General features: G+C 46.3%; 21 protein-coding genes and 1 long non-coding RNA gene across 42 annotated transcripts; 11 read left to right on the forward strand and 11 right to left on the reverse strand.

The window, feature by feature from the left end:
• Positions 1-1,537: 1,537 nt before the first annotated feature.
• Positions 1,538-23,059, reverse strand: cspg4ba (chondroitin sulfate proteoglycan 4ba). Its single transcript, XM_029163075.3, has 10 exons — positions 21,689-23,059; positions 17,457-17,620; positions 12,244-15,816; positions 11,465-11,938; positions 11,141-11,317; positions 8,026-8,224; positions 7,468-7,599; positions 5,563-5,735; positions 5,285-5,468; positions 1,538-5,144 (listed from the first exon to the last, which is right to left on the reverse strand). Exons 1-10 carry the CDS (start codon positions 21,774-21,776, stop codon positions 3,088-3,090), a joined length of 7,221 nt encoding a protein of 2,406 aa, XP_029018908.1. The 5' UTR covers positions 21,777-23,059; the 3' UTR covers positions 1,538-3,087.
• Positions 23,060-23,211: 152 nt separating this feature from the next.
• On the reverse strand, positions 23,212-26,554 carry si:dkey-193c22.1 (uncharacterized protein LOC567837 homolog). Of its 3 annotated transcripts, none has more exons than XM_029163912.3 (9): positions 26,406-26,554; positions 25,508-25,631; positions 25,275-25,424; positions 25,065-25,185; positions 24,676-24,888; positions 24,416-24,499; positions 24,047-24,188; positions 23,757-23,919; positions 23,212-23,569 (listed from the first exon to the last, which is right to left on the reverse strand). In XM_029163912.3, coding segments are annotated over exons 2-9 (1,023 nt in total). In that variant the 5' UTR covers positions 25,510-25,631; positions 26,406-26,554; the 3' UTR covers positions 23,212-23,421. The 3 variants fall into 3 exon arrangements, with proteins under 3 accessions (XP_029019745.1, XP_029019744.1, XP_029019743.1); XM_029163911.3 differs by having other exon boundaries at positions 23,212-23,653; positions 26,406-26,553; XM_029163910.3 differs by having other exon boundaries at positions 23,212-23,653; positions 25,508-25,628; positions 26,406-26,527.
• A 12,762-nt stretch (positions 26,555-39,316) lies between these two features.
• LOC121202490 (uncharacterized) lies at positions 39,317-42,405 on the forward strand. The gene is made up of 2 exons (XR_005898140.2): positions 39,317-40,477; positions 40,553-42,405. It is a non-coding gene; the product is annotated as an uncharacterized LOC121202490 (long non-coding RNA).
• Positions 42,197-46,916, reverse strand: lipg (lipase, endothelial). The gene is made up of 10 exons (XM_029163668.3): positions 46,567-46,916; positions 45,494-45,684; positions 45,148-45,327; positions 44,393-44,504; positions 44,094-44,312; positions 43,763-44,005; positions 43,460-43,580; positions 43,115-43,342; positions 42,927-43,031; positions 42,197-42,841 (listed from the first exon to the last, which is right to left on the reverse strand). Exons 1-10 carry the CDS (start codon positions 46,655-46,657, stop codon positions 42,829-42,831), a joined length of 1,503 nt encoding a protein of 500 aa, XP_029019501.1. The 5' UTR covers positions 46,658-46,916; the 3' UTR covers positions 42,197-42,828.
• A 2,243-nt stretch (positions 46,917-49,159) lies between these two features.
• Positions 49,160-57,154, forward strand: LOC114861288 (E3 ubiquitin-protein ligase KCMF1-like). Of its 2 annotated transcripts, none has more exons than XM_029160315.3 (7): positions 49,160-49,367; positions 51,140-51,307; positions 52,663-52,802; positions 53,481-53,582; positions 54,131-54,311; positions 55,026-55,344; positions 55,660-57,154. In XM_029160315.3, exons 1-7 carry the CDS (start codon positions 49,352-49,354, stop codon positions 55,985-55,987), a joined length of 1,254 nt encoding a protein of 417 aa, XP_029016148.1. In that variant the 5' UTR covers positions 49,160-49,351; the 3' UTR covers positions 55,988-57,154. The 2 variants fall into 2 exon arrangements, with proteins under 2 accessions (XP_029016148.1, XP_055367172.1); XM_055511197.1 differs by lacking the exon at positions 49,160-49,367 and adding an exon at positions 49,813-50,695.
• A 1,415-nt stretch (positions 57,155-58,569) lies between these two features.
• On the reverse strand, positions 58,570-89,888 carry slc20a2 (solute carrier family 20 member 2). Of its 8 annotated transcripts, none has more exons than XR_008695505.1 (12): positions 89,429-89,879; positions 72,977-73,558; positions 70,986-71,126; positions 70,475-70,560; positions 69,685-69,781; positions 69,431-69,550; positions 68,238-68,465; positions 67,509-68,148; positions 67,229-67,414; positions 64,817-64,901; positions 59,663-62,497; positions 58,570-59,582 (listed from the first exon to the last, which is right to left on the reverse strand). XR_008695505.1 is itself a non-coding variant. In XM_029160310.3 (12 exons), the coding sequence occupies exons 3-12, from the start codon at positions 73,263-73,265 to the stop codon at positions 62,333-62,335; spliced, it is 2,037 nt and encodes a 678-aa protein (XP_029016143.1). In that variant the 5' UTR covers positions 73,266-73,558; positions 77,852-77,869; positions 89,429-89,879; the 3' UTR covers positions 58,570-62,332. The 8 variants fall into 8 exon arrangements, 7 of the variants coding, with proteins under 7 accessions (XP_029016143.1, XP_029016147.1, XP_029016145.1 ...); XM_029160310.3 differs by adding an exon at positions 77,852-77,869 and having other exon boundaries at positions 58,570-62,497; XM_029160314.2 differs by lacking the exon at positions 64,817-64,901 and adding an exon at positions 64,135-64,219 and having other exon boundaries at positions 58,570-62,497; positions 89,429-89,888.
• Positions 89,889-91,582: 1,694 nt separating this feature from the next.
• Positions 91,583-101,663, forward strand: mthfd2l (methylenetetrahydrofolate dehydrogenase (NADP+ dependent) 2 like). Of its 4 annotated transcripts, XM_029163802.3 has the most exons (9): positions 91,583-91,876; positions 91,952-93,184; positions 94,013-94,197; positions 94,308-94,430; positions 94,653-94,805; positions 95,933-96,040; positions 98,873-98,965; positions 100,362-100,487; positions 100,807-101,663. In XM_029163802.3, the coding sequence occupies exons 2-9, from the start codon at positions 92,943-92,945 to the stop codon at positions 100,920-100,922; spliced, it is 1,146 nt and encodes a 381-aa protein (XP_029019635.1). In that variant the 5' UTR covers positions 91,583-91,876; positions 91,952-92,942; the 3' UTR covers positions 100,923-101,663. The 4 variants fall into 4 exon arrangements, with proteins under 4 accessions (XP_029019635.1, XP_029019637.1, XP_029019636.1 ...); XM_029163804.3 differs by lacking the exons at positions 91,583-91,876; positions 91,952-93,184 and adding an exon at positions 93,208-93,599; XM_029163803.3 differs by lacking the exons at positions 91,583-91,876; positions 91,952-93,184 and adding an exon at positions 93,208-93,569.
• Positions 101,664-102,335: 672 nt separating this feature from the next.
• epgn (epithelial mitogen homolog (mouse)) lies at positions 102,336-103,606 on the forward strand. The gene is made up of 5 exons (XM_029163867.3): positions 102,336-102,493; positions 102,579-102,686; positions 102,796-102,916; positions 102,988-103,140; positions 103,252-103,606. Exons 1-5 carry the CDS (start codon positions 102,460-102,462, stop codon positions 103,304-103,306), a joined length of 471 nt encoding a protein of 156 aa, XP_029019700.1. The 5' UTR covers positions 102,336-102,459; the 3' UTR covers positions 103,307-103,606.
• A 474-nt stretch (positions 103,607-104,080) lies between these two features.
• On the forward strand, positions 104,081-107,654 carry LOC114863052 (proepiregulin-like). 2 transcript variants are annotated; one of them, XM_029163870.3, is made up of 5 exons: positions 104,081-104,460; positions 105,717-105,800; positions 106,255-106,381; positions 106,507-106,653; positions 106,919-107,654. In XM_029163870.3, exons 1-5 carry the CDS (start codon positions 104,418-104,420, stop codon positions 106,980-106,982), a joined length of 465 nt encoding a protein of 154 aa, XP_029019703.1. In that variant the 5' UTR covers positions 104,081-104,417; the 3' UTR covers positions 106,983-107,654. The 2 variants fall into 2 exon arrangements, with proteins under 2 accessions (XP_029019703.1, XP_055367917.1); XM_055511942.1 differs by lacking the exon at positions 104,081-104,460 and adding an exon at positions 105,097-105,632.
• Positions 107,655-110,215: 2,561 nt separating this feature from the next.
• Positions 110,216-113,739, forward strand: areg (amphiregulin). Its single transcript, XM_029164242.3, has 6 exons — positions 110,216-110,376; positions 111,076-111,246; positions 111,333-111,555; positions 111,634-111,807; positions 112,368-112,481; positions 113,451-113,739. The coding sequence occupies exons 1-5, from the start codon at positions 110,340-110,342 to the stop codon at positions 112,459-112,461; spliced, it is 699 nt and encodes a 232-aa protein (XP_029020075.1). The 5' UTR covers positions 110,216-110,339; the 3' UTR covers positions 112,462-112,481; positions 113,451-113,739.
• Positions 113,740-116,171: 2,432 nt separating this feature from the next.
• On the reverse strand, positions 116,172-119,957 carry LOC114862951 (polyserase-2-like). The gene is made up of 10 exons (XM_055512008.1): positions 119,559-119,957; positions 119,279-119,420; positions 118,896-119,040; positions 118,462-118,737; positions 118,232-118,390; positions 117,485-117,647; positions 117,211-117,352; positions 116,854-116,992; positions 116,504-116,764; positions 116,172-116,416 (listed from the first exon to the last, which is right to left on the reverse strand). Exons 1-10 carry the CDS (start codon positions 119,611-119,613, stop codon positions 116,264-116,266), a joined length of 1,635 nt encoding a protein of 544 aa, XP_055367983.1. The 5' UTR covers positions 119,614-119,957; the 3' UTR covers positions 116,172-116,263.
• A 27-nt stretch (positions 119,958-119,984) lies between these two features.
• On the reverse strand, positions 119,985-127,253 carry LOC114862814 (cell division cycle protein 20 homolog B-like). Of its 4 annotated transcripts, none has more exons than XM_041072397.2 (12): positions 126,989-127,253; positions 126,695-126,760; positions 123,648-123,864; positions 123,129-123,238; positions 123,001-123,031; positions 122,609-122,722; positions 122,318-122,526; positions 122,085-122,179; positions 121,758-121,983; positions 121,419-121,544; positions 121,234-121,351; positions 119,985-120,156 (listed from the first exon to the last, which is right to left on the reverse strand). In XM_041072397.2, exons 2-12 carry the CDS (start codon positions 126,752-126,754, stop codon positions 120,134-120,136), a joined length of 1,329 nt encoding a protein of 442 aa, XP_040928331.1. In that variant the 5' UTR covers positions 126,755-126,760; positions 126,989-127,253; the 3' UTR covers positions 119,985-120,133. The 4 variants fall into 4 exon arrangements, with proteins under 4 accessions (XP_040928331.1, XP_029019346.1, XP_029019348.1 ...); XM_029163513.3 differs by lacking the exon at positions 119,985-120,156 and adding an exon at positions 120,748-121,094; XM_029163515.3 differs by lacking the exon at positions 119,985-120,156 and adding an exon at positions 120,748-121,094 and having other exon boundaries at positions 126,707-126,760; positions 126,989-127,251.
• Positions 124,302-126,086, forward strand: gpx8 (glutathione peroxidase 8 (putative)). The gene is made up of 3 exons (XM_029163516.3): positions 124,302-124,619; positions 124,777-125,038; positions 125,566-126,086. The coding sequence occupies exons 1-3, from the start codon at positions 124,413-124,415 to the stop codon at positions 125,727-125,729; spliced, it is 633 nt and encodes a 210-aa protein (XP_029019349.1). The 5' UTR covers positions 124,302-124,412; the 3' UTR covers positions 125,730-126,086.
• A 1,627-nt stretch (positions 127,254-128,880) lies between the features above and the next one.
• mcidas (multiciliate differentiation and DNA synthesis associated cell cycle protein) lies at positions 128,881-131,303 on the reverse strand. 2 transcript variants are annotated; one of them, XM_029161812.3, is made up of 7 exons: positions 130,849-131,303; positions 130,707-130,779; positions 130,524-130,603; positions 130,226-130,286; positions 129,919-130,145; positions 129,692-129,802; positions 128,881-129,617 (listed from the first exon to the last, which is right to left on the reverse strand). In XM_029161812.3, exons 1-7 carry the CDS (start codon positions 130,933-130,935, stop codon positions 129,168-129,170), a joined length of 1,089 nt encoding a protein of 362 aa, XP_029017645.1. In that variant the 5' UTR covers positions 130,936-131,303; the 3' UTR covers positions 128,881-129,167. The 2 variants fall into 2 exon arrangements, with proteins under 2 accessions (XP_029017645.1, XP_040928202.1); XM_041072268.2 differs by having other exon boundaries at positions 130,707-131,303.
• A 396-nt stretch (positions 131,304-131,699) lies between these two features.
• On the reverse strand, positions 131,700-135,089 carry LOC114861997 (cyclin-O). Its single transcript, XM_029161810.3, has 4 exons — positions 134,877-135,089; positions 133,306-133,842; positions 132,797-132,982; positions 131,700-132,713 (listed from the first exon to the last, which is right to left on the reverse strand). The coding sequence occupies exons 2-4, from the start codon at positions 133,663-133,665 to the stop codon at positions 132,117-132,119; spliced, it is 1,143 nt and encodes a 380-aa protein (XP_029017643.1). The 5' UTR covers positions 133,666-133,842; positions 134,877-135,089; the 3' UTR covers positions 131,700-132,116.
• tut7 (terminal uridylyl transferase 7) lies at positions 134,089-144,102 on the forward strand. Of its 3 annotated transcripts, none has more exons than XM_029161807.3 (29): positions 134,089-134,246; positions 135,162-135,585; positions 135,727-135,878; positions 135,964-136,080; positions 136,217-136,394; positions 136,500-136,588; positions 136,760-136,811; positions 136,887-136,956; positions 137,160-137,286; positions 137,415-137,534; positions 137,614-137,745; positions 138,054-138,231; positions 138,333-138,988; positions 139,067-139,217; positions 139,460-139,546; positions 139,666-139,766; positions 139,862-139,919; positions 140,120-140,223; positions 140,308-140,397; positions 140,519-140,632; positions 140,809-140,886; positions 140,982-141,159; positions 141,382-141,429; positions 141,513-141,604; positions 141,671-141,786; positions 141,916-142,115; positions 142,246-142,319; positions 142,419-142,485; positions 142,703-144,102. In XM_029161807.3, the coding sequence occupies exons 2-29, from the start codon at positions 135,174-135,176 to the stop codon at positions 142,750-142,752; spliced, it is 3,891 nt and encodes a 1,296-aa protein (XP_029017640.1). In that variant the 5' UTR covers positions 134,089-134,246; positions 135,162-135,173; the 3' UTR covers positions 142,753-144,102. The 3 variants fall into 3 exon arrangements, with proteins under 3 accessions (XP_029017640.1, XP_055367590.1, XP_029017641.1); XM_055511615.1 differs by having other exon boundaries at positions 134,199-134,220; XM_029161808.3 differs by lacking the exon at positions 134,089-134,246 and adding an exon at positions 134,919-134,940.
• A 375-nt stretch (positions 144,103-144,477) lies between these two features.
• Positions 144,478-147,525, forward strand: isca1 (iron-sulfur cluster assembly 1). Its single transcript, XM_029161813.2, has 4 exons — positions 144,478-144,625; positions 145,852-145,905; positions 146,149-146,254; positions 146,453-147,525. Exons 1-4 carry the CDS (start codon positions 144,545-144,547, stop codon positions 146,599-146,601), a joined length of 390 nt encoding a protein of 129 aa, XP_029017646.1. The 5' UTR covers positions 144,478-144,544; the 3' UTR covers positions 146,602-147,525.
• A 147-nt stretch (positions 147,526-147,672) lies between these two features.
• Positions 147,673-152,128, forward strand: LOC114861996 (zinc finger protein 37-like). The gene is made up of 2 exons (XM_029161809.3): positions 147,673-147,990; positions 148,745-152,128. The coding sequence occupies exons 1-2, from the start codon at positions 147,819-147,821 to the stop codon at positions 151,207-151,209; spliced, it is 2,637 nt and encodes an 878-aa protein (XP_029017642.1). The 5' UTR covers positions 147,673-147,818; the 3' UTR covers positions 151,210-152,128.
• A 27,031-nt stretch (positions 152,129-179,159) lies between these two features.
• Positions 179,160-181,838, forward strand: gas1a (growth arrest-specific 1a). Its single transcript, XM_029163839.3, has one exon. It carries the CDS (start codon positions 179,745-179,747, stop codon positions 180,531-180,533), a length of 789 nt encoding a protein of 262 aa, XP_029019672.1. The 5' UTR covers positions 179,160-179,744; the 3' UTR covers positions 180,534-181,838.
• Positions 181,839-204,568: 22,730 nt separating this feature from the next.
• On the reverse strand, positions 204,569-217,034 carry tars1 (threonyl-tRNA synthetase 1). The gene is made up of 19 exons (XM_029163667.3): positions 216,875-217,034; positions 216,289-216,366; positions 215,891-216,081; positions 214,077-214,200; positions 213,313-213,437; positions 211,813-211,930; positions 211,651-211,715; positions 211,314-211,392; positions 210,931-211,077; positions 210,543-210,641; positions 209,721-209,887; positions 208,921-209,083; positions 207,897-208,034; positions 207,152-207,229; positions 206,977-207,077; positions 206,787-206,891; positions 206,588-206,660; positions 205,443-205,557; positions 204,569-205,341 (listed from the first exon to the last, which is right to left on the reverse strand). The coding sequence occupies exons 1-19, from the start codon at positions 216,932-216,934 to the stop codon at positions 205,193-205,195; spliced, it is 2,175 nt and encodes a 724-aa protein (XP_029019500.1). The 5' UTR covers positions 216,935-217,034; the 3' UTR covers positions 204,569-205,192.
• Positions 217,035-239,247: 22,213 nt separating this feature from the next.
• tmem8b (transmembrane protein 8B) lies at positions 239,248-265,390 on the reverse strand. The gene is made up of 13 exons (XM_029161821.3): positions 265,024-265,390; positions 260,860-261,049; positions 260,356-260,563; positions 258,049-258,182; positions 257,218-257,486; positions 254,737-255,119; positions 250,604-250,700; positions 250,206-250,329; positions 247,938-248,080; positions 246,388-246,566; positions 245,821-245,967; positions 243,104-243,220; positions 239,248-240,358 (listed from the first exon to the last, which is right to left on the reverse strand). The coding sequence occupies exons 1-13, from the start codon at positions 265,106-265,108 to the stop codon at positions 240,023-240,025; spliced, it is 2,412 nt and encodes an 803-aa protein (XP_029017654.1). The 5' UTR covers positions 265,109-265,390; the 3' UTR covers positions 239,248-240,022.
• Positions 265,391-267,597: 2,207 nt separating this feature from the next.
• Positions 267,598-276,745, reverse strand: mccc2 (methylcrotonyl-CoA carboxylase subunit 2). The gene is made up of 17 exons (XM_029161823.3): positions 276,515-276,745; positions 275,280-275,346; positions 275,096-275,180; positions 274,654-274,755; positions 274,338-274,465; positions 274,089-274,201; positions 273,325-273,438; positions 273,185-273,249; positions 272,922-273,021; positions 272,733-272,828; positions 272,096-272,168; positions 271,937-272,013; positions 270,153-270,219; positions 269,756-269,912; positions 269,198-269,312; positions 268,552-268,637; positions 267,598-267,933 (listed from the first exon to the last, which is right to left on the reverse strand). Exons 1-17 carry the CDS (start codon positions 276,644-276,646, stop codon positions 267,816-267,818), a joined length of 1,695 nt encoding a protein of 564 aa, XP_029017656.1. The 5' UTR covers positions 276,647-276,745; the 3' UTR covers positions 267,598-267,815.
• Positions 276,746-280,043: the final 3,298 nt, after the last annotated feature.

Below are 280,043 nucleotides of genomic sequence, written 5' to 3' on the forward strand. Positions count from 1 at the left end.
CTCCGGGTGTCGACATGTGACCGCTTCCCGCCAGACGTCCACATTGTGACACTCCACATTCTGTATCCTGATGTCAGCATTTTCTATTTTAAAAAGTTTCCTCCATTTCAGACTGGAAAAGTACTAAACACACCCGTTTGTTACATTTACTTATGATAATCAAGACTTACAGCGTTCACATTAAGAAAATCGTGTGAATGAGTTCAGCAAATGATCTAAATGTATGTTTCTTTGAATCTTATGTAGTTTTCTTAGTCTAAGACAAATATATCTACCGTGCAGCTCTGCGAATGATTTTTTGCAATAAATACGTCAGATCTTGATGCCGCCACTGCTCAGATCAGATGATCAGTCTTCCTGAACATAAACAACCATTTCATCACGCGTAGCAGTTGTGGGTGGTCTCACGGGAGCGAGTGTGTGTGAGAGGGGAGTTTTAAGCAAATGTGCATGATTTAATTTCTACTTGTGATGAAATTCCTCAGGAGAAGATGTTTGGGTTCGGGGTTTGGATCCAGGCTGGGGAAGTACGAGGGACGGTCCGTGTTTGTGGGCAGCGCTGTTTGCCCTGAACTCTGTGCGTGTGTGTGTGAGTACGTGAAGGGGGGGCACGTTCTAAATTACTACTGTTCAGTACGTCTGGGTTCCAACCAGCTGCCTCCTAATTGGCTTGTTTGTCTGAATCGGACCTGAACCGTGCTTGTGGATGGGACTATAAATCACAGCTGCTGCTTTCATCATCCTCTCATCCTCTGGTACCTCTGGTGCCCAAACCACAACCTCTGCTGTCGCCTGTAAATAAACCACTAGACCAATATCACTTCCTCTTTCTCTCTGCCTTTAAAAGAAACCTTTGAGGCCAGGCTCACCTGTCGTCCTGCTTATTGAACCCACACACGCACAAAGAGGAATGTGTGTAAACCATATTCTCTAAGTCACATCCCTGTGCCAAGTCTCACAGCCTCCATTAACTCACTTACTGTCAGCAAACACATCCAGCACAGCAGCTCTGATTGTGGGAGTCCTTTGTGTGCAATTAGGCTTTACTGTTTGTGAGTTCACTCCAGTGTTTAATTAACACTGGTGGACACACTGCTGACACCCAGCGCGTTGTGTGTTTGGGGTCAGGACAAGTATTTGCTTCCTTCACATGACGCCATCAGTCTTGTGGTCTGACTCACAGCTGTGTACAACAGGATCCCTGTGCTTTTTACCATTGGACCGTTTAGGGAACATTTGATTTGGCAACAACACGGCTCCTATTCAGCGAGAAATACCTCGAAGATCATGCAATAGATTTCTTAGGATTTTCTGTTTTTTGGTTGGGAGGAATAAACTAATTGCAGGAAGCTGGGAGAGGTGATTAACACAATTACTCTTTAACTAACGGCTGTTGGGTGGAACAGAACAGGCGCTATTAAGATGAGACAGGCTCCAAGTATCGTTTAAATTACAGTGATCCAGAAAAAATAAGGGACAATGGGACAAAGGATCTTTATAGCAGAGAAACAGGCAGATGCTAGATACACACACGTAGTACGATACTGCTGAAAGTAATTTATTAAAAATATGGTATAAATAAATATTCAGTAGTTTACATCATTCAGATGAGACTGGGTTACACTGGATAGACACTAATGTTCAATACAAAATGATTCAATAACACCTATGTTTACAGTGGTTTCCAGTGACAGCGCTTCGTCATCTCCCATCGCCTCAGAGCAGACACATCATCACAATGTCGTCAAAATATATAAAGGGCAACAATGTTCAGATCGTCTGTATTGTCTGTGATGCTGACTAATTGTCTCCTTTTTCCAAATTATGGCTTTTAAATTTAAATTCTGGCTTCATGAAGCTACTGTGGATCAACTGTAGGAGAATATCCCAACAGATGAACAACTGCATAGATACATTAAGATCGGTGCATCATCATGCAATGATCTTGTATAATACAATAGTATGTGTAGTAATTAAAAGATTGAATAAACAGTGCTGACGTGTCGCCCAGTGTGATTTGATCAGTGTTAACAATAAAAGTGTTTTGGTAGCAGAAACCTTATGATCAGTAGTCCACCTACACACACAGCCATGCTGGGTACATGTGTGACAGAGCTGGAAGTTCTAGAATGACTTGTAACGTTCAACATCTCAATCATGAGAATACATGCAACCCCAATTAAATGAAACATGACTGACCATTAACAAAATACCTGAGATTACAAAAAAGTTGCTCGACCGTGACGTATGATACACAACAATATAAAATCTGCACAATCAGCTTGATTCTTGGACATTGCGCATCAGTCGTAGGAATTCACAGTTTCAAGGTGCGCTCATGACTCAGAGGGAGAAACGTCGACATGCAAGAGGACCAGGTCACAATGTGTGATTGACCACACATCAGGCACCAGACATACGAATGTACCACAACGATGATGACGCTTGTAAATGCTCACGTGGACCAAGTCTGGCTCATAAAATGCAGCAGAGGTTGGTGTTGGATTAGAAACCATCATGGATTTAAGAGGGACTTTGGCCATTTTCACCTTTCTTCTCTATCCACCTTTAAAGCTGCACAATTTATATGCAAATGAAGAAAACAGTATTATTATTAGCGGTATTAGAGCATATGTCTGTACATTTCTTCATACACTTCTGTTTGGAGGTTTGCTGCAATTTTATGCCATTTTTTCCATATAATCTAAATTGTGCAAAGCCTTAGTTGATTTAAATTGACCTTTTAGCATTATTGAGTTAATAGGAATATTTGCCCAGTGGCGCTGAGGGCAGCTCGGGGCACAGTCGTCTGCGAGCTGTGCTCATGTGGGTTTCCAAACGCATGCAGGCTGGTGATTAGAGGGAACAGTGGTCTGTCCTCTGCCACTCTTTCCCTGCCTCTTGTCCACAAGCAGCTGGGGTTTAGCAACACAGATAATGGACGGTTCAAACTATTGATTGATGCAGCTTCACCATCAGAGGCAACGGTTCACTGCAGCCGCGTTTAAGTGCACACACACGTTTCAGTATGTAACAGTATCGGTGAACACATACAGTATGTATAGCTACACAGTGGACAATGAACGATCACACCCAATACTGATTCTTCTGCAGAGTGGGAGTAGCGCTTCTAATGATCTGGGAAGATGCCGACAGGGAGCCGTTACTCCAGGAACTCACGAGCATGTTCGAATCCGTGCCATAAGCGGAGCCTTGATTTGACGCCAGCAGCCGGTCGAGAGCAGGGCTTCCTGGGCAGCTGGGGACGAGGGGAGTGACCGTCACCGTGGGGACGGTCGTGCTCCGCTGGGTCGGGCCCGGGTACGACTGGCTGCTCGGGAGCCCAGTGCAGGGCGGCTCGTTTGGGTCAGCGGTGCTCTGCTTCCTTTGCCTGTAGTGCCGGAGGAAGACGACCAAGACCACAAAGATGAGCACCAGCAGCAGCAGGGCCAGCAGCGGCAGGATGACCAGCAGCGGGTTGGACGTCTTCTGCGGATACGACTCCACACGGACCGGCGTGTTGATGAAAGGGAACTCCTCCGTTCCGCGCGTGGGTTTGCCGAGCGTCGTGCCCGAAACGCTGGTTCTGTTGGAGTTCCCCCAGCGGCTGCGTCCCTTGAACCTCTGCTGGTTTTCGCTGGGCTGGTGGGTGGAGAGGAAAGCTGTGGAGAGGAACGGGGACACGCTCGCGTTTCTGGAGGTCTGGACCGGCGTCTGAAGAACAGGCGTCGTGGTCGGGACGGGGCTCCTCGTGGTCGGAAACAGAGCTGGATCGTGGGGCACAACTGTGAAGTGGAGCTCCCCCTTGGCAGGCTGGGTGTTACGGGCCTTCAGCTCGAACACCAGGGAGTCGTTCAGCTCCTGGACCTCCGTCATGTTGGCGTTCAACTCCAGCGCCACCTTCCCCTGAACCACCTCTTGGAAGGTGAAGGAGTCAGCTGGGACAGTTTGCCTGGTGGTCGAGGGTTGGATCCGAACCACCTTCCCGTTCTTAGGATGAGAAAGCACTTCAAACGTAGGGTCACTGTTGCTAACTTTAGCCAGCTGTGAGGCGTTCAGGAAGCTAGCGTTGACTCTCACAACGCCACCAGTGGGAATCCTGACATCTTTGCCCATCTGGATCAGGGGTCTGACGGTCACATTGAGCACTTGGCCGGTCAGATTCGCCTCTGAGGTGAATGCGCTGAAGCCAAAGCTATCTTCTGAGGAGGAAAGGGAGATCATGTGGTAGGACATCCTCCCAGCGCGGAGATCCTCGTGGGAGAAGCGTGTCACCGCCTGGTCGTCCTTCAGAACTTTGCCGAAGTTCGGGGGCCTTGTGATGAGGTAATGGAGCGTGCGGTTCTTCCCGTTGGACCTGGCAGCGAGGTTGTCGGGCGTCAGCGGCACCGACGTCTTCCCTTGGTCCAGTGTCAGTCCAGTGAAGTTCACCAATGAAATGGTGATTTCTGTCACCTCTAGGTTAAAGAGTTTATATATTGGCTTATGATGTCCATCTGTGACGCTAAAGTAGAACACCCCCGAGACGGAACTTCCATCATGTATGAAATACACGCTTCCGTTATTGACTTGGGCCTGAGTGAAGGCCACTATGGACTCATTTAAACGTCCTTTGAGAGCCAGATAACCGTTATTTGGTTTGCTGATCACAGAGAACCTAATATCGTCGGGAGAATTGTCCAAGTCTTCGACCTTGAGGTTCTCAGGCCTGATGGCCACTGCGTCTCCCTGCACCACCCTCAGACTCGGCGCTTTAGTCTTAAGCAGAGGCGGCTGATCGTTCACAGGTACAACTGTCAAGTTAAAATGCTCCTCCACTACGTCGCCCTGGTCCTGAGGGCGCTGGGCTGTTTTGCCCTTAGGATTCAGCCACGCACTGAACGCAAAGCCGTCAGCAGTCGACTCCGAGCCGTCATGCTTGTAGGTGATGCCGTATCTGTTGAGGATGAACTGGGAGAAGTTGGGCTTCTCCTTGGTCAGGTTCCTCTCACCCACCACGATCACGCCATGCTGAGGGAGCGACGTCACCTGGAACCACACCTCGTGGGAACTCCGCTGATCTGTCGGCAACTTGGACATGAGGTTGGAGGCGTCGAGCTTGGACCTGTCGATCACGACGCTCTCGCCTTCTGTGACTTCAGCACCTGCCACCAGGAAAGATCAACTTAAGCCTCAACAAGCCTCCTCTGCTGATGTTTTGGTGCAAACCACTACTGATGAGGTATAACGTGTAGCTCTAAACAGCTCTCTGCCTGAGCACAGACTGTTACCAGAACCTTGTTACCTGTGTTTGCGATAAGGACCGTGTTGTGCTCAGGTCCAGTGTTCTCATAGGAGATGTCTATTTTGAAGGCCTGGCTGTCCAGAGAAGCCGGAGGCGAAGCCACGGAGATGGTCATGGAGTCCATCGCTTCCCAGCCCACAGATTCAATGGGGGCTTGAACATACACAACCTCTCTTCTGTTCACCTGTGGGACATAAACGTGACAGTGGCACCGTAAACCCACACATCAGTGTATATTAAGAACCAAGCGTTGACATAAGCTCATGTGTTTTACTGACCATGTCTTGTGTGAACGTTGAGATGTCTGCAGTAGAATCATCAGACTGTCTTCTCACCAGACGGCCCAGTTTAGGAGGCCTGATCACGTTAAATGTTATGGTGCGGTTGGAGGTGTTGTCAGCATCATTGGTCACAGCATATAAATCCTCATTTGTGATCGACGTAGATGAGCCTGAAAGACAGAAAATGTCTTAAATGAATAATCAAACTAGGACAATTACAAAGGGTACATTTCATTTTTTTTGTCTGCTGTATCACATTGATCTTGAAAGGAAACAGTAAAATTGTGAGTGAAGTCAGCACTTTATTAGTCGACCACCTTCGTTTTAAGGGATCTGACAAAACTTCATGAAGAATAAAGTGCACACATAAACATTTTGTTCAGTATAAAAATACAATGTAGTGTAAAGTCCATTTGCAGCCGATGACAGCAGGACGTCTGTAACACCCACAGTACAAAACGCTGAGTTTCCTCCCTAGAGTTCCCTCGTCACCGCTGCTCCCTTCAGTCATGTCTTCAGCTGCTCTGTTGGGTTGACATGAGGTCACTGACTTTGCCATTGTCATTCATTGTTATTCTTCTTCTTTTGACGTGTGTGTGGGGTCATTATCAGTAGCAGTGTACAGCAGCCTCCTTTCTACTCATTGGAAGTCACCAGCTACCAAATTCATTTACTCACTCATCCTGACTGTGCGACGGCTTCTAAGCCATGTTACGTTAAGCTGCTCCTACACAGTAGTACAGTATGTGTGGGAATGGCTGGAAGGGCCACTCTGAGCCCTGAGCCGTGGGTGACCTTCAACCTAACGATGCTCCTAAATGCCTCCAGCGACAGAGAGCATTAGAGCTGCGGCTGCGCTAACATGCTGCTCCGTCTGCGTCTTCTGTCTAACACACAGTCTGATTCCTAGACGCTAAAAATACCTCTCATAAACGATGAAAGCCAGAAAAACAGCGTGTGGAGTAGTGAAATCCATTCCCTATTTTCTGGGGAACTCCCACCACCCTTGTCTGGTTTTATTGGGAATCTTTTAGACCCACGCACTTTTCCAAAACGTCTGTGAGCTGTTTTGTAATTAATGTGAAACTCTTCTGATTCAAAACACACACTATGTAAACACACACAAACAACTCAGTGTAAAAATTTACTACTGGAAAGTCGCGCTCTTCAGGCCATACTGACATGATGTCCGCTCGATCACCAGCCTGACATAATTACAATCAAATATGCTCAGGTCTAATTTTGTTGTTTGCAGATGCAGTGAGGAGTCTGTTTCACGGTTTTACACCGAGAACCCAGATATTTGAGGACTTTGCGAGGTAAAGGGAAACCTTAATCTCCCTACCCACAGTGAGAAAGTCTTTCATTGTTAGTTAAAGCTCCCACCCTGCCCCTCTGCCCCCCCGCCCGCCTCGCACAAAGCACAAACAGGCCTGACGCAGGCAAACAGCGCCCGCTCACCCTGTGGCAGGAAGCTCAGCCGGCCGTGCCGGTCGGCAGTGTGCTGCTTTCACCATATCCTCTCCTCCATCTCACCGAGCAGACCGCTGCAGCTCAGAAGCCCTCACCATGTATTTGCAGACAGACGACACCCAGTCTGACTATTTTTAGCTGCAGAGCACTAACGCTGCATGAGAAATGCAGCAAATGAGATGGAAAGGTGTCGCACAATAACAAATTAATCCTTAAACTGAGCCCTTAGAAAAAAGAGGAAACTACTTGTGGTGGAGTGAGTGGATGAAGACAAAAATATGCTCTGTCTCTTCTTTAAGGAAAGCTCAAAGAGATCCAACTTTATTTCCATCCCACACATTTTACAGAGACAGAACTTAAAAATCAAAATCAGGAACATTCATATAGAATCAAGTTAAAGCTGGTGCGGCTCCATAATGAGGCATTTACCTGGGAACACTTTGAGTGGTCGGTTCTTTTCTAGACTCACAACTAAAGCTCTGGCCGTGATGCTGAAGATCTGCCTCGGGGTGAAGTTGACACCGTCATTGACTTGAAAGTTGAATCCTCCAGATGTGGCACCTGAAAATGTAGCAAAAGCGTAACATGGAAAAAAGTAGAAACAAATACACCATTTATTTTCTGTGACAGAGCTGCCACTGGCAGCACACATTCTGGGTACCACCAGCACCAACATTCATGTGCATGTGAAAAAGGGACTAATCACAGCCAGAGTTCCGTTTGCATGCTGGTGGTACGAACTGTCCTAGTCACGAGTCCAGGCAACGTAAAACGCAGAAAGGATTCAGGGCAGTAAACAGAAACCTGATCTGAGCCTGAAACCATGAAACTGAGAGACAACATTGAATTCAACCGGTCTTAACACCAACAGCATGACACAGACTGATATCTGACGGCTAATGAGGGGGGATAAAAAATATTCATATTAGATTCCTGTTAAAAGGGAACTTCAAGTTCTCCAACTTTAGCGACGACTCACTATTTTACCTTTGTGCACAAACAACAGCTGGCCGTGGTCAACGTGTGCTTGGGTGAAGTTGAGCACCGCCTTCATGGGAGCGCTCTTCAGGGCGAGGTGCCCGTTGCTCGGAGGAGTCACCATGAAGTAGAGCTGCTCTGGAGGAGAGTCCTCGTCCCGCGCCTTCAGATCCTCGGGCCTGATCTCCGTCACCGACGACACCCACACCTGCACACGAGAAGGACACAGGCCGCTTAAAGCACAGGCCTTCAGGAACACGGGCAGAACGAGATGTGCCCTGGATTAATAATTAGAAATGAAATATGTCTTTGTCTCTGTAACTCTGCGCAGATGTAATAAACATACAGTTGAACGGAGCAAAGGAAACAGCTGACGTGTCCTCATTTGTCACTACATACAAAGGACCCAAGACTGTGGGTGAGTTTGGCTCCAAGGCTTTTTCACATGTTTCCCCTGCAGCCATTTTCCACCGCTCATTATCCAACAACGCAGAGCTGCTCTACCAACAATCTCTCACTGAGGCACCTGAACACATCCATATATTAAAGGAGCGGCCTTTGGAAAGATTTCGGAGAACACGACTTGAGTCAACACTTCAAGCAGACTGTAAACACAGTAGAGAGCTCAGATCTGCTGAGGATCAGCTTAGGTCTTGCTTCCTTGTAAATTCAGAAGCCTCGAGCTGAACAGAGGAACTCATTGACACACGCAACACAAACTACTGACCCATGCAGACACTTGACAACAAAGGATGAGTTTCTATACCCGAGGCCACAGCAACTATTGCATAATGTGCCGTTGTTCTTTACACAGCTTATACAACGGTAATTGCACAAAGGCTGTGGCTGGAAACATGACATACTGTATGGCTCTAATACGTGTTTACCTGAAAAGGCTGTTTTTACTAAAGACATTCCAATTTTACCAACATGAGCAACACAAGAAACTAAAACTAAAAAAAAAAAAACTCTGCCAGTTTAATGCATTTCCTGTGCTCATACCTGTGGTTTTCCCACTCATGTCAGATTCAATCAATCACTGCTGAACACACTTGTCAAAGCAACAGCTCGACCGTGCACAACCACGGCCTGCATGACAAAATGTATTTTATAGCAAATATAAAGAATCATTGGTTCCTCCAGGGGAGCTTGGAGATGCTAATATTTCTATTAAGGTAAAATAAATTCCCGGCTCATGTGCTTCTTGTTCTCTAGTAATAATTACAGCTGTAATTATCTACAGTACTATCCTTTTGGCAAACTCACTACTACTCCTGTAATTTCAATCCTGTCTGGAACGTTGCCTGTGTCTCTCAATAGCTCAATTAAAATCCAATATGCTGAGAGATTAATTTATCAAGAACCAGAGCTGTGTTTGTTAAGTTTATATCTGTCTTGGCCTCCTCAAGCTCTTTTTTAACTTCAAACTTGGCCAGTTTTTCGTCTTGGCACTGGGACAAATCCATTTTGATCTAATACTGGTATACATCTTTTATTGAGCAGCTTTATGGCCGTCTGGGAGCAGCTGGTGCTGTGCAGCTAAGTAGCATTGAGAGACGTTCCAACAAGCGACAGTTTGTTGGAGTTTCGTTTCTGTTATAACGACAGCCACTAAATATGCGTCTCTTTATACAAAGGGTGCAATCACAGCAACATCTCAGCGTTCACACTCTGGCCAACTGACAAGTTTATTGCCAGTTTCCCTGAAGTGATGTCATGTTGCTGCAGAGTGAAGGGACGTGTTCACGCCAAATAAAAACATAGTGTGACACAGCAGCTGCGATGGTGACAGCACAAAGGACCTGAGTTTCGACTTTTCATACAAATTCACCTGATATAAAAAATGAACAGTTCGAGTATACCATGCATTATGCTGGTCTCTTACTAGTAAATCCCATTTTAATAGACTCCCCATGTACTAAAGGAAGGAAGTGACTATGCCTCTAACAATCCTTCGTTTGACAGGAAGTCACAAAAACATTGATCAGACAAACAGCTTCCACGTTTGACAGGTGACTCACCAACAAACACTATTAGCTGGTGGCTGTAACATCTGTAACATCAAGACATTGTTAGTTTTTTTAATATAAATAATCCTGAAATAAATATAATATTTCAGCATCCTCATTAACATAAACATAATCCTCATCACAAGTAATATAAAAGATTGTGAATTATTTTAAAATACTGATTTCAAGAGCAAAAAGCTGCTTTAAAAGAGTCCAGTGACCTAAAAGGGAGAATGTATGTGTGATTCTAAGGCCTCGACCTGATGTGCGGTAGCACAGAGCCACCTTGTGGACACTTTCCTTTAAAAAGCCTGACCTCACATCCAACATCTAGCAAAACATGAATGAGAAGTCGTCACATTCTTCACTATATGCAGAAAATATGTGCTTTACAAAAATGTTAGTTTTTCAAACACTTTTTTCTTCCCAGCATCACAGTACTTGTCGTACATGTTGCTCTTCTCAAACTTAGAATACTAGAGGAATTTAAAATTTAAACGTAAGTTTAAGCGGCTCACGCTCATTGCAGGTACAGGTATAACTTACAGGTAACAGTAGAAAAGTCTGCTTTTTAACAGGAAGTAGTGTGTTTTCTACTTGACCATGACATTGTGTCACTCAACACTATCACGCTCTGCAATGGAAACACTCCATTAACATATGAGCAAGACCTTACGTCTGAGTAATGCCTGCTGGCTTTTGCTCCATTTGATTTCAGTTATGTATTTATTCATAAAAGCCTAAGTAATTCTTCGTCTTCGGCCCAGACCAGGCAGAACAGCAGCTCCCTTTTTAGTTCACTGAAGCAGCATGGCTTCCAACGGACCCACTAAAGTCTAGCGAGAGTCTGTTTAAAAATGGATCACTCAGGCACCATAACAGACTGTCCTACAAGTTCCAGACACCTCCAAAGTGTATGTCAGTGTCTGTTCTGCGCTGGCGGCCCCCCTGGACCCTCCCCCACATAGCAAACATAGTTTGCCTCATGGAGCTATCCAGCCATGGCAACGTGAAACACAGCCCACATGAAAACTGTCTGACAGTAAGCTTTGGTGCGTGACCTGCTTGTAAAAAATTGTCCACAGTTTAAATATAGAGCAGCAGTGGAGACTCACCCTCAGGACCCTGTTGGCTGCAATAACAGGAGGCTCGTCGTTGACAGCTGTAACCTGGATGTACACCGTCTGGGCTGCACTCTGCTTCCTCAGGCCTGTGTCATTGGCCACCACAGTGAAGCTGTCAGCTGAGGTTTCGCTGCTGTCATGGACGTAGTAAATGAATTCATGTTCCACCTGGCAAAAGACGGTGACGCAGGCCGAAGGTATTATCAGGTTACACACACTAAAAACACACGCGCCTGAAAGCTAATACTTTTATATTAAGCAACATAATCATGACCCAACAAGTCAATCAAAGGCACAGGAGCAGCAGTAACTCACCTGCCTCCTGGAGAAAGAGGTGATGCCCACCCCAGGCTGTCGAGAGTGCTCAATGTGACCGTGCTGTGGGGGCTCAGTCAAACTATACAGGAAGTCGATTCCAGAAAAGTGGCGGTTGCTGACTTTGAGCACGTCCGGGGTCAGGGCCTTGGAGGCGCCTTCGCTCAGTGTGAAATTTGAGACCTGAAGTGGGATGAGGCGGGGGATGATGTCCACGGACATCCTAATGTCGCTGACGTCGGTGACCCCGTTCGTGGCACCGAGGGTGAAGGTGTCACTGACTTCACCGGGCGCCTCCTGCATGTACTGAACGTTGCCGCTGTTAATGTCCTCCTGGGTAAACGTCTTGACAGGGGACTGCTTGGTGCCGACGTAGCGAGCGTCTGCCTCGACAAAACGCCGCAGAAAGCCGTGGGAGGGGGCTACCTTTACTGTGAGTACGATCTCGGATGGCAGGTTGTCCTCGTGAGTGACCTGCAACAATCAGAAAACATATTCAGTGATTAAATCTGAAAAGTTCCATGTGTCACTAGAGTTTAGTTTTGATGTTACTCCCAATGTAACATGGCAAGAAATATGTAACCGCTCAGTTTTTATTCTGGGAGCCTAAAAACAAAGCACCGTTTCAATCACAAATAGAATATCCAAAAAGTAACATCACAAACACAACGTGTTTAAAATATGACAGTGTTAAAATACCTTCAACATCATTTTAAACATATCAGCCTTCAGGTCAAGTAAAGCCAAACTTATTGCATGAAGTCAGTTTTCAGACTCACCTCAAGCTCAGTTTCACTGATCTTTACTGGTTTTCCCTCTTCCACCAGTAAGGTGTTGTGATGCTGCAGAATAGGTGGCCTCTGGTGACTTTCCAGGTAAACCTTCACATTGATCATCACTGCAAGCTGAAGATCCTTAGCTTTCACTGTTAGATTGAAATAGTCTGCCAGGTGGTTGGTGTCATTGTGCCGGTAGGAGACCAGGCCTTCCTTTAATTTAGACAATGTGAATGACTCCACCTTTGCTTCATTCCAATAAAGTCCTCCGTACTTGGGAGCCTGATCCAATTTAAAAAGAATTTCTCCGTCATCCCTGATGTCAAGATTGGATTCCACGCTGAAATTACTTGTGGATAATGTTGCTGATTTGCCCTTTTGAACCAATAAGCCAGTGTTGTTGCCCACCTTCAAGAAGGGATCTTGTGCACTGACGTCTAGAAGGCTCGATACAAAATGTTTTCCATCGGAGACAAACAGCACAAACCTGCCGGTGCTCATGCCTTTATGAATGAACAGAACTCTTCTCTCCTCCAAATCCTTCTGTCGGAACTCAAACAGCCGATGAGTAGTGTCATTAACCAGCACCAGGTCTCCCATTGGGATGCCACGTCGAGAGTAAATCAAACGACCATCATCGAAGTCAGAATCGGCGTCATGGTAACGCAGATCCTCTAAAGTGAGCAGCCTCTGTCCATTCCTTACTACGTGAAAAACCTTATCTATGACACGTTTCGGCTTCTGGTCATTGACGAGGTGTATAGACACGTTGAACGTTCCTTCTTTGGAGCCGGTTTCATCATCTGCGATGGAGGATTTGAAACCTTTGCTGGTAGATGCGATGAAAGTAAGCTCATCCCAATTCGTTTCGCTGTCATCGTGAATGTACATTATTCGCTCTTTCAAAATATCTTGATTGCTAAAGGTTAAAATGTTGTCATAGGTATCGTTTGAATTTGACTGACTAATACGGGCAAGCTTTCCGTGTGTGGGGCCGCTTATGACTGTGTAGTACATCTCCTTCGTGCTTAGAGTTTCTGCAAACAGCGCCTCTTTCGTGATAAGTCGACTCTCTCCTTCCAGAAGAGAGAGTCCTGTATTCACCATGAAAACACTATTAACATCAGCTTTAATGGAAAACTGGAAGTCATAATTTTGTGACTGAGAATGTTTGGAAATCAACTGAAATTTGAATCTGTCACTCGTATCTTCATGAGGCCTGTCAACAAGCTCATAATGTACTTTTCGATTCGTTACATCTCTTTGGCTGAAGGTTGAGTTTTTTCCTAAAACTGTGGCGTCGAGCAGGAGTTTCCCCTTCTTCGGCGTGGTCAGAACTCGAAAATAAAGGTCATCCTCTAAGAGAGAGACGCCTTCAGCTGTGGCAAAGAGGTGCTCTGCGTCCAGTGTTGCTTTTCTGACTTTGTCTAAGTCAATCAAAATGTTCCTCACCAGGTGATACTTCACCCACTTCACAGTGACTGGGAAGAGTATTTCAGTGTTTGCCTTCGCAGCCACAGTAACTTTGCACTTAAAGAAATCAGTGGCATTGACTGTCTGGATGTCCTGGAACGTGCTAACGTACCTCAAGCGTTCTTTCTCTAAGAGCCTTTGGGAAAACGAGTCAGTCAGCCTCCATTCACCACTTGAGTGAAGCCTCTGGAGTTCTCCATACTGAGGTGGTTCTATAATATCATACCGAATGTCTACAGCCTGTTTTACTGCATTCGTTTCCACAGCCAGCTGCTTTGAACCAATTACAGCTGTCTCTCCTTGAACAATCTGCAGACCTGTGTTGTTGGCAATCTTATACTCCAGCGCTACAGCCATGACCCTTAGAACCACAGTGTTGCTGACCTTTTCCCCATCGCTGACTCTAAGAACTATCCTCGAGTTGCGAACTCCTGTGTGAGCATAAAACACCCGTTGTTCTTCTAAGTCTGTATATGTAAAGGAAGTGACTGCTTTGCCAGGTTTGTTCTCAATTTCCAAATATCCTGCATCCGCATTCAGGTTCCCAAGAACGGAGAAGGTAAGGTCGCTGTAGCTGCTGTCAATGTCCGTGGCCTTTAGAACATCAGTGGTGAGGCGCTTCTTTGAGTTCTCCAACAGGACAAAGAGATTTCCTTCAGGCAGGCTCAGTTCAGGTGCATCATTGGTGGGTGTTACAGTAATATTATAGCGATACAATTTGTTGCCCTTGAGATAATCAGGAACTTGTTTTCTACTGCTAGAATGAATAGAAAACATGAAGAAGTCGCTTGCTTCCTCAGAGCCACCATGGATGTACATTACTCGTCCATGCCAAAGGTCCAACATGCCGAAAGTGTTCTGCTCTTGATCCTGGTCGACATCGAGCCTTATCTGACCATGTATTGGCTGCTCCCGAATCCTGAACATTATCTGAGACTGTCTGATGCCGAGCTTCTTGAAGTCTAGAAGTACCTTAATGTGTTTGGCCTCAAGCGAGGCTCGACCCCCCTCCTGGACCACAAGGTTTTTAAAATGCACAAAATTCAAACCGTACCTACTGTCCAAGCCCCTGGCGAGGGTCGATACGTGAAGGGATGGTGTTGGTGTCACCAACAGAGAAAGGGAACCTGCAGCACTTGTTGGATTCACAGTGGTTGATGGTTGGGGTTCCTCCTCTGGGTCACAACCAACTGATATATCCTTTGTGACTACAGCATTAGAGAGACCCATCTTCACTCCATTGACTTCAATGTTCTTTAAACATCCCTTGAAGGAACCTCCTCTGATTCGTTTTCCAGACACAGAGGCAAGGCCCACTTTTCTGACTTCTGTTCTAGTGCTGTCATCAATACCCCCTAAAAACAGAAATCCTTTGGGCTGGAGCCCCTTTAAACGAGGGATAACGCTGCTTTTTACCGTTTCTCCATCAACAGTGAGCTCCAGGCCTTTTGAACTGAAATGCATTTTGACAGAATGCCACTTCCTGTCACTGATGGACGTCAGAGAACGGAGCTCGGTTTTGGTTCCACCTTTCCCAAGAATGGCCACTGGCAGGCCTTCCTGAATCTCTAGGGAAACAAAGTTCCCCTCTCTGGCTGAACTGTACAGCATTATTCCTTCTTTGGCTGAAGTGTGCACAACACACTCGAACACCGCTTCATGTTGGGTGCTCCAAGTTGGAAAAGAAATGTAAGCCCTGGAGCTAAAAAAGCTGACAGGGTCCTCCTCAGTGGCAAAGAATTGGGGGCTACAGCCCAAGGACACCTCATAGACATTCTTGAAACCCGTATATGGCCTCAAGGATGACAGCAAGTCATGTTGATTGAAGTGCACGTCATCCATGCAACCGCGGAAGCCAATCGGGTCTCTAGGGAGATAAAGTTTGTCTAGACCTCCTGAACCTCCAACATAGAGACCATCCACAATGTTGAGATCCTGATGGGAACCTGACATCTTGACGCTCATGTGAGAGTTCTTGTCCACAGTCAGAGTGACATTGTGCTGCACATGCTGGACCTCCACAGAGTGCCAGGCCAGGTCATTCAGCTGGGTTCCTTGCTCTGATTGTAACACTTGCTCTCCGGATCCAAGATCCAATTTGAGCTAAGAGAAGAAGCAGGACAACTGCATTACATAATATACTGTATTTAAGAAAAGGTGAATGCAAATACAGTTACAAAGAATTTAAATTTAATATTTACTGACATTTTTAAGGAAAATACTAAAATTTACCTTCTGAAAATATCTAAGAAAGTAACATTTCAATATTTCATATACTGTAGTATTAAACAGCTGTGCTCTATTACAATAAACTAATACTTGGAGAGGAAAACACAGGATTCAAAGTACCTATGCCATGATGTCATCTGTTGTTATAACTGTGAGCCCGCTCGTGATTTAAACAGGAAGAGCACTATTATCTCTTTGCCTTCAGCTATGTCCTCAAAGCATCATGTCACCATCTCCAGCTAATGCTGCATTTAGATGACACGCTTGTCAAGCCTTGCTTGTCCCTCCTATTCGTGCACGGGTTCCGGGGGGGCGGGGGGGGGGGGGGGGGGGGGTCTGGCAACGCTCATGCCTGACTAACATGGGATGAGACCCAAAGCCTGAGGAAAACTTGTGAGAGTGAACAAGAAAAATTATCTGGTGACCTGTGCCAGTTTAAGGAACATGGACACGCATTTCACTCCTCCTGCTCACTGAAGTATGACAATGCAACACACTCGTCAGTATGATTCATTCCCAGCAGCAAAAGTGTAACACGAATAAAAGCTTAGTCACAAGGATTTCTTGAGTTTGACACACAAACGCTATAGTGCCTATCTCAGGACTTCCTGTTTTTCTTGTGTATGTGTCTGCACAGTAAAAGGCTTCCTACAGTACATCTGTCCGTTCTGTGTTCTGATTCAACATGGCAGAGCTGCTTACAGGAGGCTTTGGAAGCAGCCTTGAAGGGACAATACATTTCACCCTTAAATCATCCCAGCAAGTGCTGTGATTAGAGCTAAATATAGTCGCTCCTGCTTAAGACAAAACTTGTCCTAAATTCCTTAAGCGTGCCTAAGGTGTCCATATTCTGTAATTAAGAGAGGAGTAAATATCCAGAGCAGTTAAGATCCCATTTACATCCAGAGAAACAGGACACAACAAATATAGTATGTATATATGTATATATATATATATATATATATATATATATATATATATATATATATATATATATATATATATATATATATATATATATATATAGAGAGAGAGAGAGAGAGAGAGAGAGAGAGAGAGAGAGAGAGAGAGAGAGAGAGAGAGAGAGAGAGAGAGAGAGAGAGAGACTTTTCATCATTTAAATAGTAATATACATTAAATTAGATCTAAGGCTGATTAACAGAAAATCTGTGTCTAAGGTTACAGGAACAATTATATCACGTATCATATGATACCCAGTCAATCAAACAGCATAAAAACACGCATCTGCCTGCTTCTGTAACGGAGTTCCTACTGTGACAAGAAGTGACTGGAATGGAGGAAACACTCAGCTCACACCACAAAGGCTTGTCTGCTTGTGTTACTGTGTTAAGAGAGTGACACTGTCAGCTGAGACGGAGCCACAGCCTACGGTGGCGAGCGCTGTGTCGACGGTGGAGAACGAACATCTGCACGTATCGCAGGCACGTGGATGTACCAGCGAGCGCGGTGCTCGGACACATGTGCTCGTGTGCCGGGGCCAGAGATGTACCCACCTGCAGGCGCCCGGCGTGGAGCTCCAGCAGTAAGTAGTCTGTCTGACCCGCGGCGAGAAACAGCAGGCCGTTGGTGCTGGAGGTTCGGAAGCGAAGCCGGAGCACGTTACGGTCCGACGACTCTGTTGCTTTGAGCTGCACAAAGCCATCGCCATAGAAGGAAGCTGCTCAAAGGGAAAGGGGGGGGGATAATGGAGAGTAAAAACCTCAGCGCTTTATTGTGGTGTTCGATCAGTACGTGTTGAGGATTCAATCCTGGCTGAGAATGAGGAAGCTGGAACAGAAAGCACAGTAGCAGCGAATACAGAAAACAATGAGCAAGTCCAGTCAGGCACTGTGGCCTAATCTAAGCAGCATGTGACATTTAGATAGAAAAACCAGGCTCATTATCATCCTGCAAGTGGAGCAGCGTGTGTGTGAGGCAGAGCACGCACACACAGTCACAGCGTGATTATACCTCACCTGGTTAAAGCATACTGCTTTGGTCGCCAGCTGTGTTTATACTTCATGTGCTCCACCGTAATTACTCACATGCATTCAAATACGACGAGGCGCTACTTTGAAGCACTTAAGCTTTACCTATAGAATAACCAGCACCTTCATGGTAACGCATACACACGCTTTGCGTTGCGAGAGAATTGCGGGTTTGCGTCTAAGCCCGTTTGTGGCATTAGGGGAAAGTTGTTCAGAACTGAAACAGAGATTTTAAAAGGTTTTTGACTTCAACGCTACAGCAGCACAATGTGCAAACCGAGGCGGTGGATGCAAAGGTGGCTGAGAGGGAGTCCAACGTGTTTGGACCTGCCCTGTCCCGACAGCGAGCTTCATCCCAAACATGAAAGGCCCTGACGTCCCCCCATTGTCTGCGACTCCCTCTTCCAGCAACAGTGCGGCGGACAGGCCCAGCTGTTTCTTCTACCTCGCCTCCCTGCCATTTCACATCAGCCTGTAATCTGGCCTAACATGCTGTGAAGCTTTTCTCATCTGAGCCTCCGAGCAGTTCAGTCTTTAATGAGCGCCCACTCATATTCCAAATATCCCCAGCGATCTCTGTGAAGACCTGTGTCCCATAAGCGTTGATTTGTTTCTATCTCCTGACCTGCGGCCTGTGCGGCCTGCTGCTAATGGGCTGAAGTCAAGCATAACGTCAGTACATGCCATTTAACTCCTAAAAGGGGTTAATGCACTAATGGGCAGTTTGATCGAGCAAAACACATTTGTTTAGACTCTGAACCTTGAATTAAGCCAATTAGATCGGAAAAGCAGGTAAATCAGCCCTTTGGTCATATCAATATATAGTCATCAATTAATGGAAGCTGAGCGAGGGACAATCAACCCCAATTACCAAATATAACAGAGACAGAAAAACTAAAACCGTTGCACACAATATTACATTTTCTTTTGCTAATTCATTAAAGTATTTTATTAAGTACTCAAAAAAATCAAAAGTTTATTTAAAATACTGTATATTTGTCAGACTCGAAGCAGGCGGCGGACCCACATGCACAGCACGAAGGCGAGATGAATATTAAACGCAGGTTTATTTCTCAAGGCAAGGTCAGACGGTCCAGGTCATACACAAGAAGGCTCAGTGATAAGAACAAAGGGGAGCAGGCAATCTCGAGTCCGGTATACACGCAGGGTTTGATACACAGGAGGTCACGGCAAAAGTACAGGCAGGGATCAGGCAAAAACTCACGGTCGGTTAGTTAGTCCAGGGTCAGGCAGGATACACGGTGCAAAGCAAAACAGGAACAAAACACGAGGAACACGAAACACGGGAAACTTCAAGACGCTCAGGAAACTCACGAAACTCAGGAGACACAAGAAACTCGGGGACTCAGGAAACTCGGAACACTCAGGAGACACAAGATACTCGGAACTCTCAAGAAACACGGGACAATAATGAAACTCGACAATCTGGCAAGGGACTATGGGAACAGGAGCTGACTAAATACACAGGTGAGTGATTAACTGATTACAGACAGGTGTGGGTAATGAGCTAGGGAGAACAACAGAACTGATAACAGGAAGTCAACAAAATAAAACAGGACATGGCGTGACGACAGGAAACAACTAGAAACAAAACCCAAATCATGACAATATTATCTTTCCTTCCAGTCAACAAAGGTGATTCTCAGAAATCTAACAAAACTAATATATTCAGATCACATTCACATATGATACAGCTGACTCTCACTACTTAAAAGATAGAAATAATTAATATTAAGCTCAAAATGGGTTAAAAATAGATGCTTATTAAAATTATTTAACATCTTTCAAACAGCTAATTGAAAACTGGCCTAATCCTCGCAGGAGTTCAGGACACAATCCTTTTAATAAAACTATTTTAATATCCCAGGCCATTTTAATTTGTTTGCTCAAATATATCTATCTATTTATGGACAGCATTATTTCATCAAATAGCTGCGTGTGTCACACACTAATTCACACACAGAAAATCCTGAATTACAATAATTAAAAAATGGACAGATGCTAATAAAAAAACAATACATCCTCTGCTGCTTGTTTCTACCACACAGTTTTACTTCAATTGCATTTATTCACATATGTGGCCACATTAAGAAACGATGGTGAATCATACCTGTATGACAGGTCAGGTAATTCTCAGTCAGGTATAATGTGCCTGGGGATTGTTTGAATTGTCAAATACAGCTGGATATAAATAAAGCGACCAGCCCACAGGCACAGAATCTTATCTTCAGTCGGACTCTAAGTCGCACTGACTGAATTTATTGTCCTGTCTCATTTCTCATTCATCTGACTGACTCTGCGTACGAACCAAGGAGGAAGCGTTTCCCGAAAACTGCTCAAGCGAAAAGCAACAACAGTTTCCCCTTCAATTCAAAAGGACCAGCGTGTACAGTATGTGTGGTTGTATTTTAGCGTCGTAGCAATGACGCCGCTGAACGCTTTGAAGGACGTGCATTCTTGGAAAGCTGTGCGAGTGAGGAAGAAAGCTGGGATTGCTTCAAAAGCAGAAACATTGACATTTAGGGAGCATGTAAATGAAAGAGCACAACAGAAACACACACCTGCGCACACCTGACTGTGTTCAGGAGGTGGAACAGGCCTGTTCTGTAATCTACATGTCGGCACTTTGTGACAGGGGCTTTTTTGTGCATGTTCACGACGCGATCCTGCAATAACAGCCCGTGACCTTTGCACAAACACCCGCTTGCACTTAATTTGAGGGGCAGGAGTGCTTGTCACTGCCTGTGCGCTCCGTTTGTACAACAAATCAGAGATGCAACTTGACTGAAGCGCCTCCCTGGATTTTAGCTGACTCGTCACGCCGCTCTGTTGCTGATGCTCTGTCAAACCCTGGGAGGTGGAGGCTGCAGCAAAGGCATGCTTCTAATACAAAGGACTCACACAGCCGCAGTTCATTTTAATAAGAGGGCATGTTGAGTGAGACACAGTGAAATGATTGGAGCTACAGTAATGAATGCCCACGCTGACGTGAATAACGTTCAGCGGAGCCGTAACTGACCAGAAACATATTTTTCCCCCTGAGAGCAATAACCGTCCATGTCCTTGCACTCATTTGACTGTGCTATTGTCACAGCGAGGTAGTCCTTCCAGTGCACTGGGCATCACAGTCCCCTTTCACTGCTGCCTCTGAGGTGAGGATGCTGTGGGTGCACGGAGATCTACATGTGTAACCATGCATGCACATTAGAAATGTGGAACTGATAAATATTGGCTCGATTGGCCTCATTAGTTATTAAAGTCTCGTTAACCTAAGCTGTTTACAGTCCATAACGGGGTCTGTTGCTGCTGACATGACTCATGCCACTGCACCGTCCTGTCCATTCACATATTACTCAGTTACACGTTTTGAAACCTGTGAACCACTAACGCGCCTCAGCAGCAGAGGAAAATATCCAAAGCGATCCTGGTTCTGCTCAGACGGGCGATACACAAATAGGAGAGCGGAGCACATACGCAAAAAATCACAGGCAACACAAAAGGGAAACTACGTGATCGTGTTCCGATCTAGTTCGGATCAAGTGTTAGTTAAAACCCCGCGCTGCGTTCAGGGTAAACAATTTCCTCAGTAAACTACAAACACTGGAAGTTTCTTCAAATAGTGGAAATAACCAGTTTAACAGCGACAATAACAAACGCTCCCTGAAAGCGCCGTTAAGTTAGTTTTCAACTAGTTTGCTTTCATTGGAAAAGAAAAAGTTGAAAAGTTGCTTTGTTACCTCCCGACGTGAGCTCGACCAGGAGCGACCACCAGAGCAGAGCGCAGAGCCGCAACTTGCGCACGGGCTTGTTCCCAGCGGAGTCCATGTTCCTGGTCCCGGTGGGAGCGTCGAGGTGGCGAACGGGCCCGTTACATGTTTACTGAGCGGCACCGGTGGCGTCAAACCCCGCAGGACGGTCCAGACAGTTCTCCGAAGCTTGGCGATGCGGGCGGGCGGGCGCGCGCAGCAGCAGCTCCCGGTTTGGACTGGAGCACCGCTGTAGGTCCCGGTCTAACTCCGCCTCGTGCGCGTTCGCAGGGAAGAATAAAAGCACGTCAATCACTGGTTTTCAAAATAAAGGCTTAAAGTGGAACATGCTTCAGCTCAATTTGACCTAAGATCACGAGGACATAATAATAACAATAACAAGGAATAGGGCATATTATTCAAATATATTTACGCATTCACATACAAAGTGTTTAATTATCACAACTCATAAACACTTACATGCCAATTGACATAGTAGCTTATGATTAAAAAATAATAATTAATTCCCCATTTATAAAATATGAATATAGTGCTTATGAAAGCTAAGCACACCTTCAAACGAGTAAGGGATCGTTTGATCATTGTAGTATTAGCCCATCCAGTTAAGTGATTGAACCTGTGTTAGCTGTTTTGGTTTAATAAAGTGGTGAATTGTTTGCTTGTGGTTCCCACAGATTGACGCTCGCTCCTACTAAACGAGGGTAATGTTTGGCTAATGTTCTTGTCACTGCCAGCAGCATGATGTGGTACTTGTATTGTCACAAGGTTTGCTGTTGTCCAGCACCCAGGTCAAAGGACGTGGAAGGTACCAGGAGTGTATTTTTACAATGCAGTTGATTCTCTCTGAACACAAACATGAGATGCAGTGGTAAACTTGTCTGTAACATCGCTGACCCGTTTGGTGACGACTCAGTGATTGTCTGGGGAGGGATGTGGGTCACCTACAGTACCCGGACTCCTGTGAAGTACTGGTGCACTGGGCCCTGGGTTTCTCCTGTATAATTCCCAGTCTCGTGGCTGCGTGTTAAGAGCACTGATGCCCCTGACTGGACCTCATAGACACTCACAGACTGAGCTTAATTTATATTGAGTACATATGGTACATTCTGCATCAGTGCATCTCAAGCCACCAAGAACCACCACAGACTATCCAGAAGCTCACTGATGCCCTGATACAGGTCTGGAAGGAGATCCCCTAGGACACCATCTGCTGCCTGCAGTTTCTACAAAATCTTTAATTAATGTTACAAAACGACTGTACACTACGCATACAATCATACATTATTTATGAGCACAGTCTCTTACATAACACAGCATTTTGTAATCATTTACTTATTCATGTTTTTTGTGCAGCTGTTATGTATGCAAATCATGCTATATTAGAGTTTATGGACCCCCCCCCCAACAAGTTTACAATGCTGTATTACTATGTTACCACAGTAACATACAGTATTAATACAGCGTTGTAAACTAAACAAATTGACACACTCCTAGTTAATTAAGCTAGTTTAATTATTATATACAATGGCATATACATGTATGCTTTACAAAATGTTTTAATTGGAATTATTTAATTATCTCAAATATATTATTAGATGCAGTTTTATTACTGTTACAGTCACAGAACTGTCTAAGACTTAAATCTTTAAAATGGAATGAAGGTGTTTGGCACAATCTGCTGCTACACTGACATACTACGTTCATCAGGTTCCCAGAAGTTTTCTGAACTCTTGCTTGATACAGCCGTAAATAAGTTGGTAGAAAAACCTGTTCGGTGCCATAATGTCAGTAACCATCTCAGTGTGGTTGACTTTGGGGAGCAGAAGGAGCGACACCTTCACAGACAGCGAGCTGAGAATCACAGAGAATTTTGTGGAAGATTCAACAGGAACGATAATGTCATTGGTCCCATGGAGCAAAATGAACGGTGGCACTCTGACAGAAATTAAGAAAAAAAAAACACAGCTGTGACGCATTTTATCATTATTAAGACTAATATCAGTTTTAAAAAGCTTAACGTTTGACGGTATTGTCTCACCTGTCCAGTTTGTCCTGGTTGAGATTCTTTACTACATGTGTTGGTGAGTAGTATGCAAAGTTTTCCACTCCGTTCATGGCTTTGTGCATGCTGGAGATGTATTCGACTGCTCGTTTCTGCTCGTGTTTATAATGCTCCATGATATCATACACACCACTTAGACCTGTTTGGAAAACAACATAAAACTAAAGCAACTAATTTAACCAAATGTGTCTATCTATTGAACTTTACACTGTTTTAGCATTAAACATGTTTGACTGGATCTTGGTGAGACCATCAGTGATCCTTACCAATAACTCCTCGTACTGCGCGTGTGATATCTTGTTGCTGGCTGAGTTCTATGAAAAGCTCATCTCTTGTATCAGTGAGAAACAGTGTAGTCAGTGCACACAGATGTGCACCTGCCGAATGGCCAATTAACACGATGCTGTCCTAAAGGAGACAAACCGGATAATATGTTTAAGCTTCCAATGAATCCTGGGAAATTGCAGATCCATTTGGACAAACTAAATTAGACAATCTATAGACAAAATATAGACTAATAGTACACTACCATTACATCTTTAGATTTCAATTCTTGGATTTTTTGGTTTTATCAACACAGATTTGACTTGCCCTTGTCATTTTTACTTCCAAGACATATTGTGAGATATACATACTTTGTCAAAGTTGAACTTCTCTCCATTCTCTTGAGCCCAAACCAAGCAGTCAGCAATATCTTGCACCATTCCTAACACATTCCCCTGGTAATAAAATTAAACCAGCAGTCAGATGACATAGTAAATATTTATAATAAATTAAATATTCTCTTTAATTACACTGGCATAATCCGCATTTTTAGTCAACAGAGTTAGAATACATACAGTATATACTATATTAATAATTTAAATGGCAATGCAGTGTGTTCTAAGGACAGTACCTTTGGATAGATGCAGTAATCTGGGCATATGACAGTTGCATTCAGCTCATCAGCCATCTGCTTGGCCAGCAAACAGTAAATAGTTCTTTCTCCAGAGCCCCACGCACCCCCATACACGAAAACTACCAGTGGGGTAAGAATATCTCCAGCCATGCGCTCATGTGGAGGGTAGTACAAGTCCAGTTTGTTGCTTCTGCGGCCAAATGTGATGCCCTTTGAGATGCACCAATATATAATAAGTAAAACTTCGATGTTATTTACTGCACACTTTTACTGACACAAATATAATAGCATTATTAATGTTACTTAAAACCTCTAATTATAATAATATATACAGTAATAAGTAATATACAGCACACATGGGTAAAATGATCAAATTACATATTTACCTTTTTAAAGTGTTTATGATTTTTATTATTGTTGTACCATGACTTCCACTGAATGTAAAGTCTCCCATACTGCAGATATTTGAGAGTTTCAAGCACAGCTCTGGTCAGAGTGTATATCCTTCTAATAAAGAGATAAACCATGAAAAATTATAACTAGTTCATGTTAATCCATATAAAACTTTCAATAGCAAAGTCTTTTTTAAAAATTACCTTGGTTTTAGAGCTTCTATGTACTTCTTATATCCAGGCTTAATGGGCCAGCCATAAAACCACTGAACAGCTATAGAGACAGAGTAGGGGACACCCACCAACAGGACACCCACTGCCACGGGCACTGACATGTGGTCTCTTAACCCTGACCTTCACATACAAATATAAAAATTATTCATTCAAATATAATTCTACTCAGAATGATTTTCAGAATGTATTCCAGCGGCTCTCACATGTTGTGCTTCAGTCTGTTTGCCTTTGCCCAAGGACACTTCAGAACTGTCCTTGCACTGTTTGGTCTGTGTTGGTCATCAGGTAGATGCTTTTAGCATCTCCGAGTGTCTGACCTTTGGCCTGCTAAAAAATGCGCAGCAGAGCATTATGACCTACATTTATTAGCAACTTTACATAACTTAAAGGCTTGACACAATACTGTAATCTATATTAAAATCTATTTATCCTTAAGTCATTTATAAGTGCAAAGAAAACATTAGTTTTGTCTATAACTATTAGCAAGTGAGATGTTTTGTTTACACATTTCCATTTCTGACTTAAAACATTTGACATAAAACCAAAAAAAGCATGCCTGTTAAATCGCTAAGCTTAATGAGTCACATTTCAACAAATGTTTCACATTCTAAAAAACAATGGTTGTTTTAATAAATTATTTATGTATATTTATAAAAACAGCAACGGACCAAAAAGAATAAATGCGTTGACTAAACTGCTATGAGAAAGTTGTAGCTTCGGGCGCCGCCTAGTGTCACTCTACGGGACAACACCAACAAAGCTTGTGGCAATGACACATGACAATTGTATCAGTATTAAATGTATTTTTTCACCCTTTTTGATTGTAAGCTAAATAAACTATAATTTGCAGTCAAGCAGTGTGGACATACCAAACAAACAAAGTATCTGAGGAGTTAAGACATTGGAGTTTTAACTCTATCGCTAGCTAAATGTTTGTAGCCTAGCTGTCGTTAACTTCCTGTTTACCTAACCAACGTTACTTTGAAAAAAATCCGGAAAGTGAAACAGCGACAGTCAACGTAAACAACGCGAAGCACAGCACAACTTCAACACAATACATTTTCTATTAAAATCAGCGTGGCAAAGACACTGAAACACAACCGCAGTGCAGCAGGCTCACAGTCCTCCAAAAGGCGGTGCACCAAGACGAATGACTGATGCGAAAGCGACGACGAGAGCGATGGATAACTTCCGTTTTGGCATCTAGACAACTTCCGGTTTGTTGAGAAGCGTCAATTCCTATCCCAGCGAAAACACACAATAAAATATTCTACAAATTACGATTTACAAACACACGCCTGCTTACTTGTTGTGTTGTTTGTTGTTTGTCAACCTAAATGAAGATCTTGTGAAGTAAAGGTTCATGGTATTTGCGTAAAATATAAACTGTCTCATAAACCATCCACAAAATGATGAATTATTTGTCAAATGTATTTGTTGTTGTTCGTTGGAAAGTTCCTACAAATTCCGTTTTATGTTGTGTAATCTGTATTTATACATGGAAATAGATTCAGTCACAGCCACTTGCTGAAACCAATGATTTATATATTGTTACAGAAAGTTGAAGCACTGCCCACACACATCCAGCAGAGGGTAGAAGAACTCTGGCTCTTTGTCTTTACTGTGTCTCTACAAAAAAACACCAACACAGAATATATGTGACTTACCATATGAATATACAATAACTTTGTTGTACTGTACATTTAACACGGAAAGGTTATCAAAGCTCTAGAAACGTTCTTCAGCCTCAGGGCTAAACAGGCCTGCTTCCTCCGGGAGCTGGGCTCACTGTGTTGAGTTTACATGGGCTTTGTTGCTTTGCACAGGTTTGTTCTTTATTCTGTCCTGCTCTCACAGTCCACAGAGGGCTCTTACGTGTTGGCGCTCCAATGTTTGCCACCGTCTGTACGTGGGCCCTGTGTCAGACTAGTGACCCGTCCAGTGTGTGTTCTGTCTTTGACCCAGTGACACCTTGGACCAGCTCCAGCAGGTTCACAATCGCGGGTTCAAAACCCTCATCCTGCATGTTGCCTATGAAGTGCTCTTCAGACACCCACCGCTTCTGTGTTGCTCTAAGGCACACCTGACGCAAACTCACGCTCTGTAAATTAACTCATGTCTTGGACAGAGGTTTTATTGGCTCTGACCACGGAAAACCTTGAATTCAACATTGCGAATTCGTGGAAAGCAGACCAGCGTGCGACTGCTGACCAGCTCGAGGGTTATTGTTATGTTTGGCCCCACGGAGCGGAGCCTTCAGCCCCGAGTGGGAGCGTGGTTGTTTCTCCATCTGCCACGACGTGGGCAGCGCCAGGTGCTGTTACAGAAGCCACACTGCACACGGGGCCCTTCACAGGGTGCAGAGTCAGCCGGTTTGGAACACTGTGGTAAATATTCACAGTATCTCCTCGTGCCCATGGAAGAAATATATAATCCTTGAGGGGGATTATTACATGTGCAGTGGTATTAAGATAACAGTTTGCATGCACAAAGCCTGTATTCTGTGTAGATGTAGGCGTCCTAGAGAACGCTGAACTCCTTGTGGAAACATTTAATGCAGGAGCCTTTTTCATAGTGTAACAAAACGCCTAATAGTTCAGCACTTACATCTAGAAAAGCTGACTGTCGGAGACAAGATGCCACAATGGCACAACATTGGACACGAGCCATTCACATCAGATGTCAGTGAAATGTGGCCCATTTATTCAGGTGAGTCATCAGTGTGTGGACCTGGTCCACTGACAGATGCTGGCGCATCACTGCTTGTCTGTAGCAACGCATTATTCATCACATTATCACATAAAAACCTTTTATTATGTGTGTGAAATTCTGATAGAGTGGCCTGAAAGATGCCCTGTAAGATCACTGCCGACAGGAAGTCTTTTATTAAGTCCCTTTTCAAGAGTAACATGTTTAAAGAATACTTCATGTACCAAAGGTTTCCACTAAGTACAGCAGGAGTATGAGTGTTCTGTGAAATTCGAAGGCGTGAGCAGCGCCTTGATGTGACAAGTGACAAAGGAGCACTCAGCTAACTGGAAATGCTGGTGGCACTGGTCGTCCCTTTGGGAACAGGTCATTCCGTCTCCTTTGAACATTCAGTCCCATCTGGCTGCAGTCTGCTGCTATTCAAAGCATCCTGTGTCTGGCTGCGGGCTTGATTCGAAGCGCTTCTGCTGCTGGTAGCTCATCTTCAGTGCACGCGTGCTGCTGTATCGCCCTCTGCTTTTGATGAGTCATTGTGTTATCAGGTGCGTTACCTGTGAGCAAAAGAAAGAAGAGGGAGCGTCCACAACCTGATGAGTCACGTGAAAGTAAACTATGGATAAAAATATACCCATTCCCACTGACTGAGTCAGAACATGAAGACATTTGTATTGATTTGTGATTAATTTGTGTCATTTCAAACTAACAGGCTCCCGTTCATTGGTCCACGCTCCATGATCATTTTTAAATAAAAACTGCTTGTATGTCTTCGTTCCAGTTGGTGTTTGCGGGTGTAAACGTGTGAGCGCTGGCCTGATTTCTTTCCTCCTGTGAACCCCCACTGTGACCCAGTCCCCGAGCTCCTGACTGGACACGCGCCAGGACCCAAACATGTTGCCTCTGTGTTTCCTCTCCCCTCTTCCCCACAGGCCCGGCTCAGCCAGAATCGCAGAGGAATTCTGCCCTCGTTGGGCCCAGGACCTCAGGACACAGAGCTGTCTTTTCACAGGGACTTCACAAATGCACCAGACCCTTAAAGAACCTCCCTTTAATAGGGAGGAACCATGGAAACTGGCACTGACCACAAAGCCCACTTTCTAGGTATCCCAGTACCCGGAATCACACCCTGAGTCCGGCAGACGCCAGAGGAGCAGAGAAGATGTAGGTGCTGCTGGTGAAAGGGCAGCACGGGTTTCCAGGTCCGCTCAGTGGAGAGGAACAGAACAGCCGTTCTCGTCAGACGCATGGGATGAATGTTAACAAGGCCACGAGGCTCCAACGTGCAGCCGCTGATGCAAGGTGTGCTCGTTGATGGGGAAACTGTCCGTTGAAGTCCATGAGCACGTGTGTGAGTGCATGTAGAGGCTGAGGGGGTTCAGTGTTACCTCACCGCAGCAGTTTGTCTTTATATAGTTGAAGGCTCAGGTTTCAGTGGGGTCTCACTCCAGCGGGTACAGTACTGAGTCAAGGGAAGGTGAGATCATCTCAGGGAGAGCGCAGCAGGAGTGTCCAGAGCTGCACCACATAAATCCAGGACTCAGTTTGCTACTGTCCATCCGTCCGTCCGTCTGTCCACCTGCCTGTCTGTCTGTCTGCTTTTCTGTATGTACGCCTGCTCGCCCGTCCATCCGTCCGTCCGTCAGTCTGTCAGTCCGTCCGCCCATCCATCTGTCTCTCTGCTCGTCTGTCTGTCTGTCTGTCTGTCTGTCTGTCTGTCTGTCTCTCTGCCCCTTCGTCCGTCCGTCTGTCTGTCTCTCTGCCTGTCCGTCCGTCTGTCCGTCTGTCTGTCAGTTCGTCCGCCCATCCATCTGTCTCTCTGCTCGTCCGTCTGTCTGTCTGTCTCTCTCTCTCTCTGCCTGTCCATTCATCCGCCCATCTCTCTCTCTGCCCGTCCGTCCTTCTGTCCGTCCGTCCTTCCGTCTGCCCGTCTGTCTGCCCCTCTTGGTGACCTGTCCGCAGTGACCCCTCTTCTTGCTTTGTGGGCACTGGGACTGAACCAGAGGCCTCTGCCAGCTCCTCAAGGCTCATGACCGGCGTTTCAGTGTGATTTTCTTCTTTTAAACATCTCCCTATGATCCCGTCCACACACTAACTCTAACATTAATATGGCATCTCCATAGTCTGTGTGTTTTATTTCGCCATCCTGTGTTTGCTTTTCAGCTGGTGCAGTGTCCATAACTTGGACTTCAGACATTCCTTCCACAGACTGTACCAGTGTCAAGTACTGTTCAGCTGGCACACATGAATAATCTTGTTCATGTGGAGGTTTAGTTCATATTTTTATGCTTAAATACTGAAAGCACTTTCACTAAAACAGTTTGGCCTGGACTTTACTTTGCTTGGTACAGAAACAATTCACACTGGACACAGGTCTTTGTCTGTTCAGAGACTAGATTCCTCAGAAGAGCCCATGGGAACAATGCTCTCAGTGAAGAGCACAGTACAAAGGAGAGACTTAATTGCTGGCCTGGTCCTCTTTGATGTACATCATCGCTGAACAGGCAAACATGGAGACACAGCACAGGAGCTTCAGACACGCTGACATTTAGGAGCATGGAGGCGAGAGAGGAGCCTCACTTTGTCTCCAAAAGGTTTCACATGGATCAAAAGCCTGGTTAAAAACTACTTATGTATTAGAAAACTCTAATTTCTTTACTGAAATCTATTGAACCATAAACCATAAACGAACCTCACCTCGAACTATGAAAAGTCTAAAAATCTGGTATGTTGCATCCCACAATGTGTCATGAACCCAAAGTATTAATGAGAATTAAAATCGTGACGTGTTTTGTTGGGAACCTTTCTGCTCATTGAGGTCACAAAGTGACGTTTTTTGGCCTGTTCTGTGATTGTTTCTTGCGTTTCTTCCTCTCAGATCAGAGTGTTCCAGGTCATTTTCGTCTGGACTGGGTTTAAAGATTGATTTATTAATTCAGATTAAAGCTGTCCTTTATTTTAGTGTAAGCCATTGTGTAACAATAACAATTAATAATTTGCTATCAAACTGAAATGTTTGAGATTAAATGGAACGTGAGGTCACTGAAGCGTCATCTGGTCAGAAACTGTTTTTTCAACAAACACTGTGCTTCTTGTTTAACCCCTGACGTAACTGTTTTACATTATTTAGAAAAGCCAGTGAACCCATTGTGCCACATGTTTCTCATTGCCATAGAATTCTATGAAGGATAAAAAATATTTACACAACTGGTGTCATTGTAAATTTTTATTATTTGTGACGTCACACATGATGTTCATGGTTCACAGTGTTCTTAAGGGGGTGGAGTTGTACTGGGATTCTTCACACCTGCAGCTAAATCACTGCGTTATTTATCAGGTACACTGTATTCTACAGATAACCCTGTTGAAAGTTTTTAGTTATGAAATATCCAAATAACAAACTGTCTTCATTACCTTGGATTATTAGTGAGAAGGTCTGAATTTTGATTTCCACAGAAGAAATCGTGTCAATTTGTGCAAGTGGGAAAATCTGAGAGTTCAATGGGTTTTTGAAGGCCACAGCCGTCTGTAGGTCACACAGGCCTGCTTTTAGTTATGCAGAACTCAATCTACTTCCTCTGGCTGATAATCTCAGTGTCAACACTGGGCTGAACTGATGCCACAAAGAGTAAGTGAAGAAGCCAAGGTCACTTTTTAGTTATCGGCAATTAAAATACCACAGGTCATAGTGTGTCTACCAGACTGCACTGCTCACACGCATCCAGACTTTAAACCACGGTACCGAGCTGAGCCTGACAGGCAGATTCTACTGTACGACGTCAGTGAGAGGATAAAGCCTGAATCCTTGGCCCAGGTCAAACATGCATGTGTCCGTTGGGGAACTGCAGCACATATGAAATATGATATTTAGAGCAGCCTATGAAAACTGTATAAAACTGCTGCCTTCAAAAACGTAGAATTTAAAGATGTACTGTATATTTTAGGACCAAAACCTGCGTCAAGAATGAGTCATGGAAACTGAGAGCAGACAGTTTCGCATGTCGCTGGTGTTGAATGTCACACAGTGAGGGCATCACATGTCGGGCCTGCAGCCTATTTGTAGGCCTGAACGGACGGACGCCCTCTTCTACGCGGCAGTGAAACACAGAACCGAGACCAGAGAAAGTGTCTTTTTCTTTTTAGACCAAAGGAGCTTTTTGAATCTTCACTTCCTTTTCGTCAAATACCACAGGTTGGCAGGAAGGAACGGTGGTGGTGACGTGAAGCAGCAGATACTGACTGGAAACAACATCCACTTAAACAAAATGTGCTTGTTTTGCATGAAACTTATGTGAAAGCTTTCGTGTCCCGTTTTGTGCCTGTCAGTTTGTGCAGGAATGAGAGGCTCCTCGTCACAAACGCGCGGCGCTGCCAGAGAAGCCAGCGTCTCGGTCACTTTACTCCAAAGTCACCATAAATCGCAGGTTGCATCATTTTTGGCGTTCCACGTCAGCCTGCGGGTGTCAGTGCGTTCCAGCAGCAGTTTTACGATGCCATTCTCAGAGCGGCGCAACAGGAAGCGTTGCGTGGTCGGAGTCTGTGGGCTGACGCCGAGCGCGGCTGCTCCGCGCTGCCTGAGAGGAGGAGGACGCGCCGCTGCTGTTTCTCTTTTTTGCAGAAAAACCCACCAGCGCCACCAGAATGTGCCCACGTGCTCGAAGATGGAAAGTCACGCTCCGTCCCGTCCATCAGACCATCCTGACAACCACTTGACAACCATGGGGCCATTGTTGTCTGTGAATGTGGCTACTACAGAGTGAAAACACTGACAAGCCAACAAGGAGCTTTGGGAAGAGTCAAAACAACTGGGTTTCTCCTCCCTAGCACCGTATAGTTTTACATATAAATCAGTCAAACAGAATGGGCTTATGGGAAAACACCACAACCTCCCAGGAAGACGCTGTTTACCTCACAACACAGATGTAAAAGCTTAATCTCCAGCGTTGTGACTCCTGCTACCGGAGACTTGCTCACAGTCATCTGGTGAGCGGTGGCGTGATGTGTAGGTGACTCCACTGGTTGCTGCTGGTGGGTGGTGCTTCGTGTTACGTGTTACGTGTCAGACAGAACAAGGGATGTGATATCAAGTTTATGTTCCAGATGGATGAACACACACGCTGCGATGACTCCACTCTGCTGGGAACCCGTGTCTGTGGCCAAGGCAGAACAAAGGTGCTGAGCATGCCAGTTCTGATCCCAGTGCTCCCATCTGAAGAGCACATTCCTGTCCACTCAAATACTGCCCTCATTATATAATGAAAGACAAAGTATAATAAGTGTGTTTGGCAATTGAATTATCCAAGTGTGTGCCGCTTGTTAATGTTGTTAGCGTGGCCCAGTTTTCACTTGTTTGTGTGTTTGTACCCGCAGCGTCAGAAAGTTGCTGATGACTTATTCAGTGTTGATGTTCCCGAAAATGAGGAGAGAGGAGTTTTACCTGGGTCACGTCCCGAACCCACAATGGTTTTGTAAAGTTGTGATGTAAACGGTTCGTGTGCTTGTGTAGCAGGCTGTTGCCAACCTGTGGTCAGGTCTCTGCACACGCTGCACAGACTGAGTCTGACCTGGTTTCCACGCCGAGGCCCTCACAGCTGATATTTCATAAAGCACACAGCAAAACCAAGCGTTGCTGTTGGGACCTGAACCTAATTACAGTTTACAGTAACATGAGCATTAGGAAGGTGGTTGAAAGGAAAGTGTGTGTGTGTGTGTGTGTGTGTGTGTGTGTGTGTGTGTGTGTGTGTGTGTGTGTGTGTGTGTGTGTGTGTGTGTGTGTGTGTGTGTGTGTGTGCGTGTGTGTGTGTGTGCGTGTGTGTCCGCCGCCTCTGCACCTCAGCTCTTTTATACTTGAAAGAAGACATGACTGCTGTCTTTTACTACAATAGCAGGATTATCTATAAAGAGATAATGGAGTATTAAAGACTCTCTCCTCGTTCTCATCTGTCACAACCTCTCCTATCTTTTTACAACCTGCTGCTCCCACATGCCCTCACGTAACCCCGGCCCAAAGCCAGCTCATTCTTCTCTGCACACCTGCTCACGTGTTTCTTCCCGCCCCCCTTTTGTCTCACACGTCACCCGAGGAGGACGTTTTTCCAGCCAGCGGCACCGTAGCAGGCGGGTTCTGCCAAGCGGAGCGTCCGCTGGAGTCGGACCGGAGGCTGATGTCGGAGCCTGGTCCAAGACCCGCTTTGTTCCCGTCGTTAGCATTCAGCACCTGAGCCCTGGAGCCAGAAACTGGGGCGAAAGGGAGCCGAGCCTGGCTGCTTTGCATCACATTGCCCTCCTTTCCGGGCTTTGGACCAGGCATGGTCGTAGTTTGCAGGTTTGCAGCCTGCCGTTGCTCTGGTTCTAGTGTCCGCCACAAGTACCAGTCAAATGAATTAATAATGAATCAAGTCACAGTTGACTCTTGAGTAATGGCTCGTAATGTGACATGGTTTTATTATGATGTGCCTCCATCAGCTGAGGATTAAAAGTAGGTTTGGTGCCACTGCCATTTTCCCACCAAACACTGGAGTTGGATTTAACACAGAGTCTCTTTGTTTGGCCAAGAGCCACTGGCTCAATGGGCAACATTCAAAGAGCGCGCAGGGTCGCGGTCGGCGGATTAGGGTCAGCTATGGAGACTGACGGTGAGCGAGGAAGGGCTCAGGGTCACGGGTAGCGCTGGCGAGGATGCGGAGGCTCCTCAGCACAGCAGACCTGGACACGCTGCAAATGAAGTTAGTTTCACTGCAGATTTTACGGTTTCTTCCCAGCGACTGCTTTCGTGCCTCCGCTGATTATAGTGACACGCCGCCCGTGACGACTGGGAAGGAAGCTATTTGTTGAACGGTGGCTGAAGCTGCAGATTTGTTCTTGGATTAACGTGCTTTTCCGCTCTGCTGTTTGAAGGAAGTTTTGTAATGGTGATTCGCACAAATATGCGGCCGTTACAGATATCGAAATAGCAGAAAAATGTAAACTAGCGGTGACGCGAGGAGGAGGAATGTGCAGCTCAGCGTGTGTACACAGTGGCGTGAAGTCTTTGTTCACACGGAAACGCACACGCATGTGTATGTGGAGAAACCCGTGACACTGAACTGGAGTAACCCTTTTCTTTTAAGGTGAGGCCATCCAATCCAACCAATCGCAGCTGCTGGACAGGAATCAGGCACCCTGCCCTAAGCCAATCAACACGTTTGCATCCACGCCCCCCTCTTCCCATTCTACTATTTCACAAGTACAGCCAACTGGCGGAAATGGGTTCCATTTGTCGATGCGTGCCAGTCGCTCGTTTTTTTTTTTTTTTTTCTCTTAAAGCTCTTGTCCTTGGTGGCTGCCACGCCATTGTGTGCTACTCATTCATTCACAAAACGCACGGTCCCGGGGGGAAATCCCTCGGCTCGCTCGCTGTCTGTCTCCCCTGCACGGCCGCCGCTGAGCCCAGCTCTGAGGAGGCTTCTCTGCGAGGCCCTGAGTTTGCAGGTGTTTCTGGTGGTAATTTGCAGCTGGGCCTCTGTTATTTGCCTGAGGGGTTGCAAAACCTATATCAAGCATAGACACGATGCTTTCCTATTACTTAACATAGGTATATCAGGACCATGAAAAGGATTATTAGCATTGAATATTACTGAGCTGCTGTGGAACGATGTATTAGGAACCTTGGTTATTTGGTGAAAAAGCCGCACACCTCTACCTTTGAACACAGGACTAAACACTCCATGTGCTTTTTATTACTGCTAATCTTCATGGGCTGCTGAGATTTATCACCGCTGTCGATTCTCAGACCTCTTCCAGCGTTAAACGTGGTGATGGGAGCGTGATGATGCGCTGTGAACCTTGGGTCATTTGGCTTAATGACGATTGTTGTTGTGTTGAAGAATAATTCTGCTTCCAGTTTAGCTTCAGGTCATTGTTGAGTTCCCACAGTTCTTCTGCCAAAACCTGGTGTTTCTGCTGTACTGAGGGTGTGCCTCATGTCAACTGATGACTCATGTCATCTCAATAGGAACGCAGTGTTGCATTTGCACTATAGGCTCAGTTTATAGGATCAGTTTTTAATGGGCAGGTGCTGCAATGAAACATTTGTTAGGTGCTTTTCATCTTCATCAATGGCTTTGTCTTTATTTTCCTCGGTCTTATTGCTTTTTAAACCTCTTCTCAGGTTTTGAGGATGATTTCTTTCATTTTCTGTGCAGCTTTGAATTACAATGTGTTTCAGTGATGCCAGAAATGAAATCCTACAACTTCCAGGAACACACTTCCCACTTGTGAGCAGCAGAGGAAGTACAGTAGACGTACTTGGTTACTCATAACAGTGCGTCTTTGTTTGGTAAGACTGTATTTTTCTAAATACTTTCTCGCGTCTCATGTGAAGACGTATCAAGGAACAATTGCCTGCTTGTAATAGAAGGCACCTGCAGTGTCCAATATAGTGCGACAATAGATGAAGAAACATGGTTACAAATACCCATTACCTGTAACTAAGATCTCATATGTATGTTGTATTTAAATCCAAATCCCTAGAATGTCCTGGAATCATTCACATTCATTCCTCAGGTTTTAGATGACACTACTATAAAAGATGCTGAAGCAGCAGCGGCTTTGGCAACACAACAACTGACCGTTACTGGGTGTGAATTTAGATTATGTGGTGCAACCTGTTTCATTTTATTGGCCACAGTGTTCATTTGTTTACTAGACACAACTAGTGGAAGCGTCTCCTAGATGGTAAATGAACTGGGTTTAGTTTACAGAGGTGAAGATGAACAAACATCTGGCCGGTAGCCACGTTTCCACTAAACATAGAAATTAATCAACTGCAGTAGATGTTGTAAGGATTGCTTCTTTCTGCCTCTTTCATCTTTTATCCTCACGATGTAAATAATGTTTTATGCTTCACATTTTGCCTCGTGCTCACATCCTCCCAGAGTTCGTCCAGGAAACCATTTGTTACGAGTGGCTGTCCTCCTTTCCTCTGCTGCCGTTGGAATATTAGTATTAAGAGATTAACAGTAAATCCTGGTTGCACACTGTAGCTCTGATCAAAAGTGAAGTTCGCTTTGAGGTGGGATCGCTCTGCTGCTGCACCCGGCCGCAGACGCTCTGCGTTTGATCCGCTGTAGGAGTTCCCATCTTAGATCAAATCAATCAAACCACCAGGCCTTGGAGTCAAATTCCTAAGTGGTGGCTGGGCAGCGGTACAGAGCATCTCTGCCCTGACCCCCAGGTATCAAAGCCCGGGCTTTGCAAAGCTCTCCAACGTGTTCAGTGAACGTGTTCTTCACAGTTAAACGTGTCCAAGTTGGCAAAACCAGCCACAGTGAACCAACCACAGCTAGATTAACCAGAAATAACCAGTGTTCTGGTTTTCACCCACGTCATAAAGCTGATTACTGAATTATGTGGACAAAATAGGTGTTGTAACGATGCTGGCATGAGTCTGACCGACTACTGCTGTTGAGCAGCAGCAGCTAGAAAGGAGCTCAAGGTCAAACATGAAACACTCTAAATGTACGTTTATGCCCATCTGAGACAGAAACCTACCATTAGTAACTGCATTAAAATCCTTCAGTACAGTGAAAACAAACTCCAGACAACAGACATTTGCTGTAATGCCACAAAGGAAAACCCTGAGAGCGGATCTTTTTTTTTGCTTGTGCCCAATCTGTAAATAAGCAGATTTCAGTATAGTGTGAGGAATTAAGCCCGGCCAACGTGCCTGCTCCAGAACTTCTCCCTAGACGGAGGCTCCAATGTATTCTTTTGTTACATGTGAGAATTACATAAATCCTCTTCTCAGCAGATTATAGTTTTTTCTTACTTTCTCTCAGCTAGAGGGGCATTTCTTTGCATTCCTTACTCTCCACTGGCTCGTTCCCATGAGAAAGTCGCTGCTCACACTCCTGACACCACGAAACAGCCCCCGGAGAAATGACAACGCTCTGACCGGCATCGGAGGTTCTGTCCCGCTCTGTGTGTGTTCGTCGGCCCCGAGTGAATCAGTCTTTATTATTTCCCCATCGACAGAGGCCTCCTCTGTGACTGTGTGGGAGAGCTTCAGGTTCTGGTTTGTATTTTTGTGAAAATCCATCAGGCGTTTTCAGCTGCTCCGTCCTCACAGGGCTTTGTTTGCTTCAGGGCAACTATAGAAACAACCTCGGTCAATGTGCCGGTGATGAATTAGCAATTAGCTGTGTGTGGAATCAGGCTTTACCGTGTGTGATTTAGCCTAAAATTAACACAGAAGTGCTTAGTGGTCGTCAAAGGGCCCAGATGAAATGTGAGCGCTGAGGGTGTTTCTTTAAAGAGTTTCGAATGTGTTTTTCTCAGCCCCTGACCAACCGTTCTATTAGTGGAGCGTGATATAAAGTCAAGAACTTTTTAGACGCAGCTGCTTAAATTCAGTGTCAGTAAAACGTAGAGATGAAATCAGAAGGCCAGTAAGAGATCATATCAGTGGTGATCACACGATACACTGGATAACAGAGAACAGCCACTGCCTTGATGGAGGTCGCGTGGTGTCACCCTGTCCCTAAACCAGCAGTGGGTGAACATTCAGAGGGAACAGATCTGAGCTGTCGACAAAGCAAAGATTAGCCTCAGAATCAAACACAGCAACCGTCACATGCAGATCCGTCGGTCCCATTAGCTTCACCTGAAGGAACAACGGTAGCGGCTGATCACTGTCACTGTCTGTTACACTGTACTCTGACTTCCCTGTATGCAGTGATGCAGGCTCACAGGTTGATCCAGGCCCGCTGTTTTGGAAACAGTGACATCAGAGCGGCTGTTGTCATGTGACGCCTGTGTTTCTACCTGAAAGGGAAAGTCGGCGCGTTGCACCTGTTCACACTTATCATCTGACCTCTTTCATGAAGACTGGCAGCTGTGTGGATTGGACAAGGCATCGAGTCGGTGAAGCTGTCGGATGGTTTCAGATCACGTTCAAACATCTGCTTTGTCCTCAGCTCTTTTTCATTAGTGACCCTGATCTCAATATATCTAATAAATCTAATTAGTTAAAACAAAGGGACACTGTTCGGGATCACTTTCATTATTGCGAGGCGGTTTATTCCCTGGGGATGGCTGGCTATGTCCAACAGAAATGTTGATAGAGTTTAAAACAGCTGTGTCCCTGCAACAGGAAATGACCAAAACTTTGTGACCAATGGCAGTTTCCCACATGTGAACAATGTTTATGTCCCTGTTTGTTACTGACCTTTGTCCGTCCGTGTCATTCAGGCACAGACGTTAATTCTTCTCTGAATAACAGCCATTTCATGAGAAACAGTGATGAGAACTGGCTCGGGCCCACAGCTAAGCGGCGCGTGGTCGGCTGTGCTGTCATTGGCTCCTCAGACTCTCCAGTTCCTTCCCTGGCGCTCACTTCTGGAAGAAGGGGTTGGGCATGTTGTGATAATGTCCAGGGTCAGAAGGTGAAGGGAGACTGAGTTCATCACCAAGTGGACAGAGAGATGTACTTCCTCCCTCCCAGACTTCCTCAGAAGCCTGCGTTAGCGTTAGCTTTAGCTTTAGCTTTAGCTTTAGCTCCTCGCCTGTTGGCTCCTTTGTCCGGTTTCTCCAGAATCATCTCAGTCTTTGCTCTAGACTCAGCTTCACCTTTAGTTACACTCACAGAGATACACGCTACAGCAACTTCCATACTATAATCACATACTGCGACATACATGATATGATTACGTGATAGAAGTGTTCCAATAGCAGAGAGCACAGCGACCAACTTTCCTCCAACCCAAGGTTATCGGACTCTCTGAGCTGCGTTCGGGAAAACAGACCAGGAATTCCTTCCAAGGAAGTCGTAAAGAAGACACGAGGAACCGGACGCTCACGTCAACAGCTGAACCACTGGCAGCTACAGTCACGTTCACCTCACTGGATAACACAGCACCCTGCACCGTTCAGCCTGCTATGATGCGAGTGTGACCCCATAAAAGTGGGCTGAGGTTCAGCAGAAGCGAAGGGACCCTCACGCGTCCAGGAACAATCACACGCGTGCAGACGACAGGTGACAGCGTGAGGACAGACGCCTGCACACAAACACACACATCAACATGGGCCCCAGATGATCGTCAGGACTGTTACTCTGGCCCCCTTCAGGCCTCCGTGCACCACCCGCGTACAGTGTGCGTCAGACGTTTAGGTCCAACGGGTCGTCCTCGTCAGCAACAACTGAGAAACCACCCGTTTTCTCCACTTTTCCCAAGGATATTTCATACAAGGCCGCTGTAATTATAACATGACCTCGGTCTTGTCTTTTCATGTTCACAGCGCTGGGAACAGTCACACCAGATAAGAGTTTCGTGTGAAATCCATGACATGGAGTGATAAAAAAAAAGAGATTCAGTTCTGCTTTACTGCTGAAAGGAAAAACAAAACTTCATACTCGATCTTGCCAGAGAAATGCCTCTGCTTCATAATCCCCCTGTACCTCCAGGCTTTCATTATCACAGCACGGCTTAAAGGTAAACACGGCTTTCAGATTGAATATCCCTGGCTTGAAAACACACCTTTGTCTTTCTCGCACTTTACTTTCTCAGAATGTGCAGAGGACGTCTCAGAAACAGAGCGAGTCCGCGGGAACGTGGCGCTTTCATCTGCGGCCGAACCCTCGCTGGAATGCTCCTCAGCTGGCACAGCATGACATTCAGCGCATGCAGCGGGCGCTGAGGTCAAGCGTTTCCATCATGGCCACCGTGACGTCGCTCCGTGTGAGTCAGTGGCTGACCAGCGTGTACCAGCGCAGTCACGTGAGTCGGGGCCCAACACGTGGCCATCGTTCAGTCCATGGGGCTGAACAGAGACGAGGACCCCGAAGGACCTCAGCTTGAGAAACAAACCAGTTCATAGTGAGAGACGTTCCACTGCGCAGCGCAGGTCCTCGTTCCTGTTTAAATGGAAAGACCTCCGAGAATAAACACAACTCGGGGGTTTCGTGCCAACTGTCAGCGTGAGTGGAGTTCCCCTTGGTTTTGAAATCGTTCCTAGGAGCGCGTTCGATGGAGTGATTTATAGATGCAGGCATAAATTAGACTTTACAGCCACAGATGTAAGTGTGTGTTGAATATTGTCACAAATGCAGGTTGTGTGAATATTCTGGTCAAGTAGTGTGTAATGAAGAAACATGCGCTTGGTTTTCCATAAACTGGTATTAGTCACATCTACTAGAACAGGCTTTTCAACCATACGTTTGGTTTTATCATTAGCTACTATTATAAATGTCTTCATAATTACTGTGTGTGGGTGGGGCGTCATCTCTGCGACCCACGGGTGGAGGCACCTTGTTTAGAGCCGCAGTCTTTCTCGTTTTTCACCCACACCCTTCTTCACTTTAGTTTAGTTTTATTTATTACTCCATTTTATACCATGCAGTTCCTGAACAAATTATTAAAGTAGAAATGTTTTTCATTTTCTCCCCATTTGTAAATTGCATCTGAGTTTGGACTTAGCTGTTAAACAGCGAGGCAGGGAAGGAGTTACACTTCTCCAAGTCTATGAAAGTCAAATGAGTCACTAAACCAAAACTGGGTGGCGTGATGTTAGAGCGGAGGCATGACAACACTAAGTGGTGTATGGATGGAGAAAATAGGTCAGTTCTGCAATGAGATTCACACAGATGAAGATAATTAAAGCAGCCCGTGGATTAAAAGCTTCTCTGATGCATTCCTTCTGCTCGGCATCAGGTTACAGAACCATAACGATACTCAGTCATGACATTCCTCTGTAACTAACTGTTCAGATATTTCACTGATGGTTTGGGTGACAAGGTTCTGTTATCTGGGGTTTCTGAGGAAAAGGATCCAGGAAAAGCGCTTCAACAGGAAGCTCGTAGCTCAGATACAGTACGAGCGAATGCAAGGCTGACTGCAGTTCAGGAATGTCTGTGGCTTTTTCTGAACCTTTTACATTACAGACACATTTTCCAAAGGATAGTCGGACCACTAAGCATCCAACAAATGCAACTTTGCATATTCTTCTCACCAAATTGTATTGAAGCTGTAGCCATGACAGCTGAAAAGGCCTAAAGAGCAAAATGATTTACACTCTTCAGAACCGATAAACCAGTGGCTTTTATCCAAGCACTTCTACATGTTGCTTGAGGTTTGACTCCTTCACATGACGATGTTTGTGCATGGGGAGCTTCTCTGCCTCCAGCGGAGTGAGGGTAAAAACAGGCGAAGGCATTATTACAAATAACAGGTGAATTTATTTGTCCAAAAGCTTATTTACAATATGTACATAGACACACCCCAATATGAACCATGTACACTAACACTCTGCACACAATGACATTAAGAACCATCAGCTGCAGCGTTTCAGTAATCTCTCAGCACAAAGACCCATTTAACCTACACAACCACACACACAATCACACACACTCCAGGAGAAATGTCATTCAACCTACACTTCAAGGGATGCGTTCCGATAAATAAACGTTGGTCTTGCAGTGCTTCCATATGTTATAAATAAAGATTTTAAAATACAGTACAGTGCCTACAACTTCTGGTGTACGTCCACTGGCACAGAGTCTACTTCACTTTCCCACACAGATGTTCTGTAACGCTTAAGGCAATCTCAACACGCCGACGTGTCACTGCTTCCAGCCTGCGGGACGGTTTCCAGGGCCCTCGACAGAACCCCTGCCTCCGAGTCCAGTGGAAACCCTCCAGAGCCCGAGACCCGGAGCCCCTTCCCTTTGTGCGCTGTTCAATCCTCCAACAAAAAGTGCTCCAAGAGAAGGCGCTGCTCTCACCGACCCACGCTGGGCCCCGGCGGTGACGGTGCGCCGCTTTCTTTAGTTTTCTTCAAAGTGCTGTTACATGGGCAACCTGTTGATGAAGCGAGCAGGTCAGTCTCCACATGTATGACAGCACAGGTTTGGTGAAGGCGCTAACGTTTGGCCGTGTTTCCTACCGTTTTCTTGGCTTTACTTCCCAACCGTCACGACATTTGACAAAAGTTATGGACTCCCCTGGTGAGATTTCAGTTTTTGAGGAGTCCTCTGCACAGAACGTAAACCTGCAACAAGACAAGAATAAAAGGTGAGATGTGAAAAACGCCCCGCACAGACGCAGACTGTTCATCTCTCGCCACCGACTCACTTCTTTTGCGTTTCTCCAGCTTTCACGCGAATTCGCCGAACTTCGAGGACAGGTTTAGAAGGCGTTGAGTTCCAAGACCACAAGTTATTTTTGACGTTTTTCCAGAAAGAGTGCCAAGATTCAGCGTCTCCCTCCCAACTCAGACGGATCTTCAGCAGGTCCCCAATGTCCTCCTCAGTAAACACCAGGAAGGTGTTGGTCAGGTTCAGGCCAACGCTGTCCCGCTGGCTGGATAGAGTTTGAATCAGGTCCCGTTAAATGCCCAGAAAACTACTGCCCAACAAGACTATAGGCTAAATATTATGCATTCTCAAGAAGCACCGTGAGAAGAGACTTTAAACTTACACATCAACAAATATGTTTGATGTATCATTATGGCCCCCATACAACTGGACGTAGAAGGTGGGATCTGCATTGTCTGACTGTTTCCTGTTGAACACATGCATCTTCATCTGGTAGTGATAACCTAAAAAAAAAAAAAAAAAAAAGTTAAGGTTTGCTGTCTGCAAAAGTAATAAGAGAATATGAGAGTTACAGATAAGAAAGTGAAAGTGAACCAAGGTCGGTTGGAGCGTCTCATCCGGTTCACTCTAAAGCAAACCGCAGTAGACGATCAGACTGAAACACGGGTCCAGCTGAGCTACTAACCTCCAAAGGGAGTGACGGCTCGCGTCTTCAGGTACATCTTGCTGTTGCGCCTCTTGCGCATTTTCCTGGCGTTGTAGCCGATGTTGTTGCAGCGGTTTTTGCGGCAGCTGAGGCAGATGCCCTTCTTGAAGCGGTCGGGGCCCGTGCACTGGTAGGCGAAGCTCATGTGGTCCTTGTTCATCAGCGAGTCCACGAACAGGTGCACAGCTCGCTCGTGCTCGCACTTCATCACCTCCATGAAATCTGGAGGCAGGACAGAGGGTCGGTGGGGGGTCGGGGGGGGTGGCGTGGGCCCATCACGGCCTCGGGGGGGTCTGGTTCGGGTACTTACTGCTGGCGACCGCCAGGACCTCGCCGAACGCACAGCCGGGCTGCACGTCGCCGCCGTTGGGGTAGATGTCGATGTCTCCAATGGGCTGCTGAATCCCGATGCTCACACCCAGAGCTTCCCGCGTGTACGTGTGCAGAACGTCGACGAAGTCGGCGTCATCTGGGGAGAGGCGCCACTCGTCCTCGACGCCTTCGAACATGGGTCCGGCCGGGTCCAGGCCTGTTGGGAAGGAGAGGGTGACAATGAGGCAGGGGGACCTCGGGAGCGCTTCCTGTGGATGCAAAGTCCAGTCAACTCACCAGTGATTCTGCCGATGGTGCCTCGGACGTATGTCCCGGCGTAGCCCGCTACGTGAGCGCCCAGGCTGTAGCCAATCAGGTGCACGTTCTGGAGCGGCAGCTGCTGCTCGTCCTGCGGGCGGGAGAAAGCATTCACATCAGCGTCTGCTGTCATGAGCGCTAACCCACATGCTGGATTTCTGCCAGCGATTAGTCGTGCCTGCCTCAGTTGCCCCCAAGAGAATCTCCTGACACCATCTGCGCTGGTAGTTTGTCTCCATGAAGTTCTGTCAATCTGATGCTTTAATCCTTCCTCACTTATTCTGTGCACCGGTCCAAATTTGTGACAGTCTTGCTGAATGGAAGGACTGTCTCTGCCTCAGAGACGCCAAGTAAACCACGACCCTCAGAGACTCTGTGCATCAGGACGCACAGCACCGTGTACGCCAGGCTGCCTGAGAACGACCTGGGATCCAAGGCGGCCGACGGCGAGGAGAAAACGACTCTCTACTCTCTCATCCTGCACGGATGAGCCTTCCTTTAAGACTTCAAAGCACTGTCACGCTCACAAAAGGTTTGGATCTCTTCAATTACCAGTGGAAACAAAGGGGGAGATTTTTTTGTCACTCAACATTACTGACAAGATGAGTCACAAGGAGTAAAAATACTGCAGGAGGCCTATTTATGAACCTGCTTTAAAAAAGACAGCTCGCCTTTGAAAAAGCACCAAGCAAAGAGGCGCAGATACGCAGCGTTCAGGTGGTCATGACACACACCTGGAGCCAGTTGAGCATGTTGGCGATGTCGTGGCCGATGGCGCGAGTGTGGTTCACTGCGTCGGGATAGAGCTGCTGAGCCATTACCAGCCAGTCCACGATGATCACGTTCGCCTCACGTTCACGCTGCATCACGGCCGAAACCAGCTTGTGCATCCAGCTTTCGAACATCCCGCTCATCTGTGAGAGAGAGAGAGAGAAGTCAGTGGTGCTTTTGACCTCTGACATCATCATTCACATGATAAATTCCAACATTCAAAGTGCTTGAAGACGTCCACCTATGTAAAGAAAGGTGTTTATTCTGACATCTGATGAAGCCACGTCTTTATTTTGAATAGCTGCGTACCGTCCAGCCGTGGATGATGAAGATGGTCTTGGCTGTAGCGTTGAAGCTGCACTCCTCCAGACACGTCTTCTTGCCCGTTTGCAGGTAGCAGCCTTCTTGGTCCAGATCTAAACCCTTCCTCATGTTGTACTTGACCAAGCCTTTGGGAGCGTTGCTCTCTGTTGGCAGTTCATCCATTCCACTGTCTGCATCTGAGGAGGGAAAGGAGTAGAAAAGCCTTTTAGGTGCTTCAAGCCCAAGCAGCGCATTCGCCCCTTATTATTCACTTGCACGGCACCAGGCTGAAGCCATTCAGCCCGTCATCCATCACAGGCGTGGAGCGGCTGAGGCGGACACTCAGCATCTGCTACAATAAAGCCGGCGCAAGTGGAGCCAAGATGTCACCGAGCAGCGTCCCCTTCATTTCATCCCCTTTCACACACTCTGCGGCCACAGCTCGAGTGATTACCACGCTTTTACGGTGCGCTCGCGCACGGGTCTATAAATGGTCCAGGTGGGTGAGGAGCCACAGGAAGCCTTCAGTTTTATTTTAAGACCGCACGAGCCGGTCTATGTATTTAAACCCGGCGGCCTCACTATTCCTGAATTAATTACAACAAATTAACGGCTTCCATTTGAATGAACCCCGCAGCCCTGGGTATCGGGCCACCCAGGGTCTGAAACGACCTCCGCCGGACGGGAGAACGCCGCAGAGCGGTTGGAGGTAAAACGCGGGTCCCGCGGAGCGTCTCGCGCGGAGTTCACACAGACGTGGCGTCTCCGAAAGGCGCCGCCGCTCTCTCCCGAAGGACACGTTGCAATCCGCGCTTCTGGCTCCATCCCCGCTCTTCCGCATCACTCTCCCCGCCACACTTGCTCGTATTTGTATAATTTTGCAGATTAATAAGCCGGGACTGTTGGAAAATGCGACGTTTTAGGCGACTTTATAAATTAGGACGTATCATTTTATACATTTTCAGGAGGCGCCCGTTGCGCTCACCGCTCACGCTCGTGTGATATTACATTTTGAGAGTTTCCACGTGTGATTGTAAAATGGATAAAAAGAATTATGAATGAACAAAGACTTTTCTTACCTTTGAGAACTGCGTTTTCCCCAAGAGCCGACGAAAAGAGCGCAGCGGCAGAATGTAGGAGAATCCATAGTAAACATGCTTTATGATTCATTTCTTAGACACCAGCGAGCGTGGATGAATTAAACGCCTCTTGACAATACAAAGGGAATTGCGGTGTTACTGGTGAATACTGTAAGTAAGTGGACGAGAGGGTTTAGATCCAGCGGTAACAAAGAGCTGCGGAGCCGGCGCTGCGTTTTGGTGCGCGCCTCTGAAAGCGCCGCTGGAGAAATGTATTAACTTGCGCCAAGCGTGTCATGTAGAGTTTTAAATAGTTTCTCCCTTTCAGTCATCTGATCATCGGCTGATCTCTCACGGATCTTATTGGTCAAACCCCCATTTGTTTACGTTTAAAGGCGTGGCGACGCTGAATGAGTGGTAGTAGTTTCTCACGTCGTTTTCTCATGTGAGGAATGAACGCAAAACACGCAGCCTATCCACTATCACGTTGACAGGAGGGTGGGGTCTACGACCAGACCGGCGTCACGATCTGCTGTTTCAATCCAAAACGAAATGAAACGACAAAAGTGTCCTCCGCCTCATTAACATACGTGGAAAACCCACCACCACCCGCTGGAAACATTTAAACGACTCCGACCGCGCGTGGGGGGATGGCGAGTCGCCAGCGCGTTCTCCGGGTTCACCCAGGCATTAATTGACGAGGCGCAATAATGGGCGCACTCACGCCATGTGCAATAAACGGCGCTGTTTTGTGTAAACACTTACACAATACAGCACAAACACTGAAAATGTAAGAGCAGCATGCCACTTAACAGCATAGTAACACACCCACTTCTGTCTGTCTGTCTGTCTGTCTGTCTGTCTGTCTGTCTGTCTATCTATCTATCTATCTATCTATCTATCTATCTATCTATCTATCTATCTATCTATCTATCTATCTATCTATCTATCTATCTATCTATCTATCTATCTATCTATCTATCTATCTATCCACAGGACGTGTGTTTTATTTTTAGCTCAGGTTCACTCACCCGTGTGTCCATACATACGGTACAGTGAGTACATAGTACAGCAGAAGCTGCGTGGAGGTGATGCAATGCAGCGAGTGTAAACTTCTGCCTGCTGCTCCGCTGATGCTCACACTGATGTCTGGGAGTGTTTGCGTTTCACCATCTCAGCGTGTGTTTTCTCAGTCTGCTGAAACACCTGAAGATGAGGGAGGAATTCATAACACTGAACACCTGCAATGCACGTGGCATTGGAAATAAAAAAAATCATTACTTTAGAGTCTCAAATCAGACAAAAATGTCACTCAGTTGATGATGTGAGATGAGACTTTGCAAATGTACAGTATGTGATCTTCCCTCACTACTGCGACTGGGCAGTCTGATTAAAATGATACTTGTTATTCCAGACTCCCTCGGATGCCGGCGACTGAAGTTTGCCCGTACAGGTAATATCTTTGGGTGAACAGTCGTCTGTCTGGCACCTGTCCTAGCTGGCAGAGCCTCACTAAACCTGCTGTTTAATTACTGGCAGACTGTGGAGCACAGGTCAGACAGTACGAAGGTGACCGTGAGCTACCAAACCTCAGAGTGAACTGCTTTTACTGTGCATGTTTTTTTAAGTATTTTATATAAATATTACAGTGGATCAAGTCAACAGATGCCTGAAGAATCCTTGCGCTACAAAAATAAAACTTTTCCAGAAAGTGTCAAATAAAAAAAAATATTCGATCTTTATTTAATTTTGATTATTCATGTTTTTAGGTGCACTTGACTTCAGTAGATTCGTTTTTGAGCGTTCTAGGCTTTAGAGTCTCATTAGTGTGAATTTACATCACGTGCCTCTTTTTCCGCTCTCGATGCGAATGTGAGATGACAGAATGTATGTAGTACTTCAGAAGAAGTCCAAGGACTTCCCAGAATTTGCCCGATGTCAGTCATTGGATATTATATTTATTCTGAAGCGGTAGTTGCTTCTCTTGCAGGGGAATTATTTTTCTTTCCATCCACATACCTCAGCCAGATGCCCACTCAGCCAGTGTCAGTTTGATTCTGCACTATATGCTGACCTGACTCTACCTTATGGTCCAAGACCGAACAACGAGACACTGTGGAGTATTCAAGTAGACTTAGTGGAGAACAAGAGACCGATTTAAATGTCAAGTGTAACCCTGTTCTAACTCATGCTGGACATTATTAACAATGAGCTGAGGTACGATTCAATCATCGAACCTTATGTGTGCATAGGTTTGACTCAAAGGGCGATACATGCATCTTTGGTCATTTATATTACGTGCAAATAAGCATCCAGGCATCTTGGCTTGCAAAAATGAATATTTTTATGTGCTTCAATACTGTTTTTGTATGACATTCTATTTGCTTTTTAGTTAAAAGTCATAAACCAATGAAATGTTACAAAAAATGTAATGTATAGGTTCATCATACTTAATCTTAGCTTTGATTTGAAGCATATATCTGTTATATCCATAAGGACTAGCTGAATGATGGGTTCAAGTCTGACAGCTGTTGACTGTCAGAAAGAAGTTTCTCAGAATACAGATGTTGAAGTAAGCACGTGCCAACGGCGCCACCGTGCGGACGGAGCAGCAGTGCAGCAGACGGTGACACAGCAGGAGGCGGAGGGGGGCAGCGAGCCAGACCGGATCCTTCATGAGGGAAGAGGCCAGGGAAAGCCAGCCAGCCCCGGCTTCTCTTCTCTGATATTAATCTGTACCGCAAACAAGGAAGCCCGGGCGAAGGGCTGTGTTACGAACTGTAGGATGTCCCGTCATGAAGGTATGAATACGCTTCACCAACAGAGGACCGCACACGCCGGGATCTGACAATGAATTACGTTGTCAGAACACGGCTAGCTAACGGCTGCTAGCCGAGAATGTCTGTTTTGCAGCTCATCCTAGCTTGGCTTGTGTTAGCCGCGCGCTGGCTGGATCATTTCGTGGGGACACGTTGTGGCGGCCGCAAAACGCGTACGCACTCCGAACGAGTCTGCAGCTGACGTTTATATTTCACAAAGTGTTTAACACGCGCGGCTGTTGTAGCAAAACAACGCTGACATGTAAGCGGCAGAAGCTAGTCGTGGTTAGCGAAGTGTGCTAGCTAGCGCGTAAGCTAGCTAGTGCTGGGCTATGTAGGTTAACGTTAACGTACGGAGCAGCCGGGGGGGGGGAGCGGAGGTGGGGGACGACCGGGAGCTTCGGGTCCGCTCAGATGCGGCTCCGGGTCAGAAGGTGTCATGTCGGTGGTGCTGGCCGGTTCTAGCCCTCTTCCTGGTCAAGCTGGCCTGTTGGGTTCCAGCTTCGCAAGCTAACAGTTAGCGAACCAACACTCACGTCGTCCTTGTAAACACGTTAGGCTGGATGTTGGTTGTTAGTGTCAGTTAGATTCTAGTAGACGTCGTGAGCGTGTGTTCACGCTTATCAAACTATTAAAAGCCGAGTAATAGAACGTCTATTACAGCTTAGTAGCCTGTCAGCGAAGGGTAGCTGTTTTAAACCCCTCGTTTAAGGCGTCATTCTGGGAGGTCACCTGTTCATTCAGGAACTGCCATTCACACATTTCCACTACACACATTTATACCTGGAAGCAGCCTAGCACACACTCAGAATGGCCCGCGGTCGTTGAGCAGCTCCGCTTTGCTCAAGGGCACCACAGTGGCGTTGAAGAGGAATGGGACAGGTGCTGCCCTGTCACTTGGCCTGCCCAGATTTATCCTGGTGGTCTGGGATTGAACCTGTCGCCTTCTGGTCTATAAGCCTTCAGCAACAACTGGTTTATTTGTTAAAAAGCTTGGCTAAAAGCAAAGACTTGTGGCTCCTGAGTGTTTTTTTTATTGTTCATGCCTATGTTGCTGTCGACCGTGCTGTCAGCTGCTATATCAGTAAGCTGTAACACCAAGTGGTTGTCTTTGCAGCTAGCTGTCAAACCGGCGTGCGGCTTTAGCAGCTCAGTAACAAGGCGGGGGGGGAGTTTAGACGGATTGTTGTCATACAATACACTCAGACCGTGCGACTGTCCAAGTCAATCATGGAATGCCTCAAGTGGACCGCAGAGTGACCACGAACCTCATGCAACGCGCGCTAGAAGCTGCGGCCCATAGTGTTAGAGTGAGTGTAATTTAAATAAGCAGTTAACAGGCACTGGTCTGTTAGTTGTCGAGAGTTCCTGAGGAAGCGTTTACTGTGTACTCAAATACTCAATGAGACTGTCAGCACCCTTTCTCTTACGCCAATGATGGAGGGAACATAATGTTGTTTGCAGAAGAATAAGGAAGCTGAAACATTTATTTCATACACAAGAAAGTTAGATTTGGAACATTTGATGTTATATATAAAGAATAGGAAAAAAAAAGAATAGAACAACACAATCAATAACATGTAATTTGTTTGCTTTACATTATTTGCATGTTTTGAATATTATATTATTAATAATAATAATATATTTTTTGATTTGCTTACATATTGTGTTAAGTATTGTTTCCTGGTCAAGCAGGAGGGGGTTAATGTAGGTAAATGTCTCACCTTTCTTTTGTCTTGTCTTTCTTTCCTCAGGCGTGAGCTGTGATGCATGTTTAAAGGGCAACTTCAGAGGTCGGCGATACAAATGTTTAATTTGCTACGACTACGATCTGTGTGCATCGTGCTACGAGAGCGGTGCCACCACAACCAGACACACCACAGAGCATCCAATGCAGTGTATATTAACCCGGGTTGACTTTGGTAAGCAGAGTTTAAGCCTGGTTCAATGGATCAATTAGCTGCGATATGTTTTGCAGAACCACTTCTGTATCTTCATACATGCGTGCTGTGAAATATGTTGGTATTTAGCCTTTCACACATTGGAAACTGTTTTGCAATCTGTCGGGGAGCTGTTAACCCAAAACACGACAGAAGGTGCAAGTCTCCACAAAGCTATTTTATGTTCGCTAGACAACAATTTAAACTGCGGGACGAAAGATTTGCTGCTCATCTCACACTTGAACACGGAGCACCCAGAGACTTGATATCATTTCCAAGCTGTGCAAGAAGCGAGGCAGATCTCTAGGTTCATGTGTGGAAACTGTTGCAGTGTCTGAGCTCCTATGTTAACAGAGTAATGCAGCTTGTGTCATCTACATTATTTCATAGTTTGTAGAGTAGCACCAGGGCAGGCGTCTCTTCACTGAAAATGACTTGTTTGATATTCAGCTAGTTGCATTAAAGCCTCCTGAGGTCGTTTTCTCAATCAGTAAACATAGAATAGAGAATATAAATGAGATAAAATGTTAATGTATGGCTGGTAATTATTTTTAAAAAAAGAGCACAACCTGCATGAGATAATGTGTCATGCAAAAAAATCAAGGGAGCGTCACTTGGACTGAGCAGTGGATTTGCAAGCTGTTTGCCTTTGGCCAATGCAAAGAGGAGGAAAGGCTGAGTGCATAACAAACCTCAGACCAGCTTGTGTGGCCCCCTCCTTATACTCCATTAGGGGTAGTTGTTAATTAACTGCATTATGTAAAGTGTTGTTTAGTGTGCACTATGCCAGTGAAAGTGACAACTATGAAGTGAGGGACACAAAGCAGCCATAGTGTAGACTGATTAATGAGAATTGGTGAAATGAAGCAGAGGCCTGTTTTCTATAAATAGTGGAGTGGTCTTGTCGTTCTTTTAATTACTGTGGAGTCTTATTAGACCTTGAGACACATAGTTATATTCCATTATTCAATCCCTTTGTCCCTGAGGTTATAAATGTAGTTTATATAGTATAGCAATTAACCTACATGTGCTGTTGGAGTATATTTTCTGTCTACATAAGGACAGTTTAGGGAGCAGTGCCACAGAAAGGAGCTGGTCAAATTAGCTGGTTTATTGTAAAATGACTCCCTGCAGAGAATGATTATCAACTCATCACTGATCTTTGTTAATGCTTTTTGCACCTTATTTCAATTATTTGATTTGACTCTGTCCATTTTTATGATGTATGATTCTGTAGTAGCTGTCATTGAGCATCAGTGTCTTGACACAATGAAATCCAGCTCCTGAAATGTGAAACACCGACACTGAATGCTATGTCGATCTTAATTCCCCTTCAGACCTGTACTATGGCGGAGAAGCGTTCTCAGTGGAGCAGCCTCAGGCCTTCACATGTCCCTACTGTGGGAGGATGGGCTACACGGAGATCTCCTTGCAGGAGCACGTGGCTGCAGAGCACACAGAAACCTCTACAGAAGTGGTACGTTTGTGATGTTTGCACAACATCAGGAAGCACAGTGTTGATTTTCCTCGAATTCCTCCGATTTTTCTTTCTCAGTTGAGTAAACTCAATCAGTATTTGTGAATGTGTACAACATTAGAGCTGCTGTTTTTAACTGAAGTCTTCCTGATGTCACACAGATGTCAGTTTCTCTGTTATATGAGCACATAACAAGGTTCCTCAAGCCCCTTTCACACATGCACTGGAATCCTGAACCTTTCAGGACATTCAGCGGTTGAGATGCGTGAATGGACACCATTGTAAAACATTAAGTCTTTGCCAGAGTGAGTGGTTGTGTTGATGTTTGTTATATCATTCGACTGGGGCACGAGGAAAAGCAAAATGACTACTTTTTATAAAAGTGATGTACCAAAATGGAAACGGAGTGGGTGTGAGCACGTACTAGCAGCTAATGTCCATTTGCGCATGCATGTGTAGTCTGCAGTGTTCTGACGTGATTTGTTGATGTGAAAAATGGTTGAGCACTACAGTACTAGCAGGAATTGTGTTAAAGTAAACACTTAAATATGATTTTTGCTATAATGTCGTGGCGTGAGTTTGTAAGTGAAATTTCATTATTTTTTGTGTCAGTGAAACGTGCTAAGTGCAGTGAAGTGCATTGACATTGGCTGTGCATTCTCTGTTCCCATCTCCCAGATCTGCCCCATATGTGCGGCTCTGCCAGGTGGTGACCCAAATCACGTGACGGACGACTTTGCTGCTCATCTCACACTTGAACACAGAGCACCCAGAGACTTGATATCCTTTGCAAGCTGTTGAAGAAGAGATGTACATTTCAATATTCATGTGTGGAAACCAATGTTGTGTCTGTTGTCCTCTAAGGAGTAATGACCTGTTTAATGTTTAGCTCATTCCAAAGCTTCCTGTGTTTGCTCAATCAGGAAACAGTGAGGAGAGCGGGTTGTGCTCTTTTTCCAAATAATGTTCATGCAAGATAATCAAAAAAAGGGAGCATCACTTGGACTGAGCAGTTGATTTGCAGGCTGTTTGCCTTTGGCCAATGCAAAGAGGAGGAATGGCTGAGTGGATAACAGACCTCAGACCAGCTTGTGTCGCCCTGTCTTGTTCTGTATAAACTCAGGAAAACAATGAAGGCATAGTTTGAGTGATTAATGAGAATTGAGAACCTGATGATTTTGATCATTGGAGTTTGAATGGCAGAATTAGCTGAGGTAATGACGACCTGACAAAGGTTTAATATATGCTGTCTCCAGCTTTTCATAGTACTAATGTAAACAGAAATGACTTCTGGCATCATCTTGTGGTCCTTAACAAGCTTTTTTCACGATGAGTCCAGTGGGGTGCGACATGTGAGGAGGATGTTTCACCCTGGGCGAGGACTGGGGGGCCCACGAGCCCGTAGGTCTAACATGCACTTCACCAGCAGCACCACTGGGGGGCTCTCCACCAGTCAGAGCTCTTCGCAGAGCTCCAATTACAGCAGAGAGGCCATGGACCCTATAGCAGGTCAGTTCCACATCTCACATAACGGTCATGGGTATATGATAAGCCAGTGCCGATTAGCCACAGCATAGAAACACTTCCTGATATTGTCTCCTTTATTCTGGTAAACCTCCTGATAGAGGTCAGACAGGACGCTTGCCCTATTAACATGTACAGTGAGACAGCAAGCAATTATTAAGCACCTGTAGGAGGCATGACGCACAAACCACAGTGTTAATGCTTTCTCATGTAGTGTATTAGATGTGGTACATGTTTCTATGTGTAATTAAAGTAGTCTGGATATTGAAGTATGTGTGGGCGCAGTTGCTGTGGCAACAGCTAGTTTATCCTGTTTCCAATTTTGATCGGGTTCAGTGGTTGGCATTCGCCATGTCAGCTCCAGCTGTGCCATAATGAGAGTCCCTGTTCGTTCTGCTGCAAACAGGGCAGCAGCCTCGGCTTTAATGATGGGCTGTACCTGCTGGGCTGTTGATCCAACTGGTCCTTCTCCACTGTCTCCTTGATTGTGGATCAGAGGGAGTGTAGCAGTGGTACAAAATCCTTATCTGGGGTCTAGTTCTGACAGCATAGCATTAAAAATGGCAGATAAAATAATGTACAGTGCTGTTGTGGATGGTCTCAGTGAAGGTGGCGCAGAGTACTTGCACAGATGTTAATTTACCAACTCTGTACCAGTCCCTTTCTAACATGAATCTTGTCTCCATCATCTTCCTGCAGAGCTTCTGTCCCAGTTGTCAGGCGTTCGGCGTTCAGCGGGCGGCCCACTCAGCTCAGGCCCCTCGGCCTCGCAGCTCCAACAGCTTCAGATGCAACTCCAGCTGGAGCGCCAGCAGGCCCAGGCAGCACGTCAGCAGCTAGAGACGGCCCGGAATACCACCCGGGGCGGTGGCCGAGCCAACGCCATCCTCAATACAAATTCATCTGCCGCAAACCCAAACCCCAGCGCCAACCACACCACCAACCCCAGCCCAAACTCGGGTCCCCCCGAGTCCAACACACAGCACACTGCACACAGCTCCCAGTTTCTACTGAGCAGGTAGGACTGTTCTCTGCTTCTGAAGTCATCTATTAGTGTGTGCACTGAACGTGTATGTGGATGTAACAGTTTGTACAAAGCTTCACTGTGTATTTGTTGAGTTACAAATCACTGTTGGCTACAATCTGAACTGTGATTCTTGAGATTTGCTACGCTGCTGTGTTCTGCATGCAGAACGTGATCACAGATTTAAGTTGGCATATTTGATTATTCTGGGTTATCTTTGAGTTTCTTTGTTCATCATTGCGCCACCTGTGACATTACCCACCCTGCTCTTATTAACCGTCACATTGTCTACTGGCCCTTTGCTCTCAGGCTGAGCGAACCGCGGCTGTCTGAGGCCGAGCGGCAGGCGTGCGAGGCCCAGTGGGCCGACCGGAGCCTATTTGTGACGGAGCTGCTGCTGTCCACGCTGCTGCCCGACGAGGACGCGTCGGCTTCCTCCTCCGAGGACGAGGACGACTGTCACGGCTCTTTGCGGAATTTCGCCGACTTCGAGGCCATGGGCTGTGTTGAGGTGATGACCTTGGACGTGGCACTGGAGAACCTCAACCTTAAGGAGACGACCCCGGCTACAAAGACGCCGAAAGCCACGACTAAACCGGCGCCGACGAAGAAAGAGCCTCCGGCGCCGCCCCTTTGATGACATGGCCACTCCTTCCCTTCAAACCACCATTGTAACCGGCTGATGCCAAGTCAGTCCAACTGCCAATGGATGACAAAAAACTGCAGTTCTTCTTGGCTTTGTTTTATTTTTTTGTTTCTCAGTGATTGTCATTTCAGCTTTGTCGCTCCCCACTCGACCCATGTTTATTACGTTGTGTACATTGAATAAAAGTAGTGAGACGAGAGAATGTGAAAGCAAGCGTGGTGGGTGCGTGAGAGAAAGAAAATAACTATATAAATATATTATGGAAAAATCTATATGAAAGTTGATAATCAAGTCCTCATAATAACCTGTGTTTCCTCTAGCAGACGAGTAAAGCGTAGTTAACCGCTCGAGATGGACATGTCACACACTCACCCAGGGAGAGGAAGCAGACGGAAACCTCTCTGACAAAACGCTGCTGTGTATTTATAGTTATTAATTAAGAAGTGCTTGGATGGTTTACCACAACTTAAGCATGAGCTTAAATCACCATGTGCCCATTTTTAACTGCACAGTCACGAGGCGGGGAGGTCTTTCTCTGTTGTTCACCTGAGTAGCTGTAAATTAACTGCCGGCATTTCACTGGCATTTCTGCAACACACACGAGCAAATAGACTGATGGCTGCATTGGGTTACGTTCGTGTCCAGTCTCAACCCCCTCCCCTTTGTGTGATATCACCTGTTTTGGGTCACATGACCTTGCTTTATATTGACTGAGCACTTTGGTTTTTGAATTGCATATCCAGTGTCCATTTATGTACACTACAGAATCTCTAGATTAAAGGCGAGACACAACTCGGAGGCGCGCGGAGGTGAATCTGTTCCTTCGCTGTGACCATTTTCAGGAGCGAACACAACCTTGGTCTTTTTATGGTTGTTTCTTTATCCTCTTTTGTGAAAATAAACAGATGCTACTTTCTCAAGCTTCCCATCATCTGAAATTAATCTCTCCATTACTCATGAATGCGGATTACTCGTCATGTGACTTGAAGGACAGAATCCTGTATTGCTCTTTCCATTACTTTTTCTCAGTCAGAAAAACAAGTCTTTCTATGCCTCCACTGCTACTTGTAATGTATGTTTTTGGTTCAGCAAAGAAGCCAAACCACAGGGTAAACTTTCAGTTTGGAGGACAATAAAAATGTTTTGGATGGAAATGAACTAACCAAATCCTGCTCTCCTGTTTGTGTTCTTACTCTTTTGTTCATCCTCCCAGTTGCATACTTCCTGCCAAGCATGTACAGCGTATGGTAAAAATAAACCCTTATCTGACAGGTCAAGCTCAATCTCAATTAGTCTCGTCATCGACTGCCGCACGCCTTCGTTCACAGCAGCAAAGGAATGTGTCCACTGAAGTACTACAGCTGATATTTAAAAACATTTAAACATATATGGCATATCTTCATTGAAGGTTTGATTATTTTGGCTCATTATTGCAGTTTACTTACACTATTTCAATTTAGCTGAATGGGAGTGCTGGTGTAGTCGCCTGGTTGCTTCCCATTCAATGAGCTGGTTAAGCTGGTATTTAAAATGCCATTATAAATATAACCAAGATGTACGTTATAGAAAGGACTTATATAGAAAACTGATATTACTCGTATCCTGCTTGCTTGAGCTTTACTCTAAAAGGATAATACTAATAGAGCTGAGGTGGGGCTGTAATACGCCTGCAACCAATTATTTAAATTAAGTAATCATCTGAGTATTTCCTCAAACAATGTTAAAATCCTATACCGTAAAACTTAGACACTACTAAAATATATATATCTTGTTGTCCAGGGATCAAATGACTGAATTTATAAAAAGGAACAGAAACTAATAATCTGATCGGAACATCTGAAACAGAAACCTAATAATGACAGCCCATCGCCAAGTACAATATTTCCCATTGAAATTTAGGAAAAAAACTCAAAAATGAAGTGAAAGGTCGCACAAATGCACAACTTCCCACTGCTTTCATTAACTTCCAGTTAAGGACAGACCGTGAACATTTAGCCTGGTCCTGTTTGACAGGAGCCACACTTCATCATGGCTGAAGGACGTCTGCTAATAAAGAGCAACGCAATAAGAACCAACAGCCCTCACAAAGCTTGAGCGATTGTCCCGTTACTGCCTGACGGTTTCCATTTGTTCCCATTTGATTCAACCATGATCTCATTCCATGTAAACGGTGCCAGTCGCTGTAGAGACGCCGTCAGTCCAGCCCAGTCTGGCCAGTGGGTGCTGGGAACGTCCAGCCCAGTTAGCACCAAGTCAGTGAACGATGACCTGAGCCCAAAACAGGAAAAGAGCCTGAAGAACATTCATTCAGTGTGAGGATGGAAGACTGGGACGAGGTTGAACATGTACACAACTAAAGTTCATTTATAATTGTTGTTATTAAGCACTTTTAAATGATATATCTTTACCGTGGAGTATTTGAACAAATAGGTGCGAGCTGTACATGAGCTGGACAAACAGCTCACACGTTAATAAAACCCATAAAAATAAAACCCATCTGTTGATGCGCAGTTGGTAAAATCAGGGAAGAATAACTCTTATCTTTCCAAAATAAGACATCAAACTCAGAGGAATTCAGGTCATCTTTGTAATTTTAATTCCCATAATTTAGTTTAAATGCAGACAGTTTCACTAAAATCTTAAATAAAACATTACAGTACGATATATGCAAATCAGAAGAGCTTTAAGATTGTGTGGAAGCAGGCTACAGTTTCTTTAGATTTTATTTTTTAGTTTTTAAATCATTTTGTACTGGACAGGTAAATAGGAGTAAACAGTAAAAGGACAACACGCAGCTGAAAGCCTGCAGACCAGCCAAGGAGCACATTCTATTAGGAAACGGACCAGAACACTAGACAGCGCGCCCACACCCGACGACGGGTCCGAACCGGACCGACCCGACCCATTGGCCCTTCACCTCTGTCAGGTGGCGCTGGTTCCACGCAAACAGCGGCTGCGATTACACTAGGGCGGATGGAGCTACACAACCACGGAGTGACATCAATGTAGTTGCACCTTGAACAAGAAACGGCTCGTATTGCACATTCAGGGAGAAAGAAATGGCACATTCAGTTCCTCTAGTGTCTCTCTACGCGAAGGTTACAAAACGGATATGATGCAGTCGATGAAAAGTAACTCCCTCAATGGCAACTGTGCCCCTGCCTCAGCTGAACCGGACCGGCCTATGATGCTGTCCCTTTCTACAGAGGGGAGAGCGCCAGACTGCGCCCCCTAGTGGCTGGACTCAAAGGTTATACAGACCTGCAGTCTTAGTGATAATAGGACAACAATAAACGTATAAAATGTTTGAAGGTCAGTCAGACTAAAGCTGGTATAGAAATTAATGTCTGACTCATTTAAAGGCATCCACACATTGTATTTGTTTGTGTTGCAACAAAGGGAATTTTGTAACTGCAGGCACTGAGCCTCCACCTCCTGGTTCTGCTGATGCACCAGAGGAGACGGTTCTTATTTTCAACCCATCACGGCTGAGACCCCCACAAACATCTGCAGCTTAGATGCCACCTACTCAGTGCTGCTCCCACGATCTCAGCCAAGTACAGTTCAGTTCTGGCTCCGCAAGTTCCTGCGGTCAAAAAGCACCAATAAGGTTTTGGCAACACTGACATCAGAATGTGCAGCCTTTTTTTTTTTTTAACTTCATACCAAGTGTGTGGAGTTGGAGCCACCAGGGGGCGGTGTTGACTCCACCCCATCATGAGCAGTGCATCCCTTTTGGCCTGTCAGGACTGTGAATGCATGAGCGAGCAAACAAACGAAACAAGGAAGAAACAAATGAACAAATAAACAAAAACGCGACAGGCTAAGTTATAAAGGAGTCTGCACAACAAGGTGATCAACGATTTTCATCAAGGCCCTTTAGGAGCTCTCCCTGTGTTCAGACGCCTGTGAAGCACACAGCCAGCGCAGTATGAGCTTCTAGAGTGGTCACCTGCCAAAAGGAGAAAGCAAATGTCCTCAAAGTCCAGTTTGTCTGTTAGCGTTTTAGATTTAACCTCCTCATCTGCAAAGAGTCGGCCTGTCCTGCTCTCACGGCTCACCATCAAATCAGCAGGGAAACAAAATTACAAAGCGATTTCATCTAAAGTTCAAAAATAAAAATGGTCATTTCAACAATCTGATCTACTGGCGACCAACACATCCGTCTACACGTTAGCGCGCGGCTGCGGGGGAAATGTGGCTCATGGCACCGTGGAGGCGAGACAGCAGGACCAGTCTCTAGGGACCAATTCCCCCCATCAGCTCCGAAGTCTGTCCTTGTGTCTGGAAGCTCAGCCAGGTTAAAACTCAGATATGGTAGAAAAATATATAGTCGATGAAATTTCTATAGTTATTCTCTTCATTACTGAATTGCACCCATACATGTAGTGTTAACGCATTGTAGTAGCAGTGTAAAGTGACGGGGATCATGATTAGCACTACTACTACTACAACTAGTACTACAAAAATAAAGAAGAAACAAAGTCATCACACATACTTTTGCCCTTTCTCTCTCTCTCAACACTTTTTCATTTTTTGTTTTCTTTCTCCTCATAGAAATTCATGGTTACTAGTTCTGTCTTTCATTGGCATCATTAGGCAACAGTCTGTTTTTCCCCCCCAGATATTCTACAACATGGTTACGATGTAAACACCACAGTACTTAATTATTTTGCTTCATCTGCACAAAGTAAAACACATTGTTACAAGGCAAGTGGCTACGTAAGCATAGATTTGTTCATCAGAAACAAAACGAACCAAAAAAAACGAGAATAAGGGAACACACCACGAGAACCAAACCAACGAGCAACACCGGCCATGGAGTTTGTTCAAGAGAAGCTTCAGACTTTGTTCATCTACAGGTCGTGGTGACTCTGTTAAAAAGCTGGTGATGATCAGTCCCCCCCTCCCCCCAATACCATGTCATCCAGACAACGATCCCTAAACTGCTGATATTTTCGTGTATGAGCGGCCTCTGATTCGCCCTCTTCACCCTGTGGTGTCTAGAGAACCTTTATCACCTCTATGGCAACGGATCGATCGATGGGCTAAATGTTCCAGAGATCAGCCCAGCGCGAGGAGCTACAGGTCAGAGGTCGCACCCTCTAAATAACACAGCGGACAAGGCTTTAACATCTGGAGGCAGAGGTCCATATTGGCATGGAGCCGTCAGTACCAGGGAAATGACTCCAGTACCGGCGCTCCACGTGAGAAAACCAAGGCATATGAATGAAGATATGAAGAGTTTGAGATATTTTCGTGTGCATTTGGCTCCTGATGCACCTCGGCTCTTTTTTTTTTCCTACATTAAAGTGTCATGGCGACGACGCAGCCTACTTTGGCATGGTGCTGCTCTGAGCAGAGCGCCCTCGATCCAGTACAATCGCCACCGCGAGGACGAGACCCCGAAGATGACCTCCCGTCAATACTGCAGAACTTACAGACGCCACCACGTGAAAAGGAATGGAAGGTCTCCTGCCAACGGGTTTCATTCACTCAACACTGTTTTTCCAGTCAACACGCTTCAGCCGACCACTGAAGAAACAGCAGGGGATGAAACATACTGTGATATGGCATCATGAAGAGGTGAAGAGCCCCCAGCCCCCAACAGCCAAGGACAGTATTTACAGTACAAATTACATTATAATACATCATTAAAAAATATTAGATCCATCTCTAAAACATACAGGAGCTTTAGACATAAATCACCTCTGGTTTCTATGTATAATGTGGGGAATAACACACAAGAATAGTGACAGTCCCACCACCCCACGCTAAGGCTGCACCTGACTAATGTTGAAGGTGAGATGATGGAGGGGTTGGTTGAGCACACGCTCCGTTCCCTCGCTTTCAGATTCTGAAATAATAAAACGTATCAATGCGTCACGACGCTATGTGCAGGTTTTGCTTTCTGAATAATGAAGAATTAGCTTTAACTCAGTTCGTTGCTCGGTTTTAAGGGGCACGACGTTAGTTTAGACTTGTGTAATAGGGAGAAATGCTGCTCATCTTTTAACATTAATGTTTTAGACTTACTTAGAGTCTTATCATTGTCTTATGTACAGCAGATTGAATGATATGGAGAAAACACTGGTTACATATTTATGCACCCAAAAAGAGAATAAATAAAAAGCATCGAGCCGCCCCCCTAAAAAAAACAAAACAAAAAAACAGGCAGCATGTGAACCAACCCTTCTCACATCCACAGTTCAACCCAACCCATCCTCAGACCTCTGTGCCCCCCCTCCCTTCTCCTTGCTTTCCTCCTCCTCTCTTCTCTGCACCCCCACGACATGATATGCCCCCCGTTTCCCCCTCAGTCCTCCCTCCCGGCCCTCAGACGTAGGGCAGGATGCCGTAGACGAACAGGGCCATGACGGCGGCGCTGAACAGGCCGGCCACCGGCACCGTGACGAACCACGCCAGGAAGATGTTCCTGAAGAGGCGCCAGTCCACCGCTTTGTGGGAGCGAATCCAGCCCACGGCCACCACCGAGCCCACCTGTGGGCAGCAGCAGGAGAGGAGGCCGTCAGCAGCAGCACGGAGCCACAGGAGCACATTCAAAGACGCGTGAGGGCTGCAGGCTGCCAGGCTCAGGGTCACTTACAATGTACTTTGCTTTTGGTCTATGTTGTTTTTAATAAAAATGTCTCTAAAGGGTCAATTTGAGGAAAATGCTGTAAAATGTTTCTGGACAACTTTTAGTATGTGAGGAGAGAAGCCTGTGCGCAGCATCCAGCTCCTCAAGACCAACGCGGTCCAAAACATCTGTGTTAGTTAGAGCAAGCAATTACAGAAGTTATCTCTAAGTATTTTCAGTTTCTCTGTGTGGAAGTCTGACACTGGCAGCAAAAATGCATCGCTCCATATTAATTTGGCTGGAAATGTGTCTCCAATGGTTGTAGGAACATTTCTGCTAATGTCAGACCTCCATCTATTCATTTACTCACCGTCATATGAGAAACCGGTTATCAGCTCATCACTGAATGGTACAGTAGTTCAACACGTCAGACTCCTGTGTGTGTGTGTGTGTGTGTGTGTGTGTGTGTGTGTGTGTGTGTGTGTGTGTGTGTGTGGGTGGGAGCGGACAGTGAAAGGTGCAGTGACTGATCTCAGCTCAGATTGTGGCTGCGGTGCTCTCTCCGACTAAGGCCACAGAAACACGACACGGCCGCTGCACTAAATGTGGCAGGTCAAGTCACCTGCCTGTCGTCAGTAGGTCACGGTCGCCGGAGCGTCGGTCGGCCGGAATGAGCTGAAAGCAGAGAGGCTGCGTGGAACAACGACCCTGTGGCTGCGATGGCTGTTCACGGACATCTGGAGCATTTCAGCTATGCAGCCACAGAGGCCTGAACTCATGAAACCAGTCACTGCACGCGATCGCTCCCCACGCCGGAGTCGGCATCGATTCAGTTCAACCTCCACGGAAGTTAGAAAATACAAATAAAGAAACGAGAGTTCCGAATAGATGCCCACTCCCACTGATTCCCACTCTCACTGCCATCCGGGACGCGTCTGACAGATATTGTTGGCCGCGGTTCCCTTTAAAACGTAGTTTAACTGATTTAATGCTCAGGTTCAAGAAAAGCCAACAATATCTGCAGATCCCAAAGGCAGAATCATGTAATCAGGTCACCACCATTGTTGTGTTCCTCTAAGCATCAGTACATTTAGCATTATGACGCAGCAGTTGATTATCGGGGGTTTGGAGGAATAAGGTTTGGATGTTGATGATCAGTGATTAAATACCAGTTTTGAGGCTTGTGCAGTTTCCCTTCTGCAAACTGTTCCTGAATATGTATTATTAACAACACAGCTAGTAAATTCCTCCGTGCCTTTAACGTAGCAGCTGTTTTCAGCCACGGTGGAGGGTCGACACGGTTCCGTGTCATGAAGCTTCCAGTGTAAACTGGGTGAAACAGCCAGAGCGGATTAGTGCAGCTCTAAAGACTGCTCTGGACCCGATAACGTCATTAGGGGGAAACCTGGAGGTTCCGCTGCTGTCGGGAAACTGCACCCAGTCAAAACTTCAACAACAGGAGTTGTGATTGGCTCTGGTGATTGACAGCTACAGGTGAAGCCATGTGGAGCTCTGGGCGAGCTCTGGGTCACAGGTTCACTACCAAAGACTCCAATACCTTGCAGTGGGTGGAGCTTATTGGGATGCCCACATTTGATGCAACAAGCACTGTTAGCGCACTCATTACTTCAATGCAAAATCCGCTGTAAAGACAGATGAGTGGAGACACAGAAAGATGGAAAGGTAAAAAAAAAAGTGGAAAACAAGTGTGACAGGGTAGGAGGGCAGAGGCGTGTGTGTGTGTGTGTGTGTGTGTGTGTGTGTGTGTGTGTGTGTGTGTGTGTGTGTGTGTAGCCAAGCTCAGGAGGGCAGCGGACCCTCACACGGCCAGTGCTGAGATGCTGCTGGAGGAGGAGAAGGAAGAGAGGTGAAACGGAGCACGAGGCGCCGTGTTGATGGGGCGGACGGGAGGGGACACGGCATCTTCCAGCCTGGATCCGACATTCCTGAAAAGGTCAGGGGAGAGGGGCTGCACACTGCTGACCAGGGCTGTGAGCCGCAGGCTGGACACGGGGCGGCTGTGCCTTTCAAAAGCAGTCTATGGATTAGTCAGGATTGTCACGCGCAGCAAATAAAAAGGTCATTTTGCCACGTGGTTTGATTCCGACACTGGTAAATTTGGACTAAAGTGGCCGATGGGATTCCAGCCAACGCCGACCCTGGGGCGCAGTGTGAGCTCCCTGTCCCGCGGAGCCGCGTGGATGCGGGTGAACAGAGCCAGCTGGAGGTCCAGGTCATACCTTGCAGTGTGTGGTACTGACAGGGATTCCGATATTTGACGCAAACACGACTGTGACTGCAGAAGCCAGTTCAATAGTGAAACCACTGTGGAAGAAGGAGGGGGAGGAGGGGGAAGAGGGGACGGGAGCAAAGAGACATCCTTCATTGTCATGTCTGGGACGCGCCGCCGGGGGCGCGGCGTCACCACATTCCAGCGTTCACGTCAACCACAGCAGAACATTCAACAAGCACTCAAACCATAAAGACAGCGTTCGCACCAGCCTTAATGACTGAACCTCAGTCATTAACCGCTAATTGCTAGTCAGTAACTAAATGAGGACTAGAAGTCACTTCATTCTCAGCGTCTCGCTCATTTCAGCAGCCGTGTTCTGCCTCCCTCTGCGTCTTCATGTCGTGGACGAGGTGCTCATAAACGAGTCACCGCCTTTTTAGAGGGTCAGCGCTCGCAGCAGCATGTAGAGTGGACAGAGCTCGCTGTGTCCTGGTGTCCGTTGCTGCAAAATCAGCAACAGCGACTTGTTTCTGACCAGTCGGTTGTAAACACACTGAGCCTTTAGGTTCAGCCTATATAAATCACCAGAACAGCTGGGTTCCTTTATAAAGGAGCTATTGTCTGCTCACACAACAACAGGCGCCCGAATCTTAAGCAGATCAGTGACACTGGTGTTATTAACACCCTGTCCTTTCATGACATTTCCCATAGCTTTCTTCATCGTTAAGCGCAGGTTATATGTTGTAGAAGGTGCTGAAATGTGCCTCTAACAATTATTAGACATGTTTGTGTAAGCCAGTCACGTACAGAATCAGCCCATCACACAGAGGCAGCATCGGTTCTCAGTGTCCTGCTGGCGAAACGCGGAGAAACATGTGAATGTTCAGTAGTTTAACAGCAGTGGCCAGAATTATGAAAATTCATAATTCAAGTTAGAAAATGGCAGTGATGCACACACATACACACACACACACACACACACACACACACACACACACACACACACACACACACACACACACACACACCTACTCTTGGCTCAAACAAACGTCTTTGTCAGACTGATGCATTTAAAGAGACACAGCGGAAGTAGAACCTTTAGAACAGGGCACCAAAGCAAATTTGTCTTTGAGTCCTGGCAAAAGACTGAGCTGGTGACGGAAAGGGGGAGATTAGTAAAGAAAGAAAGAAGGCACAGAGAGAGAGACATGAAGAAAGATGAGAAAATAATGAGATGGAGAGAGCGTGAGAATGACTGCAGGACTTAAGGGAAAAGGCCGAGAGGTTGGACGCACTTAAAAAACACAACAAGGCAAAGACGATGGAAAATGGGAAGCAGCGAAGGAAAGAAAGAGCTGAGAGGATGAGGGTTGGACGCAAAATGGAGGAGGAATGTGAGAAAGAAGGAAAGACAGAAGGAAAACGACGTCCCTCCCTGTGGTTCAAGAGGAGGAGGCTGCGCCCCTCCTTCATGCAACGCCAAAAACTTTCTGCAACCTCGTGTGATTTCTCTGCCAGGCAGCAACACACACGCACACGCACACACACACAACAACAAAAAACTCATGGACCAATTAGGTTCCAACACATGACGCAGCCATGCATGCAGCACATTCCACCTGCGGGCGCCGAGCCTGACACACAACACGCAAACATACAGTGTGTGTGTGTGTGTGTGTGTGTGTGTGTGTGTGTGTGTGTGTGTGTGTGTGTGTGTGTGTGTGAGAGACACAAGGAGCCCAAGGACGAAGGAGCAGCAGCGAGAGGTTACGGACGTGCGGCGTCTGCAGCTCTGGATGCGGGACAAACTGAGCCACGGGGCCTCGTGCCGCTAATTTCATATTCATCACTATTATGTAATGAGTCAAAGGGCAGAGGAGCGAGTGTGCGTGACACGAGGTGATTTCCAGCAGTAAGGAATTATTTCAGCATTTCTAAATCCTTGTAAAACGCATTATGACTGTAAAAAATCATAATCACTGACACGTTGATATTAAACAGTGCAAAAAAAACATTATACAGTCACTACAACAATAGCAGGTTGGTGGTGCATCACTGCAGCAGCTGTTCAGCTTGGGAAGTCGAGTGCGATTAGTCAGCGTTTGCTGGAGACAAACACCTGATTACACAGATTAACTGTACCTGAGAAACAGGGACGTACGGAGACAGAACAGTTGGTTTAGAGATTTATGAATGTGTGCTCCTCTGAAATTACTATTAAACAGCCAAAGAGGTGTGTGCGTGCGTGTGTGTGTGTGTGTGTGTGTGTGTGTGTGTGTGTGTGTGTACACTTACAGAGCTGTACAGTTGGGTGAATCCCATGTTGGAAGGTTCGTCTCTTCCTCCACCTCCCTCTCACTATTAAACACACTCGCGCCCACTCACACCCACTCGCTCTCCCGTGTGGTGCCGTTCTCACCTTGAGGGGGTGATGGGAGTCAGATCCTTCCCCATGGTCTGGATGACGCGCCGGCCCCACACCCACAGGCCGGCGCAGATGCCCAGACCCCCGTAGAGCAGCAGCCAGACGGGAGTGGCAGCTTCCTGCATCACGCTGCCCGTCTCGTGGATCATCCACAGCGCCACCAGAGGCCCGATGGCGTTACTGCAAGGACGGGGACAGAACGGGTCATCCATCAGCTGCTCTGGGATCTGCATGAGAGGAGGACGGCTGGGCCGGCGCCCCACTGGAAGCTAACCTGACGTCATTGCCTCCGTGGGCGAAGGAGCCAAAGCAGGCGGTGAGGATCTGCAGGAAGTGGAAAAGCAGGAACACCTCAGACTTGTCCTTCTCCTCGTGGTCCTCCTCCTCGTCCGCGGGCGCCGGGGCCGGAGCCCCCTCCTCCTCCACCCCCTCCAGCTCCGTGGCCAGCTTCATCTCCACCCCGCCCTCCTCCGCCTCGATCTCGGCCTCGGCCACGGCGTTGCAGTAGGACGAGTAGCTGTCGTAGCGCACCCGCTTCTTGGAGTAGGACACGCTGTTGCTCCTGCCGCCGCCGCCGCCGCCCTCGCCCACCAGCTTCTCGCTGTCGTCCCGCGACTCCGTGCGCAGCAGCGGCTGGACGGGCATGCCGCAGATGGCGGCCGTGTAGCAGGTGTAGCTGTTGTTGCGGCGGAGCAGGCGGTAGTTGTTGTCCGGCGGGCCGACGTGGGAGCCCGAGCGGTCGCGCTCGTCCATGCGGCCCAGGTGGATCTTGTGCAGCAGGTCCTTGTACAGACCCGAGTCCTTGTGCACGGTGTGGTACACCTGGCCGTCGCTGCGCACGTGGCCGTCGAAGCTGAAGCTGCCGTTGGAGACGGGCGACTTGAGGCAGCCGTTGGTCATGGAGTGGGTGCGACCTGCAGGGGAGAAGGTGCACAAGGCGTTGTGGGAACAGGCACGGCTTCCAGGCGCGGGCGTTCGCGCCGAAAGGCTCCGTCAGCCTCACCGTACACCCTGCCGTTGGGGGGGGCCGTGCTTCCGTTAGCCACGCTGGGGAGCTCCGCGCTGGAGCCGCGGGCGCTCCGCTCGCCCCCGGTGAGCGGCAGCGCGGCGTCGTCCGAGCCCTTGGCCCCGGGCAGCTCCTTGAAGACCGGGGTCTCCTCTTCCTCCTCGGGGATCTTGTCCAGGCTCTCGTCCGAGATCCTGGACAGAGCTTGCTCCTTCTTGAGGCGACCTGAGGGGAGATGAGGCGGGGACACACGATCATTGTTCCATTTTACAGGTCGGGCGGAGGAGCTCCTCTGACTGAATTGGAGGAACAGCACAGTGATGAGTTCAGGCCATGTCACTGATCTTGCACATAAACCTCCCTAAGTTTCCTCGTGCATGTTGTTGTTGGAAACCAAAACCAATCTGTGTGAAACTGGCTGAGAGTCAGAAACATTCCACCGCCTCACGTATGGCCGTCAGCTGATTCTAACTAATCCCTCTGCTGACTTAATGCCGCCCCCCAATCCCTCAGCAGAAACACAAACAAACGCAGCCATCACCTGTTGCGCAGTGACAAATGCATTAATATCCAGATTAGAACCGATAATATCAGACATAATCCTCACAGATATTTAGGTTATGACACGTTAGGCAACAGGTTAAATCGGCCTCGTGTGTGGACTCAAAGGACCGTTCGCAAAAACAGTTGTTCTATTTTAAGCCGAGAGATGAGATATTATCATTTTCAGAACAGAACTCTTGTTTAAAAATAAACTTAACAGTAGAGGCGTCGGAGACGTGAGGCTTAGTGCGTAGCTTTTCTCGTATTCCTAACTATTTCTCCCACGCCGATTTTACCTGCTTCTCTGCTGATTGTCCCATTACACCACGCTGCCTGGCCTCGACCAGGAATGTGTGATGAATGTGGTCCTAACCTAACCTTACGTCTGGCCGTGTGTATGAGAACCAAGGCATCTCTGAGTGGAGCACAGAGTCCACAGCCTGTTGTTTTTTCCTCGTGGCTTTAGCGGTTCTGGCAGAGACCAGCACCAAAACACATCCCGCTGGCAGAGACAGACTGTGCTAGCAGAGGCTAAAGCTTTGTCGATAGGCCCGGGTCAGAGTGTGGAGCTCTGAGATGGAGTGAGAAAGTCTGGACACGCACACACGCGCACACACGCACGCACACACACACAGGGAAATACCCACTTGCTATTTTTCTCCTCATCCACGGACAGATGAATATCCAGACCACAGCAGCACAGACCAGCGACCCGGCTAACGTTATGAGGAAGATGGCCCACACCGGCAGCATCTCCAACCCGAGCACTGCAATCAGGGAACACACACACAACAAAAACACACACCTTGCATTGAGTTTTACACGGTCATGACTGTGTGATGAGAATGTGATCACACGCTGGTGCGGAGTTAAAGCTGACGACAGCGGAAGGGGCTCTTACGTGGGGCTCCAGTGTACATGATGGAGAACGTGTTGATTCCGACGGTGGAGGCGTAGAAGAGAGGCAGCGCTCGCAGGCCGTTAGGGACAGAGTCTTCCTAAAGAGGGAACACAACCACGGCGCTGTCATAGGCGAGATGTTAGCCTGCCCTCACCGGCAGCTGTGTCCTGTCAGACTGTTCCTGAACTGCTCACTGAGGCCAGCGACGTTAAAAAAACACGCCATTGTCCTTTATTTGCACAAAAGATGAATCTGACATGAGCTACGATCTCTCTCCTCGTCAAATAGTGTGTGAACAGAGACACTGATGAACATGTGGAGATCCAATCTATATTTTATACTATATACTTATATATTATGTTTGCATAAAAAGTTTCAGGTTGTGTTAAGTTTGTCTCGCATTTAAAGTAATAAAAGCCAATTTTGGGACTCAGCAGGTGCCTCTGGCTCACAGGAGGAGACACATCAGACGTAATCCTACAGTCGCGACCTTAGGATGAGCTACAACACTCTTTTCTTCCTCAGCTGCCAGAGTTTGTCTGTTATGTAACAGCAGATCAGTGGGTGTTGCCAAATCAACTGGATTTGTCTCTGTGCTAAAGTTCTTTGGACAGGCCTGCGAGTACACGTGTCTGAGTTCACGGCTTCCAACCTGTGGCCAAACGGCTCACTCCACAGATCAGCCAGGAACCCGAGGCTACGCGGTCAACACAGACGTTAAAGGACAAGCGTGATGAAGCCTGTGATGCATTAATAAAAAAGGTCCTGTGCGGAAGCTCCCAGGTTTCACCTTGTTGAGGATCAAGCGCCTGATGATCAAGAAGAGCAGCCCCGACATGAGTCCAGAGAGCAGAGGGGAGATGAACCATGAGGCCACTGGAGGAGAGGAGAGAATGTAAACAACAGCCCACCAAACACGGCTCCACGCTCAGAGCATCACTCATCTGACACTTATTATTCTTCATAAAACCAGTCTGTGCAATAAACACGAGCAGGAGCCAGAGTTTGCTTCTGCGGTGGAGAATAGCGGAGTGTATTTGTGTATTTTATAATAAAGTCACTCGTCCACCGGGGCTCCTAACGGCAGAGACACTGCCATCGGTCTCGCTAACAGATTCCTTGATGTGTGGAGCGGCCAAGGGAGTCGTCCGAGCCGCCCACTGAATCTGATAACGGCAGATTCGCGCGTATCCACAGAACTGCTGCGTGTTCCACAGCAGTTCTGTGGATACGCGCGATGCCACCCAACACTTCGAACCCGACGCAGGCGCGGCTGGATGTGAATGAGCCCGGGTGTTTACCGATCTTGACGAGCTGCATCCACTGGACGCCCTTGGTGCCGATGGCCACCATGGAGAAGCCGATGGTCGCGCCAACAATGCAGTGAGTCCCAGAGACGGGCAGTCTGAGGAAGGAGGCGATTAGCTGCCAGACAGCGGAGCCTGGGAGCACACACGCACACACACACACACACACACACACACACACACACACACACACACACACACACACACACACACACACACACACACACACACACACACACACACACACAGGTTTATACCATCAGAAAGCAGTCAGATCGTGTTATAGTTTGTGGCTTATTATTACTGGGCTCAGGTTGTGACAATGACCGGTCCACGGACGGCGGCCCTGTTTTAAAGCTGGCACACTTTAACCTGCACTTTATGCTTCAGTGCACGCTGAGAAACGGCAGACCCGTCATCTTCAGCCGCCGCAGAGCCGATTTCAGCAGCATTAAAGCAAACCTGCCCTGACAGGACGTAAACATCAGCGTGGAAACAAACGCACACACAGTAATCACAGTGATTACACCACGGGATTATGGATTTCCAGCCTTAACAAAGACACGTTTTAAGACGCGCTGCGAGTCAGAAACAAACTGCAGACACGAATAATAGCTCATTCATGGGGCATCGTTCATTTTCCAGCATAAAAATCCTCCTGGGTTTTGGCAGCAGCAGTTTTCCAGTGGTAAATTTGCTTTTATTTTTCATGGGCAACAAGTCCATTATTTAAAGTCCTCAGTGTCTCATTGTCACGTTTGCCCCCAACTATGAATGGTTTCTACAGTATTGTTTTTGTGCACAAAGCCTCAAAGCCCGATAAAGACAATGCCAGCGTTTTCCTGCTTTTATCACATGATATCAGTTCAAACTTATTCTAACTGTGACCACGTCAGCGCAGGGACTTCCTGTTGGACCTCGAGGTCCCCCACCGCTCGCTGGCCCCCACACCTCCACTCAGCCACAGAGAATCCCCCGTGCATAATAGCGCCGTATTTACCCCCGGTTCCCAGCAGTCGGTCCGTCGTTAAAGTGGGATTGTCTCCACGGGCGCCCCATTGTTTTCTGCTGTGTGCCAGCGGCTCAACGAGGCAATCCAAGGCTGCCGTCGATGCGCAGCTCACACGAAAGCAGCTCGCGCCTCGCGGGAAACGTGTGTGGGGAGTGGACAGCGTTAAGGCCGCTCAGAGAATCCACCCGGGAGACGTCTGCACTGCTGCAAGGTCGTCTAACTTTAATACAACTTTCTACTGAGGCTCCTTTAAAAGTCTGCAAGGACAAAACCAAAGTGTGACGATCATGAAGTAAAGAGCGAAGTTTGAGTGAACAATCATTTAAGTTCTGCCTGAGCTGAAGGAAAAACACTGATTACAGGTTAATGTCATTTTGTAATTGCGTTTTGTAGCAAGGGGAAATGACAGCATTCATACTGTACGACACACACAATCTGTGCGCGCTACAGACGGCGGCAAAGACTGACGGGACGCCGCGTGTGTGTTTGTGCCCTCGGGTGGAGATATGGTAACATTTAACGTGAGCTGAAGTGGATTCCAAAGGAGGTGTTTACAGGGGGCTCGGTTCACAGGAGCGGAGCACGCACTTCGGTTACTGTCAGGCTCCGAGGGAGCGGCAGTAAAGAGACCTTAATGAAATCCTGATACTAACGCACAAATTAAACTCCGAACAAAGGTTTATTATAGTGGGAGGATTTTATGTTCCAAGGCTTCACATGCACTTTTTATCATGACTGGTTCTCTAAAAATGTTTTTTTTAAACATTATTCTGGCTATTTTTCATCATAAAATCCTTCAAACGTCATAGTTTGCCTGAGCAACAAAGGTAGAAAATCGGGGCTGGTGGCAGTTTCATGGACTCACGTCGCCGCTGCGCTTCCACGTGACACAAACAGCTGGCCTCATGTTAAAGGCTGCGCGTGGGACCCGGACCGCTGTCACATGCACAAATAAACGCTGGTGCCGACTCACCGACCATGGCGCTGACCTCCCCCGCCATGAGCACGGGCACCGTGTCGTTGTACAGGCTGACGTCTATGATGCCCTTCCGGATGGTCTCGCCCACCTTGGCGCCGAGCAGCACCGAGCCCAGGGTCTCGAAGATGGACGCCAGGATGCACGCCTGCCTCAGCGTGACCACGCCGGAGCCCACGGCTGTGCCGAAGGAGTTGGCCACGTCGTTGGCGCCCACCGAGAAGGCCAGGATGAAGGCGATGATGAAGCCGATAATCACCATCCACAGATACGGATCCGTCTCCATCTCGATGCGATTTCAGCACAAGAGAAATCCAAGTGGAGGAGGAGCAATAAAAAAATAAATCTAAGATAAATCTTAAATATTCTAAAAAAACTGAAGTGCCTTGTGCGTTTGCAGCGGAGGACTTGTTAGGCCTGCTGCTTTTCTTGTCCCCTGGTTGTAAAGAGTTCGAGGGGAGAAGCACAGCCGCTAACTAAGCGTTTGGAGTTCAGTCCAAAAATTGGAGACTAGAGATGCTGGGTGCAGGGAGCATTCCATAGCTTAGTGTGAGACCGCCTGTCTGCACGCGCCTTCACCTGCGGGAGAAACGACAGAGCAGACACAGGAACGGATTAGTGTCATAAGCCTCGATCAGCCGGGTTCAACAGCAGCCACCGTCTGACAAGATCTCGCTGTGACATCCTCACGAAACCCAAAACAAGAGGAGGGACTAAGAGGGAGAGAGAGAGGAGGCAAAAGAGAAGGGCTGAGGATGGAGCCGTCGGAGACCGGGCTTCCGATGAAACGCAGAGAGCTCTTCAGTGGCAGCAACTGAGGACATGTCCGATAGCTGCAATAGGAAATCACAGTCCGCACTTCAGTGGAATCAAATCAGACCGTTCAGGCAGCCTGCTGTCAGCAGCCAGACTATAAAAAGACCGTAGTATCCAGACGGAGATGAGAGCAATGTTCCCAACATTAGAGCGGACTATTAACACCTTATCCCCACACAACAGGACAGCTGGTGTCTCTGCCAAACCTGCTTTTACATCACAGGTTTCTCCTGTGTCGCACACAGACTCAGCCTTTAAGAGGAACTGGACAGAGGTCACGTTGTTAAAGACAATTAAATGTTTCACATGACAAGAAACGAGGCTGTCTGATCAACTAGTTTTAGTATAAACAGACGTGTTAATGACCAGCAGCATCTTACGCTGCTGACCCGTCGGCCCAGCTGTTCACCGGATGACAGGCAAAAGGCTCACGTGTGTCTGGCAACCAAATCACAGCTTTGCTGCAGCGTGGAAAAAAGGAAAACAACAAAAAAAGTCACCGCATGGACTTCAGTTGCGACTGCAATGCAGCAAGAACATCAGCAGTGAAGTTTTACTCCAGCTCGAGGTGCAAGAGTTCACTGTAAGTGAACAGAATGTCTGTTTTCAAAAACCAGTGGAAATGTTAGAATCTACTTTGAGTGAAATAAACTCAGTGTTACAAGTCTCAACAGAAATTCACCAATACTGAAATGTTATCTTCTGGTCCATTCAGATACAATATGTTCATCTGCACTGATGTCCCAAATACAGGCAAAGACTGTTGTGTAATAATTGTGTAATAGGTGCACAAATAACTAATGAGAAGGGATCAAATCAGTGACTTTTCCTTCAATCCCACTAATGATCTACTGACCGCGTGAAGAGCGCTTAGATCCACTGGAGCCGCTTGTTAGAAGTTCTTCGAGGCCCTGACAGGCTTTTAAAACGGATGAGGCCACCAACACTGAAGCCTCGGGTGGCCCCCGCGAAAAGCTCCGCACCACAGACATCTTAGTCTGCGTTTGTTCTCCTCTTTCCCTTTAGTCTATGCCACATAATGGGACTTATTTCTTAGGGGGTTAATGGCTGCACATTCCCTTCCATGGTTAAGGCCATTTTTAATGGGGAGCCTTCCATGTAAATAGCTCGAAGGCCCGACTGGTACTTTCTCCCAGCGTGAACGGGCCGTGTGCTCCTCGTCGCGTGGGGGCAGGCTGTTCTTCTCTAAACAGCCTGTGGAAACTTCTGGCTCCCTCCTCCTGACCCAGAGCTCCATCTGGAACAGCTGAGGTTGGATACTGTACTCCTACACTTTAACCTTCACTGAGACACGCACGCACGCACACTTCTGAATATTCAAATTGATCTTAGAGGAAGTAAAGCAGTGTGGCAGCGATGCACTGATCCCTGAGGGGAGAATCTCTTTTCGCCCGCTTCCCTCCAGAGCGGAGGATCAGAGTCATAGATAAGAACCCTGGACTTAAAGGTTTAGAGGCTCACACGCAGAGGTGTGATACTCTCTTGGTCAAACCTTAAATAATGAACGTCCATTAACATACCTGCTGCTTAAATATTAACCTAGCTAATAATTATTGAGCAAACATACAGTAGCAGCAGGAAGCTCAATTATTTTTCCCTTAATGCGCTCTGAGCCTGGTTTTGTTTAAAACCTTTACTCCATTCTTTAAAAACCTACTGTTAAATACCTTTAGAGGAACCAACAACATGCTGTGGAAATGTTCACTGTGGGGCAACACCACTGCCACAATAGGTTCACCCTCGACCCAATCAGAACCAGTGGAAACGGTCTTTCCACTGGTCAAACTCGTCAAAAAGAGACCACAGACACTGCACATTTAAAGTCAGAAGGAAGGCAGGAAAAAGGAGCAGGAGTCACTTTCACGTGGGCGGCAGCAGGCAAGTACCAGCCTTTATGATCAGCCGAGCGATTAGTTCACGCTTAAGGCCAGCTCACATAGCGCCACTCCCAGGTGCGCACACACATCCCACTTTCTCCGAGGCCGAAACCCGTATGATTCATGCAACCTGCGTCGTTCTCACGCTGGCTGCTGAATCTCCAAAGCGCCGGCAGAGAGATCCCGGTCCAAAGGCGACTGAAGGAAATGTGCTGCAGCGCCACCAGCGCTTCCCGGGTCAGGGCACGAGTGCCGAGGGCCAAATCAAACAACGCACAGCAACCTTCACCCCATAATGTGGAACTCCTGTGTCCTGATGTGGGAGGAAACACTTCACATCCCTGGTTTGGCTTAATGAAAAGACCACCTCTTCTACTTGAATAGACAGTAATATAGATGAATAAGTTCATTAAAACACTGGGTGATTAGCTCCAAACATACAGCCTTTTGGGGGAGAGAGGCGCAACCCTGCGTAAAATATCAGTCACTGAGCTTTTAGTTATGTAACACATGCTACTAAGAGCGGGTCAAAGTCCTGCCTCCTCTATAAGGAAACTTCCTTAAAATTAGGTGATGGACTAAACAAGAGCTCCTGCAAGTCACTCATGCAAATACATTCAAATGCACACAACATATGCAAACTAGAGAAAGGCTTTAAGTCATATTCCTGTGATGCAACATACACAGAGTTCATCTGAAATGGAGTTTAGCCAACAGGCCGCAAACACGACCTGCAGAGAATTTCACATTTCAACTAAAACACCGGGAATCAGTCAGTTTTCATGCGGTTTGAAATCCTCAACATAAAGTCGATGAATTCGATTTCTCTCCTCTTTTTGAAGGAAGCTCAGTTCAATTTAAATGTGACGTCATTCATCTGGCAACTTAAGGATCACAAACATAAAACTGAAGGTTCTGTCCAAAGTGTTTCACGGCCACTGTCCAAGGTGCTGAATGTGAGACCACCAGCTGTGGAAGCTGTGGGAGGCGACGCTTGGCTTTTGTTCCCACTTAGAGATACTTAATTACATCACAGCGCGTCCACTGGGGCTTTATCCAACATGTCGAACTATCATGAGCTTGAGTAAGAAGCCATTAACCCGGATTTTAATTTGTTACTTTCATTTACTAAAATATGCCAGTTCTCATTTAACCAGCTTTTATTCAATTTGTAGATTTGACTTTTTTTTTTTAAATCCTTCATTTCTGTGTTGATAAAATCAAACTTCTTCAGGGCAGCTGTGACTCAAATAGTGGACTGGTTCATCCCCCTATCACTAGCAGAGCGAGCTCAGGAGCCCTTTGTTCATATGTGTCCTTGAACAATTGCAAAACAAAACACAAACACACATTCATTTCTCTTTCTCTGCCAAGGTGAAAAAGCACCGCGTAACAACACGAAGGATGAAAGGAAGAAATGCTGCCCCTTCGGAAGAAGCGACAGTCTGAGGTGACACGCTTTTGAAGAATATTTCTGTCGGTGTCAGGTGGCAAAACGTTCACATAATGAGGCTGCTGACACACACACACACACACACACACACACACACACACACACACACACACACACACACACACACACACACACACACACACACACACACACACACACACGGAACTGACTTATGCTCAACTTGAAATGAAGAATATTTGCATTTCCAGCTGCTCAGCTGCATTAGCATCCAAGCACCGCAGCCTCTGGAAGCGTGTGCAGCGTGAAACCACTCCAACTGTTTGCTCCCGCTGACATTCAGCGCTCAAGGATCTGCCTGAGAAGCCACTGCACCGCAGTCCCATCCGTCACGAGCTCCAGCCTGCACTGACACACAGCTGCACTATCCACGCACTGGTTTGAGCTGAAGAAACCAGAACTAGAGCGAGCACACACACACACACACACACACACACACACACACACACACACACACACACACACACACACACACACACACACACACACACACACACACACACACACACACACAGCCTCAGATGATGACTCACGGCAGTCTGTCACCAACGCTGCTTAATTGTTGCATCTGAAAAACGGGCGACTGCAGACGGTGCCGTCAAACGTACAGACTGGTTTACGTTGGGAAAGAAGTCAGACAGGCAGGAAAGTAGAGAGACAGAGCCTGAAGCCTGGAAATCTACTCACCTTCATGTCTCCTTACGTCTGCGGAAGGTGAGAGGGAGAAAGAGAGATGAATAAATGTCAAGACAGAATGAAGGTAAAAAGGGGAGAAATATAGAAAACACAAGAGTTGAAGGCGTGATGGGCAGAAACTCAAAGTGAGGAGAGAAGCAGAGACGGCAAGTGGTGATCAGCAGGTTGTGGTGTTGTTGCAGGAAAGAGGAGGGAGCGAGCGGCGGAGTCTAGACTGCCTCTTAAAGGAGAGTATCCGCATCCAGCGCGCACAACAGCAAATGACAGTAGCAGCGGAGGCTGAGGGGCTCCGCTGACTGGCTGCGTGTGCACAGGGAGAGGAGGCGGCCAATGAGCAGGAGCGGAGCAGGATCACAGCGAGGGAGCGAGGAGTCGGAGGAGACGTGAGGGAGAGCGGGCAGACGAACCAAGGGCATTCAGAGACCTGGACTCTGGTCGCGGCCAGAGGAGAACGATCCACGTGCGTGAACCTGAAGCCAACAGTCTGATCCTTGTCACCGTCACTCAACCTGATGACGGGATCACTTTCTCTCTGCTCCACAATCGTCTTCATGCGCGGCTCCCGATGACACGCTGAAATACCGTGGAGCAGAGTTGCTGCAGATGCATCGGTGACACAACAAAGACACATGAAACCTTCTGCTCACACTTCAGAGGGGAGCGGCACGGAGAAACGAGGCCACAACTGAACCCTCTGCTTTGCAAATGTTTGTTCAGACTTCACAAAAAAACTACCGGCCAATCAGAACACACGCAAGCGACCCACACCCGGCCTCACGCACTTCAAAGCCCACTACTCACGTGCAGCACTGGTGCTGAGCATCACGTCTCCTGTTCTCACATAACGCACGAGGACTTGAGCAGAGGCGATACCTTCACCAGTCCTGCACTGCTCTGTCTGAGCCAGCGTTAGAGTTCCTGCAGCCCCCCCCCATCATGTCTCACTCATCCTCTCCTTTTTCGCCCCCCCCCCCCCGCCTGCTAAAAGCCTCTCTGCGTCAGCTGCACCTGCTGCCTCCGACTCGGCTTCGCAGCGGGGAGGCGCTGTCTCCTAGAACCCAAACAAGCACACACGCACGCACGCACCGCGCGCCGTTGAGATGGGTCGGCCCCCGCGGGCAGGAGGGGGTCGCTCCAGAATCACAACAAGGGCGCGCATGACTGCAAAGAGCATGTTGCTCTCAACACATAAATTCCTTCGCTCGCCTTGTTTTCCCTCGCCGAGCGTGGGACTGCACTGCAGCGCTGTGTCGCTCCCAGGAATCTACCCGTCCTAGAACTGTTGCTGAAACACACGGGTTTTTAAGCCTCTCCAGTCCACACATTTATTTTATGGCACCTAAATCAGCCACTACGCAGCTTTCAAACTTGCTTCAGTCGCTGACATGGAGAGTGAAGTCTGATGACCTGCCTCGAGTCGAGTAATAAACTTCCAAAAGAAACCTTAAGATGCTGTAGCATCAAATTACCAATTAGTAAAACTCAAGCAACTACGATAAAAAAAATAAATAATAAAGATTTTGACTTTTGATCTAAGAGCAGCTGTTTTTGTTCCCCACCACAGTAACTAAATACAAGGCAACAGATCCTTATTTTCCTTTTTTTTTTTTAAAGGTCCTATTTTTTCAGCTATAAAAGTTTGTTGGACATTTCTGGCTCAAATATCAAATGGTTCAGAATGAATAATTACTTCCTTCAAAAGGTTTTCTGCTGGTACGTGGTTTTATTTAATGAAAGGCTTCAAAAGTCATTCCTTCTTTGAATGTGAATCAATTAATCGGGGCCTTTTTATATTTCTGCAGGATGGATTTCTGAAGCACATGTCAAATTTTGTACTTTTGCTTTATTAAAGGTTTGTTTCCAGTCTATGGTGTTAAAAACTAACACTTGATCATCTTCAATGCAGCTTCACACGATGCCGAATAACAGAAAGGTCCATCTCATTCTTTACAGACAGAGCAAATAGGTGAGCTTTTAAAAACACTAAACCCACGGCGCGCTACAACAGCAAACAATCGGGTCCCCCTCCGACTCCCAGCGTCGAGTACGGCTCGTGTTTAAACACTCTTTAAGGTCAACTCTCTCTGGTTTCAGTGGAGACTGTGCAGGGATTTCACTCCTGAAGACTGAATGTACGACCGCTGTGTCGGAGACGGACGAGCGCCGCGTTCGCGGCCGTTTCAGCAACACACAAACAGAATCCACTCGACACGGTTTTAACAAATAAATGAAGATGTGAACATGCACAAACACACAATGGATGAAAACCACAAAAGCTTAAAATAGATGCGACACAAAGCACACAGGGCTCAGGATAATGCTTTTAGACGAGCAGAAACTATTAGTCACCTCTGAGAATAAAGCGCGCTCACAACAGGGACACTAATGTGCCCCACAGATAAATATAGTGCCAACTACCTTATTAACCACAGCAAGGGGCCCGTGTTGTTGGCGAGGCTTCCCCTCACGACCACTGACACAATCAGGTCTGCTGCCTCCAGCACCAACAATTGAGGCTTTCTACAGTCGCAGTCTTTCAACCATCAGCCTCTATGTGGAGGAGTCATCTTACCCATGACCCTCTGTTTGTGCTCTCACCCCCTCCCACATCCAGCAGGACCATTCCAGTAACAGCCCAGGTCCCCTGTGACTCTGCCTGTCCTCCTCTTTACTCCCTGTCACTGTCTACTCGTCCCGAAATGTGGACGTGTACTGGCAAAGTGACCTCTGCCTCACCTGCTGAGACCACCCATCTATCAACCATGGTACCGGGGCAAAGAGGTCAAATGCTACAGGTACAATCACAGGTACAAGACGTTTTGCAGAGGACATGTTTTCCAGTTCCCGTCCCAGCTGTCAACTGACAAATGAAAGGTTGCATCACAACCTTTCTCCGACGTGGAGCTGTGAAAATGCCAGCGTTGTGTTGTCGTGTGTGGGAGGGAGCGCTCGCTCCTAAGCTGGATCCAGCGGCCTGTGCCCTCCTGCTCTTAATCTTGGCCCGGCGCACATGACCCGGCTAACAGCATTATGGGGTGCTTTGATTGGACCTGCTGCTGCGAGCGCGCAGCGGGAGATGTGGCGACACCGGAACACTGGCTCTTGTGCTTTGCCACCACTTTGCAGGAATGTTAGGCCTCTACACAAACACACGCACGTGCACGCTGCATGGGCCATAGGTCTAAATCTCAGCGTCCACAGCTGACGGAGCGAAAGCGCAGACACGAGGCCCGGCAGATTAGTCCTTCAAATCAGTGAGTCAGCGGATTAGCTGGCACCGTGTTTTATGTGAAAACTGAGGTTAATGCTGCAAAACGTGCTGCTGGCATTAGCCGCGGGTGATAGAACAGAGAACGAGCCGCAATATCGGCGCTCGGAGCCGTCGCAGCGGGGGGAGGAATTTCACATGACGTCTTCAGCGGCAATCCTTAAATCGCATCAAGGGGTCTCGCCAGAAGTGTGTGTACATAGCATGACGTTTCAGAAACACACTGGTCTCCAGCCTGTGTCAAATGCCACTTGTGTCTCAATTCATAATGTATTAATATGAAGACTGTTAATATTAGCACAGAGACTTTTTGTGTTGATGTACCCGCATATTAGCAAATATGACAAACTCATGACATACAGATCATCTTTTATACCTAAATGTATGAAACTGAAACTAGTAGACGCACCGTTTACTGCCACTAAACACATTTGTAAACCAGTCACAATGTTAAATTCAGCTCCGTGAGCAACATCCCAATCTTACACAGCAGGAAGTCTACGGCTACAGCTGCTGCGACAAACACTGATCCCACTGACGCTTGTCGTTTGCATCATACATATGCAGGAGGATGGTCAGAGAACATGTATTAAACCCTTCTGAGATTAGTACTGAGGCTCTAACACCATCAGCATGTATACAGTGTCTACTACAGAGTAGCTTCAGCCATGTGAGAAGGAGGCGGTCAATGAAGCTGGTCAGTTGTTGGGGAATTCAGCTCAGCGTGTCTTCGCTGTGGCAGATGGACTCTGTTATAATGCCTTGGGGAAGATATTTCTGCTATGTCCTTGAAGAGTTCTAATCTCCGCAGGAAAGGGAATCTTTAAAAACAAATACAAAAAGAATAAAACAATAACAATATCAATGAAGTCAATATGAAAAGGAGGATTTTCACAAAAATGGTAAAAAGTACATTCAGATCTTTGAATGAAACAACTGAAAAAGATGAAAAGGTTTAAGGCAGATGTTTTCCATCAGGTGAGCAGCAAAAACGCTGGTGGCAGCTTTAAGATCCACCACTAACCGGGCTAATCTTAAATTTACACAGTGATCTTAGCTATTCATTAAATGTTTGCAGGTACTCATGGTACACGGTGCTTTTCAATTTTAAGGTGTGGTGTTCATTTCATACTTGTGGTTACACCCAGACACACCTGGTGTATTAGCTCCAAGCTTCAATTTCATTGCCCCCGAGGGGAAATCTGTTTTGCAACCTTCTTTGGTTCAGTACTGCCTTGAAGCGGAGCTGGTGTAGGGGACAGTATCGTTAGGGGCTGACGTGCGGCTTTCTTTGTGTCGCAGCATGTCCAACGCTGAAGGAAACTCAATGTGACAAGTGGTCTGCTGGTGTTCCGGTGATGGAGGCTACATGGGGGAGAGGGGCAGCCGCGCCGGGGTCACTTCTAATCCTGTAGCGGTGAATCATTTCCACCCAAAGCCTCAAGTCAGAACATCAGGAAGAGGCACAATGAACTTCACGTCACAACAAACACCAACCCATAACGACCAAGAACTCCCTGTCAACATCTGTGAGAACATTGTGGCATGACACAAATCAGAGAAAGAGGATAAAACGGTTTGCACGGTGGCCCCATTAGGTTTAAAATGATCCAAAACCTCACTACTGGAGGAGTAAACACAATGAACCCATTAGGCTTCAGTAGCGCAAGGCAGCACTTAACAACAACTGCCGAACCCCTGAAGAAAACCTGCTCCACAGTTCATGTGACCTGCTCACGCGAGGTCTCAACCTTCAGGACAATGAAACGAATGGCCAAAGACAAGAAAGAAAGGATCAGAGGCTTTAAGACAAATCTCTGTTTGTCCTTGGACTTTCCCATTCAAAGGTTAAATCCCACATGTTTTCTGTGGTGAGAGCTTGACATGACAATTCACATTCAACATGGCAGGGTAAGAATGAGAACAACTGCCTGAATCCACGAGTGAGGAGCTGTAATCGACAGAAACATGCTCCTTTAAAGTACTACAGTAGAAATACTCGACTAAAACTGTGACGTTGACAATGTGTTGATAACTGACAACACCTTGAGTTGAACCCAAACTTCTTAACCTATCGCTGACAGGACCCACTGCCCCAAACCACAGGCGGAGGTCTCAGTTCAGATCGTGTCAAACACGTACAGGCAACAGAACGCAGCATTTTATTATAGATTTGGACCAGTACCGGCTGTTAACAGGTTGTTGACCGCGGCTCAGACTGAAATCGGGTAAGCCTTCACAGCATTATTGGGGGCTCACTTACTGTAGCGCCATAGTGGGACTGGAATGCATGAAATATTATGAAGATGTCATCACCTGTTCAGTAACGGGAACCCTGAAGGTTTTCAACAATATTTAATCCCTGTCTCCCATAGTTTGCCTGTCTGACATTACCCTACAACAGCTCCTCTGCTCCAGGTGTGTGAAGGCTCAGAGTCACCCAGGTGGAGGTTATCGGTCCTGAGCAAGCCTGTCGGCTGAGAGGCTGGAAAACGCCCCATTCACTAGTTTCCCTTCGCTTTCTTATACTGTAGTACTGGAGTATTTTTGGTGCCAACAGGTTTTCCAGGCTCGGTTCCAAAACAGCTTTATGATTAGACTCTCATATATCAAAAAGAGAGCCCATTATATGATTTACCATTATTAAAACAAGAGCAACAAGACCTGCTTTAGAGCCCTGATCATATTCACTGCTCAGTTTGATTACTCTTATTTCTGTTTCTGAGCTTAAGGCGAGACTCAGCGTATTCATTCTATCTGCACTTGTACATGTCAAGCCGGGCAAATGAAGCACATGATTTCATTGACCTAAATCCACCAATTCAAAGTACAATAGCATTTAACGTAAAAAACGACATTGTTGGACAAAACTGCCTTTGTTATGGACAATTCACCTCTAGCCTAGATCCCATATAAGGTAACGATGGAGAAAGACTAAGTAATCAACGCTAGACGTAAACAACAAAACCCTTCACTTACAGTGGAAGCAAGCAGGTGAAGTAGCGGCTAAGATCCCGTCTGAACAGAAGTAAACTAAAAGTAACCTATTGTGAAAAACAGGTTTTAAAATGCTGCGGTGTTGAGCAAGCTGCAGGCTAGAACTCTACTGGATCAATATCACATGATCTCTTGAGAAATTGTCAACAAACTTGATGGATGTGTGTCAGCCAAGAGGACTCGTTTATTTTAAGCGTCCAGCGACAAAATGTGCAAACACAACTTACAAATAACAGATTTTAGACAATGTCTGACACTCAAACGGTCCATTTCTGCATTCGTTTCAGTTTAATTTTGAGCATTTACATTCAGTTCCCACACACCATTGTTCTACGTAGCTTATCCCCACTCTGCACCGTGGCCTTTGGACAGACGCCGCCGGACTGGGTTCGGACCTCGCCGCTTTAAGCTGTGCTGCTTTCTGAAGTGTCACATATCCACCACTTGCTCTTGTTGCTAAAGGCAGCAGGGAGGAGGAATGGTTTGGCTAGAAATAGCAGCGTCACATGAGTGTGGGCAGTGACCAGCCAGCCAGCTGCGCATCCTTACATGGAGCCCTGCCCCATTCGCACAATCGAACGCAAGCGGGCGGAAGAACCGTCGGCACAACAGCAAACACCAGCGCACGATGCGTCGCCCCGCCACTCATCTGCGAGAGTTGTCACACGGTTCACTCCCCCGTGGGGTACGACAATGAGAAGCGAGTGGAAATGGACATGTGAGCGCACACCTGTTCAAACAGTTTCTACTGAGAAGGACTTTAGCACATGCAAAACAAGCAACTCAGGCCCTTTGTCCACGAGAGTCTGAAAAATGCAGCCTGGGATTTTAGGGTTATGCCTGTAAATCACAAAAATTCCACCTCCCTTTCAAAGGCTTTGCGCTTCAGTCAGACCTTCAACTCAAACACAAGCAACAAAAAGCATCAAAGCAACCCATGCTGCAAATATTTTAAATAATATTCAATACTTTTGGTCAATTTTTTTTGCTGCACATATTTTATTTACTTTCCCGAGGTCTTACGAAATTTAGAGAGAATTTGTGAAGACCAAGGGGATAGATTTGTTAACATCCAAATAACAAAATGTGTCTGCAACATGCACTGAGTCATCGTCCCAGATGCCAAGAATAACTTCCCTGGGTATTTCTCATTATTTCCTCCAGTGCTTTGCCATTAGATGCTCTCCCCAAACCTCAGAATGACCCCAGGCCTTAATAGGAGCATTATGACTCATTAAACTCAAGCAAGCCATAGGTGCACGCGGACAAAAGTACGTGACTGAGGCCAGTGAGAAAATAATGTCCATTCTGCCCTCTATAAATAAAAGTACAATGGCTCCCGGTTCAGCAGTGAGCCTGTCATTAGCATGGTTAACACCAGGCCAGCACCCAAACAAGAGGGGCTCTGTGTGGCAGCGCTTTGATACAGACCCTGCCACAAACATGAGGCCACCAGCAACACAACAAAATGGCTCTCAAGGCCTGAGTGGAGAGCCCGGACAGAGCCAAAAAAGAAAAAAAAGAAACAGGTCACAGAGACTCATGAGACTAGTATAAGCGGTCACACGCGAATGGGTAATAAATGGATAATAGATTACAGGACAGATCAAATGAGTTTCCTTGTTTTCTAAAAGAACAATGACTCTAAGGAAACCAAAGCTTAAAGAAGTGATGTTGTTCTGGATGGGTCACCCCTCCCAGTTTGAAGTGAGGGTCTCCTGCTTCGAACCAACAGACGCAGGAAAACCAAGAGGAAGCCTGCAGCCGCCAAAGCGATTAAATAACAGAGTCCGTGTTCACTGTAAAGACAGACATTTGTCAAATACCGCAACCATTACATGAGGACAATCTCAGTATTAAGAACCATTAAGACTCACTTTTGGGTCAAGGAAGAATGCAGCCTACGTGACAGCGGTAACGAGAGGACAACCTAGCATTATGGGATGGCAGCATTTTTATCGGTTGTGGACTTGCCACTAAACAGGAGTTCCCTGAAACCAGCTGCATATGGATACATGAGAATAAACCACAAGAATGTAAGTGTATAAAATGAGGACTTGAGAATGTTTGGGTCCACACACTCACTTAGGTCTGGTTAAATACTGAGGCGAAGCTGGTGGTTGTAAAGTAGTCCCATTAAGGGCTGAAATGGTTTGGATTATCTTCCAAAGCTTTAATGGGGCACTGACCGTGAAGTAATGTTTGCAATTAAATCATGCAGAGGTCACGGAGCTGCGATGGCTGAACGGCATTTTTTTTTTTAAAGCCTTTACCGTTTGTATTCGTCTCCCTTCTCCGTCATCAGCGCTCGCAGCTTTGCTTCCTTTATCTTCTTGGTTTCCTTTTACAACAGGAGCAGCCCTCACCTTTTGACCTGGCCCGCTCACCTCGCTCCTTCTGACCTTTGTTATTACAAGACAATAAAAGACGCCTCAGCTTCACGGGGCCGGGTGTGCGCTCAAACGCGTTTTTAAGCAACAGCATGAATGAAGCAACCCTTGTGCAGGCAAACACTCGCCGTGAACGTTTTCTATGCTATCGTGTGATGTTGCCATGGCGAAGCAGCGCACAGACATAACAGTGCGATTGTGCTCCGAGGGTGAGGTGGGCCGATCGGAGACAGACGGTGACACTTCCGGTCCCGGTGCCAACTGCCTTTCCGCCCACGGAGATCCAGACACACCCAGCAGCAGACGGGCCAGCCCTCCTGCATGAGTCCAGCATCATGGAAACTAAGACAGACTCCTGTTCCGTTTGCATACATTTAACTTTCTGCCTTTCCTTGGTTTTAGAAACCATGAACCCACATCTAACTGTTTGAATATTTTTAGTACAAACATGGCCAGGATCTCATTATTAGCCGCAGCTCATAATTGTGAGACTTGAATATAATTCATTTATACACAACAACAGCTGGAGGTAAACAAGTGTGTTTCTTCTAAACAGCTTATGTATAGTTTCTCGAAAGGGTGTGAAGTGAATGACTAATATAAAACTAACGGAGGTTGAAAGCTCTTTAGTAATAAAAACTGCAGGAGTCTCGTATGCATCAACTCCAACGACCCTAGAAGTTTTTTCCTATTTTTTTCCTCCTTTAACCTCCCAACAGGACAAATAGGGGCCGACACTGGTCTGTGGACGCTAAGTGACCCCTTACCCACCAGTCACTTGATACATGACCTCAACATAGCAGCACACGTGTGATACTTCTATGAAAACGGGTCCAATGCTGAGCTCTGTTGAACATGACAACAGTTGCACACGTGCGCATACTTGATACAAACATCTCTCCCCCGGAGACTGAACGTCCAAACCAACCTTTAAGCTGACAGCTTTAACTGCCTTTAAATGGGCCCTGCTTTGTGTTTCCTTTGAAGCATCTGGATTTGAGGGTTTGTGTAAAAAGAAATTCGATTGACAGCGTGTTTAAGCTGCGGCTGCGCCCTGTCGCCACAGAACCCCTAATTTAATGTGAATCACTCCGCTTCGGTGTAGTCGTCACACAAGAATTACACTCACAAAAGCCAGGTCAAAGTACAGTCACAATAACGATGGAAATTTTTAGTTACAGCTCAGTTAAAAGGGAGCGCGACAACAGCAACGCTCATTTATGCCGTCTGTCACAGAGGTCCGAGGAGATAGCAGCACTGCAGCTCCTGCAGACCTGCTGTGGTTCACAGCGACGTCAAAGTGAACAACACGTACAAGGCAGGTTCCCGTAGCAAATCGACCAAATGCAAAACAGCAGATTCGAGCGTGAGGGTGCAGGAACCTCAGTGTGGTTAGAAATCCCTGCCTGACCGTGTTTAAACCAGCGCAGAGAGCTTAGGAGGCCAATTCCAGGAGAGATGCCTACACTTGTGGTTACTACAGGTACACATGTGGGTAAAAGGTGGGACGAAATAGATTACAGTAAGATTTTCTAAGTATCCAAGGAGCTGTGTGTGTGTGTGTGTGTGTGTGTGTGTGTGTGAGAGAGAGAGAGGCTGGCATCATAGCGTTAACACTGGAGCTAACAGAAGCCTCAGACTGTGCGTCCATATGTTCACATAAAGCGGAAAGGTGTGTAAAAGCGGGGAAGTCATTAATCTGCGTATCTTATCAATATGTGCTTTCATATCGGTTTTATAACCTGCATGACTAGACAATGCACAGCAACCAGCGCTTGTGCTATTCTGGGTTTACTGGTGTGGGATTTTCAAATAAGGTTTTTATGGCATGAACCATCAGACAGAGCCCAGGATTCTTTTGTCTTTCTTAGTCATTCTTATCATATTTTGATTACTTATTAACCAACAATCCTAATGTTGTGTACTTCCACAGCATGTGGGCAACAGGATCAAATATCATTAATGGGGACGTTATTGTACTATAATTAGACTAATTCCAGGCAAAAATATCTGTAACTGGTAGAAGAAACAACATGAGTAGCAGAAATGATAAATTACTAAAAATACCGATAATCTTTTTATTTTTATTGATTTTGATCCACTTTTCACTTTAGTAAAGCACATTCACGACAAAGCTGGACTTCAGTTCACACACTTTTACAAGTCGATTAGGATTAGTGATGGAGAATTAGTGATGAATTTTATTGTTCAGTCGTTTGTGCGACGTAGACGTCACAACAAAGCCTGACCCTTCGGCAGAGCAGAAAAGCTACCTGAGGTGTCTGGGACACGCTAATTCCAACTCATTATTGGGCAATGGGGCGGCAAAGCAGGGGCACAACGCGCATGCGCAGCGTTCGGCCCGCCTTGTCGTTAAACAGTCTGCTTCGCGCACGAAAGGCTCCACAGAATGCAACGAATGAAACGCCAAATGATTAGACGCTCGCTGCACGCGCCGCTCGGAGCCAAGCGTCCTTTTGCTCGGCTTGCTCCAGTGACCCGCGCAGGTTCCGACCCGTGGCTGGGGCCGCCACGGTCCGAATCGGCGCTGTTGTAGTAGCGTCTTTCGCATGTGGAGCCACACACGTGTAGCAGCTCCTTCCACTCCCGTCGCGTGCGAGCGGTGGCAACAGTGTTGCAATCAAACAAAATGGAGCAGCTCGTGTCGAAGCGCACCGTTTTGCGTGGATGTCGACGAAATCCTTCACATTACGAGCCGGAGTCACGCAGCTCAGGAGCCGCGGCAGCTCCCGTACAGACGCATAGTTCACACATGACGCCGTATTCACTCAAACGGGCCTGTTTCCTCCCAAACGCAGCTCGCCACAAAGAAGGGCGCCCTGAAAGTGATTTAACAGCGTGGAGATCCAGTCCGCGGCGGTGGCGAGTCATAGCCACGCAAAATGTACTCACCGACGAAACAAGACACCCGCGCGCCGCTCCCTGCCTTCTCCCACAAACCGCCTCTTCCCGGGTTGCGTCGAAAAATGCCACCGATCTCCAGCAGCCGCAGTCGGTTTCCCCCCCCAGAAACGCGTTGCCCTCGACTCACGCGACCATGTTGCCCCGAACGTCGCCTGCTGCTCTCATCCGGGCGTTTAAGGGCTCGAGCCGTCGTCTCAACTCCGCTCAGGATGACAGCTTTGGGCTGAAGGAGGGGAGGATGGCGCGAGGCGGGCGCGGGAGGGAGAGAAGCGGGGTAGTGGTCAGTCTGATGAGGGCACGACGCGACGCGGGGAGGGGGCTTCGCCTGCGTGCGTTTAATGGCTTTAGGGCCGTCGTTGCGTTGTCATTTTTTAACAGAACATCATGCGGTTGCGCACAACAGGAGGATCCCCAGCGTCCAGATGTGTTGTGGCAACCCGTACCTCCAGATTAAGACGTCCTGACCTCTTCCACTCAGTGTCATGTCATTGTGGATTATTATATTATTTATGGTCAGAACGGGGAAGGCGCGTACGAGGCGCAGAAATATAACGGAAACCAAAAAAAAATCTGGTTATTACATCAAAAGCCTCCGTGACCGCGCTTCTTACTGCAAACAATGAAAGACGAGATAACGGAATAAAAACCGCCTCGCGTGTCAAGGCTGTGATCAGTGGATCGGCAATATTTAATCCGACTAAATATCGCCATCTATTATGGCCACGGCCACGTGCGCGAGCCATAAACGCGTTACATAACGTCCGAGCCAGGCAACAACAGCGGGTGGGGGAGAGGGAGGAGGGGTCGTTCGGGCGGTAATTAAAGCAACCTCAGCTGCGTGATTTATATTTGCATCACATAAAGAAAGGAGAAGACGCAGATGTTTGTTTGTTGAACAGAAACGTTGAATAGTAAAATAAAAAATAGGAAACATCTATGACGTGTACAATTCTCAGAGTAGTGGCTTGAAATCATAAAGAAATGGGCTTAAATAATGTTAAAATGCAATATTAATTATATAATGATTAATTATTGAATATAATATCTTATTGCGGTGTGTGATTCCATTTGCAGATGTTTAAAGGGTTCTGTTCCATTCAGAGCTCGTTATCCCACAGCCTCATAAACTTCCCTGAACCTTCACGACCAGACAGAACCCAAACAGCATTTAGGCTGTTGGCAAACAGCGCGTCTCCTGTCAGCAAACTGAACCGGGCTTTTCCTCTCCCGTAATCCTCTGAAATCTTATCAGGGTGTTAGAGCAGATTTACATTAGCGATACAACTCCTCTAATGCGCATCCCGGAGAAAGTAAAATAGTCATTTGTATAAACTGGGCTGGGTTCAAAGCCCTGACCTGCACATATACAATAAATACATAACTAAGAGCTTAATTGAAGTCCTGTGGAAAAGCAGTGGCGTTTCTCTGGAAACCTCACACCACAGGGTCAACACGGAGCGACACAGATGTGCTGGTGCCTCCTAACAGCCACAAAAACAAAAACCACATCTTCATTAGTCGCTGGTGTGACCTTCAGTGAATTGCATGTACAATCGGCGTTGTCACAACAAATCAACAACTGCTGCATCTGATAATAATCAGCTGCTGTCGCTGTGCAGTCAGTCCGTGTTACTGCTATGAACACACAGTGATTATTTCTCGTGGATATTTTTATTGCATCGATTGAAGAGGTAGTCCTCACATTGTCTCAGACGTGTGTCCAGGCAGGCAGGATGTTGTGGGTGTGGTGTCGGCCGCATTTCTGAATAACTCCGCTGCCACTCAGACAAGCCTGCACTCTGTCATATAAACCATGGGTTCAGGATTGTGTGACACCGTTCTGCTCTGCGCCTGTTTGTACAGGAGCACGTTTGTTTATGCATAAACACTGAATGTGTTTTCAAACTCATTTTCGCCCGTCTCTCTTATACTCCAAACTTTCTTTTCTTAAACTATTTACCACCGACACGCTGGAATCCTATTGCACAACGTGGGCCGCTGAGAGGCAGATTGTTTGGTCCTCACTGAGTTGAACAGTTACCACAGTGTTGCCCACTTGCAGCACAATGGTGACAGTAACGAGCGTTGGCTCGCGTTTCTAGCGTACTTTTAGCAAAACAAAGGAAATCACAGGCAACGAAGCGACGCCAACGTTGGCTTTACGGCTTCTCGTGAATTTTGCTGAGGAGTAAATTGTTTTGTCACCTGGCGAAGAGCTGAGTTTGTTTACACTGGAAACATGAACTGTGCCTCGCTTCTAACTGTGACACCAACGTCACGTCTCTTGGCCAAGTTTTTGTTTCTGTTTTTTTGTATTAATTTAAGAACAAAATGTTCACGTCTACGGAGGCTCAGGGAAAGTAAACAAAGACTCAGGGCATGAGAAGGGAGAGGAATTCCAGTCCCACATGCTCCGTACCCACCCGTCACATGAAGGTAATTGACTTGTAGGACACACTTGAGTAACTGCTGCTTCTCTCTTTGTTTACCCTGCCCTTGTTTTCTTAATAGTCTGTTTAAACCAGGAAGCTTTGGGCCATTATCCTGGTTCCTCCTTCCTCCAGCTGGGACGCTTGAATCACGTGTCTTGTGAGCAACTACTGGATATGCGTACAAACGTTTTAAAAGGACCCCGAACACGGTTTCGCAAACGTTCCAGACATTTGCTGCCACCTTGTGGCAAAGTTAGATTAAACTGTGTCACACACTGTTTCTCACGTGGTTGTAGCTTAAACGTTGGTTTTCTCTGAAAATGCAGCTATAAAAAAGGAAGTGTATAGATATAGTAAAATATGAAATATATAAATAGGAAGTATATACAGTAAGGTGGGTGAGAGGAGGGTCCTGGCTGAACTCACATCCATCCTGGACCAGGACTCTGACCCACTGGAGGACTCACTGCTCTGGAGCAGCTTCAGTAACAGACTGATCCACCCTCACTGTGTGAAGGAGAGATATCGTAGGTCCTTCCTACCAGCTGCTATCAGACTGTATAATCAGAAGTGTTAATGACCTCCTGGTCCAGAAACCCACCCACTGCATCAGTGGTTACCCAATAATCTCCTCTGTACAATATTTGTGCAAACTCTGTGCATTATTTTATTATTTTGCTGACATGAACTGTTCTGTCGCTGTATTTTCTAAATCTGTACTTGCTGTTGTGTGAAGTAATTTCCCCCACTCTTGGACTATTGAAGTTGCTTCTTCTTCTTAAAAATAGAAAACCTATATGTGCAGAAGTGTGGATCTGAAATTCAAAACAGATAATCTATAAAAACAACCCCTTTTACATACTGTCATTTCTATTTCAGAAATATCAAGAAAAGTCAACTGTTCTTCCAAGGTGCCATCTCTTTTTTCTAGACACGTGAATGTTAAACAGGCTGATTTATTCGGGTTAAATGCTGCGGCTTAACAAATCAGACCAGTGGTGAGAAAAAAAGAAATAAAAACATTTATGACATGCTACATCTATGATTAATACACGTCCCTCACAGTAATAATGCGTGTTGTCTCTGCAACTCATCTCCCAACAACCCCCCCCCGTAGCGCACGCGCACGCGCACACACGACGTACACACGCTCCACGACACACACAAACATGGCTGCCTCTATTCCGCCGCTACGCTCCTCCTTCAGGATTTGTAGCCCGTTAACGTTACACCACCACTGCTGCCGGGCCAAACTGCGGACGCACAGAAAATGCGAGAGTCAAAGGAGGCATCTACACCAGTCGGCGACGAGGTAACCGGCGCCACGTGTGAAACGCGGCGTCTCCTCTCCTTTATTGTGCGGTGTTAAATTGGGACGATGAGAGATGCTTCTGCACCGGTGAAGGCGTGCGTACCGTCACGTGTCGAGGGATGCTGATTGACAGCGGGCTTCACCGTTCACGGCTGAGAAGGCGCGTGCAGCCGGGAAGTCAAGGAGGGATTTAATCTAAACGTGGCGCACGTTCTAACAGTATCAGTAAAATTATCGGAATAAAATGCGAGTTAATTCGAAATCTGATTCGCTGTCTTTAACTCGGACATTAGGATTGGGTCGTCGAGAAAAACACATGGTGGCGCTAATTCTTCATACGGGTTCTTTCGGATTGGCGTAGAAGAAGACGGCGCAACAAGATGACGTAAATAGCGAGGCAACACCTTAATGCAATGTAAATCACATCGTTATAGGTGGAAAATGTAGAAAAGGTGGTGGAAATGTACATATTTAGTTTGATTCATGTGATAAATATAATACTTTGAGAAACTTCTACTGTTATGGTTCGTCTGTGTAGTTATTTAACCGTATAATAAAGTTGTGTATACTGTAATGCTGTGGAGTCAAACTCAGGACTTAGGGTTTCTCTTACATTTTTGTGGGTTTTTTTTTTTTAATCTTGGAAGTTCCTCCGTTCAAAATAAAAGTTTATACCAGAGCACATATTTAATATTTGGATAAAAGTTGACTTGATAGTGATTTGTGGCCATGTTTGTTTAAATATATCTTAAAACATCAGATTTGTTACCGATATGTTGTCGTAGCATGTTTAACCTTCATCTATGTCCGTACCACTGACGTCCCCAGGCACGCTGCTGTGGTCATTTCCGGCAAAGAGATGGCTCGGCAGATCCACAGAGAGATCCAACGTGACGTGGAAGAGCTGGTAGCTCAGGGAAACATGAGACCCCACTTAGGAGTGGTCTTAGTAGGGGACGACCCAGCCAGCCGTACCTACGTTAGGAACAAGACCCGTGCAGCCAGCATCTTGGGTCAGACATGAGCACTGCACACAATCCTCCACACCGTACACGAACATCTGACTTGCACATAGTGATGTCACTCAAACAAGGAGTTTTTATGGTGTGTGTTTGCTCTTCAGGTATTTCCAGTGACACTGTGATGCGGCCTGGCTCAGTCTCCCAGGAGGAGCTGTTGGAGCTGATTGACAAAATGAATCGTGACTGGAGGGTCAGTGGCCTCTTGGTGCAGCTGCCACTACCCGGTATCAAAATTACTCAGTGTGAACTTCTCATAGCTCAATTTTAAGTGTTTGATCATGTGTACATACTGTAACAGTGCAGTGCACGCGTTTGTTTATAACCATGAATATATGAATGACTGTACAGCATTTTTTTAGGAAAGCACAAACATTGGGTGCACAATCAAAAAATGTGGCTACGTCTTTGACCATGTCACTAAGTCTCCAACTGCCTCCAATCTCTAGATCACATCAATGAGCGAGCAGTGTGTAACGCCATCGCCCCAGAGAAGGATGTAGATGGCTTCCATATTGTGAATATTGGGAAGCTGTGTCTGGACCAGAGGTCCATGGTGCCTGCCACACCTGCTGCTGTGTGGGAGATCATCAAAAGAGCAGGTAAACCACCAGAACCCTCATTATTTATTATTTATAACTGTCCAGCTTTGAATTATAGGATGTTATTGTGCTTCATTTGGATGTTGAATAATAATTGAACATCTCTCTCTCTCATTGATACATTATTTTCTAAATAACATTAAAGTAAATGCAAATTTTGAATACTGTATATGTGAATATAATTAAACTTTCAACGTGCTATATGTATTGCACACTGATCAACAGCTGTTTTTAATGTTCCTTCAGTCAAAGGTAGTAACAGGCTTATGAACCTGTCTTACCAAACACTGGCCACTAGATGGCACGTAGCCATCACATTGCAAACTACTGGCACTGGACTCTGTCAACCTCTAGTGGAGGATATACGTAATTAAGAGCGCTGTCTGAATGTGCTATACCTCTGCTTAGTAAATGTTGTCACACAGTTCAGTTGCTGTGGTATCTTGTAACAGAAATCAGACATTCTTAGACTATGAGGGCTGGAAGAGTCCTTGGTAATACTGGATGCCTTTTACTGCCATGTTTTTGATAATCACGAAGGTCAGAGAAAAACAGCCACCATGATCTCTTATCACAAAGGAATCTTTGAAATCTGAGAAATCTTCATCTGCTTTCACTCTTAGCTATGAGAGAAATGTTGAAACCTCCATATACTGTACCCCCCAGGGCCACAGGTTGAAGGTTTGTGTCATAATGTGTCCATCTAGTGAAGAATCAGAAACTACCAAGCTTTTGAACCACTAAGATAGTATTGATTGTAATAAAGATTAAACTTTCTAAAATGTTGATGTTAAAGAATTACTTTATACTGCACTTTCTAATCAGTACCTTTAGTTACACACTTCCTTTACTGCAGTCTGTGTTGTCCTAGGATGTGTATGTCATTTCATCAGCTAACTGAGTCACATACCTATCCTTTCATTGCCAGTCAGTTTAATGACATTATCTTATCTTAGCTGATGGTGAATGTAGTAATTGTGACAGGTGACATTGTGGTGCAACTGGTAGAATAACCTCCCTCCACTGACGGATTGATGGCTGCGGTGTCAACAACTGAGTTTGCTACTTGCATGTTCAGGTTCTTTGTCTCCAAATAAGGATCTTTTTTTAACAATGTGTCTTCACAGGTATTGAGACAGTGGGAAAGAATGTGCTAGTGGCTGGTCGCTCCAAAAACGTTGGAATGCCCATTGCAATGTTGCTGCATTCTGACCGCAAGCATGAGCGCCCAGGGGGTAAGTGCACGCGTGTGCTTATTTGTGATTAAAACGTTGTGATTTATGGTTGAATTAATTTGACTACAGTTGCACCAACTTGGCTTTTCCGGTAAAATATGTGATGCTGCAAGCTTTATTTTCATCATATGACCTCAATAACTCCTCACCTCCTTAATCAAACAGTAAATGCTGATGCATGTCCTGCTGGAGGGGTTCAAAGAACAGATAAACCAAGGAGTGTGGAGGTAAAGTGCAGGGTGAGACTTTTGGCATTGGGCACAAAAACGGATGAACTGTCCTTATTAGGCTGTAGGAGGAAGGGAAAAGATTTGCAAAGGTATTGTGTAGAATGTGCTGCTCAGATGAAGCAACAGCAGGTGCCTGCCAAAATAGTTGAAATGATGAAATGATGCCTATTTTACAAAAAGGGGCTTTGTGCATTCATTCAGTTTAGTTGTTAGCCATTTAAAATGTATTGTTTCATATGTAGCAACATTCCAAATTCATGTTCTGATTTCCAAAATCAATTCACAACATGGTAGGGGTTGAACTACGTCCTCGACAAAACATATTGAAATGCTTCTAAAACTCAGTAAGTCACTTTCTCTGGACAACTCTCTAAACTCACTGTTGAATTGAAATAAATCTCCAACTGAACTATAAAGCTAACCCCCAGAAATCAAATGATAAACGACACCTTTAACTGGCTCTAAATCTTTTTTCAGTGTGTTCTGTATGTGAAGAAGCCCTTTGTAGAATTAATAGCCGCCAGTTGCATGAGGATATGATTTGATTTGGGTTCACTGGAGGTGACAGTCTAACGGTAACTAATTCATCAACTAATTTCTCAACATTACTGTAAGACAGGATGCTTTTGTTGTTGTTGTTGTTGTTTGTTTTTACTCCATAATTACGCTTTTTTTGCAACCTGAAAAGCCTGTGGTTCATAGTCTAACTGATTTGTTACCCAGACATATGTTAAAAATAGAAAACTAGTTTTTAATTACTGTTATGAAAAGTCAATTGTCTACACAAGTTGTTATTCTGGCCAAGCTGGAGGTTCCGCAGATGTTATGGGAGAGATGACAGGCTTTCAAATGAAAAAGGCAAAGGAGTGAATTACAGCTCCTGGAACAGACTGTTACTATGAGGCTGTTCTTCACATTTCACGCATCATGCGTTATACACGGCCGTGAGATAGTGCAGACACCTGTGCGTCGGTGGCTGTTGACGTGAGCTTTAGAATGTCACCTCTGTAAAACCAGGTATGTATGTAAATAATTGTTCAGTCAAACCCTACCAGTACTTCATATGTACTGACAAGAGTTCAGAAAGGAAGTCTGAGATTTCAGTTAGAGTAGGAGACAGGGTGGTAGATGATGACAAACTGGTTTTTGCTTTTCCAGTTTGGGTGTGAGACAGTCAGACTGTCAAATGTGTGTTTAGGTTTATGGTTGGTTGATTAATAAGCTTGACTGGAAAATTTTCCTATTCTTCCACCCAACCTGTGCTTCTGGAAACATAATGGATAAGATGAAACGTGAGTCAGACTGGTGTATTCTTCCTGCTGCAGCCAGGTTTCAGTAAGAATAATAGTAAGGAAAAACATTTCATTATTTCTCAATCACTGTGAAGAGGTTGCATGAAAGACCTTTAGCTGCGGTTTGATTCTGTCTCCAGGGATATGTTTGTCTAACAACTCAGGAAAGGTCCAATGTAAAATATTTAGTTTCACACAAATGAACCATTTATAATTCAGCTTCTGGTGTAAATTGCCCTCTGTACACCACCACATGGTAAAGGGGAGTGAAGTGATGACGTTGAGCTTTTATTCAAGGAGTGTGTGCAATTAGGAGAAACCCTGTCCCACCTACTATTCAGGTCATAAGCATGTGCAGGAGGAAGGCTTGTCTGTGTCAAAGTCTAAAGTCCAGAGGCGGATGTGTTGAGTGGAAAGTTCCCTAATGGTCAAAGGCACTGCTTTTAAAGAGCATCATAAAGGCTGACGTCCTGATGGCTCCTGGTCTCTGATCGTGAACATCACTGTACATGTGGGTCGCACATCTTTATCAGCAGTGAGGGATGAAATCTGGTGGCACTGACTCGTCATGGTGAGGCTATGGCGTTGAGGAGTGGCGGGTCACTGGGTCACTGAGGCCACTTTTTTGGGTATTGGAAGGCTTTGTTGACATAAAACATTTCCATGAGTTTTGTTGAAGGCCACTGTTCGTGGTTACGCTTGTACCTAGATGCAATCAGGTTTCACTACGTGCAGAATGATAAACAATACAGAAATACATTCTAGATAAATCCCCAAAAATGTCAAACTTGGATTTCGATCACCCTCATCATGTGTGTTTTCCTCCAGACTGTGCCTCACAAACACAGACGTGTGAAATGCAGCTTGGATGTGTTGAGACTCGCCTTTCCTCACGTCTCATTCTTCTCTTCTTTCAACGTTTCCGCTCGTGTGCGCCTTTCTCTCGCTCCACCGGTATTCCAGTTCGGTTGTGACACAGGATGTCCTCATACACCTTTCTTCCTCATTGCATAATTGAGTCCTCAGCCCACCGCCTCCTGTGCTGCAGGTTACTTCCGTTTCGAATTAGGAAAACAATGTCGTGAAAATCTATGAATATTTACATTTAGGTGGTTCTGGTCTGTTATGATAGGAGTCAGTCCATATACTGTACTTCTACTTCACTTCTGATCAGAATCAGGCTAAATAATGATAATACCAAATCAGTGTTTGTGTTTATTAGATGCATTCACAAAAAATGTGAGTGCATCTAATAAAGTTTAATGTGGCATCCAAAGTTGAAGTGGTGAAGTCGCCCTGTTTCCTGTCAGGTGACGCCACAGTGACCATTACCCACAGATGTACGCCGAGGGAACAGCTGAAGGAGCTGATGAGCCTGGCTGACATCGTTATCGCCGCTGCAGGTAATTACACCTCAAGACCACAGAGAAGTGTCTTTTTATGATGGAAGTCAGTTGATTATGTATTAAACTTCAGCTGCAATATCCTTTATATCCAACATCATTCATTTTATAGCCTCAAACTATTTTTGCCTTTTGCAAAAATCCGCCATAGAGGGGATTATGTATCCTGACATGAACGATTGTGAAAGTGCTCACCAGCCCTTACTTGAAGGGATCTTTTCACAATCAGTCCAATCAACGCTGAAGTACAAGTATGTTGGACTGTTACTCTGCCCAGTTTGTGGTTTCAAATTACAAATTCCTTGAGGAACAATGGTGCTTTGTTGGTGCTGACATGTGGCGCCATCCATCATTGCAGAGCAGCGATCTGTCGAAAGTCTCAGCTGTTTTCTCAATTCTTGGGTTTCAATGGTCTGAGTCAAGGGTGAAACAGTGGTGGAACCTGCAGTAATTCCAGTTGGTAGGCAGTTAGGCTGAGGGTGCAGTTTGGGTTGATGCGTCATCCTCCGGCGCCTGTGGGCTTTATCTCAGCAGGGGCCCTTCTCCCATTTCCTTCTGGTCTTATAGCTTTATATCTCACTATCTAACCTGTGGTTGAGCAGCAGCTAAATCAAGTGCAGAGTTTATCGAATCACACGCACAACGTCTGGTCTGGGTTTTTTATAGACCAGATATTGTGGCTTTAGGTTCACAACGATAACTGTTCCACCAGAAACCGATTAAGTGAGATAACGAGCGGCACTACAGAAGAAAACCACAGGCTGTGGTTGAGCTACTTAAATATGACAACACATTGGGGCCTGTAGATCTTTGATCTGTTTGCTCTCATGTTGGAATGCAAAGGTGGTTGCAGATATGAGAGTTTAAATGCTAAATAGTCCGTACTTGTGTAGCGGATTTCCCTCCGGGGTCCAAAGCACTTTACACTACTTCTCATTCACCCATTCACTCACACACTGATGCCAGCAGCTGCCATGGACCGGCGCTCACTTAAAAACACCAGGGGCAACCTGGGGTTCAGTTCAGGGGTTGTGCTTAACCAGTCTAAACTTCCACTTTTTTCTGCCTGGGTTGATGTTGAGACCACGGTTCACCAGGGGGCAGGTTTTATAATAGACCGTGTTCCCCTCTGTTCTGTTGTAGGTCCGTGGCCCTGAGGTGACCCGCTCACTTCAGGGACCTCGTGATGCAGGTTTTTTGCTGCAGCAGAGAACAGAACAGATGTGATTGGGGCCTCAGGGTGTGTTCCGCTTGGTTTCTTTGCACTGACACATTGTTGAGGAGAAGCCCAGTGTCGAAATCGATTTCTAAGAATTTGTTCAGCTTCAGCGATACTTTACCTGGTAAAGAAATGAAGCATGGCCTGTCTCTACTGTAAACATTGCTCCTACTGTAGGTGTTCCCCGGCTCATCACAGCAGATATGGTCAAAGAGGGAGCAGCAGTCATCGACGTGGGCATAAATCGCATCCGGGACCCGACCACCGGCAAACTCCGGCTGATCGGTGACGTCGACTTTGAGGGTAAATTATCATGTAGCTTCTCCACAAAGAGACGATGTCACACACAATAGCAATATATCAAATAAGGCATTGCATAAAATCACAATTGCAAAAGTAATTTAACAACACTAACTACAATATTAACATTTAGAACTTCCACATGATACGTTTCAGATCACTTAGCATTTGCCCCCGTGACAACATCTGTAACTTGAGATGTACTAATTGGATTTGCCTTTTTAAACAGAAAGTGGGACAGCGGAGTTCCAGGGAAGCGTAATCTGTGATGTGTGTCAGTCACAACTTGGCTCTTGCAGGAATGTGATTGTTTGACTTGCAGGGGTGAAGGAGAAAGCAGGCTTCATCACGCCGGTCCCCGGAGGCGTGGGTCCGATGACGGTGGCCATGCTGATGAGGAACACTGTGACCGCCGCCAGGAACGCTCTCATGCATTGAGCACAAAGCACAGAGTGGTTCACTTCAAAGAGCGCCAGGGCTGAAGTCTCTGTAAGCACATGAAAACCATGGGAACCTTTCTGCATTCGTTTGTCATGAGATCTGATCTGGTCCTCATCTATGATGTGATCACTCTCTCTGAATCATGCCGTAGCACCTCCGTGGAGTCGAGGTCTTGGTCTTCTGTTTTCCTGAAGCCATACTCTATTCACAGACCTTTTCTTGCTACTGAACATGGTTTTATTTCAACCCTGTTTTTGCCAAATAGTTTTGTTCTAAAGGTCCATGAGCTCATTGAACGTTCCATACCAGCTGGGAAAGTTACTTGATTAACACTTTGTTTATATTGTGAATTTGTTCATGTATTTATTCATTTATTTATTGTTTATTTATTTAAAAGTTCATTTTCTAAGAATTTAGATCAATATTTTTTCTACTGAAGTCATGTTGGTTCATTTTTAAATATTAAATAAAAAAACAATACTGTGCCAATAAAACAATTTCTGTATTTGTTTCTTCTACATGTTTAAATATTCTCTAACATATTTTTTCACGTCTTATCAAGCCCATCTTTAAACATTACTCACTGTGAAAATGTTATCGGTATGTCATTTATTTTTCTGCTTCATCGGTTTATAAATGTTTATAAATGCCAGTTTGTGACAGTGCATGCACACTGTCACAGTGAAAGTGTGGCCTTGACCTTTGACCTCAATTAAATCAGTTTTTCTATGAGCACAACTGGGTGGTAGTGTCAAAATCAAGCTTTCACAATACAAAGCATGCCTTCATTATCAATCACTCTGGCATAAAAATAGACTCCGCAGATGAGGGAATCCCTCCTTCAGGACAGGCTGGCAGTAACGGTGTCAGTGGACACATGGTGAATATACAGTAGTTACTCTGCGTTACACATCACCAGCACTGTATATTACACGCGATGCACCAGCTTCACAAAAACATGGTGTTGAGTCACCACATAAATCAGGATTTAAAACCAACCAGGTCCTCATCCCTCTAAACCTGACGCCCGGTGAAGTGAGATAACCGTGAGGTCACGTTCTTTCCTGTCACACTTTTCACACCTTCACTTCCCATTTCACCAAATGTATTTCAGATCAAAGGCAGCTATGAAACAACTTCCTCTCTGAAGGAAGTGCGACTTTCACAACACCTGTTCTGATTAATGAAGCAACCTTTAGAAATGACAGTGGAGGCTCCTGAGTGAAACTGCCAAGACGCTGCGTGGGTTTAACCTTTGCTAAAGAATGAAGCGCCTCCAGTCACGTGTCCCTCCACCACCGTCACTCTTCAGGATGTGTCCCTGCACGCAGCAGTGTGTTTATGCAAATGAAGGAAATGATGCAAATCGCTTCGTGAAGGAATGCCTCTTTTCCTTTTTTGATACGGTGTTGGGTTGCCTGATTGGTTGTGAAGGTGTGAATGGCTGGAGGGCCGTATAAAGGCTCACCAGGCGCCTGCTGCTGACAGCACTGAGCAGACAGACGAGCCCACGTTCTCTCTACCACAAATCGAGATGATTACACAGAGGCGTGCGAGCCTGAGGAGAGGTGAGTGTGTGCTTGGTTCGGTTCCACATGCTTTAACGGGCGACTTCGGGGCCCAGTGTCTGAACCCGATGGGTCTCTTCGCCAGCCTTGCTCTCAGCCGTGGTGGCGCAGCTTCTCCTGAGCACAGCAGGACGCGCGGCGGTGCTGACGGGCGACGTCCAAACCACAGCGGCCGTGTCCTCGCATCAGAACAGTGAGTGTGGCGGCGGCTCCGTGTTCCGGTGAACCCTCGTCATGTGTGGCCGAGCTTCGTTTGTCAGCGTTTGACTCCACGCTCCGCTCCCTGTGCGTCCGCTCCGCAGGCAGCGCCGACGACCCCGTGGTCCTGCGCCTGCACACGCCGTGCGGGAGGGAGCACGAGAACTACTGCGAGAACGGCGGCCAGTGCATGTTCCCCCAGGACAGCGACAAGCCGTCGTGCATGTGAGTGGGCCTGCGGGCGGCCAACGGTGCCTCCTCGCGCGCCGCCGCTCACGCCTCCCCTCTCTCTGCAGCTGCAGGCCCCCGTACGGAGGCCCCCGCTGCCTCTTCTTCACCGAGGTCACGTACACCCCCCCCGGCCTGGAGAAGGGCATCGCCGTCGGCTTCTCCCTGGTCATGCTGCTGCTGGGCCTGGTCATCCTCATGTACTGCTGTGCTCAGCGGAGGTGAGTGAGCTCCTCATTGCAATAATGAAGTTGATCATTTTCAGTCAATTGGTTGTCTACAGTTTCATCACTTTGTGCCACAATTCTTATTCTGACATTTCTTTGTTTCAGGTGTTTGAAATCGGCACCACTGATAAAATCTGCACCATCTGAGACGTCGGTGTGACGCCTCACTCCGACAGCCTTCAAATAATATGTTCCATGAAAATGATGCTCTTTTTGTACAGTATTCCATCTTTTATTTATGTGTAAAGTTTTATATTATTCAAACATTAAAATGTTGTGAAATGATGCAATCTGCAGAAAAGCTTCAGTCACACCTGGTCAGGCTTTTCATGTCAAACCGGCCCATCGTCCTCGTTTAAAGCATGAGGATGGAGAAAACCTGTTTATTTATTTTAATCTAACTTATTAAAAGTTTTTTATTTTATATTTAAAGTTTTGTAATAAATGTATGAAAGCAACAGTTGTATGTGGTTGAGTTTTTGTGGGAGAAAGGTCGCTCGCGCTCACACCCGTCACTCAGGACACACCTCATCTTAATGTCTACTGTACGTATGTCTGGGAGGCTCAGCTGCCACTTTTAGCTTGGCAGGAGATGCTGTAATTAAGAGAGTAATTGAATATGATTAGTAGTGGATGAGGCAATGAGAGGAAATCCCAGATTATAAAATCATCTGAAAATACTATAATGGCAGTGTTGGAAAGTAACAAAGTACATTTACTCAGTACAACACAAGTTACTGTTCATTATGAAACTTTAGAAATTCAGCATCCGGGAACATATTAGTTAGCATTTACTGATAAAAACTAAATTTGTAAACTTTTTTGTAAAAAAAATCGATGAATTAAAGTTGCTTTATGTATATAGAGCGTCATTCAAAGCGATTTCGGTGCATAGGCAGCGTTGAGGCGCAGCAGTGGATCAGACAGATCTTGTCTCGGACTAATCGCACAGTCAGAAACGAGTTCTTCCACCGCCGCGCGTCTGCTGCAGCGCACCCTGTTTGGGCCGAGCCTCCCTCTGGATCCTGCGGATCCTGCGGATCCTGGATCGGGGTATCCGGGTGATCGCAGCAGCTCCCCCTGGAACCGGGAGCCCGCGGGGCTGCGTTTTATTAGGACCTTCAAATGAAATGTGCGTGATTCGCGCCGGCGTCGCCACTCCCCGCGCGCAGGTGAAGCGGCTGCGTTCTAGATAGGCATCACCTGCAGCTTGATGGTTATTGAGACGGCGCGTGACTCGGTCCGCACCTGAGGCACCAGACGGCTCCGACATGTGGAACCGCGGCGGGACCCGGACGCTCCTCTCACTCATCGGTGAGTCGCCTTCGTTAACGTTGGATCCAGAGTCGGAGACGCGTCCGGTTAATGACGACGCGTCTGTCGGCCTCAGCTGCGGACTGAGACGAAGTCAAGTCGTCGGCGGAAACGCAGAGCGGAGATCAGGTCGCTTGAATTAAAAGCGTCCTCGTGCGTTATGAAGTCGTTATTCTTTCATTTGTAGCTTTTAGGAATGTGATTAATCTGCGCATCAGTGGTTCACAAAGGTGTCAAGAAGAAACCAGACATTTGTGTGAAAGTTTTGACGCACGTGTCTAGTTTAAGTTGACAGGGGATAATTATAAATTATTTGTTAAAAATCAAAATACCAAAAGTTAAATGATATCTGCCACGGTTATGACGCGATTTGATGCATCAGTGAACACATTTCAGTGACTGAAGTGAACAGGTTTGAATTTCCTCTTAAATACATTCATCACTTTCTAGATTTTGGGGGAATTTTCTGTTAAATAGACAAAAACGAAATAATATCAGTGAATCCAACCACAAACAGCTTTAATACAATAGGGATAGGAAAGACAGACTGGTTATTTTTATGCGCATGCAGTCAAGAGGCAACAATAGTTATTTATTAATTTGTAAAAGTATTTGAAATTCCTATAAATTTATATTTTCCTCTCCAAATTCAGGAGTCGAGTCAAAGTCTAAAACTTTTGTTATTTCCTAACGTGTTGTGCAAAGAAACACAGATGTATCATCAACTGTGACGAGACGAGCTGTGACGTAAAAGGAGCGATGAGAACTGAGCGTCATCACCCAAAGCTCCAAGTGTGTGAACACCCAACGACCAACGCGCGCGCCCTCACTGAAGACACGCGGGGAAGAAGTCTCACGCCGCAACCATAACAACGGCGCGTAACAGAAACGCAGATTTCACCGAGTAGAACCAGATCTGCGAGCGGACGCATCTTGAATCCAGATCCCTGCTTTTCCGTCGTACCTGCAGGAATGTGGGCGTCTGCGAATGCCGTGCATTATATTACAGGCTGCTACAGGCTCCGGGAGCGGGTCGAGCCCCACGCAGCCGACGGCGCTCGTGTTTCTGCCTCCATTTATTAGTCGTGAATAGTTTTTTCACACCTCTGTGGTTTCCTCCCTGAACACAATGAATGCAAATCAGCTCATTTTGTGGCCAGAGGAAATGAAATGTACTCATCAACACTGTACTTGGCATTTTCTTTTTCCTTGTGGTGCTTTTTACCTGCTTTAATGAGACCAACGCTGTGTTCCAGGTTTGATGCTCCTCTGGCCGTCCGTCCTCACGAAGAGCATCGCGTCCACACTGAATCACGTGGCCAGTGTCTCACTGTCTCCAGGTAGTGGCCTCAGCACGTCTTCTTACTCACTTCAGTATCGTTCTTGTGCAGGGATTTCTCTTGCTACATACATTTAATATGGATGTTGTTCTGTTCAGTGTCCTGAACAAAGTATTGTCCCCAAGTGGAACCTTGTTTTTTACCACATACCAACCATCCATTGCAATAATAGCAATATTCAAGGTCCCAGTGATGTCATCAGCTGTGCATGCAAACAATGCAGATGCTTAAGATTCAGGTCTTTGAACCGTCCAATAGGCCACTTTTCTGCATTAAAACAATGTGTAACCGTGTGGGTTCATCAGTCGACCATTTTGCACCAGAAAATAACAGGTAAACTTTTAGAAACCAGTCAAAGTATGTAACGTGTGCACAGTAAATACTGTAGAGGTTCAGGTTTTTGGTCGCCTCCCTTGAAGATGCAGGTTGTAACCGGTTTCTGCTGGTGTTTCAGGGCAGAGGGAAGAGCGCCCCCATGTGGCGAAGCGCTCGACCCAAAGCTGCGACAGCTCGTTTGACGGCTACTGCCTGAACAACGGCCAGTGCATGCTGCTGGTGGACATCAATGAGCACCACTGCAAGTATGTGTGTGTGTGTGTGTCCACATGTCTGAGCGTGCGTGTGTGTGTGTGTGTCCACATGTCTGAGCGTGTGTGTGTCTCTGTGTGTGTGTCTCTCTCTCTTAACCCCTATCTTTGCGTTGCAGCTGCGACCTGGGCTTCTACGGGCACAGATGTGCTGAAGTGGACTTCGTGTCTCGGCCCATGGGGGAGACGCAGATCATCTTCATCACCTTCTGTGTGATTCTGCTGATCCTCGGTCTGGCTGGAGTTCTGTACTTCTTCTGGAAATGGTAAGAGGCTCAAAACAAACTGACTGACACCGGCCGTGTCGTTGCTGTTTACACTGCCCTCTAGTGGCCAAACAAGTCAGTCATTGCAGATTTAAACCCAACTGTTGACTGACTTATTTAAGTGGAATCATTCTTTGTTTTTCCAAATTCAGCAGAGCAAGTGAGAAAAGATATTCCCAAAAATGTAAATCCGTGTCGCATCACATTTGTAAACTCTGACTCTTAAAGTGGGCGCGACAACTAAAAGCTGCTGCTTGTGTTCCAGGTATAAGAACAGATTGATGAGTCAGCAGAAGGCTGCAGGAAGCAGGGCGGCCCAAACGGTGTAGAGCATCACATGGAACCGTGGCTGATCTCAACACGCCGCGATCCGACCTGACGCGTTCACCCTCCGGCTGCCGTCGCCGGCTCGTTGCTCCTCGCTGCCGCACGTCACGCGCCTTCGCTTCGCTTTGCGGCGCGGGCAGATCCGGACAAAGACATGGAAATGTTCCCAACGGGGCCGCTTTGTTTGTTGTTTCCTGCAGCTTGAGTTCTAGTGTTTCATCACCTGCCGCCCTCGTGTTTGAAAAGAGACAATGCACCCGCAATCATGGAAAAATAATAGAAACTAAGTAAATAAGAGGCGTAAGAGTGGCTCCATTAATCGACCACACGCCGTCTGAACCACAAGTGGTTCGTTCTGATTTTAAGGGTTTCTCGTGTTCTCGTGAGTGGTTTCTTATCTTGGTTACCAGTTTTTAACTTGTTATTTTTTAGCTCATCTTTTTATTTATTGGTGATTATCAGCGTTTTACATCTGTTAAGTGTAAATTTAAATCAGTTCTCTCGTTTTTATACATTATGAAAGTATTAATATATACATTGTGCATTTCATTACTGCAAAAACAATAAGTACCACGTTTTTCTGTTTTCTCCGTTTTACATAATGTTTTGCATTGGCAGTATTATTTTGCTTGAACCAGGGAAACATGTTTAATAAAGTATAAAAGTAAATACGTCCCAGTTTGTTCTCAAAGTTTTCCTAAGAAATGTACTTTTATTTACTTCAGGGTCTGCTTTAAAACTTATAAAAACTTATTCTTGTCGTAAATTCTGAAGGGACTGTAAATGTGGCTTGTGAGACGGTTTAAAGTAAGTACCTGTAGTGAATACAGTCAGTTGACCAGTCACAAGTTGAGTTTTTATTCCGGTGGAGGAAGAATCGCATGATTGAAATGAAATGAAAGGGCCGACAAACCTGTTGCATTTCAGCTGACACAGGATGAGAGCAGTTTGGCTCAACCTGTTTGCTTGCAAGCATATAAAACACTGGGCACACACACACACACACACACACGCGCACACTCTCTCTCTGCTGGTCCTGTGGTGTAAAGTCTGTGAAAATGACTTTACAGCCCACAGCTGACAGACACTTTGTTGCCCCTTTGCTGTAAGTGGGTGATGAAGGCGTCAGCTGGTTCTGCAGCTGCGTGCGCCCCCTTTAAAGGCCCTGCAGGACCCAGGCCTTCATGGAGGACCTTTACGAACATGACAGCGGTAGACCAGAGACTCTCAGCATCCAGAAGTTTGGATTCTAAACTTTGGGTAGTCTCTACTAATCGCTGGCCTTCACGTCACCCACAGCACCACTAGTGCAGTGTTTCTGCAGTATGTCGGTCCACGGACGCCTGGAAATAGTCGTCCGGTGTCAAGTAAATCAGTGACTCCGTTTTACACTCTACAGCCTCATTAGTGCCGCAACCGGAGTCAATGGACCCACAGAAGCATCTTTCCATGCTAATGAACATCAATGGTTAACTGTATTTATCACATACTTAAAACCACACACGACACACACCCTTCCCTGGACTCTGTTGTGTTCTAAAAATAAAACCTGCAGCTAAACATATCCAGCGCTCAGGCCGTGCCTCCTAATCTCATGAGCGTGATTACCTAAATATTGCATAAGTAATAGTAGGTTGCTCATGCAGCGAGGAATGCGGTGGAAGCCCCACGGAGCCACATCCTGTGCGTGTCCTTTAACACAACAAAATGCCCACGTGTAGCACGTACGCATTTGTTTTTCATTTTCACTGTTATTGTCGACACGACGGAGGCTTGGCCACGCACGGCAACGCACGGCAACGCACGGCAACGCAAGGCAACGCACGGCAACGCAAGGCAACGCACGGCAACGCACGGCAACGCAAGGCAACGCAAGGCAACGCACGGCAACGCACGACAACGCACGGCAACGCAAGGCAACGCACGACAACGCATGGCAACGCACGGCAACGCAAGGCAACGCAAGGCAACGCAAGGCAACGCAAGGCAACGCACGGCAACGCAAGGCAACGCAAGGCAACGCACGGCAACGCACGGCAACGCAAGGCAACGCAAGGCAACGCAAGGCAACGCACGGCAACGGGCAACGCTGCCCCGTTGTCAGGCTCAGACTGCTGCCACAACGGTCCAGATGTTCATGTTCCCCAGAGGTTGAACCTTAATGACCGGTCAACACCTGACTCCACCTCCACTCCAGTGTCTTTCCATTTAAACCAAATGTCTCCCACACATCACAGCATGTGCTTTTTAAGGCGTCCTTCACCTGGACCACAATCACGGACTGCTGTCAAAGTGAGTGTGAGTAGCTCCACACAGACACGGTGGTGACGTCCACTGTGTGTTTCCAGTGGGCGGCTTCTTCGTCAGTCTTTCCACACGTTCACATGCCCCCAATGCCGTTACACATAATCCAAACAATTCAATTCCACGGCTGCTGTAAACACAACGCGCCGAGAAGCGAGATGAAGCTCCCAGCATTCTTTGCAGCTTTACGCTGGATTCCACCGGAGCCCGGATTCGCCTGCAGACACAACAATGACTGGCGACGCGCAGCATCCCCACCCACTCTCCTCCACGCTCACGATACGGCAGCGGCAACTCTGGGCAACAATGATTAAACCACACGCAATAATTCACACACAGAACTCAGAGACGCAACAACATCAAAACAGCTCATCTGGGGCTCAATCAGTCTCGAGTCAAATCATTCACACGGAAGCCGGTCGTCACAGTGGTTCATCATAAGGTCCCACTGCCACATGTCAAACTGCATGTAGTTGAGCATCTATGGACCTTGAGTAAAGGGCAGAACTTTATACAACACAAAATACACAAAAAGGTTAAAAGTACGGGTTTATTTGTTGAGTGTTAGAAAAGCTCAATGAAAGGATGTGGAGCATGTGTGTGCATGTGTTCCTGCTGGATCAAAGCTGTAATTAATGCATAGTCAGATACATCAAACTGTTTTTAATGCTAGATCGGACAAATCATTATGCACACACACACACACACACACACACACACACACACACACACACACACACACACACACACACACACACACACACACACACACACACACACACACACACGCACACACACACAGAGTTAGCGAGCATGCTCATTGCTCTCTCTCTCTCTCTCTCTCTCCTTGCCCCACACACACACACACACACACACACACACACACACACACCCTTGTTTCAGAGTTTTCAGGCAGGCGTTGGTCTATAAAAGCTGCACCCAGCGAAGGTAGCAAAAGCACAGTCTCTGCCAGAAGAGGACAAGCGCACACTCCACGCAGAGAGACTCACGCAGGACCGTCACACACACAACGCACAACACCGCCTTCCTGGGATATGAACCCGCTCGTCCTCACCTGTCTGCTGTGCTTAGGTAAGTCTGGGCTTGCGATCCTGTTCTGTGTGTGTGTGGAGCGACTGTAAATCAGAGGAGAGGGGTGAAATGACCTGAGGGCAGACGACAGCAGCAAACTGGATGGTTTAAAGAAGAAGTGTCGCTGTGGGAGTCGTACGGCAGCAGCACACGCTGCAAAAGGTCAACATATTTGAAATATTTCATCAGACTTCCACAGAGTCTTATCCGCCGCTGGCTGCCGACGGCGATGCATTCACTTTGACTTCTCAGAACAGACACAGTTCGGGATGTTGACTGGTTCTACTGGTTCCAGAACTAAAGCAGCCGGGGTCTGTTTGTCGGCTCAGATTGCCTTCAACATTTTAGGATGAATGGACGAGTCAAAGGTAAATGGACCAAGACCTCTGAATACAATGACGTAGCTAAGCAACGTTGGACGGCTGTTACCATAGAAGAAGGAGACGAATGAGGAAACACAGACGCTGCATCAGTTTCCACATTTCACTCTTGGTTTTCAGCCCCTGAGCCTCGTAGCTGAATGAATCTTATCTCTGACAGGCTCATTTCCTGATTTGGCCTCCTGCGTATCATATTGCATAAAAACCAAAGCTAACATTGCATCACTCAAACTTTGACCCCAATTCCTATTTACTGCTGCATTGTCATATGTCACGTCATAATGAATCTGTCTTTATGTTTGCCCTCCTGCTTCTACAGTCGTATGCGGTGCTCTGGGGACGCAGGGGTCTGAGGCCATATTTTCCAGTGAGCTAGTCAGAGCGACGGGGGGTCCGGCCTCCGGCGAGGGCCTCCTGGGCTCGGCGAGCTACGATGAGGGCGTAGAGGAGGACGTCTCAGGAGGGGACCACGAAAACTCCAACCTCCACGGTAAAACAACCAGCGAATCTGGAGCCCCAAACAGCCCAGCCACGCTGCACGTCCTCCATGCCTCTAACGGGCTTCTCCCCCCACAGAGTCCAGTAAACATGAGAGGAAGAGCAGGAAGGGCAAAGGCAGGAGGAGGAACAGGAACAGGGCCAAAAGCACCACCCCTTTAAACCCCGAGCACACGGTCTTCACCAGCGGATACACGTCCCCCCTCAGCACCACCGAGGACCCCTGCACCACCACCCACCTGGGCTTCTGCATCCACGGCTTCTGCAAGCGCATCGAGAGCCTGCGGGAGCCGGTGTGCATGTGAGTGCAGCGCCGTGCGCCTGCGGAGCGCGCTGAAGCCCAGGCGCACGCCGTGGCTAACCGCTTCCCTGTGTCCAGATGCATGAAGGGCTACGACGGCGAGCGCTGCGGCATCCAGACTCTGGAGGCCAAGAAGGCGTCGGAGGCGGCGCCCCGGAGCGGCGCCGAGCTGCTGCAGATGGTGCTGGTGATCGTCGCCGTGGTGCTGTCGGTCATCAGCTGCACGGCCATCCTGCTCATGACCTGCGCCCAGTGAGTGCCCACGCGCCCTGTGTGTGTGTGTGTGTGTGTGTGTGCGCTTCCTACACTGACACATCCAAAGGCACACAACACGCCCCAACGCACCCGCTCCCAGCGTTGCTCACAACCTTCCCAGACTCCGTGACTGCAACAGATTTCGCGCCACATTCTTGCTTTATTTGTAGAGATTCCGGTGAAAATGACGTCCGTCATAAAACGAATGCATCAGAGGAAGTGTGTCTCGGTCACGCCTTGGTTTAGACACCTGTTTGTGCCAGCCCATTTACTGCTCCACTGGACTTTGCTATCAATGTGAGAGCAATCGCCGGTAATATATGAATGTGGCACAAAGTTAATAGTCCAGTAGGACGTGGAAAGAAAGTAAAATATATTACCATGAAACCAAAACTCTGAAACTAAAAGTTTTACAGCATTGTTTTATGGACGGTGATCCATAAAGATGAGGCGTTAACACTGGAAAAAAACACGAGCCTGCATTTTTTTTTACTGCCATCATCATCTGAGAGTCACAAGAGGTTCCGTTTGGAGCTCATGTGGACTGTGTTGTGTAGTTACAGGTCACATAAAACCTTGATGGCGTCCTACCTGGGAAGCGCAGCGGAGCAGGAGAAGCTACAGAAACCTGCTGGTGACGTGGTGGTGTGATAGTTTAGGGTTACAAACAGGTAGGTGTCTCCACACGCCAGTTCACAGCATCTATGAACACACCAATACATGCAAACATGAAAACATCACATCACATCACATTTCTCAGGACCAAGCCTACATATTAATTGATCCTAATTAAGCGCTCAGCTGGTCACATGCTACTGTATGCAGCAGATGCGTAATTAGCATGTTTCTTACTCAAGTCCTCGTCACTGGGTGTTTTTGACCTCTGCTCACGTGACCCTTCAGCCAAACAGGAAGGAGTGGGCTCAGAGAGTTACGAGTAACGACAGACTGAGGGCCTGTTGTTGTTATTGAGTCCATCCGGTTGCGTCACGCGACGAGGAATCCCCACTAGAGGACTTAGTGTGGATTAGTCTCGGTCTGGGCCTGCCCCGGTTTACTGCTTCATACCAGCGTAAAGAGAAACCACGGTGCAGGTTCACCCCAGTGGCCAAACAATAACAGTAGTGACACACTGACTGCACACGTGACGACCTCGGCGCCGCGGCCGGCGCTGATCCGTGGTCAGACTCACTGAGCGAGGCGCACACGCACACAGGCAGACTGCACGTGTTGTGACAGAGTGGCCGGAAGACAACAACAATGCAGCCGCGCAGCATTCTGCTCATTGTCTCCTACTCGCTGTCCAGTGTGGCTCCCACAGACAGAGAATAGGAACGTGAGCAGCCAGGAGCCCAGTGGGACTGAAGAGGAGCTCATAGGTTTTCATATTAAAAGGATATTCATGGTTTTGTGACCATGGTTTAGTTAAAAGATGTTGTAAAATGTAATTTAATGTAAAAAAAATTAATTACAGAAAAACAATTTAATAAATGCAACACTGGAACTGTACATCTTGAAATCTACACAGAGAAACTGTAACTTTTTTCTGTGTGTCTAATTTTTTTAATTTTCTGTGGAATTTTGCAAATGCTTCTTGAAAAACGACTTCACTGAGTTGTTTCGTCTCCATCTCTCCTCAGATGAAGCGGAGCAGAGCATCCTGAGGAACCGGCTGCTTCATTAGATGCTGTGTAACAAACACTGTCCAGGACATGTTAGAATGTAATTTATTTAGCGTGACTATTTATTGCTAACCACTGTATGAGTGTTGCGTTGTTGTCGTTATATTGTGTGCGAATGCTGAGCATTCAGTAGGTTTGGTTTTATTTATTACACTGCTGTTGTTATAGGTCAGAGAACATGCGCTTCATCTCGCTCTGGAAAAGGGATGGAATTCAATCACCAATAAAGTGTCTCAGTGTTAAGTGAGATGTCTGAGTTTTGTGTTTACATTCCCGGGTGCGGATGCGTCCCATACCTCAGCAGCCTGCTCACACAAACGCCTCGGCCTTTTGGCCAAAGACAGCTCGAGCAGACAGGAATAACACGCAGAGAGGCTCTCAGCAGGCGCCCTGACATCACGAGGCGTTCAGGGACCCACGAGGGCGGCACACAAGCACCAGCAGCTGGAGAGCGTGAGCGGCAAGCTGGGTCATGAATGACTTTGTGCCACATCAGTGTCTGAGCCCCAGCACGCTGGGAGAAAGACATTAGCCCGCACTCTACACATGAAACCACTCAGTGACACACTAATCATCGTGTTGCTATAGCGCTGCAGTGTTGTGAATAATGGATTGACGTCCAGAGCTTTGTGAATGGGTAGAAAAAGCACCGCGGCGCAGGTGGACGGCAAAGAGAAGCAGGGGCGTGTCCGGCCGCTATTTGGGCAATGTCCAGGTAACTTCAAGTTCCCTCTCACACAAAGCCAACAAAGACCTGAGCATAATTATGCAGTTCAGATAAAAGAAGGCCTGGAAAAGCGTCTGACGAGCGCAGGAACAGCAGAGCTTTAAAAAATGACAAAAGGAAGAAAAAATGTTTCTCTAAATGCAAACATCAGAAGTGCAAAGAAAAGCAGTGTAGGAAAGTGTTCATCTCCGCTCCAGGCTGAACTCATGAAGGCGTTGTTTGACGCTTTGAGCTCAACCTGATTCAGGTCTATTTTTGGAACAGTATGGGAGCGATTAGCAGAAAGACGTTCGTCACCAAACACAGCGGGCGGGCGTCACTACACTTGACACCGCGTGTGATTTACACACAGTATTTAATAAGCCGCCGCTCCATTATGTTAGCATGCAGACACCGCCGTCATTCACACATAATGCGTATTTTGGAAAATGTCATTTATGTCTCGAGCAGGGACGGGTTTGTATTGTTTCTCTTTCAACAGACCCATAAATACAGGCCTTTCGTTGCCCTAATGCTGAGTTTATGCACTTTAATACGTGAGCTTGAAAATAGTGAAACCAGAGCTCCCATCATCTGTACTGGGCTGAGGTCTGGGCTCTCACTGGTTTGAGATGGTTCTCCTGCTGCGTCGTCTGAGCTTCAGCTGCTTTTTAGCATTTTCCTTGCTGTTGTAAAGCCGTCATGTTGGGTGTGTTATTTTTTTAATCAAATCAATTAATGCTAAAGACCTGTAAATTGTGTAAAGTTATCCTAGAGTTGTGCGTTTAAGTCGCCGTGACAAACAAGTTGCTCTGAATCTGCTGCCAGGATACGACTTAAAAAATAATAGTGAGCACATGTGTGAGATAGTGATCTCCAGGACAGAAATAGGTTCCTAAACGCTCCATAAAACATTCATAAAGACAACACAAAAACAACATTCATCCATTTGATACAATACGTTGATGGGTGTGGTGGAACGTGGCAGTTTCAGTGGCATCGAGGTGGGCCTGCGCCTTTGTGGCCATAGAAACCAAGCAAACACAATATCAGATGGTGGGTCAGTGATAACTGACTTTTAAGAATGCAGCATCGGTTCTATTTGTTATCCTATTTTCTTATTTTTTATGTTTTATTCAGTAAAGTCATTAACACCTGTCGTTAATCAGGTTCTTTTATAGTTTGGTTTTGCTCTGTTAATGACTATCAGATGAGTTGAAATATTCATTCTTCCAGCAGAAACCCTCACATATGGTTAATATCAGGTAGAGGGGTGAAGGTCCCAGTGGTTGGACCAGAGTGTAAATGCATTACATGTGAAAATTTTTAAAATTGTTAGAGGAATTCTACATATGGTCTGAAGCACCTGGGAAGGTAAAACTAAGATATAATAAAACATGGGACATTTAAAAGTGTAGTAGTGTTTTGATGTTGTCACTGTAGCTAGTTGTGTTTAGAATAAACAATAAATTTGTCTGGTCCTTTTATTTTTTCTCATTTGTGTTTTCTTCTAGCAGTTACAGCGCATCAGACGCCCGCTGAGCCTACAGCTCCACCTAGTGGCGCTGAGTGGAAACGCTGCGGTGAACAGAGCGTGAGCCACATTCCAGCAGGTACGAGGCCATAAAGAACAAAGGCAACCGGATGAGGAATGAGAAGCAAACACCGCCGGGAGGCAAACCAAGTCAGCTCACAGGAATGTGTAAGATAAGAGACACAAAGCAGGGATGAATCATTCTCACAGTGTTACACATGACAAATATTTTATTTACGCAGAGTAGATAAGTCTGATATATTTACTCATGTCTCCATTACTGCTTAGTGCAGAGTGCACTAAGCACAAGCTACACTGTGTGAATTGGTCTTTTGTGGTTGTTCTTTGTGCTTCGTGAGCTCTGTGGTGATTTTACTGTAACTCTCTCACACATCACACGTCAGCTGAACCAAGAGCAGAAAGAACCACAGACACCATAGAAAATGCTGAGTCTTTAATTGGAACGCTGCTCTCACACAATTAAAAATGACCTTAAAAATAAAGCAAAGCGGTGACTTTAATTCATTGCATTTAAGACTTCATTACATTATTGATCCAACCAAGATGCTCAGCTGTGAGGAAGGTGTACACCCCAGGACGTGTACTGTTGCCACACTCTTTGCCACCAAACGAAGTGATGCCAACCAGCGCACCTTTGACCAGCAGGGGGCCTCCAGAATCCCCCTGCAGAGAAAGAAGATAAAGAAACGGCCCTCAGTCATCTTGTTGCTGATATGAAGAGGTCAGTGTGGCCCTTTAAGGCGTTCTTACCTTACAGGTGTCAGCCTCGTCTTTGCCAGCACACACCATGCTGTCGGTGATGGGGGGGTTCCTGTTGTAAAGAGAGTTGCATGTCTTCCTGTTGATCACAGGCACCTTGACGGACATTAGGACGTCTGACATTTTCTTTATATTGTTGTTACTTTGTCCCCATCCTGCCGCTACACAGATGGTACCAGCTTTTGGATCTTTGACTTTTTTGCCCAGCTTCAGCCAATTCACGGTCTTGGTTTTCTCCACAGGTTTGTCAAGCTGTCAAAAAGAGAATTCAGCCTGTTAAGAACACAGTCATCATCAGTAAAATGCTATTAAAATGGAACAAACCTATAATGTGCACATACCTTTAGCAACATGAGATCATGGAGAAGATTTTTCTCTTCATACTTTGGATGAGGAAAACTTTTTTTAACCTCTCGGACCTGTGTTGAACTTTCTTTTTGTGATTTGATGGAGTGGACGCCCAGCCAGACCTTCTTAGTTCTGAGAGTAAAACACACAAACAGGTGATTAATGTTTACTGTTGTGTCAGGAAGTGCTAAAATAAATGATAATAGGTGCTGAAATAAATACTAAATACACCCAAGCAAAAACAATGATGGGAAACCATCATTGTCAAGTTACAGGTCTTCACTGCATGAGTTTTTGATTATATTCTACGCTGATAGCAGACTGCATAGTGGATCTTATCTCTTTCTCACTGATTACAGTGGGCGGCCGTCAGCACCCATGACGGCTGGATCAGTATCCCTCCACAGGTTGGTCTCTTACTCCCCAGCAGAGCCATGAACGGCATGGAGTGGGGCTTCACCTCTTTCCCACCAATGATCTCAGATCCAGAACCTGCAGCAAAGAACATACATTTAACATAATAAACAGCTCAGATGAATAGCAGCAGAATTTTTTTGCATCACAGGGACGACTAAGCAGAATATCTCAGAATGAATTTGTGGAATATATAGAAGAATTACTCACTAAGACGGACACTGAGGATAATGATGCAAGAAATGAAAGCGCTGAAACCCGTTGGACCAAACATGTTTCTTCTTCTCTTCTTTCTCCGTCGCGATGGCGAATGAGACAGAAGCCCACTCCGACCTTCACCCTTGCTTTTAAACATTCTGCTCAAAGGATGTGGTCAGACTGGAATCGCATCATCATCTTTAGGTGTGAAATCTACATAGGGTCTTCACAGCTTCACTATGACCGCTTTAACCAGAGGCTGTTTTCAATAAAGCCTTAATTGGTAATATGATATTGAAAGTCAAAGGTGAACAAGCAGAATTCAGTGTATAATAAAAAAGAAAAGAAATCACATTAATTGTCTGAGATGTTCTGGAGCCTTCAAATTCCGTCTCACTAAAATCATTTGTTTGTAAAGATACAACAGCTATGGTAGAATGCATCATGTAATGTGTAATGAACTTGCAATCTCTAGCTTTTATAGTTTTGCATCTGGTGATGAACTAAGCTTCAATCAATCAAATCCACATAAGAAAGACTGATATAACTCAAACTTTAATGTTTAAAATAATTGTGCAAAAATACATGAAGTGAAATAGATGTTTAAACAAGCAAAGAACTCAAAGCAATTTACATGTCAAGAATATTAATAATATTAACTTGTTTTTCCAGTTTTATTACAGCAGGAGCATCAATATGTGACATATGACACAGTCCCCAAAAAATATTTATAGAATTGGATAAAGCAAAACTCAGTTATTCATATTTGGGGTTTGACATAGTCTTTCTGATCCAGTTCAGCTGTTTTGGTGTGAGCAGCGTGTAGACTCCCGGAAACTGAACCAGTCCACAGCGTCGGCCAAAGGAAGTGACTCCAACCAGCTCTCCGTTGCACAGCAGGGGGCCTCCGGAGTCGCCCTGCAGACAGAACCATCAGTGGGTCAGCTCCAGGCCGGCTGCTGGCGCCGGTCGGGTGGAGGCGTCCTTACCTGGCAGGTGTCGGCGCTGTTGGAGCGGTCGGCGCCGGCACACACCATCCCGCTGCTGATGAAGGGCTTGAGGTTGTAGTGCTGAGGAGAGTTGCACTTGAGCCTGTCGATGACCGTCACGTTGGCAGACATCAGGACGTCGGACCCCTGGCGGGCGGTGTTGCTCTTCTTGCCCCACCCGGCCACCACGCACACGCTGCCGCCTTTGGGGTCCTGGACGCTGTTCCCCAGCTTCAGCCACTTCACCGTCTGAGTCTGTTTCACTGATTTGGCAAGCTGCAAAAAACAAGTCTATTGATTCGTCCACTGGGAGGTTGAGACGGAATCCTATCAGCTTAACATTAAGATGAGTTATCCACATGTCTTTGATGCTAATTATCATCTTTACTGCACATTTTTTGTGGCAGCTGCTGTACATCACAACGTCCTCTCACCTTTAGCAGCATGAGATCATTGGTCTTTTCCGTTTGGTCAAAGCAGGGATGAGGAAAACTCTTCTTAACCGTCCGAACCTGCCTGGAACCTTTCTCATTTTCCTTTGATTTGATGGAGTGGACGCCCAGCAAGACCGTCTTAATGCTGAGAAAAGAGAAAAACACACACAAACAGATGATAAATGTGTACTTGTACAACTTCAGAGCTGAAGTCAGAGTCGAGCACATCCTGTCTCTGTCCTGTGGTTTCTTGATTAGACGACTTATATGTCATGACAGTGACTTGCTCTACATTCTTACTGATGCTGCGCTGCCATTCTGACACAGGCCCCATTTAAAGGAACTGAAGACTCTATATAGACTGTTATGTTCCTTATTCTTACTCTTTACAGTGGGCGGCCGTCAGCACCCATGACTGATGGATCAGTATCCCTCCACAGGTTGAGTCCTTACTCTCCAGCAGAGCCATGAACGGCATGGAGTGGGGCGCCACCTCTCTCCCACCAATGATCTCAGATCCAGAACCTGCAGCAGAGAACAGTCAGATTAATGAGAAACACTAACACTGAAGACCGGCATAAACATTAGTTTGCACTCTGCATTCATGTGGGTAACGAAGCATCACTAAGAGAATTCAGTGTAATATATAAAAGCATTACTCACTGGACTGGACACTGAGGAGGAGAGTGTAAGAGATCAAAGCAGAGAGGCCAAACATTCTGTCTTTGCTCTTTGATGCGATGGTGAAATGCACAGAAGCCCACCTCGATGTGAACCCCCGCCTTTAAAATTTCTGACAAAGGATGTGGGCTGTGGAAACGCATGAGTCAGCGAAACGACTGATGCAAGATACAGACACATAGGAGTGCGTATGATCTTCACATGGAGGCCTGTGGTGAGCTGCTGCGTGTTGCCAGTCATCGTCAGCAGCTTATTCGCAGGCTGTGGCCTGTTTTCACGCAGCTCCCACCGCAGCTTGAGGCCGGAGCACGAACGGCTGCAGCAGCCGGCGGATGCCGCTGACCCTGTGATTCACAGAGCAGCGGGCCTTCGAGAGAAACGCGAACGAGTGACCGGCAGCGGGAGCGAGGGAGGGGTCTGTGGGAGGGCTGTGCAGCTGCGGAGTGACAGGCTGTTGAAGCTGACGCACGGGCGGCTCCAGACTCGCTGCTCCACGAGCCTCCGGGTCCACGAAGCGCAACGCCGTGTCAATAAAAGCCTGCGACGTCGGACGCTGGTTACATCACAGGCAGGTTTGAACCTGAGGGACAAACACGTGTCCTTTAAAGGATGAAAGAGACTGGAGACGGGTGTAAAGTAAGGTATTAACGTGACTGATGCAGGAGCTTGAGGCCCAGCTGACAGTTATCTAGTAAAACACACTTGAGTCACGCTGAAGTAAGAATCACACGACACTGAGCATTAACACCATGACCTGTGGGAGGGAGGGACTTCATGTGTAACTCAGCTTTGTTCTTTGTTTTTTTTCCAGTGTGAGTTTCAACGCATTATCGTGCATTAACGCCCGGAAGAAAAGCCACATGCAGCAACTGGTTGGAGTTGGTGGGAGGACGGTCCGACAGATAGAACAGGAAACGAGCCGCTGAGACGCGTGCACGTGGACACGCTTTGTCTCAGCTCGGACCAACAACATTCACATCCACCTCAACAAATGCTGGGAATGAAAAGGGAGAGAAGGGCCGGTCTTCTCACATCTTCCATTCGTTTTATACCCTGTGCTTCTATCGTTGATCCACGTCAGAACTCATGTCATATAATACTGAGTAGCACAGACACGTGTTAGGAATTAGCATAGAAAGATTCTATTTTAATAATCAAATCAGTTGGTTAATCATATTTTAGAGATTTCTATTGTTTATTACAGTATGTGCAGATTCAATCAGAGAATGTCTCCTCATCTGCTTCACCCATGATGAGAATAGAAACTATGACTTGGTTTTGTTCTCGTTTTATTCATAGTTTCATGTTCTGTGAAGCTCAGGACATGAATGAGTCAGCATGAAATAGCTGGTGAATATAACAGAAGACCTACAGAAACCAGCAGTAAGTAAACGTCCTCTGTGCTGATAAATGTTGGAAATCAAAGGTCCCAGATGTGAAGGCGCTGATCCGCTCCAGCAGAGAATATCTGGGTTTCATCAGGATTTAGGGCCACGTGCAGAACTCGCTGACAGTGCCCTGAAACCAACAACTGAACCTCTTACATTTAAATCACATCATGTAAAACAAGTGAAAAGGGCACATTCATATTAATTCTAACCAATAAATATAATACCTGTTGAACCTGATTCATTCATAATTACATTGCGACTCTCACCCGTGAGCCGGTGACTCGTGTCGAGGGAGGGAAAGTCCCACAGTGCGACTTGGTGATGAGGAAGACCGTGAGCGGTGACCAGCCATTCCTTCCTCTCGGCCCATCGTAGGGAACAGATCTGCGGTTGGCCCTTGTTAGTCGCGTTTGTGAGAATTATTCACATTCAGTGTTTCACGCCTGAGCACCTGTGAGTCTGTGTGGACGGAGGTCACGCAGGTGCCTGTTTGTGAGTCCCACACCCGGAGCGCTCCATCCTTCCACCCCCCCCCTGTGGCGAGCAGCTTCCTCTGCCACGGACACCATCCCACAGCCTGAACACAAACACGCAACACACGCAGCCTGACGTTCACCAGCGATGTTCACTACGGTTAGACATCATCCACACACACACCAGAGCACAGCTGTTTAACACGTGGGTGTGCTGATCCTAAAACAGGTGCAGGTGATCTATGTAACAGATGGAAAACTCAATCAACACGTGACGTCGGATTTATTTCTCGGTTTAAACGTCAGCATCCGCTGACCTTGACGGCGCTGGGCTGCCTCATTGAACACACGGGCTGATGGGACCTGGGTCCCGCTACGTCACCGTCCCATATGCTGAGGAGGCCGTCTGGGGAGCCGCTGGCCAGGCGCTCGCCCCCCGGGGACCACTGCAGGCTGCACACGCCCTCCTCCTGGACGCCGGCGCCCACGGGAGCCGGAGGAGCCCGGACGTCAAGGTGGAGGATGTGTCCCAGAGCGGAGCCGCTGTCAGATTGGGGACAGTCACTGTGACGCTGTTCCGCTGGTTCATTCATTCAAGGCCTTTTCTGACACACACGTGTTATACTACAGACTCACACCAGTACCTGCTCAGTAACTGCTGTTTCCAAGACAGAGCTGTGACCACAGACAGGTGTGACGGCAGGCACCTCACACGCCGCTTTTGTTCAACATCCCACAACTAAAGAGTCAAACAGAGACAAAGACACCACAAACCGTCATCCCGCTGATTCACCGGGTGTCACGTTTCCTCTGACGTCGTTCCCTCGCCACAGCTTTTGTGAATCAGTCTCGACTCATTTACTTTGAGGGGATTCACCTGTACCTGTATCTCCCCTCGCCTCGTTCCAACGCAGAGAAGCCGGCCGTCCGGGCTCCAGCGCAGAGACGACACCGAATGTGGTCCTGCTGGAGGAGTCGGGCCCAAAGACGCCACCAGAGTAGAAGCTTCTGAATCCCACAGGTAAACGCACGGGCCCAGAGCTAATGCAGTGATACCGCTACAACTGCAGTCCAGAAGGTTGGTGTCTGGAGGGAAAGACGTGGATGTGATGGGTGACCTGAAGCAGAGGCCAAACACAGGCACGCAAGCGCAAAATGTGTCCCTCACAGTAGTCGTCGAGCAGCGATGGAGCTGCCAACCTCCTCACCAGCTTCCCCTGCACACCCACAGGGGCTTCGTCCAGGAGGTCAAAGGGCAAATGGCCTGTTCTTTCATCAGAGCCTGCAAGTCACGCAATAAAACAGAAAATACTCATAGTTACATGAAGTAAAATCGTCATCAACGTCCACATTAAACATAGTTACAGTCCATCAGAGGCGTTTTTCCCACCTCTTTGCTACGTTAGTGCTAAAACCAGTGAAAGGATAATGAGTCCAAAGCTGCTGAGTTAATGTGGAAAGTCAAACTTCTAATCTGGCATCGCTGTCATTGCAGTACATAATTCATTTCTCTATTGTCATGAAGTGAAACTGAAATAAAAAAAAATATTCAAGCTGTACCTGCCTGAGCTCCAGCTCTCCACACCCATCCCTGCAAACAGGAAGTCATTCCATTTACCTTTCATATGTTTAACATTATCAATAACTGTGTTTTTTCCGATAGAGGTGTGTTTGTGTCTAAAACTAACCGGCTTGGGGTCATTTTCTGAGTCAGGTTTTCCCTCGGCTGAGTGGCTGCGTAGGGTTTTCAGTGGTGTAACGGCCCCACGGTGGGACGCGCCTGCTGCCAACGCTGTCTCTGATAACAAGAGGAAAAATGACACGGACTGTAGAAGCACGAAGTTTATAAGACTTGCTAAGATCTGCATTGAAGATAGTTGTGCGTGCACCACTTAAACGTGCTACTGTCCAACACCATCTGCACAGATGCAACACAACTGGCTGAGGTGTTGTCCACAGTGTGGTTGACGTGACAAATGAAACACAATGCACTATTACCTATTTAGACAATGACTATTTGCACCATCAGAAAGTGTAACTTATATAAAAATAAGAATCAAGCATATTTAATATCTGAGGGCTGTGTCTGACTAATGCCCTGGTTTTACTGGTCTGTTGCTGGCTGTGAGTGTGTGACAGTGTGATATGCATCAGTCAAACCAACAGCAACCTGTTGGTAAAGATGTGGAACGCTGCTACAACTGTACCTTCAAGGTTTCCCTGCAGGGCTGAGTGTGTTGTTCCCACGTGTCTGGGTGGAGAATCCAGCTCCAGTCTCTGACAGACGGGGTCCGACTCGAAGCCGGAACCACACCGCCACCCAGCGGCCACCGGGGTGCTCGCAACAGGCGCCTCTCCGCTCCCCCTGCGGATGATCCGCCTCCTGAAGCGTTTGTACGACACGCGATGGGCAGCGTTTTGTCGCTGGGAAGGTAAAAAAAGAACCAAGACGCAGTTTTACAGAAAAAATATAAAGTGAGGAAAAATGAACTCAAGGTATCTAAAACTGGACACAAAGTTCGAAGCTGTACAAAAAAACGTAGATCAAGAAACAAACGACAATAACAGAACTTCCGGTTAAAACATTCCTTAGGTACAAAAGGTACGTGAGTCCGTTTTAAAAGAAATCAGTCAGGTTTACTATAAAGAATAAAATACAGAAAAGCTCAAGTTCACCACATTTAAGATTGTTATTTAATAATAATAATAATCATGGGTTATAATCATTGGTTAGTTGTAATAATAATCAATAATCTAAGACAAAGTGTTGCTTAACTTATGTTTCTAAAGATGCTTTCAGTTGTTTCAGTGTTTTCTTAAGGAGCCAACAAATGCATCCACCGTTTACAGCCGACAGTATTTTGTATTGTATTTTGAAAGAACCCTGCTTAGCTTCCGGTTTACTCCTGGGTTTAGTAAAACATCCTAGCAACTTTTCTCCCGCAGCTCCGCTTCGTTCTTCCCCCTCCAAGATGGAGGCATTAGGGGGCTACCCTGCCAAGTCCTCCAGCCCCAAAGCGAGGAGGCTGACGGTGCTGCTCAGCATGACGGTCGGCGTGGGCTGCTTGTTCCTGCTGCAGACGCAGCTGGCGAGGCCGAGGAGACCCAGGGATTTCTACTCCTTTGAGGTGAAAGACGCGAGGGGGAGGACGGTCTCTCTGGAGAAATACCGAGGAAAAGTAAGTCCACATCATCACCAGTCCACGAACCAGAAATGTGTGCAGACCCTCTTCTAGTTACGCGATGCCAGATGAATTAGAGTCTCTCTGCGCAGGATGGACTTCATGCCTTTCTGTGGTTTAATTGGAGAGTAAAGCGCGTTTCCTCCGTCTTCAGGCGTCTCTGGTTGTAAACGTGGCGAGTCAGAGCGAGCAGACGGAGGCGAACTACCGGTCTCTGCAGGAGCTCCACCGGGAGCTGGGCACCTCTCACTTCAACGTGCTGGCCTTCCCCTGCGGACAGTTCGGGGACACGGAGCCCGGTTTGAGCCGGGACGCGGAGGCCTTCGCCAAGTCCACCTACGGCGTCACCTTCCCCTTCTTCAGCAAGATCAGAATAATGGGCTCAGAGTCAGAACCTGCCTTCAAGTTCCTCACAGGTCGGTAGAGAAGCGTCTGCTGGGAGTCAAACCTAATCTGTGCAATGATTAACCAGTTCATAGTCGATCTAAAGTAGCAGCAGTGGGTTTAAAAATGTACGTTTAGATTGTAGATCAATATTTATATTCCCTGATGATGTTGAAATGTTTGTCCAAAGAGGATTTGGTTTGACGTCATAATCAATGAATACGTTAATAAGGTTATAAAAAGGATGTTCCAGATGTGACTGTCAGTGATTTCACCAGACTGCGGTCAATCTGCACTGTTGCTTGAAGACACTAAAGTTAATGTAAATACTTGATAATCCCCCTCTTTTAATAGTCGCATAATAGAAAACAAAATAATGAAATTAAAATAAGAAAAAAGTAGAAAAGGGCGATTTAGATTTTTCAGCTTTGTTTACATTTATTTGACATAAATAGCAAACATAACTTAAACGCTTAGTTGTCACAAGCAGCTGTTTACAGGTTGATTTAAAACTCGTGCAGACCAACAGGTGACTCCAGTTTGACACTGTCATTTACAGATTCTGTGCAGAAAACTCCAAAGTGGAACTTCTGGAAGTTCCTGGTGAATCCAGAGGGGCAGGTGGTCCGGTTCTGGCGAACGGACGAGCCCTTTGACAGTATTAGACAGGAGGCGTCGGCGATGGTGCGGGAAATCATCCTAAAGAAACGTGTGGAGCTATGACGGAGCTCGAGATGGATGTGTTGTAGCAGGAAGTGGACTTGGAACTGCTGCAGGGAAAATCCACTGGCTTTTCCTACGAGGGCAATGGACAGCGTGGACTCTGTCTGTGTATGAAACTATCCTGTGCTCCCTGTTGACATGATGAACATTCCTTTAAACAACCCCTCCTGCAGCTTAAGGATCCTTTGGCTTTTAAAAGAGATTTTGAAAGAGTTGGTCTTAGTTTGCGTTTGTTTCTTTCTATTGTTTACATGAGAGTCGGTTTCTCAAGGTGAAGAGAACAGTTTTAGCACATTTTGACGGATGCAGAATGAAAATGTAGCTCATCCACCCAGAAATAAAAGCATTTCAGAATTATTTGATTAGCAGATGCCTCCAAGTTCCTCATTGCTCCAATAGTGATGACATTCTGTATAATGTTGTCGTACCTTTTGAGCGCTGTTTCTGACTTCCAGGTGCGAGTGTGACTCGAGGCGGAGCGTTCTGTGGACAGTTGAATGACAGTAGCAGGTAAGCTGGTGCACAGAACCGACCAGCTAACGAGACACTGCCTGCCAACCGGCCACACCACGGCCCGGAAGCCACGGCCCGGAAGCCACGGCCCGGAAGCCACGGCCCAGAAGCCACAGCCCGGAACCCACGGCCCGGAACCCACGGCCCGGAACCCACGGCGCCGCCCACCGCGGCTGTTAGGGCAGCAGGGCAGTGTGAGCTGGTGCCGGTACCATCAGCTAACATTACACTGCCTCCCAACCAGCCACAACTCAGGCCTGCTGCGAATGCCAGTCACCGGATCAGTGGTGGGGAATTCTCCCTCCAGTGTTTCCTCTCCTGTTTTTTTTTAATCTGAAGGTGAATGTAGTGAGTGTCCGAGTCAGCTGGTTGCAGCTGGTGACTGTCAGCCAGTGTCACCACCACCAGTGGACAGAACCAGCACTTTAACCCCGAGGTCAGCTGTGTCGTACCTGTTCTCTTACCTTGAAGCATCTCCTCTTTGCTGCAGAATCTCCCCACACGTCTGTCATAATGTCCTGGACAAGGAAAATGACACATCCAGAAGGTGACATCATCATCATCATCACCATCATCATCCCAAGCAGTGTTTTCTAATAATAACAGGCAGCTTGAAGCGGTAGGCCTGTGTTTGGAGTTGGAAGTGGTTGCCTGGTAGCAGCAGCAACAGGCCACGATAGCAGGGAAATGTCCCTTTATCTCTACCTGTTGGGCTAATTGTGTGATAGAGTATAATAAATGCTCACCAGCAGCTTCTGAACGTCCAGTTGTGCCGGGTATCGTGGCTCTACCTCGTCCCGCAGCCCGTGAGAGGAGGCGGATCCGTGCACCTGTTGTCTGCCCCGCAGGACGGACGCGGCTTTTAATGCTCGCGCTGGGCGGACGGCGGCGCGGGAAACCCCGTCCTCCGAGCTGCCATTGGCGGCTGCGGCGAGCTTTACGGCGTGTGTCCGCAATTAATCCCCTTCAAGGATTCCCTCCGCGTCCTGGTTTCCAGTGGAAACAAACTGTTACAAAGAGCAACGCGGACTTGTGTTTCAATTCGTCGCAAAGGTTGAAAACTCTGTTCACTTCATTCATTCATTAAAATCTTTTGTCTTTTGGTGGATGATTTTTTTTTATTATAAACTATCCTCAGGGAATCAAATAAAGGGAATTAAAAGACTTAGACTTATAGGAATATTTTTTTATTTAGAATATTAGACAGCATAAAAGTAATATAGGTTTTTGCTAATTATTTGTAAAACTATTGTTATTAATAACATAGTAAAAAACACATTTTCAATTCACCAAATGTAAAACATTCAGTTAAACGCCCGCTCTTCCTTTAACAATAACCGCGTTAGGTGACACGAGTCCGTGGGTCCATAATGAGATTCATGTGGCGCTAAGTGGGTTGAACGGCGCGAGCTGCGCACGTTCTCGCCACCTGCCATTTACTCACATATGCTCCCGCCCCGAGCTCGAGCTGAGCGTGACAGGTGCGCGCCGTCAATGACCAGCTCCAAGCAGAGCCACGGAGCCACAGGAGAAGAATGAGCGTGGGCTGCTCCAGCTCTCAGTGGATCAATGCACAAGAAAGGCATCGGAAACTAAGGATTTGATTCAAATAGACCTGTTTCAAACTCGTTAAAGTGTTTTGTGCCAATCCTTCCTTGTTACTTGGTGTAAACTGTGAATACGCTTTAATAACCAACACATCACTCGCATCATTTCATAAAAAGGTAAAATCCAATCTAAATAATTAGCAGCGCTCGTTTCTCTCCACCGCAGCGTCTCTTTGTGTCGCCCTCCCTCCCCCGCCTTTGTTTCGCAGCCTCCCGCAGCTTTGGCTTTAATCACCTTAGAAACTCATTGTGTCTGTATTTAGCTTCCTTCCCGCATTGCGTTCATCAGTTTGGCGGTAGCAGCTCAAGGTTACTGCTCAGTGACAAACGGGTTTACTGTTGATGTTGAAGGCTGAGGTTTGACGCGTTGACAGGTGTTAAAGGTCAACATTATTCATCGTAATATGATATAAATTCTCTGGAGGGATTTTGTCTCTTAACATTTTGTGCATTTTATCTGTTTTGGTTAAATCATGTGTTTTAAATTCCCCTTGAACTGAATAAAAGCTTGAGTACAGTTTTGTCCTTTTTGTTCCACGTTCGTTTTTTGTCACATAAACACACACATTTGGTCTTGTTTTTATTGTTAATTTGTGTTTATGTTGTTGTTTTCACTTCTCAACTAGAAATAATAGTAATTGATCATCTTCTGGGACTATAGTCCAGCTGTCATGTAGAAATGAACCCTAATAATACATAGTTACATGTTGTATTATAAATCAGTGATCTATAAAAACAGATTGATACTGTATTTAGTGATGTTATGAATGTTCAAGGGGGGAAAATATTGTCTGCTTTTCACTTGACAAGAGTCAAGTTTTGTTCTTGAAAATACCTCATAATTGGGATTTTTTAACTAAATTACCACTCTGGTCAATGATGTAGAGCGCAGACACAAACATTTGATTAATGTTAACTTCCTCTTATATATAAGAATGTTTTTATGAGAGATGTGATGAATGGTATATTTCTCAATGGGAGGTCTCATTTGGCAGCAGGACTGACAAAGTCATGCAATCTTTGAAACAAACTTGTAAAGGTAGATTTTATTTTTCATGATAAAATTGTTACTGGCGCGTAAGAATAAATATGACAAGTAAACAGAAACACAGTGTGAACAAACAAAGGCTGGGGCAGGATTTCCTTTGTGAAGCACCATCTCTGAATAATTAGCTTACATAAGTTTAATTTACAGATAACAATATAAATTACAGCATTAACAGCTGCTGTCCATGCTCCTCCACTCATGAACAGACTTCACACCTTCACTTCAATCACTGATTCAATAAGAAGCTGGTATCTGGGTTTGATATTGGATTCAGCAGTGGTTGGGAACCCAGCGAAAGCGATATCCTCCCTGCTGGGTCCTCGAGGTGAAGGCGCGTCCGTGAGGAAACACCTGGGTCCTGATGGTGCAGTGTTCTTTGACTGAGGTTTTGAAGGAGGACGTGCTGTCTTCAGTCTGTGCTCCGCCGGTGCTTGAGGTGATGAGAGGCTGCAGGCCTGGGAATGCGCCGAACACGCGCACGGTCTCCGACTCCTCCGCGCCTCCTCCTCTGGCGGTTCCGCTGGCGGTTCCGCCGGCGGAGCCGTGCAGCACGGCGTTGCAGCGCGTGCTCACGTCTCGCAGCACGTCCTCCACCGAGTCTGAAGCGGGCGCGTCATGGCCTTCACCCAGTCGCTGCCTCTTACAGGGGCTGAGGGAGGGGTTGTCGCCACGCGCCGCCGCTGTTTCACCCACATGAGCCTCTTTGACCGTCATCAGTTTCTGCAGAAATATACAGGGTCAGAAATAAGGGGTCACATGGTTGTCTGCGGCGCTTGTACCAGTCACATACTCACTTCAAGCACTGAGGCCAGGTGCTTTGCCCGGTTGGCCAGCAGCCTGAGTTGAAGGTTCCTCTCATGAAGTGAATCCATTTCCTCTCGTCGTCTGTGAAGCGTTTCGTGGAGCTGCAAAATATTGTGTCTTAAGTCATTTTCTGTTCACTTTGATATAATAAAAAAGGACCGTCCTAACTTGGACGATGGTGTTTACCACAGCAGCCGTGGCGTCAGGTTCCACTTACCTGATCGTTCACCACCATAGCGTTGCCCAACGCCCTGCCGTGACTCTGGGCGATGCCCTCCCAGGGACCTCCATCCTGGGCGCATGGCTTATCTGCATCTGTGGATGAGTCCACCAGGCTCTCCTCCAGGGAGAAGTCCTGCTGAGGGGTGAGCGGAGGGATGACGCACCCCTGAAATGGTACCAGCTCAGCTGAAGACAGACTGCTCTCCAGGGTGGCAGGAGAATCTGAGAGGAGGAAAACCACGGAACATGTGACTTCAAGCCCCAAAGCGTTCAGTGCTGATTGTTGTAGCATCATCCAGTACCTGCCATGAAGTCAAGGGCATAGTCTCCAAAGTCCTGGTCTTCTAAATCTGACTCATTCACCTGTGGACAAAATAAATGAAGGGTTAAAAAATAGATATGTTACCAAAGCAGTCCTACTTGGAAATCCCACCAATCATAACAGAGGTAAATTATGTCATAACTCTCATTTTAGTGAGTGTTACTGCAGCTAATGCGTTAAGGGAGCGCGTGATTTGCGCCAGTCCAGACAATTAGCGTCCTGTGCGCCAAAGCGTGAACGTTTGCGCCGGAGAACAAGTGAGCCCGTTTTCTCCTCACCCGAGATCCCAGCGAGTCGCTGTCCGTTCTCGCCACGGACGCGCACTCTCCCAAACCATCCCACGCGATTGTTGAAAAAGCTGCAACGGCAGAAAAGCATCGTTGAACGTTTACACAGACAAGCAAAATCATCATTCTTTGCGTCAGGCCAGCGCGTAAAGTTCGTGTCAGAGATGCGCATACCTTGTTCAACTATGCACGGGAACTCAACGTACACGGCGACCGGACTGCTGCTGCGTGGCACCAGGACTTTGTTCTGCAAGAAACGCATTTTTAGCGGGTCTTTCCTTCTGCCGCAGACGCAAGCGTAAAGGAGCATCCGTACCTTTTTCACCGCAGCTTTACCGCCCCGGTGTCCCATTTGGTTGGGGCAGACAGCGCCAAACGCTCTCCGGTCCCTGTGCGCCTCCATCAGTTTGGCGCTGATCACAGAACTGGAGGGACATGATTTGTTTCAGCGCTGATATAGTCGACATTCTCCCGGTTTGTGCGCCTTCATGCCGCGGTTTCATACTTTTGGCCCAATCACGTGCACTTATTTGGTCTCCAGGGAGAAACCGGCGTCCTCGGAGAATAAACTGGTGCAGGCTAACGGTTTTCTGGTCTGATGCGTAAAGTGGCAGCGCGCGCAGCGGCGCCACTGCAGCAGGTGCTCTGTGCGCCAGACGCGCCAAACCCAGAGCTGCGCTGCCGCAGGCGCACGAGCGGCCGCGGGCTGTTCCAACCAATAGCATGCGATATAAACGCAGGCTAATTTTATCACAAGTTTAGCATTATGCATCGTGTATGTTGATGACATATAAAACGTATTTGTTTAATTACCCCATTTTTACTAACTCTAATTTTAGATAAATGGTTTGTTTCACATTCATAGTAGCAGTGTGTAACGTGTCCCTGAGCTGTGCGTATAGATCTGCTTGGCCCGCTGTGGTTTGTTTTATTTGAAACAGCTGGAGAAATAAAAACGTGGGCAACTTACTGTACTTCAAGTCAAAATGACCTCCAAGTCGTATATGAATAAGAAAGTGGTCTGTTCTCTGTGCAGGACCTATAACCTCACATTCATATGATACCAGACACCTTTTAGACCATCGGTCTGCGCTAAATAAGTAAAGTGCTCCCTTTACAAAAATATATTACACCCTTAGCCGCAAATCGCTCAAGAGGTGGCTCTGAGTTTAGGTCACCCTTCACAGGAAACAACACAAGTTCATTAACTTAGCATTTATTTCATACAACAATTGTTACATCACAGCACATTTTGTCAGAACCTTCATCAAAGATATTGCAGCAGTGTCACAACTTTCACAGTAAAAGAGGATTTCAAGATAATACAATGAAATAAATGTAATATATTAATATAATTTTCATCGCTGACAAATTACAACTTAGCAATAAATATAAAACAACAATTCTACATTGTAAAACATTGAATTATGTCAAGTATCTCCATGAGCTACATCATACAGTAAATGTTTTTTTCTGAGCAGGACTGGATGAACGCCAGACTAGCACATACATGATCCTCACTTCTATCAATAACCCCCAATAGAAATGGATGTGAGGTTTGGGTTTAAAAGTGGCACATTGCAGCTACACGGTGGCCGTCACTTCCAGCGACTCCTGGTTTAATGACACCAACAACTTCAGGTTGTCTTTGCATTCCTGGGCGAGAGCGTCACAGCGTTCCTGGTCCACAGGAGGGACGTGACCCTTCAGGGTTTGAAGGTGAAGGCGCCTAAAGGCCTCGGGGCTCTCGGCTGGTTGGGCCACAGAACGGGCCCACAGGGCTCGTGCGTGATCGACGGGCCCCTGCTCAGCTCTCAGCAGCTCACGGGCTACGGTCAGAGCACAGCTCGCCGTCAGGGACGGAGGGTATTTGTTGAAAGCGTAGTCTGCGAGGCTCAACTCGCACACCCTCTGGGCAAGTTTTACGCACTGCCCCTGGAATTGTGATTGTGAGCGTGAGTTCATTATGGGGATCCGCTCGTTGTCTGCGTTTTCAGTCACGAGCAGCGCCGTCTCAATGCAGTTGGCGTAATAGTCGAGGAAGAAGGCCAGCGTGGGCGCGGCGAGGCAGAAGCCGAGGCGGAGCAGGACGAGGCACTCCAGGTTGCAGAGCTGCTCCCTGGTGAAGGCGTCGCAGCACAGCGCCAGGAGGCGGCTGATCCGCGGCGAGCACACCTCCACCTGCGTCACACAGAAGGTGAGCGCGGGTGCGCGCGCGGCCGGCAACGGCAGCCGCGCGCGCGCGCGCGCGCGCACGCACCCACCTGTTTGCTGGCCAGCAGCAGCGCCGTGACGCCCAGCAGCTGGAAGCAGTCGGCGGCCACCGCCGTGGAGGCCAGGAACCGGTCCACGATGTTCACCGCCAGGCAGCAGCACTCGAAGGACAGGCGCAGGTGTTTGTGCACGGGCACGAGCCAGCTGACGAGCCTGCACCTCGCCTCGGCGGTCAGCTGGCAAAAACACCGAAAAGGACCGTCAAAGGAGTGGACAAGGAAAGAGAGGTTATCAGGTTCATTTCACTGACGGAAATGATTTAAGCTATATATATATATATATATATAGCTTAAATGAATATAAATATGAGGGTTGTCCTGAAAAATGTGTTCATCATAAAACATAATAAATACTTTATAACAGTAATATAGTCATGTAGAGAATTTGAAATTAAGTATCTTTTAGTTCCACTGAACATTTTTAAATTTTTGGTTTCTGGTTTTCATTCACTTTAGCTACAGATTCCACCTAACGTAACATTGCGCAGCCTGTCGCCTACTTGCGGCTGACGTGCCAAGCTGCTGCAGGGATGAAAGCGAGCCTCTTTCTCCCTCTGGATGCTGTAGCCGACGTCTCCGTACTGCAGGTACCAGCTGGACACGCGTTCCACGGGGGACTGCGTCTCGGAGCGGAGCGGGGTCCGGTCTGTCCACGCCGGGGACGAGTCCAGGTCATCCTCGAAGCCGGAGTCGCTCAGTTTGGACTTCAGCTTCTGTTTCCTCTGCCGGGACGTTCGCTGGAGCTCGGCTGACGCGAACGTCTCTGCTGGGAGGCGGTCGCCGTCCATCCTCCTCCGTTTGCGCGCGTCTCCGCCTGCGCCGGACTCGGAGCAGCTGCCACAGGTCACAAACGACACCATGTCCTTCACGTGGTTGTGTTGCCAGGCCCGTCTGTGTGTGCTTCTGGAGGCAGGTCCATCCGTAGCCCCGGAGTTCTGGGTGGGGGAGTTCCGTTTGACGTAACTTTTCCCGGGGTCTTCCCCGCTTCTGCAGCGCCTAATTGTCACGTTGCCTAGGCAATCGACGCTAAACCACCACTGGGACCATTAGAAATTAATTAGCCCATATAGTTCATTACCCATACGGCATTTACTTACTAGATATGGACAGGACAAATACACAAACAAAGTCCATACATAAATAATTATTTACTTATAATATTATTTTTATTATTTATTATACATACGTATTATTATTATTATTATTATTATTATTATTATTATTATTATTATTATTATTATTATTATTATTATTATTATTATTATACTTAATAACTGACACGTCCTGCGGGCCTGTGTTGCTGTTTGCGGAGGGCGGGACTAAGGCTGACGACTACAAAACAGTCCAGACGTCACCTTTCAAACTCAAGCTGAAGACAAGCGTTCATGCCGAGTCAGACCTGAACAAGGCTACAAGTATGACCTCTGTACTCGTACTAAAGGTATCTTATAACAAATTTAAAGTTCTTCGAGGTCCAACACCTCTAGCCTCCCGATAACCAGCTGCCTTTGCTGCAGCTGCAGGCTTAACACGTGGGGAAAAACTGAAAAATAAATAATATCGCTAGCTACTGTTAGCTGGGTGCTGTAGCTAAGCTAAAGTAGCTTCGGAGAGCTCCGGCTAACAGGCTAAGGAGGAGTAGCTAACGTTGGCTAACCTTGAACGGCAGCTAGCGTTAACTTAGTGGACAAACAGTGGTTTATTGACGTCGCTTTGGCCACATACATGAGGCAGTAACGGCAGCCCGTTAACTCGAGGAGGCGGAGGAAGTAGAAGTAGTTTATCTGACTACACAAGCTACTAAACTAACGCAATGCTACGCTAACACTGTGCAATCACAGGCTCCCCCAAATCAGCGAAGTTAATTGAATAACGCTAGCCAGCTGGGTAAACCGGTCAGTTGGCTGTCTCCGCATACATGCAGCATAGATCCTGTACTCAGCCGCAGCGCCTTAGTGGCAAATATAATTATAGAAATAACACCAATGTTAAGTTTCGTTTTCTGCTTCCAGAAATAAGAGTGGATAATGAATTAAATGATGTTGACAGTTATTCGGAATTTGCAACTTACATGATGTTACAACTTCAGTTGATTGGCTTAACTTGTTTACGTAGGTAGTGGATGTCAAATTGTGGTGAGTTATTCAGCTGCTGCTGTTTGTGGTCTGAATGACATGTGAACCGTGTCCAGTAATAGTTTCCGTTCAGAAAAACAACTCCATTAACAGGAGTTAATTAGTCCAGAAACACCTCAAAGAAGTTTAGAAGATGATGCTGCTTACAGTCCACATACCTTGCAGAATATTATGAGGATGCTTTTATGGTATCAGAACTTTACATTATTGTCCCCTTTCAGCATTAGCGAACCATGGAAAACTCGAGCAGGCCTCAACGGCCTAGGCAAGGTGGCTGGGAGAGGAGCTCCGCATCGGACAATACAGAAAGCTGGAGGACGCAGGACCAGGGGAGAGGACAGACCTTCAGGTCAGAGGGAGGTTCGCAGGGCAAGAGGACTCAGGCTGGGTCTTATAGGGCCAGCCCCAAGAAGGGAGCTCTTGGTCTGCTCAGCTACTCCCCAGGTGGAATTAGTGGTGGCAGTAGCCCTTCACAGAAAGACGAGTTTAGAAGGTTCCCAGGTCCTGAGAATGGTGGCGGGAGTCGAGAAGAATATCGGAGAGAGCGCTCACAGCAAAACTGGAGGAGGAACAACGTAGGAGATGGACCAAGGGAGGACAGGGAGCAAGGATGGAGGGAGGGGACTGATAGTGCTAATAAATCAGGTGAGAAATTAGTTATGATCCCCCAAAAAATTTTGATTTTCTTACATGACATCCACCCATTACTAATATTTATTTACTGTAAAGGATTCTATTTGACATCTTCTTAATACACTTTCTATTTTCAATGTACTTCTTCCATAGGGAGAAGGTGGCGAAACAGAAAGAAAAACCCTTTTGCTGAAGAGAATCGGGGACTTGTAAATGAAGAGTACACACTCTCAGTCCAAGAGCAGCGCAGCCTACGGCAGGCAGAGACACGGTTTATCAGAGATGAGATCTACCCTTTGAAGAAGGTACGAGCTTTTGTGATATATAGCGCTTGGAGTAAAAAGTTGTCTGACATCTCAATTTGTTTTCTCCTTTTAATTATTTGTTCAGAAGCCACACAACAACCCTCTAGCACTTTACAGCTGTGCTCTCTGTGATGTTCTCCTGGATTCTGTTTCTGATGCATACAGGCATATCAGAGACAAACGGCACAAACGAAGGGCTCGGGTAAGAAATGCTTTTAATAAACAAATCATAATTTAATTACAGTACACGTCTTGATTAATTACTTTCCAACATCAACCTAGTTCATTTCTGTCATTTTACGCTATTATCCCTTCAATATCAAAATCTCTGTTTGTAGGAGAAGCAAGAACAGGTGATGCTGACTGAGATTAAGCCTCCAGGCCCCGAGCAGATCAGTGCAGTAAGTGCAGCACTAGAGGCTGTTGTCCGGGAACATGGGATGAATGACCAGGATGTTGAGAGAAGACAGTGTGTTGTGTCCATGATGCAAGACCTCTTTCTGTCTGTCCTGCCTGGCAAGTCACTTTGATTATCTACATTCATTCTGATGTTTGTATTGTCTTGGTGCAAATGGTTTAGTTCACATTAGTTTTGTGAAGAGTTTGCCCTCTTGTCTTCAGACATTCGCCTCAGGATGTATGGCTCGTCTTGTACCAAGTTTGGATTTAAGGATTCAGATGTTAACATTGACGTACAGTATCCACCTCACGTGAGTTTGATAATAATACTTGAATAACTATTATTATTATTATTATTATTACTGTAAATAAGGAATAAATGTAAGAAACATATTACTATGTATGGTGGCGATGTGGAAAACCCTACATTTTTATTTTCTTTCTATACTGTGGAAAGGCTTTCAAATGAAATGTATTCACAGATGCATCAACCGGACGTCTTGCTGTTGGTCAAGGAGAGCCTCTCTGTGAGCCGTAAGTCACAGCTTTTCCACATTCAACCACAGGCGAGTCATAAGACAAAATGTAAATGTCTTGTTCTGTCCTCAGCTCTCTTTGTGGATCTAGAAGCTGATTTTCATGCCAGGGTGCCTGTGGTTATTTGCAAAGAGAAAAAGAGGTGAGTATTTTTGAAGTATCTAGATCAATTGTTTGATTTATGGATGAATGGGATATTCAAAATAGATGGGGAAAACCTCTGCGGTGTAGAAAACTGTAGTTTGGGATACTTTAGGTAATCATTACTTAACCAATGGAGTGGGAATTCTTGTAAATAAAGAAATCCAAAGAAAAAAAAACTGAAGGTATTACTTTTCTCAACAGTGGCCTGATCTGCAAAGTTAGTGCCGGCAATGAGCATGCCTTCCAGACCACCGCTTACCTTTCTGCACTAGCCAGTCGGGAACCCCTTCTCCTAACATTGGTCTTGGGCTTCAGACGCTGGGCCCGGGTATGCTGCTGACTGAGACATGACACACTGCGCACATAACCCAGACAACTATTAGGCGCTTTCTATGAATTTTTTTTTATATTTTAGAGAAAACCTTTGAATAATGTGTTCTTTATGTTTTGGCCTAGATCTGTGAAATTGACCGTCCAGAGGAGGGTGGGCTGCCTCCATATGTATTCGCTCTGATGGTTATCTATTTCTTACAACAGCGCAAAGAGTCCCTCTTGCCTACTTACCTGAACCTAGGGGTGTGTAAAGTACATCAAGCTTCAGTATTTAGACACTGGTAGTAGTTGTTTTTATTAAAAACTAATTATTTGTGTTCAGATTAAGGTTTTCTCACTTAGCCGGCTCTCTGATTTTAATCTTACACATGAAGAGGATGGATATGTACACTGGACTTATTCTCCATGCTCTAAAGAATCAACACAACCAGAAGGCTTCTCTGTAAAAGGAAAGGTAATCATGAGAAAATATTCTATTTTTGGCAGTTTCACATGACTTTATTATCTTTGTCTAATATCATATTTCTTTTTCTCCTGTTCAAAATGTTTTTTTACCGTGGTATACACTTTGGGTATCCTGTTACCATTGGGTTTTTACTAAGAGTCTGCCAAGTTTATTTTTCTGTTAAAGGGTTAATGATGAAATTTATTTTGTTCCTTCTAAAGATTTTAAAAATTAAAGCATAACATTTATATGCTTTTTTTTCTTCTTCTGGATTTTTACTTAAATTAAACCCTTTAATCTCCTGTGTTTTCTTGCAGGTTCCACTGGTGTTTCAGAGTCCTCACCCGCCTGTGGAACTTGGGCTCCTCTGGGTTGAAATGCTTCGTTTTTACTCACTGGAGTTTAACATGGCTGACACTGTCATCAGTGTGCGGACTGCTGCTGTCCTCTCGCGAGAGATGAAAGACTGGCCAAAGAAACGCATCGCTGTGGAGGGTCAGTTCTTACTACTGAGGAATTTTCTAATGAACATTAAACTTCTGCCAAAAAAAAACATAATACATTAACATAAATATTGTCTGAATTTCTATTTTTAGACCCATTTGCTGTGAAAAGAAATGTGGCCCGCACCGTGAACAGCCAGCAAATGTTTGAGTACGTCCTCCACTGCCTCAAAACCACATACAAGTACTTTGCACTGCCACTGAACATGCAAACTAACAGCAAGTCTCAACAAGGACCTTATAAAGAGGAAAATGCTGGAATCTTAAATAAAGATATGAGCCACCTCAGCATTCAGTCACAACATGCACATCACCCAGAAGCTGTTGAAAATGGTCCTGAAGACTCTGACTGCATTATTGAGGAGGAGGAAGAAGTTGAGGAATACAATGGCTCTGCTGAAGAAAGGGAGAAAGAAAAAGTGGACATGGGCAAAAGCAGCCTGTCTGAGGATGATGAGGAGGATGTTGATATAGATGCATGTAACAGACAACACCTGGACAGTGTCACCACAGAGGATGATGACATTTTCCCTTTGGACGAGATCTCAGGGGAGGAGCTTTTGTCTGATGAGGAGGGTCCTGATTTGGACACACCTGGGTCAGTAGATGATGAGGAGGTTGAGTTGGTACCTGTTGTGTCACCTCCATTTTTAGAGGACACGACTAAAGATGAGACCACCGAAAATACTAACCGGAAACAAAGCGGACTGTCTTATCAGTTCACTAAGCAAGTTTTCACCAGAGGAAAGGTAAGTTTAGCTTCCAAGTCTTAAGATAGATAACCTTGGGTGGGTTATTTAACAAAATCACATTTCAATATCTTTCAGTCACACATGGTTGTGTGCAGCTTGTGCAAGCGCGATGGACATTTAAAGAAAGACTGCCCTGAAGACTTCAAGAAAGTCCAGCTGGAGCCTTTGCCCCCAGTAACCCCTGAGTTCCTCACTGTTCTTAACAAAGTCTGTGAACAGTGTTACAGTGAGTAGAGCATTTCATTGTGGAGTTAACAAGTTTCTTAACTGCACAAGCTTGTCATTAATTGCTCACTTCTGCTTAATGACTGCCACCTGTTCATGAGCAGAGATTCATTTCTGCATCTGGGTCTTTTCTTGAATATGCTAAGCACAGTCACTGTCAGGGTGCGTGTGTCTCTATCTCTATTTACATGTGTACAGGTAATTTCATGTCTACCTTTTGCTTTTTTCAATTTTGTTCTTTAGCTGACTTTGCCCCAGATGAAATGGAAGTGGGTGTAAGAGAGCACATCCTTAAAGACCTGGAGACCTTTGTCAGACGACAATTTGCTGGTGGAGTATAAGATCATTTTGCCTCATTAGTTTTTTTTTATATATGTTTTACTGTAGTACAATAAAAGGGAGTAAAAGATTAATCAGATATTATGTATAAAACTCCTTGTTTTGTACAGGAGCTCGGCTACAACTGTTTGGATCATCTAAAAATGGCTTTGGCTTTCGACAGAGTGATCTAGACGTCTGTATGGTGTTGGAGGGACAAGACACCATAGATGTAGGATGTCTTTTATGCCATTGTTGATTTTACAGGTAGTTGTATTTGTCTTCGGCTACACTTATGTTTACCCACATCCTTTTTTTTTTTAACAGGATGTTGACTGCATCGGTATTATTGAAAGTCTGTCGAGATTGCTAAAGAAACACCCAGGTAAACTATAGCACGTCACAATGTTTATCCTTTTACTATTGATGATTTGTGTTGAGGACATCAAGCATTTACCATCTACAATGACTGCATGCAAAGCGCCCAAAAGACCAAATGATCCCTGATGTGTTGAGGATTCGGGGGAAGTTTTTAATTGATTGTTTTTTTATTTTTTGTATTTACATTGGTTTTGTTGTCACCAGGTCTAAAAAACATCTTGCCCATCACGACTGCAAAAGTCCCTATTGTCAAGTTCTACCATGTACACACTGGCCTGGAGGGAGACATCAGTCTGTACAACACACTGGTAGCACTCCACTGGTTTTGTTTTCCTATTTGAGTCTGAGTAATTTGCAGTGTTATTCTTTAAAACAAACCTTTTTCTGTCTAGGCACTACACAACACACACCTGCTTGCTTCATATGCTGCCATTGACAGGAGAGTGAAGATTCTCTGTTACGTCATGAAGGTGTTTGCAAAGGTGATTATGCATTTCAAAAAGCTACTTGAGCTGCAAAGGTGTGAAGCAAAGTCCTCTTTTAATACATAATAATAATAAATATTTTCCATAGTATTACAGTATTTTTTCTGTCCTCTTACAGATGTGTGACATTGGGGATGCTTCGCGTGGCAGCCTGTCCTCTTATGCTTACACCCTTATGGTGCTGTTTTTCCTCCAGCAGCGAAACCCCCCTGTTATCCCTGTGCTGCAAGAGGTACAAGGAATGTTTGTTTTCTTTTTTTGTGTTACACTAATTTCTACCCCAAAAACGTTCATGTTATATTTTGAAATAGGCAGTATACAGCCAAAGCAAACTCATGTCATTGCTTTACTTACTAAAACTCATAAATATCTCTCTTTAATCTGAATGTTTTGTTTCTATTGTTGTAGATCTATGATGGAAAGAAGAAGCCAGAAGTGTCAGTTGATGGCTGGAATGTTTACTTCTTTGACGATTTAAAAACACTAGTGAGTACTTTTTTGTGTGCGACTTACACTATAGTGAACATGCACATATTTTTTCCAGTCTTAGAAACGTGTCTCTTGTCCACTGATACCTGCAGCCCAGTCATTGGCCACAGTATGGACAGAACACTGAGGCGGTTGGGGAACTGTGGCTAGGCCTGCTCCGCTTTTACACTGAGGAGTTTGATTTCAGAGAGCATGTTGTCTGTATTCGACAACTTGCTCGTCTCACCACCTTCAATAAGCAGTGGACTTCTAAATACATCGTAATTGAAGGTGAGCTTGCATTACTTTGGGTCGAGACCCCTTCAAACCTGAAAAAGGGAAAGTCTAAAATACAGTAGAGACACCAATCTAACAACTTGGAGTATTCTATATTGATCTTTTACTAGTTAAATGTGCATTACTGTTAATGATGAATACAGTAGGATTGTTGACTAAACTGACAGACTGTTAATGGCTTCTTGGAAATCGTAGAATTTTGCTTTCTCATTACAGATCCGTTTGATTTGAATCACAACCTGGGTGCTGGTCTGTCCAGAAAAAGTATGATTAAGTCATATGCCAAGTTTTGAATTATTTTCAATGTGATGGTAATTTAATGTATTTCTGTTCATTTTTTTCCTCAGTGACCAACTTTATTATGAAGGCTTTCATCAATGGAAGAACTCTGTTTGGCACACCAATCAAAGTCTTTCCTTCAGTTTACCCCAGTCAGATGGTTAGTATTTGTTACATAGCTCTTATATTTAAACACTTTGGCGACATTGACACTGATTTGTTGTAGGAGTATTTCTTTGATCCTGAAGTTCTAACTGAGGGTGAAGTGGCTCCTAATGATCGCTGCTGCCGCATCTGTGGCAAGATTGGACACTTCATGAAGGACTGCCCCATGCGCAAGAAGTATGCATAATCATTTTATATATATATATATATATATAAATAAATAATGAATTTGTTGGTTTACTCACAAAATACTGCAAAAAAATACAGGTACAGGTTTGTAATACATTGTGGGTAATTTTGCCCCAGGTCAAAGCACAGAAGGGATATGGAGAAAAGGCCTGAGCACCCGCATGAAGCAATGGAGACAACGGGGGAAGCCAAGGATCAGGTCAGACACAAGAATGAGCACTGGAAGAAGAGGGATCCACTAGAGATGCGCTGCTGCTTCCTGTGTGGCTCAAGTGCCCACATCAAGAAGGACTGTCAGCTGTACAGAAGTCCTGCAGGTTCATAAACCTCAACTATTACCAGTAGTTTATTTTTCTATACTGATTTAGGTTCTATTTAAAATATACAAGTTGCTAAATCACACTGTACAGCTATTGCTTGTTTGTGAATGCTTTTGTTATTTGACAGGATATGTGAAGATGGAAAACTTTTCTTCTCCCTCATCAGCTCACCTGAGGAGTTTGAAAGAAAAGGAGAAAGTGGTAAAAAATCAGTTCTGTCAGTCAATGACAAATCAGTTCTTACTGATTTTACAGTAGACCAGTGAGACCTGAAACTATATTACTGTTGGCTATTAACAGGGTTCACCTATACAAGAGGAGAAGAAAAAGAAGAGAAAGCAAGATGTGATATTGACTCCACAAGCAGGTATGTAAGATTTGCATATGTCTCTTTTTTTCAGTAATTCAAGTTAATTTCTGTTCTCATGATTGCTTAAATGTGTCAATTTATGTTTACTGTAAGGCATGTTTTTTATACAAAAAATAGTATATTATATAGCAATATATTTTCTTATCTGTTTGTTTATTTATTCATTCCTAGAGAATGCAAATAATATGGACACTTGCATTGTGGTTTGTTTCAGGTAGCCGACATTTGGGTCACTCCGGTCATAGGAACAATCCAGTGGAATAAGAAGCAGCTGTGGCCATTCAGATCACATGGTTCTACTCAAGCAGGCAGCAACCCAAAGTCCAGAATCCACTGAATCTGAATGGGACTGTTGCGCCAAAGGCAGCCTGTTGCAACCCAAAGCCAAGACGCCTTGACTTGAAGCCAAATAGGGCCTTTTTATGTGTGTACGTGTTTGGGTGTGTGAGCCCCCCCCTTCCCCGAAAAAGCTCTCCTCTTCAGAGGAGCTTTTTAATGCTTTCATTTTAACACAAGCCATTTTGCATGCCTGTCATGATTTGTTTACAGTCACTGCCAATTCAGTTTTAGATTTAGACCATTTTGTGATTTCTTTTCATATTCAGTGTGAAATTTAAAATATTTTAGTACAGTATGTCTGTAAATAATTAGTCCTCATTCAGGTAATACTAGGTCTTACCTGACTGATATAATGCTCCAACCCTCCAACAAATCATCTAATTATACATTCAAATTAGTTAAAATGACCAGAGCCTTTCAGCTTAAAGAGAAAAACTCGTCATTTCACTTTTCTTTTTAATTACACGATTTTATGATGCCTTTGACCTTTATTTGGAAGTTTGAGTGTGTTAAACCTTTAGAAAGTGTCTTCTTCTAAAGCAACTGCGTGTATCTTTCCCAATGATGTAATCGGTTTCAAATGGAATTTCTTTTGAATCTCCGTACTGACTTTCAACAGTCAATCTTTACTTCATCCTTGAAAGCAGCTTATACCTAATGTATATCTGTGTTTGTGTCTCAGTTTTGGACATTTGACCCTGTAAATATTTTTTCAGGATAGTAAGCTTTCTTTCTGAGACTCATACAGGCATTTGCTGGGAGGAGTAAAGGGTGAATGGAAGATGAAATGATACATCCTGTTTAGCCTGTGTGCATGTCCCCCACATGCTAGTAATTATGGTGCAAGAACATTTAATTGAGTCTAATGCTGAAAATGATAATCATCAGCTGGTCCTGCATTTCTGTACTTCTAGATGTAATTTTAATTTGCTCAGTAGGGGGATACGTGTGTTTACTTACAAAGGCATACTTTTGTTGTACTGGTGGCACACATTTGTAGCTGCACTGAGAGAGTCGATGCTCTTGAATTACATTGCTGCTAGGTAATGTCTCCAAAGCCTGCTTATTTCTGAACTTTGAATATAGACTGTCCTGCTTTAATGTTATCAAAAGAGGTTTATTAAAAATGTGTTGTATCGCAGTGATATTTCTCATTTTTAAAGCAGCTTTGTTTCATGGCATTGTAATATTTCATTGTTACATTTGTTAATAAGGAATGGGTTGCAATGTTATTTGTGAACAATGCATTAAACTAAAATCAAATTCCATCTTAGACTAGTGCGTTGGAAGAAATGTTTTTTACTTGTTTGCCATTTTAAGGGTGACCTTTTGGCTTTCTGGACATTTGAGTTTTTTTCCAGAAGATGCCTGGGAGACCGGACAGCGTGAAGTTTTAGACGATAGTGGCCCTAGAAACGACGATTCGTTGCTCAACTAAACAAACAACCTGCTGAGATCCGCCGATGTTTGTGGACGTGTGGGACACGAACGGTGCAACGAGGAGCGTCAGCGAAAGGCACAAAATGTAACGGGACTCAAAAACAATGTTACGCAACAGAATGTGACGTAACTACCAGAGAACTTGATCTGTTGCCTCATTGGATGTCACAAATGACCGTTATAATATTAGCCAATCATTGAAGGCGCTACTGGATTAGGGCGGTTTTATTTTTGACACGCTTGCGCAGTCCATTGTTGTCGTTTTAACTGTAGAAACATGTCTGCCTCCTTGGTGCGAGCGACCGTCCGAGCGGTCAGCAAGCGCAAAATACTGCCTACGAGAGCCGCACTTATACTCGTAAGTTACGAGCATTGATTGTGAAGAAATGCGCTACACTTTTCACTGTCACGTATTTCACAGTGTAGGTGATATGTTTATAGCCGTTACTGCTCGTGGTCAAAAGTTAGCTAAGTTGGCTAACTGTGTGAACTCAGTCAGTGATTACCAATAACAATATCAGTTGTTGAGTTTATATTGATGGTGTACAATACATAGCATGTCGGGTTACGCTGGTGTGGCCGTAAATCGCAATTGCTAAGTGCATGACATAGTTTATTTCGTTTTTTTTAATGTGCGCTAGGCCAAGCAGTTGCTTGGTACGTTGACGGGTCACCGCTGCTGCGTTCATTTAAGTCGGCTGTCTGCTAGATAATATACACACAAAGCCGAACGTGACTTGAACATACATGGGTCTTTATGAATTTTATCATCCGTTCTGCTTAAAATTTACCCTCCCAAAACATCGTCAAAGTCTCTTTTGACGCTATGATGTGACTTTGAAAAAGGTCCAAACGCGAATTTAAAATGATACATGACAACAAACCGGCAGCACATTTCTTCCACTGACAGGAGACAATCTCAAAATATCTGGCGATGTGTGTAATCGATGATTTTTGTTTTATTGTCAATCAGAACAATATTTACACAGGACTGTTACAATCCAGAATTTTTTTTAAATCAAAGCGTAAGTTATTAATATTCATTCTTGTATATAATAGAATAGCTCCAATTTTAATGGGCGGCATAATTATGAGCCTGACGGGCTCGGCAAACTCTGCAGAGCAAGATAATGCGTGTCTGTTGGTCCAAGCTGAGAAAGATAACGTGCTGAATGAAGTAAAACTAAAACTCCAGATTGTGACATGGTTGAGTTATACTATACATAAGGTATGAGCAGCTCTGGTGTACACACTGCAACAGCTTCAAAGGATTAGAAAAGGATTAAGGTAGTATCTTAGTCTCACAAATTCTTCTAAAGTTTCTCTATTGCATTTACAGTACTCACAGCAGAAGCAGTAGGGCTGGAGGTTGCTTATTATTCTGTAGGTGTACATTGTCAGACCAGTTAGAGTTATTCCATACAACAATGTTTTCACTATTTTAGAGGGGGGGGGGGTATCAAAACATTCATAGAACTGTAGACCTTGTCCCAGTAATCCCTAACGGGCACCGTGTTGCAAAAATAAACTGCCAAGTGTAACTTTTGCTGTAAATGTAAGTACTAACATTATTTTTTTCTTAAGACTCCAGCAGCTGTGACCAAGATCAGATTATTGCTGCAGGACAAGCCGGAATATGTGAGTAATTGATATTACAAACATTCACTGAAACATAATCTCAACATCCCCACTTCTGTGCCGTTTTGTAAGTGAAAAGCTGACTTTGTTTTTTCTTTCTTTTGGACACCTTATATTAGATAACTGTTTATTTGCTTCACAAGAAAAGTATTTTCCTTAGGTTTTGTATTCTATCTCCCAGAACTTGTGCCTACTTACTGTTTCTTTTAGTAGAATAAAATTTAATTAACTTGTTTTTTTTAGATTGGTTTGAAAGTGGGAGTGAGAACACGTGGCTGTAATGGACTGACATACACACTGGACTACACCAAGGATAAAGATAAATCTGATGAGGAAGTGCAGCAGGATGGTAAGTGCAGGCTGTGAAGAAATGCAATAATTCATACATAACACATAACATCACATAAGTTAAATTATTAATTATAATTAATTGTTTATCATGAGGGTATGGCAGTTTATATTTTGTATGAAAAAAGTAAGCTTATTGTAATAAGGTTGTATGTAATGAATTGTATGTACTGATGGCTGTACTGTGAAACATTTGCAGGTGTGAGGGTGTTCATAGAGAAGAAGGCTCAACTCACCCTTCTGGGAACTGAGATGGACTTTGTGGAGTCAAAGCTTTCCAGTGAATTTGTTTTTAATAATCCCAACATTAAGGGCACATGTGGCTGTGGTGAAAGCTTCAACATATGAGGGTCACAGAGCCTCCCCGATCCTGCTCTCATCCCTGTCCCTTTTATTAGGACTGAGAAAACTGAATGTTGACGACGAAGTCTGCAATGTTGACGAGTCTCAGTTTCTAGCACTGCTTCTTCCTCTGCTGGCATACACACTCACACTCCCAAGCCCTAGTATGCGCTGTTTATTTAGAGGAGGATTTTAATACAAGATGTGTAGTCGCAACATTCTCAACACAAATATTTTAAGTTCAGAAACCTGTGATGTTGACAGCTGCATTTTAAAACTCTAGGTTATCCATCTAAAAGCTTAAGGACCTTTAAAACAGGGTGTTTTTTTATAATGATGCTGGCCACCATTTAATGCAATCCCACTTTATTTTAAGCAGTTCAGTCAAATCTTGCCGCGATCAGTATGCCAGAGGAAATGGTACAGCATGGCCCAATAATATGCTGATTTAACCTGTGAATTGATGAGGTCTTAGTTAGTAAAGTGTGATTGAGTTGTTTGTTTTAAACTTTAAGACTATCCTCCAAACTCCACAGACATGAAGACCATCAGCTGATGAAGTCACTGTTAGACAGTGCACATTGGGCATTCTCTACCATAGTATGCAAACGTGGAACAGCATGAGTGTCTTGAAACTGCTTGGTCAGCTTGTGAAAGCTGAAAAGCTGAAATGTTTATTTATCTTTGTAAGTAAATGTAAAGGAGGCAACTTTCTATGTAGAGCATCATGAACGCACAAAAACCCAACTACGCACAAAACGTGTATTCTTCACTTAAGAGTACATGGTTGTTTCTTTTTTTTTTGTTTTTTTTTGCTTGATCAAATCCAGGACTTTGTATAGATTACAGTATGTGCTCTTATGATTTGTAACCTGTGCAATACATATGTGTACATATGAAATAATAAATGGCTAAGTCCAGTAAACGTTATTATGGACATTGTTGTGTATTCAACAAACAATTCAAACCATTGCCACAAACTGGTCAGATGATGAACGGTTCGGTTCGGTAGTTTGTGGTTTTCAGATTCACTCTAGTCTCCTCCGGGCGCTGCGTGTCGTTTACGCATGCGCACTCCAGGACTGTAGGGGGCGCTACAGGAAGGAGCAGCTCGTGTCGTCCAACGCGGAAGTAAACAAAGCAAACAACGCACGTTTAGTTACGTGGTCCGAGAGTTTGACGAAGTTGTGACCGCGACGCGGCGTCGCTGTGGGGGTTTAAACATGAGTTCGGTCCAGAGCATGCGGCAGTTCGTGTGTGACCGCCTGACCACGGCCGCGCAGGAGATTCTGGGCGCCTTTGAGAAGCGACTGGACGACTACGAGACGGAGCTCGCGCGTCAACGCAGATTGTTTGAGTCGGTTCTGACGCCTGAGGCGAAGTCACAGCGGGAAGGTCGGTCACAGAACCCTTTAAACATCGAGAACACGTCTGTGTTCATGTCAGCAACAACATTCCGTGTAGTACAACGGGACGGACCCGTCTAACCAGAACTAGAACGCAGAACCCCCCATTGTTACCGTTTGTCCTCCAACAAACCTTTCACACGCGTTGTGTTGCTGTTTGATCAGCTTAAAACATTTTAGTAGAAAAAAGTGGACGTTTTCTGTTTGGAAAGACGTTTCCTTCCTTTGTTCCACCTGATTTCTACCCAGATGGGAAAAACATGAGCACATTGTTCCCTTTTCCTGCGCCAGATTTTACTCTTTAGGTAAAACTCTTTAGTTCATCCAGTGAACATATTTTTTCCATCTCACAGAAAAGCAGTAAAACCTTGGCTGCTGCAACTCGTTCCTCTCGTCTTCCCCTGCAACACTTGTTTTACACGTTTTTTTTGCCATTAAGTCATACAGACACTTGCAAAATATAAAAATACTGCCAGACAATTTCAACTGAAACTTCTATGTAGTCTGAAAATTATTTTCAATTAGAATTAGAGAAGCAAGGTTGTGCAAAGTGTGGTTATTATTATCTGAATGCTGCTTGCTGTCAAATTGTAATTATGCTTGCTGTATGTGGGATTTGTTGGGTTTAGTTGTGTAAGGTCTTAAACCTTACCCTGTTGTGATTTGCCCCTATATAAATAAAATTGAATTGAATTGAAGAATTGGATCAGTATGACATTTGAATCCTTTGTCGTTCCATTAAGGTCCCACTCAGAGTCAAGAAGGGGAGGTTTTCTACAACAAGCTGCAGCACCATAACCAGGAGACAAGCTTTAGTTGGGTCCTGTCAGGTCATCCACTGGTCAAACAGGAAGATGTGGAAATGACAGTTAGTCAGCAACAGCTCCAGCCTGCACAGCGCTTGACTTCAGCTTGTGTGGGAGATGTCCCTAGTGCTCAGGGTCAGTCTGCTCACTCTGATGAGACTTTGAGTGCCACAAGTAAAGAGCATTCTAACAAGGATACTTCATCTGGGTGTGACAAAGAAAGTCCTGCAGTGTCCACACCAGCTACAAGTACATCAAATACAAAAAGTATTAATGACAATGTAACATCAAGTCCAACAACTGTGCAAACAAAAGAATACGAAATCAATAATGCGAGTACGTCTACTAGCAGAACGGTGCTGCCACCAGCTCAGAAATGTGACAGTGAGCCAACAACAAATAGAAATGATGACATTAGAACAACAGCAGCTACAAGTGATGAGCAAACAGAGGACAAGACACAACATAATGAGAACTCGAGGACTAAGACAGCATCCCAGGAGCCATGCAACAATAACACAACACTAAGTGGAGGTAGTGAGCCAACACAAAAAAAGGATCAAACAAATAGACCTAAGACTTTATCCAGAGTTCCTGACCCAACACCTCATGAGATACCTAATGGTGGAAACACAGACTCCACTAAAAGCCCCGAACAAAAATGTCAGGACAAGACAACATCAGCTAGAGAGAGTGAGCTGAGAGCACCAGAGAAACCCAGTGATAACATTCCAACAACTGAGCAAACATCAAATAAGGAAAGCCAAGCAGGAGGAAGAAGCCCAGCTGGACGAAGTGAGACAATATCAAACGAGAACTCTGACAAGGCCACAACACTGGGTAACAGCACTGAGAGTGATCCAGAAAAGGCAGCATCGGGTGGAGGCCTCCATCCAACACAGGTCGGTGAAACCACCAACCAGGTTCTTACAACAGGAAGGCGTAGTGAGACGACTCCATGGAAGAAAAGCCGAGATCTTCAACCAGCAAATAAATCCAGCAAGAAGAACACAACATCCACCATGAAGACTGAGCTTACAGCAAAAAAGAAAACCAGCGACGAGGCGAGCCCACAGTCCAAGACACAGAGTGAGAAATCCAGTGATGAGAACATGGCAGTGGTTAAAGGCACCACAGTAACAGAAGGCAAGGAAAGCCATAAACAAGCTGCATCAGCAAAGAGGAAACCCAGAGAACACACAGAGGCAAATCAAGACAAAGACCTGAACGAACACAGGCCACAGAGGAAACCCAGTGATGGCAAGTCTACTCCAAGTACTACAGTAACAGGAAGTAGGAAACGTACAACAGCGTCAAGTAGAAGTACAGAGAAGAAACCAGATTCTAAACCCAAGACCACATCTAGTAAAAAGCCAGACGCAACTCCTGCTAAGAAACACAGCGATGCCACAACATCAACCAGGAGAATCAAAGAGGCATCAAGTAAAGACAATGAGAAGGAAACACTGAAGCACCAAATAAGCACAGACAAAGGCACCAAATCAACACCAGCCACACAACAGAGTCTCCGAACCATGTCTACAAGGACACGAAAGAGGCAAAAGGACGAGACGGAAGCAGTAAATGAGGGTCCTGATCCAACAGCAGGACGTCCGGACGGGAAAACACGTGCAGCGCAGCGAAAACGGGAGAGAAAAGCTTCGAATACGGACGAGAGCCCGTCAGACGGCGGCGCCAAGGACGGCGAGAGCCCCTACGAGTGCGACCGCTGCGGGAAAGTCATGAGCAACTTCAAGAACTACACGTTCCACATGAAGGCTCACACCGCGGCCAAGACGGTGAAATGCACCGCGTGCGGCAGGATGTTCAGGGAGCGCTGGGAGCTGAACAAGCACGCGGTCATCCACGCCCCCGAGAAGCCCTTCAAGTGCCACGTGTGCGGCCACGGCTTCCACCGGCGCTCCAACCTGGACCTGCACCTGCGCGTGCACACGGGGGAGAAACCCTACGAGTGCCCCAGCTGCGACAAGCGCTTCAGCTCCTGCGTGAACAGGAAGAAGCACATGCGCGTCCACACGGGCGAGAAGCCGTACACGTGCGGCGACTGCGGGAAGGACTTCGCCGACTCCTCGTGCTTCAAGAACCACCGGCGCGTCCACACGGGGGAGAGGCCCTTCAAGTGCTCCCAGTGCAAGCGGAGGTTCGCCACCAGGACCACGTTGACCCGACACGCCGTCACACACACGGGCGAGAGGCCGTACAAGTGCGGCGTGTGCGACAAGGCCTTCGGCTACAAGAGCGACCTGAAAACGCACACGCGGCTCCACACCGGGGAGAAACCCTACGGATGTGGCGCGTGTGGCGAGCGCTTCTCCAACTGGTTGAAGCTCCACAAACACAAGCGCGTCCACACAAAGGACGCGGAGGACGCCGCTTCTTGAAGGCGTGGCGTCAGGGACACTCCACGGACGAGTTGGCTCGATTTGGAGGCTTTGATAGTTTAGGTGTGTCTTTGAGCAAGGCACTTCACACTGGCGCGTGGCAGCCCACTGCTCCCCTTTTAAACGCAGCATTCCACTGGGTGCTGGTGGTGGATGTTCCTTGTTTATGCCGCCTTTATATTGGTTTATACTGGTTTTTATGTGGGAGGGGATGAAATGTAATTCAAGGTGTCAATCACTTGTGTTTATAATCAAGTGGAAATGTACCTAAGCTGCAGACACATGATTGTATTTTTATTGTCTGTGGGATAAGGTTTTATGACGGTGATATTGTTCTGTACCTGTGGTTGCAGCTGATCACATTTTTTATTATTGATCCGAGAGCAGGGTGATGGTTTTACTGCAAAGCTGACGTAAAAAACACTACATTCATGTGATGTAATTGTGAATTTGGAATAAATTTTTATCTTTAATATTTTGGGATGCACATTTTTACAATTTGCCTTTGGTCGAACTCAGAGCAGAAGAGTTCTGTAAAAAAGAAAAGTCCACTCACCCGCTGGTTTGTTGATACACAGCGGAGGAGACACCTGTGGGTCCACGGGTTCAGAGACAGAACTGTGGTTGAAGCGAGACTGAGCTGATGCTTTGGGTGTAAGTGGATTTTAAAACTGCATCACTTTCTTGGTTCCTCTTCATTGCGTAACCACGATGAAGAGGAAGAGAGAATAATACTGAATAATTCATGCTCTTCTTCTGCCATAATTGGCCCTTTATATAACTGCCCCATTGAGTAAAGATATATTCATATGCTGCCTGTGAACAGCATTTGTGTATTGAATACATTTATTTTAGTTGAACTCTTACAAATGCATATGCATTAACTGTTCAATAATTAAAAAGCAGAGTAATTCACCCAGCTCAGTCATCAGTGTCTCCATGCTGACATGTAGTGGTTCGTTGTGTAACTGCACCAGCAGCTGTCTATAGGCCCCACACACAGTGGGACTGGTAAAAGTGGAGACCAGTGCAGTGTGTGTTTGCCCTGTTTCTACATCCTGAACCTAAACGCTCTCTAAAAACTGAGAAGTAGCTTGTGAGAATCTTCCCACACGCTGACGACCTTCCAGTCAGAGATTTTCTCCACAGCTCATCCAGGACGTCAGCACCCGCTGATGTAGTGATGAAATATGCTAACGTGTGATCTAATTATCAGACCACCTACTGTAACTGTGTGTGTTGCAATCGGTAATCAGTGGTTCCAGAGCTGCGGTGGCTCTGGTGTCCTTCTGGACCATCAGCAGCTCCCAGGTGGCTCCATAAATCACCCACACTGTGTTTGCACAGCTGGTTGCAGCCCGGCCCCGGTCGCCGCCTCGCTTCCAAACAGGCAAGTGTTTGTAATCACGCTGGAGGCCGTGTGTTACGCTTATGATTGATGGGGAGCGCGGGAGCACACGCCTTTGTGGGAAGATGAAAACCTGAAGAACACTTCCAAACTTCAACACATTAAGACCCATTTTCCCTTTCTAGTCTAGAACCAGCACCAATTTTCCAGAAAAGAAAACTGAGCTTAATGGACGAAGTCGCAAATGTGTTTGGAGACGGCCTCCAGCATCTTAATGGACTCGTCGCAGCTCTGACAAACACAAGCACCTTCACCAGCGGCATGAAAGGAGCAGCCAGCACACGGAGGAGGAGCTTCTGCTCAGAGCCGCTTGGTCCTCTGGTGTCTGCTGGTGCATCTGGGATGTGTCACAGGCCATAAAAAGGGTTGTGGAAACATTTTGGTTGTGTTACAGGCCTGCTGCCCGCGTGCAGCCCACACCTGCCGTTAGAACAAGGACAAAAGAAAACCCGCCGCCCAGAAGACGTGATGAGGAAGCGTTTACGGTCGCCTCTAGTTGATGGGTTTGAGCTGCTGCTTTTGGTCTGTGATACAAACCTGGAAAGCGGAGGATTAATCAGAGTTGATTCAACCGAGTGATCGAAGCGGATCCCTCGGCTGAATCCCATATTAAAACCATGACAGTCTGACGTTTTGTCATTTCTTTTAGTTAAAATCTGAGCGTTCCCTTATTCTTCTTCCAGAAGAACTCCCTAAAAACAGACACTGCCTGGCTCTACTTTCCATCTATCCATCAGACTGCTTCTTCTCTTTCATTCTAGTAGGTGCACACACCACAGAGTTTAGGTTTCACTGCGAACTTCCCCTTTTTATATTTTCCAGTGAGGACGGTGGGTGAAAAATGAATGCAGAAAAAGATAAAAAGGATTGAGTATATTTAACCAAATGACATAAAAGCTTAAATGGCTTCATGATCAAACCCCAAACTCAAAAAGCATGTCTGCAGAACCCATCATGGCTTTCACAGGCTTTCCTTGGCGATTAGCGTTGGCTGCAGCGTTGGCCCGCTGCAAATGGAAACCATACTCACTCGGGCCCGACACGCTCGTGTGCTCGCACCAAGTGTCTGGTTTGGACCCCGTGATTTATAAACGCTTATCCCACCGCAGCGGCCCAATCAAAAGGGAACAAATTAACTCAAAGGTATTTAGCTTTTCTAGGAGACCTAATTTTGAAAGCCGCAGTGTTCGTGAAGCCGCAGCACACAATTATGTTTTTATAGCTTTATAAACTATAATGTGACCTTGTAATTTCATCGTTACGTACGTAGCAATTGCGAGACCCCAGATTTTCTTTGGCTTTGTTTGTTTGTGTTTTTGTGTTCGGGGCTCTGCACATTGGTGAAAACTGACCTCTAATCTTCACAGGATGTGGGGTTTTCATGTTATTTCGTGTTATTTTGGCGTCCCCAGGTGTGGGGAGCGTTGGCAGGAGGCTCCAAGGCTCGTCCGACCCTGAACTACTGTTCACAGGCTGCTGGTGCTGCTGGTGCTGCTGGTGAGACTGGGCCCAAGCAAAGCTTCACTTTACACCATGGATCCACGGCCACGGGTGATCAGAGACTAAACATGAAACAAACTGTAATATTTACAACAGATGAATCAAAAGCAGCACATCTCATACAGTGACAGGTGTTTTCAACAGGTGCATTGTGTGTTTCCTTAGCATCCGTTCAATTAGTCCTGGGTTAATATCTGCCGGACGCCTACAGACATTTCCATCTGCCTGATCATAAACTCGGTGACTCTAGCGAGGACGGTGTTTGTGCTGCGATCTTCTTGGTATCGCGAGGTCACCGAGCTGAGAAGGGTTTTTTGCTGCTCTCCTCGCAGCAGGGCAGTCATTCCTCCATCAGGGAGTCCATTACGTCTGCTAATGGTGGCATCGCTCCTGCAGGCTGCGTCTGCACCAGGTGCAACAAGTGCTCTACTTTCAAGCCCAGCGCAAATAATGACCTTTAAGTGCAGCACAATCGTGGCAATAATTTAGACCCAATGCAACAAGACGGTGCAGCTGGGGAGGGGGCATTTAGGAGCCAGCTGTTCACGTTCACTGCAAAACTGCGTGGGATTCATTGGACAGTTTAATACATTTTGTGGGAGCGTATTTTTATGCTGCAGAGACGCTGGTGTTCATTACTACAGCAGCTTACAGACTCTTTATTCTTCCAGGTTCAATCCCACAATTTCTGGTTGCAGCGTCCTAAACGTCACTATTTTAGTGGGAAGGTTAAAGCGCATATTAGAAATGAAAGGTGATGTCAGAATAATGACTAGTTGCAGCTCTGATTTGGAATATTTCCCACCAGCGGTTACAGTCTTTTCTTATTTTCTTTTTTGACCAACCTGTTATTCAAATGTGGTCAGTCAGATGTGTGAATGACTGTCTTATCACATTTGTTAAAGATTTTAATTGCCTCGTTTAATTATTTTTAAAGGCTTCATTATTATTAAATGCATTGACGTATATTATTACTAACAATAGCGGTAGTTACCACGCGTGTCCAGCAGGGGGCGCTAGTTCACTGGTTCATTGGGCTTTGCCTGCCTCACCCTGGACCTCAATCTGTCCCACAGATCAGAATTTGAACTGATAGGATTAAATTAAATCACCTTATTAATCATGTGCAGGTACAACATACCTTAATTCATACAATGTAAAGGTTTATCTTAATGTTTGTCTCTGTCCTTTCTGGACTCCATCAGTTGTCTGTTTGGACTGTCACAAGCAGCGAGTGTGAAGCAGAGGTGAGCGTTAGAGGTCGTAAATCTTCCTCCGCCGACGACGCGGCTCAGACCAGTGACACGACTTCAAAGAGAAGCTGTGTCTTCAAATGGAATTTCTTTGCTTTGGTTGATGCAGGTTTTGCTTGGCCAGCTGTTTGAACCATGTGTGTGTGTGTGTGTGTGTGTGTGTGTGTGTGTGTGTGTGTGTGTGTCCTCTCCGTCTCATGTCGTACGTGTGTTTCTCTCTCATCTCATCTCTTATAAATGCTATTTCAGAAGACATCAAATATTCCGGCGCGCTGTAGCACAAGGTCAGGAGCAGTACCCGTCTCTGTGAATGAGTAAAACAGGCAGAACGCTCCTGGAATGGGAGCGTTCTCAGGCACAATCCAAGTTTGGACTCTCATTACAGAACAGAGCAGCAAAATCCATAAAATATATCGTAAAATGTGGGTATTGAAGCACGATTTGAGCCGCTTTGTCTAAGTGAGTCCCACCCACTGGAGCAGCAGCAAACAGCACATCACGGCCGTTCTCATGAAACGTGAGGGAGATCTGCGTTATTCATCAGGCTGGTTTTCACCCTCCACAGATTAGAAACAGTGAATGTTTGCACTTGTCCGAGCGCGGCCCACTTTAAGCGGTGCGGCGTGTTGGAGCTGCTGGTGGACGCCGTCCAGGCCGATCATGGGGAACCTGAGGGCGTTGGAGCGTTGGAGCTGCAGCAGCGCCCTTCTTCCCGGTGCTGCTTTCTTCATGGGACCTGTCTCTGTGCTGACTTTGATCTCCCCACTTTTCCATCACTCCCTCCCCCCGTCTCACCCCTCTCTCCTCTCTCCCCCTCTCTCGCTGGTTGTCTTTCCGTGTCAGAGACTAAGCAAACAGAGTCGTGTGTGAGCGGCCTCATAACTCTGCGCTCCTCGGAGACCGGCGCAGCTGCGTCTTCATTCCGGCGGCCATCTTTGGTATTCTCCAGATACTGTACGTCCAGCGGGCATTTCCCGGCGCTCCGGTTTGACCTTGTGTGGAAACGCGTACATGGGAAGAAGCGTTTGGATGTAGCTGCAAGGTGAACGCAGGATGGGTGGGCTCAGACGGAAGCAGAGGCTTTGATGCCAGGAGGAGCAAATGGGGCGCGTGTGAAGGTGGAGACGTAGAATGGACAGAGACAGTCATGCTCCTCTTGGCTAAAGGGCGCCTGCACCCCCTCTCGCCTGCCTCCCTTCACCCCCCTGTGACCTCTTGACCCCTGGGCTCCTTCACTCGCCCCCCTCCCCACTTTCCTCCCGCCTACTGTATCCCACCTTCTGTCACACACTCGTTTGATTTGAACCCTTAACAACACGTTTGTGAATCTTTCTCGTTCTTGACGTGAACCAGACCGAAGCTGTCGAAGGAGCTGATCATTTAAATGATTTCTAGGTAGTTTAGAGCTGCAGATAATTATTTTTTTATTTTTGGTCAATCTGACAATTAGTGTTGATTAAACTGTGTTTTTTTAAATGTATGAGAATTCCCAGAGACAGAGCCAGTTTCCACGGTAACCGCTTTAAATGCCTATTTCCAGCCTAAAGATTGGACTCGCGAAACAGAGAAAAAAAAAACAGATTATCATTATTGAAAACTGGTAAAAAGCACTCAGTGCGTGATTGTGTGACTTCTTCCTGCAGGTTCATTAGGAACCTGATTTATTACAGCGCCTGCGTTTTCTGGTTCTCAGTCAGTAAACACTTCTACAGTTGTCCATTTCTTTGAACCTTTACACCCAATATTCTGCTAATGTCACATTTACATTCAAGCGACACTAAAACTGTTTCCACGGACGTGTTTCGAAGGCTTTAATTGGAATTTGAATAAACTGCAGATTGCAGTAAGCTTAATTATAGTGAAGTCTTCATTATTTCCCATTCCCTCCACATATTTTCAGCTACTTGTGGATCCAGGACTCTGCAGACGCCTGCCGTCGGTTCCTCTGGCGGTTTGGAGTCGCAGCTACACAACAGAACAAGCCACCGACCACATCGCTCGCATCTCTGGCCTCACTTTGCCTGAGGTTTCCTCTTGAAGCACCTTTGTGAGCACCTTGCAAGCCGCAAAAGCACTAACTGACTTGGAAGTGACAAATTGAGGGGCTTTTTTTGCAGTCTGCTGGCAGTGAAGCCTGTTTACATGGGAGAATCCCACAGAACCACAGACATGTCCCCAGCAGCCGATGTGAGCGGAGGAGAGAGAGAGAAAGCAGGAGGAGGGGCGAGCGAGCTGAGCCCGAGTTCCTGCCAAATATTAGCCCACAGGAATTTCAGCCAGGTTAAAGAAAACCTGAGTTCTCGCGGCCGTTTTTAATCTGCTGGCTTTAAAAACACGCCAGCGCCTTAAACTCTAACGCAACCGTTCCTCTTGTTTCAGACCTGGACGTTTCATGTCCTCCAAGCAGTAAATTCCTGCCTCTGTCCCGAGACGGTGCCGAGCCGCCTGTGGGGAGCGGCTCGGGTTTCTGGGCCACGACAGAACTCTAAGACGCTCTGACAGGAACGTCTGAGAGCAGAAACTCGAGCCGCACGTGTCATTGTAATTCAGGAATATTATATGATTTAGAGGGTGGAGAGCGCGGGGCTACGGAAACACAGGCCCCAGTGGCACCGCGCACAAAGGCCCTCTGTTCTGCGACAATGGAAACCTTGTTGGCATTTTCTTAATGTCTCGGAGAAAACGAAAGCACCAACGACAGTTTGCTGTCCTCCGGCTCCGCTCCGATTGCATCGGTGCCGCTCAGAGCTTTGCTGGGTTCATTGAGCCACTGTGAAGCTCCCAGCAAACGGTGAAACGCTTCAAACCAGACTGAAGCTCAAACCTGTTTGTGTCACGTTTTAAATGTGATTCTTGGAGGATCATCGATCTGTCTCCACTTCTCCGGGGGTTTGCTTCCAGTAGCAGAGATCCCTTTGCCTGCGGTGAGGTGTTGGAATCAGAAGGAAGCATAATGGAGCCTTTGTATTCTCCTAAAGCTGCCAATAAAGTTAGAGCTCACATCCAGGAAGCTCCCACACGCTGAACTGGGTCTCAGGCACCACAATAACCGCTGCTCGGTTTATGTGGTCAAAGCTGCAGTGATCAATAATTTTGTATTTATTCTGCTTGTTTCACCAAGTTCCTGTTGAAAGAAACTCAATGAAAAGCTGCATATTAAGTTTGAAAGTCGTGTTGGTTTTGTGTAACGGCTGCAATCTGCAGCGGTAAACATTCATTATTCCACATTGTTCCCTCTGCCGGCGGCAAGCGAGGGCTTTGATTTGAGTAAAGCTCCGAAGGAAATGAATTAGATGAGACGGGAAGTAGAGAGAAGCCGTGACGTCCTGCGGGGTCTGGATCTGAACCGAAGCCGGCGCTGTGTGAGTCCACGTTCATCATCATTTGGACAAACGGCCGCGTTTCAACAGCTGGACAGGCGTCAGGTTCAGTGGAAGGAGCCGTGATCCGAGCTGCACGTGAGGCGCCTGCCGCTTCAGAGGCCGCGGAGCAGCGGCCGCCGGCTCCTCAGCCGCTCAGAGGTCTCAGTGTCGCGATGCTGCATTGGCAGCTGGCGACGTCAGCGTTTTCTCATTATGGTTCCAATCAAAGATAAGAGCTGCTGATGGCGCTTTTGTTTATTACTGGGATGAGGAGGATGAAATCTTCCTTCCACACGACTGGGTCCCATGACCTCATATCGAGAGAAAGGAAAATAAAGTGTTATAGCTACAGGCTGATTCCTTCTTCTTATTGGCAGCTGGAGAAATATTACATCTCAAGAGTTTGTTTAAGCACTTATGAATTGATCCAGTCCCAAAGCAGCGCCTTCTGTGTTTAATTGTCTGGAAATGATCGAGTTGATTCCTTGCATATACAAAAACAAATTCATGACAGAGATGTTTGTAAAGAAGCAGCTAAAGTCCTCGTTGTTTATTGTAAAACAATTTTCACCATGAAATATGTTCAGATGTTAAAAGTTAACAGAACCAAAAACCTGTCATTATGAGGTCTGGGCTGCTGCTCCTTTGGCTTGATGGGGTCATTCAGGGCCCTCAGGCCCTCATTCAAAGCCCCGGCCGGCCTTTGATCAATCTGTTCCCGTCACGATAGGCCAGCGACGCACCAATCTGTCTGGCAATCAGCAACAATTAGCCGGGCCCGGACCCGAGCCTCCGACGTGCACTCTGTGCCGCTTATCGGGCCGGGCCGCGCCGCGCCGCGCGGGGCAGGGATCGGCTGCAGTTCCTGCCATTTCCCTCGGCGTCATCTGGGCTGCTATCTCCTCTCCTGTGTAGTGAGGCCAACAATGTGCAGGCATGGACGCGGGGCTAATGGGCCGGATCGTGAGCGGTCCAGATGGCTGCGGAGGCAGCGGGTCCAAGCTGACGGCTCATCCAGGCCTCCTATTGAAGTAAGAGGCAGCGTTTAGAAAGTCTGCGTCGATCTTAACATTAAAACAAGTCAGAGCACACAAGCTCAACTGCACTTAAGCTGCTTCACCAAGGTCGGATTCAGAAACTGCAGCTTTCACATTTAAATCACTACATGTAGTATAATAATACTGCATATTTATATATATTAGGTTTTTGAAGTGGTCTAAAGATTGCCATAGATTAATGGTGTGTTCATTTCATTCAGATTTAAATAAAAGAATAAGAGCCAGATTCACTTCATGCCATCGCAGCATCCACATTCACCCCCACATCCACATCCACATCACAGTTGCTATTGCAGAGCAAACTTTATGTAGCACTGGCGAAGTATTAATCCTTCATATATGCAGCTTGGGTTGGAAAACGGCCACAGCTGTTGCTACGGCTTAACTAAAGGCTTTTTATTGCGCTAACTGCTTTATAGAGGACCTCAACATCCTACTACAGCACTTTAGGATGATGACGTCACAAACGCATATATAGGCTACAAAAGTGTGCGGCTGGAAAACATAAAACCCTGTTTGCATATCCCTCATTAGTGTGGTCGGCTGGCAAGTGCTCAAAGATTCTGAGCGTTAATGCTGAGCATGTTCGATTCACAGAAAACAAAACAAAGGGCGAATGAAGAACAGATGCTTTGGTTTATAATCATCTGCAGCAGATGAGCCAGCGAGACGCAGAAAGAAATAATTATGCCTGAAAGTCAAATATCAGCTGGACCAAGGCTTCAAACGTCCTAAATATGCTAATGAGGTTCTCCAGGTGTCACAACCCACAGTCAACACAAAAGGTGGGACTTCGGCCTCGTTTCAGGCGTTCGAGCCGCCGCTGCATCAGTCTTGCAGCTTCTTGCACATCAGCGGAGAATAAAACCCTGGTTGTGAACCAGAGTAATCCTTGGAACCGGCGTAAGTGTCTATGCAGTGTAATTCATGGACGATTTGTCCCCGAGCACACGCTGATCGGCAGCGAGCAGCGGCGAACAATGCGACTGCGGGAGCTGATCTGCTTCCAAAGCGCCGCCTCCTCCTGCATCTCCTCCAGCGCTTCATGTCCCGGTGAACGGGACCGCGAGCGCGATGAGCCCAAAGATGGACTGACGGATTTACAGCACCCCAGATGCGCCTGATTTACAGCCGTTGTTTAATCTCCAGATTCCAACCACATGAAGGTCTTAATTTATAGAGCTCCGAGAATGTGGGCCCGATGCTTTTCTCTCTCTGTGACACCGGCAGATAAACAGATGCGCAGTTCAACAGTGATCTTGGAAACAGATGTGGACAGATGATCCCCAAACAGGCTGCAACAGCTATGAACAACACTGAGGCCGGCAGAGAACAGCTCCACTCAGTCGCATTGAGCTGCACTGCATAAGTGCAAACTCAGGCAGCTCATCTTCAAAGGTCGTCTTTTGCTTGAGATCCTCCGTTGATTGTCTTTTTTTTTTTTTAGTTCGGGAGCTTCCACCACGGCTTTGCTCCAAATGTTGATTTTTAACGCTGTCGGGAGGCAAAAATGTCTCACAAGTAATTACACATCATAATATGCGTCCCACTTTTTATTCCCACCACTTGGCGTCACAGACAGGCTCTGGGCTCCCACTCCCAGCTGAGCGCTGGTTCCTCCCAGCCGGCCGGGCCCCTGTGTTGTGGTGGGAGGCGATACGGCCAAGCGCTGCTGTTTGTTTCCATTCTGTCATGTGTGTGAATCTGATTACAGGTCGCTAAGTCAATATTTAGCTTCTGCGGACGGCGTCATTGTCGGCCGGTTTATTTTCTCTGGGCCCTCGACACATCTGCTGCCAATGTCATGCGCGGTAGCGGACGTGTGCCGCTACCAGGGAGGAAAGCGGCGCGGGTCGGGCGGCGCTTTGAGGGTTTGACGAGGGGTCGGGGAAGTTCACGGGGAAACGCCAGCACACTGTTACATCAGCCGCTTCGGCGTTCATCAAAGGCCCATTAAATGTTCCTGAAAGTGCTGGAGGTCGAGTTGTGTTGTTGCGCGTTGCCACGCGGTCGCTGCGTCGGAGCCAAGGGCGACTCGAGGCGGAGGCTCCTCGTCTTCAGCCCTCAGGCTCGGAGGATTTGATATTTATTAAAAGTAGAGAGCAGTATGTTTCCCCGCTCGCGGTTTCATTACCTCGGGTTCCAGCGAGGCCGACCACACACAGGCTGGAGATGTGGAACGCCTCCTCGCCTTGTTTGCCCGACCTCCTGTTTGGATTTGAGGCTTCACAGAACTCAGTTCTTGTCAGAGATGTGCAGGTCAGGACTTCATTAGACCTGGAAAAGCTGCCCGTTAACGGAGCAAACGTACGCGCGTGTGGACTCGGTCGCGACTACTGCAACTCGTGCATTTGCATTTACTGTGAATGGAAATGGTTTCACTGGGTTTAATCACTACTCGCCCACAACACAACGAAAGGAGCAGCTCAGCACAGTCTCGGGGTCGTGTCGTGTTTCAGGGCTCGGTGCTGCTCGTTATAGAGGCAGCGTATGTAAATACATCATATACACTCCTCCCAACGCCGGCACCGCTCCTCCCCTTAAAATTCACTTTTGTCTGTAACACATCTGGAATTCATCGAGCCGAGGAGGTTTGGGGGGAAATGAACTCTGACAAGAGTCTGTAGATTTGGCTCCAGCTCTGCTTCAGGTTTCCTCACATGGTTAGAACACAAACCCACTGCTTTACCTGTCGCTCCCTGAAAGCATCGCAGGGTTTGGAGCAACATGCAGAACAAAATGGATCCAATGCATAAAACGAATCCAAATATTATTCAGGAAGATGCAGCTCCTTTGATTGGTCCCATGTAAACCTGCCCTTTGCACATAATGATCTCACAGAAACGAGGCTGTTAGAGGAGACACTGTTTTTATTAAACAGAACTGTGAACCACTGCATTAGGCTGCTTGAAAGTGAGTCATGGTGTTAGTCAGAGTGGTCGAATTTAAAACGCCAGGAAGCTGCAGCGCAGATGTTAATGGTCACTCTGCTGCTTTCACTGCATCTCATGTACAGTAGGTGAATGAAAACTTAATAAAAGCTGATACTGGTATTAAAAAACAAAACTTCATCAAATCGGTGAGTCAACAGAACTGATTCATGCTGGTTTTTCTGTTACTGGTGCTACTGGTCTCGTTTCCTTAATCCCAGAGAAACCCAATGATCCCAGCAGCTGCGAGACTCCAGCTTTCCCATCGTTCCTCTAGACTCCAGCACCTTTATTCATCACTGCTCCAGTTTTCTCCTTTGTGTTTCACCTCCTAAATATGAGCGAGTCGTGAGCTCCAAATCCTTGTTAAAAGAAATAAGCATGTAGCGTTGCCTGGAGCAAATAGTTTCCCAGTAATACATGGGTAGAGGCTGCATGGTGGCCTCTTTATGAACAGAATTACATCTGTTTTTTGTTGGTCTGAGACATTAATTATATCCCTCTGGAGTTGTGTACACAGTGTGTTGGTGTAACTGGATGCACACACTATTTCTTACTATAGCCTTAAAGCTTTGTGTTGCTTTTAAATGTGCGTCTCATACGGTGCCTGTTTACACTGGAACTACAGACACTGACATCCACTCTATTGTCTATAATGAAACTACAGCACTGGATGAAACAGGAAAAAGAGATTTGACAAATGTAGAAAGATTGTGTTGATCAAAACTGCATTAAGAATGTTTAAATAATTCATAATTTTATTTTTACTATAACGTATTGAAAATGTTTATGACGATCAGGTAAAATTAACTCCGAGAGTAGAATCTTTCTAAAGAAGGTCACGTGTGACCAACTGAGGTAAAGCCAGAGCACACGCCATCAGCTTTGCATTTTATTGCTAATAAATTAGCCTTTTTTTGCAGAGGGGAAAATGTGCATTTTCCACGAGCCGCAGCTTTAAAGCGCAGGTTTCAAAAGGCCGAGCGAGGAGCGACTGCAGCCGCCGCCTGCCAACAGGCCTCTCCCAGGATTCCCCCCGAGCGCTTTACGGTCGCGGCCGCGAGCTCCGCGCCGGCGCTTTTACCTTAACAATTCTGAGAAAGTTCATAAAAATAAGTGTGCGCTGGCGGCCAAGCACAACAGAGGAGAACACGTCAGCGGCACGAGGAGACCTCTGCTCTGGTGTGGGCTTTTCGGGGTTTTAAGCGCTCCCAGCTGCCGCGCTGCTGCAGTAACAAGGCTGCTGTGCTAAAACCTTATCACACACAACTGCAGCGGCTTTAATCACCTGGAGTACGTGGCGCTTAGCATGGACGTGGTGCTGCCACTGCCCTCCGCCGCCTCCAGGCCTTCACCATCGGTGGTACAGCGGAGCAGAGGGCTCGTTTCCACCTTCCACCAAACCCTTGGCTGCTGTTGCTTCGACTTCATTCACGAGACGGAGGACGGGGACGCGTGGAAGGAATGCTGCATCAGCAGGGTTTAACAGGTGAGACCCTCGAGGCCAAAGAAATCAGCCTTGATGCCGGGATGCGAGTGCGTGGCCACGCATTCCTTCTCTCTTTTGTGCTGTAGATTCTATGGAGGGTTCGGGTTCGACCAGCTGTGGCTGCTGCCTGTTTCAGGCTCCACAGCAGCGGCTCGTGTGTCACCGTTCTGCTCCCGGTGCGAAGCGAAGTGACTGAGCGCTCGTCAGCGGCGCGCTGTGGATTAACATGGGAGCCCCCAAACAGAGCTGATCGCCGTGTCAACAGACGGCCCTTCTTCACACTTGTCCTGTGTATTTACGCTGCTCTTTTTGGCCCCGATACCTCAAATAAACAGCCCAGCGGCTATCTGTCCGTAAACTTTTGGCCCTACTCAAAAAAATAGTAAACAAGGAGCAATTTTCGTCTGGTTGTCGGCCAAGGCAAATGGTTATATTACGATAACAGGCCTATTTCCTGCAGTTAAGATTTTTGTTTAACATTAGGCCTCGTTCTCAGCCTGCGACTGGCAACGGGCGCTGTCCCAGTTTGGAGGATCTCAACCTCTGCCTCAGCCGCTCCGACCAGATGTGGGTTCCCTTAAGCAAATTATTAGCGGTTCCTCGTACACACAGGTTCCCTACTAAGTGTTTCCAGCTCCGATTTGGCAGGACACGGAGGAGACATTCCAATGGAGCAACATCATATTTTCCCTTCAGCAAAGCCATAGAAACGAATAATTCCTTCTGTAAAAAAATCCATTTCTAAACCGAACTCACATTGTGGCCGACTTTACATTCTGGAGCGAGGCAAAAGTGATTTATCGCACGTAGATCAGCAGTTGCAGAGGCTCCCAGTGTGTGGACAGTGAAGGCAGCGTGTGGCGCTGAGGTTGGTCGGGACCAGTGAAACGCCAGGATCATTCCAGGATGTAACAGAGAACATCCATCCCCTCCATGCAGCGCAGCCGCTGTCACATCTGCCTGAGCCCACACCGTCCTAAAAGGCGGCGCTGGCAGGGCGGGCAGTCCACAAATGCACCGCTAAGGAAATATTTACAGTGGGAGAAGACTCGCACATGGTGGCTGTGTCCGTCTCGCCTGAATTGATGTTGGTGGAAGGTGGTCGGCCTCCAGTCGGAGCGTAAACAAGCAGCGGGAGCAGGAGCCTCGCTGGCGCTGGCGCCGACGCCGAACGCCTGGACGTCATCATTCAGGTCTGTGAGTGAGCGACAGAGTTAGAGCTCAAACACAGGACATCCATTTTAAATAATAGATAAAACACTGAATGAACAGTGCTGTTATTGCCGAGATTCAAGCTGAAATTCCATGAACTAAATTTGAAAAAATAAAACAAGTCTGTGTATTTTTTTCATTTTTCTGGAAATCAGGCCAAAACACGTCCTCGCCGCCTCCTGGTTTCGATGCACATCTTTTTCGCTGCAGGAGAAGATAAGGTTGCATTTCTGGACACAGTGAACTGTGGGAAACTCAAGCGTCCTTCCAACGTGCTGTTGGGCCCATGTGGCAACTCCATCCTGAGAGCGTGGCTGCTCCTCGTCAACTTCAAATCTTATCTTTGTTTATCTTTGTTGCACTAAAAGTTACAGTAATTGTCGAATCATCATGTATTAAGTCGGTTTCTTCACCTTTCAGTCTGTGCTCACACATTTTTTGGAGTGTGGGGGGCATCGCACACAGGCTAAGACCCGCTATCTGTGCTAACGCTATCTGTTGGACACCAGGGCCGTCGCATCAGAAACTGGGACCTCATCTTTCTAATTGCTCTCTTAGCGATAACTTCCTGTGGGTGCCGCTCCAGGGACGTCTGGTCTTAACTCTTCAGTTGACCCCAAACCAGAAACCTCATCGCTCATGCTTCTGGCTCATGAAATATGTCCTGGAGTCCAACCACTCCCCAGTGGATCATTAATAGCTTTCAGACCTCGTCTCTTGCACAAAAAACTGCCCGGGCTTCATTTAGTATAATCACTGTAGGGGAGGATTTGTTCAGCTTGTTTTGATTAGTGTCCGTGTTGTGTTTGAGTCATTGGAGCAGCCAACGTGCTCTGAATTAGCATGAAGGTGCATCAAACCTGCACGCGGCTGCAGGAGGACTCGCTCGCTCGCTCGCCCTCCGCCTGCTGCATGTCCATGTTTGCTGTAGGAGCTGGAAGACAGATTCCCAACGTCAGGTTGTCTCAACATTTGCAGCCGTTCGCGGCGCAGCTTGTCTCCGCGGCTGCCAGCAGCGCACACTGTTTAATGTAGACACCAGATAAATCAGCGGGTGTCCGGAGGAGCGCGCTCCATCTGCGTTCCAGGAGGAGGAGGATCCAGTAACCCGGCAAGTGGGGACACGCTGAGGGGACGTTTTCCTGCAGACAGTGATCCAGGATCCAGAGGTAGCAGTCGTTTGTCCGTCTGCTGCTGCTCCTGTCCTTAAAGAACCTGGATTAGTAATAAACAAGGGTTCTGGGTTGTTCCTTGGTTTGTACCGGGTCACCTGGACGTCACTGTGGATGTGAAGCGTCCAAACAGAGACCCTTTGTCCCCACATTCACTCCTCCAGCACCGACAACAGAACCAGCGAGTCCGACAGCACCGAGCTTGAAACCGGAGCCGTTCTGTCGTACGAGCTGTGACAGGCGACGCTTGTGAAAATGTTCTGGGTGTGAATGGAAGCGATGGCAGGATTCTGCCTGAGCAGCATAATCGGAATTCAGCGTCTGCTCTCGTTTGTCTCTCCGCCGTCGGAAACAGCCAGTATTTACTGCTGCTGAGAATTCTGAGAATGATCAATCAAACCTCTTCATTTGTATGTCCCGTATGATGCTTCACCTCCCGTTCTGCGTGACCCGGTCCGACCCGGCAGACGTGAGCTGCTTTCAGGGGAATCGGCCGTGATGCTGAAGACTGAAGCGGAAACAAGCGATTGCCTGAGTTTCCCACTCCCTGATGTTCCAGTGTCTCATTGGCATCAAAGAGCAGTTCACGTCCCTTATTTTCCATGACTGCATCCTCATCTCCAGGGAGCGTTTATTTCTCATTTGCTCCCATGAACTTTGAGTAAAGGAATAACGTTTTATCTCACATTACGGTTTAAAAATGGGATGTGAGCATGTCCATGTTTGCAGATTATGCTAATTCTCAGCGCCGCAGCTGAGCAGCGGGCACAGTTCCGGTTCTATCGGACCTCTCCTCCCTGAACCGCTCGCTCCGATGGTACAGAGATGCTAAATAGCCCCGGACCACCCGCGTCTTTACTCCCACTCACAGGTGGGAATCTAGTATTTCAGCTTAGGTTAAAAGTGATTATTGTGTCTCCAAAGTACCCTGTCTACACACTAGCATGTCAAATAAAGCGCTGAAGAGGGTGAAAATAGCCAGCGACGCCGCAGCGCGGCGGATCCTGAGGCCACCGCCGCCTGCCGCTTGATGTTTAACAAGGCGGCCATTTAAACACCACTAATAAAACATCTCCTGCTGGGGGGATCGGCTCTTCATGAACCCCCGCTCCACAACGGCGCGTCTGCGTTTCCTCCCCCTCCGCTCCCCCGTCTCCCCCCTCCACCAGTGAAAATTCAAGCAGGCACTTATGCAGGCGTCACGTTTTTAACTATAATTGGAGTGATAAAAGTGAAACAGCCACCACATTATGGCTGCTGTAACTCATGTCTGGCCGTAGGTAACATATAGGAGGATTTACACGCGGGGCTTCTAGCGACGGAGCAAAGACGCATTTATTGGACCCTTCGCTTCAGCTTTATTAGAGAACACGTCGCGACATTTGACCTGAATGCAAAGTTGGGATTTTGTTGAGAGTTAGTTAATTGTTGCTTAAATTTGATTCCGTGCACTCGACTAGCAGTTATTAAGTGGATAGAGTGAATGCAGTCTAAACCAGTAGTTCTCATTGATAAAGTGGATAATGTTCAGTTGAAACTGTTTTGGACGATTCAGGCAGTTTTAATGTTGTTTTGTGTTAGTTAAGGAGTTAAGGTTCTGGTTGTAGGACTTTAAGTTAAAGCTTCATATAATGTGAATGCACAATGTTACTATATGACAATAATGCATTGTCATATAGTAACATTATATTACGTGATACTGTGTCATATCTGATTTGCTTAAATACAATCTTTTAACATGTCAACTTTTTGAGTCACTTCAAGCTTGAAGTCTGTGGTTTTTCCCTGTCTTCCTCCTGTGGACTGTAGAGCTGATCAGCTGGTACCGTAGTGATGGTAAACTCAGCTTTAAACTTACCCGCACCTTTACTTATGAAGCAAAAAACAAAACCTGAAGGAGCTTATAAACAGGAGATAAAACCCTACATAAATAGGGGCCTTGGAAATTCTGATTTTATTATTTTAGAGCATGTGGGTATTTCATAATGGATATCATATTGCAGTGCAGCCTGAAGCCCACATCTGCTCCTCGACCCCTACCATCATACAGCCAGGGTGCAGCTGCACACACACACACACACACACACACACACACACACACACACACACACACACACACACACACACACACACACACACACACACACACACACACACACACACACACACACACACTCTGTCCCTCTCTGACCAGCTGCCACCACCAGAAGCGATGGTGTCCCGTTTCCCTTCGAGTATTTGGCCCAGACGTAGAGAATGGAAATGTGAAATGATGAATGCACGCGGCAAATTCTTCAATCATCTCCATCTCCTGGAGGCAAATGAGCAGCAGATACGGCTAAAAGGGGACTTTAAGACGGCAAAAACACAGTGAAATCCTCTTAAAGGATAAGCTTGGCAATGCTCCATATTTACTTATTGTCTGCAAATCCGACAAAAGGAAGCACAGAATCCTTCTAACTGCTCTGACACGTCGAGTCAGCTTTTATTTGCACGGCCCAGTATCACACACATCATGGAGCTTTACCGTCTGGATGTGACGTCCTCTTTCATTAGGATGAGGGATGAAACCCTGTAGATTATTATCTGTCACACATACACCAGCCTCCAGGGTGCGTTACCTGCACAAACAGCAGCCGACATGTGGTGGACGAGCTCCGGCCTCAGACGGACTGGACCCTGTGCTGCATCTGTGACACCAGGCTGAACGCGAGGGTCCCTCGCAGCGTTCCTGTATCTGCTCTGATGGATGTGTGGAGGTGGAGCTTCACCTGCCAGCAGCCTGCGCTGCAGCCTGTCTGTGTCCTGATGCGGGCGTGCAGCTGCCGGTGCACTGAGGTTAGAGGCTGGAAGACGCCGCAGCTTGTCTGTCACAGCCTTTGCTGGTTGCGTGTCCAACTTGAAGGCGCCATGCAGGCACTTTGGTTTGAGAAACAGCCTTTTTTTATTATATTGACTTAAGCAGCACAGCGTGGGCTAGTACAGCGCTGCATTCTAATAATCTCTCGTGTTCCCATCTAGGTCTGGATCGTTAGGGCAGTCGCTGACTCAGCGCGAGTGTGTCTCAAAGCTGCATGAGGGGCAGAGAGGTGAGACAGTGAAGGGGCGAGTCACTGTTCTGTTGTTGTGCGAGTTCCACTGGTCAACAGCTAAATCCGTCTGCTCTGGGGACTCGTAATCAACAACGCACTATTGTTTTCATCCTGAGAACCTCGTGTAAAAAAAAGGGGCTCGTCAAAGCTGAACCATGACGCTCACACACATTAGCAGCTTGGGAAAATCCGTGTCCTCCTGCTCCCTGAGGCGGACGTTGACGACATGCGTGAAAGATGAAATTAAAGTTAAAGTTCAGACTGAACTGTGCGTTGGTTCTGCTGCGTTTCTGGGCTCTGATGTCGAGCAGAACTGCAGAGCGTCGGGTTGAAGGAGGGCTCGTCTCTGCTGTAGCCCACGCTCTCCCTAAACAGGCCCCTCGGCTAATTTGATCCAAGCGGGAGAGGAAAGCAGACACAACTCTGCCCGTTAAAGCTGAGCCCAAAAGCTCCCAGTGCAGCGTTACAGGAGCGACTGTTCACGCAGCCCTCGTCCCTTCACACACACAATAAACAGAGCACGTGGAGCCAAGAACTCAACAACTGAAACAAGGAATGAGTAGATTCTGATGCGTGTACGAACTTTCCCTTAATAATATTCCAGCGTCAGCGACACATTGATCTGAGACGTGTTTCATACGACTCTCAGAACGTCAAACCCAGTTGATGCCAGAGGTTCCTCACAAACGAGTCCCACATGGTTCCAAGCAAAACAGCAGCTCGGCCCGTCTGCTTTTACACAAAGCGCTGCAGTAGTTTGAGTTCACGCTCCCTTAAAGGTGTTTGTCTTAACGTTAACACGTCTCCTCACGATGATCGCTCACAAACTATTACATGCAAAACTTTTCCACGCTGATTCACACAAGTCACGTTGTGGCGCCGCTTAAATAACAGTAACTTTACACTGAACCCCGAGTCGGTCTGCGGTTCACTAAAGACTAATTATACATTCTCTTCCAGCAACTTCTTCCAAGTTCCTTAAAAAATAATGATTGACTCCAGTTGTGTTAACTTTCTCAGACTTATGTTTTATGCATCAGCGCTTGCTGTCTGTCTGCTTTTGTCATTGATACTGAGCACAGTCTGCTGCTCTGCCTCGAATGGCAACAGGGCTTGATTTTCCTCACAGCACATCCTCAGTCCATTACCCAGAAGGCCGTGCAGCTCATTGCATGGCCTTAACAAGACCTTGGAGGACTTGCACCAGTTTGCATAGAGCTGTGCACTAAATGTTATGCTGTGATCCAGCCCATCGTTTTGTAAGATTAGAGTAGATTAGAACCGGTTTCTAATTCACGTGCTGATCGTTGTTTTGGGTGGTGTGTTCATGTTGAGGTGGTGTAATACTGCAAAGCTACAGTGCTTTCCACACGCGTGAGTGTGAATGCCGCGTGTCCGCAGACGTGCCGGCCTCGGTAAAATTAGAACGTCACATTGAGCGCTGACAGAAATGCTGAGAGCCGGGCAGCGCTGCAGGAATTCTGGAGATGACACGGCCTATCTGTCATGAGGTGCAGCTGCTCCTGTCAGACAGGGGGGGTGGATGTGTAAATCAGGTCTGGCTTGTCCTCGTCCTCTGACCAGAGCCCTGATGGAAAAAGCAGGCCCTTAATAGGAATCCTTTATGCTCTGAGGCTGGACGGAGGAGGACTCACTCAACGGGCACCTACAAGAGTGGAGTGAGTCTGTGGAGTGGAGCCGTAATCAAGAGAAATGACACCGTGAGGCAAACTGCTTAATGTTTTACCACAGTTTATTTAGGTGAGTTTGCAGATGTTTAACATCAGTATCTGAACCATTAAATGTCTTGTGTAACTGTTTCGTTTCATGATGGGTACGCACACACACACACACACACACATGGAGACCATGTTATCTCAGTTTCAAAGAATAGCCTGCTTGTCTTTCTTCTTCTCTGACGAGGCCTAATCAGGCCCAGAAACGCTTTCATGATAAGACCTGAGTGTTCTGGATAATTTGATATCAGCGATTCAACGACCAGACGCTCTGAACTTTTCCTGCTCTGTGAAAATACAGTGTGTGAGCAGCTTAGTCAAAGTAAAGCAAGAGCTGCTTCAACACATGAGATGGGCCATTCGTCACAGCATTTAGTCAGATAATAATGTGCTTTTGATGGCGCTGGTCTGGCCCGGAAAGCTTTAGGCCTAGACTTGGTGTCATGTAGTCATGGAAGCAAAGCCAGACTCCATGAGCTCAGTCTAAATATGGCTGCTGTCCATCGCGAGAGCGTTGTGTCTTTCACACCTGATAAGATGGTGACAAACAATAAAAGTGGCACATACAGAGCACATACAGAGCGTTGCCGATAGGCCAGAAAAGTGTTTGATCCTAATTGGCAGGAGAATAAAGGAGATGCAAACGATGCCATGATAGCGTGTGTCCCACTGTTAAACGGAGCTGCAGGTATCGTTCTTTGCTCTGAGTCTGTGCCCGTCATCAGAGCGTGGCGGCTCATCGCATCCGCTCCTTGTTTGGGCTTTGTGTGCAGCTCTTTGTTTTGGTTCACGTTTGTTCTCTCGTCGAGCGCGTTCCAGCGGCAGTTGCTGTTCCCAGTAGCGGCGCTCCCACAAAACCCAATCTACGATATTTTCCAAGCGCTAAAATAGAGCCAAGCACTGATTAAGTAACAGACTCATAATTATAATGGGGCCGAAACCCAGACACGAGTACTTCAAGTCTACGTTTTAATCACTGTCCAAGAAAACAAAACACATATTTGACACATGCTGCTTTGGAAACAACCATGAACAGAGTTGCAACATCTTAATCCTCCTGGTTTCAACCACACTGACACGTTCAGATTCATTTGTAACAGTAGTAACATCTTAGTGCAGCTGAGTGAGTGGCTGAACATTATATCGAACAGTATAGAAAAATGTTTGGTATCAGGATTTATCCTGTGTTCACCTAAAAGTCACAAACAGACATGCTTTTAATCTTTGAATTCTGACTTTGAAACTCCACTCTTATCAATGGTGCTCTGGAGCATTGTCAGGACCGCATCTGGAGGAGGTAGATAAAAGAAGGGGGAGAGAGAGCGCGTCAAGCTGACGTTATCCAGCCATCTGTGCAGGGCCACACTGAGATCCTTCAATGTTGACTGATAAATCTGGCTCTGCCGTTCCCCTTTATCTTCATTTGGGGGGGGGGGGGGGGGGGGGGGGGGGGTCAGATTAAGACAGAATGTATGTCTGGACAGAGAAGGCCAGAAGAAGGAGCAGATTGTTCGTCTGCTGGCTGCTCAGAGCGTGTTCCACCATCTTTATGGGCCCAGACGACCAGACTCCACTCTGGATGCAGGAAATGATTGTGATTATGCCAAATGTCCCCTTTGCCTCAATGTCCCTGGTGGTGATGGATATGGAATTTAACAAAAGAGAGATGTGGCCTCCAGCATCCGCCTCATACGTCTCATGCACAAGTGAATGTCCACTTGGGTTAGAAAGTTGTCTGAGCCACATCTCACTCCAGGGTCATCACCTCAAACAAGCCTCTGCGGAGCCACAGCCGCATTCCTGCCGGCCTGAAGGACGAGCGCGAGCTCAGGTTGTAAAGCGACACACCTGCTGTGGAGCACAAGCACAGATGCATCATGGGTAAACACCTGGACAGGAGACGGCAACAAAGCCGCACAGAGATCAGTGCAGTGATGGGTGCAGTTAAAGGGTGAATGCAGGTTGGGTGTCGCTAGGTCGTCTGAGCAGTTAACGAGCCGGTCGATCGCTTGGTTCAGGTGGATTTCAGCTTATTCTCTGTTTCTCGAATCCAGGAGAGCGTTTTAGTGTTTCCAACTTCTTGTGAAAGACTGAACGCATTCCTGTCGATCATATTCCTCCGACCTTAGCTTTTACGTGAAGTTTATTTACTTTTAATGGGTTCAAACTGTGATTGTAGGCACTGACAGACTTTCCTAACAAAGATATTGAGTCTTTAATGAAACACGTCTGGACGATTCAAATCATTAGCAACATGTGACATAACACAGAAAATGCAAAACTACAAGAGTGGAGACATTTACTAGTTTGTTCAAAAGATTATTCTGCCAAGAAAGTGAAAGAGTCCAGCCATGTGTAATTTTTATGGTGTAAATATTTGTAATAACTAAGCTTCAAGCATCGCCGTTCCAAGCTTCTCCTTCCTGTGGATCAATGTTAAATCAGCCGTGAACACTGAGTTTTTACAACGTAAACCAAACAAACATGAGCGACTGCAGCGTTGCCTCTAATGAAGAGGCTGAAGCCACTGTTTTCAGTGTGATGCTATTCATACCATTTACAGATTTAATTTGCCATCATGTAAATATACTCTGATGAACTTCAGCCTGGGAGCCTTGGATGCTTCTCTGAGCAGCCAGGATGAGGAAAGGGTGCACAGACGCGTAGAAGAAGACGAAGGTGTGAAGGAGGAGAGAAACGTGAGGAATGAGAGTCATTCTACGCTTGCAAACGCTCGTGATGATGCAGCTGCTCAGTCTGAATGGATGCAATGAATACGAATGAGTGTCAATCGCTTCATTTCAAAACCTTTGTTTCACTAAATTAGCATCTCATTGTAAATGAGCTCACTTCTCTCCAGTTGCCTTGTGGTCTAACATCACTCGCTGTTGACGATGACCCTAAACGATGCCGCGCCGCTTTGAGCCACTGTCAAACGGCCTATGACGCTGCCTGGTGCTCAGATCACGCCGCCGCCTCGTCTTCGTCCGCTCCTCATCCCTGTTCCTGCTCGCCGTCGGCTGTGGGTGCGGAGTCCTGCTCAAATCGGGGCTGGTTTCATGCAGAGCCTGAGACCGTGCTCCCCGTGCGCTGAGTCAGCAGAACGTCCACCGAACTCGGTGAGATACGAGCTGAAACGCGCACGAAGCCGCGCGTCCTCGCCGGACGGGTCCATTCCGCTCCGTCCTGACAGCAGCGAATTAGCCGAGGGCCTTGATGGATTACCTGCGACTGACCCCGGGCGTTAGCTGTGATGAATCTGTCCAAAGATATGCGGGGGCCCCAGCAGAGTTATTGCCCGGCTCTTATCGTCTGAAAGCAGACACCGGTGGGGTATGTTGTTGGAAAACATCGGCGCCGAGCAGAGTTTGGTTCGACATTTCCATGTTTGTGTACGAGAAATATTGGAAATCCTGTCCTGCTGGACAGAAACACATTCCGAAGAGCCTATAGGAGGTTTTCTGATTGCACAACAACTTATAAAACTTCATAAAATGATTTAATGAGCACATTCCAGATGTGAAAGCAGCTGTTTGCCCAAGACGTTGCTTCTTGTGGAAACAATGTTGACGCGGTTCAAGTGCAGCTTCGTGACGCTGGTCGGACGTCGTCTCAGAGATCACGTGCAGCTTGTTGACCTTGTTGACAAAATGCTTTTGTGCTGAACTAACTGAACCCGTCCACTGTGTTCTGGTTTGTGGACGAGCCTTCGTTCTGTCGATCACTGCAGTCGTTGGGAGTCCGTGGAACCGAGCTGTGAATTGAAGATGGAGGCAGCGCGCGGATCGATGGTTCGATGGTGGTTCTTCGTGGCCGATGCAGCTGACGCTGGGTCAGACATGTGCTTCTTATCGGGTCACCAGGCAGCGCTGATGCCTCATCAGCACAGCAGAACCAGCTGGGAATGCGCTCCCAGATGCAGTCGTCTCACTTTAAAACACATTTCCAGATTTTGCTCTAAACATTTTGGTGTCTCTTGATCTCAGTTTGTTCTATAAGAAATAAAAGCGCAGTCAGACGTTTCTTCAGCAGAAGCATCAGATGCTGTTGGTGCCCGTGTGTTGACTGGACCGTTTGGGACGAACTTCACTGGGAAGCAGAGCTGAGGACTCCAGCACATTCAGGTCTGCGGTGAGTTCATTTCCTGCAGCTTCGGGGGAAGAGGGCGGGGGATTCCCTGGGAAGGGGCAGCGGAGGCCCCGCGGACCTGAAGGGGTTAAAAGTGACACGCAGTTAATCAGCCTGAGCAGACAGCTGATATCACGTCAGCGCGAAGCTGGAATAGAGGTCAGTCTGTGCGGCTGCAACAGCTGCGGCCGGAAAGCAGCGCCTTGGACTCTAACATGCGGAGAGACGGAGGAAGAAAGAGCGACGGAGGGCGAGCGTGAGGCCACTTACAGATGGGATGGAGGAGAGGGGGGGGGCTTTAACAGCCTGCCCACAGCTGTTTGTTTTGAAAAGAAACCATTGTGTCATTCAGTTATTCTAACAACCTCCACCAGGGCCAGTGTTAGTCCCACAATGACGGCTTTTTAAATACACAGTTTACGCTCGTCTGAAGTGGCCTCATAACTGAAGCCGGAGCCTCAGGAACGTGCCAAATGGGGGAGCACGCCTCGGTTTCACGTTCCCTCTCACCACTTGACGTCTCTATAGCAGGCTGTGATGCCAGACGTTGGCCGTGGGGGTGGGGGGGGGGGCGTTCTCATGGTTCTGGAGCTTTGCCAGCAGACGTGAGCTCGTTGTCCATGTATGACGGTGGCATGGTTCTGGTTCTGGTGTGAGGAGCCGCCTCCATCAGGGCTCTGGTTAACCCACGAGGGCCCAGTTCTACTCAAGGAGGCGCTTTACGGGTCAGCACTGGAGCTGCTGCTGCTGGAGATGCTCAGAGTTCACACGCTGGCTTGTTTCGTATCCCAGGACGTCGTAGGACGTAAAAAGCCGCAGAATTCAGTTCTGTCTCATATCGGAGGGAATGTTTAACATTTGTGGTCAAAGCGAGTGCCAATGTGCACTTTGTTGTGCTGCTGATGGTTGAATCCCCTCTCGCTTTACTTCGTGCCGGTGAGATTAAGGTCACGGGTGTGTGTCTGAACTGGTGTCGCCGTGCAGTGATACGAGAGGCCTTCAGGCCTGGATAAACAGCCACTCAACCAGGATGACGGCTGAGCAGCATGTGTGGCGACAGCTGCGTCTGCACCACAGAGCTGGTCCTACGTTACACCTGAGCTTAGGTGTTTTATGGCTTGTTCACAGTAGTGAGAAACATAAAGGAAATGATCATTGTTTACCATGTTTGCTTTAACCCCTCATTAAACTAAGATGCTGATTCGTTTATTCCTACTGTCAGATTCGAGACCCTTCCTGTTTCGTGGACTGTGTTGACAGAGGTCGGGGGTCAGGATGATTGGCTTCAAGCTGACTGATTAAAGAAACACATCCTCCCATTACACGTCGTTAACGTTTGACTCATTTTAAGGAGGGTTCCAGCCATTTAAAGAAAGGATCTCCCTAAATGAACGAAATCAAGTCGTGTATGTTTGACTCCAAGGCTGCGTTTGGTTTCCATCACACTGCACAGGATCATTCTACGTCCAGATCAAGGTTTGGTGAATTTGACCTCATGCTTTGCTGCCGCGCTCCAACAGGTAGTTGTGGTTAGCACCACTTGTGTATCACTCGTTTCCAAAGCGAACGAACCGACACAAACCCCCCCGACGAGAACCGAGCAGACCCAAATTATTAGGCCGACACGAGGAAGGAAATGAATCCTTAATCTGGTTTGGTTCCGTTCCAAACAACTTATCGCTCGCCATTATCGCATCTCTGAAATCCCAAAGAGGAAGCAATTTGAAAGGATAGTTCCTGCCAACTCATTTCCTGTGTTCTGATATTTCCTCTTTCCGGCGCTACGGTGAGGGTCCACCGCTCCTCCGCCGGTGGTGAGAGACGTCCTCACAGCCCAACACTCACAACACGCCAGCCGTCGGTGGTTGAACATGGTCCTGAATCCATCAGCTCAAGTAGAATGTTGTCCTTTAACTGCACCGTTGCGCCTTTGGTTTAATTGTAGACGCCTCGCTCTCAGAACATCTGGATCGAGTGCACAGCTGTTGGCACAGACAAATGTTTCTATCACAGACTTTTTTATTGTGGCTAATAGGTTTTCAAAGACGCCTTCTCTCTTAGAAGTCTTAACTTGATCCATACAAAACATGCAAATTGTTACAGACTCAGAGACGGATCGGCTAATGAACCCATTCCTTGCTGGAATGCCGCTATCTGGCTTTCATATTTAAGTTGTTCCTACAAGCGAGAGAATCCATGAAAATGCTGGTGTTTGTGGAACTGCTGCTGTTTCCGTTCTTCTTTTCCCTGAGGCAGAGGCAGGACAGGGACTCCTGGGGTATTGGGTTCCCTGTATCCATCATTTTTGGACGAGTTGGGACCTTGGAGTAACGCCAGCAGCGCCTGCGCTAGCCAGCCGTAACTGACATTGAGTGCATTGTTTGCAGTGGGAAGCTCACGGCTGTGGCCTAAAGGTACATTCCTGAGATGAGAATGCTGTTTGAAACACAAACAGCCTTTGTACCCTCGCTGCTCGCTCTCCCTGACTCCCTCATCCACATCAAGCCTCTGGAGCTAAACTGCCTCCTCCCGCTCATGTGTCAACATGTGGGCTATCATTTTACTCACACACACGCAAGCACACACGCACGCACACACACGCGCACGCACGCACGCACGCAGGCGCGCACGCACACACACACACACACACACGCAAGCACACACGCACGCACGCACACACACACGCACATGCGCACACACACGCAAACACACACACGCACGCACGCACACACACGCAATAAATTCAGAAAACAAACCGTTGTCTCATCGGTGAGACCCACTGTTACAACAGCTCCTTCTGAATGTGGGAGAATGAGAGAGAATGAGGGAGATCAGAAAACTCAGCTGTGCTGTCACAGATGAAGCAAATCAATGCATGAAAAGCACCAGCGCTTAACATTTGGCTTGATGTGATGATGCAGCGCAGTAATGGAAGGAAGTTAACCCCAGTGAGTCATTGTATTAAATTATGTTCACTTAGTGCCCTGTTATAGTACAATTAATTTGTACTCGACTGCTCTGCTGAAGATGAGTTCAGAGCATGTGGATGATTGAATTATTGGTGAGATCGCTGCACAGGTCATTAGCACATTACCGTCCTTTTCAATCATCTTCAGGATAATGCATAAAAACTACTAAGAGGTGCTAAAATAAACAAGTTTTGTCCTTGAAACCCATTGTCATATATTGTGTTTATTATGTACACAGTTATTATAAAAACAGCAAACACGGTTTTTCTGTTCATTTTCCTTTAAAACTGACTATTTAAATTAAGTTTCTCTGGTTGTTTTCTCCTGAATCATTAGCAGTCATTAGTCATTATTATTGTTTCAGAAGAAAAATACAGACTAAAATCTGGTGATTATTAAATGTGCAAAAGTCAATAAGCTCGTAGAAAGCTGGAGCAAAACGTTGTGCATTAGGAAAATGTTAGTTTTAGGAGTGGTGAAAATAAATGAGTCATATGAAACAGGGGGAAGAACTCTCCTCAAAGTTTTCTTTCCAGCACATTAATCCTTCTTCAGCGTTGTATTCGGGGCCGCTTTCCTCCCACCCCAAACCCCCGCCCATCGCTACGTCGAAGCCCACAACAAGTGTCCAACCAATGGGGACGTGCTGCTAATGTGCGGAGACGGGGCTGAGGAACGGAGAGGGGAGAGAGTCGAGCACCACTTTGAGACCCACTCGGGTTGTTGTTTTCTCCCCGTGCGTGTTTGTTTCCCCCCTGAGCGCACACGGACCCGTGAAGGCGTCGGCGCGCGCCCGGAGGACTCTCGGGACTCGGCCGCGTGCGCTCCTCTGCCGCGGAGCCGCTGGGAGCGGGGCTTCGGCGACGGGGATCCGCCGCGCCGGAGGCACTTCGCCGCACGAACCCGCGATCGCTGCGATGGAATGAGCCGCCGCGGAAACTCTCCCAAAGTTGCGGAGAAGTCCCCTTCCTGCGTGTGCTGTGCGCGTGCGGCCCAGCGTTTTGGTGCGAACTCCAGGCATGTACGGATAACGCGGGGCGAGCGCGTTCGGGTTTATGGAGCTCGGTGGCAGGCCCTTGAACGCACCCACGGGCCCGTCGCACATCGTCCGCCTCGACACGAAACCCTCGCACGCTCTCCTACGTGGACGCGATCCGCGGAAGCAGCCTGGTGCCCCCCACGCATGACACTGCCGTGAGGCTTCTCTCCTCCTCGCAGCCAAAACAATGGCGAGCCGCGGCGCCTGGGCGCAGGGCGCCGGCGGAGCCGCGCGGCCTCTCGGCTGCCTGCTCCTGCTCTTCGGGTGCCTGTGCGTGGCCTCGCCGCCCCACGGCCGGCGGCTGATATGCTGGCAAGCCATCATGAACTGCCAAGCCGAGCCCGAGTGCAACTACGCGTACGAGCACTACACGCGCGCGTGCGGCCCCGTGCTCAGCGGCCAGAGGAAGAGGTGTCCCAGCCACTGCATCGCCTCGCTCGTGCAGCTCAACCTCACCAGGAGCGGCCCGGCGCTGGAGGACTGCAACTGCGCGCACGACTCCGTGTGCGCCAGAACCAAGCGGGCCATCGAGCCGTGCCTGCCCCGGACCACCAGCACCGGCTGCACGGAGGCGCGGCGCCAGTGCGAGCGCGACCAGCAGTGCAGCTCCACCATGCAGGACTACCTGAACCACTGCGGGAAGCTCTTCAGCGGCGCGGTGTGCACCAACGCCTGCCGCAACGTGATCGCCAACATGCGCAAAATACCCAAGGGTCAGCAGCTGGACACGTGCGTGTGCGACGGCGCGGAGCGGGCCATCTGCGAGTTCGTGAAGAGCAGCATGAAGGCGCTGTGCTTCGACGCTCCCGTCCGGGAACCGTGCTGCAGCGGCGACTACGACGGGGAGGGCGACGACGAGGACGACTCCGTGGAAGTGGACTACCCGGAGGAGCTGGAGTCCGGAGCCGCTGCCTCGGCGCCCCGCTGCGCGCTGACCCTGCTGCCGTCCGTTCTGGCCCTTTTCAACCTCACCTGATCCCGGCTTCATAATCTGCCCCCGCTTTTGTCCGGATAAAAGGCAACGTAAACTTTTGTCACTCACTGACATGCTACTAGTGTGAGAGGTCCGAGTCTCATTAAAGACCAGGGTGTTTTCCTGCGCAGGCCTTGCTTGAAATGAGCGTTTTTACACCCTGGGTAATTAAAAATCCGGATAATTTCTATGCAAATGAGGCCAGATATGTTTTGGAGCGTGAGCTCCGGGGTGCTCTCTTATCTCACCACTTCACAGCTCTCTAGATGGCTCTGCTTATGTGATAAGCTAAATAGGATTGTCTACTTTCCCACCGCCACAGACTCTGACAGTGAAGTCGTCCCGTTGGAGACACAGTGGGCTTGTTTCAGTAACAATGAGACCTTTAATCAGTACATGCTGTGCACTGCCAATCTCCCGCTAAAGATATGAACTATTTTTGTACGACAGGCTGTTGCCGTTCGGCACCAGGCTCATCTGATGAACGAGTATTTAATGCTGGACTCTATGGAGCTTGTAAATAGGAGTTGAAACGAAACCGTAATTTATTACACGCCACCTACAGCTACAGCCACATGTCCATCATGTGCATAAGGACGGAGAATTCCAGCTTTAAAGGGAAGTTAGCGACTGTATTTCCTTCGGTGTACATTGTACATATGTGTATAGCCTATAGAGATATTTTCAGAGAATCCTCTATGTTTCGGGCTATGAGATGATTTATTCACTGTGTAAAGCATAGAGAGAGACCTGTCTAAATCTACTGTATGAATGCCTTAATGATATACTTTTATAAAAGGCTTGAAAGAAAATCAAAGATTTGTGACTGGATTCTTTGTTGATTTGGTTCCTATGCAACGTAAAAAATACTTTAAGGAGTTGGGCGTGAAAACACAATTTGCTGCTCGGTTAATTAAGTGGTTTAAGGCATAAATAAACGTGGGTCGAGTTGTTGTCAGTTCAGGTCGATTTTATAAAAGGTGAATGTTATTGTGTAACTGCGGTGAGATGTTGGTGCAGGGGCTGCTTTAAAACAGCTTCCTCTCCCGACTGATGAGGCAAATGACCTGTTATGTCTTGATTTAGCTGCCTGTTGTCAAAAGCAACTGTCACCATAAATCAACACAACACCCTCTGCCTCCACCTCCACCCTCTTCCCTCAGTTATCACATCACCGTTCCTACGTTGTTCAGGCAAATCAGGATATTTAGTGTTTCTGGCTCGGAACATAAAAATGTTGCTCTTGTTTAATTAATTTCTAACTGTCCTGCTCTTTATTACCTTAAATATTAAATATTTGAGCATTCATTTACAGACCTGCTGTTTATTATGATGGTACTTTCACACGAGTTGTGTTTTGTAGATTTTCTTTAACTTGCTAAATTAATTAATCTCACGCTCATTTAACTTTAGACACCGACTTTCTACATGTGTGTGCACGCTCCTATTTTATGCACATGCTTTTGGGTTCGTGCTGCATCAGAGGCCGCAGAGCGCGACACTCGTCTCTCCTCGGCATCGGGGGCTTTAAATCAATGATTTGCTGCAAAATGTTTTATTGAAGGGGGGACAAGGGCCCTCCAGCTGAATGGTGGAGAGAAAGTCGAGTGGCATCTTTGTCATGGAAATGCTAAGCACATAATAGTTGGGCAGCACAATAGGCAGGCACTTCATTCTTTCAGGCCGGCCTGACACCTCTGGAGAGCCGAGCGGCAGGGAAGCATGTGGGAACGATCTGCTGCCGCTCGGCTCTCAGGCCTCGGCTGCAGGAGGAGACCAAAACACAGCACACCTCCCTGCTCCTCCACCCTGGCCTCCTCTCTTGGGTGGAGCATTTGTTCATTGTAGTCATTTTAATAAATCGCAAGGGGAACAAGCTCGATAGAAAGTTAGTTAAAAATATTTATTTCCCTCCTTTTTAGCGTGGTCTGAATTCTTCAGCGTCGTTATCCTCTGCTTTGCCTCAAGCTTCCCAGAAGGAGAAAAGCCCTGTTGCTTCCTCCTCCTCCTCCTCCTCCTCCTCGCCTTTTTCTTGCTCCTGCATTTGTTCGGGCAGTTTCAGCACTTAGAGAAAGCGCAGCGTGCGTTGATCAGCCTGTAATAATGCGCAGCGTGTGAATGGATGAAGGACGGGCAAGAAATCCCACAGAACAGCGCTGATGGTCCTAAAATGCAAGCAGGGCACAATGACTGCCTAAATGCATCTCATTGAGCTTGTGGGAGAATTTTCTTTAAATGTTTGTGCTGAGTTCTAACATATCTGCTAGGGCAGTAATCCTGGATGCTGCAGCGTAGTGGAGCTAAACAGAGGGCGGTGTGTGTCGCAGCGAGGTTTCATTTACAGACGGCGGCTGTTTGTGTTCCAGCTCTTTGAGCGCGTGTAACGTATCTCTGCCATCAACTGTGCTTCAGTGAGTTCAGTTCACGTCTAAACTCTGTTTCTTTGGCCCCCGAACAAAACGGCCCACACTTCACCCCATGCAGATCGCTTCACCCCTTCACCTCATGCATATCACAGCACAGTGTTTACAAAGGTGCAGCGCTCCCAGACACCCACTCCTCCAGGCTCTCCGTTCTCAAACCTTCAATAATTCAGACTTTTTAAAATCAAACACGTGTATCCTTTTCCGTCTGCTTCACTCATTCACGTCAGACCAATAAGTAACGCTGCCATAGACCGTTACATGACTTCTTTGTTACTCTGGACAACATGGAATATTTGACCTTAGCCCTACTTTTTCCCGGCAGTGTTTTCACTTAGGCCCTGGCATCCGTTGCCTGGTGTTTTTTCATGCAGAGGTAAATGGAAACCCCTAAATGGCTGAAACCTGTTTGGAAAAAAACCCTCTGAAATGCTTCACTGTTCCAACGCCATGTCCGAGCACTGGAGGCTTGAACATACACATTATTGTGAATTCAGCTTGTAGAATCCTACATCACACTGTAAAGTCTGATGTTAACACGCGAGCATGCGTCATGCTGATCACATCCAATCACTGCTAATATTCCACCCTCCCGGGCCTCAAACCCGACTCCTTCCTCCTGACTATGATTCTCACGGGCATTTGTTTCGACCTCGGCTCCACGCGAGCTTGTGCAGAGGGTGACGCAGAAACGCTTGGACAGTTGGAATGGCTGCGACGGACGAGGACGCACTGAGATGGAAAGTTCATTTGAAAGGATTTGGGAATAATCCCCCGAAGTTACCACCGGCTGCTGGAGTGAATGGGCTCCACCTTGACTCCCCTCTGGGCCCCTGCCATAGTTTGGGAGCACGTTTGCACCAGGAAGGTCGTTATGAAAGGAGCTCGCTGCTGTTTAGCTGTGACTCCCACTTGGAGTGAGTCTCAGCGTTGTAGCTTTGCTCCGGCTTCCAGGTGACGTGCTCGTCCTCGCGCTATGACAAAAAAAAGAAAAACCTCACAGATTTAGCATCTCTCTCATTAGCCGATACCAGAAGACTTAAAAAACCCCTCTTGTTGTTTTTCCTCCTTCCATTTCAGCTGCCACTTTGATTTCATCATGCAGGACCTCTGCTGAGTTCACCGCCCTTTGAAATGAGAAAGAGGCCTGTAATCCAGTTACTGGAGCTGCGGCCCGACTCCTCGGGTCCTGAGAGAAAACCTGCAGCACTAATCCCTCTGCCGCCGCGAGAGCGCTCTGCTACCTGACTGTTTGTGGCAGCCATTTGATATATTGGCTGTTCAGATTGTTGCTGCTGAGTGTCGGACAAAGCGGGTCGCGAAGTGTTGCACGCTGGTTTTGTTGGTCTTATCGCACTGTACTAAAATCAAAAAGAAAAATAAATTAAAGAAAGACAAAAGTCCAAGAACTAATTTTAAGACTTCAACATTATTTACAGTTGCTGTTATTGTATGTTTCAGCACAGATGAAGTAGACAGCAAACTAACAGAACCAACAATAGAACCGGGGTTCTAAGGTACGTGACTCCAGTTGGATCCTACTGGACCAGTGTCAACACCTCACATGGTGCCAGTAACTGGGTGCAGGCAGGTTTGTTGTCATGGTTAGAATAGTAAAGGTTGGGATGAGGATGGGGTTGGACCAAGGCTGGAGGAGGTCTGTAGTCATGGTTGCTATGAAAAAAGCCTGCAGTTAAAGTTATAAAATAAAGTCATGGACGACAGATACAGGAAGAACAACCTTCCGTCTGACATTGCTGGATTCACGGTCGCAATGAAAAATAAATTTGCAGAGAAAATCAATGTCTGGAAACGTTCCTTGAGCGTAACAGGCATCGATTAGTCGTATCAGCGCTCCACCGCCGTGGCTGCGCTCCACTCCACCGGCCTCTAATGGGCCCGTGAACGCGCTCGTCCTGCGCTCGGCTGCGAACAGCTGCTCGGCGCAGACGCCCTCGTCGCGTTCACGCGTCGGTGGAGGAGCTGGAGTGTTTGCCTTTCCCTCGGACCGCAACGCAAACAGCCTCGCCGCACGTAAACACCACGCGAGGGGACCTCTGCTCATACGTGGAAAAGTGCGTCTGCTCCCATAGATGCTCCGCTCGTCTGAGTCCCATCCTCAAACCCCCTCCTGTGGCTGAGCAGAGGCCTCCCCCGGCCATGAAATAGGAGCAGGGAGGAAAAGGGGGGAGGGGCGGCGGGCGGAGGGAGACACAGAGAAAGGGAGGAAAACACAAAACTTGCTGACACGGGGCATAACTTAATTTCCACGGTAGGGGGACAGCTGTGCAGTGTAATCTGCCATGGCAGCCCATTCAGACTTCAATGGCAGGCCTGACCCGCCAAGGAAAACTCCAGCTCCTCCTCAGTGGAGGAGGTGGTGACCGGGCCGTCCTTTATGGGCTCGCCTTAAAGAAACATACCCCTCGCTTGTTATTGATAACACCTCCAGGCTCCAGTCGCACACACACACACACACACACACACACACACACACACACACACACACACACACACACACACAGTGGGAAGCTTAACATCTCAGGACGCCTTGTGAATTATTAGGAATATCTTGTATAATTTAAATTAAATATTTACTAGTATGATAATAAAATTATTAGTAATTGTTGTCAAGTCAGCAAATCAAATGCTCGACGAGCAGCAGACTTGTTTATTTGGATCTAACATTTACATGCCAGTCTAGTCTTCCACACTCCGAGGTGATGCAGGTCAAAAGCTTCAAGTTGATTTTTAAAAATCCGCAGTAAGCAAATGGGAAACGCGCTTTCACCCCCAGAATGACTGAGTGAGTTGTGGGGAGTTAATAGTTTTTCAGTGGAAGTCAATGGGAGCTGGGGTCTCACTCCATTAAGCTGACCCCCAGGGCCACGTATTCATGGCTCACACGTTCACTTCCTTCACTTCCTCCGTTCTGCAGCCTCTCCTCTCAGGAGCGGAGCCGCCGGCCTCTGTACACACTGTAGGTCATAAACATGTTGGTTCCGTGCGTGGGGTGATTGACTTTGTTAACCTGGACACAAACGGGAGCCTTTAGAGCGAAAGGGCCGACGAGAGACTGAGGAAGCTGAGACGGCCCCTGTTTCAGGGCCTGATCCAGCTCAGTGCGCTGTAAATGCAAAGTCTTTGAACAGCTGAATATTAACCTTTAAACTAAGTCCAACGCTGAGAGACTCCGTCGACTGCTCAGTGTGTTAAGTTTCAACTCCACAAAGGAACAAAACACCAACAATCTGTAATAAACTGCACTGACATGAGCTAAACACATAATGAATAATCACTTGGGCTGCGGAGGAGCCGCACACAATGGCCCGGTTTACCAAAGCAAGCGGGAGCAAAGCTGGTGATTCAGAGTCACTGATAAAAGCCCTCATTGTGCTCCAGTTCATGATGGAGTGGGAAGGTTTTCAGATGTCGCTACATTGTTCTGCTTGACAAATTGAATCTACTCCTACTTCAACGCAGCACTCACGTCACAGAAGAAGTAGAAGTAGTGGAAGTACTAATAACAATATATATAACAATACTAATAACAATAGAACCCGGATCCTGAGGAACGACGCCTTCGCTGCCGATGGCCTCATCACAGGGAGCTCCAGCTCCACAGCTCTCTGACCAGAGGGGGGGGAGGGGAGGAGGAGGAGGAGGGGGGGGGGGGGGGGGGGGGGGGTTGGACGAGAGTGAAAGTGAACAGGCCCAACTTCTGGTGTGTGTGTGTGTGTGTGTGTGTGTGTGTGTGCGTGTGTGTGTGTGTGTGTGTGTGTGTGTGCAGCACGCATTCAAATGGTCTGATATCTTGTCTTGGTCATTTGAGTCTAATGCTTCATTGTTGCAGTGTTTCGACTGGAAGCCGAGCACATGTTGAGAATCCAGTATGTGCAATGTGCAGTTTTCATTTACTAAAATACATGCTCGATCAAGAAGCTGTTGTGATTCTGAAAACAAACGTTTGTGTGGGACCTAAACAGTCGCGGCCTCCGCAGCGGCTCCGGTCCAACTCGTTGTCAGTGTGAGCTGCAGCAGGAACGTTCTCTCCCCACAGTCTCTACCCAACTATTGCACCACTTGCTGCAAGTTTGTGGTCGGCTCCAGAAATGAACTCAGCCGTTGGGGCCAATGACGGCAACACAAGCACGGACGTCTGACTTCCAGCAGCTCTTTACTGGGAACGTGGAGCAGGACTGGTCTCGAGACGGACGGGAACATTCAGGAACATCCACGCTTCTCGTGGACCACTTCTCGTTCCTCGCCCCCGTTTCCTTTTACAACGGGCCCTGAACGCATCGGCTTCCACTGGCCTTTGTTTGAAGAAAAGGAAACAACAGCTATAGCTTTCACAGGATTTTCTAACCCAGAGTCTATAGAAAGGAAAAAAAATCCCCCATTTTCCTTCAATACAAAAAAAAAGTGCTTGTGTGAAGGAAACAGCTTTAAATCCAGAACACCAGTGGAGCTTTTTCTACTAAACCCACTTTCTTTTTTTCAGCACATAAAGCTTTTCCCGCTTTGAGTCCAGGGAGGAGTCGGTGGAAGCTGAGGAAAGGAGACAAACCCAGGTGGAGCTCCCTCCTTCGCCCGCCTCATTATTAGTGGTGATGAAGGACAGAATTCCCTGCAGCTCGTGCGTCTGGGAGCCGCTGTCTCCTGCGTCCACCTGTTGACAGAGCTGCTAAATGAGTCCCGCGCAGGAATGTTAATCAACCCATCTGACATGTTGCTGAGATTCGGCCTTCAGACTCCGGGGCCTCTGACAGGTGGCTTTGTCTTTGTGCGGAGGATCTCATATCAGCACAGTCGCCTGATTTATTTATTTATTTATTTTTTGTCCAAGATTTTTAAACACACATAATGTTGTTGGAAACGTGTCTGTGGCTCCGTGAAACCAGAAACGAATCGATTTTAGGCCAGTATCTAAGAAACCGCAGTGAACATGGTTGTGTTTCTGTGCCAGTGAGCCGCTGGAACCTGGATCCGGGGTGAGGCTTGGGACCAGTTCATTGTGTAGCGGTGAGAACCCCGGGGCAGAAAAGATCATCATCAAACAAAACACAAACTAATTGCAGAGCGCTGAGGAGAAGCTCGGCAGCTGAGCCGTTTGATGTGTGTGGCTTCAGCCTCATCTCAGGGGAAACCACAGTGTTTTAATCTCCACATTAGTTCAGGTTAGTAGGTGTGACGCCGACACGTGTATGTTTGGTGTTGGTTAACCAGCAAAGCAAAGATCTCAATGCGATAACTGATACAGAGGAAATACTGTTGTGTTTAATGACATTTGCAAAGGAATCCCATTAAATACTCCTCTCTGTAAATAGGTCTCGACTGCAGCTCACTAATCAGCCATCTCGCTTCCTACGTGCTATGAACTCATGTATTTACTCACCTGATTGCGTCACCTCCCGCCTCCGTTGATACCACATTTGTTATTATCATGGAGTGTCAGCTTAAAATGGCTTCCTCCACCGCTATTAACCATTTCATTTGAGATGTTCCCTGCTTTTAATGACACATTAATAATATTAAGGCTAAAACAATTAGTTGATAAACTACCGAGTTAGCGTTTAATTGATGCTCTCATTATCAAGAAACCCTGTGTTTTGATTTGCGGTGACATCTTTTTGTGTATTCTGACAGTTTTGCCTCCGGTGATGAAGCGTCTCGTCCAGAAGATAAGTGACAGATGACTGTGCGTTTGAAGCAGCCTCAGACGACGCGCTGCTCCTCAGCCGACTCCTGCTTGTTGTGGAATAAAGTGCAGGAGGTGCTCGTTTGTCTTGGAGAAGCCAAAGTAACTGGCTGCGGACGATTTGGCACCCGATGATGCTAAACCTGAGCTAATGAGGACGATATTTCTCTCGAATCCGGCGTGTCTTCAGTTTAGTGCTTCTGAGACGTTCCTCTGGCCCTTTTTTTAAATTCTGCCTCGTGTGTGTGGAAACGGCCCAGTTGTGCGCTCTCAGCTGCCTGCGAGGCGTCGATGCGCTGCGTTTGCTGAGAGATGAGGTGTGCCGCTCCCATTTGGCGCCCCCGCCGCTCCTGTCAGGCCTCGCTGTGCTTTATGGGACGCTCGGACGGAGGCTGCAGCCGCGAAGGCGGCGCGAAGCAGCGAAAGTGGCGTGAGCTCATTTACAGCCTTTGTCATGTTGTCAACACAAAGACATTTGTGCTGTGATTTGGTTTTTTCTGCGTTGACTTGACATCTTCCTTCGATGAATTAATGTATTTTATTAGCACACCGAAGATTTATATGTCGTGGAGCTGCAGAAAATTCCCGGTCAGATGTGTGCTGGGTGGGACGCTGCTATTTCATTTTACAGCCAGCATGAAAGAGAGGCTCCAGATTCTCCCATGGGAGAATTTGGAGCCATGGAGTGTTTTCGTGACGCCTCTTCTCCGTCAGAAACCGAAGCCCGAGCGACAAATGGCACCTTTTGGCTTCAGGAAGAGGAAGATCCTCCTGCCCGCCGCCCTCTTTAGCACCTCTGAGAGCCTCCAGGATTAAACAAACAAGCCGAGGGAGAGGAGCAAAGGGCAGGCAGCCACGCTTAACTCTCCAGCATAATCTCCACCGTGTTCGATAACACCTTCATGTTTCTTTATTTATCTTTTCATTCATGCCATAATTGCTGCGTGTTTGGGTTTTGCAGCTCTCTACAAACTGGCGATAATTTGGAACATGTGTGTTTTAGCAAGGCCTCATTTCTGAGCATGGTCATTCAGCACAATGCAGATTAAGATAATGCAGAAGCCTTCATTCAGCAGTCGCTGTTATCTAACAAGGGGCTTTTGTGTGGTTTCTGTCTCTCACATTTAATGGACAAAGCAACGAGCATTAGTGACGTTAAGCTCCATCCAGCGACGTGACCTCAGAAATGAAACCTTCTGATCTTCCTCACTCACCACCAGCTAAAGTAAAATACCTTCAGCCACAATCCCTGTAAGCGCCTATGAATCATTTACTGTTAAATATGCAATATTCTTTAAAGCTGCAACGTGAGGACATAAACAATGGCAAGAAGAAGAAGGAGATATAGTTAACTTAAAGTAAACAGTCAAGTTGTTGCTATGGCACTGACTGGGCCTATTTTAAAAGTCTTGATAAACTGGTGAGTGATTAATTAATAAAAATACATAATTTTCTTATTTAAATAAATAAATATAATAGTCTTGTGAAGGAGTTGGTTTTGGGTCTAGACTTGACTGAACCCAGATGTCCCACAAATATGTCTTGATGATTGTGGGCTGAACTCCCTCTTTTGTTCTGTGGCTGCAGACGTCTCTGCCCGTCTCAATGTTTGTTTTTACAGATGGACAACTTGGGTCAGACGTTCCCACAAAGCAGCACTGGTCGCAGGAATGATAAACTGCTCATTAACCACGTTAAGCCACTTGACATTCATATTATGAGGCAGGACCGTTCAGCTCAGCACACGGAGGCAGAGGAAACAGGAAGTGGGAGGTGAAACTGCAAAGAGAGCGCAGTGCAAATTTAAGTGAAAACAGGGACAAGTGTGCAGCAGTGGCTCGTACGAGTCCTGGTGCAGGACAAAGAGCGCATCATAGTCGCTCCCCTGACGACCCATCCCATCGGGCAGCGCCGCGCCACAGGAAATGGCTGGGGCCGTTAGTCTGTCTGCCGCGTGACGCTGCGTGATATTCCATTTGTGTGTGGGCCCGAGGCCTCGCCGCCGACAGAGGCGGGAAACAAGGCTGGCACCGGGCGGCGCTGGGGCCGCACGGCTCCACGGACGCAAGATTTACACCGCGGCCACAGGCTGTGTGACCGAGGCTGAGCTACGACGGGGCAGAGGCACAAGTGCAGCGTGAACAGGGGCATGTTCACCGTTCTCTGCCGAGGCGCTTTGGCCGGCGGTCGGAATCCCCCCGCCATTAGCTCGTCTGCCTGAACCCACTGAGGGAATGGCCCCGAGAGACACAGACAGAGATGTCTGCTCATGAATGGACCTATAGATGAAGTCTTCCCCCACGACACCCTAGAGCGCGTCCTGCTCCTGGGCGCCGCACCCGGAGCCGGAGCCATTCAGGCCTGCCAGCTACTCATCTGTTTCAATGAATGCCCAATTAGAGCAGACCTGGGTCAACCCGGGCCCAAGGGTCCAGATGCAGCTGTGCAGAACGTTTACTTGTTTGGACGCTTGACATGAATTCAGTTTATGTCACAATTACAGAAATCTGATCAACACGCGCTGAAGACGTGAACTCACTCAGCAGAAGAGAACACGGACGAGCTGAACCGATGGACGATCAGACCTGAGGCGCTTCCACTCGCCTGCAGGAGAGAGAGGGAACGGCAGCAAGCGATGGGGCGATGAGAAGAGGCTGCCGTGACTCGCATGTTGTCTTTGAGTCTGAAATAAGAGGCACCTGAGGGGCTCCTGCAGACGCGGGATGAAAACAGGAGCTGCAGAATGCGGTCGGAGGACACAGCGGAGGTGGAGGCGCTTGTTGTGGAGCGCGTGGGGCCTCGGGACCGTCGGCCAGCTGCACTAAAGCGCTCCAAAGACGCAGGTTCATAAAAAACGTCTCAGACCAAACGTCTTTAGGTTCGAATCCGGGCCTCCGCTCACTCCACTTCATTATTTTAATTTCCGCTGCCTCCACTTCTATGAACATTCCTGTGTGCTGAGCAGACTGCAGGGGACATGGTATGTTGATGCACCACAGACTGCGAAGGCGCTGCCATAAAATCCTATTCACGTACATATAAATACATTAATGCTGAACAAGAACATTTATTATTATTAGAAAGATAAAGCAGAACCAGCTCGACTCCCGTGAGTCTAAATCACCGTCATTGTTCATGTAGTTGGTTTCTGGACACTGGATGAGCTTCAGTGATGTCATAAATTCCTCTGGCGCTGTATCATCCTCTGTGTCGGCTCGTACGATTCAGAGGAACCTGTGTACCTGATATCACAAGTGACAACCTGTAGATGTGTTTTTACTGCGGCGAGGGAGTTGCTAGGCACTTTTTTTAGTCAGCAATTAATTTCGGCGCTGGCCAAGGGTGGGTGTGCTGGTCCAAATGGCTGGGAGGGTTTGACAGCCAGCCAAGGGAATGTGAGAAGCAGCAGAGAAAAACACAGAGGGAAGGAACGCCAGCGACAGAGATTCCTTCAGCTGACTTTATTTTTACGACTGGCAAACCACAGTAAACAAACAGAAAAGCACATAAATTGTTCATGGACTGCCCTCTAAGAGCTGGAGGCTGTTCCTCGTAGGAACCAGCCTGTTGCATGACCTCCTGCAGCCCTTTTTATTAAACCTCTGGAGATCGGCAGAACATGCAAAGAGAGGCTTAAGACACGCTCTCCTCTATGTGGCAGCTTCAACTTTCAGACATGTGAAAATTTTACCAACAATAATAATAATATGGAGTTTGAAACACTGATAAAAAGCTAATTTAAAGGCAGCAAAATGAATCTGTTCAGAAACCAGAGGGTGTTTTGGTTTGTTTTCAGGTTTCGTTTGAGCCTCTTCCATTTGGTTTCAGTCATGACTTTAACGAATGGAAACCAACAACATCTGGAGCCACTAAAGCGCTATTAGCAGCTCGCATCTAATTGGCCTTGACCTCTTATTGGGAAGGGTCACTGGTCAGAAAATGTTGAGTGGTTCAGGAACAGAAGGAATAACTTCCTGTTATTCAGCAACACTGGCCACATAGAAACTCTCACACAAACAGCTGCTCAGTGTTGCAGAAGAAAAATGTGTTGAATTTATTTAAACGGATGATTCAGCATCAGCTGAAGCAGACAGCGCTGCCTTTTAGACTAAGCACTAAGACAGTGTTTTCTGCATTTGAACCAATGAAAATGGGGGTGAAAATATGTTGTCTGTGAACGTGACGCTGGCCGTGACTGAACGCCGTCTCTCGGCGGTGACTGTGTCCGGGTTCGAGCAGAGGCAGAAGGTACCTGAGGCTGCTCCGCCTCTAAGTGCCTCCATATGCTGCAGGTCTGCACAACCAACCCATTCCTACACCGCTTCAGACTGGTGCAATGCAAAACTAGGATCACGTCTGAGCAGGGGCCACAGCCCCCACCCCCACCCCCCAGCCAGTAAACAGAAGCATCTGTGCCCCCATCGCTCCCAATATCCAGCTCGTCCGCTGTGAAAGGCCCTGAGCGTGAGCCTCAACCTCCAAGAGTTCAGCCATCACATGTTTAATGGATTCAGCTCAAATCATCGTGAAGAACCAGAAAGGTCAGAAGCTTTAATAACTAATACTTGAGAGTTTAAACAAGCAGGTCTTTGTCAGCATCTAAGACACTCAGACTCTTCTTTCTGTGAGAAATTTTAGTTGAGAACTCTTCACTGAATGAGCCGGTGAAAGAGGCTGCTGGCGCTGAGGCTGGATTAATGAATGAGCGGATAAGAAAGAGTACAACAGGTAACAAGGACCCACTGCTGAGAGACAGATGGCTGAGCTGCACAAAAAAGAGGCCCGGGAAGCTGTGTGTGTGTGTGTGTGTGTGTGTGTGTGTGTGTGTGTGTGTGTGTGTGTGTGTGTGTGTGTGTGTGTGAAAGAGAGACCCTCTTTTATTCTCTCTATATCAATTTGTCCAGTGAGCAATCAAAGAATGTGTCTTTCACAGAGCAGCTAGTGCCGTTTCTTTGGGAGGTTACTCACTCCCTGCTCCCTAATGAGCGACGCAAACGAGGCCGCTGGCATGGAAAAATACTAAACTTTTTCACACTGTCACACAACTATTGGAAAATAGAGGAAGTAGGATGGATTAAATTCTAAATTGATAGACGATGGGAATATTTTGAACATCTTTTGTTTATTTTCTGATTATTAATTGTTAGTTTGATTGTATTGCGCATGTGTGGACCTTTATAGTAAACATAGCGTTGAACTGATGAAGCCTCTCTGTCCCTCAGTGCAGCTTCAGCACATGTTGTAACTCATGGAAAAATGCTCCGCTGCATGAAAACTGCGCTGGAAACGAGTTTGCATGACATCATCTGTGGCTTATCTGTGGGAAAAGAGCTCAGCGCGATCGGAAAATGCAAGATGCATCACAAACAGCTGCGTGTAAACGGTTGCAGAGCAGACGCGGGCTCTAAAGCGCCTGCGCCGGATCGAGCCCCGTTCTCTGATTCCATTTTGCAGATGATGGCGGATGCCGTCAACAACGTGGTTCACATCTGCGCACGGTGATTATCGCAGGGGAGCATGAATAGATGTGGAGCGTGGATGAATCACAGAGCTCCTCAGATTGCAGGGCTCCAGCCACGGTAATTGATAGTCAGACCCCCCCCCCCCGGGAGAAAATCTGCAGCAAGAAGTCAAACCACATCCAGTTTGAATGTTTGCCAGTGAATTGTTCATTGCTTCATCTGTCTGTGCCAATGCAGGCTCGTATGGATTCCACACACACACACACACACACACACACACACACACACACACACACACACTGGTGCCGTCTTCTGGAGAACTGGCTGCGGTGGTTCTCCACACTAAACAGCGAGGCTAACCAGTGTTTGCTTTGTGGAAATCCCTCAGCGTTCGTTTGCACAGTGCGATGGGACGGACGGCTCACGGAGCTGCTGCACCGCTCACTGCAGTCATGTGTTGCCTGTCATGTGGTGGGATGTTTCCAGTCAAATATGTAGTTACTGCGCTGGTGGGCAGAAGACACGCTCACGCTGTCTCCTCCCAGTATTAAGAAAAAAAGCAGCTTTCTGTGCTAAAACAGTACAACTCAATGAACTGTTGCAGTTCAGATCTGAACCAAGCAGCTTTTTTAGAGGTCGTATGAAAGCGGAGCCGTCGTCAACCAGCACTGAAGTAAAGCTGAGGGTGACGGTGGTGGTGCAGCGGAGGACGGTCCTGTTTGTGTTTACCTCCTGATGCAGAGCCGATGGGCGGACTCCACCTGGCAGCCAGCAGGCCCCAGCGCAGACTGGGCTGAACTGGGGCCCAGCCCGCGTCATCTGGTTCCTATTCTCTCTGCCCTGTCCAATGAAACCTGACCTGCCTTGGAGGAGAACTAAATTATGGCCCTATCAATAAATTCCATATTCCCCCCTTTGAAGTTGCGTACGTGATGGAAAGTGCTAGATGTCATGTGTTAAAGTTATTACCCCATTCCTTGGCTCTAATCTACTGTGCTCGGCGTTCCCCACTCTTGAAAACTGTTGCAGCTTCATCAGGTCTGACAGCAGCCAGACTAACCACTTTTTTCACTTTGCCCAGACGTCAGAACGGCTTTCAATCTCCCAGCGACTTGATATGACCCCTGCAGGGGTCGGCTCCCCCGGCCTGAGGGGGGGGGACGACTCGTTAAAAAGAAAGATTGGCTTCGAATGTGTCGTGACAATGTTGGAAATGGCTACGCGCTGGTGGGAGTGTGCTGTTGAGTCATTTACGCACTGCGTGTGCAATCCCTCTGCCTCCCGCTCTCTAATTTGGCTTCTCCCAGAACAAGTTGCTTTTGTTAAAACAAGAGGTCGCAAAGGTGCGAGTACAGCAAGGACCGGGCATCAGATGTGGAGTCATCACATGCGTCCGTTAAAGTAGAAGAGCTGGAGCTTGAAAAGGTCAGAGACGGTCGAGTCCTCCGCGTGGAAACGGCCGTCTGCAGTAATGAGCGCTTCCTGACAGCGCGAACAGCAGGAAGCGCCGCGTCACCGGAGGAGGTGAAGTCAATGCAGCTTCGAAGGAGAGGCTGGTGGAGGTGGAGCAGGCGGAGACGCCCCCGTCCCGTGAGCGGCTGTGGATGCTGCTGTAAACGCAGCCTGATCATCCCAGCAACGCGTGTGTTGACACAGTCTTTGTGTGGTTCCAGCGACGCGTAGGAGGAAGTGTGAAGGTGTTGTCGGTGATGTTCATCCCAAGCTGCCGCGTGGCACCAAAGCCGTCCTTTGTGGAGGGGATGAGGCCAGCGGCAGCTTCAGGCTCCAGGCAGGCGCCCTGGTTCCTCTGCGTTTCCTCCTTCCCTGCACTGATCGTCACCTCAGGGGGGCTCTGAGGACCCAGCGATGCATTTGTATGAACACGTTGGGGTTGATGAACGCAGGAGCAGATGTGCCGCACACTTCAAAGCCGCAGAGGGAGCGGACGAGCGCGATCCAGAGGCAGATCGCGCTCGGTGGGGTGTGGACGGGCTTCAGGCTGACTGACTCCAGCCCGGGGGCGTCTTCCTGCCCGGCTCAGGTTGTGACCCCGCAGCACGGAGCAGCCGCTGCAGAATGATCCGTCTGTTGGAAACCGCTGAGCCATCAGAGAGCGGAGAGCAGAAGAAGCTGCCGCCAGACCTTTGACAGAGCGAGCTCCACCCGCCTGCGTCAACATGGCCTCCAGGAGCATCTGCAGAGATCGGTCCACCTTGACCAGTTAAGGGTCACGGCTGTAATTAGCGCCCTCGCTGCATTGAAGCCATTGTCTCTGAGTGGGTGGAGGGGGGGGGGGGGGGTGCTTTGATCAAGCATCAACAGGCTTCAGCTTGTGCCAGGGCCTCGAAAACCCAGAGAGGAGGAAAGGGTTTCCCGTTCTGGTCTCATTTATTCAAGCTTTAGTCCTCATATCGCAGATAGTCCGAAGGTTTGCTTTACAACTCAGCTACAGATTCAGAATCACATTAAAGTGTGTAAAAGTGGAAGGAAAGAGCACAAGTACCTTCACGTTCCACTCCCATCTCTGCATCCATCAGTCTTTGTGTTCCTTTTCTGCCCAGATATTTCTTTTTAAGGGGAAAGTAGTGAGTTCCTGTGTAAAAGGCTGCTGACACCTGTCTGAACCACATTTAAGACTTTTACTACTGATCCAGGAAACACACACAAACAGGCTCTCTGCAGAAACTGAAACTTTCTATTGTTTGCTGAAATGTGAGTTCCGACTGCCCCCTCATTTATTTTAAACCTTGGAACCAGCTCCGGTTCTACAGTTATTGAGCTGTACAGGGTTGAATCTGATAGCGTCAGTTCATAATGCCGATTATTTTTTGGCCAAATAGTTGAAATTTATCAACATCAGCATATTTCCAAAATATGAAAAAATGTAAAACAATTTTAGATAGAATAAGAAAAGATGATGCAGCACACGAAGTTGTTGGAGGTTTAAGGAGGATCAAATACAGAACAAAGGTGAAATATCAAACCTATAAATACCACAACATGACTTGACAAGTGAGACATGAGAGCAGGGGGCGGTTTTGCCAACGGATATCAGAAACACGCATTCCACAGAGTCAATTAGCGGCGTTGTCTTTTCGCTCCACTCACGTCGGCCTGTGAGGCGTCAGCTGTGGTATAGGTGTTGCACGTGTACTGGGAGCACTGGGACGCATGCCTGTGGCACGCTAAGTCTCACTCAATCCTTCTTTTGTAGCATAATCAAAGTTCCCAAACGAACAGGGTTTAAGCGAAGGGGGCGACTTGTGTTAAACGGCTTACGGCAATAATTTATTTAAGACTTACAAGGAATCCTTCACTCATGAACAGTTCAGAACTGATCTGACTCCGACGAGGTTCCTCCTGCCTGTAATTACGCTGGGCTCAACGACGCTGAGCGAGCGGCTCTGCTTTAACCCCCTGCAACACTTCCTCCAGTAACTAAAGCATAAAACAACAGCGCGTCAAACTCAGCGTTTCAACGCTGAGCCCTGAGAAGCTGCGATTTGAGCAAACGCCAGACGACTCGGCTCATGTTTTCAAGGCCTGAATGACTTCATTGCTGCTGCTGGTGCTGAGCTGAGCGTCACAGAGTGCTGTGACACGGTGATGGGAGCAGGTTTCAACAGGTCCCAGTCTGCTGGTGCTGCTAAAGCGGCAGCTCCGCTCCTGGACTTTCATTTCACTGTTTTTAAATGACAGAAGGGTGTAGCTTCATTAGGGCCTGTGCTGATGTTGCTGTTGTTTGGTTTTATTCATAAAAACACGCTTACAATTCTGCAAAGACCTCAGGAGCTTTGGGAAAAAGGAACTCCTGACTCTGATTCTGAGCCGTAAACGCATCGTCTTCACCCAGCAGCCGTTTGCAGCTTGTACGTTTTCACCTCCTCGTCGTGAAGCCTTCCTTGACTCCTTTTCACTCCGTGTTTATGATTTCCTTCTGGTTCCTTTGCCCTTATGACCGAGAGCTGAATTAAATGCCTAATTTAACATGGCTCTTTTGTTGGCGCCTTTTGTTGTGGAGCTCTTTCTAATGGTCCAGCAGGAGCCGTGGTTGTTGACGGCTGGGGGCCTCTCGAGCGCGCTCTTATTATGCCTGGGTGACAGCGTGTCCTTGGGCAAGGCAGCAGATCTGTCAGGTCTCTCTGTCACACTTCTCTGCAGGCAGGGCAAGGCCGGCCCACGGCACAGCGAGGGGTCCTTCAGACGCAGGGCCCTGCTCATCTCTGGGGATGCCTACCTTGGTTGTGTAGCAACAGACAGCGTGTGTGTGTGTGTGTGTGTGTGTGTGTGTGTGTGTGTGTGTGTGTGTGTGTGTGTGTGTGGGTGGGTAGGGCTGGGGTTACAGCAAAACTAATCATACATCATGTTGGCTGCCTCACTAAGGAGGAGCTGCACCGTTCTTTCATGGCTGACGTAGAAGCTTTACACAGTGTTTACTTGTATTTTCTCCTTTTTCACATGCTTCGATCTGTATTATAACACAAGGCTGCTTTGTCCCAACAGGATGTTTGTAACAAAACAAAAGCCTGGTGCATTTCCTACATCTGCCATCCTAAACCTGTTTGTGTAATCATTAAATTCTGTATCGCTGTTGTCACATTGTTTTTCTGCTTTATCTGCTAAATTAAACTGTTTAAGACGAGGCACCTGTTGGGACCAGAGCCTGCAAACACTAAGTGAAAGTGAGAAAGCTCGTATTAGAATGAATTCATCGGAGGATGTGAATGGGTGTTGCATAGAGTCCAAAGTGCTTTGTTTACCTGTTCCAAACAGCTTTAATTTGATACGGAGCAGGAAACTGGCAACAAACCGGCGACGAAAGCCCGAAGTGAAACCAACAAGCTGAAGCCTGCAACAAAAGCAGTGTTTTGGTTATTGACCTTGTAAATAAATGATGGAGTGAGTTCATATTGTGGATTTTGGTGAGTTCAGGTTTCACAACATTCCAATGGCTACAGTAGCGAAAGCCACAGACTGCTGGCGTTGACTGACTCAGCCCACTTCCTCTTTCTTTCATCTCCCCTCTAATCTCCTGTTTGCACAGCTCTCTGTCTTGTCAGCGTAGTTTGTTTAGGTTTTATGCCCGTCAGTGCAGCTCCATTCCTGCGTCTCAGCTCACATCTAAAAAGATCATCGCTGAGAGATTTGCAGGCCCAGCTTTTCACCGCCAGCGATCCCCGGCTTTGTGTGGAAAACGATTAGGGCTAACGGAGAGTTTCACCTTAAATGGCAGCGAAGGAAAACATCCTTGTCGCTGACGCTCCACGTTATTGTATCACACGGATGCACGAGGTGCGGATGCAACAAGCAGGGGTTTTCCTTTCAACTTATTCAAATTATGTAGATACTAATACAATTACACAGCCTGCAAGGTTATTAAAAGCTCTGCATCTAGTCATTTTAAAAACACAAATGTGTAAATGCAGATGTGAACGCCACGGGCACAGGGAGGAATGAACCCTCCTCTGGCTGAGAGAAAGAGGGTGTTGTTCTCCCTGAACCTCCGCAGTCTGTCTGAGTCACACTGCAACGTGTTGCCAACATACAGACTTTGACAGTTTAATATTTATGCTGTCAATTCCAGAGACTAACCTCGGTAATTAGGGGAGGTGACTCTGGACAGATGTGGATGAGGGCACAGAGGGCCTTTTGTGTGGAAACGGCTAATAGAGTCACATCTTCCATGGCAACGGGCCGAGACCCACCCGTCGCCGCGTTCCGGCAGGACGGGTGATGTCACTCGTGTCCGGCGGCGTCAGGCTGAGGAGACGTGTCGACGGCTGTGAAATTAGCAGCGCTTCAGTCGTTGGGAGGCGGAAGATTGCTCCCACTGAACGGAAACACAGCAGCCAGATGTAAATACAGGTGCTGATGCGGTGGACGGCGCTGAGGCCCGAGCGCAGACAGAACTGCTCCACAGCCGGAGAAACACTCTCCCCCTCGGCCTCTGTGCTATTCATTCATATTCCTTAATATTCGGGCTAAAATTTACATCCAGGAGCGAGCTTGAATTTTTTTTTCCCATGAACCAAAAAAAGTCCTGCAGAATCCTGATGCTTTTATGTTTGTGTGTGAAAATCGGAACATGCGCCAATCAAAGATCTCTTCTTCAAACACTAGTACAGATTCTAAATGTCATTAGTGCATCAGCCTTTCAACACTGCGGTGCTTTCTTTTAGCTGAGTTTATGGAAAAATGTCAGATTGAAGTTCAGACACATGATACTAGAACAGCAGAAACCTTGGCAGGAAGTTGGATAAGACCATTTAATGAGACGTGCACTGGATTCTGGTTTGTCCAGAACTCAGTGATATTCTGCTGCTACGCTGAACTTGAAATAGAAGAAACTAAATACGTATTGATTGATTTTCCCCACTGAGGGGTCAATAAAGCTTAGCTTATCTTATCTCCCACACTGACGCAGCTGCCAGTGGATCCACTGGTTTGCACCTGTCACTCAACCGGGCCCATTTTGCAGGAGGAGCAGCTCCAGGCTGCACTGAGCCCTGAGAAGGCGCTGCTGTGGTCTCTGGTCGGCCGGCGGCCTCGTCTCGGCCGCTGACCGCTGACTGCTGCTCTGTTTTCCATCCCAACAGATCACACACCACACGCACCACAAACGGCTGCTTGTTCTGCACCAACACATCAGGTAATTCACACATCTGACACCAGCTGGGCTTCAACTAAAACAAGGAAGTGAGAAGATAAACACTCACATTCCACCTGTTCAACCTTTAAAAAGAAGTAAACATCTGCACTGCCAGCAGTAATTCACACTAATTATAGAGATGCTGGACATGTTTTACCTTTTCAGACTCATCCCCTCCTCTGTTGACCTTAACCAGAAACAGAGACCACGCTCACACTCACGCCCGTCCGCCCGCGACTTTTCAAGCATTGATTTTCATCTCGCTTCCCGGGCAGAGAGTGAGCGTTTACAGCAGGTAGACGCCGTAAACGCGCGTCTTTATCGTTTGGGCCGAACTTCAGTTTAGCCTCCAGCCATTTATAGGCCACAGCAGCTTAAATGCACCGGAGGCAGAGGTCAGAGGACGTGTCAACGGGCCGCAGGGGACGCGCTCAGTGTTCGGCGCATCCCCAGAACCAGAACCTGGAGCTGAAGATGCCTCGCTACCACAGTGCGGTTGAGCCCTGTGGTCCAGGGGCCCCGCACCCAGGGAGGTTTTGTTGTGCTTGCGATGCTCCGCTCAGTGTGACGAGGGTCCGACCCCCTCGCGCTCTTGTGTTCTATCTCCGCGTTACAAAGCGAGGGGCCCTGGAAACAGCCACCTTTTCACCTCCTTTAGCAGCTCCGCTGAAAGCGCTCATACAGTACACGATAATACACTATACACACACACAAAAAATCGGTGTGATGGTGAGAGTGCAGCCCTTTCTTCTCACTGTGAGGAGGGGAAAACACATTCAACGACTTTTACTCTTCATATAAAAGAGAAAAAGCTCAGGCTCCTGTTCGGTTATTGGCTGGAAATGTTTATAGGTTTTTCCGAAAGGCCGATTGAGGAGTGAAACGTTGGACAATAGGCCTGAAAAAGCGCCAGCAGCTTGGAACCGTTATGAAAGTGCCAGATATGAATCATGGCTCTGCAGATGCCAGACCGGTCTTTCCTGTGTTGCTAAGAGAGCCCCTTGGACCGAGCAGGCCGGCAGCCGAGGGGGGCTAAGTGCCTGATGGTTGTACAGTGCCGCATGGCAGATATGACTCCATGCTCCCGTCCCGGCCTGCAGCATGGGTGGTCTGCGCCTGATCTTACACTGCCACCTATTAGCACCATGAGCCAGTGATTTATGCAGCTGTCAGCCTCATCAGCTCTGTGAGCCACTAGTGAATTGTGGGTAGCTGCCAAAGCCTCCCTCCCTGCACCTCCTGCTTCAGGGCTAAAGTAAACCACCCCCGAGAGCAGAACGAAGGGAAAATGTTGTTAAAGAGAAAAATACAATTTAGATAAATAACAAGCATACATACCGGTGAGGCCTCCTCTGTGGAGGACGTCCAGCCTAAACATCTGGCTGGCCTCGTATGAGGAGGAGACTGTGTTTGAGCTGAGGCAAGGTGAGAAAGGAGGAATTCATGGTGGAAACAGCCGCCTAACAGTGGATCGGCTTGGGGATCAGCCAGAGGCTACACAGAATTAAATGTGAAATGTAATGGAAAGAGAGCAGCTGCATTCCTGGCCGAGCATCTACTGTACGAGCCCTGTGCTCACGGGGTTCACGCACCGAGCGAATCGCTTCGGCTGCCGCCCGTTGCTCATGATTCTGGATCCGCACCGCACGACTGCGCGGACCCTCGGTGCGCCCCTATGTGTCTGTCTCTGCCCGTAGATGCTCCAGACCTACATGGTAGACGCTCCCAGTGAGCTGTCGGTGTTGGCTGCATGCAGGGTGTGACTGGTGGCAGAGGCCTGTGTTTGGTGTGAAGCGGTTTACTTAGTTTATGCCGGGTCAGAGGCAGAGGTCGTACGCGTGGGATGAGAAAAAAAGCCAGTGAGGGTCACACGCTAGCTTTCCAGATGACAGAACGCTTGATCAAATGGTTCCCAATTAGAACCCTATAATTTGGATACATTATGATATTAAAGATGGCAGCTTGGTTTTCCCAAGCAAAACTAACTTCGTGAGCCGCTGACCATAATTTGGGGTTCGGCTGCATTCACGCAGAGGGGTAATGGTGCAGGAGGAGCCTGTGCATGTGTGGTAGGAGTTTGTGCAGAGACGGAGAGAGAAGAAAACGGCTGGTGAGCGTTCAAATATGCATTTCTCTGGTCCAGAAGCAACATGACTGGAGGATGAAAGAGCAGGGGAGGATTCTTGGCCTCTGGCTGTCACACATGGAAAAAGGTAGAGCGAAAGTCTCATAAATCAGACTCAATGCACAACAGCAGGACCAAAAACAAGGACAACAACTTGATGGCGGATGGGAGATGCCGTGCGCAGCGTGTTTATAGGATCGGCCTGACGACGTGGAAGCGAACGGAATCAGTTGCAGCAGATGAGAAGCTCGATTCCGCGGTCTCGTCTGACGTGGGCTTTTATTTTGACACAGCATTTCTTGGCTCCTGTTTTGGCAAACAGCTGTTTCTAACCTTGGGCAGCTGCATCGCCCTGTTTTCTCTCCTCACGCTAAGCTAAGCAGCCACCCGCGCCACCTTTAGCGCGGTATCAAACCGCTTTAAAGGCTGAGCCGCCTCATAAAAAGGCAGTGAAGGCTTCATTCCGTCACTTATCAGGCGAAGCGCTGCAGCACTGGGACCTTTTAACATGAGCGCTGGTACCTGTGAGCGTGACGTGGAGAGAGAAGGGAAGTTTGCCGAGTTCAGTGAAGTGATGTGACCCTTCGTGGCCAGGTTGTCAGTGAAGCACAGAGGAGGGACCCAGCGGGGCAGGACGGAGGCCGAGCCGAGGCCCAGACACTGCTGGCTGCTGCGTCTGTTGACGCTGCTGCTACATTGACTTTTTTATTAACCCCTCATCAAAATGTTTCTCTCCTGCACTGTGCTGACACTAGCCCCACTCCCTTCTGACCCCCACCACATCCTGGATCAGCTGTTCCACCTTGTGTCTGACTTTATTATAGCACCTTATACCTTTTCTTCTATATAAAAAAAGACTATTTTTTAGAATGTAATATCTACTAGTTTCCAGAGGAAGTCTCCAACACACGAATCTGAAACCCTTTAACAGACCTGCACTAGTAAACTGTTGTTGCTAAGATGTGGTCAAAATAACTGATGGCTTCTCACTAGTTTTAATTACTTGAAACTTGCAGAACAGCCACAATAGTGTTTTCACTTCCTCCTTCAACCACTCTGATTTTTACTGACCTTGCTAACAATGTTAGTGCTAATGCTACTTAAATCAATGTGAGACTTTGGCTAGTTTGGACTTCTTTAACCAGGAGTGAGGCAGGGAATTCTGAATGTGCAACCTCGAGCCAAGGACTTCTGGAGTGAGCAAAGTCATTAAAATAATAAATAACCGTTAAAGCCACAACTAAACAGCTCGTTTCTCTTGGCGAGTTTGTGGAGTGTGTTTCTCCACCGTCATTAATCAGCGCTGGGCCACCTCTGCCAGCTGTTCAGCTGCTGAAACACACTGCTCTCCGTGTTCCTAGTCGTAAAGGTGGAGCAGATAGATGCAGCACCCACTGGTGGTGGGAATAATAAAGTAGGCACGTGTAGAGTTACAGAATCTGTACATCACAATTTCATACCTGAAATAACCCAATGTAAATTACGTGTAACATGTGTATAAACAAACAGAAACAGTTGTAGAACAGCCAATAAATGCTAAATCTTGAATTTATGAACTTTAGAAAACTACATTTGATAATAAAAGTGATGGAAACTAGTCTTTCTAAAGCACCCTCTACTTTTCTGGGCTCCCACCTTCTCTTCTGCACAAATAGAAATATTCACTGTATTGTCCACATGACTTTTCCTGATATTCTTTATTGCTGAGATTTGTGCTGATGCCCAATTTCTTTAAATTCTGATACAGGTGACTAAAGGAAAAAAAGTGTTTGAAGCACCATAACAAAAAAGGAAAACATGTGATAAAGGGATTTGATGCTGCACTTTGCCTCTTGGGAGGAAAGAGGCTGAGGTGACTCTACAAAAAGCAGTACAGACATCCAATACAGAGATTTAAGTATCAAAACTGTAACTTATACAATACCCTGAGGAAATGGCATAAAACAAAGAAAAGTAGTACAAAACATTTCCCCTTAACTTTAAGAGTTTTTGTAAAAGATATACAGTAAAATTTAATTCACTGCTACTGCACAGACGTGTTCAGAGACCTGATCACATCAGAGTCTCACTCCAGTAACAGTAACAGGGATGTGGACAATTTATGAGACTTTATACCGAAAACAGTGATTCAATAAGGAGGCAATGGAAGACACCAGAGAAAAGACATCAATTCATGATCATTAAGCAAAGGCCAGGCAACGACGTGAGAGTAGTTTTGCCCCTCGTCCAACTGATTTCAGCTACGTGGCCCTTTAAGTTACCAGACTCGAGGTACTCATGATAGCAGCAGGTTTAAGAACACTCAAAATTCCTCTTCAGCGTTCCGACTTCTAGAGGCCTTGAGCTGTTTCAGACGCTCCATGCACTCCTCCACAGTGCGCTCGCCGTGGACCTTGTTGTCCCGGGTGCGTACATTCACAGTGTTACTCGTCTTCTCCTTCTCTCCCACCACTTTTTAAACATGCAAAAGAGGGAAGAAGAAAAACATATATCATCTAGAGGAACATCGATAAAACAAGGTGTGAATGGAGGTGTGCTGCGACTGTACTGACCCAGGATGAAGTTGTACTGAGCCAACTGTGCATTTCTGATCTTCTTGTTGAGGGTGCAGCCCTGGTCCAGATCCACGTCAGCCACGAGGCCGCTGCTGTGGAACTCATGTCTGACCTGAAACGTTAACCAGAGGAACGACAGCGTTAATGCCAGGTCCAGGGGTTTCATTCTAGTCACTTTGACTAAAAGCACATACAAGACTTCAGACAATTAAAGTACTGGAGGAGAAACGTGAGCAAAATAATCATCTGAATGGTTTGTTCAAATTGTATTAGTTTACCGACCAACAATGTGATTTATTGTTGACCTACTTGACTTAGGTCGGTCCAATTTGAGCACTTTTACTGTACACTCAATGTTTCCTCCAAAAGGTAGATGACCTGAATAAAAAACTAAAGAAAACTAAAACACTCTAAAACTTGCATGATTGTCTCAACAGATGTTGTCTGCAGATGGACGTTTCCCTCGGCTCCTGGTTAACAGCATCCCTGTGCCGTTTGTGGTACTGTACCTTTAATTCTGAGCCACAGCCTTTTCCCTGTTGCGCTGAGTTTATACCAGTTTAATGCCGTTTTATTTCACCAAACAGCCCTTTATAGCTCGGTGTTTATGAGTGGTGCTCTATGTGCCACCACGTGTGCCAGAACAAGTCGGTCTGGGCTGTCATTACAGTCCCTGGGTACGATGCATCTGTCCCAGCATTCTTTGTGATGGCACCACTGGCTTTTCTTTTGCAGCTGCATTTTTTAAAACGCCGAATAAGATGTAATGCGACAGGAATTGTGACACAGAGCTGCATCAGAAAAACACAATGACTGAACAGTCCCACTAGAATAATTTAGCTTGCAATTCTTATTTTATATCTGCAGGTTTTCTACCAGTGAGGGGCAGAATTGATTGCTGTAACTACTGTAGTTAACAGAAAGCAACAGTTGGATGGACAGTGTGATGTTGAAGAAGTATTAATGTAAAAAAAATTACAATATTTAGTAATTATCTAAGAAGTTGGAAAAGCACACACAACCTCCAGGCTCCAAGCTTTCACTACTGCACCTGTTTAGCACTCAATTACAAAAGCTGAGCTTCAGGACACTGCTTGTACTCTAGGTGCCTGAGTACTGATGGACCTGAGGTCAGTGCTCACCTTTTGAGCGTACTCCTCACAGGTCGGTCCCACAGGTACAACCATCACTTGTCGAGGAGAGAGCCACAGAGGCCTAGAGTAAAACACTTCGTTTAGCAGAGAAGCAGGCAGAATACATGCACATCTTTAAACATTTCAAATCAAAATATTAAATTCAGCTCAGCCACAAATAACCTTTGGATTTTGATTATTTACAAACCATTTGCCGCCATAGTTCTCAGTCAGAATTGCGATCATTCTCTCTACTGATCCCAAGATGGCTCTGTGGATGATGACTGGTCTCTTCTTGTCGTCACCATCATGGCTACAAAATCATTGAAAGGTAAAACTCAAAACTGAAAAATGAAACAATCCTGATGTTAATGACTCTTTGTTCATTTTAACACAACCTGACAAAGGTGAGATTGAAGCGGATCGGGAGCTGGAAATCCAGCTGAATTGTGGCACATTGATGGTATCGACCAATAGCATCCTTGATCTGAATGTCAATCTGCAGAGGGAGCACATGTTCAGCAGGATCCTTCCTTTCAGATCACAGACTAACAACAGTACATCACAGCTCACCTTTGGACCATAAAAAGCTCCATCACCTGGGTTCAGAACCCATTTCTCCCCAAAGTCATTCAAGCTGTTCTCCAGTTGCTGTAAAAACAAACAATCAGAGCTTTATTGTATGAAGGAGTGACCAACATTCAAGTAAAATGTGGCTTTGAACACTTCTGGACTTCTGGACTTCTGGACTTGACATTTTCTTCTTCTGGAACTAATCACTGAACTAAGAAATGTTAACGTTTCAGTATTTTATGGTTGGCTGTGGGAGTTAATGAGGTGAGGGGAAACATGCAGAAAGCGCTTTTCCAGCCATTATGCCAAGTCACCTCTTTGTGTGTATAATTTTCCACCTTTGTGCGTATGCCAACATTAATCATAAAATCTCACTGCTGAATTTAGGAAAAATATCTTCCCTACAAGCTAATTTTCTTTTCTTTCCCCTTTTAAAAATCATTCCTATTGTGAGAACTGTGACTAACGTAATTACAGAGGGCACCGCCATTAACAATATCTCTGTCCTGCACTGTTTGAATTTGGAATCTTCTGTCCACCAGTGCCCAACAAAGACTTTATTAAAGACTAATAATAAATGATGTTGATAAAACAAAAACACTGAAATATCTGAACATTATTTCTTTGTTAACTTAAAAAGTCTCAGATTGAGACTCATCCTATACTAATTCATACTATACTACTAAGAAAAGGTGGCCAACTGTAAAATTAACATTCTCAACATTATACGAAGTGTTCTGATTACCTTTTCTGCTTGGTCCCAGACCTCAGAATCCCCCAGGAACTTCTCTGGTCTTGTGGAGAGATTGAGTTTGAAAGTGAAGCCAAACACATCATACACTGTACGCAGGAAGTCCAGGCAGCCCTTGATCTCCTCCTCAATCTGACGTCAAACACAAAATGGGACAGACGTTGTATCAGCCATCTGGACATGGCTACAAATTTTATTTCTGGTTTCTTTTTAACTTTATGAACATGATATTTAAACTATTGGAAGCTTTTATAGGTAATACAGCTGTATAATATGTTGCTAGGGAGCACTGGTAGGACAATCAGGTATCACCGGCATGAAATAAATCACAGCTTAAAAAATAAATAAATAAATAAATAAAATGCAAAAACAGGACATAAAAAGCTACAGTACAAAAGACCAGAGACAAGAAACTCTAGAGACTTTAGTCACTCTCCTGTTTGTTTTACTCACTGAATATGGGCTACCATCTGGAGCTGCTGCCTATAAACTTAATAGAGGCTATAGGTTGAGGACACAACCTCTGCAGGTTTTGTAAATAAAAGACTATAAATACAAGATTCATAGTAACAGCTGGAAAGAAAGTGAAATAAAGAAAAGGTGAAATACCCTGTGTACAAAGTACAACCAAGTAATTAACAATCCAAACCACTGCCAATAACAATAAGGAACAAACTAAATCAGCGGGATCCTGGCTGTAAGCTGCCATTTCACTCCCTAGAAAAGAAACAAATTAAAGAATCATCTCTTTTCCAAAAAATACCTGTTTGTGTGCATCAGTATTGGCAAAGCTTATTTGCGGAAAGGATTAACAAGCAAATTGCTACATCAGGAGGATGCACAAAGAAGTCACCAAACTCGCTGACTCAGTATCTTTAACAGTGATGATATAAACGATTAATTTGTAATCCATAAATAGTAGTAGTAGTTTACTACTCTTACGGATTTTCCACTTTACACGATTCAGTAGATCTCACCTTAAGGAGACATTTTTGAGCAAATAAATGTGTTTGTTTACCTGGTCCATGGAGCAAAAGATGTGAGCATCATCCTGCTGGAAGCGGCGGACGCGGGTGAGGCCCGTCAGAGCCCCAGACAGCTCGTTTCTGTGCAGGACACCAAAGTCGGCCATACGAAGGGGCAACTCTCTCCAGGAGCGTGGCCGGTGATCAAACATCAGACTAGTGCAAAACAGCAAGTAGGCAATATAATCCTCTATTTGGTATATATTATTTATAAATGTAAATATGCAAGAGGATAGCAATCATTTCTGTGCTGCTTCATTATCACAGTGAAATAATAAATTCATTATTTGATCTAAGCAACATTCAGAACTTTGGCAAGATCAATTTCCATTTCACTGTGATCTCCTGAGGGGATTTCTGTGGACAGCAAAAAGATGGGAGCAGTAACAAGAAGATAAAAGATTTGAATACAAAGAGCTGCAGTCAGGCTCTTTACTGCAATGCAGCATTCAGCAATAAATTGAACTGGGTCATTCACCAAGTGAAACATAGCAAGAGAATCAGTCAATTACAAGCCGAGTTGAGCTGAATGACAAACTACTGTAGCAGAGCAATATGAAGCTATTTCACAAAAACAGAGAGGAACTATAAAGCCATTCAAGCGTGGTGAAGGGTTGCCTTGTTGTCCCCTTATCTGAGGAGACTGCTAGAATAGTTTTTGCGGCCTAGAATGTGGTACTGTACAGCGTCTACACGTGACAGGAAGGGTGAAGACTAAGTAGAAGATTAAGTAGAATATTTGTAAGTCTTTTTAAACTATTTTCAACACAACGGTATGACGTGAAGTCCTCACCAGTGTCCAGGGCAGTTCATAGGTTTCAGGGCAAAGGTCTCCTTCTCAACCTCAAAAGAGAACATGTTCTCACTGTAGTGCTGCCAGTGACCTGAGGTCTGCCACAGTTTGCTGTTATAGATGTTGGGCGTCACCACCTCCTGGAAACCTCTCTTCCTGTACTCACTCTGTCAGAGAGAGAACGATTCAACATTTGGGTCTGGTGACCTGCCACAAGCAACGCTACAATATGTACACATCACTCTGTTACTGGTACTGGCAAACGTGTTTTTAAACATAATAGTATATATATCATGTACTATAATAGAAATATAAGTTAAAACCTCCTTCATCAGAAATCTATTTTAGTGCAACACAATTTGACAGTTGTAACTGGAAACCACTAAATGATTTAAGTAAAATAGTTCTTAAATTGATAATACAGCAGCTGTAATAGAGCATTGTTCAGTGATGTCAGTATATTACAAACAAATATGAATACAATACAAAATGTATAAAAGTACGTAAGTCTTAGATCAGACTAAATAGACCTTACTTTCTGTTTTAAAATCATGACAAAGCTATCAACGATCTACAACTCATCTTTCTTCCCACCACTCCATAAAAGAATGACAGTTATTCACTTGACTGCAGGAATATATGTGATGGAAATAATCCATTATCATTAGTCAGGACAGGTATATACACAGATCTGTTCTTTCACTATCCCCAGGTCTCTCTGCAATTTTAAAGTCCCTGCTTTAAAACCCTTTCTTTTCTTGTATCAAGTTTAGAGTGAGATCACAGCAATTATTCACCGTGGGTCTGACAACTCTCACTTACTCTGATGAACTCAATCAGGGCGTTATAGATGAAGGCGCCCTTAGGAAGGAAGAAGCAGCTCCCTGGACTCAGGTCGTGGAAGAAGAACAGGTCCTGCTCCTAAAGGAAAGAGGACAAAAAACGTTTTTAATTGTAATGGAAAATAAAAACAGTCATTCAGTCCAAACTGGTTTTGATTTGAAATACGGCAACAGCTCATTAACGTAAGGAGAGGTTTGCCCAACAATGCACCCTTTCCTGCTAGGCAAGAATAAACACACCCATAGCATTATGTTTGTATACAATGTGTTACACCTTATTATGACAAGTTTCCGTTAAGGAAAGCAATTTAAAAGAAAAACATCATTATTTTTTCCTGCTAGCCGACAGTAAGCGTTGGAGGTCGTACCCGGCCCAGTTTGCGGTGATCTCTGTTCCTGGCCTCCTCTTGAAACTTCTCCCATTCTTTGAGCATTTTGGGGTCAGGGAAGGATATGCCGTAGATCCTCTGGAGGGTTTCCATGTCCGCTTTGCCTTCCCAGTATGTAGATGAATTCTAGAACAGCACAAAATGAGCATAGCTTTCATCCTTCTTAAAAGTGTATCAAATCCTTTGAGAATAAAACACGGAGAGCAAGGTAACCCCAGCCAAAAAACAGGGACACTGTGCTCACTGCCACTTATACAGAACACTGCAGCAGAAATGTTTACCTGGCTTTCCAAACCATAGATGCACATATAAACTAACATATCATTTATAACATGATGTTCCCGTGCAATCAAATGGCTCACCTTATGAATCTTAAGTGACTTTATTTTCCCAGTGTGTCTCACGTGGGGGCCACGACATAAGTCAATAAGGGGTCCACACCTGAAATGCAGACATTTTGTATTTTTTAATTTGTTTTTTTTTTTTGTTCGTTACAACAAACAGGAAACTTCTTTGAGTATTTTAAGTTGCATACTGTATTTGTACAGTATTGCATGTATTGGACATTTAGTTCCCTGTGATGACAAATGAAACCTAATTCTGTAGGACACTAGTTCTGCTTTGTATGAGGATTGTCTAACAATAACAAAATATTTGAAGATCACATAAATTAGCCTTAAAGGATAAAAGCTTTTTCACCTGTACACTGTCGTAGTGGGAGTGGTGACCTTCTCATTCAGAATGCGGCATTTAAACTTGTTGTACTGTAAAGGACAAGAGGTGATTTTGAAGCACTACTACATTCAACATTGCCTAAAGTTTTTAATCCTCTTATATGTGTGCATGTGTGTTTGCAGGTACCTTGAACATTTCAAGGAGAGTTTCCTTCTTTATCTCCAGCCTCTCGAAAGGCTGTTTCTCCTTGATGATTTTCTTGCACGAGGCTTCCAGACATGGAAAGTCATTGCTCGATACACCCCTGTCAAACACATCTCGAGATAAACAAAAAGGCATCCGTATAGCCAGCAACAACGTCCTCACTAGCCTGCATTAGTATGCAAAGTGTCTGCAAAGCCAAGCTTAGTCTGCCACAGCTTCCAGAGGGCACTTCACATGCGACCAGACCTTTTGCCTACCAATGTAATCATTTGACTTCCAGAAACGGGTGACCTCTGACAAGCACCAGCAAATACTTTAAAGTCTTGGGCTTTGGGGCTTGAGCAATGTCAAAATACCCTTGCAAAAAACAGTCTTCAAGAATTCCATTAGCATAAAGTGACTTCATTAAGGAGGATGTAGAATTAATTAGACAGTGCTGCTCACACTCTCCTGAAGCATGGAAATACACTTGTTTAGGAGAAAGGTCAAGTGAAAAAGTTGTTTACGTTGTAGAAATATTCAGCACAAAACTCTAGTTTACTATAAATATATAGCAACGATGCAAAACATTATAAACATATAGACTTTTGCTTCTTAGTGATGCTAAAAGTAGTTTTAGCCTGTCAGTGGTAGAAGCATGTGATGAGGTACAGTTCCCTTTACATCTTTCTAGTTCTTCTGCTTCCAACACACTGACTGTTGACTTACTGTCAAACCTGGGCTGATACTGTGCTAACTTACACTATGTTGAACCAGTTTGGTGTGTGTGGCCTGATCCTGCATTTTCTTTGCATTAGAATCAGATTGACATACCTGTACCTGTACTGTGTAAGCAAAGCTCACATAATCACAGACACAAAGACTGCAGCCTAGTTTGCTCAGTGCCACTGCCAATAAAGTTAAATATAAACTATATGTGTCCTCAACTGTGACATAAATAGGCAGAAAGGAAGCTTTCGTGTTTGCAATTCTAGATTAAAATGGAAAACAAAACTGGGAGAAAAACGACTAGTGTCCGTCTGTTCCACAGGCTTTGTCCTATGGTTTAAGACACATGTAAAATAAAACATACTACTCTACTAACATTTAAACAGGCTCAATCATATCATATTCTGACAGCAGCAATGTGGGTATTTAAACTAAAAAACTGCAAGACTGCTGAGCTAAAGTAAAGCTAAAGAAGTTCAATGAAATCCTAAAATCAGCTAGTGAAAGCTGGGGTCAAATCCATATAGCTCCTGCCTCTCTGATATATGCTTTTGGTCTTTCGGTTAAGCTGTGAGGCATAAGAAGACGTCTCAAGTCCACACCCCAAAAACAACGCAGTTAGGCAGCATTAATGTCACTACACCTCTTTGTGTGTTCATTTATCTCAAGCACTGAACCAGACAGACGGCTTTTCATCTTTGCATTCATTATATAGGTGTGCACGTCAACACATGATACACACACAGATATGACTCTAAGATCTACGCGACTCACTCATTGTTCTCCAAATACATGTCGTAGTAGAAGCCGTTTTCAATGGGGGGGCCGTAGCAGAGGCAGCCTCCGTACACCTTCTCCATGGCTTCACCCAGGATGTGGGCACTGGAGTGCCAGTAAACCTAAATAATGTAGATAATACAGTACATTGCCTTATTATTGACATAGCATTACTGATCATTGCTGTGTAATGTCTGTGCTGTTGAAATAATCAGTAGCCTTCAAATTATTTCAATTTAGTCTGACACTGAAATGCCTGTGTATAAACTCTTCTTTTAAAGGACATGTCAAAGAGAAACCAGTTTCTGTCACTTTTAGGACAGAACATAACTGCAGCAGTGCTTTATATTGTCACGTCTCCTCTTAATGTCTTTTTAGATCAATGCTTTCAGCTTTATTACCGATCGTAAATCTGTCACTCATCACCTCGACCTTGCCTCGTCAGGTCAGACCGCTCTCACTAAGTGTATATATGTAACAGAACCCGTTAACGTGCTGGTCAGTAATCATTACATTTGGTATATTTCCTCAATAGCTTAACACATCATTGTTCATATTCATAATATATGTCGCTGTGTTGAAACAATAACTGAACTAAAACGGAATTGTTGGAATTTAAACAAGCTATAAAACAAGAGAGATGAACACAAAGCCAAAAAATAAGGGCCCTACTTACAATACACTGTACATACTACATGTCTATCTATGCATCTAAATCTCCACTTGTGTAGAACTTATAAACAGTAGGCATTGCTACTTACAGCTTGAGCTTCCTCATCATCAAACTTGAGAAAGACAAGGCTGCAGTCATCTTCCAGAGGTCTATCCAGGTCCCATACGTTGTTGTTCACTTTGGCAATCACTGTGTTGTCGGCAAGACCTTGACTGAACAGTTAGGTAATACAAAAACATCAAGTATGAAATTATGTATTTAAAAAGTTTACTTTAAACAGAAGGGGGTAAATGTTTAATAATAAAAGATCTCCAGATGGCATTAAAGGATATTTTGATAACCCGATTCACTTCCAAATCTCCCTAGACTGTTGGTGAATTTTCCTATCAAAGCAATCGCGGGGCGGTTTTCATGCAAGTTATAGTGCAAATCTAGTTTGGCTCAACAAGATACAGATAGAAGGTAGGACTGAATAGAATTACCATTTTAAATGTTGCACCTCTTATGTTTGAATGTTTGAATGAGACGTTCACAACAAGACTGACAACGTTTTAAAGGATTGCTTGAAAAGTGGTTGCTGACAAAAGATTTCAAGTTTTGTGCATGAGTAACTGGAGTAAGTCTGACATGTGGTGAAAATTTCCCATAAACAAGCAGATGAGAGAGTTGTCTTTTGTCTTATAAAAATAAAATAAAATAAAAAAAATGGTGAAAGCAAATCAAAAACATGGATGTTGATCGTGCACATCCACAAACCAAAAATATAGCTGGGAGATCAGTGCATACACCACCAGACTGCATGCACCATCTCATGCCTGTCGCCGTGTGTGGAGATGTTTACATTCTCACACCTGCATCATTGGCGTCTATCTATCAGAGAAGAAGGAGGGCTAAGTCTCGAAAGACAGAGAGAGACAACTCCCCGCTACAGAGACAACCATTGCAGGTGAAAATATTAAATACATAAAACAAACATAGGACAAAACATAAGATATTAATTGCAGAAAATAAGTCATAAATCATATAATAACTGCATAGAATAAGGAAGAAACTATTTTTCCATTACAGACACCACTTTGGTTTTTGACATTACCATCTACTGCGACAGGCCTATCTGCAGTAGACATGCTATGAATACTGATCTTGTACAGTAAATCACTGAGATAATAACACTGTTAAAGAAATACAGCGTTGGTGGTTTAAAACACTTGTCAATGCTGGCATCCTCTCTTAATTATAGTAATTTAGTCTTCTCCAGTGTTTAATGTGCAGTCTGTTCAGAGGCCTTTTGGTTATCAACATTTAATTTCTGTTCTCCTGGCACCTTGTATATATGTATGCAAAGAAATGATTCTATACAAAGGTAATAACTATTTTTTCACTGCATTCCCTTTATCATTTTAGGATTTGTGGCTGTAATTTCTAACTTTATGCACAGCATTGCAAACAGTGAACTAGAAAAAGTAACTTCTCGAGAAATTACGTGGGAGAGCTGATCTGCTGCCGCAACGATGACAAACGCTGATTAAGCTGCTGACGTCAAAAGACTACATCCAAAAGTTGACTACGGCAAAACGATGAAAACGAGTAAATGATGACAAAGATTAAAACGATGACAAAAGATGGCGATTAAAAAGATGATGATTAAAAAGATGACCAAGGTCATACTATGACAATATTAAAGAGATGACAATGATTCAAAAGTTGACCAAGGTAAAAAAATGTCAAAGATTAAAAAGTTGACCAGAGTGCATTGTTGACAATCATAAATAAGCTGACTATCTTTTTGATTTGAAGAAAGTATTTGTAAATAATTACCTAACTGTGTAATTCAATTCCCCTTCTATACAGTGCAGCTGGACTAGCTGAAACAAGACCATTACATCTCAACTTCACACTGACCTGATTCCACAGGCCACTTGGTAAGGTGTTGTCTTCCAAGACTCTGCATCCACTACTTTTCCATCAGGGAGAGTCACCTTGATGGCACGGCTGTCATGTGCAGCCCTCTCTGCCATCACTGCTTCATGCTCAGCTTTCAGCTTTGCGTACAATTCAAGACGCTCCTGTATGTAACCAGGTGGTGGTGACAGCTGGACCAAAATAAAGAGAGGGGGAATTTGGAATAGTGCACAATGTAACTATTTTCTATACATTTCACCTGCAGTAAAGCTACTTTTGCTTTCACTTTTACTTTGACAGTTGTGCAGCATATTAAAAACAAAACTTTTACAGTGAAACTGAAATGGGTTTGAGTTTTAACTAAAACTTACAGTAGTAATCGTGAAAGAGAACCTTACCTCAGCTCTGCCTCCAGAGTCTCCAGCAGCGTTTTTACCCTTCTTCTTTCCTCCATCCTTACCGTTATCAGTTGCACCCTGTTTAAAATCCACATCACAAGTTTAAACTGAATGAGACACTTAATATCAATCAGTCAGCTTTATTTAATATAATTGTGTTTAGGACACAAGTACAAGTACACAAACCCTGCAATATTACGATACAAATGACAAAACACACGAGTCAAGCAATGCTACACATTTTGGACATATTTTGCGCAAATTTACGACAGTAAATAAAACAGTTAATAGTTTGACTGATTTGGTTTAAGACACTCTGATGCAATATCGAGCAGTAGCTACGCGTAAAACTAACACTGCATTAGGGAAAGAACATCAACTCCCTGGGCTCTTATTAGTTTTAAATTAAAAGTCAACTAATACTTCTGTTAATTGTACAGTAAAACCAAGCAAAGACCTAACTAGTCTTGAACTCATTAACATTAGCCGGTGGCTAAATGACAGCATGCCTCTGACTACAGGCTAGGCTAACTGCTAACTGGCTAGCATGTCTCAAATATAACCTTGAACATAACCGGGACATCACCTTCTTTCCCTCGTCGACCTGCAATTCACTCATCTTGTCCACGACAGTTTCTTCAGCCATAACAAATCAAAGGCTACCTCACTTGGAGATCTCCGAGCGGTTTGAGTGCCGGTAAAGGCTGATGACGTTTCCCGGATATTGCGATTCTGATGCAACATTACGGCCGTGGAGGGGGCGGGACTTCGGTTGACACACAGTGACGTCACACGTTAAACTATTAATTTCCTTAATTTATGAATTTATTTTTATCGGAAATGCATTGTAACACTGTGTAAATTAAATTAAATTAAATTAAATTAAATTAAATTAAATTAAATTAAATTAAATTAAATTAAATTAAATTAAATTAAATTAAATTAAATTAAATTGTAAAAAAATGTTTGTCACAACCCCCTTTCTATCATGTCTCTGAATTCCAAAAGGTGGTATTTTGGGGGTATCTAGAAAATGGTGAAAAAATCATGGTTGATGCCAATGGTTTGATATGAGGTAGTATGTTTTAAAGTCCTACTAGCAATAAGTAAAATAATAATAAAAGGAAGTGATCATCACCAGTACAGGAAACTACTCACTTCTTCAGTAATGCACTTTCCCCTCGTTGCCTGTTTAATAACACCGGTTCTCGGCAGAATGCAGAGCAACCAGAGGTTCTGTTTCTTGGTGGTGTCTGGACACTGGTTCTATTTTTGTTTATTGGACAACATTATCACAGCCCTGTGTTTAGATTACCGGGAGCAGGGCTGTAATTTAAATTAGTGGAGGCGTATCGGTGCAAGTTGAGCATTTTATTTCACACTTTAATGCATTTTGAGAGGTGGTTTGAATCAGCGAAATCACCTCAGTGACACATTTAGGAGCCTCCAGCATGTAGATAAAATGATTTCTGTGTAGTTTCTTTTTGATTTATAGGTCTCGAGTTCAGAGTCAGATTATGCTTGTGGGTGAAACCAGTGGAGTCTTTTAAATACTACTCAAATTATTGCTGATGTGGGCGCCCAGCAGGAACATGAGAAGCCTGATGTACTGCACAGAGGCTGAAGAACCAGAACAAGTAAAATAGGTTCCTGTACTTAGAATATAGGCTTTGTTATATATAATAATAATATATAATAATATACAGTAAGGCTTTGTTTTTATACTGCTCAGCATCCGTTGACTTCTATGCATCATCCAACATGAGCCGTTGAGGCTTGTCAGCATGTTCACTTTGAGTATGAGATAATTTGTAGGAAATGGAAAATACATACTCAAATTGAAATCTTCATACCTACTGTTCTGCCACAGATTCAGTCGAACATCCAGTTGCTAGTAGCAACCACTACTGGCACAGTTTCATAGCGGTTACTGTTTAACCTGAGTTTACAGTGAGACATTCACTATTTTGTCCATAGTCGGCAATCGGGTATGTATGTATTTGCCTTCATCTTCCTCTTCCTTGAATTGTTTTGACGTTTCCACCATCTTTTCTGCGTTGTTGCTACAGGATACAGTAGGTCTGTATTTTGATGCTGTGCTCCTATTTAGTGTTTTTGTGAAAGCAGTTTTCTAGTTACTGTACTCATTTGTCTTCTTCTTATGTTGTACCTCAATTCTAATTTGTTAAAACTGTGATTGAATCCGTTATTCAATAACGCATCACGTTGCTTTCAGCAGAAACTACAAAGGTTACAAAGGCTTTGTTTAGCTCGCTGCACCGTCTACCTGAATGCTGAGGCCAGAAAAGGTCATAGTCAGTAATTTCTTGCTTGAGGAAACTAATGATGTTGAAAACCCAAAGACAGTGTGTGTGTGTGTGTGTGTGTGTGTGTGTGTGTGTGTGTGTGTGTGTGTGTGTGTGTGTGTGTGTGTGTGTGTGTGGGGCACAGGCGCACGTGTTCTCTGATGTGTGTAAATCCTCATTAGTCCATGAAGCATGTAGTGCAGGTACGGGGAGTAGATAAGGACCATCCAGCTGATATGGAGAACCGGAGCTGTTATCAGCTGGTTGGACATTTCATTGTTTACACACACAAGTCACACAAACATCAGTCCCTTCTGTGGGCCTTCATTTATTTTAATTCATTTTTAATCTGCATAAACCTAATTATGAAAACCGCATCCCTGATAGGTTCAGTCTGTTTTCTAATCTTTAATCATTTGAACCAGTTAATCTACACCCATAGTTTTACAAATGCATGCATAATTAAAAACAAATGATCTTGTTAACTTAAATTATGTTTTGACTGATCTGCTTGAGCCGTGAGAATATTTAAGATAATGTTTATCCTGTATTTTCCATCTGTCTTGGATGAAGCCGCAAGACTTCAGACAAAGTGTGCATTTCAATTATAGTCAAACAGTGGTTTTAAACTTGTGACACTCTCCAAGGGAATAAAGATGAAGCAGCAGCTCACCACACTCTCCTGCTGTTCTTGGCTTGTTGTGAAGAGAGGAAAGTGTTGAATAATTAACCTTAAAGCACTTGAAAAGTCAGGCGCCGTGTTCTTTCTCTCAGCTCTGTACTGGCTCTGCTGTGAAGCGCTGCTCACACACACAGTGAGCTAAAGCTTTATTGATATTTATTTGAGAAAAAATTCAGGAGGGAAAAATTACATCAAAAATCTAATCAAAACCATCCAAATAGTTTTAAAGAAAAGAATTCAATTATGTAACTCAAGTCGTTTTGATAGCTTTAATAATTTGTATCAAAGGAATTCCCTCCATTTTGTTTGAAATAAAGCAGCATTAGACCTAAAGTGTGAAATAAAAAGTCAGACCAATTTATTATTCATGAAAACAATGCGTTAGGAAGGAGTGAAACTCTGAACCATTGATTTATTTATGATGCTCCAGCTGTTGAAAGGTTAAGATGTGCGTCTACTGTTGGGTAATTATTTGAAGACATTGACACTATTAACATCACTGACCTCTAGGTGTCAGTAGAGAAACCTCGCAGAAGACAAGCCCAAGTCTGGATCCTGTACCAGTCAAGCTCAAACATTGTTTTCTGCCTGCAATTTGCACTCCCCCACAGTTCAGCAGCTGACATTGTCTCCTCCCTCACTGAAGTTTTGATATAACCAGCATTTGTCTACAGGCATCTCTGGAGAGAGCAGCACAGAGCTCCTGCCTCTTTCACTCTCCTCCACATTCAAAGGAAATTGCAGAGGCGAATACATGATGGATTTGTTCCAAATGCATCATAAATATTTTATTCCTCTGTGGCAAATTCATTTTTTCATACAGAGTGGGTCTGTGAGATCATCATTTGTTGCTATTGTCTGTCACAGATTAAACATTTCTCTTAGACCGCGCTGGGGAATACCTCTTCCTTAAAGAATTTCTACATCTTACGGCTTAGGGAGGCTCAGTTATACCAACCTCACTAATTCTCACCCTTCAGAGCCAACATCCACAAAACAAAGTCGTGAATCTCTGATGTAACGAAGATGTAAAATCTGGAGGCGTAACAAAAGCGATGCTGTAGATGATATGGCTATGAGATGGGGAAGGTGTTTGTCAGAAGAGCCCATAATGAGGAAACCAGCACCTAGCAACCAATCCTGATCCAATAGCACGGGCTGTAACTGAGATCATCTTTACTTGGAGCTGGTCATGACTCAGTGGACCCAGTGCTCGGCTGTGAAGCTGCTCCAAGGGCAAGCGCCAGTATGAAAAATCCTTCAGCCGCCCTCGGTGCTGGAAAAGCATGACACCATGTCAGAGAGCAGGGCAGGGAGCATCACGCCCCCCCCCGGCCAGGCAGACGACCATCTGCTCCAGAACTCTTCAGGAGACGGTCCGCTCGTCCCCGGGATCCTGCTGCTGCCGCACCGCTCCCACCAGCTCTCACCCAGAACGCACACAGAACACACACAGACTCTGGATTACTCACAACTCAATATGTCTGCGTGTGAAACCCGCTACTATTTCTATTTATTCTATTTATTTATTGTTGCTTTGTTTATTACTGCCTGAAGCTTTTTTCTCATAACATATGCATTATCTGAATGTAAATGCAAACCTTCGTGGCCTTTTGTCTCCTTCAGCGTGCAGTATCTAAAAACACTCCTAATTAAGGTGGGCCTGCCTTTGTTTTGCACTTCAAAGCGTTTGTCTATCTTACATTCAAGCTTAACTAACTAAAAATAGTATTTATAAAGGCAGAAATGTCAGAATACACCTTTGCATTTGCATTATTCATAGTAGCGCCAGCCATTGGCCAAAGAAGCTATGCTACTGTTTTTGTTGTGTCCGTCCAATTTCAGTTTGATTTAATGACTTATGACCTAAAATCTCCAAAAATAGATGTGATGGTTACATGTATCACCGCTGAACCAGCCGTTGAACCAGCTGTTATCCCACTGCTGCTGATATTGTCTTTATATAATAGTAATAGGTACTTTAAGAAAATTCACTTTCCTACTTTTTCACTGGAGATGTCTGCGACGCCCTGTCCTTAAGAAGAATGCCTCACTAAAAGCTTTGAAATGGCTTCTCTGATCCACATCAACCCATTGTTACCCACACTGAACTCCCGCAACACACACACACACACACGCACAAGCACACACGAATACACGCACACGCACACACGCACAAACGAATACACGCACATACACACACACACACATGCGGGTCTGTTTCTGGGTCATTTGCCTTCCTTTACTGAGCTTCCTGCAGAGTTTCTAGTTCAGATGGAGGTGCTCCCTTTGAGATGGAATTCAAATGCTGAAGCACATGAAACAGCGCTGACAGCAGTCAAATAAAGCACAATAAACAGGAAGAAAAACAATTTCCACAGGAAAAATAGGAAATATGTTCTCAAAGTATTTTAGCGCTGAGCTTGACATGTTTTTTTATTCAAGGTGAATCACTGGCATAAATTGCTTCTGTCCTAATTTTATTCATAAGGTTGTATGCATTTAAATGGAGATGCACAAAAAAAGATAACAAAATCAGTTGTGCCTGTCTTCACGTGACCAACAATTTATAAATACATAATCTGTTATAGCGTTAAAATTGAAGCCACATCTCCATATGCACTATTTCATCAAAGTGGTGTTTGGGTCACGTCCCAGGCAGAGGGTGGGGTGGGTGGGGGGGGGGGTCCAGATTATCCCTCTCATGCTGCCATCCTTGTATCGCCACATAATGTCAAACGCACCGAGAGCAGGCTTCACTGAGGCTGCCTTTTCCAAACGGCCGCCAAGGGGGAAGATATAAAGAAGCCGAACAGAAAAAAAAAGCAAGGCACTAAACCTTATTTCCCTCTGCTTGCATGTTGGTAAGAAATGAGAAGCAGTCGATGTGAAGGACAATAAAATGTACATCACATTGCACCCAGAGGAGCGTTTATTGGCTTCTTCCCCAGCCAGGGGTGATGGTAGATCAACTGGTAGTGGTTAGTTTGAAGAAGAGAGACAGAGAGGGAGGGAGGTGGAGGTATTAGGCCTGATCCTGGTCCCTTATCATTCCCTTCAGTGTGCTGGCTCAGCAGCAGTAAGCAAATTGAAACTAACAGGATCTGCTGTACGGCTCTTCACAGTAATATGTGCGCCAGCCCCAGCTTGACTGTCATTAGATGATTACACTTTATGTCCTCCGCTGCTGCCAAAAGAATCCTGATGTACTCCCAGCAACAACCCTCCCTGAAACAAAAATCACATTATTATGTGGACGCTGGAGGCCAAGAATCTCCATTATTTCAGTAGCTCCTGCAAGGACAATGTTTTCGTTGTGAACTTTAACAATAATCTATCGTAATGTTGTGGTTTGGAACCTAGAAGCTCAGTGTTTGTCGGCATATTCACGAGGTGGATGCGTCCACTCACACAGACGTCCTGTGTCACAGGCCGTTTAAACCGTAGCGCCAGCGAGTGTGAAGATTAAAAGCAGGGGTTGATTCCACTGAAGGTTCTGCTTTAGACTAAAATAGATCCAGTGGTGAATGGAGAACTGCACTCGTATTGAAATGAGCAAACATGCATTACGCTCGTTTCAACAAAGGGACAAACCTGCAGAAGACGACACAGAGGCACGAAAAAACACAATCACCGCAGGATTCAGCAACTTTCCTCAAGTCATTCCCACACATTTGGTGAGCATCACATAAGTAAATCCCAGTGATCCACTGAGTCAGGCCACATTAATCTGACACGTCCACGTTCGTTCCTTGTGCAAATTAAAAAGCATCAGCCACGTTCCACAAAGCTTATGGAGAGAATGAAGTGAATATTTAGTTTTCTACTTTTCTCCGCAGCAAAACAAAGTCGTTATGAATGTTTTTTTGTGTGGCTTAGACGAGTCAGTACGTTTGTTGTTGTAATATGAGATCCAAACGTCCTGTCCTGTTCTATAAGCACGTCCACCCCAACTAAAGCCTATTAGGCCTAATTAATCTATTGTCCATATGAACAACACACAGACGTCTCCCCTGCTCTGCTAGTTACAGCCAGTGATCATTTATACAGCACACTGAGGTTGAGAGTTCAATTAAATCCTATTAAATTAATGCACCGTACGACAGCACATCATTTTAATGAGTGTCAGACATCAAAAGCAAAGTACTGCCTTGGTTCATACCACTGCAACACCTCCACTCATTATGAAAAGCTGTGTTCAGTGCACAACCTGCTGGAGGAACTAGAGCGCAGTCTGAAGCTCCGTCCCACTTCTCATTGACTTAGTGCTGGTCTTTAACCTTACAGGCATCATATGGAGGCTGATGGTTTAGTGCTGTACGTTAGGTTAGTTAGGAAGACGTGTGTCCCCACAGGCCCATTAGTATATGACATACAGTACGGACGGCTGTTGGCTTGATCCAAACATAAAGTCAACATCTTCAGCCGCCATCGGATTATTAATAAAAAGAGCCTCCACCTCCACAGACGCTCCACCCATTGCTCTGCCCCAAGGCTGTGGCTGCACCTGATACATGGACAAAGCCTCTCCATCAAAGACACACACCAGCTCATGAACATTAATGCCACAGCTCTGTATTTAGCACTGACCGCCTGTGCCGAAACATTTTTCATGTAATGATGCTGTAAATGCGCTGATAAAAGGAAAACACACAGAGGAACGTGCGTTCCGTTGATTTGCTTTTATGTAGTGGAGGCATAAGATGAAGTGCCGCACGCCTGCCCTCTTAAAGCAATTTCTAAAGTTACGATGATTACCCTTTGGCGGAGAGTGATTTCACAAAAGCCCTTCATAAAACATTACTGTGACTCCATTTTGGCAGCACACCTCTCTCGTGTTTCCACCTCACCTCAGTGTAGGATGCTTATTGGTAAAGCATTTAAAATGGCACCTTCCCACTGATCGACCGCTTATAATAGCTTTTAAAATGCACCGCTTATTTTGATAGGAGAGTAAACTTTACAGTCAAGGCACAGAATGCATTCAACTCAAAAACTAGTTGTCAGTGTGGGTCGGAGCTTTAACTCAGAGCTTAGAGCATCTTCACACGTCTATGAACCAGTTAGCTGCTACTTTATGTATTTGTATGTGTTTTACTACTTCCTTATTAATCTTCCTGCTTTATTCATTTGACTCTAGTGAATAATGTGACCACTTTCTACTACTTTCGCCACTCATTAGAGTTGAAAAATCTAAGTTAGAATAAAACACACAACACTAAAATAAGCAAAGGAAAGGAATCAGTAAATCAAGTGACTCCTGAAGGAGCCTAGGAGCTCCCGCGAGCCTCAGCTCCACGGGGAAGGTTAATAATTGATGCTGTGTGTTTAATATTTCTTAGGTTTTACTATTTTTTGCTCCACCTATTACATAGTATTGTAGTACAAGCATGTGTAGTATCGCTTTAAAGCATTTGAGCCGGTTGAAAGCCACTACACACGCAGCAGCTTATTTTACTCTGATATTCTGTAAAGGCAGATTCTTCGTGGCGGCCGGTTGGCAACACAATCATCTACCCACAAAGGAGCAGTGAGAGCGCGGCATTGTGGAACACATAATGAGACATGTTCAATTTACCAGCACCTGCTGCAGAACTCAAGTAATGCGGAGGGGCCGTGTAGCAGGAGCCCGTGAAGCAGATAGCGCATGAATAAAGCAGTAGGGAGATGGATGGAGCGGCGGCCTGAGGGCTCCCTCCCCTCTCATTTCCTGTGGAGCAGGTTGGGAGGAATCCTTGACTTTAATCAGGCTCACCTAAGCATACCTCAGCGCTGATGTGCCACCGTGATGGATGGCCCCGAGAAATAGCGCGCCGCTCGGCTTTGTTGTGTCACAAAGCAGGTGTTTGCTTCCGGGAGCTGCAGTGAGAACGGAAGCAGCTCATGGCGGCGGCTGAAGCTCGTGCCGCTCAGAACCTTCGCCCTGTTAATTACCGCACTCCCCGGACGAGGGTCGGGCTCTGCAGAAGCGGCGCCTCGCAGCCCGACGGACGCGGGCGGCGCCGCACAGCTGCGCCCGTGGACTGACATCATGTCGTTCTGAGAGGAAGACGTCTCCAACGACGCGTTTTGTTCTCTGAGAAGCGCCAAAAGGCTCGGTTTAATCTGTTCTCACACGCGTTCTCACGCGGCTGCCTTCGAGGGCTGAGGCGACTGCTGCACACAGAGCAGCTCTTGTAATTGTAATAAATAATGTATGATTAATATGGCTGATTAAACAGTCTGGGAATTCTCCCCCTGTGGGCAACACGACTTCTAGCAGAATAACAAAGATTACCTCAGAGCCTTCCGCTCCTGTCACAGGCGCCTCACACGGATTCAGACAGTCGCTCCAGATCAAAGAACACCTTCATGCAACGCAGCCGAGCAAGTTCACTTTCAGTTAGTTAGAAAGTCCCGCGGTTCAAATTCAGGTTAGCGCCGGAAAGCGTTCAGGTCGACTAAGCAGCGCTAAAGTGGGAGACGGCGTCCACTGCACTGACTCTCACTCACACGCTGAAGCCTCTGATCAACTCTGCAAGCAGCGTCGCTGCCGTTTGCGGCTGAGCGGCGGCACCAGAACCGCCTCGGCCTCTTGTGCTCAGATGAGCTGCCGTAAAGCTGCCTTTAACCACTGCTCAGAGCTGCACGCTCGCCTCCACCTCCTCCTGCGCCGCAGCCTTTTCTCAGCCATCATCGCCGGCACAGATAGAAAATTCTGACCCCAGTTTCTCATCTTGAGATTTCCTTGGTTTCTTATTGGACCCGTGCGCTGCCCTGCTCCAAGGACCTTTCATTATCGGGCAGCATGAAAAATGACATTTTCTGCATGTTCTATCTGATGGAGACAACAATGCAGCGTTCTGGCTATAAATTAAACCTTCGGTGGGCCGGAGTCAAGGTCAAATCTTTTTCCACAAATGATGTATGAGCAGAAAATAGTATTACAAACTCAACTGCTTTTGAAGAACAAGCTCTGTCCCTGCACTTTGGCTAATACACCTGATGGGACCACTACCACGAGCGGTCGAGCGAGAGTGAGATTGGCGTATTTCTCATTAAACTGCCAATGCCTTTGACAGATGCTGACCTTTGGTGGACAGAGGTCCTTAAATACTATTACGGGGTTTTGGGGGAAATAGAAGTCATTTAGCTTAATGCCTGGCACCGGCAGTCACAGAATCCAATAACGGGGAAGGTTATGCTCTGTCCATCCAGGTCCACAACAGAGCACTCCAAGAACACTTACTAAGTGCTTTGTGTGATCTGGTTGGAACGCCCGAAAACGCAGCCTGATCCAACAGCTCAAAATGGGAAAACAGAGATTTGATTTATTGTAAAAATGACTTCAAGTCTGTATAGACTGAGACAAAAAGCTTGTTCACAGTGTTCAGCTTATTCATTACCAAAGCATTTATAAAAGCTGATGCAGCTAAAAGGACATTTATTAGGAAATATTACGTTATATGTTCATCATTCAGGGTTTTATTGGGAGGATTCTGAGCATGTTGAGAAAGCGCTGGTTCCTTGAAGCAGCGGTAAAGAAACAAAACTGGCCCGAGAGGCGTCGACTGCACGATAAGGATGCTAATTGCTTTTGCTCATCGATTGTCTGGTCCAACCGCCCGAAGTCCTTTCTTCCAGTTTAATATTTGAGCAGGTTAAACAAAGTGTCCACCACAGCAACGCTGATCAAAGGTGCAAATTAATGAGATGTAATTACACAGATGGGGTCGCTCCCGTCCAAGTACAAGTCCCGATTAGCAGCATCATTTGTAGGAAGATCAGTGCTGCAATTCCCTGCTCCTATCAAGCGGCGCTATGTAAATATGACCTATATCCACCTTCCACAACAAGTAGATGCTGTGATGCAGCTGCAATTATCTACCAGAGACAATTCCACCAGGACCAGGCTGCTCAAAAGACGCTGAGGTGGAATCTATGCCCACTGCCCACCAATAAAACCAGGACGTGGGAGGCGTTGTGGGATTCATCGGCATTTTAAGACCCAGGCACTGAGTGACTCAACGTGAAAAACCTGCAGACGTTTTGGCTTTTCACCACAACACAAAATGACAAGTGAATCCGACGCCGGGCAGAAACAATGGCAGCAATGGTATTTAGCTAATACCAGTGGCATGACTGTGGAAAAGCGTTCCATATGCTAAATTATTCATTGTCTTGTTGTTTGCAGGCGTCGGAGGCACATTCCAACATGCACTGGGCTGGATTCCAATTATTAACAGTGCAGCCGTTCACGCTCCTGTTAAAGGACAAACGAATGCTTCCACTCCACACAACCTGCATGTGTTTGGACAAAGATACAGTATCCTCGCAAGTGCACCAACATGTGACTGAGTGCGTCCTCGCCTCCACATGCAAAACGTCCACATATTCCAGTGCAGGGAAAAAGCAGTTCCAGAGAAATGACGGTCAAATCCTCCCAACAAGCTTCAAGGTGAACGGCCGGCTGCTTTATGTCGTCGGACGATGATTGCTTTTGGTGGTAATTTGCTGATTATGTGAACAGAGGAGCCTATAAATAGTGCAGCCTTGCAGAGCGACAATGTGATTATGGCTTTGGCAACTCAAGATAAGAAAATCGCGTTGCTCTAAGTAAAAACGCTTCCCTGGGATTCACTGTCTTCGACCCAGAAAGTCCCGTCACTGTACAGTCACAGTAAATCCCCACTCAGGATGGTTTAAAACATCAGCTGTGCTCAAAGGGGGCGGTTCCTACAGGGTCCACAACAAACCAGACACTTCAGGGACCTTTAGGAGAACAATGCGTGAACTGACAGCGGATCACGTCCTTAAATCCCTTCTACCAGTTGCAGCTTTAAATCCCTGTTCTTCTGAGGCTTCTTGGCAGATTCTCTCCTCACCTGGAGTCAGCGCCTAATGCGCGTTCAGGTTCCCTCACAGCAGCCGGGTTCAGGCCCAGTTCAGCGTCAAGGCCCAGTTAATTTCGTTTGCCACAGATGGACTCCAGTCAATTACTAGATGCAGCTCAAAGGAAATAAAAAAAGCAAAGGACGTCAACGCTTTTGTGAGAGATTTGGGATATTTAGAATCAAAAATGTGTAAAATGCAAAAGCATTTGAATAATTTTCTTTGCGTGCGCTGGAGTCAATCTTTCATTGCTGACACTACTTGATCTGCTAAATGGTACACAAGCATCCAGCCTGTGCTTGTGCTTCAAAAAGAAACCGAGGAATAGATAAACTACATGGAATGGGCGAGAAATGTATGTAATTATGCTGCCATTATGAAAATCTCTGTTTTTTCCAGACTGCTTTTAACTTGTCAGGCTCCGAGTTGTTACGCGCTTGAAAAACGGCGCTTCAGTCAGCGAGTTTGCGAGCAGCTATTCATAAAACTGATTCCTGTGAAGAAGATGATTGGCTTTTTCCAATTTGTTTACGACAGGCGGCGGAGCCACAACGGCTTGATTTAATTCAATCACCCTTATGTAATCCAGTCCACAGTGTTTCTCCTTTTATAACGGCAATGTACCGGCGCCTCCGAAGCGAGAATGCTCTGACTCAGAACCAAATGCGAGTTGGGTGCATAAATTAGGCTCTGAAATGGCTGTTTTTTGTGAGTGTTCGTGTCGGTGTAATGTTTCCTGGCACCGGCGCAGGCTCTCGCAGCATTGATGTTTCCTAATTGTACATTTCTAGTGCCGCTAACTGGTTCTCATTCTGGGATTTGTCCATTTCGTCTCTCTGCTTCCTCATCAGAGCCGAGCGCCGGCACCACGAAGGCTTCACAATCAACCTGGAACCTCAGGCAAGAAGCGCATTAAAAATCTGCTCCAGCGACGAAGCCGAGCCTTTCACTCAGCTAAAGTGCTCTCTAATGAGATGAATGGCGCGTTTTCACCAGCGTCGTGCGTGTTGAAGGTTTTCCTTTTATTCTAGACATTAATTCATACGTAATTCCATTATGTCCTCATTTAATTTCCCTCTTATACACACAGTACAACCATCACACATCACATATTTGAATCATGTTCATCATATTATATATGACTTGATTTACATTAATTAGACCTCAAATGTCAAAAAGGAGGTCAAATATAGCAGTGGTTTGTTTTTCCAACCAACACAACAATTTCTAATCAAATGATGCTCCAGACAAGTGGCCACTGTGAGAGTAAAAGCAGCTTTAAGGCCGTTCTAGCTCCTCTAGCCGCTCGGCAGTGGACCCACGGCTCCGTCGCCCTGTTGGTTGTGCATCTGTGACTATGTGCCTGTCACTGCACACAGATGGCATCTGTGGTCCGGAGCTGTTTAATTGGCTGTTTTCAGGACCCTGTCTATGAGCCTCCAGTCATCATCAGCGCTCGCTCCTCAGTGTCTTGACTGTTACACCAGCTGGTAGCGGGAGCCGAACACTGAAGACGCTGAACGTTTGAACTCCTAATAATGTCAAAAAACATTCCTCTGCTCAGCCCTCACTGAGGAGAATCTGAGTTCTTTATCTGCTCTTTGCCTTTAAGCCACAAATGATTGTCTCTGCCTTAAATCTGCTTCATTTCCATGCGTGAGTCCGAGTCTCTCAAACTTCTCTTTGCAAGAAGGACTCATTATTATTCTGAATTCCCTCTATCGGTTTTGCTGCTTGCAAATTTAATGATGCGGTCTCTATCACATTTTGCAATGCAGCCATGAGTGAAATGCGAATATAGAAGTGAGCTAAGGATGCACCTCTGGAGTGCACCTGCGTTCATTACCACTGCAGATGAAGTGAAATGATCTGTTCCCGCTGCTGGTTCCCGTCCAGACCAAGCGACAAAGCGCCTGCACGGAGTGATGTACTGATTATTGATGACATGTTGGCAAAATGCTGATTTGCGCGCGAGCACAAAGTGAGCGAAACGCCGTGTCCGCAGCGCACGACGCGGCTCCGTGCGCGTCACCGTGAACATTTCGACACATCTGCGTTTCAGCAGATCTTGTTTTTCGACTCCGGGTTCCGTTTATCGCTGAATCTCTGTTCATTACTGTGACGAAGGCTGAAGATGCTGCAGAGCTGATCATCAAGTGTTATCAGCCTGACAACAAGACAAAGATAAGATTACTCTTCATGTGTAATAATGCTGATAGAATTACTTGGGCTTTTGTATCATTTCCACCATATGACTTCAATACTGTGTTTTACGTGGCTGCCGCGGTGCAGACGCTGTTATTACAATGGAAACGCAGCAGATTGTAACGCCTCTTTATGATATCGGCTCAAACGTTGTCTCTTCTTCACTGTGGCCAAAATATTTGATTTATTAACTCACAGAATCTGCTGAACAGGTGCAAACAGCGCCGTGTTTAAGAACAGCTGTCCTGGTGAAGGTCAAGTATTTTAAAGGCCTGGCTGAGACATAAAGTCCCATTTGCTTTTGTCAGGACTTTCTCTAATAGTTGCTTTTCCCTCCATCTTGTGCTGACGCTCACGCTGTTGCTGCTGCTTCCTTTTAATCCTGTCCTCATATTTTCTTTTCTTTTTACATTAACCTTGTAGTCATTGCATAGAAACACGAGTGGCTTCACGAGTCGGCTGTGCAGGCAGCTTTTCACATTTTGCTGCTGTAGTCTTTACTTTATGGGAGCAAAGGATGAGGTGACTGTAGTAGAGTGGGGCTGCTCACAAAAAAATGAGACCTGCAATATTATAATAACACAATTATTAACACAACATTTAATTAATTGCAACATATAATTTAATTATAATAAAATTCATATTTTATATATAATATATATATATAAATATATATTCATATATACACACATATATATATACATTTATTTTAATATTTCATATTGTTTCTGTTTCCATAAACTGTTTCACAGTCCGTGATAAACTGTGTTTATTATTGTCACCATGACTACAACATATTCTAATACTGATAACTATCTACTTGACGATGAAGGTCATCGTTATGGGTTCATCCAAGGGCTCTGACAAAACACATCTACAGTATCATGCTTTGGATCAGAAAACAAGCTTTTTGTGCCGATTATGTTCATTGAACTACTACTGAATAAAGTGCATTATTCAGATTAAAATAAGCAATAATTAGAGTGCATGCCCACGCTTGAGCTGGTTATAACATCTAAAATAAAAAAAGTCACCTGCAGCTGATCAACACTACCGTGACTGACAGCGTCGTCCCAGTGAGATGCTAATGTGTTTTGTCTTCATTTCCACAATTGCCGCCCACTTGACTTTTTTGTTTTGGTTTCTGGCTGCTTTCTGACATACTTTCCAGCTGCAGCCTGAGCAGATGTCACTGCCTCAGCAAATGTGTTCGCCACAGAACTCCCTGAATGTGACTGAGAGACAATCGCAGGTGAACAAGGTCTGCATGGGCTGATAATGTGGAACAGACCCAATTTAGAAGAACTGCAGGTAAAAAAGCCAACAAAGCTCCATACTGCAGCTCGGGCGAACGTTGCCACAGGATCAGCGCTGGCACCGAAAAAAGCAGATTTTCTCAAGTTGCCGCGGTGCTATTATCAGCTCCTTGGTTTCCAGGACGGCAGCACATTTTGCTACAGGCAAAAGCTGAGACGTAACTCGCTTGACAAAACGGGTCCGTTTCAGAGTAACTACAGCACAGCGTCCTCTCCACAGAAGCAGCCACAGCATCTGATGCTGCAGGGAGCAGCAACAAGCTGTTCAGCGATGGCCGGACTTGACTCCGGCGCCTGACCCAACTCCTCGGACTCCCATCCTTTACCTCCCAAACCAGTGTTCCGGGCCCCTAATTAGGACGTCTGTGAGCTTAAACCAAAGAAGGAGCCAATCGGGAAGGCTCCCTCTCCACAGGACTGGAACCACACGCTGCTCGTGGAGCTTGTTAAAGTCTAGCCAGCATCACGGGAGCAGCCTCATACAAACATATGAGCACACACCAGAATGCAGTTCATCAAATCGCCAACCAAGAACCAAGGATGTGGAACAGTGGTGAGACTCATCAAACATATTCGCTAATTCCAAATCAGTGGCATTTGACTAAACCAGATGAACAGAGACCTAACAAGACTGTCTTCTTAAACCTTTTAAATATTTTGGATTGCAGTAAAGCCTCACCCCGACTTCCTGTCCCTCCAGTAATAAAAAGAGGTTTGTTTTATGTTTTGATATTATGTTTTGTCCAACTACATTTAGTCCAACAGCATTTACAGTAGCGTGGATTCAGAAGCACGGTGCAAACAGAGGATTTAACGAGGAGGAGCTGCAGCAGAAGCTTATTTATGCTTCCGGGGCTAATTGTAAGACTTGGTGCAACTGGGCCTCGAGGAGCGAAGGCGAGAGTCTGAACAACTGGCAGAACGTCTGGAAAGAAGTCAAAGTTCACCAGCGTGAATGATTCATGAATATCTAAAAAAGGTCCTCACACACGCTGTGGATGCGCAGCCCTGGGTGTGAGCGCTGCCTCCACGGTCACAGGCCTGAGACACGAGCCTGACGTGAGTGACAGACGCCCTGAGTAAAGATCACAGCACAGGTCACATCAGGCAGCCGCTGTTCAAAGTCAGCAGCCAGCGATGAGCCCCACGAAAACCCTGTGGAGTCTATTTTAATGCTCAGGGACGCGTGTGTACGACGCTGCACCCGTGCACAGACAGAATAATCAAATCTGATGGAAATGAAACAATAAGAAGAAGAAGGATGATAATATATTGGTTTTAAACCTCAGACTACGTGAGAACTGTAATGAACGACAACCACAGCAGGTACAAAGTTTGTTAGTTTATTCTAAGCATCTTAGCATTTTAATCACATAATTTTGAAGTGATTTTCATAATTCCATAACGCTCAGCAGCTGGCACCAGCCGACATGTGGTGTGCTGATAGGTTCCACTGTTTAGCATAATGCAGAGGGCCTCTAGAGGCGGCAGGCAGGCCTCATGATAGGAAATAACTACCCCACGCCAGGGGAAACGGCTTCGGGCTCCTCGGCAATTATAAAGTGTGAGAACTTTGGGGAGAAGTACCTTCCAAACAGCATGTGTGTGGTTTTAGATCCAAAAAATGAAAGCAGTGAAGCAGCGACATCACACAGCATGAAGACTCCGCAAATGAGAGGGAGCCGCCTCGTCGCTGGCTTCACTGTGGACACGTGGAGCAGAGCAGCTTAAGTGCAGAGGTGCGTTAGCGTTAGCTCTGAAGCACGAACGTGGGGCCGGCAACACAAAAGCACGGCCGCTGGAAAACGCAGCGTGAAACTGGTGCCAGGCCTCAGAGCGAACGCAGGTCCCACCAGCATTTTCACTCCGCCCCGCTTCACCGTGCTTCTACTGAACACACGGCGCATTGGACTCCTGCTGCACGTGCGTTTGGCTGAAAAGCTTTCCACTAAAAGCAGCGACAAATGCTAAATAAATGAACTAATTCATTCAATAGTTAATGAAATAATGATGCTGTTGTTCAGATTGGACACCAGCTTCTCTCACGCGTCACTAATTATAATCCACCAAAACGCAGCATCACACCATCGCAGATTAGTTGCACAATTCATTATAAGTAATTAATAACCAAGTATTTTACCATTCAAATACTGTTATTTTTCCTAAACCCATTTTAACAGTTTGGCAGCAGCAGCTGTGAAACACTTGATGATGAGCTCTTGCGATGTTTAGCAGCTAGTTTCTGTCTGCCAGCGCTTTCACAACGATGTCACCTCTGCAAATCAGGCTTGTGTCTCTTTAACAAAAGCGCTTTTATGCATAACCTCACTCAGGGCATTTTTTGATATTACCTTGACTGAAACGTTGCCAGGCGGCGCTGACATTGTGTCGTGATAATTGGAACCTTCATCCAGTCAAATGGGAAACTTAATTCTAACGCCGCCAGATCATTGCCGCCGCCGCGCTCCGCTAACGACGGGGCTCCTCGCGTTGTGGAGAGCCAGGCGTCATGTCAGATGTCAGGTCACACGCCGTGTACATCCACAACACACTTTATTAAATCTCCCAGTTCCAACATTCACACGATCCCTCTCTACACAGAATCTCAAATGTAGCGTGACCTTTCGGGTCCCATCAGACCGCCGGCCTGTCTGCTTGATGCGTCTGCCTTCAGAATGCGCTGACAGGAAGCCGGAGAAGGAGCAGGGAGCAGGCGAATGTGAGATGTGAAGCTCCTCATTCAGACCTGCCCTGATTTGACAGTTCTCCTCCCCACATGCAGCACAGTGCTAAAAACAACCTCCACTTTCATGTCACGCGACACTAAATGATCCTTCTGTGTAATTCTCAGACTGGAATCTCGCTGCATAAAGAGCTTGGATACGAGTGGCACCGACCGGTGGCCAGTGATTTGCCAGGGATGATTGTGGTTCAACATCTATGTTTATCCCCAAGTGCTCATGGGAAACAGAAGTTGTTCTAATTGGCATTCAACGCACACACGTGTCACCAAAGACTTTATAATTAGACCCCTGCTACCTTTTATTGTGTGACTGTAATGGATGAGCACATGCAGGCTGACGCACGTTTGATTGGGCTAATTTCGGGGCTAGAGCTCACAGACTATTTCCAAATCCGGCGCATCAACCTACTAATCGAGGATTATGCAGAAAATCAAATCCTACAAGATGCAGGTCTTAAAAAGCATTGTGTGCTCTCCAAGCGGAGCGTCCCGCTCACACACTTTGATATCTCTGTAATCTGGTATAATAACGCTTGAAATAAGTCAGCGGGTCTTATTGTGTGTGTGGAGTTGGCTTGTTTACAGGAACTCCACAGGCCACATGAATTATTAATCTTAGCAAAACAATTTCAGTAAATAAGCATGGCACAAAGTAAAAACATGGTTCCCTCTGTTTTTAATCATGCCATGGTTCAAACGCATCAAAATTACTTTTTTAGTTTGGATGTTTATATTACTAATCAAATATTAAATGTGCTTTGAGTTTGCTATTAGTAATTGTATATATTTTCTATATATAAGTAAGACAAAAGGAACAGCTGATGCTCCAAATGATGTGATGGAAATGAGAAATAAACCAGCCCAGTATAAAGCTCACACCTCAAGCCTTCCTTCCGTCGGCTCCATGAACGTGTGCTGAGGCCAAGGTGGGGACGGACTGGTTCCTGGGGCCATGCTGCTCTCAAACACGAAACACAAGCAAAAAGCCACTGTGGCAAGTGAATAAAACCCAAAGTGAATACAGCAGCTGTCCTGAGGGACAGGAGGCACAATAGGTCTTGTCCTGGGGATTTTTTTATGAGACCGCTGGGCTGCTCCCCGGGTTGTGGCTGTACAGCGTGAAACAGCAGCTATTAGGGATAACTAGACAGGGCTGTGTCTCGTTAGACAATGTTCTGTTGACACGTTGGCCTGGACACAAGTTGGTGGATGTTTTTGCCACTAAACGCTTCATGATCCATGATTAAGCATGCAGATGTGAGTCTGGAGGTGGTTCTAGAGCTGCTTTAGCGTTGGCTGGCTATACAGTGGGTGTCCAAGGTCCAAAAAAGTAAATAAACACAAAAGGTGAGCGAGATTCCAGATGTAAACCTAATAGAACAGCACAACAACCCCCACACAAGCTTTATGATAACATGGTGGTCATAAAATCACAGTCAATACCAGTGTGCTTTAGTAAATTGGCCAAACGATGCTGGGCGACAGCTCGGCTGCTTCCTCCGTGTCCCGTTGTGCAGTGTCGCTGCCGAGCTTGTTCCCCAGTCCAGTATTTAACCTGCAGGCTGAGTTCAGTGGCTGGGATTAAACCCCAGAGCCTCGCTTTGCCTCCGGTCTCTGGCCCTTAGCTGCTGCAGATACCAGGGAGCTTTTCTGCCTCCTCCAACTCGGAGCAGCAGTCACAACTTCATCTTTAATCTCCCTCACGGACATTTGTTAATCTCTCATTTTTATTTAAATCGCAACTTTACGCAGAGTGTCTGGCTCATGAGGCAAATGAAGCTTGATTTAAGTCAGTGATGCTAATAGAAACTACTGTATTTATGCCTGCTTCGTGTCAGTGAACGCTGCTCAGTGAGAAATGAGAACTAAACAGCAGCCTTTGTGCTTCCTGTAATTAACCTGACTGATCCATGGTATCATTTATTCTTTATTAACTTAGCTTAAAACTAGCATCATTATGGGATGCTGCCTGCACTCCAGAGTGCATCTGGTCCCATGAAATGGCCTCATACTTCCTGGTTGCCATGTAATCATGCAGAACAAACATTGGACTCTCAGCAGATGGGTGCCCGGACCATTACGATCCACTAACGTGTTTAATGGAGGCATCAGACAGTGTAAACTCAACCTGGCTTTATACAACTCTAAGCCCCTCCCAAAGAAAAGAGGTAGAAAATGGCCCCTCATTAGTTGCCCCCCCCCCCCTCAGGTCGCAGTGAACTCGCTTTTTTAACCTTGAACACAAATGGTGCCCAAACTGCATTTGTGTCATTATTCCCAGATCTCAAAAACATTTGAGTGTAAACGGTAGTTTTCCGCTGTCGTCTGTAGCAGTTTGACAGCTGCACCTGGGCCTCATAGTGAACCTGTTGTCGTCTCGTCTGCCTCTTGTGGCTTTGACCGCTGAACAGTAAAATGCAGTCACGTTACATGTGGATGCTGCAGGTTCTTCGAAGGAACCGGACTCCAAAACGGGGAGACCGAGGCAGGAACAAACCGAGACCTGCGTCATGCAGCAGACATCAGGCGCCAGACGTCAGACAGATGCGTGTTGGGGGTCACTTTCATGAAACCTTGAAGCCGGCTGAGCCCGGGCATCCAGGGCCCCGCTTCACCGGCTGGAGAGGCGCCGAATCCATCACACTGTGCCGCTTGTCAACGTCGCTCGGGTCCTGATGCGGCCCATTTTTCTCGGCTCCAGCGCGTCAACTTGAGGAGCTGACTGCATATCCCACCGTGTGACAGGTGACATTGTAACAACATAATCAATGTTATTCACTTCACCTGTCAGGGGGCTGATGCCGGGGCTGATCGATGCGCGCTGCACACCACGGCTGTTCTGCAGGTGTTCCACATCTCCTGCGCTGGATGTGTTAAGAATTACAGCTTGTGGCAAGTGTTCTCATTATGTCACGAATACATTACAGTACGTGTGCCTGGTGCGGGTCACGTGATCATTCACATCTATCCTGCTGCAGCTGGAGACACGAACACAATACCTCTTAATGGTGACTGCCGCCTACAGTAATTTACATCGCTATTTAACCAATTTAGCACTGGAGGACCAGCCAGTGCTGTGAGCGTGATACCAGCATTTAGCTCAAAGCATAAAGTGCAAAATAAACCACGAGTGGGGTAAAGGTAACGCGTCTGCAGCGTCTTCAGGCCAGTGAATTGACTCCGTAATCAGACTGCAGGAAGAAACAGCCATGCAAATCTGTGGAGCTAGAATTTCCACTGCTATAAGTTACAGTGTGTCCGACTCATAATCCTGTTAGATATCTTAGCCAAGAATCCATGAATACAAAGAAGGTCCTTGCTCTGATTCTGTGCGTGGTATAGAAGTACAGGGACATGCACTGATTCGCTATATAAGCACAGTCATTTCGCTCTAATTTTCTTATTAGGTACAGTCACAGGCCTTTTATTCCCAGCACAGGTTGCACTGTGCACACGGAATACTGAGTCTATTATTACATAAATTTCCATTAGTTGACGCGTCATTGAAGTGGCAGAGGTGACTGAGAAAGGCTCTAAAATGTATGCAGCCTCACAAGATTCTGTCTTCATTAATCCAGTATTTCATTCTGCATTTTATTCCTACTTTGGTAAAAAAAAAACTCTAGAGCAGAGTTTTATAAAGTGAAAGAGGACTATTTTAATATCTCTCGTTATGAGAGAGCAACATAGGTTTGGAGAATTTGATCCTTGCTTAATATTATGAACTGATAAAATGAAGACATGAACATGATGAACCAACACCAGCTACAGTAGACTAGACTGTTATTTGCCTTTCGTACAGAACCACGGCGTGTATGTATATTAGCCAAAGTGCTTTAAATGCCCTCCAGTGACCTCATTCCATAACATTCTAAAGAAGCTCGGAGCAGAGGATCTGTGCATAATTAGCTGTGGCAGTTCTCAGAGAAATGAAGACTGCGTCTCCTCAATCTCGCCCGTAAACAGCTGCTTCACTGGCAAAGCTTGGAAATGAAGTGACGCTGGGGTCACTGGGGTGAGGGTGCGGGAGTTAGAAGCGTTTCTAGTTTATCATGGGTTCACAGCTTTACTGCTTAATACATTTACATAAACAAAACACATCTCATGTTTATTTGAACATCCTCAAAACCGCAGTATTGCGATATTTGGCTTATTTAGCGGCTGCAGTTAGAGCAGCACAAGCATTTATTTCTGTCTATGGGGCCATTGAAAGCCTAATAATCGCTGTCTCTCACTCTGTTTGGCTCTTTAGCTCCTAAATGCTCCACTGTACACAGTCTGAACATTGTGCTGCTGTCTGTGGCTCTGTTGGAAAAATAAAGCGAAGAAGTGCATTTTCCAAAACGTCAAACTATTCTTTGAAGGCCTGTGTTGCTAGTTTGTGTGATGTCAAGGCCAGGTTACTCAGCGCTACAGTATAGAGTCCTGTGAAAAGAAATGGATCCTTTCATCTATTCTGAACCAAGCTGAAAAAAAAGTGCCGCTGTGCACAATGAATGATAAATACTATGCAGCCGCTCATAGAACACACCTAATACGGAACAAAGCTAAGAGTCATAAAACTCTCAGCGCTCTGTTTTTTACACAGTGGAGGGAAAGAGCGAGAAAGAGGCTGCACATCGACAGTGAGCTATGAAGCTGCCCTCATGCTGCTGCTCTGTAGGAGAATTATTTATCTCGTGCTCTATTCCTGGGAGGATGCTGTTGACAGCATCTCATCTCACTGTCTGAGTACCACCGGCTTCCATTAGAGCCCGAATTGCAATACGATGTCTTTGTGGGTGGTTTGCCGGGTGCGCTGCATTTAAAAGCCTTGAAAGCAGAAGTAATACGGAGGCAAAGAAAGAAAACATTTATTGTTTATGAATGTGGTGTCACACAGGTCCTGTCAGAAAAGAACAGGGAGGTGATGTCTTGGTTTGAGGTCTGTGAAGTAGTCCTGCCTCCCCTTCTGCGCTTTCAACAGGCAGCTGGCCTTTGGAGTTGTTCCCGTCACGAACAGTCAGCACATTCGTGTAAAAGCAATACATTGCAATTGCAAAAGACAGTCTAACATTCCACATGACAGCTAGGTTTTACATTGGTGATGCCCGTTGTAGTTTCTATCGTTATAAAAATGTACAGAATAACATTTTTTTGTGTCTCAGTGCAAAAGATATATTCCAAAGGAATTTCAGAAAAGCCGTGCCCCTGACAAACACCCCCCCCAACCCCCCTCTACCGTCTCCCCTGGTTTGTGCCCCTGGAATAAAGTAACTGGCCTTTTTACAAGACCACAAATAAATAACCAACAGAAGCAGTTTTACAGTCACCGTCAGATAGCAGCAGTGTTTCAGCTTTGACTTTAAATACATATTCACAAACAACAGTGTGTCACTGTACACCCACAATTCATCAGAACAACTTTAACTATAGAGAATAATAATTACAGTTGTATTGATAGTAGTTACCATGACAACAACAACGAAAAAGAGCCAATGTGTCACAGCTGCATTAAAGTATTTACATTGCTTTTTCAAGTTCTGTGGCTTAATTTCCCGTGTGTGAACTACCCAAGTAAAAGAAGGCAATGGAGTGTCTCTAAGGTAAAAGGCTGAGCGTGGGGAGTTCATCAGCTGGTGCAGATGCTATTAATGGAGATGATGGCCGGGTCCACCAGGCCCAGCTCCTCGTGCTCGTTCACGCACAGCTGGTAGCCGCAGCCGCGCCGGCGCTTCAGCGGCGTCACCTTGGCGTCGGGTTTGGCGCGCGGCGGCAGCAGGAAGCCCACGCTGCCGGCGATCAGCATGTGCCAGATGCTGTGGATGTAGAAGTAGTTCTCCTCCGTCTCCACGAAGGCGTAGAGGGCCACGGCGGACGCGGCGATCATGGTGCCCGGGAAGAGGAAGAAGACCCAGCGCTTCCAGGTGGGCGGGTAGCAGCGCCGCCGGCGGATGGTGCGAACCGTCTGCAACACACACACACACACACGCACGCGCACACACACACGCGTGCACGCACACACACACATGCACACACGCACGCACACAACCACACACACACGCGCACATGCGCACACACACACACACGCACGCGCACACACACGCGCGCACGCACATACACACACACATGCACGCACACACGCACACACACACACGAACACGCACGCACGCACACACACGCACACGAACACGCACACACGCACGCACGCACACACACACACACACACACACACACACACACACACACACGAACACACGAACACAGGCGTCAGCATGTGGTGCAAAGCGTCGCATCCCCCGTGAGGCTTGGTTTGACAGGTCGCATTCTAGGAACTGGAACTCGTACCTCAGATCATTCTATGTTCTTCCTGTAACTCACTCCAAATTAAAAAGTAAATGTCTAGAAATAATCAGTTTCTATCAGGAAATGTTTATGAAACGAAGGCTCCCGTAATAATCTTTTCACACCTTATTTTGCCTGTGAAATGAGTTTTTTCCTGCTTTTGCTTTCGTACAGTAATTTAATGAGAGCATCTCATGTGGAAACTGGATATTGAAGTGGTCAAGATGGAGGCCAGTGGGAAGTAAAAGCAGCAAATCTGCATCCGTTTGACTCGGATTCGTGCTGCAGTGCATCACACTTGTCATAATCAGCTGATAGATCGCCAGTGATGACGTGTTTGACAGATACTGGTTACTTGTTTAATGCAGAGCTTGTGCTCAGGCTTCTTCTTCTCGGTGGTCCAGTGGCGCAGGGGGACGTGAACAGTTCTTTACAGATTTAATATTGGCTTCCCTGTCAATTTTAATTGCTCCATTAACATCATCATTTTTTTCCCACACAAATGGAAGCCAATCATGAATAATTTCATGTATTTTGCTCCAGGGTGGAGTTGTGGCTGTTGCTGAATGTAAATCCAAGCCAGGACAAAGTCAAGTGTTTACACTGGAACCCCCTGGAAAGGGCTTATTTTCCAGTTAAGACAATGTCGCATGCTTCCTCCCAGCGTAAGTCACGGACCTCATTTAGTGTGGGGGCTTAAGAATATTTGGCATTGACAGATTTGAACGGGTCCCGTCTCCTGACAGCTTATGACACCCCTGCAAAGCGGCGGGCGCTCGGTGCCCTCCGCTCGGCTGATCTAATTCGGTTGTGTCTGGGAACATTCCGAGCGCCGGGCTTTGCAGCAACATGACAAGTCCAAATGAAAGGGCTCTTGTAGAAAATGTGTGTCGCTCAAACTCGGAGGCGCCGCCGAGGAGCGGGCGCTCGCTGCCGAGCAGCAGCTGAATTATGAAGTGTCAAGTAATCAAAGCGCCAGCGCAGGTTTGTAGAAGGAGACACGAGATTAGCAGCAGAGTCGTGCGAAGTTTGAGAGAAAACTCATTTCCCTTATTTCGATATTTTGGCTCATGTATCGTCGCTCTCTGCAGATATTGTCACAGGAGACCAGACGATGATATTTGCATTTTATATTCATGTTAACAACCCAATTATAATTAAATCAGAGTACAAACGTGTCAGAACCTGCACAAAAGCAGCAAAACTGCGGAAGCCAATGGTTTTATGCAAATCTCTGAATACACTCTCGTTTGAATTATGCAGCCGCACAATGCATGAATTCTGCAGCGCTGTTGTTAATCTAAGAACAAACAAATCAAGTCTGTAGTAAAATACACTGCCTCCCACCAGCGGAGTCAGAGCAGGTTTACATGCTGGAATTAAACGGCACTTCATCTTCCACACTTTCCTCCATCTCACACAAAGATGAAGCGCAGCGCGACGACTCCCACTCTTTATTCGATGCAACGCCGTTTCTTTTCTCTTCAAGGAAGCCACAAACCCTGTTTTCAAACTTATGTCAGAGGTTTGGCGTTAAAGGCTGTTTTTTTCCCGAGAACCTTGCCCGAAAGACTATTATTTTTTATCTTTTCAGTTCAGGGAGCACATTATGACTCGGAGAAGAGTCAGTGGAAGTACAAGCTGACTTATAATGGAACTACAGCCCATGACTAATACCCACAGGCTGCAGAACTTTTAAAGACCCTTCCTTCCTAATGTAAAACAGCTTCCTTGGTCAGAAACCTACAGTTTTTAGCCACGCACATGTTTCCGTCCTGTTGGCTCAAGTGACAGATTAATCCCTTTACACCTCTGTGGGCGAGGAACAATAGAGGGACCGCGCTGACCCGTGTCATCTGCATGTTCTTACAAGCCTCCACAAATGTCAAGCACACATTATGTATTAAAGTAATAATAAGTAATATATCGCTTTTAAAGCAGTTGCACATTGTAAATGTAGAAATATTTTTTTGAGATTTTGTTGATGATGTTATTTTTAATGAAAAACTGATTTTCAGTGGGAGTTGACCCAAATGATGGCAGGTGATACTTAAGAATGAAGGGAAACTCAGATTTCTGTGAGGGGGCGTGGCTAAGCGACAGGTAGGTCCAATCACTGCTGCTCAGGTGAATCGTCAGAGCGCAATGCATTCTGGGTGTTGTAGGATATGACCATTTTCAACCACAACATATTGCTTCCGTTTTTCCTGTTTTCTCTGGACATAGACCATCAATGTTAAATGTTGTTGCACATTTTTGCTGATAAAATCTAAAATATTTATAACACATCTTGCTTTTTAGTGGTGAAGTATCGTTATATGAAATTTTCCTTTCCTCTCTGTGTAGCTGGAAAGATGTGCATCCTTACCCATGCCACAGCCATGATGCCCAGAGCAAACAGACTGGGTCCCAGCAGGTTCCACAGACCATGACGGTCCAACTGCAGGGCCATGGACAAGGACATCGCCCCCAGCAGATACAGCACCTTGACAGAGAAACACACGCAACAAGAACAGCAACTCAGCAACGCGCCACACGAGAAGGAGGCGCGTGGTCAAGAGGCGGCCCATTTATTCACCGGACGGCCGTTCATCCTTCAAAGCCCCCGTCTCCCGCACGCGTCGCGTGAAGATGAAGGACGGTGGCCAATACTTTACAGTGGGATGACACGGAGCTCTGAGCAATGAAAGACTAAGATGTTGTTATTCCTTTCCCGGCCTGCACCTGCGTCCTGTTTGTGGCGCCGAGAGCTCCACTTTCCCTAACACAGCTGGTGCCACGGTGGAGATGCTAGTGGAGAGGAGTGCTGCAGAATGAGTGAAGCCTGAATGGGCCACGGAAACTGCTGCTGCTGCTGTGAGGCACAGAATCAAACCGCTTATCTGGACCTAGTCACTACGCCGCTACTAGAAACTCCAGCCTGAAAGAAAACTCTGCTTGAAACTCCCATTACAGTAACATGTGCTGAGAAGCGTAGAGCACGACAGGCCGAGAAGCTCCGTCTTTTCATCCTCCCTCTAATGTTGACTACACAGACAATCAGTGAATGACAGGAATTACTGTATGCAAACAAAATTTGTTACACGAGTTCAGCTCGACTCAAACTTAGAATTTCAAAGTGCTTACAGAGCAAAACGCTGACCGAGCTTATTTGGCATAAATAGATGTAACAGTCGCTAACAATGGGGAACCGTGTTGCCACTCTCATCTTTTTCGGCAACCCTCACAATTTGACACTAAGCCGCAGGACATGAAGGAGATACGGTCGGAGGTACAATCAATAAGCTGCCCGTGCTCCAGGACCGCGCCAGCCCGTGCACCACGCCCGGGGGCGGCGCCTCCGACTGGGAGGCGGCGCCCTGATAACAATGGGGGAACCTGCAGCCGCGAAGGGATGAGCCGCCTGCAGCCGAGCACGACTAATTGGCCCAGACCGAGGAGAGAGGAGCGGCGCCGCAGCCGGAGGACCCGCGCGGTCCAGTCATCAGTCATGCTGCACCGCTGGACCAGACAACAGCCGCCAACACGCGCGTGCACGCGCACATGCAGGCGTGATGCATAATCGCTCACCGCCGCTGCGTTCACTGTAATTTATCATTGTGTGTCAATGTGACACAGGCTATTTTTAGCTGACACATATATTTTCGTGGCTGCTGATACAGATTTACACTCTAGAGTAGTGGTGCATGTGTGGAGTAGAAGCACATGCCGTGTGTTAAAGTCAACAATGAAAGGAAGCAGCTTTGAGTTTAAAAACCCTGAAATTGACTTCTAATTATAATTATTCTTTTCTCAGCTTCCAACATTTTGTTGCAGCTGTGGTCGACAGATATTCATTTTATCTGCTGTTTGGTTCATAAACTGGCTTTGAGTGTTTGAGTTTAGTACCACATCCTTTGGTCAGAACCACAGGACCACAAGTATGAGACAAGTCCTCGGTTTTAATGGGAGAACATTCAGTGAAAAACAAATTTGTTTCAGGTATTTGATGCAAAGCTCGTTTTACAAATGAGAAAACCCTGAGGAAAACAACCTTCAGCAGTTCCTGAAGGTCTTTTTCATGTGAACTAGAAGAAAGCGCTTGTAAAGTATTCCGCTCGTGGGGACCTGCAAAGATCCGAACAACAAACAAAGGAGCGCACGCTCCGGCTCCGGCTCCGGCGCCGACGCGCGGTTCCACCTCTCGGTCCTGACACGTGTGATTTGATTAGTGACTGCGTTCTGCAGCCATCAGCAGCACTGAAAACTCTGGAGTACAGCAGATGCTGGCAGACTCCCCCCTCCTCCCCCCTCCTCCCCCCGCGTCTGGTTTATGGACACAGACGCATTCACACACAGGACGGCCTGGTGCTCAGCCAGCGAGTGACCCGGGGAGAAGGTGCATCTGTTAGTGTTTACTGTTATTCACCGCAATATGTCAACAGGCAGGGATGCTGCACCAAGCGCCGCCCACTCCAACACATTCGTCTGTCCGTTTATGGAGCTCAGATGCTCCTTCATTCATCTACGCAGCTCTGCAGCTCTGCAGCTTTTCAGGCCTCGTGCCGCCAGACCACAGCAGCATGACCAGACCCACAGACCCACAGGCCCACAGAATCACAGACCCACAGAATCACAGACCCACAGACCCACAGGCCCACAGAATCACAGAGCCACAGACCCACAGAATCACAGACCCACAGACCCACAGACCCACAGAATCACAGAATCACAGACCCACAGACCCACAGGCCCACAGAATCACAGAGCCACAGACCCACTGAACCACAGACCCACAGACCCACAGAACCACAAATCCACAGACCCACAGACCCACAAATCCACAGACCCACAGACCCACAGAATCACAGACCCACAGACCCACAGAACCACAAATCCACAGACCCACAGACCCACAGGCGACACCAGTAAACAGCCCAGTAGATGACAGCAGCGTTCTACTCCAGCTCCTCTAGATCTCGGTTTTAACCTGTTGGATCTGAATTCTTTCGTGTCTTGAAGCATTTGAAAGCTGAGCTTGATGTTGTGCTGGAGCCTCTGCGATGATCGACTCACAACACTTGGACCGTAGAAGGGTTTTTTTACCTGTTTGATGATGGACTTGAGCCGGGCCATGGCAATGACAGTCACCCACACGGACATGAGCGAGCCGAGGAAGTCGCAGAACTGCAGGACGTCGTACTCCATGATGCAGAAGACGACGATGCCCGGCTGGTCGCATGCGTGGTAGAACTGGCAGGGAGGAAGGACAGCACACACTCAGTACAGTGAACACGCTGATGAGCTCAGTGGACAACACACCACAGAGACATCTGCTACCGGCGCTGGGCTGACGGGGGGTCCCCATTCAGATAAATGTAGTAGCTTTGTTAAGTCAGGGTGACCTCAGCCTGCAGTAGCAAACCTGCTGAGTGGATTTCTCCCTCATTAAATATCTACAGGACAAAGGCAGATTTTGAATTTTTCCATTTTGCTTTCTTTGTGTATTTAAAGCATTGGTCCATAGACCAACTATTGGTCAGAGACACCACAGGACCGCCTTAAGCAGCTGGGACGGTTGTGAACCGCTCAATTCCTTCTATAAGAGCAGGCGCGTCTGCACCCGTCCACACCCACAAGCCTTTAACTGGTATCAAGCCGCCTGTCACTCACAGTGGAGAAGAACATGGTGAAGATGTAGACAGAGGCCTCCAGCAGGTAGTGGCTGCGGATGGCGATGGCCACAGGCGGCACGAACATCAGGTTGCTGAGGCAGAGCAGGAGGGTGGAGAGGAGCTGGAAGCTGTAGGAGTAGGCCTCCGAGTTGTCTGTGCAGCCCCAGCCCTCCCAGCCTGACACAGACACACACACACGCACATGCACACACACACGCACACATGCACACACACACACGCACGCACGCACGCACACACACACACACACACACAAACACACACACACACATGCACACACACACACAGACACACACACACATGCACACACACACACACACACACACACACACACAAACACAAACACAAAAACACACACAAACACAGTAAATACTAAGACTAATGTGGATCTAAGGAACTACACAGGAATCTGAAGGAGGAGGGATTCGTGGGCCTTTGGGCTTCTAAGGTTGGAAAAATCCTGTAGTTCAATCCGTTTCAGTTTCCTTAAACTCTAAATAAACTTTAGAATAGTCTCCTTAAATATTCTGGCTACGGGCTTGAAAAGAAACTACTATAGATGAATCAATTTGTCTCGAAATCTCTGCTTTAAAGTGTCTCTTAAAAATGGATAAAATATTTATCCCTTGACAATATGAATCTTTTATCAAGCCCTTCGCATAAACAGACATTTCTTTCTGTGCAAAATAAGCCAAACCACATATGCGTGAAGCTGTTTACTCTGCACAATAGAGCCTCCTGGTGTGAACTCCCTTCTGTGCTAAAACACCACTGCTTCGCCACTCGAATTGGATCCTAATCAAGTGGTGGATTGGATAAGACAGTGTGAATTAAATATTCTTGAGCACTGTTGAGCGGAGGCTTTGCAGTGCGAGACAGGCCAAGGGCAAGTGCTGAATGCAAAGTGCCTGCCAGGAAGGAGTCACACATATGAAGTATGACAAGGAACCGAGGCGCGGAGAAAGCGGCTGTGATAAGAGGAGATCAAAGGCAGGATTAAAACGGCCTCAGAGGACATGCTTTGTTTAGTTCCATAAGCTCATCTTTTATTGAAAAGCTGTTCGTAATTAAGAGCGTGTTTTATTGTCTTATCAAAACGGCTTCTATTAGAAGATTAATGCCCGGCTGCTTTATGGGCACGTACAATTTAATCACTGAATTGTCAGTTCAGACCTGGAAGATGACCTGCGTCATCGCACCTTCCTCGCCTCCATTTCCTTGTCACTCTGCATGATGTATCTTCCAACAAATCAGACAGCCTTTGTAACAGTCATGACCCAGTTTCCTTATAAATATTTGATTTGCTCGTGTGCACAAAAGCTTCTGCTTCTTCTCATTTTTTTCAGAAAATCCCTTTTAATTATTCATTTATGGCCATGTTCTTTGCACTGTTTCCAATCTATCAACCGAATGTTTTGTTGGTAATTGTCTCCCACAGCTCACTCATTGTACAGCGAATGCAATTAAGGGCTAAAACTTCCAACCCGCACACCCACAAAAACAGCAGCACCGTGAAGCAGCGGACGTCACCTGCTTTGCACTCGCACGCGGCGTAAAGGTAGTTGTTGGTTCTCAGGAGCTTGCACTGGCCGTACGTCCCGCAGTCGTTGATGCAGGGAGTCAGGTACGAGCGCATGTAGACCTCGGCCGTGACGTTGGTGCACGTCTCAAATCTGCAAAAGTCACAGACAGGCGGGTTCAGCGTTCAGCAGGAGAGCAGGAGGCTCCGATTAGGCACAGTAAGGAGTTTGCTTTGCAGCGGAAACGGCCCTTCAGCCAGTGGACCGACGGCCGTAACGTCCTGAACGCACAGTGGAGGAGGCCACTAACCTGCACGTTCACTGCGCGATACCTGCGGCTTCTCAGCACTTCGGCACTTTGCAGTTTTAGTATCGTCAGATGTCGGACTCGGCCACCTCGTACCATCTCCGAATTTATAAAGCAATTACAAAAGTAATTCCCCACAAATGAGGTCTGTGCGTTGGAGACCAGCCTCAACTGTAGAGTTCCTCTCTGACAGATTAACCTGCATTACTTATCTTAATTAGGTACACAGCCCACCTGCACGCGGCTCCGCTGCCTCCTTTTGCTCTATTTCTGAGAATATCTTTGAAGAGCAGCATCAGAATGCACACACGTGGGTTTCATAACCAGCGCAGGAACATCTCCTGTTCATGTCTGGCGCTGGGATGGAGGAACTCTGGCAGGTCTGAGCCCACATTGTTGCGCTCCTAATTGTTCGCTCCCACAATCAATCACAGCGAATGAAACTCCAGATGGTAATACTGTAAATGTGTTTCTCTGCCTTTTGCCAGGATCCATTTTTAATTGAGACAGCTGCTTACTTCTTTATTGTGAAGTTTTATCAATCGACTTAATTGTAGCCTTGAAGAGCACCTGTCATTCACGGGACCTCTGCTCTCCTCTAACGAGGCCTGACTGATTTAACGTGAGTGGGAAACTAACTCGGATTCTTGCGGCATCTTCATACCTCAGCAATGTTGTCTGTGTGAGGAGTCCGTATCCCACGCCATCTGTTATTATCTGTTATTCAAATTCATTTGGAACTCCCAAGAGGCCAGAGAAAAGTCTGCTTAATTTCATTCTGTTCACATTTTCATGCCATTAAGGGTTTGGCAAAACAGCTCAATCTGCCGAATGGCTAATACTTAAGAACTCCGGGAGACAACTTGATGGAAACTTCCCACATTCTCGCTCCAAGATTTCTCACAATGGCTTTAAACAAAACTGAAACACTCAGTGTGCGCTCATAGCAGTCATCCGTGGGTTAGACTGTAGGTGGGAAGAACAACAGTGATACTGACAAGCAGTGATAGAAGCAATGAAAGAGTAGAAAACACCAAAAACATTATGATGCTGCTTTGGAGACCAAACTACTGTCTCCTGATAATTTCTACTTGAATGATGCCACAAAATGATGTGCAAAGCTTGACTTTAATTCATCCTGCTTGTTGTTGGGTTCATTGCACTGCAGCTGCCATGGAAATACCAGGTAGAGAGGAATCCACTGGTCACTGCTGCTGTATGTGTGTCCACCAGAGGCACCTTCAGGAATCTGCCATTCGGCAGATGGCGCCATTTAAACAGCGCCCGGGTGCCTTCATTATTAATTTTGGTGAACATAGTGATTGTCAGATGAAGATGGGTTTTTAAGAAATACTGAATGTGCCATTTTGCAGTTGCCTTCTTGTAATTGACAGCAAATATTGTCTCACAGAGGTTGCTGTGGGGCTCTGGGAAGGAGCCAAAGAGCTGATTATGAAGCTGTCAGAAATGTATGAACAACAGTCATTCAACTGGTTGTAGTGATTTTCAGCTTGTAAATGTCAAAAAAACATTCTGGTCCACGACTAGAGCAAACGAGACAATTAGCGCTGCTGTTCCCGTGGCAAAGAAATGGTTTGGCATCGTGGGAAATATGCGTTTTCTTCCCAGAGTTACATGAAGAGATGAGTTGACAAACTTAGCTTAGCATAAAGACAGAGCTACTGTACAGTTATCTGGCTCTGTTTGAGCAAACCTCCAAAATGATGAGATGTTGAGAAATGAGAAATGTTTTAAAAATCATCTATTAAACTAAACGATAAGATAATGTTTTAATAATTTACTTCAACTTTATACATTTCTTGTGTATCTAACTTAAATATGACAAATGTGAACATATGAATGATTAAAAGTACATGCTTTTTGATTTAGAATAAAAGAAATGATGATGCCTCTTAAATAATTATGGCTCTTCATGCTTAACTAATGCCTAATAGTGTGTTACAGTCTCACCCGTGTTCGGTGGCGCACAGGGAGCGCAGGCTGAGGTACCAGGTGCCTGTCTGAGGGTAAGGAATCCTCAGCTTGGTGATGTTGGTGGAGGCGTTCACAGACAGGAAGAACCCGGCCCCCGACTCTACCATGGAGGAAGGAACGACGGGTGCAAGATTAAAGCAGCTTTACGTGAATGAAATAACAGAACAGGTGGAGTGACCAAAACAAATAGAGAGAGAATTTACACTGAGCTTGAAGTGCCATTAAACCAACTGTAAACTGTGTATGAACAGTCACGAATTTAGGAGTTGTCATTTTTAGCTGTTAAGGTGCAGTACATAGTAAAGTACATTGTAAAGTATATAGTAAAGTACATTGTAAAGTTCATAGTAAAGTTACAGGAGGAGGTTTCATACCCGATTCACATTTCAGCGAGGAGTTTTCCCGCAGGAAGAGAGGCATCCCATGGTTCAGGCATCCGAACACGGTGACGTTAGCTCCCTTCAGCGCCGACTGCAGGACGACACACAGGCAAACGTCAGCCGCGAGCCGCCACCAGCGCCTCAGCTCCAATTGAGCCTCAGCGGCTCATCCAAAACCCGCAAAACCACCAAACGGAGCGCAGCGCTCTGCTCCAGTCTGCCTGAGGCGCCGAGATGAAGATGTTGACAGTTTATCTCCTTAAAGCATCAATTATACATTAACACGCTCACGGGAAAAAACAAAAAGACGGAAATACTGGAGATTCACCCGAGAAACGCAGTGTGCTTTTACAGAGTGATTCATTGTGAGGAGACGTTCGGAGGCCACTACAGCCCCATTTGGTGCGTTTGTGTTTGAGCAACAGGTGCACAAACAGCAGCCAGACAGAAAGAGGAGCATTGTGGACTCAAGTACTAAATCTGACACTTCATAAGCTTCAAGATGCCTCCTGATCATTCAGCGCCTCTTCCTCCGGTGGCGCAGAGCCCGTTAGGTGCAGTTTACAGTGTTGATGTGAGTTTGACAGTCAAACAAAAGCCCAACAGACGAACAACATCCAGCACGTCGGTGCATTTGCTCCGTGTCCGAAGGGAAATAGAACCGGCGCCAAGGATAATGTTCAGAAGGCAATTATGGCTTGAATAAATAAGATTCCCATCAGCCCTTTAGCACCAAACGAGCATAATGTCAACGCAAAGAAGCCGTAACGTTGCTGATTAATGCAATGACTCAACAAACGCTTTGCCAGGTGCTGAAGTTTCAAACTTCCTAAACTCACCATCTGGCCCCGAACCTCCTGGTTGTAATACTTAATCATGACAGCTGGCCTTTCCAAAGTACCAGGATGAAGGATTGGGAAGCACTCACAGATGGTAGCATCCAGTGCCACCACACACACACACACACACACACACACACACACACACACACACACACACACACACACACACACACACACACACACACACACACAGGTCAGGAAACCCTCAGAGATGAGCGCCTGCCATCAGGGTTCCTCCGAGCCCCGTCAGACCCGGCTCACCGGCGCTTTAACCCACACCAGGCCCAAATGTCCTCACTCAGTTCATCCTCGGACCTTTTCCTGTAAAACCACCTGCAGGTCAGAGTTCTCACAAAGCCAACCCAGTCTCAGGAAGCAAACCACTGCACTGGGACCTTGTTTAGGACGCGGTCTCAGCCGCTTCACACCGAGCTAACAGGCCTTTGATTTACTGTGATGCTTTGAATTTGAATGAGCCCCTAAATGGAAAGAAGCGATGAGATTCCGATGTTCTGTATCCTCAAAACACAGAATATGCAGAGTTATTTATCCACATATGATGAACTGCAGCAGCTCTGCTGTGTTGGTGACAGTCAGAGGCGAGTGACGCAGGCTTCAGAGACCACATGTCGCTGCACTGACGCACCCCTCGGGTGGATAACACCTTGACAAACTATCTCTGCCTGTTTGAGGCCCAGAAACATCCTGGGTCACCAGGAAACACGTGAAATTACGGAAGCGAGATGGAGGCGATTATTGGCGGACGCGTCTGATCCTTCTCACATCCATCATCCGAGCCACTGGTGAGCGTTAAACTAGGAAGCTCCTTTGTTTCCTCCTTCGCCCTGATGTCTGTGTGGAGCTGAAATTAAGATTTTACTGATAGGTTTGGAGACTGAAGCTGACTCTCAGCTCAAGCTCCTGTTGTTCAAAATGACCACTGTGCATCTTTCTGCTGTTTTTCTTTTGCCTTTTCACTGTACACGTTTTAAATTCCCGTCTGGTGTTAAACCTTAATTCAGTCTGGGCTTTTATTTATTGTTATCTTGTGCAGGACTGTGTAACGCTGTTTGTGAACGCCGCTACATTAATCATACTTAATGTTGTGAATTATATGCCTGCTTCATTAAGCAGCTGTTGATTGTGATTGTTAAATGTGAGTGGCAGGGCATAATTCAATCAGGGGCTCTATCCTCCGGTAATTCAACGCTCAAGGTCACTGACCTGAGCAAAATACTCCAGAAAGACTCAATTAGCATCTTCATACAACAACAGCGCATATAGAACAATAGCATTGCACAAACAGAGGAGAGCTCACGAGTTCTGCTGTGAACTCGTGTGGCTTCGGCTCTGCTGGATTTCCCTGGAGTTGGGCTGAGGACGTGCCAGGTGGGACACAAAGCCAGCGGATCCAACCCCGCGGCTGAACACGGCGCATGAACCAAAGGCTCAACATCCCAGTGAGCAAACTAATTAAAGAGCGCCGCAATTTGAATTAAAGGAGAAGCCGAGCGGCCTCGTATTCGGCAGAAGGATTGGAGCGCGTCACACCGGTGCCGCTCGTCGCTGGCTCATACGTCTCCATGTTCAATACTTCCAAATCAAATTACAAACACGCTCTCATATGTGGAGGCCAAGAGGCGACTCAGGTGTGAACACATTTAATCCACTTTATTGCTGGTCTGCTGCCGCAGCATCGGGATGCCAGGGTGGTTTCATTTTGCCAGACGTGAGGTTCATAGAGTGAATGTATATGGAAGACTAATGCTTAGCTTTTACAATCCTTCACCAAATGCCTCACTGTACCTGAAAAAAACTTTGAAGAACGGAACTGAAGCGGCAAAAGCGATGCGCTGCCAGTGGAGGTGTCACTGGGAGTAAAAGCCATATGCATTCCCTTCACACGACTGATGCAGGGCAGACAAGCAGCTCCAGCTATTGTCTCCTAAAGCCCTGCAAATCTGCCGCAGTCGCCCGATGGCAGCCGCCGACCGGATCCTGCACCTCTGACAAGCGAGTGACAGATCAGCGCTGAGAGGGGAGAAATCTGTCCGCAGAATAATACAGCGTGACATTCTGTGTGAAGAACGCGTCTGAGAGCTGAGAGGACGATCGGGAGCGGGTTCCACCACGGCGCCGTCCGCGCGGCGGCTGCAGAAATGCGCGGGCCGCGTTCGAAGGAAGGTCGGCGGCTCCCGCGCACGCGAGCACGTCCAATGTTCCCATTCACACGGAGGCGCTGGAAGCAGCTGCATGGAAGCTGCTCTTTGCAGAACCGGCGCAACCCGAAAACGAAGTGCAAGTGATTTATCGGCGGCGAGTCTGCTGGAAAAACAAGACGTAACACCCGACTCGATTTGAAATTGATGAACGGTTGATAAAGCAAACCCTCCTCAAGGTCTGTTCAATCGCTGTTTGGGAGCCTTCGATCACAACGCGCTGCTGCCGAGTCCACAGTCGCTTTCAAGCAACAACAGAGCTGAGAATATGAGAAATGTGAGCCTTCGTAGCATTCTGCTGATGACAGGTTCAAGGAAACAGCTAAAGGAGCTGGTGTCCAACCAGGTCTGTCAGTATTTAAATTGTCGGACAGGCGCAGTTGTTCTTTCATCTTCTTCCACCTGCTCCCCTCCTTCGGGCCGAGCCACAGGCACCATGGGCTGAAACCGCCCTTGACCAATATCTGTTCTGAATGCAGGGAGATGAAACCGATATCAATCTATCTCCCAGGAAGACAGGGGAAAAAAGTGCATTTCCCAAAATGTCAGTGTTTTCCTTTGAACTGAACAATCAAAGAGATCTGTTAGCGCTATCCCTCATCCCCTGCTTATTTCAACGCTGGCTCCAATACTTTCCATTACAAGTAAAATCTTTAAAAGTCCATCTGCCAGCGCCGCTCTCCAGCATCTGGCTCCCTGCAGACTCCCAGAGCCACAGCAGGTGCATACGCAATGCTTTGCTGTTGGAGGGACAGCGCTACAAAGACACAGCACATCCCGTTTGGCTGATTTTTGCATTGTGTTTGCTCTCAATTAGGGACATATGTCACGAGCCCAAACACTGGCGCCTGCTTCCCCGCGAACCTTTTCAGCTGCCACAGCAAACTCCGCGGCCATATGAGCATCCATATTTAGCAGCACAGCTCAGCCAGACACGTAACCAGCCCAATTATTCACCGCTGTTCGCTGCATGTTTTGTCTCCACCTAATTCTTGTCTCCTGGAAACCATGCATTTCCTGTTGATGCTTCATATTTGAACACAATGCAGCGGGATCTTGAACTCACCGTGTTGAGCTTCAGCTCCATGTTGAGGACCCCTCCGCTGTCCAACACCGGCATGAGGTTGATGGCGAACACGGCCGCCCGGTCCGGCGGGATCGATATGTTTGGGCCGAAGAAGACGTAGAAGTGCACGGAGAAGGTGTCCAGCTCGTTGCGCAGCGTCGGCCGGATGGGCCAGCACTTGTTGGCGTCGGCGGCGGGCGCCAGGTAGACGACGCCGTCCTCCGAGGCGCGCGCGCCGCTGGCGTTGTGCGACAGGCCGGGCAGCGCCGCCGCCGCCAGCGTGTCCGACAGGGAGAAGCCCATGGCCGAGCCGAAGGACTGGGGCATGTTCATGGAGGAGCTGGGCTGCGCTTGGTCCTTGGACAGGTTGGACTTGGAGCAATCTGTGGGGCGGGAAGCGAAGGCCGGTCGTGATGGAGGTCCAAATGCACCGCGCGTCACGTCACGGTCGAGTCAATGAGCGGCACAAACAAACACTTAGAACCGGGTGAGATGTGCATTATTATACGCGCTTTTGCAAATGTTTGCGACGATCCCCCTTGGCTGTCGTCCCCAACGCAAACAGCGAGGTTCAGAGCTCGACATGGTTTTTAATGAGACAAATACTCGCAGTAATTGCACACGGCCTGTTTTAACTAAGCACAAAAGAAGCCCACTGCAAAACCAGCGCTGACGGAGAGGACCATAAAGCACCACCGATCCCCTTGGGAGCAGCGTTTCAAAGGCTCTTCCAGCTCACAAGTGTTTGCGTAGTGTTGTTTTTGAAAGGGTTTGAAGCATCGCGGCGTCCGTTTGTGCAGCTCGGAAAATACGGAAGCGCCAAATATTGCCGGCTTGAATTAAACTTCAGCAAAAATAAGTCAAATCTGTGTAAATCGGTTATTATCCTAATGCTGTGTGAGGAAGGAGGCGTTGTGTAAACGCACGGCCTCTTAGCAATCACAGTCCAAAGAATATGCTTGGCTTTGCTTTCATCAACAGGAGCGCTCCTCAGTTTCCAGTAATCAGCGGAGAGCAGGACACCTACGGCGAAAACGCCGTTTAAACAGCAATAATAAATAATGGAGTGCGAGCTAGTTTTAGCACTTTGTGTCTGCCAGTGGCCGCGATACCTGCAAATTGGTGTGATTTCACATAAGAGCACCGATTTCTGAGACACCTCATAACAACAATAACCAATAACAGCGTGGAAGCGGGAGAAGGTGACGACTCCGCGTGGCATTTTCTCCCTGAACCTGAGCTCTTCTTTAATTTAAATCCACAAAAGGTCAAGTAAGATCTGCCAGGCAGAGAGGGCGAAAGACAAAGTGTGAATAATTAGTGTCTGTGTTGCTATGGTGACAAAGTGCACAGTACAGTGGCGAACAGGGGGAGGTGTTGGCTCCACGGTAGTGGGCTTCCCACTGATTTGTGAGCCCTCCCTGTGGAGTGAGCCTAAAGAATGTCCTGGCTCTGCTCAACCCAAAAGCAGCATGTAGCACTTAAGCGCGGTATCAGTGGCCTCTTAGCAGACGCGTGTGAACCGCCTCCGTTTGGGCTCTGGCCTTTTCTCCAACAAGCCTCCTAATGGCCTGGCTGTGCCTGGCTGCCCGTTCCCCTTTTCAGAACACATGTCCAGAATTCAATTCCTGCCCCGCGGATCCGATGAGTGAGACGCGGACTCGGTTCCACCAAAGAACTGCTCGTTGGGTCTAATTAAAAGCCATACGCCTGTGTAATTCAGCATATTAGTTATAATATGATGCACAAATCCACTTTGGTCTAATTGATGACAGCACTGTGATCTTAAATTACACATCCAGAGCAGCAGGGAGAAAAATAATGAACGCTGGAAGTAAAACAGACAAACGATGGCGGCGATAAACGTTATCTCAATTTGTTTGAAAACGATAGGATAAAAAGAGAAGTTCCAACACGTCGCTGCTAATAATGACTAACAGTGTTCTAATTGGTAAAATACTCTCACTTACACAGTGGCTTCCACGTCGCAGTAGAGAAGGTTGTGATTAACGTTGCAAACAAACCTTTCACAATAAGAGCAGAAGCGGGAAATAATAAATCTGGATCAGTTCCAAATCTTTTGTGCCACATTATTAAAAATAGTTTTAAAAAGGAAACGGGCTTCAAACAACGATGATGAGTGTAAATATTTTCCTGTGATTATTTAACATCTGTGTAGCAGCCTAATATGCTGTGGCGGCTTCGATTTAATAGCTTTGCAGGGTAAATGTGACTTACTGGCTTCATTTCTGCATTGTTTACTTTGTAAATGATGTAACATGACTCTACTTTCTTATTTACTATTTTGCTGCAATATTTGTGCAGAAAGGGTCATTTTCAACCAACATACTACCAATAAACCTGCATAGTCAGACCCACTGTAATCTGATGATACCAAATGAGTACGACTCGATTGCTGGTTGTAACGACAAATCATTGCAGCTTTACTTTGGGGAGATAAAAAGGAAATAAGACACAGACCTGTGACCTGCACCCCGATGCGAAAGTAGACATCGGAGTTGCTCAGATATCTCTCCACCAGGATGTAGTACCATTGTTCCCAGGCAGGTACGACGCTTTCTAATTCACAAGGGTTCCACTCCCTGCAGTCGAGGGCACTCGAGTTATGCACCGGTGGCGCCCGCGCTCTTATCTTCAGAACCACGGGACAACTGTCACTGCTCCTGTTCTTGGTGCTGCAGTTTACCAGCTGAACCTTCACCTTTGATATATAATTGGGGATGAACACTCTGCACACACACACACACACACACACACACACACACACGCACACACACACAGGTGTTTAAGACAGGGACAGCAGCCGTTTGCTGAAAGCTGTGCACCGACAGAGATAAAGCAATGTATAATATCCATAAACACTCAAGTTAATATGTTTGTTTACAATATGTAGGATGTGTAAAATATTATTCCTAAGAAAAAAAACTGTGTCTATCTTTTTAGCTACTGTATATAAATTGCTTTTGGGATTTAAGACCTTATTGATCTTGAAAAAATCAATAAATGAAAATAGGGCTTGGGAAAAAACCCACAATGCTCTGCTGAAAACACTGAGGTGAATTTTAGGCTTGGCAGAGTTAATAAAGGTGAACACACACAAGGAAATTGCATCTTTTTTATGAAAATGCAACCCAAGCTTATATAGAAGACTCCAGGAAAATCATAATTTAAAATGAGGCCTGGGGCGATAGATTGTGGCAGTAAAAAAGTTTATTTTTCTCTTTAGCCGCTCACAACCATGTGTGTGACGTCAGTGAACCTATCTTTAGCTTCACTTCTTGGAAGACTTACTTGTAAAGCGCTGATCTATTATGGACAGGGATCATCTGGTCGATGAAGTATCCAGGATAGAGCACCGATATTCCAATTATCCTCTGGACGATGAGCTGCGGTTGGAACAGGTACTGGCATTCCTCAGACAGTCCCTGCAAAGAGAGCACGGCGGTCACTCACCAATGGGCCTCAAACGCTGCCAAAGAGAAGATCAGTCGCTGCTGTGACCGGCTGCGAATTCCTAATGGACTGTGTGCATGAAGCTCGTCAGCCTGCAGGATTCATATCACTCAGCGTAACGCGCACCTGCTATTTCACTCCTGTTGTTTTGAGGCTTTAATGCTCGATGTCCATTAGTGTGAGATGAGCGAGGCTTGGTTCTGCACATGATCGCTGGTGAAATGTGTTTTTGAAAGGAAGGGGGCGCGTTTCACCTGATGCAGGGGGACAGGTGTGAATGCAGAATGAGGCCCCGCGTCGCTGCCAACTAACCTCTGTGCCCGAGTCACAATTACTGTGGCATGTCATTACTCGCCAGCCGCCGAGGTGACCCTCTGATTTATTACGGCCTGTCACCGGGACCTGCACGCGTCTCCAGGACCCAGTTCAAAAGGCTTCAATTAAGCTTCAGCGAGTAACTGCAGGCAGCTTTTGATGCTGTTTGATCATTTTCTTGCCAAAAAAGAATTTGAGGAATCATTTATTTGTCCAGGAATTTCCATTTTGACAGGATGTTAAACCGTCTCGAGCTACATTTAGACTATAGAGCATTAATAGCCCTATTTCAACTGCTCCACTAAGACGATATGCACTGACTGTCCAGTTTATTACAGTAGATATAAGTACACGCTATAATGCAATCCATCACAGCAGAGCTGCAGTAAATGCTCCGTCCTCCACTATGACAGTGGTACGGTAGTTAGTGCGTCTAACCACGTTTTAAGCCGTTACACTCCTGTTTACGGTGAATCACTCTAACATTAGATGCATTGGGTTTGATTGTAAAGCTGTTTATCCAGTAACTGATGTGTTTGTTGCTTAAATGAAGAACTAGGCCAATAACGAAGTCTGAGTACAGTAATAATATTGCAAAATGGTATACGATATAAATGAAGAAACATATATAGAATACATATAAGTATATTTCTATAGGAAGTAATAAAAAGTCAGCATGCGCTGTTCGGGCCAACTGTGACTTAATGAGCGTCATAAAGATGAAATGATGAACACTCCTTCCTGAGTTGATTGTGTAACAGACTTCTTCACTAAGTTGCTCCTCGATGCACACGTTTGGTTGCGACACACCCGCAAACATCTACAGACGCAGCGGTGATGACCGCACGGTCGGATAAACAGCTAATATTCTTTTCCTCGCTCGCGCTAAGCTTTGTATCAAGTGTAATGACTTCGAATCAGCTCGTCGTGCAACCAAGCGTGCAAATTAAAAAGTGTCAACAACGTTATCTAATGTTGCTTTTTGTTCCGGTGAAAGTGCGATGAGGTTCAAGCAGGAGACGGAAGCGAGGCCTCGTGGCTCCACGGACGCGTCCACGCAGCGACCCCCGCGGACGGAGCGCGTCCACGCAGCGACCCCCGCGGACGGAGCGCGTCCACGCAGCGACCCCCACGCCGCCTCTGGGGACCGCGTGACAGGAAACGCAGCTCACCGCCGCTTCTTTCCGCTAAACGCAGCATTTAACGGAGATCGCCTGAAACGCCGCGTGCGGCCGCCGTTGCGCTCGCGCTGTTTCCAGCCGCGTTACCGGAAAATATCACGGCCCAAAGAAAGGAGCAGTTCGCTTGAACATCGCCTCACAGGGCGGAATGTGTGAAAGGCGCGCCGTTTGCGTGCGCGCGGCGCGGCGACGGGGCGCGGCCACGTGTCTCCGCCTGTGACACCGCGGCAAACCAATTCTTTTGTGCGCCGCGTCCACGGCGGCTTTTGATGGTATTTCTGATTGTTGTGCAGGCGCAGTCCGCCCGCAAAGGAGGCACAACGGAACCGGCGCCGGTGACAAATGAATAGCCTGAAATGGAAATCAGCAGGTGTTTACGGCCAAACAGGAGAACAGGACGAGATGTAGAGAAGTCCCCGGCCCCGTTCTGCCTCTTTAAGCTCTGCAACACGAGCTGGAATACTAATCCCACAAATTCGCTCCCATCATGTTTATGCCACGCCTTTCCTTCATGAACAGAACTTATCTCAGCTGTAAATGTAGTTACATAAATAAACCCCGTGTTTCCCACAGTGGGAGCTCTCCTGCTCCTGCTCCAGTGGGATCCATTCTACACTGTGCATTTCTGTGTTCTGTGGTTCAGGTTCACCTTGACGGAGATTTTGCCCTCATCCTTGGGTAAATGTGCGGCCAGGAACCAGTCTCCGGGGAGGGGGCTGCTCACGTTGAACGCCCCCGTGGTGCGGTTGGGGAGCGTCCAGGTCAGCGTCACGGCGAAGGACCCGGGGACCGCCGTGTCGCGCGGGAAGCGGGTGTGCAGGGGGTTGATTACTGGCGGTGCCCCGGACCTGAAGTACCTATTAATCACAAAGCCAACATTCAATTTCCTGTTAGTGCTAATGTTTTCATCAACAACGGCGGCACCAGCCAAACGGTGGAACTCATCCATAGGAGCCGCTGACGACAGCAGCGCAGATGGCGCCTTCTGTTTAAATCATAACACAATCACACCCAGCTTCAGTCGATGTAATGACCAAGTCAGCGACGTCACAGGAACACAGAAGAAGAAGCCAGACAACATCGTAGAATGAGCAGAAAGGCTCAGTGGCGCTGTTTATGGGTGGGGTCCAACAACGGGACCAGCGGGACTTACACAGTCACGTTGCGGTTGGGGCAGCTGTCTCCAAACGTGCCCCCCTGCTCCTTGAAGGTGATGAGGTTCCATACGGCCATCATGGTGTCGTCAGGCACATTGAAGTGGAACAGTTCCACGCTGGCGAACGAGTTGAAGGCGTTCAGCTTACGAGGCGTGCGGGTGAAGTATTCAGTCACAAAAAGGCAATCTGTGGGGGACAGGGGGCGTTAGTGGGGGGGGGGGGTCTTTAAGTGACGACAAGCAGGGAGACCATGCAAATGTTGACCTGATGGTGGTGTGTGTGTGTGGGGGGGGGGGGGGGGGGGGCGTCTTCTGGTCCTCTGAGCACAGAACACAGTGGCTCACGAATAAACACAAGCGGCGACGGATTCATGGGTGAGAATAAAGACAACAAAGGCAATAAAGGCGGAGGTCGCCCCGTCCGCAGCGCCGCCTTAAACCCCTCAGCCTCAGGAGAACCTGCTCATCTAAACACGGGATCACACGCTTTAACTCCTCTCAGACGGAGCTGCATGTATGCGAGCGCACTCCCGTCCCGTATAATGTCAAATCCCCGGATTAGATCCACCGAAGGCTCTGCATATAAAGAGCAGCGGGACAAGTGGCAGGTTTAATCTGCCATATTACCTCCATGAGCAGCGCGGGGAGAACACGGGCCGAACCGCTGGGAGCCGGAACGCCGGCGGAGCAAAGTGTGGGACTGCGCACATCTGTATTATCCTCAATGTGAAGATGTGTGTGTGTGTGTGTGCGTGTGTGTGTGTGTGTGTGTGCGTGCGCGCGCGCGTGTATGCGTGTGTGTGCGTGTGTGTGCGTGCGTGCGTGCGTGCGTGCGTGTGTGTGTATGCGTGTGTGTGTGTGTGCGTGCGTGTGTGTGTGTGCGTGCGTGTGCGTGTGTGCGTGTGTGTGCGTGCGTGTGTGCGCGCGTATGCGTGTGTGTGCGTGTTTGTGTGTGTGTGTGTGTGTGTGTGCGTGTGTGTGTGTGTGCGTGCGTGCGTGCGTGTGTGTGTATGCGTGTGTGTGTGTGCGTGCGTGAGTGAGTGAGTGCGTGCGCGCGCGTGTATGCGTGTTGTGGTGAGTGTTTGTGTGTGTGTGTGTGTGTGTGTGTGGTGTGTGTGTGTGTGTGTGTGTGTGTGTGTGTGCGTGCGTGCGTGTGTGCGCGTGCGCGTGTGTGCGTGTGTGTGCGTGTGTGTGTGTGTGTGTGTGCGTGTGTGTGCGTGTTTGTGTGTGTGTGTGTGTGTGTGTGTGCGTGTGTGTGTGTGTGTGTGCGTGCGTGTGTGTGTGTGTGTATGCGTGTGTGTGTGTGTGCGTGCGTGTGTGTGTGTGCGTGTGTGCGTGTGTGTGCGTGCGTGCACGTGTGCGTCTGAGTGTGTGTGCGTGTGTGCGTGTGTGTGCGTGTGTGTGTGTGTGTGTGTGTGTGTGCGTGTGTGTGCGTGTTTGTGTGTGTGTGTGTGTGTGTGTGTGTGCGTGTGTGTGTGTGTGCGTGCGTGCGTGCGTGTGTGTGTATGCGTTTGTGTGTGTGTGCGTGCGTGCGTCTGAGTGTGTGTGCGTGTGTGTGCGTGCGTGCACGTGTGCGTCTGAGTGTGTGCGTGCGTGTGTGTGTGCGTGCGTGACGTGTGCGCGTCACACACGTCTCCACTTTCCTCTCGTCTCATTTGCAGCTCGTATTCAGATACTACATTTGGCGACTCTGCCTCCAGAGCAGCGTGAGCCCAATTCATCCCAGATTTAGTGAGACAGTAAGTGAGCTCACGGAACTAATGCTGCCATTAGCCGCCGCCGCCGCCGCCGCGCGTTCGCCTCTGCCTTTTGCCTCCGTGTTGATGGCGCTGAGTCGAGCGGCCCAGCTCCCTGTGAGCAGCATTAGCGCTCACGCTGCTCCTACGGACACAGCCTTAAGAGTGAAGAACAGGGCTGAAGCCACGGCACCGTCAGGAGCCGGACACGGATCCCCACAGAGAGGCCTCATCTCATCTCAGGCCTCTCATCTCCATTCTGGGCAAACGCCCTTTGCATTGAGGCTCCGTGTCCTTGCGTTCCACGGGTTCCTGCGACTGAGACGAGGAGAAAGCGTCCACGTCACAGCCTGACGCTCCACACCTGGATCAATAGGAGCCACGGAGCCGCTGCAAAGCTGACGATGACGGAAACAGAGACGCTTCCTGCCACGCATCACTAAAAGTGAACGTCAGGCCAGAACAGGTTGATTTAACGCTTTCCGACGTTCTGCACCTCTGGAACCGAGACGCGGATCCTGATTGCACATCTTTAAATGACATTTTTAAATTAGGATGCGCTTTTATCACCAACCTTCAGGCAACACAACCTTGTACACAAGTAAATCACCATTTATTACATCATAAATAATCTTCCTCACACTCTAAACATAAAGTGGCCTGAGGGGCGAGTCCCTTTAAAGGCTCTGTAAGACGATTACTAAGGGCATTTCCCAGTCTTTTACTCATCCTTTTACAGATTAAGAGTCGAATAAACAAATTCTAATGTTTTTATTATTCCTCACTTTACATAAACACAGCAATTTCAAGTGTTGACAGCTTGCGGTGCATTATTTTTAGCCGTGGTTCATCCTCCTTCACGTCTGCGTACAGATGTGCACACACCACTTGTCAGAACTGTCACACAGTTATGATTCTTTGATTTCAAACAAATCGGCAGCTGGGAACGTTGTGACAAATTGAATATGTGAGTGAACGACATAAAGGCGCGCGTGTGCTCTCAAACTGTCCGCACGTATGAACGAGACTCGGCAAAGGACACGCACCCGAAAGCAGCACAGCAGCCGCGGCGCCAGTCCAGCAGCCGCACACTGTAAACACACAAACACGCTCGCACTCGGGGGTGTAAACACGGCGAACTGTCTAAATATAGTTGTTTACCAGCTAAATAAAGTCATCTCGCTTCAAGATTAACAAATGGCAGCAGAGCTCACCCGCCTTCTTACTGCACGCTCCTCATTTGACTAATCTCGTCAGCGAGAACCTCCCAACCACTGTTTTACTCTGTTAGAGGCTTAATATAGACATAATCCTGCTTTTTGTCATCTCAGCCACAGATTTATCCCCAACGCTCAGCCCGTCTTTAAACTTTATGTTTTGGAGCAGCTACTCTTTGAAATTTCTCATTATCTTGAAGGATCCTTAAGTCTCGTAAACAGCTCCCAGAGGAGAGGCATCTGTAAGAACCAGGCAGGATTACTGGACCTTCACTTCAGCCTCACACACTCGCTGTCAGCAGCAAAAACCACACACACGTCCAATTTCCCTCCCAATGAGACCCAGGCTGGAATATAAGATGTTTCCTCCTTGTGACATGTACAAGAACAGAAAGTGGGGGAACTGGGGACTGGGGACTGGGGGGGGGGAGTGGAGCTTTCAACAAAGTCAGAAGATTTAGACAAACTGATGGAGCAAAACGGCAACAAGTGCGTCCGTCAGGAACCGCAGACAGACCTTCACGTCTCCACAGAGCTCAGCAGCAGCAGCGGTGGTGGATTCACTGCTGGAGCCTTTGTTTCAAGCAGCAAAGACGCTTGAGGACCAGAAAACATTCTTCAAGATCATACTAGCACAATAACGAAGGGACTTTTGGTCACCTCCTGTGACAAATAACTGCATTCAAAGAGATTTGAAATGTAACTTAAGTATCGCCGCTGAATCCAATTAAATGTGGCCATGATCAATACGTCTGAAGGCAAAACAATAAAGATGTGGCTGGAAGCTCGGCGTCTTCGCGTTTGCTGAGATCTAACGCTATGACAGCGAGCCTCAACTTGTCTCTGCTTCTTTATAACAAGTGGGAAACAAATAGAATAAAGCCCAGAGGCGCCGAGAGGCAGCGTCCAGCCTGGCGAGCTCTCCTGTGGAGCTCAGGGGCATCTGTCAGTGCGTTGAGTGCCATAATTAGCAGCAACCTTCCCCGCGCGTCACGTAACCGGAGCCGCCCCGTGTTAATGAAAAGCGTTTGGTCTAAAAGCATCCGCGGCGGCGGCGGTTCGGAGGCGAAACGGGACGCGGCGACGCCGCTGCCGCCGCTGCTGTGGAGGATTTCAGCACCACCGACAAAAGGAACAGCTCCCGTGAATCCAAGCCGCACACTCACACACACGCGCGCGCGCGCGCGCGCCGAGCGGAAGGGACTCACCTCCAAGAGCGCAGAGATAGGTGTAAACAAGCACGCGGAGGCTCGCGGGGCTCCATCCTGAGCCCAGACGCTCCCGTTGCAACATCGTTACAAGCGAAATACTTAGTGGAGGGCTCCAGCCCGGCTGCAGTTCTCAGGCGCTGTGCTGGTCTACATTTTTTCAGATTTTTTTTTTTTGCCAACGACCAGCTGTTTGTGCATGACGTAATTCAGACGACGACGGGACAGCGCCTCCTCTTTGGCTTTGATTTGACAGCCTCAATATGTCGACTTATTTCATTGGACGTCCGCGCCTGTCAGTCCGAGCGCGGCGCAGACGTCGATTGCACCACACGGCTCGTCACTCCGGCGTCCGGGCCACCGCACAACGCGCGCACAGGCCCGAGGAAGGAGGATGCAGCTGCTGCCGGAGGCTGCAGCCTCTTCCCCCAGGACCCGGGACGGAAAGTTGTGGGGGAGGAAGGAGCGGGACGAGGCATCTGACCCGCTCAGATACGTCTGCTTTCTGGAGACGCGGCAGAGGTCTAAAGACCATTTATGTCCTTTAAATAAAAATGAGCATTGACTGAAATTATATCTATTTACAAACGTGTCTAATACAAAACATAAAACATGGATGACTCCTGCTGTCTTCTTGGAATATGACCGTGACATCAGGGGAGAAAAGATCCCATCATTCACGCCGTCCGCTGACCTCACTGTGATTCCACCCGAAGCGCATTAGTCACTGCACTAATTATCCAGGGGAGGCTCTCAGAGCACCTGCGTGCTCGGTGACATGCAGCGGCTTCGTGCAGGGAGGAAGGGGAGCCCGGCCCTCGTGCACTCATTCAAATACCTGCTTCCATCAGACTATCATCCACTTCGCACCCGGACCTGGACATTAAGTTCACACTCGTGAGTATTTTTAGGCTGCGGCTGTGACTTTATATGAGTCACCCTGTCCAAACATATCTGTCATAGAGTGAATGAGCTGCTGAATCACGTTGCCTGTAATTTAGTTGACATGAATGAATCATTAGGCTGAGTTGTTACAGCTGATCTAAGAACAAATAGAGGTCAGAAACGAACCGTGGCCTGATTTTACATTGTGGTTATTTGTTGATAATACAAATACTGTGTTTGAGGTAAATGACTTCACTCGATCCACCTGGAGTTTGTCTCATTTATGCAAGTACAGACGTAAGATTTAATGAACAATGAGAGTAAACAACATCACAAAGTATTATTATGCTCTTTGCAAAGTAGGACAACTAAAAAGCTGCGAGCTGCACAGCACGGACACAGTTTAGACTCAGAATTTGTTTCTAACCCGTTCTGTGGTTCTGATCATGACGACCAGGTTTAAAACTTAAGTCTTTTAAATGTGGATTCGGTTTTGGGATTTTGTTCTTTGCCTCTTCAACCAAGCAAGGATTTGTCTGTGCGCCCGTTGTCCCTGTCACCTTTCAACCCACTTCATGGTGAAAAGGATGTCGTTTCACCTCAAAGCCAGAAGCCTCAGTAATAGATGGAAGCCCTGCCAGACACTGTGGCCAAACTAAGGGATCACCTCATCTGGAAGTCAGCCACCAGTAGTTATTACTGTAATTAGGAGCCGCCGTGATCAGCGAGAAGGTTGGATTAGAGCAGAAGACATGGAGATCATTATATGGAAATCAAATTAATATATAATTAATTATAAATAAATAATTACACTTTGGAAACTTTAATGAAATAAAATCTTGTTCACACTGTTTGGCAACGCCTCTCAGTTACATTTGGTGCAAGAACATGAAGATAAACCAGCAAACCGGCTTTAAAAAGTGGTGGTAGGAGGTGTTGGAGGATGGATGCGTGTGTGTGGGTGGGTGTGTGCTGCACACACACGCACGCACACACACAGCCTGAGTTATTTCTGCTCTCTAAGGTGAGACTCTCCACAGCCTCAGCGAACCATCCACAGTCACACACAGAGGAGAAGGAAGGGCTTCCAGTTAAGCATGTGAATAAACATATTCTAACAGTCGCATCCACTGCTGCACCAAATCCTTGGCCTTGTGGAAAAAGGTGTTACTTGTTGGTGGAGGAAACGCATGGCCTGAACCAGCATGTGAGCAAACCAACTGTCTGCAATATGTTCAGTAAACAAGATAAAAAGGAAGAGGAGAAAACAGTTGTCCAGCTGGTAAAGTGAAACGCTGCGCTTTTGCTCCATTAAACAATGATCTCTGACCGTTGGATGGAACGTGGGAGACTGCGTCCTGGTTCATTTATGGCACAATATTTAGACAATAATAAAAAGGAGTCAGCCTTTAGTGTCTCTAGGCAGAAGGCAGCTGTGTAGAGATAATTCAACAAACCTCGGACGTCTACAGAAATGTTTAAAGCAGCAACAATGTTTCAAAGTTTTCAAAGCCAGAACATAACTTAGTGTTATTAAAAAATAATTTACCTTAAAAAAATCAAATCCAGTGATTATCAATGTAGAAGTAGACGCATTAAATATTTATGGCTAAACAGCGCCCCCTTCTGAACACAGCTACTCTATCATGTACACGTCCTTGATAGCAGAACAAAAAAACACAGCATATGTTCGTTTGCAATTTAAAATGCTTTAATTTATTCCTTTAATATTTACTCAGTAACAGCTAAGGCACAACTTAACTCAAAGGTTCAATTGTCCCATCACTTTTCTTTTTATTCTCCTTGTTTATGTCTGTTTTCATATAATAACAACATGTCAAAAATACTAACTAACAATATTAGTACAGTAAAAGTTCAGAGTCACGGCTGTACAGGCCGAAGGAGCGTTACATCCTGAAGACTCCAAAACGTGTCTTCTTCGTTGGTGCGTTCAGCGCTGCACTCAGGCTTAGTCCTAAAACCATGCGAGTATCAGCAGGATCAATGATCCCGTCATCCCACAGTCTGGAAAAAATTAAATGTGCACAGCGTTATTGGATGGCAGATTACAGCACCTGACTCATCTGCAGCGTCTAGTCATCATCGCACATTCTGTTATCACTATGAGCGAGATGTTCCATTCTGTGAGTCACTCCCTCCATACGCCTGTGGAGGGGCTTTTCTTTTTGAAACCTGCTTCTTCTAAGCTGGATCCTGTTTTCCCATCATGAGCCGTGATTAAAGCGATGTCAATCTCCAGGACTCCATAAAACGGAACTGGTTATAACAGGGTTTGAAACCAGCGGAAGGGAATCTAATTTGTCAGAGGCAGCATTTCAGACACTAGAAACAGAAAATGTTTTCCTCGCTTGTAAATTATTATTATTATTTTTTTTTATTCTTATAATTTTTTTAATATTTTTTTTTATTATTAATCTTTGTAGTCACGACGTAATCACTGACCCGTCAAAAGCAGGCCTCATTGCTAAGGGACATGATCAGCAGCATCACTGAGGCTGTGGCATGTAGGACGTCCTCAGGTGGTACTGAGAGGCCCAACGGGTGCTAGTCCCCCCCCAACTAACCCCCCCCCGACTATCCCACCACCAGCACAGCCTGAAGGCACGAAGCCCCGTGACCCACCTGGCGCTGGAGAAGTACGGGTTTCCTTCCTCCTCAAACCGCCGCACTATGGGTTCCTTCATGGCAGCCTCCTGCTCCGCTGTAAACTGAGCAAATCACGTTTCCATGGCTTAAAACTAACTGAAATGTATTTTAATAATAACAATTATTACATCATTGTAATTCTTTGAACAATAACTATTGTATGAACTCAAAATCTAATCTAACCAAAAAACGAATCAAAGACATTTTTTTCCTGATAAATCGTTACATGTACTGTAATTCTCAGGTTGAATGGAAAAGTGTATGTATGGATTTCTCCACCCAAATCTAATTTTCCACGAACAAAACCACAAGCGAAACTCCTGCTCACATTTCAAAGGGAGCGAGGCAGCTGTACAGTTCATGTTCCCTCTCTATCTTAAAACATGTGAAGAAGGTTACGGTGGAGGCTGACAGGCGAAGTTCTGTTGCTTTCCTTCAAAAGTTCAAATTTATCTGAAAATAAACACTGATATAATTCTGTGTTTTTATACTGTAAATGCTGTGTCAAACTATTAAAAGAAACTCGTCTTTCATGGTGTTTATGCTTTTGGCTGCAAACCCACCAGAGCTAATTCAAGCCTCTCAGTGAAGCACAGATGGGAAGATTAATATGAATCATTACCTCTTTCCCCTCACGTGCCCTCTGATCCTTGGTGACGGTGGCCAGGACAGTGGCTGCCTGCTCACCTCCCATGACGGAGATCCGAGAATTGGGCCACATGTACAAGAATCGAGGGCTGAAAGAGAAAGATGTTTGCTTTTGCATTTGCTTGTCTTTACTGTATGTCCACCTAAATGACAGAAGCACAACTTGGGCAAAAACAGATGAAACACTTGTGACTGCAGTTAGGAAATATTTATGAGAGAAAAGCACGACTGCGGCAGAACTAAGGAATCCAAACACATCAAAGTCCAAAAGCAGAACACACAAAAAAAGAAAGTCCCTCGTTGGATTCAGCCACAGTTGACGGTGGCTTGTGTTATTTCACACAGAAAGGTGTAAGTTTAGGTGCAGTCTGCTGCATGTCTGCAGCATTAGAGATTCATTTTTATTATTTTCCAGGCTCAACCACAAGCACAGCAACAAACAATGAAAACAGGCCCAGCTCAAACCTTCGTAATCATCTTGTTGTGAGCCTTCCTTTTATTCAACATCCATCGATCAGGAGTTTCTTATTACCTGTAGGCTCTGCCGCACATGCCGTAGTTTCCTGCACCGTAGGAGCCTCCGATGATGACTGTAAACTTGGGTACGTTGGCACAGGCCACTGCAGTTACCATCTTAGCTCCATCTTTGGCAATTCCTCCAGCTTCATACTCTCTACCCACCATGAAGCCTGGGATTGAGAAGAGAGATCGCAAATGAAAAAAGTGGGTTGACTTTGCGAGCGTGAAAGTGTTATCGTCTCAGGGGAGAGAGACTGGGTGGGTTAAAAATAAATCATGAAGAGATGGATAAATAGATGACGGACTGACAGAAGTAATAGGAATATAACAAAGGGAAGAATCTGTGCAACAGAATAAAGTCGTACATGCCAACAACCCCCAAACCTCAGATTTTAAGCGCTCCCACTGACCTGTTATATTTTGGAGAAAAATAAGCGGAACGTTTCGTTGGCAACATAATTCGATGAAATGTGTTCCCTGGAAAGAAACACAATAAATAATGAATCTGGTCTAACTGCAACAAGAAGGAGCTGCAGGAACAAAGAGGTTTTAGGCTTGTACTCTCTCTACCTTCAAATGAAATGACAGGGTGTTAACGATTGATTCTGCTCGTTTCTCGAGAAATAACAATACAAACTTTAAACAGGCTGCCAGAAACAACAGGAGGTACATATGTAACAGAGAATGCGTTTAAGGCACAGGAGTTACAGAGAAGCACTGGATGCGCCGGCGGTGTCTGAGTCACAGCACAGAGAACGGGCTCTCTGGGAAATAGGAACTCACAAAACATAGCCTAAACTCAACATCTGATAAAAATAAGTAAAATCAGCTTAATGTTTGCAAACTACTCCTTAAGAGCGTGTCCTCTGACTAGTCTCACGTCTGAGATGAAACCAGTCACACCAGAGACTCAACCGTCTGAGGGGGAGGTCATCTGGCATCACAATGGTTTTGTATCTCACTTGCTAGATTTAGACTTTGAATGAGGGGAGGCTGAATGGTCTTCAATCTTGCCAGAAATTGCAGCAAAAACACAAAGCTGCCAGGAGCTACAGGCAAATGAGCACAAAGGCCTGCGCGCTGTTAGGAGACGCCTCATTTCCATATATTTGTATTGCTGAATTACTCAGGTGTTTTCTTTATGCTAGCAGTTGCTTCGACTGGCTTTCTTTCAGGGACCCAGCCTGGCTTGCGGTGCATTGAGAGTGTACACACAAGTCACAGACAATGTGAGAGACGGGTGCCTATTAGAAACTGTCACTTGGTGAAAAACGATCCATCAGTTTGCTCCCAAATGTGTGAACAGCAGCAGAAATCTAATTTTTTCACGGCTGCTTCGTCTTTATACAAACACAAATGCCTGGGTGAGAGCTGTCAACAACTTAACAGTTCCAATAACACAAGCTTGGGCATGTCCTAAGTGGTGACAATGTGCCTCGAAAATGCATCTTGAAATGCAGGTGCTGTATTGATACTGCTCGGATTTGCTCCGCGAGCATGTCTGTTCCACATCTCTGTGTCAGCCCCTTTCAGCAGTAATTAGATTTATCTGATAAGCAGTGCTCACACTGTCATATTGAGATCACATACAAAAAAATGAATCAAAAAACATTTATTCCAGTTCAAGCTCGTAATCTAATTTGAAATGTGTTTGAAAAAAGGTATTACTTTATAATCACTAATTCAGCTCCTCATCTTTTCTAAGCCTGTGAAAAGTTCAGCCGTGTTCACGGCAGATTGGTTCGCAAATTAAGTGAATGAAAATTATGATTGTCTCTTGTCCATGCTTTCTAAATGCTGTGTTATTACTAGGCCATTCATCAGGGTGCTCATAAGATGGCCCAGACAAGTGCAATTTGAGAAAGTACTGTATGAAAGAATCTGTGCTTTGACAGTAAAGGGTCAGTACAAAGCATCTATGAAGACTAAAGCCCCTGAAGACAGAAACATTAGCATTCAGTGGTGTAAGCGGCAACTCTCTGGGGAGGACTATCTGCACTGCTTCAGTATCCTTGCTTAAATCCTTGACATTTTAAAAACACATGAGCAGTGCATTCTGAAAAATGTGTGCAAAATACAACATGTTTAATATTTGTCATATTAATGTATGTGAAAAGGTCTCAGAAACCTGGATCTGTGCTGTGGAGAATACACCTTTAATATTTAAATCATCTCCCAGTTAAAGAACCTGTACCTTTTTCGCAGACTCTGAAAACAAGACTCCGTTGTTGCCAATAATCCCAACAGGGTAACCGAATATTCTGGCAAATCCTGAACCAGTGGATAAAGTAGAGGTGAGGTTACAAATGAGCTTCTTCATGTTATAGAAATGGAAAGATGACAGTGCACATACCCGTAACAAGTGTGTCTCCATAGAAAGCCTTGAATTCATCAAATTTACTGCCATCCACAATTCTGGCGATGACCTGCAATCAAATACATTTGACAGCGTTATAAAAGCCAACAACTGAACTGGTGAAAGAAAAAGAGAAACAGCTGGTGCTACACTTTTTACTTGAGTGATTTAAAGGTGCAGTGGGCTGAAAAGGGAAAGAGTGGTGTAAAGAAGAGGCAGTCAGCGGCATCCTAAATGAGGTGCCAATAGTGCTTTACAAAGTGTGACATGTTACAGTTAGCAGCAAGTCTTGCTCCCTGGGTTACATCAACAATCAAAGGCAAGAGGTTTCACACCAACAGGAACATATCTGACTTGTCACAAAGAAGAAAGGTCTCAGTCAACCTTTACCGGTTTAGCTGCTGACTAAGTGATGGGAGAGCGAACATGAAGCACCTGTTTAGCAGAATTAGAAGTAGAACTGATTTTAAATGGACCATTACACACATGGAGCATCATCATCATTTTGTTAAATGGTTTCAGACTAGACTGGTGAATGTTCAGTCACTAGTGGAAATATGAAGGAACATTTTTCTGTCTGTGTAGCCCACGACCTGTCGTCATCCTCAGCTGACGCCAGAAACTGAAGAAATACCTCTTTGACATCAAAGTTGCGTTTCAGGTTATCTCCCACGATGCCATAGAGTTCATCTGCAGGGTACAGAGGGGCTTCAGTGGGTTCTGTGGTGACCTGGAGATTAACAAACAGGGACGCTGTCAACACAAGAACAACGAAACCATGAGCAACTCCATCTGACTGTATTATGTTGACGGCTTGTATTGCCTCAATTTGTTTCTTGTAGTTCAGGCTTCGCACTGTCTTTCGTGCCAAATGGAGAGCGTGGTTATCATCTAAAGCGTAGTGATCTGTCACACCAGACTTTCTAAAGCACAATGAAACAATTAGCCATTAGGACTTTCCAATGTATTAAAAATACTAATAATAAAGAATTACAACTCTATTTACCTGTAAGGGTTAACATCAGATTTAGAATTTTGTCTTTAATTTAAACAATGTTATGAAACAGTCAAACTGGGATTCCATACTTGCAGTGAAGATCAGCACCACCAAGATCCTCGGCAGAGACCTCTTCTCCTGTGGCAGCTTTGACCTGTCAAGACAAACTGAAACAATCAACACCACCTACTTCCTTTCACCACTCTGACTGTAACGGGAATCAACCGACCAGCGGCGGCCCCCCCAGGAAGATGGTTCCCTGCTTCCGCACAATGATGCTTTCATCAGCCATGGCTGGAACATATGCTCCTCCAGCGGTGCAGGAGCCCATTACAACCGCAATCTAACAGAATGGAGGAAAATTCAAAGATCAACACAATAAAACTTACTTTCAAGTGTTTGCACCTTCACACTTGACTGAGAGTTTAGACACTGACCTGTAGCGTGTCCCTGTCTTTACAAACTGTTTTCTATAGTCCTTGAAAACATATTTTTTCATTTGTAACAGAGCAATGCAGTGGTAAAGGGCAGTGATAGTAAATGTGTCTAGAGAACGAAAACTCCAAAAATTAAAGGGCATCCTGTCGAGGGAAGATGTACGTATGCATTCAACTGTGTTTATCCTCGAAAGAGAGATGCGAGAGCAAGACCTGACTTCTCACATTTATCCTCTCTCATTTAAAAAGCCTTCATTTTGTTTTGTTTCAGAATACAAGGATGGCTCTTCTTCTGTAGTGAGTAACAAGACAGATTTTGGCTGCTTGCAGATAATAAAAAGATGAACAACCTAGAGCCGTGCAGTTCATTTAAATCGACCATCTCTGCTCCCTCACATTTTACAACCTTGTCTTTTTCCATTGAACTGTTATGAATCAAGAGACTAGTGTTTAAAAATGTCCAATACACAGTTGACACATACATGACAAACTATTTTAGATGACAGTGACTGTGAGGCAAATAATGAAATGAAGACCAACCAAACACAATCATCACCTGCGCTATTCCCTCTGAGGAGAGTGTGGCCTGGTTGTAAAAGATGCGGCCAAAGTGATCTCTATCTGGGAAGACGTCTGCCTGTCTGGGTAGGTTCGCTCCTCCAGAATCCACTAAAAGAAGGAAATCAACATATTTAAGAATATTCCTCTCGGTTAAATGAAACCTTCATTTTCCCCCCTCTCTGTAGGTACATGTTACTTGCTTTACACTCAGTCAATCCAGTACAACCAACACAGAAATCCTTACCCAAGTAAATACAAGGCAAGTGGTTCTCCTTAGCGATCTCTTGTGCACGCAGGTGCTTCTTGACTGTTACTGGGTAGTAGGTTCCCCCCTTCACAGTGGCATCGTTTGCAACAACAACGCATTCCACCCTAAGCAAAACAAAAATACACACAGTTATTGCACTTGGAACACACAGTGAAATATAGTATTAACAGAGAATAGCAAAAGCTAATTACAAATCTTCTCTGCTTTTTTGCTTCTGATTTTTAATAGTCGCACACTGTCATAATCTAGGGTACATAGAATAATAACATCCATGAAGATTAGTAGTACTGACCCTGAAACACGCCCGATGCCTGTAATTATCCCGCCTGCTGGGACTTCTTCTTTTCCATACAATTCATAGCCAGCAAACTGGGAAAATTCCAAGAAAGGGGTCCTTTAAGGAAACCAAACAAAAACAGTCATGTAATACAGTTCATTTTGAAATATGGGCTACTGTACATTTTACTTGAAACAGGGTTGAAAAGGTAACATATTTACACTTCATTCAGAGTTTTAAACATGATATCAGGATGTCTGTAGCAACAAAGGATTATTTTAGGCGTCTACAATAAACTGACAGGGAATATTAAACGCATCAGACATTAGACATCTGCACCATGCTCGTGGAATGACGTCAAACCGGAGGAGTACAAATTGTATTCCCCTGGTCTTCTGGCTATGAGTCAGCCATGATGTTAATATTCAAAACCCAAGGTGCAGGTAAATGATACTACCCTGGATCGAGCAGTCTGTCTATACGCTCTCTAGGCAAGAGTTTCCCCCGGGATGTATGAAGTCTTCTGGCCTTTTCTCCCCCTCCTGCAATAAATAAATCAGCAGTATATTAAAATGTGTAGTATGGAAAAGCATGAATTCAACTTCAGTGTACCAAATAATACAGCATGTCCTCACACCTACCTAGTTTGATCTTCTCTGTGCGGGATTTGAGTTGATCACAAAGAATCTGCATTCGTTCATAATTCTCCTGGAAAACATGACACAACATGACAGAGCTTAAGTTGACAGCTGTAACTGAATACACACTGCAGAAAAGTGACAAATTAATATTTACAGCAGTTGTGGAAAGGTATTCTAACCCTTCAGCCTATTATTCATTTTTTGAATGAATAAAGTAATTATTTTGCACTGGACTAGGAAAAATTAGCCATCATGAAAAAGCAGCCATGTACTTCAAAGAAAAGAGGGGCTTTTCAGACACTTATGTATATATTAAATGGCTATTTTACATTGTTCATAACAGAAACAAATAATTAATATTTAATTTCTGTCTTTGTGGATGAATGTAATAGCAGAACTCTTCCATTAGAAAAGGGTCAAGATTATAATTATTAAACTGCCATTGCTGTCAGGTTGCTGGAGATGTAACTACTGACACAGGGTACAACCTGGACAGCTCCACCACATAAACCGTGGAGACACCCATCACATACAGGCGTGACTTTAGAATCAACAGCACGTCTTTGGATTCTGTGAGGGGAAAACCCACAAAGAGAGAACATCTATGCACAGAATCTACATTTGATTGACAGCACAAACTGAGGACGTTCATGCAGCGAGATGAAAGTGTATCTTCAAGCTCTTAACACACAAAGTGGGTCTGTAGCGCCACCCAGTGGCCTTTTCTGGTGTAGCTTCACTCAAGTGAATTATTGGGTGAATTACACATCCATTGGCTCCCGAGATTACGTCTTAAACATGGCATTTTGTCTTTAATCAGAGCCTGGCTGTCTATTTGTAAAACTTGGGGTCTCTTCAACCTATCTGGTGCTCGTTGATGATTGCACATTAAAGCAGTGACTGAATACATGCAATGACGTAAAGAAAAGTAACCAGCAGGACTGTGTTGTTGAGTCCTGGAGGCAAAGCGTTGCGTTCAGGTGCAGAGCAGAGGCTTAGCTGCCAAGCTATTATGACGATGTTAGGAAAAAAAGCCCAAGGTTTTTGACCTTGAATTTAGCGTCTGCGTTGTCTGACGGCTTAACTAAATATCCTCGATATGCACATCAACATTTGCTCAACTCGTCTACGCTGACGTTAGGTGACACTTTATGCATGTGCTGTTGACAACTGACGCGCACAACACAGTAGGAGACCGTACAATGCGGCTTGAGTTAGCAAACATGCTAAGCTACCTGATATTCTGCAGACTGTTTGTCCAGCTCAGAGCCGACACGAGCGACTTGATCCGCGTGGTAAGGCCTCGTGCGAGCCAAAGGAAAAGCCCGGCAACGAAGCAGCCACGGTCTGACTGTGTGAACGAACATGTTGTGTCTTACATTTAACTTAACGTACAACTTGCAAGTTCTAGCTTGCTAGCTAACCTAGCCGTTGGTGGTCTTCTTCGTTGGTTAATATTTATGCACCTGAAAACGTAAACGCCCTCTGGCGTTTACATGAACATCATAATCGTTGGACATCATATACCCTATAAAATACACAGCAATGTAAATACATTAATTAAATAGCATTCACCTGTTGCCAGTTTCGTTTGTTATTTGACATTCAGATTATGTTTAATATGTTTATAATAGATTTTATTAGGCTGCTAGAGTTAATTCACATTGAACATGAAATAATTTTGACCATCAGATCCTGATCTTGTGGAACAGTTTAACCATAGATTTAGTCTGAGCGGTCCTTCATGTACAGTAAACCCAGACTGACCGTGGATCTGTCATTATTCTTTGTGGTTTATCTTGACCCAGGCTGCATGTTTTGAGTCGTTGCCTTGTTGCAGAACACGCTGGGATGGACCAGTCACATCCCTGTATAAAAATGTACACATCTATGTACTATGTACTATGTACACATAAAATCTTTAGCAAACAACTGAAGGTATAAATGTCACGTATGCTTTATGTGTATGTATGCTTTGAGTATATGCAGTAATATAACTGAATTATATACAAATATATATACATTACTTACAAATATAATTCATTATAATGTAACAAATAACAAATGAATTATGTTTTAAAATTCTTGAAATTGTAAACTAATTCAATTTAGGGAAGGAAAAGATGGTAGTCAGAGAACTGACATCCAAGCTGCCACCATGTGGACTTTTGACAGAACTGCACGATTAAAATCAGCGTTTGTTTACATGTGGACACTTTCTTCTGTGGTAAAATTGTCCGGCATCATAGAGCTATTTGAGGAAATTCTAATCAAATACCTTGAGACTCTATGAAAGAATCTCTTAGTTGTAACCGTAGTTATTTGACCTGTAACAAAAGATGTGTGAACATAGGATTAATATAGTCATGAACATACATATATACATAGCATTAATCTGAGATTTGTCACAATATGTAGACAAAAATGTCACTTTTGCTTTAAAATGTAAGAGGGAAATTGCTGCAGAGAAAAGGCCCCCTCGCCTTTCGAAATGGGAACTAAAGTTGGTTTTAAGTGGAAACCAGAGTTAGCCTAAAAGCTTCAAAAAACACCTCTTCTGACCCGAGTGCTTTATCCGAGGTAGAGTACATTTGGCAGAGTATGAGCTGAAGAGCATTCAAACCAAGAGCTTTTAGTTCATTTGGTTTTAAGAGGCCTTTCTCCTCCAACGCTTCCACCTATTCTATCAGCATGCATAGAAATGTCCATGACCTCCACTCAAATGGCTGCCCCTGTTTTCTTAGGAAACACACAATCCTCCACTCTCTGCGTGAACCTAAACCCTCTCACTCATCCAGCTCTCGCTACTTTGCTGTGACCCTTGAACTCTCCTCACTGCCGCAGCCGAGAAGTGACAGAATAGATGTAGAGCCATGAAAATCCTCTTCAAAGTTAAAAACGCAAATAAATAAATTAAATATTGCGATGACTGGGAAAGGAGTACAGGAAGTGGTTGAAAAGCAAACACTGGCTGGACGACACAAATCAAGAACAAGCCACGACATCAAACTGAGTCTGTGACGGTAAAGTAAGTGCCAGGGAATAATGAAAACATCCATCATGAATTTTTTTACATTTGTTTTACATTTTTTGACCATTATTACTACTATTACTATTTAGACGTAGATTTGCTGTTCAGCTCAAGTGGTTGTTAGTGAAGCTGGCCGTCACACAATACTGTGCTTTTAGCACCGCATCCAAGCGCGTCGGCTCACATTCGCAGTCATGCGTGCGGTACGCGGGCGTGTTTTTAACCAGCCCACATGTTCAACTGACGATAACTTTATTTAGTGAAAGGAGTTTTGCTGCAGTAATTGCTCCATGGGTGGACCCGCACAAAGAAAAGCTGCTGCTTAGATGCCAGTTGCAGTGCGAGGCGATGCTTAAGTGCCTCACACACACACAGCGACTGATTCATCCCCTGTCTTTATACATGCTAAGCTCAAATCTCTCATCCTTCCCTTTTTGGGAAGGGATAATGATGCTCGTTTCACAGCTCAAAGGAGTCATTAATGTGTGACACAGCCTTGAATGTAGGATATCAAAGCACCACAGAGTGCACCCCCCCCCCACACACACACACCCACTAACGGGCGCAACCTCGTTAAGACGGTGGAGACATGAATTAATCATCAGTCCACCCTGTAACAAGGCAGGAAATTGTTGCAAGAAATGTCCCTTTGAATTGCTAGAAAGTATAAAGCCCCTTACAAATCTTTCATCTCATTACAGGATCACTGTCAAATTCACTTTCGCAGATAAGCTGATGGACATGCTCCCCCTCCTACGAACGCTCATCCAATCTCTTTCACAGACGTGATGGGACAGGCAAGGTGAAAAATGGAGGAGATGAAAATTAGGAAGTCAGATATGAAACGGGCACATTTCTGTGAGTTCAAACGCAACACAAACCCTCAAAAAAGAAGACGATGGGCTTTATTCTGTAGCTGTGACATAACTCTATTAACAACACACACAAGTACATCCCAAGAACATAACCAGCCCTTTCAAATACCAAAGGAACAAATATCTTATCTGTGGTATAAGTTTCAGCCTCCCCTGTAGGAAGTCACATCTAGCTCAGAGTGGGAACGTTTTTATTTCTTTTAAATCTCTGGTACAGGCTCTTCCAGGTGCGTGCGTGTCTGTGAGCTGTTAAATGCTACACTGACTTCCAAGAATATTGTCCGTCCTTTTTCCATGGTTGGCTGGAGGAAATGGTTTATACTTAGGTTACCTTTACTTTATTAGCACCCAGGAGCCATTTCTCTGGGTTATAAAGTAACATCCTGCAGAGGTTAATAAGCTGCCGTCAGTGCTGTTGTTCACACGCACCCTCAGCCTGCGACATTATTCCGTAGCAGCTCCTATTTATTGTTTAAGTGAAAAAAACCTGAGTTCCAGGGGTAATTGTCCCTTTTGGTGCAGAATGCATCCTCCAAAAGGAGAAAGGGGCAGAGTCACATGGCAGCGTCATAAAATAATGATTTAAGCTCAGCTGAGGTTTTATGATCAACGCACGATAGCCGCTGGAAGAGAGGGAGGCTGTTCGCGAACATCCTCTTCACTCCCATCAGGTGTTGGGATGTTGTTAAAAGAATCTCCTAGCAACCAACACTGTTTGCACATCACAGGAAAGAATGCTTTTACTTTTATTTAGCGTGATCTAATCTGTCCTGAGAGGACAGAATCCCCCTCCATACAATCAAACACAGGTTTCTTTCTATTAGAGCATTCATCTAAATCTGCTCTGACGAACTTACA

The sequence above is a fragment of the Betta splendens genome, chromosome 9 (genome assembly GCF_900634795.4).
Source record: "Betta splendens chromosome 9, fBetSpl5.4, whole genome shotgun sequence".
In the NCBI taxonomy this organism is placed as follows: domain Eukaryota; kingdom Metazoa; phylum Chordata; class Actinopteri; order Anabantiformes; family Osphronemidae; genus Betta; species Betta splendens.

Excerpts from the sequence above, each read along its gene's own strand:
- cspg4ba (XM_029163075.3), bottom strand. The coding sequence starts at position 21,776 with ATGGACTCCGCTGGGAACAAGCCCGTGCGCAAGTTGCGGCTCTGCGCT. Across the intron at positions 17,621-21,688 it reads GGTCGAGCTCACGTCGGGAG|CTTCCTTCTATGGCGATGGC; the intron begins GTAACAAAGCAA and ends CCCTTTGAGCAG. Across the intron at positions 11,318-11,464 it reads CCTCTTTCTCCAGGAGGCAG|GTGGAACATGAATTCATTTA; the intron begins GTGAGTTACTGC and ends GTCTTTTGCCAG.
- si:dkey-193c22.1 (XM_029163911.3), bottom strand. Across the intron at positions 23,920-24,046 it reads CGCAGTACGAGGAGTTATTG|GTCTAAGTGGTGTGTATGAT; the intron begins GTAAGGATCACT and ends TTTTCCAAACAG. Across the intron at positions 23,654-23,756 it reads AACCAGGACAAACTGGACAG|AGTGCCACCGTTCATTTTGC; the intron begins GTGAGACAATAC and ends AATTTCTGTCAG.
- lipg (XM_029163668.3), bottom strand. The coding sequence starts at position 46,657 with ATGAATCATAAAGCATGTTTACTATGGATTCTCCTACATTCTGCCGCT. Across the intron at positions 45,685-46,566 it reads GGAAAACGCAGTTCTCAAAG|ATGCAGACAGTGGAATGGAT; the intron begins GTAAGAAAAGTC and ends TTCCCTCCTCAG. Across the intron at positions 43,343-43,459 it reads TCAAACATATTTGTTGATGT|CCAGCGGGACAGCGTTGGCC; the intron begins GTAAGTTTAAAG and ends AACTCTATCCAG.
- LOC114861288 (XM_029160315.3), top strand. Across the intron at positions 54,312-55,025 it reads GGCCATGGACCCTATAGCAG|AGCTTCTGTCCCAGTTGTCA; the intron begins GTCAGTTCCACA and ends ATCTTCCTGCAG. Across the intron at positions 55,345-55,659 it reads TCCCAGTTTCTACTGAGCAG|GCTGAGCGAACCGCGGCTGT; the intron begins GTAGGACTGTTC and ends CTTTGCTCTCAG.
- slc20a2 (XM_029160314.2), bottom strand. The coding sequence starts at position 73,265 with ATGGAGACGGATCCGTATCTGTGGATGGTGATTATCGGCTTCATCATC. Across the intron at positions 71,127-72,976 it reads GGAGGTCAGCGCCATGGTCG|GCTCCGCTGTCTGGCAGCTA; the intron begins GTGAGTCGGCAC and ends GTGTGCTCCCAG. Across the intron at positions 68,149-68,237 it reads CCCCAACGGCAGGGTGTACG|GTCGCACCCACTCCATGACC; the intron begins GTGAGGCTGACG and ends TCTCCCCTGCAG.
- mthfd2l (XM_029163802.3), top strand. The coding sequence starts at position 92,943 with ATGCGTGTTGTCTCTGCAACTCATCTCCCAACAACCCCCCCCCGTAGC. Across the intron at positions 94,431-94,652 it reads GGTGCAGCTGCCACTACCCG|ATCACATCAATGAGCGAGCA; the intron begins GTATCAAAATTA and ends TCCAATCTCTAG. Across the intron at positions 100,488-100,806 it reads CGGTGACGTCGACTTTGAGG|GGGTGAAGGAGAAAGCAGGC; the intron begins GTAAATTATCAT and ends TTTGACTTGCAG.
- epgn (XM_029163867.3), top strand. The coding sequence starts at position 102,460 with ATGATTACACAGAGGCGTGCGAGCCTGAGGAGAG. Across the intron at positions 102,494-102,578 it reads GCGTGCGAGCCTGAGGAGAG|CCTTGCTCTCAGCCGTGGTG; the intron begins GTGAGTGTGTGC and ends TCTCTTCGCCAG. Across the intron at positions 102,687-102,795 it reads CGTGTCCTCGCATCAGAACA|GCAGCGCCGACGACCCCGTG; the intron begins GTGAGTGTGGCG and ends TCCGCTCCGCAG.
- LOC114863052 (XM_029163870.3), top strand. The coding sequence starts at position 104,418 with ATGTGGAACCGCGGCGGGACCCGGACGCTCCTCTCACTCATCG. Across the intron at positions 105,801-106,254 it reads CAGTGTCTCACTGTCTCCAG|GGCAGAGGGAAGAGCGCCCC; the intron begins GTAGTGGCCTCA and ends CTGGTGTTTCAG. Across the intron at positions 106,654-106,918 it reads CTGTACTTCTTCTGGAAATG|GTATAAGAACAGATTGATGA; the intron begins GTAAGAGGCTCA and ends CTTGTGTTCCAG.
- areg (XM_029164242.3), top strand. The coding sequence starts at position 110,340 with ATGAACCCGCTCGTCCTCACCTGTCTGCTGTGCTTAG. Across the intron at positions 110,377-111,075 it reads CACCTGTCTGCTGTGCTTAG|TCGTATGCGGTGCTCTGGGG; the intron begins GTAAGTCTGGGC and ends CTGCTTCTACAG. Across the intron at positions 111,808-112,367 it reads CTGCTCATGACCTGCGCCCA|TTACAGGTCACATAAAACCT; the intron begins GTGAGTGCCCAC and ends TGTGTTGTGTAG.
- LOC114862951 (XM_055512008.1), bottom strand. The coding sequence starts at position 119,613 with ATGTTTGGCCTCTCTGCTTTGATCTCTTACACTCTCCTCCTCAGTGTC. Across the intron at positions 118,738-118,895 it reads ATGATCTCATGCTGCTAAAG|CTTGCCAAATCAGTGAAACA; the intron begins GTGAGAGGACGT and ends TGTTTTTTGCAG. Across the intron at positions 116,765-116,853 it reads ATGATCTCATGTTGCTAAAG|CTTGACAAACCTGTGGAGAA; the intron begins GTATGTGCACAT and ends TCTTTTTGACAG.
- gpx8 (XM_029163516.3), top strand. The coding sequence starts at position 124,413 with ATGGAGGCATTAGGGGGCTACCCTGCCAAGTCCTCCAGCCCCAAAGCG. Across the intron at positions 124,620-124,776 it reads TGGAGAAATACCGAGGAAAA|GCGTCTCTGGTTGTAAACGT; the intron begins GTAAGTCCACAT and ends CTCCGTCTTCAG. Across the intron at positions 125,039-125,565 it reads TGCCTTCAAGTTCCTCACAG|ATTCTGTGCAGAAAACTCCA; the intron begins GTCGGTAGAGAA and ends TGTCATTTACAG.
- LOC114862814 (XM_029163513.3), bottom strand. The coding sequence starts at position 126,754 with ATGACAGACGTGTGGGGAGATTCTGCAGCAAAGAGGAGATGCTTCAAG. Across the intron at positions 123,865-126,694 it reads GCTTCAAGGTAAGAGAACAG|CGACAAAACGCTGCCCATCG; the intron begins GTACGACACAGC and ends TTACCTTCCCAG. Across the intron at positions 121,984-122,084 it reads AAACAGCAGTTACTGAGCAG|CGGCTCCGCTCTGGGACACA; the intron begins GTACTGGTGTGA and ends CCAATCTGACAG.
- mcidas (XM_041072268.2), bottom strand. The coding sequence starts at position 130,935 with ATGGAGGCGCACAGGGACCGGAGAGCGTTTGGCGCTGTCTGCCCCAAC. Across the intron at positions 130,604-130,706 it reads CCCGTGCATAGTTGAACAAG|CTTTTTCAACAATCGCGTGG; the intron begins GTATGCGCATCT and ends CTGCCGTTGCAG. Across the intron at positions 130,287-130,523 it reads GCGACTCGCTGGGATCTCGG|GTGAATGAGTCAGATTTAGA; the intron begins GTGAGGAGAAAA and ends TTTTGTCCACAG.
- LOC114861997 (XM_029161810.3), bottom strand. The coding sequence starts at position 133,665 with ATGGTGTCGTTTGTGACCTGTGGCAGCTGCTCCGAGTCCGGCGCAGGC. Across the intron at positions 132,983-133,305 it reads GCTTGGCACGTCAGCCGCAA|CTGACCGCCGAGGCGAGGTG; the intron begins GTAGGCGACAGG and ends TGTTTTTGCCAG. Across the intron at positions 132,714-132,796 it reads TGCTGCTGGCCAGCAAACAG|GTGGAGGTGTGCTCGCCGCG; the intron begins GTGGGTGCGTGC and ends TGTGTGACGCAG.
- tut7 (XM_029161807.3), top strand. The coding sequence starts at position 135,174 with ATGGAAAACTCGAGCAGGCCTCAACGGCCTAGGCAAGGTGGCTGGGAG. Across the intron at positions 141,430-141,512 it reads TGCTGGTCTGTCCAGAAAAA|TGACCAACTTTATTATGAAG; the intron begins GTATGATTAAGT and ends TTTTTTCCTCAG. Across the intron at positions 142,486-142,702 it reads GATATTGACTCCACAAGCAG|GTAGCCGACATTTGGGTCAC; the intron begins GTATGTAAGATT and ends GGTTTGTTTCAG.
- isca1 (XM_029161813.2), top strand. The coding sequence starts at position 144,545 with ATGTCTGCCTCCTTGGTGCGAGCGACCGTCCGAGCGGTCAGCAAGCGC. Across the intron at positions 144,626-145,851 it reads CGAGAGCCGCACTTATACTC|ACTCCAGCAGCTGTGACCAA; the intron begins GTAAGTTACGAG and ends TTTTTTCTTAAG. Across the intron at positions 146,255-146,452 it reads TGAGGAAGTGCAGCAGGATG|GTGTGAGGGTGTTCATAGAG; the intron begins GTAAGTGCAGGC and ends AAACATTTGCAG.
- LOC114861996 (XM_029161809.3), top strand. The coding sequence starts at position 147,819 with ATGAGTTCGGTCCAGAGCATGCGGCAGTTCGTGTGTGACCGCCTGACC. Across the intron at positions 147,991-148,744 it reads GGCGAAGTCACAGCGGGAAG|GTCCCACTCAGAGTCAAGAA; the intron begins GTCGGTCACAGA and ends CGTTCCATTAAG.
- gas1a (XM_029163839.3), top strand. The coding sequence starts at position 179,745 with ATGGCGAGCCGCGGCGCCTGGGCGCAGGGCGCCGGCGGAGCCGCGCGG.
- tars1 (XM_029163667.3), bottom strand. The coding sequence starts at position 216,934 with ATGGCTGAAGAAACTGTCGTGGACAAGATGAGTGAATTGCAGGTCGAC. Across the intron at positions 211,078-211,313 it reads AGTCACTTAAGATTCATAAG|AATTCATCTACATACTGGGA; the intron begins GTGAGCCATTTG and ends GTGCTGTTCTAG. Across the intron at positions 207,078-207,151 it reads GAGCTTTTTATGGTCCAAAG|ATTGACATTCAGATCAAGGA; the intron begins GTGAGCTGTGAT and ends CTCCCTCTGCAG.
- tmem8b (XM_029161821.3), bottom strand. The coding sequence starts at position 265,108 with ATGTTGCAACGGGAGCGTCTGGGCTCAGGATGGAGCCCCGCGAGCCTC. Across the intron at positions 260,564-260,859 it reads CCCAACCGCAACGTGACTGT|GTACTTCAGGTCCGGGGCAC; the intron begins GTAAGTCCCGCT and ends TGTGATTAATAG. Across the intron at positions 255,120-257,217 it reads CATCGGGGTGCAGGTCACAG|ATTGCTCCAAGTCCAACCTG; the intron begins GTCTGTGTCTTA and ends CCCGCCCCACAG.
- mccc2 (XM_029161823.3), bottom strand. The coding sequence starts at position 276,646 with ATGTTCGTTCACACAGTCAGACCGTGGCTGCTTCGTTGCCGGGCTTTT. Across the intron at positions 275,181-275,279 it reads CACAGAGAAGATCAAACTAG|GAGGGGGAGAAAAGGCCAGA; the intron begins GTAGGTGTGAGG and ends TATTTATTGCAG. Across the intron at positions 273,439-274,088 it reads CCTCAGAGGGAATAGCGCAG|ATTGCGGTTGTAATGGGCTC; the intron begins GTGATGATTGTG and ends CCATTCTGTTAG.